We start from the raw sequence: 271037 nt of genomic DNA on the forward strand, positions 1-271037 counted from the left end.
ACTGAGCATTCTATGGAGATGAGACACTCCATGAATATTATTGGGATACGGCTGACTCCCAGACAAAAAAGCACAGTGAAGGCAACGATGAGAGGAAAGGATAGAGACACATTCATCCCAGAACTCAGTTTGGGAATAGGCTATGAGGCGATGGAGTGCTAGAGAGGAGTGGGAGTAGACTTAGAAGCCTCTACCTGGTGATTTATCTCACTCAGCTGGTGAGATCTGTACAAGTCGGCTTTAGACTAGAATGGATCGTGCCTTAGGAATGGTGGTTATCGTTTATTAGGATTTTTTTGTTTGTTTTTTTTAAATCACTAAGTCTTAAGTTTAGTGTAGACGACTCAGACACAGGTATCTGCACCTGTGCAGATGAACACCGTTCAACACCTTTGTTCTTCCACTCCTCTGGCTGTAACTTTACCAGGCTAGTGCCCTCTCTGCCTTTCAGGTTGACTTGCCTTCTGGAAAGATGTCTTCCTATGGACAGATGCTTAGCTCCCGCTGTTCTGGGCCATGTGAAGTGACGTGTCCGCAACCATATGTCGACTGTTGCAATGAACCATGTGTCAGTTCATGCAGAGATTCAACAGCAATCGTGTACGCGCCGCCCGTTGTCGTGACTTTCCCAGGACCCATTATCAGCTCATGCCCTCAAGACAGCATTGTAGGAACGGCCATACCTGAAATTGAGGGAGGGATGGGCTCCGGAGGTGGAGGAATGGGCTCCGGCGGTGGAGGAATGGGCTCCGGAGGTGGAGGGATGGGCTCTGGAGGTGGAGGAATGGGCTCCGGAGGTGGAGGGATGGGCTCTGGAGGTTCCTGTGGTGGAGGCAGCTCTTACGGGATGGGCTCCCGTGGTTCAGGCTCTTATGGTGGCATGGGAGGGGGCTCATACGGTGGGGAGAGCTCATGTGGTGGTGGAATGTTCCGTTTGGGAAGGTTTTACCGAAACTCATTTTCTTCAGGATTTGGTAGAAATTATTTCCCTTTTTCCAGCGGGTATTATAGGTATCGCTACGGAAACTATGGGCCATTTTAAATCTTTAAGAAAGAGTAACGACTGAAGAAAGAGCAAGATACAAACTAGTAGCTGACATATAGGCCTGGAAATCAGACATGCCAAGCAGCCTCTGCTCCAGCCGATGTCAGTAGGAGCTGGGGTTGCTTGGGATCTCGTCGCGCTTTATCAAAGGCTTACAATCCCAATGTTACCTCACTTTGTCATTTTCTCATGTTATGTTTTCTTCTTTCTGAACCTGAAGAGAGTAGAACAAGTAGTAGGGCTTGACTGTGAAAATATCCAGCTGAAAGAAGAACGTCTTTGTGAGCCCTGTGCTCCTCTGAATGACTGACTGATTGTAGTCCTTGGCAAAATGGAAATTACATTCTTTGTCTCTGCGTTGCCTCATTCTGCAAGAATTTATTCCTCTTTTTGTTTGTATTAAAGCCCCTGTTGCATCATAGCACCGTCTTCTGGATTTCATTTCACTGCCGTTTCATAGTTACAAACCAGGCTGAAAGATGTTAACTTTGTTCACCTATTCTTACACATTACTCGAGAACTATCATCAGAGAAGAATTAATTCCTCTGCATGGGCAACATAATTTGTCAGAAATTCTTCACTAAAATATTTTTTCCCCTTTCTGACATACACATACTAATAAATAGAACAGAATCACAGACTATTTTAGGTCGGAAAAACCTCCAGAAATGATCTGGTACAGTTCCCACTCAAAACCAAAGCAACTTCGAAGCTAGTTCAGTCACTCAGGGTCACGACCAGTCACTCCTTGAATATCCCTGAGGAAATCGTTTTATCCTTCAGCAGGGGTTGAAATGACCGCACAGGCCCTGATTCCATCAGAAGGCAAAGCTGTGTGCTCTGATTTATCTAGTCTGGATGGTAAAATCGTTTATCTGATTACAGAGTGCAAATGGAAACGGGTTAGCCTAGATCTGAGTGTTGTGGAGCTAAAAGGAATGGGAAGAAGATATTTGCGTGCAACCGAGAATCAGCCTACAAGTCTTGCACTCTGCGACACGCCTCGAAGTAAACGCTGAAATTCACTCCAGCAGCTGTATCAATATTTTTCTTTAGGAGCTGTTTCCATTGTGCTGCTGTTAGTGACAAGAGAGGGCTCGTGCGTAGGCTGAGCAAGTGCTGCTGTGCCAAGCGTAACATTCATTTCCTTCCTTTCATTTTCTTAATCCTTGTGGTTTGTTAACTTAATTGAAGCATTTATGCAGTAAATGATCGGAGCTTGTTAAACATCACCATGGGATCCCTCAGGCAACAGCTACGTGGATGCCCTTGTGCTCTCTCAGAATTAAGAATCACAAAGTGCCTCATGCACAATAATTGCTAGAACTGTCTCAGAAACAGATTCTTCCACGACAACTTTTCATCTGGTTTTAATATTTTTTTTTTTTTTTTCCCCATTTATACCTTTTACATAGATCTCTAAGATATTATGTCTGCAAGCCATTTGATGAAATAGGAATCTCAACCAGAAAATCTCAGGAGAAATATTCAAGTAGCTCTACTCATATTGTAGGTTTACCCGTACAATGTGCTGCACTGTAACATTAATCGAATATTTCTTGTATTATATCACCCAGAGTTAATGGCATTACTTTATGAGAAACCTATCAAGCAAGGTAATGATATTCTGCTAGTTGGATCCACAGACTTAAGTAGTAATACAAATTTCGATTGTTAAAAAAAAACCAAAAAAAAGCAGGATTGCTTCTAATTGGGTATAAATCCTTTCTCTTAGTGCAGAATTGGTATTTTCAGCTCCTTAAAGACATACGCAGAGGTGTGTCTGTAGACACTGGGATTCCAAAATACCGAAGGAGTTACTTGGCTGTTGTGACTCCAGTTTTATAGTCTCAGCTCAGGCACAGCTGACTTTGCTCTAGTGCACCACAAATACGATTTTGGCAGCAATGCCCCAGCAATTTTCACGCTTTCATTACTCAATGTTTCATTCCTCAGCCTATTGAGTAAGAAATGTGTGGGGGTGTAACTCTCCTTTGTAAACTGTGACGCATCACCTTCACTGAAGTCACGTGTGTGGCAGTTGGCATAGATACTCCTGGCTCAGCTTCAGAACCTCCGACTCTGATCCTCTTAGTACTGTGTGAGTGCAAGCGCATGAAGCTGAATGCAGGTACAGTTATCACTCGTCCTCTGCAAGCCACATTATTGAAAATGTTCTCAAATTGGAATGACCACTCAGGAATGACTCCTTGCAGGGTCAGCCACTGAAATATATAGAAACACTTCCCCACGCAGGAAGAACAATGAGATTGGTGCTTTTATGCAGCCACCCAGCAGGGTATTGAATCCTACTTCCCTTTATATCCATGGAGCTCCACCTCCTATTTTGACTCCGACTGAGTTCAATTTCACTCAAACTAGTTTGTAAAGCAGAACGGAAGAAAAAGAAAACCAGAAAGCTGGTAATTTGATTCAACAAGACTTTTAATATGACAGAAGTGCTCTAGAATAGAATGGTGCCGGTCATTAACGGTCTATTCTGTAGCCCAAAGGCAGCCAGACCCATCTGTGTCGATGATAAAAGGCACTGATGATAAAAAATAACAAGGTAAAGGTGAAATCTTTGCAGCAAAGTCCCACTTGCAAATTCTGAAGCATTTCCAGTCCATCAGAAAGGATGCAGTACAAGACTAATAAGAATTTAAAGAGAGAAGCCATCATATGAAACTGCTATTGACTGAAGATGAGGCACAACATGGAAAAAAGAGGTGTGGGCCCAGTTTACAGGTGCCTCCCGCTGATGCAACGGGCTTTCGCCATCTCTGACAGCCAATCCCAGCCGCGGAGCTGGATCTTGCGTTTCCGTGCCCTAAGCTGTTGTGTTGGGTATCTGGGCTGCCTTAGAACGAGCCACAGTTTCCAAGGCGGGAGCAACGGCTGCTGCTGTAGGACCGCCTGCTGTAACAGCCCCCCATCCCTGAGGAGCCTCCAAACCCAAAGGAACCCCCAGATTCGAAGGAACCCCTGATCCCCGACATATCTCCACACCCAAAGGATCCCCCAGGTCCAAAGGAGCTCCCCATTCCTGACATGCCCCCAGAACCAAAGGAGCCTCCATACCCCAAGGAGCCCCCAGACCCAAAGGAGGTCCCTCTCCCTGACGTGCCCCCAGAACCAAAGGAGCCCCCCATCCTGTAGGATTCGTCAGAGCTGTATGGGGTCAAAGCACCATACAGCTCAGGAAAAGATGTTCCCACAATGCTCTCCTGAGAGCAGCTGCTGAGAGTTGGGCCCGGAAAGGTGAGGACGACCGGCGGGGCGTACACCACAGCTCTGGAGTCCCCACACGATGCAACACAGGGCTCAAGGCTTCTGCTGTAGGCACATGGCTGCATGCACGTCAGCTCACAGGCAGGCAAGTTAATGAGTTAATGTTGTTCAACATCGTTCTTGGGGAGTGGAGGTGAAGCTGGGGAAGACAACGTGCAATCAGGAAACCATCACCGTCTGGTGTCAACAGGTTCTCAGTATGAACCAGGTGCACCTTGTCCTTCTCTTGCAGCTGCCCATCAACTCCTAGTTCAACCCTCCCTCCCAGTCTCCACTTTTCCTTCCTGACTGACTCCTCATAAGGCTTCTCAGTTGTTCTTCCTTTGTGTGCTATCCACATCTCATTCTTCTGAATCTCTCAAAAATTATTGCTCTTTTCTCTGGGATTAAATGACCCGATCCTTATACGACTACTTGTTCAGAAAAGTCCCATTCGTTCTCTTTTCAAAGTGGACCCACAGGAAGATTTTTCCTGTAAATTCAGAAAATCTCCAGAGGAAAGTAACAGAATCTGCCTCGCTTTGTTTTTCCCTTTCCCTCAGCTTTTCTAAGAATTCTTGCTGAGTCTACTCTTCTCTTTACCTCAGGTCTCCCAAAACTGCTGATATTTTTCAAGATTAAAAAAAGAAATAAGTTCTAAGTATTCTATAGCTACAAAGAAGTGCAATGAAGTTAGACTTACGCTGTTGTCTTAGAGCAATGTCAGTGGAGCTGGAAGAATAGATTTCCTAGTTCTCTACACCTTTATACACTTTCTTAGACAATAGGAAGGTTATGAGGTCATTCATTATTCACTAAATTGTTGTCACCTGCCAAGAAAAAGATACTCTTCTAAGCCTTGTAATTGTTTTCATTTCAACTCATGATTAGTGAGTTTATTTTGAGTGACAGGCATCCAACACCCAGCAGCTTCCTTTTGTCTCAAACAATGGAAAAAAAACCTTCTTGTTCTAACTGAAAGGAATTGATCTCTCTGTTTTTCTTCTCTGTAATGGTTTGAAGGAAGGTGGTTTCCCGATATGTCAGTCCCACAGTTTATCTGTAAGCCTTAGATTTAGGTAAATACCTCCCAAATGGAATCATCCAACACTACCTTGGATGGGGAGTCGGTATTCACAACCCTGCCTGTCTCTGTTGACCGAACGGATGATACAGCACCATGACAGAATGAGGCCTCACAAGTTACTCTCGAACACTCGCCAGGGCAAAGCCCTGCAGAAAGTCTTTCAAAACACAAATAAATGGGATTGAAGTGACACATGACGTCTCCCTTAAGCTCTGAGCCAGCTGAGTAATTTTACCAAAGTATGTATCAAAAATCACGTTGGGATGTTGCGTTTAGAGCCTTGTGATGAGGATGCCAGCGGGGCCACTGCAAGGGCATACCCAAAAATCACCAGGGCTTTTTGCTCCAAGGTGGATCTCCAACTTAGAAGTGAGGCTGAACTTCAAAATTATCTCACGTTGCTCAGCATGAGGGTCAGGCCATTCTTGAAAGCAGACTTGCAGGGCTGATCTTTTTGGGCGGCCCTAAATCATTAGCAAAAATTAGTAAGCAGTGGTCAATCAGTTTCCATCGTAAATCCAGTGTAGTCAGCAGAATGATATTGCATAGGAATTTGGCTATAAAATTTCAACACAATAGAAAGCCCAAATTTATTATATGAGAGTCATATTGTGTAGGTCTGTGGATGATTTACTAATTAAAAACTATGAAAATAATTACAGGTATTAGAGGAGTTACCCATAAAATAAAATCCATACTTTGTAAATGCTAGAGATTTTATGAGATGCTTCACATCCCTCGAGTTGCCTGCAAAAAGGTATAAAAGCCGGAACGTCTCTGGAGTCTTCTAAAAACTTCTCCTGACTTACCTGTCTTGGTGCTCTAGGTGAGTTTGATTTAAACTAATAATTTTATATCCGTTGTGTCTCTGTAATGATAATTTTAAGCGAGGACTCTTTCCTGTGTCTGTATTTTGTGATTTTAGCAATAAGATGCCACAGTGAAATCTCACTTTTCACAGGAGATTCACTGCAGTAACTTGTAGACAATGGTAAGAAGCAATTTTACATTTAAAGACAGAGTTTTAAGAGTTACTTTATTTTTTCATTCAAAACTTGAGCTGCAAATATAAAGCTAAACCCTACTGAATAAACAAAGTCCTAGGCATCCTCCAGAGGGGCAAGAAGGGAGGAAGAAAGGAGATCACAAGACAGGAGGACTTGAGGGAGGAATAGGAAGCATGAAAAAGGATCTAACCTGCCTGCCAAACCCCAGAGGTGTCACGTGTGTGATGGGCACCCGTCAGCACCTGACTGTGAGCATTTCCTGACTACGCGTTGTCTTTCCTAGTTTCACCTCAAACTCTGAAGAACAATGTACTGCAACATCAGCTCCCGGTGTCTGCCCGCCCGTGAGATGACATTCACGCAACCATGTGCCTACAGTAGAAGCCTTGAGCCCTGTGTGGTGTCATGTGGGGACTCCAGAGCTGTGGTCTACGCCCCGCCGGTCGTCCTCAACTTCCCGGGCCCGATTCTCAACAGCTGTCCTCAGGAGAGCATTGTGGGAACATCATTTCCTCAGCCGTATGGTGCTTCGACCTCATACAGCTCTGGGAATTCCTCTGGGATGGGGGGCTCCTTTGGTTCCGGGGGAATGTCAGGGGGTTCTTTTCAATCTGGGGGTTCCTTTGGGTCTGGGGGCTCCTTTGGGTCTGGGGGCTCCTCTGGATCTGGGGGCTGTTACAGCAGGCGGTCCTACAGCTGCAGCCGTGGCTCCCGCCTTGGAAACTGCGGCTCGTTCTAAGGCGGCCCAGATACCTGCAGACCACGCAACGGCTTGGGAGACAGAAACGCAAGATCCAGCTCCGCAGCTGGGGTTGGCTTTCAGAGATGGCGAAAGCCCGTTGCATCAGTCGTGGGAGCCACCCTCTCTCAGTTTCTCTGCACGCTGGGCCCACACCTCTTTCTTGCATTTTTCGTTTGGTCTATTAATGACAGCTGCTGTTAATCACCTCGCAACGCGGGATCCCCGTTTTCACTGTGCCTATGTAAGAAAAGAAAATCGTTTGACAGGCTTTTCACAGAGATTGTCAATAAAACTGTGATAGGAATAGAACAACTGGTGGAAAATGGACTCTCCGTAGGCAGTGAATGCTGTGCCCTTCCCTGGAACTGAGGAAAAGTCTGCTTTGCGTTGTCTGTCATCTCATTCTGCAGTGTATCCCGTTTCCCATCTGTATTAAAATCCTCCTGCATCATCAAATTTTGCGCAGCTTTTCTTTCTCCGCAAGACTGTTTCGTTCCTATCTTTTTCACTTGCTCATTAGGCTTCCTAGAGCTGGTTACGCAGCCTGTGAGCAACAATTATGTGTTTTTATGGTAATATGATCGTAATTGCTTAAGTAATAAAGGTGTTGTGAAAAAGGTGGTTGAAGGAAGCATTCAGAATTTAAGGACACAAAACAGTTCAGCATTGCTTCTCCGTAGGGCACAGAGGTTTCCAGAGTTGATGAGTCAATACTTTGCTGGTGTACGAACAGATACCAAACAGAAGCCACTTGCCATAGACAACCCTCAGATAATTCATTTCTCATCAGTGCAAGCTGTTTCGTTTCATGTCAGGTGAGGGATGAGATTTAAAATGTCACGTGTACGAGACATTTTCAGAAGAGTTCAGGCTGCTGAGCATTATCTCTCCCTGGCTGCTGGGGAAAAGTGTAGGGGGGAAAAAAAAAAAAAAAAAAAAAAAAAGTGTAAGGGATGAGACATGGTCAGCTGAAGACTGGAAATTCATGAGGTTATTTTACACTCCGTGGTATAGCCCAACCTTTCTCCTCTGAAGGAGTCTCTCATCCATTCTGTCAGCATGTTGCATTTAGAATGAGTTTATAGGAATTATCATGGTTCTCTGGATATGTCTGAGGTTTAGGCAACATAAAAAAAGTTATCAAGAGTGCCTAAAGAATGCAAGCCAACATAAAAATGAATTTATCCGGGGACTGTGAATAGTAACCAAAGAAAATTCACCACATAAGCTTTAATTTCTGCGATTTGTCACCTTGAACTTGCAGTGTTAAATACCTGAAGACATTTAGGAACTTCTTTTGACTGTGGCCCCATCACCGGGCTGCATTTGTGTGATGGCATCATGTGCTTTCATATCACAGGGGTGTGCAAGAGAGGCTTTTGTAAGTGGTGAGTAACATGAGACCAGAAATAACACCTTGTGTTGTTGTTTTCTGTAGCTATTGCTGAACAGAATCGCTCAAGTTCAAAAGTCAGGAATGTTCCCAAAGTCAAGAAAGAACTGAAACCAGAAAGTATTAGCAGAGCTGGAACACAGAATGTCCCCATCATAGATTCCTGGTCCCACTTGAAAATCGAACTATTATCTCTTTGATAAAACTAAGGTGAAAATGACAATAACAGAAAACTTAATTTACAGCTTTTCTGGAGATATATAAAAGAAAGAAATAAATTAGAGGATACTCGCAGGGTTAAGCAATTACTTATGTTTCCCATGTCTGAAAGAAGTTAAGGAATTTTGATCTGTGATTTATTTAACGATTGCAGACAAGAAACTCATCGGCTCCAAGAAAAACTGAAGAAACAGGCTTAATTTGAAAACAATCAGATAATTTGTTTGCAACCGTTCTGTAGCTCCGCAGCTAGGAGGTGAGATAATCACACATTGTCAGGAACCAGAATTCCAGCTCAGTGACACGAAACCTGAAATGTGTCACAGGTCGCAACGTTTCCCACTGCTCCGAATTCCTGCGGTCAGCTAAAGGGGCCTGACCATCTCTAAAAGACTTAAGAAAGTTTTCAACTGTCAGCTGGCTTTACGGCAATGTGATTCATAACCAAAGTGGTTTGGAGGTGAAAAGGTGAAAAGGAAAACATTAGGCAAACATATTGATGCAGCATGGTTTTAATGACAGGGGAGCACGGGATACATTTGGTGAAGGCGGTCGGGCGGAGCACAAAGGACGTTTCCCAGGGCTTTGGGAAGCGATGCAGCTCCACACGTGCCAGCAAAGTCGATGGCTTGGACATCACTGGGTCGCAGCTTCCCCTGCGAGGGCGGCACAGCTCAGGGCTGCTGCAGCAGGAGACATTGTCCCTTCAGAAATAGCCGGAGCCACAGCTTCCTCCGCCAAACCTCCTGTAACTAGAGGAGCCTCCACCGCTGCGAGAGCTGCCCCCACCAAAGCACCGACCTCCTCCAAAGGAGCCCCCACCGTAGGAGCTGGAGCCAAAGGATCTTCTGCCTCCGTATGAGCCCCCAGAGCCAAATGAACTACCCCCCCCATAGGAGCCCCCCATCCCGAGGGAACTGCCGCCTCCGTATGAGCCCCCCATTCCCGAGGAACTGCCCCCGCCATATGAGCCCCCCATCCCCAATGAGCTGCTTCCTCCATACGAACCCCCAGCCCCAAACGAGCCCCCTGATTCCCCAGAGCCCATTCCCCCAGAAAACCCTCCCCCAATGGGTGTTGGGAACGAGGTGCCCACGATGCTCTCCTGAGGGCAGGAGCTGAGGATGGGGCCTGGGAAGGTGATGACCACGGGCGGTGCGTAGACCACAGCTCGGGAGTCCCCGCAGGAGGTGACACAGGGCTGGCTCCAGGCGTTTGCCCATGGCTCTGGGCAGGTCACCTCGCAGGGTGAGGAGCATCCACTGCTCATGAGCTGCCCTCCTAAAGACATCTTCTGTGATGGAGATAAACCTGCAGCAGGAGACAAAGCATAAGTACAGTGCCCCAATGCCGGAGGAAGAAAAGCTCTCTCTGATGTGTTTCATAAGCATGAAAATATGGTGGAAGAAGATTGTTCAGAAAAATTCAGGTTTCTCTCTCTTATACATATTTCTGAACATGCATTCAGTAACAGCTGGTACATCCCAAAGTCATTTCTGCTGCTGTAGAAATAGTGGTAATCATGGAGAGCAAAGCCAAACTCCACGTGTCTTTGGAAGCAGTTCTTCTTCAAGATTGTGTTGGATTATAACACACAGCTCCGGAGTTAACTGACAATATGGAATTGATTCAAATGCCTTGGAAAATCCAGTCTTATAATCAATCAACTGTGTCTACAGAGACATCCATTTAAACGACTGTAAAATTAATGTATGACAAAAGGCAAAGAGCCTTGCTTAGCGTCAGACTTTCTGCAGAAGACTAAGTCCTCAGTGAAATACTGAAAATATTTCCCTATTGGTTCTATATTAGAGAGCAAAGGAGATCCAACTCACCTGGTGTGGAGAAGTGTAGCCGAAGAGCTGTCGTTGATGAGAGCGAAGCGTTCAGGGCGCTCTTATATACCTCTTCAGACCCCCAGTGGGCTGTGAGCCATGCTTTGTGCAAGAGCTTCCCACGCGTTGCCAAACTATGTTTTGCTAGATGGGTTATTTCTTTAATTGTTCTAATTGTTCTCTTAAGTGATGTGTTCATGACTTTATTCCTAATCCCAAATCACGTTACAAGCGTTACACACCTCGTGTTTTATTTGATACTCCAACCCAACAAAGTCACCTAGCAGCTGATACCGGCCCTGGCCCTTACTGGAGTTGAAACTGGAATGAGTATAGATGCATGTGAGTGTTGTATCGAGCTGATAAACAGGTTTTGTACACAATATTTCACTTTTCTCCTTCAAAATTTGCGGCGTTGCAAATAGTCGGGTGGTTAATAGAAGCGTTACCACCTGTCAGCGGCGCTGAAATGTGCGAAACACCGGCAGTGCCCAGGGTTCTTCATGTAAATTGATATTTCTCAACACTCTGTAGAAAAGCAGGAAGATTCACATTAACTGGGGAGTCAACGAAGAGTTGCTGACTAGCAAAATTGTCAAATCAAGGGCTGCCCACTGATGCCTGACAGGACTCGTTCACCTTCTGATGCAAGTTCTTAACCGTATCAGCTCCCTGTGCTCTGTTTTCTAATTGGGCTTGAAAACACCAGAAATCTGGTGATATAAAAGATATAAACATTAAACTTAAACTTTATAACGATGTAAACATTAAGCATAGCGTGGCATGTGGAACAGGCTGAAAACCCAACCATTTAGATTCAGATGTGCTGGAGTTTCTTTCCTCTCACAGCTACGACAGGGTCAAAAATTTAGAATTTCTTTAGTTTTCTTTGATTTAGAAAGAAAACGTTTAATTTAGGGGTTTGATACCATTGGCACTAATCCGCATGGTGTTTGTTATAACCACCCAAAAATACTGGTCACGTCTAATGTTCTCACTATGTTTCCTGCTCAAGGAAATTTTGCTTAGAGATATCTCTTTCTATGTATGCGCTTGTATTTCTGTCTCCTAACAGATGAGGCATTTAAATACTAGCCCAGGAATATCCCTGTGGCTTTCTTGAAAATAGTCCTTGCCATTCTTAAAATGCTTTTAATTTGATATAGATCAAATAATCTTTATACGTCCTACATGCATCCATTCCATATCCCAAAAGACTTTTTTTTTTTTAAATTTTTTTTTCTCGAATTACACTTCCTGGACAACAGCAGAGTGTCTTGCTAGAATAGCGCAGCTGAAAGGTGACAAAAGGAAAAGGATGATAATAAATTTACCTCATGTACTCACATGGTGTTTCCTTGTACTTGGATGACAGTGGCTATTGATTAAGCACTTGTGTAGGCAGTTACTTGGGTGCATGTCAAAGGGGCAGGAAAAAAACAACCCCTCCTGCCAGGAGCTATAAAGCTTAAATCTGCAGTTTTCCCAACTCTGCGTAATTCTAAATTTAAATGGAATCTTCTGCAGAAGAAAAAATACTTCTGACGACGCCAAAGTGATATTTTTTTATCTTGCTTAAGGGAAAGACCGATACCTAACTGAGCAAATGGAGCTCAGTTCACTACCACTGCAATCCAAATGAGGTCAGGAGATGGCACTAGTCATAAAATGGATATAAAAACTGTTTAAGGATTAAAGACAAAGGGCGTGTTGCGCATATTGGATGATGTGGAACTGATTTACTAATCATTATCAGTTATCAAAACAATTATTACAATTAGAAGTAGCTTATACAGCAAAATGTTTTGCTGGCTAACTATTATGCCGCGCGTAGAAAAATGTGTTGCATATCCTGGCGGCAGTCTGAAGGGGAATATAAAAGCGCCGCGTTTCCTCCACATTCACCGACAACTTCTCTTCGGTCTGGTTTTCTCCGTGAGCTGGGTAAGTACTCTTTCTTTAAGTGCCTTTATATTAACTGCGGTGTTGCTCTCAGTGTTTAATTTGGCAATGAATTCTACGTCAGGGCTCTGCAACCATCAGTAATATCAGTTTTGTTTTATTTCTTAAGCAGATAAAGTTGTTTGGGGTGGGTTTTTTTTTGGGTTTTGTGTGGGTTTTTTGGTAGCCATTCAGCAGTAACCATTGGTAGCTGCAGGATTTAAAATGTGAGGCTGTGTTCTTCCAAACCACAAAGGGAAAGTGTCAATTAAATCCTGTTCGCTTGATAAGGAGGTTACAGCTTAAGAATTTACAGCTTGATGTTTATTAAAATACATGTGCGTACACACACACATGCAAGAACAACTGTTGATTTCGGTTTATAACTACAGCGTCTGCCAAACCTGTTTTCAAAAGAAACCAGTAGCCGAGATTAATAAATTAGTGATTTGTCATTAACAGAAGTAGAAGATAGTGGTGGAAGACAGTAAGATACAATCTCAGAATGAGAACAGGCTAAAAATGCTTCGGAAAGGTATATTCCTTCCTGGCAGCTACGCTGGATTGCAAGAGAAGTTGTATTTGTGTCTGTATTATTTAGCTTTAACCAAGCTGAAGAGCAATATTTCACTCTGGAGTAAAGTTAGATGTCTCCACAAGAGTCATTCTCATAAGAAAATAATTCCTCTATCAGAAAACACACAGCTTGTACCATCACAGCGATTGTGTAAAGGCACGTAGCTGCGTAGACGTTTTACATTTTACTCCTTACCCTGTGTTACAGGTTTATCTCCATCACAGAAGATGTCTTCAGGAGGGCAGCTCGTGAGCAGTGGATGCTCCTCACCCTGCGAGGTGACCTGCCCGCAGCCCATCGCCAACGCCTGGAGCCAGCCCTGTGTCACCTCCTGCGGGGACTCCCGAGCTGTGGTCTACCCACCGCCCGTGGTCATCACCTTCCCAGGCCCCATCCTCAGCTCCTGCCCTCAGGAGAGCATCGTGGGCACCTCGTTCCCAACACCCATTGGGGGAGGGTTTTCTGGGGGAATGGGCTCTGGGGAATCAGGGGGCTCGTTTGGGGCTGGGGGTTCGTATGGAGGAAGCAGCTCATTGGGGATGGGGGGCTCATATGGCGGGGGCAGTTCCTCGGGAATGGGGGGCTCATACGGAGGCGGCAGTTCCCTCGGGATGGGGGGCTCCTATGGGGGGGGTAGTTCATTTGGCTCTGGGGGCTCATACGGAGGCAGAAGATCCTTTGGCTCCAGCTCCTACGGTGGGGGCTTTGGGGGCTCCTGCGGAGGGGGCAGCTCCTACGGTGGGGGCTCCTTTGGAGGAGGTCGGTGCTTTGGTGGGGGCAGCTCTCGCAGCGGTGGAGGCTCCTCTAGTTACAGGAGGTTTGGCGGAGGAAGCTGTGGCTCCGGCTATTTCTGAAGGGACAATGTCTCCTGCTGCAGCAGCCCTGAGCTGTGCCGCCCTCGCAGGGGAAGCTGCGACCCAGTGATGTCCAAGCCATCGACTTTGCTGGCACGTGTGGAGCTGCATCGCTTCCCAAAGCCCTGGGAAACGTCCTTTGTGTTCCGCCCGACCGCCTTCACCAAATGTATCCCGTGCTCCCCTGTCATTAAATCTATGTTGCATTCAAACTCAGCCCTCTGGTTTTTTTTATTTATTTTTTTTTTCACCTTTTAACTTGTGTTTTCAAGTAATCTTTTGGGTAATTCAGCATTAGCCCTGAGAAAGCTGAGAGTCTCCTGGAGAAAAATCAGACCCCTTTATTACACTATAGCATTGTGGTTGCTGGGCGGGAGGGAAACATAAAATTTTGCACCACATCCTTTAGTATTTGCTAGTAGTGTTACCTGGCACAGAATCAAACAGGTAAATCAGCTGATGCCTTCCTAGAAATATTACCTAGTGGCAGACACGCTTCTCTTAAAAACAGGAACATACAATATCAGTTTTAATTAATTGAACATAATAATTCTTTCACGTGAAGGGCTCTGGGTTTTAGATTTTTCTTGAAGAAACATTGAATATTTAGATTTGTGTGCACACATGCCCTTCAGGTCTCTCTTGACTCCCCGCTCCTCTTAATTGTTATGAAGATACTTTCCCTGTAACAACATGACTCATCCTTACAAATCTGGTTGGACTACTCTGCTGACTAACGTGAAGCGCACGGATGTGTCTGTGAAAGACCTAAATTTAAATAAATACGAAAACAGAGATAGAAGAAAAAAAAAAAAAAAATTGCTGCTGTCTCTTCCCTGCCTCTGAATGTCTGGAAAGGTGATGGAGGGTAAAGCGAGGCAAAAGCAATGAGTCCTCACAGGCTTCACCTGCTTAGCGAAAGCAACAGTGCCAGGAAGGTGAATCACAGATCTCTGAGCAGATTTTAAGATCATGGGAAGAAACTCTTTTGATGCCAAAAGCAGCGACAGAAGCTAACTTGAAACCGGGTCTATTGTGTTTATATGAACCGTAGACGCAATTTTAATGTCAAGACAGACATAATCGTAGAGTTTATTACAAAATTGTATAGCCTTCAACATTAAAAAAAAAAATAAATAATCAGAAATCCTGAAATACCTTTTTTTCACCCGGTACATGTGCACATAGGTTTTGTTTCTCTGCTATTTGTGCTGTTCTACAAATTCGAATGAAAACATGGAATTGGCAGGTTTTGAGACGGAGTGCCGGTGCCACATGGGTACTTTAAGTCACATCGGACACTTTGCATACATGTGCCTACAGATTTTTTAGCCAAGAGAGATATTCTGGATAATACAAACCAGAAAATATTACCCGGTACTTTCTCTCTATTCCCTAATTTCTATTTCAAAAGGCATTCTCATACACCTTTTAGCTGAACACCCACTTTTGACTTAAAGTCCATAAGGAATCACTCACCCCTGCCGAATTATTCCAATGGTCAATTATATTTATAATTAAATGCTTGCACATACTTCCTTCTCTAATTACACTGTTTCCTAATTAGAGAATTCTTCTTCCCCCCTTGCAGTTACTTGCATTTTTAAAAAGTCTCTTCCTGGTCTTATTTCACAGAAACTACCCAACACATTTGATTTATAAGAAGGAATATAAAATCATAAAGCATTCCTTCAAGGGGAAAGGCGATAAAATCCCATTTATTCAGTGGAAAGACAGGACATGAAGTCATCATCTTACATTGCAACAAAGACAACTGAGATTAGTTTTAGGGGAAAAAAAAAAAAAAAAAAAAAGAAAAAAGAAACACTTTCCAATTGCAGGAGCTGCCTGGTGCTGACAGATTTGCAAGTGAGACGTTGGAATCCCCATACTCGAGCACTTTTAAGAACAGCTTAGACCAATGTTTTCCAAGAATAATTCAGGAGGGTGTAAAGTTGGGCAACCTCACCAGTTCTCTTCCACAATGATTCCCTATAATTCTGGTTTTTTTCCCCAATAATATATTTTTTAAAGCCTTTAGCATTGCTCAGCAGCATTGTCGAAGGATGTTCACCTTCTCAAGTAATTCATATTAATTTAATTTACCTGTCCACATCAGCATTTGTTACTTCACCAGTTATGAAGTCTGAAATCCTTTACCAACAGCGACTGTACAATTACTTCCTTAACACTAATTTTCTACATGTAAATAAGGAAATACATGTAAGAAAATAAACGCATATATGTATGTGAAAGTGGGGTTCACTCAAAAGCTCCCTCTGGAGCCCCTCTGGGTAAGCGAGCTCATGGCCAGGAGGCTGAGAGCGGCTCTTCCTGCAGCCCTGCTCCCGCCACGGCGCTTCATGGGAAACGCTTCTGAGTCAGAAACAGCAAAGGATGAACTTCTGAGGCTGGAAATGCCTCTTAGGCAGCCAAATACAGGGCAAAAGCTACAGGAGGATGCTGACATGTGAGCTGAGCGTTAGGAAGAGTGCAGGAGTCATGGCAAAAATTTGCCTGGCAGGGTCGGCGGTGCTGAAAGGAGCTGGAGATGAACGCCAAGTCACTCCACATTTTTCCAAAGCTGCCAGAGGTTGACGTGTTGGGCTGCACCCGTAAGAACACCACCTGACAGATAGTATTCAAATCCTGTCTCAGTGACACGTCTCATCTCCCCATCGTAGCTCCAGAACAGTGGGTACAAGGTGGGTGTGTAGCTCTGGCTGGGCAGCAGTTCGGGTGGTCACTATGATCTTGGGACCTGTCAGGCCAAAAAAATCTACATGCACACGCTAAGCAGTTCCTGGGTTCATTTATCTTCCCTCATTTCCATACATATACAACATTTTGCTTATTATCGTTGCGACTTCTATGCTATCAATTACCTCTTGGAAGCAGTGATTTTGGAGGATCCTCTAGGCAAGAACTCCTACTGGAAATGTTGAGGAAATGCTTTCAGATAGTTTTGCAGACACCCACTAATGTTTTATATATGCAAAGTGTTGTGGTGTTATGATGTTAATAACAGGCTGCCAGTATTAAACTCCACAGTATTGAATCATAGCGTCACTTTAAAATATATGTGTCAGGGCCACCCACGTGATTCTCTGAATCAGGTAATGATAAACACCTTGGGAATTTGAATCCCTTTGGTTGGGGTTTTTTTTTGTTGTTGTTGTGTTTGTTTTTTTGTTTTTTTGATTTTTTTCTTTTTGATTAAAAGCCAGCTCTGCATTCGTTATCCTAATCATACTATTTAAAACAAGTTCACCAAATATTCACCTTTCCGAATCAGGGCGTATTTGCTGATTTAAATAGTATTATATCACCTGAGGGGCTGGGTCTGTGCTTCAAACACGGCATGAGTTGCTGCTTCATCACAGCAGGTCAACTTGGGCACAAGTCAGCGCTGTAACTCTTAGTCCTCTGCTAAAGCTGAAGCCCTCCCAAGGGATTTTAAATATATCAGTTGCTCCTATTTTCCCTGGCCCACCCCTATGTTAGATGGGAATGACCAGCTTTGCCGGAGCATTGCTCACTTGGGGTTTCCCGCAGCACTCTTCTCCACACTTACAAGCATTTTTTTTTGATGCGGCTGTGACCATAACCACCGTGAAAGCGACCGGGGATAGAATTATTTATTCCAAACCAGACTGAGCAATTCCTAGACCTCTCTCACCATCCCACTTTAACCAAAATGAGCTTTCTCCGCTCACGTTTCTTCCTGGGCTTGACCAGGAGGCGTATTGCAGAGGAGGAGACCTCTCATGCTAAGCTGGGACTAAGGCTGTCATGTCAAGCGAGACCTCTCATGCTAAGCTGGGACTAAGGCTGTCATGTCAAGCGAGACCTCTCATGCTAAGCTGGGACTAAGGCTGTCATGTCAAGCCCCTGCACTGTCTTTCTTCCCTTGGAAGAGACTTGAACATCAAATGAGGAGCCACCATGGGCAGTGCTGTGCTAGGAGTGTCTCTCCAAGGCAGTCTGGACACTACAGTCATGCAGTGACTACAGTTTCTGTAAACACGTCCTAACAAGCTTTAAACCAGCAAGCACACTTACTACTAATACTAGGTTAGGCTCTTATGCGTTCTTGGAGGTCATGATGTTAAGGAAGGAAAACAAACTCCTGTTTTCTAAGGAACTGCAAGGCTGAGTCCTGCAGAGCCTCTGCCCAGGTGCAGCCCTGCCAGGGCTCCTTTGCAAGTCCCAGCTCAGTCCTGCAGGCTGCCTTCACACTGCCAGGGCTGCAAGAACATCTTCGATGCTTAAAACCATGAAACGAAAGGAATCCGGGGATGGGACCGTGCAAGTCACGTGCTGGTGAGAATAGGGTAATCAGCACCAACAGTAAGCAAAACAATTACTGTAATTACATGTCAAATTTTGTTTGGGGAGTAATGGAACCTAATGCACAAATATGACGTTATTTTCTTGCATCAGCCTGGTGGTCCAGGAGGTATATAAAACCATTCATGATTCAGAAACCGTCCAGCAGGTTGTCTTGACTTCTCCTCGGTGAACTGAGTAAGTTGGATTCTGATATAACTTCTCTTCCTAAGGAAAAAAAAAAAAAAAAAAAAGAAAGAAAGAAAAAGAAAGAAAAGTATCGTTTTTTGAAATCTTTGCGTTTACTTCAAGGATGAATTTTGGATTAATATTCTGCGATTCTGTACAATATTCAGGAGTTTGTTTTCATGAAAAAGTCATTTGCTAATTGTTCATTCAGAGGCACTGGTGGATTGAGGTTTAAAAATACATTTGAAATCTAGATAATACTAAAGACGTCTGCTGCCATTATTTTGCGGAAATTTAATTCATATTATTTATTTATTTATTTAAAATATCTTAGCCGGGACTATGCATCTGGCAGTGCTGTTCTGAGTTTGTGGCTTCCAATTTTTATCTAATTTTGGACAGAGATATCGTGTATAAATACCGAGATGGTGAGATAGCCACAGTCAACTTTCAGACCGGAGACAGCTCTCAGGACACAGCGTCTCTCTGGATGTGGCCTGATGGGGTTCCTGATCTGACTTTGGAAAAGCCCCACCTGGGACCCTCTCAGGCACTCACTGTCAGTCTGAATTTGCTAAATTGTCTCTTAGTAGAGCTACGCAGAAGAAATGGGAACCCAGAAAATGTCTATTTAAGGCGTATATTCCTTGGGAAGTTGCTTTGGGTGTTTTCTGTTTATTCAAAGCAGTGGTCTTATGCAAAACATTCAACAGGCAGTGTGAGAATGGATTATCCACTATAAATGTTTTGTACTATATGTTGTGTGTTTGGGTCTGGTTTTCAGCTATCCGTTTTCTCTGGCTTGCTTTCTGCTGAGGTCAAGTCAAGAACGTAGATTTAATAGATGTAGTAGAATGGAAGGGTGGGAACCTGAAGGTAGTGCCTGGATTAGGGTTTAAGGTCAGGAGAAGTTTAGGTGAATAATGGGCATTTTGGCACTGTGTCTAAAACAACAAATGTTAAAAAAAAAAAAAAAAATCTGAGAAAAATTGCTTGAGTCAAACTGAGCCCCACCCAGGCTTTTCTAATATTCAGCTCAGACAAAAAATAAGTAATCGCCTTGGCTGAAACCAAAATATTCTGAAACTCCTTCATTTGGCGCTTCGTTTTGGAGTTTGGACAAATTCAAAATGACATCCTGAAATGTAGTTTTATGATATTTTCCCGAATTACTTCCCCACACTCGATTTATTACAAAAGAAGGAAAGAAGGTGTAGAATTCGGTCCAGATTTGTGAACAGTTTTTATGATACTCCCTCTGAAATTTAAATTCAGGAGACCAGCTATCAGTTTTTTTGCTGTTTCATCATTTTTTTTTTTTTTTTTTCCGTGTGATCTTGCAAAAGGCTCTTATTTGTTTAATTTTCTAAGTGAGCTTGATACTAAATACACTGTATTAAAGCTGCCTGTTACAACCTAACTTCATTTAAAACATAGTACGTGGCATCCTTATGGGTCTGTCTCCCTCATGTAGAGCATCAGGATTATATGCCTCGTTCAGCTTTTTGTTTGCTTAGCCCAGAAAATATGCAAATTTGGTATGGTAAAACCTCTTGTGTTTTCCATTTCTGCAGTGTCTGGTGCTGTGTTACCTTAATTTTACTGAACTCCACCTCTGGAGTTCAAATTACATTAAAAAAAAAAATAAAAAAATAAAGTAGATGTTATTTAAGCAGCAGCCCAAAAGAAATTGTTTGGTGTCTGTGGGAAGGAATCGGGCTCTGAAAGGCCACAGACAAGAAGAGCAAAGCAAAGCAGAACAGGATGGGTATCAACCTATCTACCAGCTTATGCCTCGCTAGGGTTTACCTTACCTTAGCTCAAGTGTTGATCCTGTCCTACCAGCTCCTTTGCTTTTTACATTTGCTTTTTCCCATACCTTGCAGGTCAACAACACAACCAAAAGATGTCCTGCGAGAAAACTCTTTGCACCGAGCCATGCGCTGTCCCGTGCGACGCGAAATGCCCCGAGCCCCGTGCCGCCGCCTGCAATGAGCCCTGTGTCATCGCTTGCCCAGACTCCCGCGTGATTATATTTCCACCTCCTGTGGTCGTGACCTTACCAGGACCCATCCTCACCACCTACCCGCAGGAAACTATTGTGGGCTCCACGGAGTCAGCCGAGCTGGCTGCCTCCTTAGAGTCAGGAGTGGCGATTGCTTCAGGGCAGAAGGGAGCGGAATGTTTGGAGCCCTGCCTCGAGCGCTGCGCCCCGCAGATCGTGACCAAGTGCGAGCCCCAGTGCGTTCCTCAGTGTGCTCCTCAGTGTGTTACCAAGTGTGTTCCCCAGTGCGCTCCCCAGTGCGCTCCCCAGTGCGCTCCCCAGTGTGTTCCCCAGTGTGCTTCCCAGTGCACTCCCCAGTGCGCTCCTCAGTGCGCTCCCCAGTGCGCTCCCCAGTGCGTGCCGGAGTGCTCCTATACCTATTCCACCCGCTGGAAGCATCCTTGTCAGAGGGGCTTCTGTAAGAAGATCTAATCAACCTAAGAGAAAGAATAGTCACGGGAAAAGAACGAGCAAAGAAGTGAAAGAATATGGCATGTGATTTAACAGGAATGGCTACTGGAGAGGAAAGCAACCCTGGAAACTAGGACCCTGCATTTAATTCCTATATAGTGCTTTAGCTTAGATTAATACTGCCTTTATTCTTGTGGCTTTGCATCTTATGTCTGTGCTTTTAACTTTCTCTACCCAGTTTGACCGTGGTTTTAAAACAAAGCACAAAAAGGGATTTTGAATGTCAGGCTCAGCAGGAGTGAGGGAAGTGAACATACCGATGAAATGCGTCACACTGGAATGGGTAAATCGGTTTTAGATTTTCTTGTCTCTAGAAATATGCTCTTTCTAGTCTACATTATTCTTTCTGCAAATGTTTACTCCACTTTGCATTTACATTAAAATGCTGCTGCATCAAACCATTGGCCTTCTGAATCTCCTTTTTCCTCTGCTACTTATTTGCAATGCTCGCTTGGTGACACTCAGCCTTGGCTAGAGGAACAGAAGATAGCCTGGAGACTTGTTCTAGACCACTCAAAACTTAATGCCCAGTTAAAATTAAGGATTTGGTTTTGCTCTGCGGGCCTCTGTGTGAAAATCCTATGTCAGTTGTATAATCCAGGTTCCAGTCTGGAAATCAGGAGTAAAAGTCCTACTCAGAGAAACGTCCTTCTGCATTTTCTAGGTGTGCACCTCTAGATTATAGCGAAATGTATATTTTTAGAGTGTCCTGTTCTAACTCGTAACCAGCCCTATTTGGAGGCCTCCTTTTCTAAAAACAAACTGAACTGAGCCAGAGTCAAGATACTCTTCATACTTCTGCATGTTTCTTTCCTGCTCCTTGATGTCCTCATCAAAGCCCCGGGTACCTACGTCTGCCAGGCTGGTGCCAGCAATGGATCCCTCTAGGCAGACGCCGTTTAGGACACCAGGTGTGTCCTGCTCATGCCAAGCAATTTCAGATGCTGTTTTTATACTAAAGATTATGTTAATTTCATCCTTCCATAATGAATGACGTACGTGTGTTTGTTTATTCAAGTCACAGTCTTTTGGTGCCGAGCAAATACCATGTCATTCTTGCAATTATACCCACCCAGAAATATGCCAAGGCTTCCGCAGAACAAAGGGAGTCAGGGTGCTTCACAAACATGCACTGATGTATTACACATGTAAAGTGGTATGTTAATATAATGTTAATAGTATTACTTGGGTTACATTCCCCAAGACTCTGTAATAACTGATTTTGGGGAAAGAAAAAAAAAAAAAAAAAAAAAAAGGGCATGTTTTCACAGACGTTTCTTTCCATATCTTAGGATATTTTTTCCTAGTAAACTGATGATTTTCACAATAAAGTTGCTTTTCTTTTGTTTGTGATACCTTTCATGCCAATGATTAAGACATAGGGCTGTTTCCAATCAGCCCAGGCTTAAGAGAGGGGCTCAAGAAACACATTTGGACCCCGCAGCTCGGTAGTTCCAGAAGCGCAAGTTCACCGTCCTGGTGACCACATTTTAAAACAAGCTGTGTTTTTTAATATTAAAAAAAAAAAAAAGAAGGCAGTTTTTAATCCCTCTATTGAGTAGAGCTCGGTAGTTCAAAGGGCTAAAACCCCAGCAGCCTGAGTGTTTTTATTAGGGAAACCTGTCAAGTCTCAGACTATCAAGCTAGAAAAACTTACTACTAACATTGTTCCCCCAGCTCCCCACCATAAACCCAACTAATTTGAGAGGTTAAACAAATTGAATATTTGAGGAAAGAGGTAAACACAGTAAACCAGGAAAATCTGAGCAATAAACCAGCTCTAGATAAACCACCAAAACTACCATTGCAAAGATGCTTGGCAACAGCGAGAAACCCATCTTCCCATGGCTGGGAATTTCTGATGGGGCAATTAATAAATGTCTCCATCAGAGGATTTGGAGGTTTCTCTTTATTCCCAGCTCCTTTCCCAGCCTGGGGGGATGTGCTGTGGGGCAGACTGGTCTCGCCTGGAGGGATTGGGTGAGGTTGGTGAGGCTGTGGGACCCATTTGGGATGCAGGTCTGGTCACGCAGGTCTGTGCTGGGGCTGCTGCCCTCCTGTGGAATCAGCTTGGACTGACTCGAACCCTGATGCAAAGGCACCTCAGCAGGGACTGCAAAACCTACCTGCGGGTCTACGTGTGTGCTCCAGGTAAGTCTAGGTATGTGTCTCTGGCCAGGATCATCATGAACCAGCCATGAAAACGATCCGGGTTGATATCCAGAGCCCTTGTTGCCAACTGCGTGCTCAGGAGAGCTGCCGGGATGCCACGACCTCTGCAAAGTCTTCGTCAATGCCTGTTCATGAAGATCAGCCCAGTGATAAGCCTCCATCAGTCACTTCCCTTAATCTCTTCTTCTGTTTACATCGTGAGACAGCTCCAAGTCTGCTGTCCATCACTTTCCCAGATGTTTTGCTTTTCGTCACTTTTCCCCGTCGATAATATTTTATGGAAAGTAGGTAGTTATTATGTCACTTTTTATAGAAAAGGTAATTGCTGCCCTAAAGCTGAATGACTTGCTTCCATGGGGAAGCTTGGATTAGGCTCTCCCGTTGCTATCTTTTGAAACGTCTAACATAAATTTTAGTATTTCCTATACACCACAGCTAAGTTCTAACGTTTGGCTGCCCTGATATAAGTGAAATAACAGACAGTTTTGGCCTGGCAGCAAGAAAAAATCTAGACAAGGGAACAAAAAAAAATATCGGGAGAATCGATTCTTAATTACAGTTGAGGTATGGACACTGAGTAAGCGGCAAACTTTCAAACCAGCTTATTAAATATGAAATCTTTGTCGATTCTGGGCCCTGTGGATCCATGTGGGGCCCCAAAAAAGCCCCGTGGGGTGAGTGCAAAAGCCTTCACCTTCCTATCACTCCTAGTCAGGGTGACCTGGCCCAAAGCAATGCACTTGGTTACCTGTGCCTACGGTTATTCTTTCAAACAGCCACGATAAAATGAAAACAAAGGCCAGTACCGTGAATATATTAAAAAGATTGACGAGTATCAACAATTACTCCGTTCTGAGCAAGCAACATTTTCAAAGCAGTTCGGAACGTTTCACCACACATTTGGGCAAGCACAGGGCTCACAGTGCTGTATCCCTTATCAAGATTTAATCTCTAGACATGAATCAGCCCTGCAAATCTTCAAGGCAAATACTCTTTAGTTTCCAAAACCTGAGTCAGTAAGACATGCTAATAAACCGAAAGATATCATTTTGCAAAGATAATACATAAGAGGTAGATCCTCCCATGATGCAAGTTACTCTTCCCTCCCTCTAATAATTTTAGGCCAAGCTACAATAGTAAATTACCAGGCTCTAAAGCAACATAAGCAATATATGCATGCCAAATAAGAAAGCGAGGGAGACTTGAAAATATTATTTTGAACGTGCACATCTGGGGCTGAACACCACCCAAAATCGTATCTAACCACAACACCTCCCATACATACAGGTCAAAGCTTATTTGCGGAGAGAGAAAAAGGCACGGTGTAATGAATGCGGAGAAGCCAAGATGGTGACAAAGCTTGTGGTAATGGTGGCTGCAGTTCATCGGAAAAGGTCGGGATGGAGCTCTGTGCCCCTGGAATTACTCATCACTCCTTGCCATAAAGAATATTTGTGTTTCTGTACTTAATCTGCTTCTGTTTTTCTCTTTGTGGACCAGTATGCTGCCAGTGTGTCAAGATGATCCCTAGATTATGGTGAGTCACTAAGGAGATCCCTGGAGCAAGAGCCTGGGAACGTCTTGGGCTTGCTCAGAACAGGCATTTCAGGAGACGTTAACAATGGGGGTTCTCTGACTGCAGTGATGTGTGGGGTTATTACCGGCCTGGTAATTGCTGGAGTAAGACGCCTCAGTGTTGACTAATCATTCCTCCCTAAAACATAACACTGACGACGTTTCCCCAAGGAGGTTATGACTGAAAGCCTTAGAACTGATGGTCACATTGTTAGTTGAACCAAGCTTTTTTGACTTTGTTTTGGGGGCTTTTTTTTTTCAACTCCACGGGCCAAGCCATCACCTAGGGACTGAGAGTGTGGCTCTGGCCAGGGGCCAGCACCGGTGTGGAAGAAGCTGCACTGCATGTAGCTGCTGCCTGGAGGATGCCGCGATGTTGAACTTCGCTTTTGTTTAGCCTTTGTGGGAGGGTTGTGCCGGGGTGTTTGCTGCTCTGACACTGCGGTGGTGCTGAAGCTGGGTTAGGAAGCCCATTTAGCTTCTTGGGAATGGGATGAGGAATCAGAAAAGAGCTGTGAGACAGACAGAGGCTGAAGGCTCCCCGTAATGACAACCTGGGATCTGTCCCAGCGGTGACTCTCAGTTCTAACCGATGGGTGTTTGGAGAACAAAAAAATTCTGGCTCTTAGGATTTCTTTAGCAGCTTTTGATGCTGCACACAATTGCAGTGGCTGACTTGAGCTACGAGTGTGTGCCAGGACACTCCTGGGGTCCTGATCCGGGGGCCGTGCCCCAGTGTGCCCATCCCATCCTTTCCAAGGTACACAGGGAGTCAGGGAGAAGTAGCTGGCTTGGTTTGATCTGCAACCACAACGCTCACGTTCTCCATTATAAAACCAACTTCAGTTTCCCATAGCGTCAGCAAACCATCACCAGAGCTACTAGAAACGCATCCCGAAAATTGTACTTTCATGCAATAAATTATTCATTTGTTATTGCTGCTCACTCATAAACGCGAGAGACAAACCGGTGGCCAGAGGAAGCGGGACTGCTGAAGGCGCTGCTGATGCTGTTCAAGTCATCTTTAAAAGGATTAGCATAAGCATTGCTTCTTAACAGCCACTGCTGACCTTGCATCTGTTAATTGCTAAATACAACTATCACTGCTAGTTCTATAAATCAGTCTCCTCCAGTTTTGCATGTTATTATTTTACGCTTACATGGTAAACCCTTCAGGGGAGGTAACGTCTAATGGCTGTGCAGTATCTGTCCCTTTAGGGTGTCCAGTATAACTGGAGCATCTAACAATTACTGGAATGTACAGGCTACGTAATTAGATAACGAGTCTGTAAATGCTAATCTGGAATTTTCTGCTGATTCCCAGGAAGGGTGTCCACCGTGTCAAAGAATGGTCATCACTCACTCCTGTCCGTTATTTTTACTAATTTATCATTATAACTCTTTTTTGGATGTTCCAGGTTTACAGAGGCTCAACTCTCTCTCCCCCGAAGAAGTCTTTCTCTGTAAAGTGAGACAAAATGTAGCAGGGATTTGCTTTAGGCACTTAATTTAGGGCTAAAACCAGACAGTTTAGGCTCCACCTATAATCCACAGAAAAGGATCTTTTGGAACCGCTGATGTCTGGCTGCTCTTCTGCGTTTTTGGAGGAATATCCCACTTTCTCCACTGGCTGCAATGGCCGGTTTTTAACCTGCTTGAAAGATCTCTGCCTGCTGTGGTGGATGATTTGGTTACTTCTCTTTCAATTTCTGAGGTGATCATAGGAATGAGCCCAGGGCAGTAACTGGTCAATTTAGGTGCTTGTAATTGGTGATGTTAACACACTCCTGGCACAGCACGTGGTACCTCACCATCCTCATTTACCCTGGGGCTGGCTGAAGGCAGCACCCCCATGAGATACAGGGTGATAACAAACCCACAGCTGTCTCGATTTTCAAAAATGACAGATGCTCAGAGAGGCTTTGTTGTGATAACCGTTGTTAGGAAGGGCTTGGCAGAGACCTTCCATTTTCCAGACACAAACTCCCCGGTCTTTTCCTCCCAATCTTTGTATAAGGTTTATTGCTGCGGTGGCTGCGAGCTGCACTGCTGACCCCGATGGGTGGGATAACGCAGCTTTCTGAGTTCGAGTTTTGCCGTTTGGTTCGGCAGGATGAAAAAAAGGTGCCTCGTGTAAACTGGGCAACAGAAACAGGCCTTGCTGCAAGTCATTCCTCTCTCAAGCTTGTTTACACCCTTAACAATTTAAGCCCTGTGCTTTATGGCATAGATGATGTTTAAATTGCGTGGGATGGTTATGAGGAAGCTCTAGGCAACACTTATCTGGGTTGTTCTAATTTTATTTTTTTTTTCCACAGAATAAAGGACTTCAAAGCACCTCTGTGTCATTAACATGTTGTAGATACAGAGTTCTGCTGTAACAAAATTAATGACATGTTGCAGCTTTTGGCCTTGACAATGAGTAATATTTTCACTTCAAAACATGATCTTATCCTACTCTTAAGCAGACCCTTCATAGCTCCGCAGGTCAAGGTTATTTTCTTTGCCACAGAAGACAATTTTTTTCTCATCTATATTAAAATCAAAGTCTTAAATTTACGAACCTTCTGGTCTTTACATGAGGCAAATTTGCTCTAGCAATAGAAAAGATACACAAGAGGATTACCCTGCATTAAATCTGGGCTTATGGTGTTTAAAAAGTTTGAAAACCAGGCTTGCAGTGTGCTAAATTAAGCTCTCCTAATTAAACATATATAGTACAAATTACATAAGGCTTCCTTCTCCAGTGATAACCTTTCTTATTATTTCATTGCATAAAGAAGTTACAGTTCTCCGTAGAAGTGGAGAGTTCACTGATTTATTTTGTCTCCAGCTCTGTTTCCAGCTGGAGGATTCGGAGTTCTTCAACACATTGACCAAGGAATTCAAGCCAAAGTTTTCAAATTTTAATGAGGACTTCTGCACACTTTCTTTGTGAATAAATAAATAAATAAATAAATTGTGTTGTCAGCGATAACTAGTGATCGTGAAGAAGCCCAAGTCAGTTGTCAGATGGCTACCACACCTTACGGGGCTCAGAACTAACTAACCCTAAGAAAAAGATAATTACAGCAGCTGAAGGAGTGATCCAAGCAACAACATCTGATTTGCAAGTAAATGAGATAATCACCAACAAATAGGTCTTCGAGCCTCCAGGCGGTTGGGGAGGTTGTATAAAAGCGCTCGCAGCTCAAGGCTGTACATTGTTTTGCGGCCTTCCACAGCACTACAGAACAAGAGTAATGGAAACCTCATTTCCCCCAGCATGTCTGCTTTAAAACGAATATATTGTAAAGGGGTAAACCCAAGGCATATAAATTATATAGCTGTCATAAGGAAAGAAGAAATTCCCATACCAAATGCATGAAAACGGGATGAAATTTGTCATATAAAGGGTCCTGAAGTGTCTGTCTTTATTCCCTGTGTTATGGCAACTGTCAGCTCTGCTTCTCGTGCCCATAAAAACCCATATTGCACAGCACTGACCCGGTGCTCATCCCACCTCAGTTTTCCACTCACCTCTGGAAGATTTTTTGATCTTTAATGAAGAGATTTCTCTTTTTAGTGAAGAATTTTCTTTCAGTTTTAATCAAGAGACTTCCCTTCCTTCTGAGCTGCCTTCTTTCTCTACCAGATGATACGGTAAGTTTCCAGTAGTCATCAAAAGGCAGTTTTCTTCCAGTCACTAGTTACTTTGGAAATCAGAAGTTTGGTCCTTCAGTTTTAACAAAAAGAGAATTCTCTGGATAACCAGAGAAAAAACACGCTACATTCATACCCACAGCGCTGCTTCTGTGCTGTTTGGATCCAGTTTCATGCAGAAGCCGAAGCCAGGGCTTTCCCAGGAAAGAAATAAAAATCTGTTCCTAGTACTGATAATATTTATAATTAGCAAAAGACTTAAAGCAGCAAATACACTTGTAAAATGTAGTGAAGATACTGAGGGCAACTCCTTTCTCTTTGTAAACTAGAGAAAGGATGAAGATAACCTCTGCTCCAACAGTGCAGCATGGTTTAATCCCCACCCTTCCACCACAAATCCCTACACAAGATTTTAGGGATGTTCACATCTCGTGGATGTGTGGACAACACGTAACAACAAGGACACCCTGTCCTTTGCTGTTGATTAACACCCAGAGGAGCCTGGGTCTCAAATGAGGCATCGTTTTAGCATCATTGTCCAATAGTTTTAAGCTGAGGAGAAAAGGAAACCAGAAGGCCAATGTTGTGATGCGATATAAACTTTAATGGAAACAGGACAAGGACTTCATAGCAACAGAACGTAACACTCCAGAGGGTACAGAATACGTTTGTGGGGTTTGCTGGGGATGGACGTAGTTGGGGATGGACGTAGTTGTCTTCTTTGAGGGCTGCATTTTGCAAAATGATCTTCTGTCTTTGCTGCATTTGAAGTATTAGAGAGCCAAGTTTAATTTTCACCTCTTTATTGGGTTCTTTTTGGGGTTTCTTTCTTTCTTTTTTTCTTTTTTTTTTTTTTTTTTTTAATTCCATACTATGTGAAACAAGGTAGCTCCCAGAATCAAACTGTAGCTTTGAGGATTTTTTCCACTATACTTCAAAAGCCATGAAATATCAGTCCGTATGAGAGGCCAGAATATACAGGATATAATTTGTACTGACGTTTAGTCTTCTATAAACCGCCTGAATTCAAACTAAGACCTTTTCTTTCTCAAGTAAACAGCCCCTCAAACACAGAGTTGGGATCTTGTTCGCAGATATCTAATCCGACAGAAAGGGAAATAGAGTGTCTCAGCCTGTTTCTCAGTGTGACTGAGTGTGCCCAGCTCAGAGGACACCCTGCTGCAGCCCAGCACTCTGCCCCTCTGAAAACCATGTCTGCTCCCTCACGGACTGGGATTTTGCTCTGGTCCTTGCTGGTCCAGCTTCTCAGGGAATGCCTGCTGGGCTTAGCAGGGCCCACAGCTCCCACGACTGTAAGTCGTGTACCTGCGGGAGTAGCAGGGGTAGGAGAACCTGCCACCCAGGTAGGCGCCAGACCCAAAGGAGCTCTGGGCATCCATGGAGCTCCCGTAGCCAAAGGAGCTGCCTATCTCCAGCGGGGCCGAAGTGCCCACGATGCTCTCCTGAGGGCAGGAGCTGAGGATGGGGCCTGGGAAGACGATGGCCACAGGTGGTGGGTAGACCACGGCACGGGAGTCCCCGCAGGAAGTGACGCAGGGCTGGTTCCAGGCGTTTGCGTATGGTGCAGGGCAGCTCACGTCGCAGGGTGAGTAGCTGCCGTAGTTGCAGGCCTGTCTGTAGGAAGACATCTTTGTGGCTGGAAGTAAGGCTGAAACACAGAGGGTGGGGAGAACGTGGGTCAGGGGTGACAGCGCAGGTGCGTTTGCAGAGAGGAGCCCTCATTTAGTCAAGCCATACAATAATCAGAGTTACCCCTACAGCTAAGCATCAAGGCTGATTGCAATTCATATGCAGAAATAATGAAGATTAGATAACCTGTTAGAAGTCAGCAAAGCCTCGTTAAGGACAGATGAGGATTAACCTGGCAATATTTCATTAAAACCGTTCCTAAAACAATTGTCTCCTTTTGCAAAGCACTCCCAGGCATAAATAAAATCATTAAGCATTCTTCTCCTGAAGCATGCAAGCATCTTTTGAAGCCCCATGCTCTTCAGATAAATCCTCTACCCTCCAAAGCCTGCAAAGATGAGATGATAGAATCTTTTTTTTTTTTTTTAAATGAAAATAACATTCTTCCAACAATAAGCAAAGACATATTAAGTGCTCTGATATACGTACATTAAAACCCTTTTTTAAAGTGGCTTTTAAACTCAAAGAACAGATTTAACTGAAGTCAGACTTACTCAGCTCACCCCCAAGCAGAAGCCAAGAAGAGTGGTTTGCAGAGCTCTGTGCTCCAAAGCACTTTTATACGGTTCCTCAGAGCAGCTTCAGGGTCTGAGCCACGCTTTGGGCATGCAGCCCTTCCTAGTTACAAAACAAAAACTTTCCTGCATTTGTCACGTCAATGGGTGGAGGAATCTTTGCACGTTGTTTGCTGTTAGGCAATTATTAGTCGAATGGTACCACATCCATGTTGCAGCCTCCGGTAATCTTTCATCTCAAAATAGGGGCAGTATTCACGCTTAGTTTCTTTCTACTCATTGCAAAAATTAACTTCCTTCTTCCACTTGTCCAAGCTTCAAAACACATAACTCAGATCAGTAGAACGGATGATTGCTGATTTGACAAAATAAACTTTTTTTTTTTTAAATGATGTATTGATTTTTGTCATGCTTGCCGTAAAGATTTTCAAACCTTTTAGCTGCAAAGGAAGATAAAGCTTAGAGACCTTTATACCACCTTGGCAAGATTCCTTCTTGCGCCCTTTTTATTCCCACTTTCTTTTTCCTCAATAAAAAAAAATCCCAAATCTATAGATCACAGTGCTTGGGTGCTTCAGTTAGGGTGAGCATCCTGTCCACAGGTAAACAGCTCTGTGATGTAAGAGCCTTTCTGATGCTGATAGTGAGTGTCTGCAGCCTATTTAGAAGTGGAGAGAGGGCAAATGGGACTTCAGTGCTACAGAAGCCTTCTTATCTCACTTCATTCCCGGTGCATATTATTATATATTGCCCTAGTTAAAAACGAGGCAAAAAAGGACAAAAAAACCACCTTGCTTAGAAACGTTAGGAAGGAATGAGCCTCATGCACCAGTTACTCCAAAACGTACTGCTTTTAACAGCTCCTTTATGCCAAAACATCACGCTGGACCCTTTCAGACTCCTGGTCTTGCTGCGTACAGGAGTTTGCAATAAATAAATAAATTTACAACTGGAAAATTTTATCCAGCTCCTCACCCAGTGTAACAGACCACAGAAGAAAGCGAGTGGTCTGATGCTGGTGTCCTCCTGCACCTGCGGATACATTTGGTGACCTTAAAGGATTTGTACGTCAGAAATGTTGCTTACAGCATTTAGTAGTTGGAGAGCTGAATTAGATCACACATGACGATTCCCTCCTGACAACAAAACTCATTTAATGCACCATATCCCTGCCCTCCTGTGAGCCGTACTCTGCACTCCTGCAGGTTCATCGGGCAGAATGGAAATGCTCTGTTTTCTTTGCTATTTATCGTAAACAGAGACATTACCCTGATTTTGCTCCTGAGTCTACTATGGAATCTACAACACGGAAATCAGAAAATAATATCAAGTCTAGGCCCAGAGCAAAGTAAAGGTGTCCTGGTTAGGGCACTGTGGTCTGGAGCTGATTGCCAGTGTAACCTTTGCCAAGAATTCGGGGAGAGGTTTTTAGATGTCCTCATTGTCCTGCGTGCATTGGGGCGAGGACGACCCGCCCTCTGCACTCACTGCAGGAGGCTCTCTCCAGCGGGGATGGATGGTAATCCGTCCTTTCACCATATCTAAAACTAGTTGGTTTCGTTTATTGGTGACTGTCTGAGCTCTCCATTTTCATGGTATCTGGGCGCCAACCTCATTTACATAAGCTAAGAGATAATAGAATTATAATTATAAATAATCACATTAACAAGTACAAGACATGCCCGAGATCTCCTCCCAGAGGCTCACTTAATTGCCGAGAGATGTTTGGTAAATGATTTGGCCTCTGTCTTAATCACCTCTTCTAGAAATCATCAGTAGTAATTTCCCATTCCATGTGGGTGTCATACAGGCTTGCACAGATCAGTATTTTATCTGCTGAGAAAAGTGCTTAATATAGCACAAAACTGCAGAAAGGAAAGGTTAACTTGGAGGCCGAAGGAATCAGATGAAAATTTAGCTGTTGTGTGCACCCCAAAGGATGCAGTGATCCATGAGCTCACTTTAAATGAAATGAGTTTCATGGGCACAACCCCAAACCCCCAGGATCCGTCAGACCTGGAAGGCAGTTGCGGGCAGTCCTCACACTGGACTCTCCAAGTCTTGCAACACGTTCTCCTTGGTCCCGTGAAATACCTCTGGAATTAAATCCTTAAAAAGCCAGATGGATGATAGTCAAGGTTGCCGATGCCACACTAATGGTCATCGGAGTTAGGGCGTACGCTCAAAGGGAGGGTGGAAGCATGAGGGATGGGGAAGGACATCTATAATCTGAACATTTACACTTATTTTCTTTTTGTGTTTACAAGGTTGATGGTACTTTATGGAAATGACTGTGAAAAGTGATCCCCTGCAAGTCTTTAAGATGCACACTCTAGAAAACAGACCCATGCAGCAATGACACTTGAAGCTCTGGGGAGCATTCAGGGCCAAGTCACAGCTCCTGCTGCCAGAGCGAGCACAGCAGAGTGGCAGAGCAGTGCGGTGGGAAATAATAAACCTGTTTCTTCTGGTTTCTGGCACTTGCCTTGTGGGCTCAGCATCTTTAGGAGGTCAGGGTCCAGAGGTCCTTGAGCTAGGAGTGATCAATTACCCTTCTAAAAGGAAAGCAATGACCAGATGGTGCCTGACTTGTGATAATCACTTTTTCTCCAAACCAGGTACTTCTGAATCATTCTCTTCTTTTCTTCATCCTCACCCAATAGTTTTCTTCCACCTCAGACTTTGGAAATACTCTCGGTCTATGGAGCCCTTTTTAACTCCCTTCCGAGAAATCACATTTGCTTTGTGTTTTACAACACCCAAATGAATGGGGTAATTTTTATTGTTGATTTCTTGATGGGATTATTAAAAGACTGAGGCTAAACGATGCACTCAGCCCCACTTGTTGATTCAGTGGAAGAGCTGGGAGGAGCGCTCAGCACACCAAGTCCTCATTCTTTTATCTCCTGCATTGTGACACTGAGTCAAGGACCATTGTTTGGAGAACTGTAAGAAATAAAACAGGAGATTGTCCAGCTCCAGGGTACTGACAACCTAAATACACATCTCCAAGACATAATGGGAAGGAAAATTCCTGCCTACACAACACAGAAGAAAAGCTCATTTACAGGAAATTAAGGCTGGACAATCAGTACCCTCAAACATAACTGACACAGACTTTCTGGCATGTCTCAGTCCAGAAAAATAATAAGACAGAGACATGGTGGCTGACATGGATTGCTGAGATTTAATCATATTATTTCTGCACTTCTGTTTCCAAATACAGCAAGCAAAGCATGTTGATGTATGAAATCTTTAGGATTTGTAAACAGTATTGCCTAAATCAAGGCTGATCATCATGGCAATGCTTCTGCCTTGGTTCTAAGCCCAGTTGCATTAGATCAAAGCTGGATATTTATTTCTCTGTTCCATACGTAAAAGTTAAGACCCGTCATTAGGCAGGGCACAATCTAGTACCATGTTTTGCAGTGCTCAGTTCTGGGTATTGCAAAAGTATTTCCCGTGATGGAAAATTTGTACCTAACCATCCAACGCTGAAGATGAACTTTGAGTTTTAACACGAGGATTTACAATTGCTGCTTCCAAAACTCAAATTTTCTTTCTCTGTAAATGAATTGCTAGAAAAAGCCAAAAAAAAAAAAAAAGTTAAACTGAAGTAATAATAGAAGGATCAAAGAGACAGTTGTGGCTTTGGATAAAAGTCTGAGACTTTGGTCTCCAGCTCTGACTTGGTATTTATAAACACTGTGAAAAACAAGCAAATACCAATATATGGCCAACGCATATAGAGATATTAAGTTATAAACCAGCAACATAATCTGCAAATTATTTTTTCAGCTTCACAGCAAAGAAATTCTTGATCTTCCTTTGTCCCCAGAAAAGTCAACAGAATTATTAAAAAAAGATATTTTTTTTATTAAAAGATTTTAAAAATAATTTTAGTCCCCTGTTCGATATGCAAGAAGTCTCTGGGCTATGATGTAAAACCATCCGAGGTGGAGTTGCTTACTTAGAAAAAACAATATGCACAACAATAACCTTGATTGAGTGACATGTGCAAAAAAGTGTATCTGAGGGACAATGAGTACAGATGAGGACAAGAATGGTTCACCTCCCCTGGGGCAAACTGGGAAACTGTATAAAAGCACCTGTAGCCCAGAGTCTTCAAACCATTTCTCTTCGAGTCCCAGTTCCGTTCTGCTGTTGGACCAAGTAAGTCAGGCTCTTTGCGGGGTAGGGGAGGGTTTGAGCTAACGTGTCAGTTCAATTTACTTCTAAGAAATTCAGACAAAGAGTGTTGTAAGAATTATTTCAAGATGTGACACAGAGTAATAGGGAATAGAGTCAATAGAGTAAAATGCATTTTGTCTTTCTCACCTTTAATTCTAAACGGATTTCCCTGTGGCACTTCCCTCCGAATCTGTTCCTTCACTGTAACTGATTTGACTAAATGAGGGCTCCTCTTCGCAAATGCACCTGCGCTGTCACCCCTGACCCACGCTCTCCCCACCCTCTGTGTTTCAGCCTTACTTCCAGCCACAAAGATGTCTTTCAACGGACAAGCTTGCAATTACAGCAGCTACTCACCCTGCGACGTGAGCTGCCCTGCACCATACGCAGACGCCTGGAACCAGCCCTGCGTCACCTCCTGCGGGGACTCCCGTGCCGTGGTCTACCCACCACCTGTGGCCATCGTCTTCCCAGGCCCCATCCTCAGCTCCTGCCCTCAGGATAGCATCGTGGGCACTTCGGCCCCGCTGGAGATAGGCAGCTCCTTTGGCTACGGGAGCTCCATGGATGCCCAGAGCTCCTTTGGGTCTGGCGCCTACCTGGGTGGCAGGTTCTCCTACCCCTGCTACTCCCGCAGCTGCGGGATATACCGCCCCACTAAGCCCTGCAAGGTTTCCCTCTATCACAAGACCCAGCAGAAACAAGACCAAATTCGTAACCTGTGAGGGGAAGTGCATGGCTTTCAGCGGGGCGGTGAGAGTCCTCGGGAGCTGGGCACACTCATCCATCCCGAGAAACAAGCCCACACTCTTTCCTATTTATATTAGATCTTTGCTCAAAGTATCCTGGCTCTGTGCTTCAATCCCTTTTGACTTTGCTTTCATGTAAATTTAACTTAATTCCTCTGTATTTGTTCCCTGCAGTATGGCTGTGGTTTGATAAATCCCATTTGTCCGTTCCAATAAAACCCTTTCAGCATCACGAAATCATGTTTTCTGTTTTATTTGTATGATTTCTAAGTCTACAGCCCACTGATATTATAATAATTGTCAATGACTAGTCTCCTGTATTAAGGTGTTGAAAGGAAATCCCAGACCTTGATATACAGCCTAAATGTTTCACAGCCACGGTTGTTATACAAATACTATGTTTTCACTGTGTTTGATAACCTTGGGATTCAAAAGAAAATCTGATGCAGGCAGGCATGGTGAACATTACCTTGTTTTCTGCATTCTGCTGGTGTAAATGAAAGGTAAATGGTGAGCCCCAAATTCACAAGTGAGGTAACTGTGGAGCCCTTCCTTAGCCATCCCGGCAACAATTACATCCAGGCCACCATTTCGTTTCTCCCAGCACATCCCAGAAGGACATGGGAAAGGAAAGGAAGCGAGGGTCAGGCAGAGCTACTAAAAATTTAAGGGCAAGGAGAATCTGGAAGGCACGGGCATACTTCAGGATTTAGTGTGCAGCAAAAGACTCTATTCACTTCTTGACACGGCAAGTTCACAGAGGTGTTTTCCCCTGAACAGAGAAATCAAAGTATCCTGAGACAGTAAACCCGACGTTTTCCTCCTCCAAAGTGACTGTCAGAATATCTGATGGTTTGACTCGTGCAGTCTTGAAAATGCTGAACCCCCTGGCATAGCTGGGCTTAACTAACCACATTATTGCCATGCTTACCAGCTAACACAAAACTGAGAAGGGTCAGCACACAGTATGGCCTTGGAGACCCAATGCCGGGCACAGCGCACTGCACAGATCACGGATACAGTGGTAAAACGCCAGCATCTTCCCAAGCCAGGTTTTGTCAGACGTATTGTTCCCCTCACATCCTATCCCATGGGTGATGTTTGTCCATCTCCGAAGAGTCCTGGAGCACACAGGTCCAAACACACCCAGGACACTATCCTGGGTGCCACTGTGATGGGGAGCAAAACATAGTCAAGTGGGATGGACCTCTGTCTGTCCTTTGGACACCAGCCATGCAACAAATCCCACTGGGAAGTGCTCTGAGCCCAGGCACGTTGGGACCTCGCCCTGCACAAAGCCAGCCGCCGGGCGGGTGCAGGTGTGGCTTCACCTGGCCGGAGACTACGTGGTTAGGAATGCAGCTCTCCCTTTAAAAGACAACATTTTCACAACACCCCTGCGGTCTAGGTGGTTGTTATGGGAAAGGCAATTGAGACATCAGGGCAAAGTGTTTTTCTTCACATCAGTTTCTGATTCAGAGGAAGACCTGGGAAGGTGTGCCTATTCCTGCCATCGTTACAGTTAGAATTTGGGTGGGTTTTACTTTCAGTAGCAGGTCCTGCCCTCAGACGCCAGAGGAAAGGCAGAAATCTTGTCTCCGTCTGGAATAAGTAAAATAAACGTGAAAGGAAATACAGCAGGTCGTACAGTTTTACAGAAGGGTCACAAGGGACGAGGAGAAGCTACTGACGCAGCTAAGCATTGCATGCACCAGGCCTCACTCATGGGAGATGATCTGTCACCACTAAATCCGCAAGGATCACTTGAGAGCAAGAAATTATTTCAGGATAAAGTCAAAAGTAAGAAAAGAACAAAGCCGACCATTCAAAATCTCAGCAGTCTGAGCCTCCATCCCCTTCCTGCCTTGTGCTAATTCGATATTCATTTTGTTCTTCACCGATTATTTTTCTATCAGCATTTCCTTCAAATATTTTGATGAAATCAGTGCAAGGAAAACACGCTGGGATTAAGAAAAATAAACAGTGAACATGGGGTATTTGTGCAGGATTATATATTTTTTTTTTTTTTTTTTCTCCCGCCAGTTCACAAAACTACAGCTCAAGAGAGGGCAGGGACAGGACTGTGGCTACTGGCTCCCTGCTTAGATTTACTCAGTGCAGCTGAGCCACTCTCCACTTTGAAGATGTAAATAATATTTCCTGCTGTGTCATCCTTAGCCATGAAACCTCTGGAGAAATTGTGCTTAGGTGCCCATTTTGATAGATTTTTCCTTGTTCATCTCTCAGCATCAGCTAAAGGTCTGCAAGTGGAGCTGTTACCGGTCTATGGCCCAGGTCAGGCATCTCATCTCTGATGTCTCTGACATTTTCTTTTTTCCCCCAGGAAGCCCCTAAATATTTACAAACTCTTTATGCCCACCTAACACACCTGAATTGACTCTGATTCTTCTGACCAGAATACGGATTTTAAACAAAACGTTAAACAAAAAGTCTGGTGATGTTAAGACAACCCTTCCTCCTCTGCACATGTAGAAAATTCAGTTTTCAGTTAATTGGTAAAGTCTGCTGAGGATACTCACAGCCATATACCAAAGCTGAAAGTAAAAAACTAAGGTCACCTACAGCAAAATGCTTTCAGATTTAGGAATTATGAAACTCTTTAAAGATTATGTACAAAGATTAACCCACATGAAAATAAGAGCAATGGGGTACCCCAAGCATTCTTCTACTGTCATAGAGATGCTTGTCTAGTAATATATAAACAAGTTTTCACAGACCGATTCAAGTTGAAAAGGCAGAAAAGGCTTCTCTGGACACAGTCTCATGTCATACTTTTACACTAATCATGGTATTAGCAGAATATACAATTCACAATTAAATCTGCTCTTCTACCCGCGTTTCAATGTTTAGGAAACTATTGAATAAATTTAATCTTAGCCGAGTTAACAGGGATCATACAGCGAGAGGAGCGCCTGGAAAAGATTTGACAGTCGAGCACTATTTTCCACATTTTTTTTTTTTTTTTAAACTCCTTGTGTATACAAAGCAACCTTGCTCATGAAGATCTGCTTCTTTACCAGATATTTGTTGCATATTCAGCTCATCTGGATGATGCAAAAAATTTTCTGACTTATCCTAATTACTACGGTGTTCCCTGCTTCATCATATTGTTACACAATGCTGCATCTCAGGGTTCATCTCCTTCCAAAACTTCAATGACCAGGTCCTTCCTGGTATCAATCCACTCCCTTTGTTGGTTTTGGGTGGGAATGAATGAAACTTCTTTGTTTAGAATTTTTTTTTTTTGCCTTTTACATCCTAAGTAGTATTAGGCACCTGGCTTCGTGGTCCACGATGCCACAAGAATGGAATTTATTGCTGTAATTCGTTATTTGCTGAGAGTCTGCAAGTCAAATCCTTTGTGTCCCCCTCGATAACTGACCGCTGTCAATCTGACTGATGGCTGTGTTGATGGCCATCGGGTCGCTGCTGCTCAAAGTCTTGCCCTGGAGAATCCTGTTAGAGGGCAGTGATAATAAACACAAAAAGATGGAGTTTCCCCTCTACGTACTGTGTGGAGTACAGGGAAAATGGAGGGCTAAAGCATTTATCAGTTCCTCAGGACCATGATGCTTCTTAAAGACACCCTCGAGAATGAGCGTCGATTTTTATGACTCAGTTGAGACATCTTGTACAAATTCTGATTCCCTCCTGAAAAGCACGCTCTGCCACAGGCTCTGAAAGCAAGGCTGCTCGGGGCCAATACAACTCTGAAAATACAAATATTGAGTCTTGGAGTGAAGACATACACTGAGAGACAGCGAGATGCAAAGTTACCGGGAAACATTGCTGAAATCATTACAGAGAGCATGACATCAACTGAGATGAGTTGGGAGGGGTCATACTCAGTTCGAGCAGATGAGGGTCTTACACCTAAATTTGGAAATAGGTTTGTTCCAGAGTACACACAGAGTTTACTGTAAATCAAAGATGAGGAAAAGAAAAAAAAATAAAAATGAGGGGAATAAACAGCAGCTCTTAGTCTGAGACCTTTCAGACCATAAATTCCCCTTTGCTCTGTCTGTTGGGGTGACAAGGTCTGTACAAGAAATGCGTACAGGCCTGGAGTGCAATTTAAAGTCAGCAGCATTTCTACTACGCATTAACTAAAAGCTCATTTTCTGCTTTACAGTGAATTGCACAGATTTGCCGACTTGTCAGTGCCAGCACATCAGAGCCTGCCTGAGCAGCTGAAGCAGAGATATGAAGCAGGCAAAATAAGTAGACTCGCACCCTGGAGCTTCAAAGTTAATATTTACAGTCTCTCCCCCATATACAAGTGGTTTGTAAAGTATAAAAGATAGAAAATCTAACACAGTTGTCAACCAGATAGTTTTAACTTCACTGAACTACCTCTCATTCCTGCAGAAGGGTAAAGCCTGAGGATTGTTTCAGAGAAGCTGAAATCTGATGCATCTGGACATGATCAAAAAGTTTTAGAGCGGGATGACGTAGCGAGGTGTAAAGGAAACCTGGGAATTGCCTAATAACTGCAAACAGTGAGCCAAATGATTATACGCTGTGAGGCATTGCGTGTAATCGCTTCTGGTTTGAATCTAATCAAACTTCATGTGCAAAGGGTGGCTCAGCTCCTCCGGGCTATCTGAGCAGCAGTATAAAAGCATACCCGGCTCACATCGCTCCCAACAGCCTCTCCTGACTTCTCCTCTGGGACCTGAGTAAGTTTTTAATTCTTTGTGCCTTGTCGATATGTTATTTTCGTGATAACTCTGACTCCTACATCGATGTCTACCACGGTAGACTTGGCCAGTCCCTGTTAAAACAGCTCACCGATCCTGCAAAGAGCTTGGGGCTGGCATTATCCAGCTTCTCGAGGGACTCCTGCAGTCCTTGCTAAGTGCTTCAAGGGTTCGTGATTTTTCATTCTGAAAGCCAGTATAGGAATAACCCTGAACTGCAGCTGCGGAGCTCCTACTGAAGCAAGCGCTGCTTACGATGGAGCCCTCTGGGATATGTTCTGGCACATTATGTGTAGACACGTCAAAAATGTAGGTTGGTTGATGTCCATAGGAAGGTTAGGAAACGTTGAGAGTTTGGCAAGCACAGAAGATAAAGGTAACTCAAATAGCGTGACTAAAAGGTAGAAGAGAGAGACAGGAGCTATGAAGTCACGCCACCTCTGTTCAGAGAGCTACTCAAGTTTCCTCATGAATTATGCTGGACTGCCTGAACATAAATCTCCCATAAATCTAACCAACCATTAAATTGCTTTATAGAGTCTCCGTCTTTCTGTGTTTCAGCTCCACTTCCACTGCAGAACAATGTCCTACAGACAGCTGTGCACCTACCAGTGCTCCACCCCGTGTGAGGTGACCTGCCCCCAGCCCATCGCCGACGCCTGGAATGAGCCCTGTGTCACGTCATGTGGTGACTCCAGGGCAGTGGTCTACCCACCCCCTGTTGTCATCACGTTTCCTGGGCCAATTCTCAGCTCCTGCCCTCAGGAAAGTGTAGTGGGATCCTCGGCACCAGCTGCTATTGGGAGCTCACTTGGCTATGGGGGATCTTATGGCTACAGAGGCTCTTTTGCTTATGGGAGATCACAGGAAAGCAAGTTCTCGTACCCTTATTATTCTCAGAGGTTCAGCGGTTATCGCTCTAGGAGGTGTGAGCCCTGCCCTTCCCAGCAGGAGTATAGTTGCACCAAGAGCAGTCAGGATACCGAGTGCAAGATCCAAACTCAGGAGTAAGATGGGTTTTGAGATGCTGACATAAAAAGGCTGATCCTTGCTAACACTTTACACTGAATTTGTGCTTGTACCTGCGTATGTACTTCTCCTTTCCTAGATACGCATTCTTCTAGTCTTCTTACGGTCCAAATTTTCAAATGCATTAATACTCCTTCTACATTCAACCTAATAAGATTATACAAGAAGCATAATGGAAAAGTCTGTATGCTGTGATTTCTCCCATTTAACGTCGCCTGACGTCAGTCAAGAGTTACGCTAATGAATGAAAACTGGACTGCGCCATCAAACTTACAGCTACAAAAGAAAAAAAGAACATCCTACTTGAAATGAAGCTTCCTGAAACAAGAAACTTCATTTGTAAAAACCTCAAATTCCTCATTTATCCATGTGATCGTGTTTTGCTTTTGTAAAGTTTCTTCTTCTGTCACCCATTAAAAAAAAAAAAATAAATCACGCAGCATCATAATTTTAGCATTCTGGTTTTGTTTTCCGTCTGTTAACACAATTGAGAGATTCTCCTCTGCAGAGTGTTGGTTCTTCCATCCTAGTTAAGCCCTGTAGTGGGAGGGGAGCGAAGACCTTAACTGGTCAAACCCACTACATTAGTCTTTGGCTCAGCAGTGAGTTTTCCAATATTTTACACCCGCTTTAGACCTCGGACTGCACCAGTCTGCACTGCCAGAAAATTACTGGAGACAGAAAAGAATAGAGGGGATGGAAGGGACCCTTACCATTATTTTCATGCCCAGACACACGCGTACAAGAAGTATAACAAGAGAGTGTAGGATACTTAACTGGAAAGTCACAGCTTGCCAAGCACACCTGCCGTAGCATACGGCACAGGTAGCATCCAGCTTCCACAGGAAAACATCACTGGCTGTGTCATCATTGCACATTCAGTCTTCCCCCTTTCCTTATTCTTAAAACGTTCTTCAATAGTCCAGATCTGAAATTCCAGGGAGGTGCTGACAAGAAAAACTAGGTGCTAGGCAGTACGCTGCTAAACAGAGTTAATGGAACCGTGAGCAGCAGCTGAGGCACTACACGGCTAATTGCTCTATTTACCTTGAAGCAATTTTTTATTGCTTCCAGCTGTACTCTGAGCACTGCCGGATCACCGCTCCCTATTTATTGAGAGCTCTCTAGATCTGTTTTCCTTTACTGCAGTCTTTTTCTAAGCATCTAGGTTTCTTTATAAAATAGGACTCTGCTGAAGTTCTAAAGGCTCAAATTTCTGCTTCCCTGTTTTTTTGGGTTTCTGCCAGGAGGCTCCTTTACTTTGTGCGGTAATAAGAAGTTAAGCTAGTAAAAGATGGCCACTCGTGGGCATTTATGGTCCTAGCTGAGGCAGTTTTATGATCCTAGAAAGTTAGATATGAAAGTACAGAGTAGAAAAGCAGATTCAAGTGCCTGTATCTCAGACTGGGGTTTCATCACGAGCTGATTTTCTGTCTCTGAACGTCTCTGGGATGTTCCCTCTGCTGCTGTGCGCTCCCCAATATTCTCTCTTTACTTCTCTATGTTATATAGAATTCTAGCACAATCTAATACTCCCTTTATTTTATGGTGCATGGAACCACAAAAGTTTTGGTAAAAACTCACAGAAAGGTAGGGGAAGTAGGGATGAACTATTAAAACACATTTGGAGTGGCTGTTTAGTACTTCATTCCAGCCTCGAAAATTTTGTCTGAGGGTTGGGCAGTTCTCACACCTGGTTCCTTGTAAAGATTAAATCAAACACGCAGGCAAGCTCTGCATGTTGTAAGCAGAGTTTCCTGATAAATGAATCCATGGGCATTATATAAACACTGTCTGTAAGAGGATAACACTCATCTACAGATCTCGAAGATAAGGGGATGGTTTAGGTCAGCTGGTTTGCGGAGGCTGAATTACCCCAAGAGAAAGACGAAAGCGAACAGACGGATGTTATTTGGATGCAATCATACGTGTTTATTGGGACAAGAGGTGTACGTGTTAAGAAAGGAAAGAAAAAATACAAGGTGGACATCAGTGTTTTTTAAAAAAGGGCCAACATAATAATCTGCATGAAACTGGTTTCTTTTCAGCACGTTGTTCTTCTGTCTTGGATCAAGTTTCAAACGGACTGGACAAATCACAGTGTGAGGTGACATTTATAGATCTTTCCTACTAGACATATAAGTTTCAAAGTAAAACAATAGCAAAGAAAAAAAACCATGGCCCCAAATTGCTGAAAACATACAGAGACCACTTTGCAGTGATGGTAGCGCTTTTGTGTTCTAACAGTGAGAAACAGATATTGCACAGCTGCTAATTTTCTAAAAGTGGAAAAGACACAGTTTGATAAAACTGACATTAAAATCAAATAGAGTATAAGAAGGGCAAGCGGAAGAGTGGTTTCCATGGGTGCTGAGCAGCACCCATAGGTCCCAGTGGATTAGCTGGGAATCGTGGGTGCCTGAGGCTTTGGAGAGCTCCAGTTGCATGTCCAGGTCTTGCCGTCAGTTCCCCCGCTGTTTCTCCTGCCATCCACAACTTCTGCCATGCTTAGCAGGGCCCACAGCCCCCATAGCGCTGCCTCCAGTGTCGGCTGAAAGAGGAGGAGGAGGAGGAGGAGGAGGAGGACAAGGAGCCCCCGTAGATAAGGGAGCCCTGCAGGCCCCGGGGACGGGCCAGCCCCAGTGGGGACGAGGAGCCCACGATGCTCTCCTGAGGGCAGGAGCTGAGGATGGGGCCTGGGAAGGTGATGACCACGGGCGGTGGGTAGACCACAGCCCGGGAGTCCCCGCAGGACGTGACGCAGGGCTGGCTCCAGGCGTCGGCGATGGGCTGCGGGCAGGTCACCTCGCAGGGTGAGGAGCAGCGGGAGCTGAGCTGCTGGCTGCAGGACATCCTTGGGGCAGGGAGCTGGACCTGCAACACACCGGGGAGCCTGACTCAGCCCACTGCTCGCGAGGTGCCACACAGACCACCCTGCTCTGCCTCGCCAGCAGCAGGGAGGGCTCAGGACGTGCCATACAGAGTTGCTCTGCTAAGGTTTGCGTGGTTTTTTCTTTCTCTTTTTCCTCCCCCTCCCCTGCCCTCCCTCCTCCCTCCCAGGCTCTCCACACGCTGAGGGCTGCCCAAGCTGGCCATCCCCAAAGGGACCTGTGGCAAACAAGCCGGAGTTTTCCCATCACCAAGTTTTGCAGCAAAACCCACTCCATACAGCCAAGCCTGAGAAAGGAGAAAGTTTTCAAGGAAAAAGAGGCGTGAGCAAGACAAGCAGAATATTTCTGAAAAATTCAGTTCAACCTACTCAAGCACGATGCTTTAAGTCAGAAAGATTAAGTGGGGTCAAACTTACTCAAGACACCAAAGAGAAGAAGTGAGGAGGAGTCTTCTGAGGCTATCAGTGCTCTGAGCCCTTTTTATACTGTTTCTTGGGCTGCCCACTGGTCTATGATACCTCGTGAACAAGATCTTAATTAGCTCCCAAACACGCAGATCACACGGCACTCCTCAACTCCTCATTCATGCAAATAGTTTCCTCACTGTTAGCAAGTATTACTCAGCCCAGGTTTTCCTCAGTGTCTCCCAGGTTCTTCCTTTTCAGAAATCACTCAGGCGACTCCCCCAGCTTTGCTATTTATGCCTATTATGTCTAAATATGCCTTTTTTTTTTTTTTTTTTCTTACAGATACTGAAGCTTCTGTTTACAAAGTTCTTTCCATACTCTATGTTCTTTATAATGTTTTAACTCTGGATATATTATTACTTTCTTGGGGACCATTATTAAATTTTCTCTGCGAATATCAAGGAATATGCAAGATTTTTAATCCCTTTCCTGTCCTGCTGCAGGTCAGTGTTGAGACACTGAATGACTGAGGACATTACAAACACCCAAGCAAGATGCTCATTGCAACCATGTCCCATAGGACTTAAGAGTTTCATGTTCAGGTCCTTCTGCTTTCAGCCACTGTCCCCGGGGTCTGCTTTTCTGTAGGGACCTTGGTAACAAAAGGAAGCACGCAGGGCCAGACCCCAACCTCAGGTCTCCAATAACACAGGGTAAGGCATCTCACTCCCTGTGTGGCCTTAAAGGATTGTCTTGCTCTATTATTTTCAATCCAAGTAAAAAAAAAAAAAAAAAAAAACCAACTTAAAAAAAACCACAAACAAACAAAAACCAAACCACCTCACTATTTTAATAGTTATTGAAGGATTTTGATCACATGAGACACAGGGTCATAATACCGCTGTAGTAAGAAGGATGTGCTAGCCCCCATAAATCAGGGCTGTGGTGCAAAGGCTTCAGATGGACATGGGAGGGAACGTGTAGTTGTGGTTTATTGTTCAGAGGCAGAAGAAAATACAGAAGATCTGCAAGAGTTCCCAAACAAATCACCTCTATGCCATAGTCTACTGCATCTGGGATGAGGAACGAGGCACATGATAGAGTAAATCTCCCATCTTTATTCCAAGTTTAAGCCCTACAGTGATTCAGCTCAACATCAGCAGAGACTTAGAGAAGAAAATCAGCCCACAGTGCATTGCCCTACTTGTGATCCTGAGGAGTGCTTGAAAACTACTGGCTATGTGGAGCAATTGTGTAAATAAGGTCGTTTTCCAACGCTCTTGTCACATTGGTAAAATCAGCAAAACGCTGCAGGAAGTGAAACTGCTTCAAAAAGTTTAAGGAAGAAACAAGAGGGTGTTGGAAGAAACTGATAATTATCCAGAGGTGAATAAAACAATCACAGAAACCTGGGGAGTGATGCGCATTGTTGTGATTTGTAACAAAATAAACCTGAAACACAAAGGATGTCTCAACCCCCCCAGGCAATCCAGGAGATAGTATATAAGGGCTCCTGGTTTAAAAGTCCTCAGATCACCCGTCCTCGCTTCTCCTCTTCATTGATCCGAGTAAGTCTGATCCCTTTATTATATCTTTTACCTTTAGGCGCAGTGGGTTCGTGTTGTTTTTAACCGACTCCTGCACGCGCAGTCTGAACTGCAGTGGTGTCAGTACGTAGCTTTGCATGAAGAGATTTTTCCTTGATATTCTCACGGGCAAACAGGGCAACTGCAGATCTGTGCAAGCTACACAGCAGCTGCTACCATGGTTCAGAGGGGCTCAGCCAAGAGGGGGCTCAGCCAAGATGGGGCTCAGTCCACGTGCTTTTACCCTTGAGCTCAGGGTGAGCTGACTGGTGCACCAGGGCAAAGCTTCTCAGCTGGTTTGGGCAGCGCTCAGCGTGCGGAGAGCCTGGGAGGGAGGAGGGAGGGCAGGGGAGGGGGAGGAAAAAGAGAAAGAAAAAAACACGCAAACCTTAGCAGAGCAACTCTGTATGGCACGTCCTGAGCCCTCCCTGCTGCTGGCGAGGCAGAGCAGGGTGGTCTGTGTGGCACCTCGCGAGCAGTGGGTTGAGTCAGGCTCCCCGGTGTGTTGCAGGTCCAGCTCCCTGCCCCAAGGATGTCCTGCAGCCAGCAGCTCAGCTCCCGCTGCTCCTCACCCTGCGAGGTGACCTGCCCGCAGCCCATCGCCGACGCCTGGAGCCAGCCCTGCGTCACGTCCTGCGGGGACTCCCGGGCTGTGGTCTACCCACCGCCCGTGGTCATCACCTTCCCAGGCCCCATCCTCAGCTCCTGCCCTCAGGAGAGCATCGTGGGCTCCTCGTCCCCACTGGGGCTGGCCCGTCCCCGGGGCCTGCAGGGCTCCCTTATCTACGGGGGCTCCTTGTCCTCCTCCTCCTCCTCCTCCTCCTCTTTCAGCCGACACTGGAGGCAGCGCTATGGGGGCTGTGGGCCCTGCTAAGCATGGCAGAAGTTGTGGATGGCAGGAGAAACAGCGGGGGAACTGACGGCAAGACCTGGACATGCAACTGGAGCTCTCCAAAGCCTCAGGCACCCATGATTCCCAGCTAATCCACTGGGACCTATGGGTGCTGCTCAGCACCCATGGAAACCACTCTTCCGCTTGTCTTTATGATCTCTTCGCTTGTGATGTTGCTGCTGTAAACCTGCACTGTTTTCTCAAAATGTGTGTTTTCTATTCTGACAGTATGGATGAGAAATTGGGTCATTTTTGTGATTTAGCCTCTCTGTGTACTGGCTTTCTTTCCTTTTTTTTTCTTTTTTTTTTTTTTTTTTAATGTTCAACATAGAAGATGTAACAAAATTTGTGTCTGGGAATTTGCTTTGCATGTGTTAGGCTTTTGTGCTCAAGAAAACCTTCCTGCATGCTGCAAAGCAGAACTTGGTTGGCAAAATTAGATTTGCTGGGGGGAAGAAAGAGTGCCCTGTGTGAAACATTCATTCTGTGTTAACAAATTGCTTGTAATCACGTCTGAGAAACTGGAAATATTCCTTCAATTCCTTTTGGTTTGTTGTCAGTGTAAATGCCATTTCTTGCTCCTAATAAAAATCATGCTGCATCTTAATATTAGCATTCTCTTTTTTTTTTTTTTTTAATTTGAGCCTTTCTTCCCATCTCTCTCCCTTCCATTCTTTTATTAGTTGATGATTATAAATACACCTATATGCATAGGGCCAGGATATGTCCTGTGCAATGCATAATTCCTCCTTCCCAGCAGCTGGAACCAGAATCAGCGTCTTACGTTGTTAATTCCATCCAAAAAATGTCTTTGCACTGGGAAGTATGTGTGCTGCGGGACTCAGAGAGTCCGTATGAGGAGTGTTGTTGCTAGGGTTAGAATAGATCTATTTTTACAGTCAAACAAATATATCCACTTTACTTGTGTCCTCACTTTATATCCGTGTTGTCACTTGTGTGCAAGGAGCTGGCTGAACCTTGCACACTGTGTTTTGAACCAAATATCAAAATCATGTGTTTGGGACACAGAGGAACATAGCCTAGAAGTACTTTAAGAGTAGACGGCGTTAAGATGGCATCCTGTGCCTAATTAGGCCGTTAGGGTTGTGTTCTACTTATACCTGAGAAAAGAGTCTGTTGTTACAGACATATAATCAGAATTATACAAGCAGCTCTGATATTTAATTAAGATTTTTTAAAAAGTCAAAGCCTTCAAGAAGGGAACTACTGGAAACTTGACTACCCCTCTGCTCCCAAGGAAGCTGGCGACAGTTTGGTGTCATCTCAGAAAAAAAACAACCACACCCCCCCTCCTCAAATGACGCTTTCATCTTGATAGCAATGCCATCCCAAGCTATGCATCAGTAATTCTGATCTGGAAATGGCACCACAGTTGTCAAAACAAGCTGAGCGTATGCCAACACTTCAGCTCAGAGACGTGAATTCCCCTCGTCTGGAGGTGTCGAGATAACCCGATGTACTCAACCTGAGTCACCCTCTCAGCTAAGCCACAAGAGAGCAGTGCTGAGTCTTGTTATCCCTATGAATATTTATTTTATGGTGCCAGCTTGGTTTTGTGGCTATTCCAGCAAGAGCTTCATGTATCCACACCAACAGCAGTCATGTTTTTGGCTTGAAGTACAGTCATACCAAGGCATAAATATTTTTTAAGAATTTAGAAATACAGTTCTTCAAACAGAAAGTGCTGCTCAACTCTTCCTTGTTGGCAGTTACTCCTTTTTCATTGCGTTCTCCTTCTCTTAGATGGCTCATCCATTCGTGTGCTGTTGTTTGCCTCCTCCTGAGGTGTAGTAGACATGTCTGTAAAATGTGGGTGTGCTATGCTACCAGGTGAGACAAATGCCACCCACTCTGTTTGAGGTGCACTCTTGGATGGATGACTCTAAAGCTGTCCACCATGGGCTCGGAAGAATTGCACAGAAATACCTCGGTATCCTGAGCAGAGTTTGGGTTTCAATTATAAACTGAAACGAAGGGTGTCCCTTTGCTGCTCTTGACTGTGTTGTTCATCCAAGCCAGCCAGAAAGAATTTTTAGTCACACTTGTAAAGAAATAATCCAAAATCAACTAACGCAAGCTTTTGCGGATAAATTTGAATGACTTTTTTTTTTTTTTTTTTTTTTGATGGTGTTACAATAAAATTGTGTGCTGATACAGATAAAAAATATTTTATGCTAGTTTAGCAAATAGATTTGATGTTTGTTCTGGTACAATGGATCCATAGCCACAGCAGTACTGTGACTCGTCATAGGAGGAATCGTCAAACGTGGTCCATATGTCATGCTAACTTTGTTTTTCATAGATCTACTTGTCTCTGAATATTTCACTGTACCATATTTCAACTGACAGAAAAGGCTGTGAACGGTTTAAGTCGGTAAAGCACATGAAACTGGGAAAAAAAAAAAAAACAAAACACACATTAAGATGGCATTCGAATGCTGCTTTGCGGGTTCATAAAATTACAAAAGCAAAGCACGGGCCTGTAACCCTGAACACTATGAGTCAAGAGGAGCAGTCTGGGGTGTCAGCAGTATTGATACTAGTACGTAACTGCCTTTGCCCTTTCAGGAGGGCAGGATGGTTAGAAGAAGGATGCATCTCCAAGAATTAAGTGATTCATTGGTAGGTGTCTGTATGTATATGCCATCATTGTCATCACCTGCTTCCAGACAAAGTGAAACCAGGTGTGGTTCGGGCAGGAGGAGCAGACTGTGTGGGTTGTTTCCCTACAACATCTTTTTCCCTTTGTTTCTATTCCTGTTTCATGTTGATGTGAAGCCTCCACCATAAATTGTGTTGGACTGGATGATCTTCAAGATCTTTTCCAACCAAGATGATTCTGTAAATTATCAGCGGCTTTAAAGGGTGTCTCCACAGGCGATGCTTGGAAACAACACTGAGGGAAATCCCAAGATGGCCCCAAAAAGAGGCTTCCTCAGCCTTCTTGCATGGGTCATCTGTACAGCATTACACTGCAGTATTGCCAACAGTTACCAAATGTCAATGGACAAGCTGGAATAAAATTAACATTTTAGAACAGATGTCTCAAGGTTACTCAAAAACAGGCATTCAACCTTAAATTCTCAAGAAGAGAATGGATTTTAGAGGGAAAGAACTCATCTTGAGGTTAAAAAGCATTCATAATTTATGTCAGCTTGGGGACGTAAAATGGATAGACGCTCTTGAAAATAGATTTATCAGTAAATAACTGAAGACAGGGCTGCTGGATCTGAGGAAGAAATCTGCTGAAGCAAGCAGACAATCTTCTGCATCAGCTGAAACCGCACTTTAAGATTACAGCCCAAAGTTTTCCTAGGGTGATGCATGGCTTCACTCCCTGACCCGTTTCATCCCAAACCATGAATCGTTCATCACTCAGGAGCCCCGAGGTCTCCAGCAATGAGCCCATGGAGTCCCTGACAACGAAAGTTGGACATGAAGTTCTCATTGTCTGAGGCTCCTGTCCCCCACCGCCAGGGCTGGATAACAGCAGCACCCTCTTTAGGTTATTCCACCTGTACTTTTGAGGCTTGAAGTGGAACATGTGCTTTGTGTTTGTTTCTTGGCCAGAAGGACAGGAACAAACACTTCCCTTTTTTAAACCTAGACCTCAGCAGGAAGGTGTCTGTGGAGTCTACTGTGCCTCATACCAGAGTCATAGGGATTAATGTGTGTGGGTATGATGGGTTAAATTGCACAACGCCCCCTTACTGGAGCATGACTTGGAAAAGTGGGGTAGTATCTCAGGTACGTCAGCATATTGTGTTTAGGGATAAACTTCTGAGCAATCTTTGCTCCATGAGGCAATCAGAGAAATAGGGAAAAGCAAGAAAAGGAAAAAGAAAATTTTTTTTATTACTCTGCCGGAGTAATGACAAGAACGCGATAGTAATCACCATCGCTGAGCAAAATAATTGCATTATCTGGGGCAGTTACAGGTGGCGTGAATTTTTGTTTGATAATGCGTAAGGACATCATACAGGAAGAATGTTTCACATCCTCCCGATTGCCTCAGAAAAGGCATAAAAGCACTCACCGTTCTGCTCCGCTCTAACCATTTCTCCCGACTTGCTCTTCGCTGCGAAGGGGTAAGTCTGACACTATTGCTATGACAGTGTTGCTGTAACTGTGCAGGATTTTAACTGAAACAAAACTGCAATTTTTAGAAACGTGCGAAACATTTTGAAGCTTTCTTTCAGAAAGAGCTGATTCCTCCTTATTCGGTGCCAGGCTGTAAATAAGGCAGGAGTTTTCAGAGCAGTTGCAAGTTTAGGATATCCCAATGTATTTATAGTGAGATCTAATGATTTTCTATTTCTCTGAGCCTGACCATCCTGCCTTTATTCTGTCTTACTTTGCTCCCATTGACTTGTAATGGTGACTGCCAAGAAAACTTAACTCTGAGTCTCAAACTGAACTAGGAAGCCACCATGAGCAATAAGGTTTTGTCCTGTTCTTTGTAATTATTTCTGGATTAATTTGAAGCCTGTCATGCATTACATTATGTTCTTGTTACGGTCAGGACTTTATTAGTTTTCTTTACTCCCAGCCTTTCGTTTTACGGGTTTTAGTAAGGCAGGAGAGAGATTAAGAGGAGCTGCAAATCGATTTTACGGGTGATCAGGTGATCTTATGATTAAAGGACTCCACAAAATTATGCGCAGCTCCTAGTTCTGTCACCTGTCACCTCGGTCATCTTTAGCAGGACAGCTGGGACCACGTTCACAGGAATCCTGGTTATACTGGAAACCTCACTGGTACTGCGTTCCCACTCCAGCGGGAGGGAATCCGGGATGTGTCTGTTGTTCATTTTATCTGTGTAAAGAACATGCTGGGGAGCCCTGGTGCCAGCTGTAGCATCTGAAAAACTGGGGAGTAACACTCTCATTAACAACAGTCTCGCCTGAATTTTAACTCTGCCTCTCTGTTACCTCACCAAATGGCTCTGGGCAACGAATTCATTTCTCAGCCTCGGTTGCTTCTTCCCCGAGGCTGGAATAACAACGACTTTTGTAATGATTGTAATGATTGCGGGCGGTGCAGAACCCGTGCAGGGTGTTACTGTGTAAGTGCTAGCCCGTGTTTCTGTTCTTTCCTGCAGTTATTTATAAAAGAATGGGCCAAGCGTCTCAGTAAGGCAGATTCAGAAGGGAATGGTGGAAAGGAGAAATGGTAAAAGCTAGGAGAATAGCTCGAGTTCACATAGATAATTTCTTGGATTGTTAATGTTTTTACGTATCAAATTGGGTTTATAATTAAGAGTAAAAAGAAACGGAGATTTTTCCAGGGGAGAGGAGGAGGGCATGAGACGATGAGAAAAGGGACACGGCTGCTGATAGAAAACTGAAATCTTCAGCCTCCTTCTGGTCTTCTTGCTCTCTTTTATTCTTTCTCTTCCAAGCGCAATCTCCACTATATTGCTATCTGAGCTTTCAGCCTCGTGTCGCCTTGGTGTTGTGCGTTTCAGGTTTATCTCCATTCCTAGAAGATGTCTTACTGCAGACAGATGATCAGCTCCCGCTGCCTTGCACCCTGCGAAGTGACCTGCCCGCAGCCAATCGTCAATGCCTGGAACCAGCCCTGTGTTACATCCTGTGGCGATTCCAGAGCTGTGATCTACCCACCACCTGTGGTCATGACCTTCCCAGGACCCATTCTCAGCTCCTGCCCTCAGGAGAGCATCGTGGGCAGCTCAGCACCATCCAGCATTGGGAGCAGTTTTGGGTCCGTGAGTTCCCTGGGTCCAAGTGGCTCCTATGGCTCTAGGATCTTGTATAATTATGGGAGGTCATGTTCTTCCTATGTATCCAGTGGTTATGGTTCTGGGAGCTGCAGACCATGTTAAATGTGCCATGAACAAGAAGCAAGGAGCAATCACCCAGCACGGAGGAAGACGTGTCTCCACAAACCCTGTTACTGGCATTCCTTTCCTGGAGCGTGAACTGTGCATCTCTGAAAAATCACACCTGTAATTCTGAAGCTTACTATTTAATTTCATTTTCTGACTCTTCTTTCCAGTGGCTCCTGATAATAATGGCCTCGAATGAGTTATATCAATGATTTTTGGCTGGTTGAAAGTGGAATGAAATTGTGTAAATCTTCCCATGCCATGAAAAAAAAAGAAAGAGTAATGTATGTGGAATGCATAACCCTGTAGCAATTCTTTGCTTACAGACTTAATGAGATCCTGGCAATATTTTCCCTGTGTTTTTCATTCTCAAGAAGATCTCTTACTTCTGACTTTCTCATTAAACTATTGTGCATTCAAATTCAGAGCTTTCTTGTCTTTTTATTTTATTTTTTTGTCCAAAATTTTTTGTTTATATACCATTCTGCGTGAGCATCAATCTCCGTAGTGAAACATGACAGTTTGCTTTCTTTCAATGCCTCCAGTTGGAAGGTGACCAGGCCCTTTAAGCAGGAGTGAGCATAATGACTGCCTTCTGCACAGAATTAATTTCATGCTGGATAAACGTGTTTTGTAACCCTTACAACTAAGTTTGAAATTTCCTCCAGGACAGGTGTGGTTACAGCGTGTATTTGCTACATGCCAGCAAAGAAAGTTAAACACACGAGTAACTTTGAAGATCTTCCCTGTGTCTCACTACTTGCCCGAGGCTCCAGTTTAATTACATCCCCATTATATCGGGTTTATGAGATATTTTTTTTTATTGTTTAAAAATAGCATGTAACTATCTGTGGGTAGAACTTTCCTTTGAATAACAAACAGGAATTTTTAACTGAATGGTAAATCTTTGCTGAAATTCTGTGAGTTCTTTGAACTTTCCCATTAATACCTCTACATTCTTGGCAACCCTAGTTAAAATAAACAAAAGAATAATTCATAAGTCTTCCCTGCAGAGCAACACATCATTCAGGACAAATAATATTTTCCATCTTGGGAACTTTACACCTAAATTTCAGGCTACTCACAGATAACTGTGGATACCGGGCTTACTCAACAGCAGCACAGTCCAGGCTTTTCTAATGATGCAATATTCTAAAGATGCAATTTGCATACAATTAGTACGGCTACTAAGAGGTGTCCACACTGCCCTATGCTTGCAACGCAACCAGGATTCTGATGGACCAGACTTTAGACTCAGCTCAGCATTTCTGCTCTTCCTCGTGTGAAGGTGCTGTTCCTAGGAACACCAGCAATGCGCTGACAGACGGCACAATCCTTGAGCAGGCTAATTCCAGGCAAAAAAAAAAAAAAAAAAAAATTCGCAGTCTCACGCTGCAGAAATTGGTTTGGACAGGCTCAAGCATGTGGTAATAACTTCAAAGGGTTTGGAGGTATGACTTCACTTGTAGAACTGGCTGAAATGAGATGAGGCTACAATGAGGTAGCCAGGCAACACCTCTTTCTTGTTAGGATGCGTCTGAAGGCTTTGTCTTGTTTTCATACCGTGTCTCCATATTATTATGGAGTCGCTAGGATTCTGTCAAAAAAAAATAAATCATGGAGACGCTCATACTTGTGTCTCCATGATTATTCTTGGAGTCACCAGGATTCTGTCAAAAAAACCCCCAGTATTTATTTTTTGCGGGTATGCAGAGCCCTAAACGCAGATCAGGTATTTTCAAATCACATCACTACAGTGTTGATCACTACAGAAGCCCTCTTCTCAAGATTTCTGTTTTCATCTCCCACAGGACAGTAGAATCGTGTCAATCCTCTTCCCAGCCTGTCGTGCTGCACCTCTGCCATAACAGCCAGTCTCTTGCGCTGCGGCGAAAGGGTGCGGTCAGACATCCTTCAGTGTGGACGTTGTCAGCATGTCTGGATGAAGCTGCTCCGCCTTGTTATGTGGCAGAAAAGGCACATGTGGGAGCTGGAGTGTGAACTATAAATAGATGACTGTACTGTGTGTTAACTGATTAATGGACTCTCCTGACTTTGATTGATGCTTGAAGACACAGCACTCCACAGCACCGTTGTCTGGCAGAGTGGCCTGCCCAGACTGTCACTTGGAGAGGAGGAACTGCAAAATTTGCGTTGCTGAGTGTCATCTGCCGGCCTGAACTTGCATGGTTATGAGCATAGACCAGAGCAAGCACCAAAAGACAGTTCTTGAACTGCCTTCCATTGTTCTGTTCCGCTCCTGGCCATCAGCAATCTGCCACAGCCCAAACACACAGCAGAGTGAACTTGCATTTCACTTTCATGTAAGTGCAATCGCTCGATGAACGTAGTAGAAGATAAGAGAACTAATTTCACTGGCAGAGCCAACGCGTCTCAGCTCACACCTCGTGCAGATGTGGGATTGGGAGGAAGAACAGATGCTGTATCTCATGATAATCTGAGATCTTGACAGTTTGCTGGTCACAGCAACCTGGCGCCCACATCTGACTGCGAGGTCTCCCGCGGTTCTTGGTCAGCCATGACAAGTCCAGGCTGTTAACAGAACCAGCAGCTCAGACTCCTGTTCCTCCTGTCAGTGAAACAAGTAATTACCAAGAAGAAGAAGCAACAGTAAATGAAATCACACTGTCTCATCTTGAACTACAGAGGTCACTACACTCTCCTCTCTCTTGCCTGAGCATGTGTTTATATCCTAGTACAAGGCGACACTATTGGTAAAGGAGATGCAATCAGAAGTTGTTTCGTAAAGATGTTGTAAACACAGCCTGAAGTATACGTCCTCCCCACGCACGAAATTACAGTTCAGGACAGGTACCTGTGGGAGTTAAGCCTTTTATGTTTGATTTAAATAGGTGGATTTGCTAAATATTTAGTCACTACTAGAGCCTAACGTCTTTTTTTTTTTTTTTTTTTTTAATGTGGTTCAGTCTCACACCACTGGTAAATAGCCTGCAGGCACAATGGTTCAACATAACAGAACCAGAAATATGCCCTGCTGAATGCCAGCTCCCTTCCAGGGTTTGATTCTGGAACAATTAGCAAACTACTTGCAGTCTACCTTGTATCAGTTTTGCAATCACAGAAGCTGAACTTGAATGTTTCAGATGTTTTAAATAAAATGCTCGATGAGAGAAACCTGAAGAAAGGAATTATTTATTTTTATTTATTTATTTTTTTTAGCTTATTATCTTCTTTTAGTTAAAATACAAATTATAGTAAGCCATGTCCCGAATCCTTAGATCACTGGTTTTTGGAAGTGTTCAAGGTCTGGTTGGATGGGGCTTCGGGCAACATGATCTAGTGAAAGATGTCTCTGCCTGTGAAAGTTCTTTCCAACTCAAAGCATTTCTCGATTCCATGATTCTGTAATCTGTTAAATTTCCTATGTCCTGGACACCACTGGTTGTGTCATGAACAGTCTTTCAGATAAAATAAGCAGAAGTCCATGAAAACTTATCGGTTTGACTGATTATGTCATTTTCAGAGTTCTGTCCGAAAAATAGAAGGATATTTTAGATGTTAAACACCATCACTATTGACTTACACATAGCAGTCAGAGTAGTGACCCAGCTTACGAGTAAATCTGAATATTAACATGGAAGTTCTCCCTGTTCCAATATATGCCAGTGACACCAGAGCGAAGAGACAGACAAGAATATTCCATGGCGTGCTCCTTATCTGCTGCTATTTTCCTCTTTTCCTGAAAGAAACAGGGAAAAGCAAACCTGAAGGTAACCGGTGAAATGGAAAACTTGCACCACAGACCGTATGTCAATTGTTAGGTGGGGATATTGGAGAGAGGAATTGAGTCCTGGGCTTTGCCAAGTGATTCCTTTGTCACCTGGGGGAAATATTTGCTAATGTTTTTATCAGTATGGAAAACCTGGCCTTTTATCTCTGTATAAAAGATGTTTATCTGCAAAACGGGAAAAGAGCAATGATGTTCATGCTTGGTTTGTCTTGTCTATTTTCTCTGAAAGCACTTGAGGTCAGGGATTGGCTTTATTCTTTGTTTGCGCAGCACCGAACGTGCCTCATTTGCAGTTTCATTGCAACTTGAATTGTCTATATTACCAGAAACACTGAGTCTCTGTGGCTCCTGGTGCTGTACTACAGTTATTTCTTAGAGGGAACAGGGATTGTTCCTCCTTCTTACTGGGAAGGCTGATGACTGCAAGAAGGAGTAAGTATCATCTGCTGATGCTGTCTGGAGTTTAAGTACCACTGAACAATGCAAAAGCTGCAGATTGAGCGTTTTATCTGTCAATCTGTAGTTTCAAATTTACATTTGAATAGTACTCTGTTGGACACTACTTTGGTGGCGTTTGTGGTCATCCTGAGCCTAACATGGAAACCCACAATTTTCTGTTAGGATGCTGATGGAAAGGTCCCCCTGAAATCATGTTTAAATAACAGGAGTTGAGGTACTATGTTATTTTAAACTTTTCGTATCATCAAAGGATGGAAAGCTGCTACTCGGGAGTGTCATTACGGAAGCATTTGCGGCACCGTGTAAATTAAATCTGTGTTCAAATGGTTTACAGTGCTACTGCTCAGTTAGCAGCTTGGTTCTGTCCGTGGGAAGGTATCACCCAGGGCAGGCTGTGGATGGAGGGCGGGAAACCAGAAGGCTGCTGTGTGATGCAATAAAATTTTAATGAGCAAGAAATGCTTATGTTTGCAAAGCGAGATATCACAGAATACGAAAAAATCTGCTTCCAGACAATTTCAGAGAATGTACAACAAAAGTCCCGCTCAAAGGTATTGCTGTCCTCAGCTGCTTTTCTTCTGTCAGCTGTGCGACTGCTGCTGAAGTTACGTGTTACTATGAGTGATGTCCATATGGAATACGCTGCCCCACGATGGTTAAAAAAAAAAAAGGGAAAGCCGGAACAGGCAACAATAGCAAACAACAAACTTAGAAACTGAAGGGTAAACAACAAGTAGATAAAAGATCAGAAATGCAAGTGGCAGTAGCTCCATTGCAGGGCTGCAGGAATGCGGAACCCACGTCCTCGTTGCTCTGCATATGGGCCTTCACGTGTGGCTCTGCTGAGACCTCCGCTGCCTTTAGCAGGGCCCACAGCTGCTCCGGAGGAACCGGCTGTAGCGGCGGGAGGAGTACGGGGTGCAGTACCCGCTGCCAAGTGTGGACAGGGCTGAGCCCCCATATCCATACTGGGCCCCATATCCCAGAGAGCCCCCATAACCATAGAGGCTCCCGGAGCCGTAGAGGCCCCCCAGCCCCAAGTTGCCCCCAAAGGCGGGGGCTCCAGACGAGCCCACCACGGCTTGCTGGGGGAAGGAGCTGAGGATGGGGCCGGGGAAGGTGACGACGACGGGGGGCGGCTGGATCAGGGCCGTCGAGTCGGGGCACTGCCGGACACAGGGCTCATTGCAGCTGTTAGCGAGGGGCTGGGGGCAGGCGATGCCGTTGGTAGTGGGGCACAGGTCGTAGCAAGACATTTCTTTGCAGGGATGAAGGTGATCCTGAAACACAGAGCACAGAGCTGTGTGAAAACAGAGCACAAGGTCTGCCGGAACAACAGGTCAAGGTTTGGTGCTGGGTTGTTGGGGAACGGGCAAAATGATCATCAGATGCATAAACAAAATCGGTGATGCTGTTCGCAAACTTTCCTGTCAATCAGCATTGCTCTGATCTTCCAAGCCTTCTGAAATTGCTGCCTTTTTTTTTTTTTTTTTAAAAAAAAAAAATAAAAAAAATCACGTTCCCTCCCAGAGGAACAGAGTGTCAGCAGCACTTTTTTTTTTTTTTTTTACTAAACACCAAAGCTCCTCCCTGGTGAATGTGGGTTGAATTGCAGGAGCTGCAGGAGCTACGCCAGAGTTGACCTCCTCATTACACTTGAATGGACAGAAGGAGGTTTTGTCTTGGGAGAGATGAGGTGGCGTCAAGAACCCAGCACTGCTTTAACCACACATTTCCTCCTTTCCTGGTCCTTGTTTCTGTTCAAGCTCTTTGGGGTAATCTACTTCCAGTTGTTCCCTTTTACTCCTATGTTCTCTTAATCTCTTTAATCCCTCTGGTAAAATCCCCAAATCACTCGAGCCTGAGGACAGATTCATATACTTGATGTAATAAGTAAATAGACCCTATAAAATATTTCTCTCCAAATATTCCTTGACATAGTGTAACATCATACACAGTGGGGAGCAAGTTTGTGAAATGCAAGGGGACGATTTCCTTAATCAGATAAAAACACAGTTTGCAAACTACTATTTCAGTTAAATGTCTTGTCACAAAAACTTGTGGTCGAGCACTTTTTCCCATAAAGAGAGGAAATATTTTGTTCACAAAGTAGTCCTGAAATGCAGAGAATCAAATCACTGAACTCGGCGTATCCGAACAGCTAATCTGGATCTGGATTTACAAATGGACATATGATACACACAGTGGATCAGATCACCAGTCTACTTCCATTATTATCGTCTTTGGTGAAAATAACAGGGTTTAAAATAGGCAGGTTTTAGTTTTTTTCCTATTCACAAAGACTAAATACAAGCGAGGATTATTTTGCAATAAAATCCCCATGTAGATAATGCTCTTTCTTCAGCTCTCTGATTCAGTCATTAACAAATTGTACAGGAGAATCCTGCATTTTAAAAATTATGCCAATTTACAATTTCAATCTGCTAACAGGACGAGAATGCCAAATATGAATTACAGTGATATAAATGCTTCCAACCCTGGTCTTGACTTGTGAAGCCTACAGAACTTGAAAACATACTAAAAAAAAAATTATATATATATATATATATATAAAAAAATAAAAAATTAAAAAGAGAGAAAAAGAAAGAGAATCAAAAAATAGTCCTAAAAACTCTAATGTAAAAGTATTGAACAGTATTCTAAGCTCTAGTGCAAAGGCATTCTGGCATTTGGGAAGAAAAGAAATGAAACGGCATCAGACTTACCTGATGTAGAGGAGAGTACGCTGGAGAGGAAGATGGAATAAATCTGCGTCCCTGCTCCTTTTATACGGTGCTTCGAATTGCCTGGGGGGAGTCTGAGACACGCGGTACACATGAAATCATAATCACCAACCGGCCCAAATTTGAAGCACGTATAACTTCCCAAAGTGATGAAACTCTTTTCGCTTGTTGTTTGCAAAATCATCCTAAATCTCTGAACAGCACGATATGCACATTCCAGCTCCCGGTTCTCTTTCATCTTGAAGCCTAATTGTCCAGCTTCGTTGCTGGTATCATTCCGCCCTGCTCGCTGGCATTGCAGGAGGAATTAAACTGGTTCTATTTATTTAGCACTTCCTTCATTAACTTCCCTTAATGATTTTAATCAGAGCTATAACCTGCTGTCGTATACATCTTCGTATTTAAGTGCTTTAAATCGAGGCTGTAATCTAATCTGCTCACGCGTTTTGCAATGATATGTTCAGTGAGGTGAAAGGCGCCTTCTGATCCTTTTCCCACCCACAGCCACAAAACATGAGAGAGGTCCTGTACCTGTGGTAATTATAGACTCTTTGATTTAGAAATTCTGATTTTTTTATTGCTGCCTGGCAAGACCAGCAAAACCCACAGTATTTTAGCACCTGAAATGGTGTTTAAACCGAAGTCTAAAGTTTTCTCTGAAGGGACTATCTGTATTTTTTTTTTTTTTTTCCTTATTTTTCACCTGGAATCTGCGAAGGCACACACAGAGATTATCTCACAGGTCCAGCAATGTAGGATGGCTGCGAATGCAAACAGATTAATAGCTGCTCTGTATTGACATCGCACAGCTCCAAAGGAGGACACAACACAAGAAAGTGGTGAAGCGGGTGCAAATTTCTCAGTTTCCTTGTGGAATGATACGTTTCTGTCCACCACATCATCCATTCGGTCTATACCTTCTCTTTCTTTTCGTTCATATGATCGAGTGTAGTTTGCCCTTAGATCTACCCCTTCTCTTTAGACAGGAATTGAAGAAAGTTTTTGCTGGACAATCTTACAGAGACAATTTTTGAGTGCTCCCCTCTCAGATTTGCTGGCTAAGTGGCAGGAAAATCAATGGAATTATCTGCGGAATAGTTATCGCAACCACGGACTTTTTTTTTTTTCCCCTTCTTCTTTCTTTCGTGACTATCAGGACACACTCTGCATATTGTTGCAGAGCCCAGTTTTGATGCCAAGATTTCAAGTGACTTGTCACTTGAAATTACTCAGGTTTCCCCAATACTTAGTGGGGAGGGACAAAGAATTTCTGCAAGACAATTCATCCCATCTCAAACGCTTACCTTACCAGAATTGGTATCACCCTCAAAACATAACAATTTTGCTTTCGTTGACTATGGAGATGGACAACAAGCCCAGCTGAAACACCCAGCTTTTAAACAGGGAAGGTTTAATGAGATGTGTCCCACCCATATTCTAAAATTCTGTGTAATAAACACTGCCTGGTCCAGCCCCAGCAATCCTCATTTGCCTATGGATCTGTTGTTCATCAAATAATAAATGCTGCAATATTTCTACCAGAAATTAAATTATGAGGTTCTTTTTTCCAGATTTTGAGATGGCCCTAGGGGATCACAAGAGCAATAATACCCACTAAGGTTGTACAAATATTTTTGTGTCTGCGTTTTTAAGCACTTCCCAAACCCTCCTTAGTAGTTTAGGCATTAAGTGGTGTGTCATTATTTTAATATAAGTATGTGGTTGGATTCAAGCCGCCCAACATTTTGAAATATATTTATTAAATTGTACTGGTCAAGAGAGCTGTTCCTGTTTCTTTTACCAGCCTTAGGACTGCGGTTGATTTTATTTTATAATCTAGGTTTTCATTTATTTAAGACTCTGTATAAGCTCCTTCAGTGTTGATGTTGCATTAATTCACATCCCCTTCGGTGTCTGTAGCAGGAAGATCTGCAACATCTGCCTCTGTCCTCAGGTTTTGAAAGCTTTTCCTAGGACTTACCTAGTTTACCTTTCTTCTGTGAGTGAGTAGTTTACCTTTCTTCTGTGTTTTAAACCCATGCTTAGCTTCCTAAAAGAAATATATTTACCAAGCTGCCTGTCACCTGGTTAAGAAACTCTTTACCTTCATTGTGATCAATCAATTTACCTCTAAAACCTGAAGCAACCATGCAAATTGATTTTTCCCGTGAAAAGCGCAGGACGCTCCTGTCCCAATCTTAAATTCCAACTTCATATATGGGTTGCTGATTGCACAAGAAAGCCACCATGTTTTATATCAATTGTACTTTATCTAGCAAGGCTAAGGAAGAATGGAAAGAAAACCTGCATATGAAAGCAGATGGCAATTATGATTAACATTTGAGCCACCATCATTATGTCACCCAATAAAAGAAGAGGTAAATAAATGAAGCCAACGTAATTCCTCCTGTCATTCTAATGTATTTAATGGAATGTTACCAGGAATGAATCTTGCCAATTAAGTGCTAAGATGAAAGAAATATTTGTTCTGTAATTTGCATTTCATACCGTGTTAGAATTTGAATCAACTAATAAACATAAATATTGAGCAAAACTGTTTCATCATTTTGAGGTGAACCGTGTGTGATAAATGTGGGCTGGTGTTAATGAGAGTCTCAGGTTCTTCAGGCCGTTTGAGGAAATGTATCAAGAGTCCCACCTCAAAACTGCCTTGTATTTACTTCTCTTGCCTACTTCTTCCCAGAGCCAGCGATTTTCTCCATATCAGACTATTCTTTTTTTTTTTTTTTTTTGTAAATTTAAATTAGTCCTCTTCCGTCACTTATGAGGAGGCAATGTTATATGCAGGTTTTAAGATTGTTTTCCACAATGTATTTTATAGGAGCTATCAGCTCTCCACTAGTTCAAATCTTAATTATAATCTGCTAAACAGATACCAAACCCCCAGATTAGTCCTACAAACTGCTCTGCACTCCTGCACCACAAAGGTGGAGGAGTCACGGATGGTCGCAGCCATGTTTAACAAAGGATATGTTCTCTTAATAGTTAATTACTTGGTATTCCAGCTGCTGTTTCAAATTACTTTGTACGGAAGCAAGCCAAAGCTTGAAAGGGATCTAAGCAAAGATTCCTTGCTCACAGCAAAAAGGGCCTCCAGGGTGTAAGGAATCGGGTGATCCTTTGGACAGTTCATCCATTAATGCACAGTATCAGGATTTTTACACTAAACTTCAGACCACATGGAACTGACTTTTATCAGAGACAACATAAGATCAACCGTTTGTCTGAGGAAGAGTGTGACTTTCTATATTCCCGTGTTTCCACTAAGCAATGATCAACCATCACTTTAAAAAAAAAAAAAAAAAAAAAAATCATTTTTCTTACAGGGCTTATACAACTTTGAGGAATTACAGCCAGAGCAGCGGGTTGGTCTTAGTGAGGTAACTCCAATTAGGTGGGATGGATCTGGAACTAAATTAGTGTCACAGAAGATCCAGACCGCTGTTTCTTTCCCATTTCCGTGACATCTAAGGTTTTCTTCCTGTTCCAGGGGGAATTCGTGCTGTGTTTTGCTTATGCTTCGTCATGTTTTCAGTTGGCCAATTAGCGTCCAGCGCTGGCACCAATAGCTGCGAGGAGCTGACTGCCTTGACCTGAGGGCAGTGGTTCAGCCACCATCCACTGTCACAACCTTGCCAGTCCAGACGCTTAGTTCCTTCCTTCAGGACCGTGTAGCGGGATCTCTGTTACCACCCACACTTAAGGGCTCTTTTTTTTTTTTTTTTTTAATGGGAGCTTGTGTTATGGTAGTTTTTACCACAGCAGATTTTCCTACAGATTTTCAGGTCCTGGCAGTGAGTAGAACATCCCTTCTGGCTGTTGTTTTTATAGTAGATACCACTGTGGAGATGTGGGTCTTGCTGGAAGAGCTACTCAATTTACCAGAGACAATTAAATAAAATTAAAAAAAAAAAAAAAAAAAGAAGGCAGATTTATAGATTTATAGATGACTTTTTTAGGTAATGAGTGCTGAAAAGTCCGCACTGTCCAGTTACAGAGAGTGGAGCTGAGCATGTGCAGCATGTCTTTCTTCATATTCTTGTCTTTCTTCATATTCTGCCTTCAGTTTCTGGTCAGATGTTCTCTGAACGCTGTTACATTACGCGTAGCCATACTTCTTACTGCAGTAAAATATGTAGCCTAAGGTCTTTTGGCAGCTGAACCACATAAAGAAAACTAATCTTGTGAGATAAGCATCTGCTTGAATCAGGAGATGGCTACGTGATTTACTGATAAGCTCAAAGAATGTATCATGTATCGTGCAGTACTTCAGTTTTCGGCTACCTATAGAATATTTACACAAATTCTATTTATATTTAATATATACAGAACCGAAACACAGCCAAAGAAGACCCAAATCCCGGAACTCGATGTAGTGTGAAATTAGGCACATGGTCCTTATTGTGGTTTTGAAGTGTCATCTGCACACAGGCAGAATTTTGGAGAGTGACACGGATCCATGCTGGTCTGTGCTAGAGACAAACACAGAATCTGAAATTCATTTAATATCAGTCACCAATCTTCCATTAAGATCTGTGGAGGTCTAATTACTTGTATGACATTGGATTAGAGGTCTGCGGTGGAATAAGCAAGAGCTTAACTTCCAGAGTGTGAACAGCCCCTTGTTGTTCAAAGAATTATCTCGGTAACATATGAGTAGGGAGTTTAATAAGGTAAAGTGTAGAGAAGGCCAGCATGTTGTGACCATGTTGTTGCAACTGAGTGGTGAAACAGGCCTAGCAAGGGCTCCTCGTGGAGGCTTTCACTATGTGCGCAGGGTTTGCACAATATTATTGCAGCCAGGTGTATAAAACAGGCAACTTTATCCAGAAAAGTTGGCAAATTCAGAACGGATGAGAGCACAAAACCGCAACACTCTTATTTTAAATGATGCGACAGAATTTTAATTAGAAGGAAAACGGCAAAAATATATCGCAGTATCAACAATATATATATCCAAATTGTCAGAGGGGAATGAATTTTGAAAGTCGCTGTTAAATGTCTCACTGCATTCAGTCACAAGTATGATAACGTAGAAGATAACAAGGAGTTGAAGCCATTAAGATGTCAGGAAAGAATTCAAAGGAAAAAAAAAAAAAAAAAAAAAGGAGAGGTGTGGGGCACGCAGAAGGCACTGCACTGAACAGGATCTGTGAGTGCTTTCACAAAGCTGTCACTCATCCACTCTCTGGTGAATCTGCATTTTGTTTTTCACCTGTACATTATTCAGTGGCTTTTCCTGTTGTGTTTAGCAGGGCCCGCAGTTGCCACGGCTGTACCGGTTGTACCAGTAGGAGTGAGGGCTGCAGTAGCCATAGCCATAGGGTCTGCCGTAGCCATACAGGCCCCTGTAACCCAGGGAGGAGCCCCCACAGCCATACAGGCCCCCATAGCCCAGGGACCCATAGCCCCCACAGCCATACAGACCCCCATAGCCCAGGGACCCATAGCCCCCATAGCCATACAGACCCCCATAGCCCAGGGACCCAGAGCCCCCATAGCCATACAGACCCCCATAGCCCAGGGACCCAGAGCCCCCATAGCCAAAGGAGCCCCCATAACCCCTAACAACGGGAGCTCCAGAGGATCCCACGACTGAATCCTGGGGGAAGGAGCTGAGGATGGGCCCGGGGAAGGTGACGACGACTGGGGGTGGCTGGATCACGGTCGTGGAGTCGGGGCACTGACGGACACACGGCTCGTTGCAGCTGTCAGCCAGGGGCTGGGGGCGGTAAACGCCGGAGGCAGAGGTGGAGCACAGGTCGTAGCAGGACATCTTGCAGGGATGGAGGTAAGCTGCAATGCACACTGAGGAGTAAAGACCAAATAAAATGGGAAAAGGAATTTGAAAACTGGACACGTGAACTAGAATAGTGGCTTTATCTTTCAGATCTTGATTGTCCTTCCACCCCTTCAGTATTTTTCATGAAACATCTCTCACTCTTGTAAATCAGCACTGAAAAACAACTCTGGCATATTGACTTTTAACACGAATCCAGAAGCAATAGCTTAAATCATGCTGCCAGTATGCTGAACCTGCTATAAACACGGATTAAATAAGGCATTCCCTGTCCTGAAGTGCTTGCAAAGTAGCTTGAAAGTCACAGGGTGAGTAAAAAGATTATTTGTCTGACTTTCCAGATGGGAAACTTGTACACTCAGGTAATTAGGGCTAGGTTTCTACTGCAGATAAATACGTTGGGATCTGAGCCATTCAGAAAGTTTTTCACCATGGGATCTGATCCAATCTAAAAGAAAGCCCATGCAAGGACTAGGAATACTACCTGTGAACAATATTTTTTCCCCACTAGAACCAATAAAATACGAGATTAGGAGAGACTTCTGGGGGTTATCTAGCTCAACTCTCTACTCAAAGCAAGGACAGTGTAAAAGATAGGTTAGGATTTGTTTGTTCCATCTGTTTTCCAATACTTTAGACAATAATTCTATATTTTTTCTGGTCAAGTTTGTCCCCTCAACAAATACATACATATACATAGACATATAGAAAAACTTACGTAGAAAATCCTTTAAAAATTCCTAGTGACTGAACAAGCCTTCTGCTAATGTTCTGGAAGCTGCTTTGATAGCTCGAATTTGTACTAACGAGAAACAATACATTTTGGAAAACGTAGTTTTCCCATTTTAAACCTAAATACATGGATGTCCCACACTAAAAAAAAAAATAAATCATTGTGAAATAATTCAATGTTATTAAGAAACTTAGAATATTTACGGATTACTCTAACATGAATTAGAACTGACAGAAAAGAGATACCTGAATTTTAGGAAAGAGATCACCTAGAATGGGACTTACCCTTTTCACAGAGATGAATAAAGCGAGGAAGGTCGAATGAAGAGCTCTGAGTTGGGAGAGCTTTTATACAGTTCCCTAGATCACGGGGATCACCTAAGATGCAATTTGTGCATGTGCATAATTGGGGCAAACCCAAAACTAATATGACACGTAGGTCCTTAAAGTTTTGCTGACTATTTGTTCGTTGGTTCAGAGTCTCGTGAAATATCGGAGGCGCATTTCATCACAAAGCCTCTTTCATCTCAAATGGGCTACAGGTCATATTCATGCCTCTTATCATTCCATTCACATCCTTGGCTTACAACAAGAATTATACTAACGCTCTTCCTCAGCATCTCCATTAGTAATGGCAAAACCCGGCTGCACACGACACGGTCACCTGATCTGCCCAGATTTTTTCCATTCAGTGTAGGCTGGATGATATCTGGAGGTAAAATGGTCTTTACGAGAGCAACTTCTGGGGTCGTCATTTTTGGCTTTGGCATTTCCACTCTCAGCTACTTAACGTGAGACCAATACTGCACCCAAAGGCAGCCCCAGAAAACATCCTGTGGTCCTTAAATCGTTTCCTATTGTTTGGCTTTTGCTCCCAAACGCAATGCTGGCCTCATCGAGTGAACAAGGGACTTGGGGAACTACCTCTTGCTTTCTTTGTTGTGCTGTTACTCTCCCTGTCCTTTTCTCAAACACTGGCAAGTCCTTTGGACCATTCTAAGCGGAAGACAGAGGTAGAACACCCTTAAACTACTCCAGTTTTTCTAACAGGTCTCTCTCACTGTATTTCAACCCAGGTTGAAGTCTAGAGGTGAACTAATACTTATCTTTTCGGTTTGCAAAACTGCCGGGCACTTTCTATGCGAAACTTTTGTCACCCACATTTACCAGTTTTCCATCTCCTGATACAAAGCCTTCGGAAATCGATTTTCAGTTCATCTTCAGATCAGGCAATATTGAAGACTACCGAGAAATGAAATGAGATAAAACATGACTGGTGTCCACTTGCTAAAGCTCTAGAGATACAGCACAGTAGAGACAGAGAAATTGATAACACGTATAAAGGCTGATCTTTGATAGAATTGCAGCAGCAATTAAATCCTCTGTTTCTGTGACGTGCAATTGAAAAGTCTATAGACACAAACTAATTATACAGCTTATGAAATGCTGCATTTTATTTAAAAATTGATATTTCATTCTATTCTTCTACATCGAAAAAACCCGAAGATGCACAAATCCAGAGTATTCAGCCATGATCTGATTACACCAAGGACACAAATACCTTGACTTACATATTTTAATGTGATGTCATTCCATAATTGTTAGGCACCCAAATCCAGGTACATGCCTTTCATCTAATTGTAAGAATGCGTTCTCAAACCATTAGTGGATGGTTTGAGGCATTTGAAAAGACTTGTTCCCTGGAAGCTTGAAAATATGAGTCCAAAAATCTTGTAACCACCTCAAAGGCTGAGAAACCCGATTTAAAGTTTAGAGCTCGTCTACGGCACAGAGTCTGCGGTATTAAAATAACACATCTGTAAACAAGGGAAGAACCGGCCTTTGTTTTGCGTGTTGTGTTCCAAGTTCGTAATTGTTCCCTGTTCTCAGAAACTGCCAGCTCAGCCCTGTTCTGGACTTATGGCTTGCAGCAACAACAGTGTGTTACAGGAGGTCATGAATTCCTGAGAATCAAAGTCAGCAATTCAAAGCACTTCTGTCACATTTCAATTTTTTTTTTTTTTTTTTTTTTTTTTTTTCCACCAGAAGATCCATTTGTACTGAAAAAGCTCAGGTTTCCTCAGGCTTATTAAATCTTCTCGAGTACCATTTTTGTACTGACAACATCCAACCAACAATACCTGGAAAAAGTCTCTTTGGGATGTCCAATCCTCTTGGAGCTTTTGTTAACTTTGTAAACTCATTTCTTGTTCATCTCTTAAAAAAAATATAAAAATAAAAACAAGCCTCAGGAAGATAAAGGCTTCATCTCCATCTCCTATGTGAAATTCTGGAGACTTAGCCCTACACATTTTTGTAAGAGAATACAACTCGTGGAATGATTGATGGATGGAGAAACTGATTCAGCTCATTTCTGCATGAAAAGAATTCCCAGCACTCCATAATGAAAAATTTCACCATTTTTTCCTGCTCAAGGTTAAATTTCAATTTCCACACAAGCCCTGTTTAGAGACCAAAGCACACATTTGCAGGTCACTGGAGTTGCTGCAGCTCTTCTGAGCAGAATTGTCCCCAGTAGAGCCAGTGTCAAACACTACTGGGAAACATCATTGACTCCCAAGGGTGCTGTGTCCCCCAGCTGTAGGTGGGGAAGATAAACATGCAGAAACCACCTCCAACCTTCCTGCAATTCACATTTACGGTCTTTAACTTCTGTCCTGACGGGTTCTAATGTGAATTATACGTACTTAAACAAAAATCCTGTCCGTGACAGCGGTTTGTAATTCTGATAAACCCATGAGACATTCTTCAGGTATTCAATTAATACAAGAGAAGCTGTCTTAATAATTTCTGTTGTCATTTCAAGGAAGTGACTGGAATAATGCCAGGTATTAATCTTTTCCAAGTTGTCACAAAATGAAACAATTCTCTATCATCTCAAGTAATGTTTAGGTCCTTATTACAAACCAATTTGACAGGACTCATAAACTCCCATAACGAACGCAGCAATTTCATCATCTTGACAAGTTACGCATGTTTGAAATTGGGGCACGCAACCGATGTTCATCTTGTACGTCCACCTGCTCCGGTATAAAAGCTCTTCTCCGTCACAGCTCTTCCAAACACTTCTCTTGACTTCTTGGCGACTTGGGTAAGTCCGATTCTTCTCTACTGCTATCAACGTATCTTTTTATTCCTGGTTTCAGCTTCAGTTGATGTCCAACAGCCATATTGTTGAGTGGATCTGCGTTGCCTTGGGACAGAGATTCTAATGCTGGCTCTGGGGTAGCAGATACATCTGTTTGGTGTGTGGGACCCTGTGGAGTCCTCAGTGTCCAGGAACACTGGACCCTGAAGTGACTGGACGACTCTCCTTGTCATCTCATTTCGTGTTAGGTAGTCCTGCAAGGAGCAGGGAGTCGGACTCCACGATCCTTATGAGTCCTTCCAACTTAAGATGTTCTCTGATTCTTACTTTAATGCATTTATCCTATTCCAAAGTTTGCGTATGAGGTTCGATGTTTGATAAGGGCATTACCGCTGCAGCCAATCACGCACCCTGAGATGAACCAATGATGCGTATGAGAACGTCACGTGTGTTTTCCTCTTATAGCAAATCTTCTGGCTGTCCTTTACTTCCTTACTTTCATAATCTCCCACAGAACCTTGCTAAAGACTTGCAGAACATAGTGAGTGGAGAAGAGTAAAATCACCCTTAGAGAAAATAACTAAGTTTTGAGGGCAAAAGAGAGGTTGAATTGTTGGGTTTACCCAAGTCCTGGTTTACCCTGCGAATAGCAATTTTAAATGAGTTTTTTGAAAGACATTAGGGACTAAAAGACTATATATATTGAAATTATCCAGCCTGTACCCATATAGTAGCTGCATAGGTAGGAATTAGGATAATAATGCTGCCATCTCTCCTTTATTTTCTTGTCAAATGCCTTTCTGAGCAATCTGGGGAGTAACAATCCTATAATCGGTTGTTCCTACAACCCTCAGCAAAATTGGGACGAGTGGGAAGAAGAAGCTACTGTAATTAAGTTATATATAAACTACATCTCATGTAAACCTGCTGAACACAAATCCAAGATTTCCTACTGACTCATCAAATGACCTTAGACAAAGTCACTTTGTTCTCTCTGCTTTTGCTTCTCAGTTTTCAGTTTAATGTGTAGAAATATATCTAAGTTCTCTGAAGGCTGCTCGTGAGGGACAACACCTTCAGAGCTAGACGTAACATTTCCCATACGTTTTTGTATTGTGTAGGTGCCTTTTAGAAAAATTTCGAGAATCTGCTTTTTGAAAAAAGAGGGTTATGATTGCAAAATGGGAAATCAGTGTTTTTACTCAAAATCCTGTACTTGACTCAGTATTTTATTGTAAGCAGTTGAATTTTAAAGTCGCTGCCTTCTCCTTACTTTACTCCTCAGTGTGCATTGCAGCTTACCTCCATCCCTGCAAGATGTCCTGCTACGACCTGTGCTCCACCTCTGCCTCCGGCGTTTACCGCCCCCAGCCCCTGGCTGACAGTGGGAATGAGCCGTGTGTCCGTCAGTGCCCCGACTCCACGACCGTGATCCAGCCACCCCCAGTCGTCGTCACCTTCCCCGGGCCCATCCTCAGCTCCTTCCCCCAGGATTCAGTCGTGGGATCCTCTGGAGCTCCCGTTGTTGGGGGCTATGGGGGCTCTGGGTCCCTGGGCTATGGGGGTCTGTATGGCTATGGGGGCTATGGGTCCCTGGGCTATGGAGGTCTGTATGGCTATGGGGGCTATGGGTCCCTGGGCTATGGGGGTCTGTATGGCTATGGGGGCTATGGGTCCCTGGGCTATGGGGGCCTGTATGGCTGTGGGGGCTCCTCCCTGGGTTACAGGGGCCTGTATGGCTACGGCAGACCCTATGGCTATGGCTACTGCAGCCCTCACTCCTACTGGTACAACCGGTACAGCCGTGGCAGCTGCGGGCCCTGCTAAATCCCACAGAAATATCCCCTCGACTAAGGAATAACCGGGCACTGAGAGATACAACCTTGATCCACAGCAGTGGTCCCAAAGGACATGTTGTGAAATCCTGATCACCGCCACCCGACTGCAGTGGAGCTGGGAGCACACAGCACATCCTTAATTTCTTCACCCTCTACTCATGGTCTTTTGGGTTTTTTTCCATCTGTGTGTATAACGGGCAGGCTAAAACAATCAACTTATGTTCTTATGTCACTTCATTGTTCAACCAAAGAAAATTATGGAAGGAATTGCCTGCACTCTGATGCATATTCTTGCTATTCTACAGTGCTTTTCTGTGAATGTTTATTGCTCATTAAAGTCATTCTACTCTGCATCATACAAATCAACTTCTAGTTTTAATTTCTTCTGCTATGGACATACAGCTATCCTCTCTGTAAATGGGGAAAACTCACATCCTTACGTAGGACGAGGCTCAGACTTCAAAAACACAGCTGAAAAATCCCAGCTATCAGTGAAGTCAGCCACCCTTTGTTGTACGCAGTGCACACATTCAGGAACAGGAATCCTCCCTCCCCATCTGGCCCGGGTTACAATAATAACAATATGTTTAGAAATAAACCACGCTAAAGCTCCGTTTGTTAATGAGACACTTGAACGTCTTTGCTGATCACAGCAGGAGCAGAACCAGTGGCTCAGCTGAGGCTGGATTCAAAGCAGATTATGGGGAAAAGGGTGGCAGATGAAGCCCTCAGGTGGGATGGATGCTCCTGAGTCAGAAAGGATTTAGGGATGTGGGGAGAGAGTGGTGAAGGGTGTTGGTATGGAACTGCTGAGAGGGAGAGGATTGGAGGAGCTGCAACAAGGAAAAGAGCTCTTCAGCGGTGGGCGGGTTATCTAATGGACATTTTAGATGAGGAATATCATGGGAGAGGCTGAAAGTTAGAGCTGCTGAAAATTGCGGGTTCTGTTGTGAGGACTTCCCATGCAGAAGGAATTGGGAAACACAACAGTGTTGAGGATAGGTATGCAGGGTTATGACTTTTTCTACCTTTGAAGCTTTCTGGGCACCATAACTCTGTTCTCTCTGTTCCGGCAGTTCTTGCTGGTATAGATGAGTTAGTCCTTTGGGTAGCTGTAGGGAGCAGCTGGTGTTCAGTCAAAAAACACGCAACACCTTAGATTTCATGATTATACCGAAAGACCTTTAGCCACACTTCAGATTTAAAAGTCTCACTGTATGGCCTAAGAAACTTCCTTTAAGGATTTGACAGAAAATTAATTCAACTTTCTGCAGACACTGAGTTCAGGGTTTAAGTCTTTGAGTGAGAACCTGAAGTTCAGAGAGTTGAATCAGAGACTTAACTGGAAGGAATTCTTGCTGAAGTCTAATGTTTTTAAGAAAGAGTTTAAAATTAGTAAGCTACTGTTTCGTTTCTCTACAACTACTAATTTGTAACCAGCGGATGTACATCCGAGAAGCTAAATTCCTCAAAAATGTGGAGAGCAGGACGGTAGTTCATTCTGTGCTGATGGCTTCACACTGCTTTTGTACGCTTGAATTCCCTGATTTTTTTGGACAGACTATTTATCTACATAGTTTAGACTGTTACTGACAACTGAACAGTTCAGACTTCTACTAAGACAAATAACCAGGGTAAAACCATGAGAAAAAGAACACCAGAACAAGCCAAATTTGATGCAATAAACTTTTAATGATAGTGAGTAAAGGAATACATTCTCCAAGTCTTCAAGAAGTATAAAACTGTTGTCCAGTCAGAGATACATTCACATATGATTTCTTTTCTTCCCGAGTCTTGGCTGTTGATTTGAATAAACAGGAAACATTCCGAGCAATTCTGTTACAGGTTTACCTCAGGCAAGATGGAGATCTGACAGGAGAAGGGTTAAGACAGAAGCTGAAAGTAGAAGTGAAGTTCAAAAGGGGCTGAAGGGGTGCAGCTCCCTGGACATGGAACACAGCAGTGGAGGATCAGAACTTTTAGCTGTGAAACCATCACATCTCGCTGGTCGATTACACCTCGCTTGGGATATTTCTGTAGGATTTAGCAGGGCCCGCAGATGCCGCGGTTGTACCTGCCGTATCGGTAGGAGTAAGGGCTGCAGTAGCCATAGCCATAGGGTCTGCCGTAGCCATACAGGCCCCTGTAACCCAGGGAGGAGCCCCCACAGCCATACAGGCCCCCATAGCCCAGGGACCCATAGCCCCCATAGCCATACAGACCCCCATAGCCCAGGGACCCATAGCCCCCATAGCCATACAGACCCCCATAGCCCAGGGACCCATAGCCCCCATAGCCAAAGGAGCCCCCATAGCCCCCAACAACGGGAGCTCCAGAGGATCCCACGACTGAATCCTGGGGGAAGGAGCTGAGGATGGGCCCGGGGAAGGTGACGACGACTGGGGGTGGCTGGATCACGGTCGTGGAGTCGGGGCACTGACGGACACACGGCTCATTCCCACTGTCAGCCAGGGGCTGGGGGCGGTTGATGCCACCAACAGCAGTGGAGCACAGGTCGTAGCAAGACATCTCGCAGGGATGGAGGTCAGTCTGTAATACACAGTCATTTATGTTCATGTTAAAGAAATGCGAAGTACTACATTAGGATCAAGTCCAACAGAGAATCAGCAATAAATCTGAAAAGTAAACATTTTCTATTACTGTGCTTCCTAACTCTGTAACCTCGAGGCTAGTTTTGACTTTAGTATGACAAAGTCATGTAACTTCATATTGTATCTTTGGTACTTCCACATAAACTAATCTTGATAGTATTACATTACTATTAGTTGAAGTTTTCTACTTAATAAATTTGCTCTTTCCCCTTGTAAACGCAGAACTCTACTAAATGCCGCTATATATAGCAATGTATATGAACTACATCTCTTAAAATAGCCAAGAAATTCTTCGAAGCGATAAAATATTACAAATACGGGATTCAAAACTGCTTGATATAACCCTCTTCTGGAGCCTGTCTTTACAGGGCCTGATAATGAATGAGAAACTAAATGTTGTTTCCAGCAGCAAATAATCTACAGACCACTGGCAGCCTGGCAGTAACTGAAGAGGAATTGGTCCTAAGTTAAAATCAAGAGTTCTTGACAGCAAGTTAAGTTTAGCAAAGTCTGAGAGAAATCTGACTTACCCCGTTGATGAAGGCGAGTAAGGTGAGAGAAGTGGATAGAAAGACTTAAAGCAGAGAGCTTTTATACAGCTCCGTGATTGCCTGGAGGCCATTAGGCATCCTATGTGTGAGTTCATAATTAGGTACCAACCCCAAATTGTAGGACACGTCGTTCCTCAAAGTGCTGAAATTGTTTTTGCTTATTGCTTGTGCGTTGCAGGCACTTCAAACCCACACATAGCGTGACATGCATACTCCACCACAGACCTCTCTATTATCCCCAGGCTTTACGTGTGGAATTATTTTTTATTATTCCATTACTCTCTTCAACATTAAAGGAGGAAGTAATCTGACTAGATTTATTTCAGAGTCTTGCATAATTAGGATGACAGGAAGACAGTCGTTTCTTTTGTCCAGTTACAGGTCTTTAGTGTAATCAAGAGGATACCCAGAGATAAAATGGAATTTCTTTTTGGATCTCAAATGAAGACTGGAGACAAATAACAAGGGTAAAAGCCTTTCTGCAGGCTTAGCACTTCTACCTCCAGCTGCTCAACACAAGGCAAACACAATGATTAGGAAGATCTTTTAATGGCTTTTGGGTGGTTGTCTACTAGTTGTCTTTCAGTCCTGGGAACATAGAATTATTTCAGCTGACGGTCACAACTCTATGGAAACTGATTTTTTCTGAGTTTTTTCATGAATCTTTCCTTTCCGTTACATTTTATTGTACTTTCTTCTCCTACTGTTACATGTTAGAGAGACCTAGGAACATAGGACGAAGAGATGTAAGTAAATCAGCCCGTAAGACACGACTACTGAAAGGGATTCTAGCCCTGACACAATGAAGACAGATCCCGCTGTACCCTGGGTTGGGTTTTTTTGTCTAACCGTTCACTTGACACGAGCAAATTTCTGTTTCTGGACCAATGTGCCCTTAAATAAAAAAAAAGAAGGTAAATTTTATTTTTAAAGTCAATGAAAATAAGGTCCAAAAAGCATTATAAACCATGAACTGATTACAGGAAAGACCCAAGTGACCTTGACTTACCTATTTTAATGTGATAATCCCTCATAATAGTGGGGTGTATGCATTCAGGCATATTTTTTATCTAATTATGACACAGTACGTACAAGTTAGTAATGGGTGTTCATGAGGTATATGAAAATCCCTCGGAATGTTCTTATAAAACTTGGAGATTTTTTTTTTTTTCCCCAGCATTATAGCTCAGGAAATCTCCGTATGTATCTCCAGATTTGGAAAAGCTCGTAATTTAGAAATAATATGTGGTTTGAAGATAGTCACGTTGATGATTATGATAACCATGATAATGATAGAGTATTACAATAATTGCCTAAACAAAGAAAGAAACCTCAGCAAAAGCCAGCATCTGCCTTTCCCAGTGGATTCCCACCTCATAATTGCTCTCTACCAAAAGCTGCCATCAATGATGGGGTTAGCTGCAAGCTCAGTCAAGGTCAAGGACTCCTGAGGAGCAAGTTAGAAATTAAACTTCGGGAAAACGTACTCGCTCAAACTCGTGGATCAAACTGAGCTGAAAGTTCTCACTGATCGTGATTTCAGATGTTCACTGGGAATCGGTCCACTTTTTGATGTCGCTTTGATGACACTTTAGATATTTTTATGTCTAAATGGTTGCTTTTATCTATTGGATATGCAAGAACTGCAGAAATCCTTTAACACCTGTGGATGGTCTTTGATTTAAACAGGAGATCTCAGCAGTTTTGGACAGTCAGGAGACTGTTCAATGTACTTGCAGAAGTGATGAGTAAATAAGACACCAGTAAGAATTGCATATGCTGGTGTGAATCCATTGAGTTAATAAAGTTATTAGTCTGTGGCTTAGTCTGTTACTCTGAAATCTCACTTCGTAGCCGTCTCAGTAAATCACAAATTTAGATACTAATTCAGTGTACACTTTAATTATTTTTAGCTTTCCATCCTGAGTAATAAAAATATAAATGTCTTCTTTCAGAACTAAATTCAGCTTTAAATTGTAGTTTGAGGGTCAGATAAAACCTAAGGCTGTTTTGGACATCCACCACCGTGTTTGGGAATGCTCACAATATAATTTGATTCAGAGTATTGAGGATCTTGCGTGGATTCCAATATGAAATGTATCACATCTCAGATATAAACCTAAGCGCACAGAAAATATTGCCTGCCTTCCTAAGGATTTAATGGTAGATTGTATTTTATCTTTAAGAAAAGAGAGAAAACTGACGTGTCTTCGAAAGAAACACCCCACAACAGGTGATTTATTTCTCATAAATGTCTGAGCATCGTTGTCATATACAGCAGCAAAAGAAGAACATCTATGTATAAGCAGCTTACTGCATGGTGCAACTCCAAAGAGAATAGAAAACTGATATTAATTTAATGAATCATGTTTTAGGATGAAAGATGCGTTAATTTGACCCATCACTCTTTTGGATGAAAGATCCTCGTGTGATGTAACGTGTGTGTTATGTTACGTGATAATTGAAATCAAGTAGTAAACAAACCCAAAGCAAACCGATTTCATCACGTTGCAGAGCTATCAATAAAAAAAAAAAAAAAAAAAAAAAAAAGTGCCGTGTCAACTAATTAGATTCGTATTCACAAAAGCAGCCTCTCATCCCTCAGGCAGTCTGAACTGTATAAAAGCTCTCTCCACTCAGGGTTCTTCCAACCTCTCCTCTTCCCTTCTCAAGTGAATTGGGTAAGTCTGAATTTTCTCTCTACGACTTTTGGAATAGCTCTTTGCTGTAGAATTTAATCTAGGATGGTCTCTTGCAATTAGAACTAATGGGTAAAGCTCTAGGTGAAAAGATTAAAGCCGACTAAAATTATTCCAAGTGTTACGGACAGCTGATTTCTGTGTTCAGGATTGGCATTTAATTTCAGAGCGAAGTTTCTTGATATGGCAAAAAAAAAAAAAAAAAGTCCATTATTCTGTCACATCCAACAGATAAAGGAATGATGTGGCTAGTTCAATATGCATGCCTCTTCTGTTTGTTTATGCAGGTAACTGGAAGTTATTTGTAAAAGTTTAAATCTTCATGGTTCGTAGGGAAAGGCTGAGCTTAGAAGCAAACCTTCCATTATCTCCAGTTCATTCTGTTACAGATCGCTCAAAGCGCTCTTACATGAATTCAAGATAAAAGGGCATAAATACCACCAGGGATCAGGCACTGGCTTAGAGGAGGACACAGAAGAATTGAGAGATGTTGAAAATGCTCAATCAGAAATTTGGTTGAGGGGTGATGGAGGGAATTTAAGGAGTTGACAGGTGAAGCATTGGGTTTTTCACGTTAATGGGGACAAGTTGTTTGGGCTGAGACTTTTTCAAAAGAGTTCAGAGCCTGGAATCAAAACGCTGCGTTGAGGTAGTTGTAAATATCTCAGTGCCCTGATTCAACGTTTGGAAATTGAGGACAGTAATCTTTGCAATTCCCTTGTAATGGTCTCATCAAACAAGTTACTGAGCAAATCTGGACAATGATTTATAATCCCTGTTCTGACAAGGCTCAGCACAAAGGAGATCAGTGGGAATGAAGAGTTAGAGTCATGAAATCACGCATAACAACACGCTCCATTCTTGGAGTCCCAGTCCTCGCTGATCCACTGACTCACCAAAGCGTCTGAGCAAATAACTTTGCTGTTCTGCTTCCGTTTTCATTTCCAATAGACATAAGCAAATTGGTGCACTTCAGAACACTTGTCTGAGGGAAGACAGTGAACTCTACAGCACTTTTATGTATGTGAATAATGTTTTGCACTTGGTAAAATCAGTTCTTGTAGATTGACCTCCATCCCTGCGAGATGTCTTGCTACGACCTGTGCTCCACTGCTGTTGGTGGCATCAACCGCCCCCAGCCCCTGGCTGACAGTGGGAATGAGCCCTGTGTCCGTCAGTGCCCCGACTCCACGACCGTGATCCAGCCACCCCCAGTTGTCGTCACCTTCCCCGGGCCCATCCTCAGCTCCTTCCCCCAGGATTCAGTCGTGGGATCCTCTGGAGCTCCCGTTGTTGGGGGCTATGGGGGCTCCTTTGGCTATGGGGGCTATGGGTCCCTGGGCTATGGGGGTCTGTATGGCTATGGGGGCTATGGGTCCCTGGGCTATGGGGGTCTGTATGGCTATGGGGGCTATGGGTCCCTGGGCTATGGGGGTCTGTATGGCTGTGGGGGCTCCTCCCTGGGTTACAGGGGCCTGTATGGCTACGGCAGACCCTATGGCTATGGCTACTGCAGCCCTTACTCCTACCGATACGGCAGGTACAACCGTGGCATCTGCGGGCCCTGCTAAATCCTACAGAAATATCCCTTGACTAAAGAACGACTGGCAAATGCATGATACAACCTTGATCCTCAACTGAGCTCCTGAGTAAGGGGCAGAACATCAAAGACTTCCTCTTAGACAGAGAACTCAGAATAGCTCCAAAAATTACACTTCTCATTTCCTTCATTTGTTTCATCTCCTCTTCCTTGCCCCTGCCAGTGGACAAATGTGTGACTCCACCAACATCCCAGAGAACATTTGCTTCTCCCTGCAACTGCCACCGCCTGAAGGAGCAGCTCTCTTGAAGCCCACAGGGACAACCTGCCTGCCTCTGCCTGTTGTGTCTTTCTCCAGTTGTTCTTTCCAGCCCTTTCAATAAAACAACCCTGCATCTAAAGCCTGCCTCTCCGTTTTTCCTTTCAAGGAGCTGGGTGGGCTGCAGGACTCCCTTGCCCTGCACGTGGCCCCTGTGAACCACGTCAGGGCAGTGTCTTGGCACCAGCAGAGTCAGGCTGAGCTGCCTTTGGGGAGACCCCACAGCCCTGGCACCTCTGGCCACACACAGTCCTGCTGCTAAGAAACGTATCTGCCCAATCTTTCACTGCTACTGAGCTGAAATTATCATCTCTATACTAATTATTCCAGTTGTCAGACTTCCAGTAGTTCGTCCAATTTTTGTTGACTCCTTAATTTAGCGCTGAATTCATTTTACATCTTCCCAGATGATGGACCAGAAATCATCAAACTGTTTTCAAAAACAAAGTAAAAAAAAAACCATGGCCTGAAGTTCTGTCAAAGCGTATTCTGAAAAGGAACAAAAGGAGGAAGGTAAACAAAGGGAAACAATTTTTAAGATAGGTATCTGATGAGTAAACATCAAGCACTACCTCTTCTTTTTTTCTTAATCACGGCTGTGATAACAGTTGCCTCAGGGAAATTTTGGCTGAGTCTGTAAGTCAGCTCGGTGAAGTAAAAAGAACATGAACTAACGCATTACGGAGGATTTACCTGTTACTTCACTGAGACTCTTTCAAAGAAAAGCTCTGGGAATGGATGTTGGATTTTTTTGATCTCAACCCTTTGTCAGTGTAATGGATTAGCAAGTCCTATTTTAACAGGTAATTTCAATATTCCCTGCCCAAATCTAACTGGATATGTCAGAGGGTTGTGTGCTGTAAGTAGCAACAAGTTGAAATGAAAATTAGTCTGTGGAACTCACAAATCTTGCTTTTATTTTAAGAAAATGCTATTTTATTTTTAATGATTAACAAATACTTATTGAGAATATTTTGACCAATAAAGCCCTTCGCTGGAAGGTTCTCCTCTCTCTCTCTCTGCTGCACCCTTCCTGTCCCAACACTGCCTGCCCTCATGACCATGAGTTTTTTGGGAAAGATTTAGGGGGATCTGGGAAGGAACTGGATCTTGCAGGGCCCAGCTGAGAGCCCAATCCTTTTCCCACAAGCACCTGGGTTATGTGAAGAGCCTGAGCAGCTGAGGTGGAGAAGAAAGATTCCTGTCTTCTGGACACAAGGGAACAGCTCTCTCTCCCTACTTCCACTTTCCATCCTCACACGGTTTGACGCAAGGATGCTGCTGCCATGAATTCCCAGGAGCCCAGCAATCAACCTCCTGGCTTGTGCCGCATCAGCCCTGCATCTCCTTGGCTCGGGTGCCTCTCTTGTGCCGAGAAAATCCCTCTTTTCTCCCAGCTACTTCAGCCAGGGCAGTTCCTGGGACACCTTTACAGGACAGGGATGTCTGGTTTCCTCTCCATTTCTCTTCTGCTCAGCAACACGATACTTGTTCTCATGCACAGGCTCCAAGAGGTACTTCAGTGTAAATCCTACATGACCACAGCTGAACACCTGAGCTCTGATTGCCAACTTTTCTACAGATTCTCTCAACAAGGCAGCGTCAGGCAGGTACCAGCCAGCGCCCAACTAGACGTGTATTGTGTCAGACAGCAAGTGCCTAGCCCAAGATAACAAGATTGGTGAGAGTTGTTAGCACCCAGCTAACACGATTACACAGCTTCTGTTTGGGCTGGATGCCTGTTCGGGGTGAGCTCATGTCTGATTACAAAATAGTACATAGAGATACGCTTTCTGTCAGTGTCTAATGTTATAGGGGAGTTATAGGAATAAAGGGAGTTTACTACACTCATTACTTAAGGATCAGCCTCAGAAAACCTCTAATTATTTGTTTGCATCAATGGCATTGGGACATAATTCGGGAGCACTGTTTTACGTGCCACACAGAAAGCTGAGTAGCATTAAACAGAGAGGGAATCAGATTTTAAGACTGGAAAAACGAGATGGCTTAACTGATGGGAGTAACATTAACGGCACAATCTCCAGTAAAACAGTGCAAAGCCATGCACCTGCCGACTGCGGAGAAAAGATATGGTGTAACACAGGTTATAATGAGAAAGAAGTGGAGAAAAAATTTTCTGAGTAGCCGCAAATAGGTGATGGTAAGGTATAGGGAGATAGCATGCTCTTGAGTGAATCCATAGTAAATACAGAATACCAGAGTAGTGAGAAGAACCTGTAAAAACAAAGGGAAAAATACACGCACGTTCCCTTTTACTGGCAGCCTGTCAGTATTTCTCCAAAAGACAAGGTGAATCCAAAAAATTTAAATGGCACCAATCTTAAATTCAATAATCCCATAAGTACCTTAATAAGGGGTAAAATAATGTTGTGGGATGGGTCATCTTGAGTAAAATTAAAAAAAAAAAACCAAAACAAAACAATAAAATATCTCTGTTTGCTTTTGAACCTAAGGGAGTTAAAATTTCCCTGAATGTGATAGAGTAGCAGTTTTCCAGAAGTACGAAGTTTTGGTGAATGAGAGAAGAGAGCATCATGCTTTTTGGAAGAACATCAGCAGGAACTAAGACACCACCCGGTAATACGTAACTATGAATAGCCCCAAAATATATCTGTATGCCTATTTATATATAAGTACACGTAGATTTTGTGAAGAGGCATCTATAGTCTAACCACCTGCTCCCAATTCTTTGCTAGACTTCGGGAACTGAATCACTCCTCTCCCAAATTAAGGAAAAGAAGATCTCCCCTGAGCTTAGAACCACTCATTTGGAGCTGCAGAAGAAGTGAGGAACCAACTATTTGCTCCTAGGAATGGCGCATGATAATCACTGGTAAAATGGCTACCGGAGAGACCAGCATCTGTCTGTCACAGCTGCAGGGCAAGGAATCTCAGACAGGGAGAGAAGATGCAAAAAAACTTTATTGTGCCCAGAGGGGCAGGAAAGAGAGACCCAGAGAATCTCTTTGGGACATGTTAGGGGAGGCAGAGGGATCTTCTCCAGAGCATTGTTTCTCAATCCAGAGGCATTATGGATCCTGAGGATTTGGCACTGCAGCCTCACACAGCTCTTCAGGTCCAAGTCTTGCACCATCCAACATCTGGGAGGAGAAGAGAGGGGAGGGGAGCAGAGGGCAGGAGAGGGGGGCAGGAAATGGCCGAGGGTGTGTGGCACTGCCAGCTGCCCAGGTGTTGGCTGTGGCTGCTCAGCACTGCTCAGAGCCTCGTGCCCACCAGCTCAGCCCTGCATGGGGGTGGTGATGGCGATTGGGCTGGGGCCAGTGCCTGGGTCTGGGCTGGGTCTAGCAGGGCCCACAGGTGTCCCAGAGCTTCCTGCTGTAGCGGGGCAGGGCACAAGGGCTGCAGGCAGGAGAAGCGTAGGGTCTGCCAAAGGTGCAGAGGCCCCCTGAGCCCAGCGTGGCCCCGGCGCCATAGAGGCCCCCCAGCCCCAGGTTGCCCCCAAAGGCGGGGGCTCCGGACGAGCCCACCACGGCTTGCTGGGGGAAGGAGCTGAGGATGGGGCCGGGGAAGGTGACGACGACGGGCGGCGGCTGGATGAAGGCCGACGAGTCGGGGCACTGCCGGGCGCACAGCTCGTTGCAGCTCTCAGCGATGGGCTGGGGGACGGCGACGCCGCTTTTCGGTGGGCACAGGTCGTAGCAAGACATCTTTGTGTGAGAGAGCTGAGCCTGAAACACACGGCCACAAGAACAGATGTCGTGAATGCGGAGGAGATACCACAGCTGTGCAGTGCCCTCTTCCCAGGGCTGCCCCAAACCAGGAAAGGCCACAGCAACCACCATGACCTCAGTGCCCAACGCTTGCCCTTAGCCCAAACTGCCCCCTCGGTGCCCTCCTCTCTGCACTCCGAGGGCACACAAAGACTCCCCGAGAGCCTGTGCAGGGCCTGGCTCTGTGAGTCCCGGCCACGGGGCTCCCTCCTCCTCCCGCTGTGGCTCAGCCCACCCTGGCTGTCCAAGGCAGCTGCCACACGCCTGCTGCCCTCAGAGCTCTCCTGGCCAGGGAGGCACAAAGCCGGTCCCTGCCACAGGAGGCAGAGACCCAGAGGCACCCACCTTCCCTTTCCTGAGCAGAGCGAGGCAGGAGCGATGGATGCCAGTGCTCGCTGAGGGCAGAGCTTTTATGCTGTGTGGCGAGTGAGGGGAGGAGCTGGCCACGCTGGGGGCACATGGACTGTGACACACAAGCCCCTGGCTCCTCCCTGGCGTGGCACGGGGCTGTTGTGCTGACGCCGCTTCCTCAGCAGCCCCAACCCGCTCTATCAGCCCCTGCAATTACCCTGCTTGGGCGCTTGCCAGCTGCCACCTCATGGGCCAAATGAGCCCCAGGGTCCTGGCACTGGCCAAGAAGGCCCCTCGCAAAGGTATTCGAAATACCAGTGACCGCATGACTATCGACAGAGGCATAAGGTTACGAAATGGCACAGCACAGGCACTCCTCTGCGGCACTGCCTGCTCAGCACGATGCATCACTCGCCAGTGCAAGTGATCTGCCTTCAGGTGTTGGTCATCGACCTCTGCCAGTCTGGGGCAGAAAGACCTCTCTTGCTCTTCTCTCCTCAGCTACTTGGTGCAAGGATCACAGATCCCCTCCTGATCCCACAGAGCACAAGCTTGTACGAACCGTGTCACAGCCCCGCCGGCTCCTCACAGATGTCCTTGGAGAAACATTGCTGGGGCCTGGTGCTGGGCAGGGCCTTCCCTTGGAGTGCTGGGGAGCTGGGAGCCCAGTCTGAAGTCTCAGCTGCAACAGCCCATGGTGGGAATGGCCCCACTGGGCTTGGGGGTGGCTCTGCTCCCATTAGAGCCCAGCTGCAGGCACTGGGCAGAGATGTCTTCCCAGGGCAGAGCACAGGGCAGGCAGGAGCTGAAGAAGCGCGGCTGTGGTGAGGGGATGCTGACTCAGGGTGGGGCAGGAGCTGGACAGCACCATTGTCATCGTTGTCATCGTTGTCATCAGCAGGAGGGAGTGCCCCTCTGCACATTGGCCCACGGGGTGCTGAGCAATGGTGGGGATGGTATAAAAGCTCTGCCTCTGCCAGGCTCTCCCATCCTCTGCTCTGGCCGCCTTCTCCTTGGGGAACAGGGTAAGTCTGGGAGCGCTTCTCCTCCTTGCCCTCTGAGACAGCTTCTCCACCTCTGATGCTCTTCCCCTACTATTCTACCTATCTCCATCTCTGCTCTCTTTCAGAGCACCGTCCAATCCCACACAAAGATGTCTTGCTACGACCTGTGCCCACCGAAAAGCGGCGTCGCCGTCCCCCAGCCCATCGCTGAGAGCTGCAACGAGCTGTGCGCCCGGCAGTGCCCCGACTCGTCGGCCTTCATCCAGCCGCCCCCCGTCGTCGTCACCTTCCCCGGCCCCATCCTCAGCTCCTTCCCCCAGCAAGCCGTGGTGGGCTCGTCCGGAGCCCCCGCCTTTGGGGGCAACCTGGGGCTGGGGGGCCTCTATGGCGCCGGGGCCACGCTGGGCTCAGGGGGCCTCTGCACCTTTGGCAGACCCTACGCTTCTCCTGCCTGCAGCCCTTGTGCCCTGCCCCGCTACAGCAGGAAGCTCTGGGACACCTGTGGGCCCTGCTAGACCCAGCCCAGCCCCAGGCACTGGCCCCAGCCCAATTGCCATCACCACCCCTATGCAGGGCTGAGCTGGCGGGCACGAGGCTCTGAGCAGTGCTGAGCAGCCACAGCCGAGCCAACGTCTGGGCAGCTGGCAGTGCCACACACCCTTAACTTTTCCTTGCCCCCTTCTCCTGCCCCCTGCTCCATTCCCTGCCCTTCTTCTCCCTGCTCTTGGATGGTGCAGGACGTGGACCCAAAGGGCTCTGTGAGGCTGCAGTGCCAAATCCTCAGGATCTGCCACATCAAGGGACCATCTGTATTGAGAAACGATGCTCTGGAGAAGATCCCTCTGCCTCCCCCACACATGGCAATCAGCATAATAAAGGTTTTTTGCATCCAAGTCCTTTCTCTCTCCATCCTTGCCACATGTTAGGAAGAGCGTATGGGTCGGTGCTTGGCAGCTGTGGGAGGATAAATTCAGGTTTTGAGATGCCCAGTAGAGTTGAGTTTGGGAAGTCCTAGGAGAAAGAGGATGCAGGCAGCAGGCGCGGTAAGGAGAATCTTTTGCAGGAACTGGGGAAAGGGCAGAGGGCAGAGAGCAAGGCATACGTGGGCAGTGCTCCTTTGCTTCATTTTCACAGTCTGGAGTGCCCCCAGCTCTGCCAGGTCTGGCTGCTCTGTAGTAACATGGCAACATCTCCAGGCACCTGCACAGAGGAGGCTGGATGAGAGCCTGTGTTTGCCTCCAAGCCTGGGAAATGGCCATCGATTACTGGAGAGCAGCTCTTCAGCAAGTGCTCTTGGGGGTCCTGGGGGACACCAAGGTGAACACGAGCTGGCAATGTGCCGCAAGGCAAGGGCGGCCAGCAGTGTCCTGGGCTGACATGGAGGAGTGTGGCTGGCAGGTAGAGGGAGGGGATCCTTGGGGATCCTTGCCCTCCACACAGCAGTGGTGAAGCCACCCCTTGTGTGCTGGGCTCCCCAGCACAGGGGACATATGGGGCTACTGCAGAGAGGCCAGCAAAGGGCCATGCAGACAGTGAAGGAACAGGGAGCACTTCTCTTCTGTGGAAAGCCCCAGAGAGCCTGGACTGTTCCTCCTGGCATCAAGAAGGCTCATGGGAGTCTCATCAATGTGCACAGATACCTGAAGGGAAGGCATCAAGAAGATGGATCCAGGTTCTTGTCAGAGGTGTCCAGTGCCAGGACAAGAGGCAATGGGCACCAGATGAAACCCAGGAGGATCCGCCTTAAAATCCCAAATCAGTATTTTCACTGTGTAGTTGATTGAGGACGGACCCAGGTTGTCCACGAGGTTGTGAAGACTCTGTTCTTGGAGATATGTAAAAGCCGTGTGGACACGGTGCTCGGCAGCTGGCTCTGGGTGACCCCGATGAGGTGGCAGCATGACAAGATGCCCTGCAAAGGCTCCTGCCTTAATACTCAGGCTTTGATTTCTGTGATTTTCTCTCTGTGGCAGAGAACAGAGGAGACCAAGTGTGTTGATTTGTGCTTGGGGTGCCATGGAAAGGGGAATGGATGAAGTAGAAGAGAGAGGGAACAAAGTCAAAGGTATAAGGAATGAGTAGGCAAAGGGAAGGGGGATGAAAAAGGACGTGGAAGGTGAAAGGAAAAGAGGAAGGGGAAAAAATAGATGAAGGAGAAGATGGAAAGAGAGAGGGAAGGGGAAAAGGATGGGGAAGGAGATAGACAAGGGGAAAAGAAAGGGGTTGGGAAGGGAGAGAATGAAAAGGGGAAGGAGAAGATGTTGAGGTAGGGGAAGGGGGTGAAGAAGGAGAGGGCAAGGAGAAGAGGGAGGGGATGAATTAGGGGAACGTGGAGAGGAAGGGTGAGAAGAATCGGAAATGGAAGGGGAAGGAGAAGAAGAAGAGGGAGAAGAAGCAGATAAAGGGAAAGAAGAAGAGGAAAGGTAAAAGGATAGGGAAGAGGAAGTGTAGGTCTCCCATTTGCTGCTTTTCTCAAAGTCTCAAACAGACACATGGTATGACAAAGGGGCTGGGACCCCACCAGGCAATGCCCCTGGGTGGCTCCCAGCCCCTGGGGCAGCCACACTCATGCTCAGGGAGACTCCAGGTCTGCAAATGCCCCAGGGCTTCAGGTGCTGTAGGGAGCAGATGTGTCTGGATTTGGGCAGGGCCCTTGAGTTCAGCTGTGGGACCAAGTGTGGCCTGAGCTGTCAGGGCTGTGGGGGCTCCCCAAAGGGAGCTCAGACCGGCTCTGCTGGACAGGGACTGCCCTAGGCCAGATGGCTGGTGTCAGGTGCAGGGTGAGGAAGCCCTGAAGTGCACATAACTCCTTGAAAAGAAAACCTGAGAGGCAGATTTGGATGCAGGATTCTTTTATTGAAAGGGCATGAATAAAACACTGGATAAAAACACATAAGGCAGAGGCAGGCAGGTTTTCCCTGTGGGCTTCAAGAGAGATGCTCCTTTGGGCTATTGCCATGAAGTGGCTGTTGGAAGGACAAGCAAGTGCTCTGCGGGAGGATGGTGGAGTCAAACCCATGGAGAAGGGCAGAAATAAGGAGGAGAGGAAGCAGGGAGAGAGTAGAAAGGAGACAGAAGGAAAGGAGGAGTGAGATGTCTCAGGGTCTCAGGGTTTTCTGGGCTGGGTCTAGCAGGGCCCACAGGTGTCCCAGAGCTTCCTGCTGTAGCGGGGCAGGGCACAAGGGCTGCAGGCAGGAGAAGCGTAGGGTCTGCCAAAGGTGCAGAGGCCCCCTGAGCCCAGCGTGGCCCCGGCGCCATAGAGGCCCCCCAGCCCCAGGTTGCCCCCAAAGGCGGGGGCTCCGGACGAGCCCACCACGGCTTGCTGGGGGAAGGAGCTGAGGATGGGGCCGGGGAAGGTGACGACGACGGGCGGCGGCTGGATGAAGGCCGACGAGTCGGGGCACTGCCGGGCGCACAGCTCGTTGCAGCTCTCAGCGATGGGCTGGGGGACGGCGACGCCGCTTTTCGGTGGGCACAGGTCGTAGCAAGACATCTTTGTGTGAGAGAGCTGAGCCTGAAACACACGGCCACAAGAACAGATGTCGTGAATGCGGAGGAGATACCCCAGCTGTGCAGTGCCCTCTTCCCAGGGCTGCCCCAAACCAGGAAAGGCCACAGCAACCACCATGACCTCGGTGCCCAACGCTTGCCCTTAGCCCAAACTGCCCCCTCAGTGCCCTCCTCTCTGCACTCCGAGGGCACACAAAGACTCCCCGAGAGCCTGTGCAGGGCCTGGCCCTGTGAGTCCCGGCCACGGGGCTCCCTCCTCCTCCCGCTGTGGCTCAGCCCACCCTGGCTGTCCAAGGCAGCTGCCACACGCCTGCTGCCCTCAGAGCTCTCCTGGCCAGGCAGGCACAAAGCCGGTCCCTGCCACAGGAGGCAGAGACCCAGAGGCACCCACCTTCCCTTTCCTGAGCAGAGCGAGGCAGGAGCGATGGATGCCAGTGCTCGCTGAGGGCAGAGATTTTATGCTGTGTGGCGAGTGAGGGGAGGAGCTGGCCACGCTGGGGGCACATGGACTGTGACACACAAGCCCCTGGCTCCTCCCTGCGTGGCACGGGGCTGTTGTGCTGACGCCGCTTCCTCAGCAGCCCCAACCCGCTCTATCAGCCCCTGCAATTACCCTGCTCGGGCGCTTGCCAGCTGCCACCTCATGGGCCAAATGAGCCCCAGGGTCTTTTCATTATCTCGGTGTGTAAGAGGGCACGCAGCGTGACAAATGCTGACTGAGAGCACTCTGCGTGCCAGAATTCCTGCCCTAGGGCTTGGTCTTAAGGTGCCACATTCTGTTTTTGCAGAGTCACTGGGAAGACCAGGGTTCTGTCACTGGGCAAGAAGGCCCCTCGCAAAGGCCTCCCGAATACCAACGACCGCATGACGTACACCGTGTGGCTGTAATCTAGAGAGGCGCGAGTTTACGAAATGGCACAGCACAGGCACTCCTCTGCGGCACTGCCTGCTCAGCACGATGCATCACTCACCAGCCCTACGGAGCCGGCCTCCATCTGCCTGCAGGCGTTGGTCATCGACCTGTGCCAGTCTGGGGCAGAAAGACCCCTCGTGCTCTTCCCTCCTGAGCTGTGTGGTGCAAGGATCACAGATCCCCTCCTGATCATACAGAACACAAGCTCATGCCAGCCCTGCCACTGTCCCACCGGCCCCCACAGGTGTCCTGTGTTCTCCAATGATGGGGCCTGGTGCTGGGCAGGGCCTTCCCACTGGGTGCTGTGGAACTGGGAGTCCCATCTGAAGACTCAGCTGCAGCAGCCCCCAGTAGGAATTGCTCTGCTGGGATTCGGTGTGACTCTCCTCCCAGCAGAGCCCAGCTGTGGGCACAGAGATGTCTTCCCAGGGCAGAGCACAGGGCTGGCAGGAGATGCAGAAGCACGGCCCTCTCCTGCCGGGCGCAGCTCCCAGAAGGGAGATGCTGCTGCCACAGCAGAAAAGGCAGGAAAGGCTCTGAGATGGTGTGTGCTGCTGTGGTGAGGGGATGCTGACTGAGGGTGGGGCAGGAGCTGGACAGCACCATTGTCATCTTTGTCATCGTTGTCATCGTTGTCATCAGCAGGAGGGAGTGCCCCTCTGCACATTGGCCCTCGGGGAGCTGAGCAATGGTGGGGATGGTATAAAAGCTCTGCCTCTGCCAGGCTCTCCCATCCTCTGCTCTGGCCGCCTTCTCCTTGGGGAACAGGGTAAATCTGGGAGCACTTCTCCTCCTGGATCCATGAGCCAGTCCCTCGACCTCAGGTGATCCCCTCTACTGCAACCTTGCTATTTCTGTTCTCTTGCAGAGCACCGTCCCATCCCACACAAAGATGTCTTGCTACGACCTGTGCCCACCGAAAAGCGGCGTCGCCGTCCCCCAGCCCATCGCTGAGAGCTGCAACGAGCTGTGTGCCCGGCAGTGCCCCGACTCGTCGGCCTTCATCCAGCCGCCGCCCGTCGTCGTCACCTTCCCCGGCCCCATCCTCAGCTCCTTCCCCCAGCAAGCCGTGGTGGGCTCGTCCGGAGCCCCCGCCTTTGGGGGCAACCTGGGGCTGGGGGGCCTCTATGGCGCCGGGGCCACGCTGGGCTCAGGGGGCCTCTGCACCTTTGGCAGACCCTACGCTTCTCCTGCCTGCAGCCCTTGTGCCCTGCCCCGCTACAGCAGGAAGCTCTGGGACACCTGTGGGCCCTGCTAGACCCACACCCAGAAAACCCTGAGACCCTGGGCCACCTCAGCCTCACTCCTTTTCTCTTTAATCCATCCCTTCTTCCCTCTTCATGCTGCATCTCCTCCTCCTTACCCCTCCCCTTACCCAAAGGTGCGATTCCACCGTCCCCCCACAGGGCACTTCTTGTCTCTCCAGCAGCCACCGCCTGGCAGAAGCCTGAAGGAGCAGCTCTCTTGAAACCCACAGGCACAACTTGCCTGACGCTACTTGTATCTTTCTCCAGTAGTTAATTTCTACCCTTTCAATAAAAGAATCTTGCATCCAAATCTGCCTCTCTGTTGTTGTTTCAGGGAGTTGTGTGCAGTGCAGTGGTCCCTCACCCTGCACGTGAACCCCCTCACCTGGGCCAGGGCAGTCTCTCTGTCCCAGCAGAGCTGGGCTGAGCTGCTTTTGGGGAGACCCCACAGCCCCGGCAGCTCTGGCCACACACAGCTTCCTATCCCATTCCCTTTCCCTTCTCTTGCTTCTGTTTCTTCTTTCCCTTCACTCCTTCTCCTGCTTCTTATTGTCCTTCATGTTCCACTTTGCTTTTTTCCATTGTCTCACCCTTTCCCTCCCTTTTCTCTAATTCTCTCTCACCTACCCTTTTCTCCTTCACTTTCCCTTTCTCCTTCCACTGCTCCCCACCAGCTAAACCACCACACACTACTCCTCAGTTCCCTGTCACACAGAGAAAAACTCAGAAAGCAAACCCTGATTCTTGGGGCAGGAGCCTTTGCAGGGCATCTTGTCATGCTGCCATCTCAGCAGGGTCACCCAGAGCCGCCTGCTCAGCACCGGGTACACACGCCTTTGTCTCCAGTGACAGAGACTTCACAACGTCCTGGGAAAACCTGTGTCCATGCTCGCTCACCCTCACAGTGGCAGGAGTTGTGGGCTGTTGAGGCAGAGGCTCCTGTGTTTCAGCTGGTGCCCATTGCGTCTTGTCCTGGCACTGGACACCTCTGACCAGAGGCTGGACCCATCTTCTCGAACCCTTCCCTTCTTGTGTCTGTGCACATTGATGAGAACCCATCCGGTCGATACAGGGAGCAACAGTCACGGTGCTCTGAGGCACTCGCCAGGAGAGAAATTCTCCCTGTCCCTTCAGCACTTTTGTGGTTTAAGCCCAGCTGACATCTAAACAGCCCAGAGCACCTCGCTCAGTCCGCCACTGCTGAGATATGTGAGAGAATCGGAGGGCTAAAAGTGAGAAAACTGGTGTGTTGGGATAAAAAGAGTTTAAGAGGTAAAGGAAAAGCCTTGCATGCAGCCAAGCAAATAAGGAATTCATTTTCTACTTGCGATTAGCAGCAGGTGTTCAGCAGAACAGGGCGGCCACACTGGCAATGGTTACTTGGGAAGACAAATGCCATCACTCCAAAGATCTTCCTTCTTTCTTCTTCCCCCAGCTTCCTATTGCTGAGCATGATGTCCTATGCCATGGAATATTGACAATCATTTTCAAGGCACGGGTTTAAGTACTGTCTCTGGTTCAGCCTGCTCCGTACAGACGGACAGAGAGGTTTCCAAGTTTCCATGAAGCAGCTGGACCTGGTGCCACTATCGGTCTCAGAAGATGAAGCAAAGGAGCACTGCCAGCACCTGCCCTGCTGTCTGCCCCCTGACCATTCCCCACCTCCTGCAAGCTCCACCAAGAGGCTCTCTTTCCCCTGCCTGCTGCCTGCATCCTCCCTCTCCCAGCACTTCCCATGATCACCTTCCCTGGGCATCTCAAACCCAGCATTCACCCTCCCACAGCAGCAGAGCACTTGCCACAAGACTTTCCCAAGTTTGGGACAATGAGGGAGTGAGACATGACTTGGATGCAGGAAAACTTTATTGTGCCCAGAGGGCCAGGAGAGACTGTCAGACAGATGGCAGGCAAAGCCGGAGGATGGTTGATATGCAGTAGGGAAAGCAGAGAGATCCTTTCCAGAGGATGTTTTCTCACTCCGGATGGCCGCATGGAGAGGTATTGAGGATCCCGAGGAGTTGGACCTCGAGCCTTGCAGAGCCCTTCGGTTACACGTCCGGCCCGATCAAAGAGCTGGGAGGAGAAGGAAGTGGAGGGGAGCAGAGGGCAGGAGAAGGGGGCACAAAAGGGCGAAGCTTGTGTAGCACTGCCAGCTACTCAGGTGTTGGCTGGGGCTGGGGCTGCTCAGCACTGCTCAGAGCCTCGTGCCCGCCAGCTCAGCCCTGCATGGGGGTGGTGATGGCATTTGGGCTGGGGCCAGTGCCTGGGGCTGGGCTGGGTCTAGCAGGGCCCACAGGTGTCCCAGAGCTTCCTGCTGTAGCGGGGCAGGGCACAAGGGCTGCAGGCAGGAGAAGCGTAGGGTCTGCCAAAGGTGCAGAGGCCCCCTGAGCCCAGCGTGGCCCCGGCGCCATAGAGGCCCCCCAGCCCCAGGTTGCCCCCAAAGGCGGGGGCTCCGGACGAGCCCACCACGGCTTGCTGGGGGAAGGAGCTGAGGATGGGGCCGGGGAAGGTGACGACGACGGGGGGCGGCTGGATGAAGGCCGACGAGTCGGGGCACTGCCGGGCGCACAGCTCGTTGCAGCTCTCAGCGATGGGCTGGGGGACGGCGACGCCGCTTTTTGGTGGGCACAGGTCGTAGCAAGACATCTTTGTGTGGGATGGGACGGTGCTCTGAAAGAGAACAGAAATAGCAAGGTTGCAGTAGAGGGGAGCGCCTGAGGTCGAGGGACTGGCTCACAGATCCAGGAGGAGAAGCGCTCCCAGACTTACCCTGTTCCCCAAGGAGAAGGCGGCCAGAGCAGAGGATGGGAGAGCCTGGCAGAGGCAGAGCTTTTATACCATCCCCACCATTGCTCAGCTCCCCGAGGGCCAATGTGCAGAGGGGCACTCCCTCCTGCTGATGACAACGATGACAAAGATGACAATGGTGCTGTCCAGCTCCTGCCCCACCCTGAGTCAGCATCCCCTCACCACAGCAGCACACACCGTCTCGGAGCCTTTCCTGCCCTTTCTGCTGTGGCAGCAGCATCTCCCTGATGGTTGTTGCGCAGGGCAGGAGAGGGCCATGATTCTGCAGCTCCTGCCTGCCCTGTGCTCTGCCCTGTGCCCACAGCTGTGCCCCCAACCCCAGTAGGGACATTCCCACCAGGGGCTGCTGCAGCTGAGCATTCAGAGAGAACTCCCAGCTCACCAGCACCCAGAGGGAAGTCCCTGCCCAGCACTGTTCTCCCGCAACGAGTCTCCCAGGAAACATGGAGGGATCGCCAGGGCTGTGGCAGGGCTGGCACGGGCTTGTGTCATGTGCCATCAGGAGGGGATCTGTGAACCTTGCACTAAGCAGCTCAGGAGGGAAGAGCACGAGGGGTCTTTCTGCCCCAGACTGGCAGAGGTCGATGACCAACGCCTGCAGGCAGATGGAGGCCGGCTCCGTAGGGCTGGCGAGTGATGCATCGTGCTGAGCAGGCAGTGCCGCAGAGGAGTGCCTGTGCTGTGCCATTTCGTAACCTCGCGCCTCTCTAGATTACAGACACACGGGGTATGTCATGCGGTCGTTGGTATGTGGGAGGCCTTTGCGAGGGGCCTTCTTGGCCAGTGCCAGCACCTTCAACTACCCAGTGGCTATGCAAAGAAGGAATATGTCCAACCTAAGACCAAGCCCTTGGGTAAGAGCTCTGGCATGCAGGGCACTTGCAATCAGCCTTATTCACGCTGCGTGCCCTCTTACACACCGAGATAATGAAAAGACCCTGGGGCTCATTTGGCCCATGAGGTGGCAGCTGGCAAGCGCCCGAGCAGGGTAATTGCAGGGGCTGATAGAGCGGGTTGGGGCTGCTGAGGAAGCGGCGTCAGCACAACAGCCCCGTGCCACGCAGGGAGGAACCAGGGGCTTGTGTGTCACAGTCCATGTGCCCCCAGCGTGGCCAGCTCCTCCCCTCACTCGCCACACAGCATAAAAGCTCTGCCCTCAGCGAGCACTGGCATCCATCGCTCCTGCCTCGCTCTGCTCAGGAAAGGGAAGGTGGGTGCCTCTGGGTCTCTGCCTCCTGTGGCAGGGACCGGCTTTGGGCCTCCCTGGCCAGGAGAGCTCTGAGGGCAGCAGGCGTGTGGCAGCTGCCTTGGACAGCCAGGGTGGGCTGAGCCACAGCGGGAGGAGGAGGGAGCCCCGTGGCCGGGACTCACAGAGCCAGGCCCTGCACAGGCTCTCGGGGAGTCTTTGTGTGCCCTCGGAGTGCAGAGAGGAGGGCACTGAGGGGGCAGTTTGGGCTAAGGGCAAGCGTTGGGCACCGAGGTCATGGTGGTTGCTGTGGCCTTTCCTGGTTTGGGGCAGCCCTGGGAAGAGGGCACTGCACAGCTGGGGTATCTCCTCCGCGTTCACGACATCTGTTCTTGTGGCCGTGTGTTTCAGGCTCAGCTCTCTCACACAAAGATGTCTTGCTACGACCTGTGCCCACCGAAAAGCGGCGTCGCCGTCCCCCAGCCCATCGCTGAGAGCTGCAACGAGCTGTGCGCCCGGCAGTGCCCCGACTCGTCGGCCTTCATCCAGCCGCCCCCCGTCGTCGTCACCTTCCCCGGCCCCATCCTCAGCTCCTTCCCCCAGCAAGCCGTGGTGGGCTCGTCCGGAGCCCCCGCCTTTGGGGGCAACCTGGGGCTGGGGGGCCTCTATGGCGCCGGGGCCACGCTGGGCTCAGGGGGCCTCTGCACCTCTGGCAGACCCTACGCTTCTCCTGCCTGCAGCCCTTGTGCCCTGCCCCGCTACAGCAGGAAGCTCTGGGACACCTGTGGGCCCTGCTAGACCCAGCCCAGACCCAGGCACTGGCCCCAGACCAATCGCCATCACCACCCCCACGCAAGGCTGAGCTGGTGGGCACGAGGCTCTGAGCAGTGCTGAGCAGCCACAGCCAACGCCTGGGCAGCTGGCAGTGCCACACACCCTTGGCCCTTTCCTGACCCCTTCTCCTGTCCTCTCTTCCCCTCCCCTCCGTTATCCTCTCAGCTGTTTGATTGGGTACGACATGGACCTGAAGGGCTCTCTGCAGCTGCAGCATCATGTCCTTGGGATCTGTTCCATCAAGGGAGCATCTGGATTGAGAAACGTTGCTGTGTAGACTATCCCTCTCCTTCCTCAAACACACGTCAATCACCATATCTGGATTTTGCTTACTGACCTGCCTGACAGTCTCTTCTGCCCATCTGGGCGCAATAAAATTTTCCTGCATCCAAGTCCTGTCTCCATCCCTCCTTATCTGAAGTTTGGAAGACACTGGGGGCAGCATCCTGGCAGCTGTTGCAGTATAAATGCTGCTCCTGAGATGCCCAGGGGAGCTGAGTGTGAGCACTGCTGGGAGAGGGACGATGGAGGCAGCAGGGAGAGTAAATAGAGCCTTGTGTGGGGGCTTACAGGAGGTGGGGAATGGTCAGGGCGCAGAGAGCAGGGCAGGCGCTGGCAATGCTCACTTGCTTCACCTGAGCCTGGGACTGACACCAGATACATCAGATCTGCCGTCTTCACAGGAACATGACAGATCCCCAGGTATAAGCACAGAGGAGGCTGGATGGGAGCAAGTGTTTAACCTCACCCCTGGGAAATGGCCGTCAGTATTCCATGGCATAGGACATCATGCTCAGCAATGGAAAGCTGGGGGAAGAAGAAGGAAGGAGGATCTGTGGAGAGATATCATTGGTCTTCCCATGTAACCATTGCCAGTGGGGCCACGCTGCTGTCCTGGAGATGGCTGAACACCTGAGCTAATGGCAAGTAGAAAATGAATTCCGTGTTTGCTTGGCTGCATGCAAGGCCTTTCCTTCTTAAACTCTATCCCAACACAGCAGTTTTCTCAATTTTAGCCCTCCGATTCACTCACCCATCCCAGCAGAAGATGAGTGAGCGAGATGCTCTGGGCTGTTTAGATGTCAGCTGGGGTTAAACCTTAAAAATGCTGAAGGGACAGGGAGCAGCTGTCTCCTGGGGAGAGCCTCAGAGAGCTGAAACTGTTTCTCCTGGAATCGAGGGGCTTGGGGGGGTTTCTTCTCAATGTGCACGGATGTCTGAAGGGAAGGCTCAAGAAGATGAGTCCAGGCTCTTGTCAGAAGTGTCCAGTGCCAGGACAAGAGGCAATGGGCAGCAGCTGAAACACAAGAGGCTCTGCCTCAACAGGCCAAAACTCTTTTGCCACTATGAGGGTGACAAAGCACAGGCACAGGTTATCCCAGGTGGTTTTGGAGTCTCCATACTTGGAGATGTACAAAAGCCGAGGGTACGCGGTGCTGAGCAGGCGGCTCTGGGTGACCCTGCTGAGGGAGCAGCATGACAAGATGCCCTGCAAAGGCTTCTGCCCAAGAATTGGGCGGTTATTTCTGTCGTTTTCTGTCTGTGGCAGAGAACTGGGGAGCAGCGAGTTGGTCTGTGTTGAGGGTCAGAAGGGGAAGGAGAAAAGGATGGGGAAAGAGAAGAATGTACAGGAAAAGGATGGGGAAGGGCGAGAGGTGGTGAAAGGGAAGTGGACTCTGAAAGAGAATAAGACGAGGGAGAAGAAAGATGGAAAGGGAAAGAAGAAGCAGAAAGAGAAGGGAAAGGGAATGTGATAGGGAAGAGGAAATGGAAGCATCCCTATTGCTTTCTCCCCCAGGGGCTCAGAGAGAGCCATGGGGGCACGTAGGGACTGGAGTCACAACACCCATTGTCCCTGGGTGGCTCCCAGCCCCTGGGGCAGCCACACTCATGCCCAGGGAAGCTCCAGGTCTGCAAACGCCCAAGGGCTGCAGGTCCTGCAGGCAGCAGATGTGTCGGTGTTCAGGCAGGGCCCTTGGAACTCAGCTGTAGGGCTGTGTGTGGCCAGAGCTGCCAGGGCTGTGGGGTCTCAGTGAAAGGAAAAACGAAGAGAGAGGTGTGAGATGCGGGACTCTTTTATTGTAAGTGCAGGAAACAACAACTGGAGAAAGACACAACAGGCAGAGGCAGGCAGGTTGTCCCTGTGGGCTTCAAGAGAGCTGCTCCTTCAGGCTGCTGCCAGGCGGTGGCTGCTGGAGAGACAAGAAGTGCCCTGTGGGAGGCCGGTGGCTTCGTGCCTCTGGGGATGGGCAGGAGCATGGAGGAGGAGAGGCAGCGTGGAGAGAGGAGAAGGAGAGGAGATGTGAAGCTGAGATGCCCAGGGTCTCAGGGTTTTCTGGGCTGGGTCTAGCAGGGCCCACAGGTGTCCCAGAGCTTCCTGCTGTAGCGGGGCAGGGCACAAGGGCTGCAGGCAGGAGAAGCGTAGGGTCTGCCAAAGGTGCAGAGGCCCCCTGAGCCCAGCGTGGCCCCGGCGCCATAGAGGCCCCCCAGCCCCAGGTTGCCCCCAAAGGCGGGGGCTCCGGACGAGCCCACCACGGCTTGCTGGGGGAAGGAGCTGAGGATGGGGCCGGGGAAGGTGACGACGACGGGGGGCGGCTGGATGAAGGCCGACGAGTCGGGGCACTGCCGGGCGCACAGCTCGTTGCAGCTCTCAGCGATGGGCTGGGGGACGGCGACGCCGCTTTTCGGTGGGCACAGGTCGTAGCAAGACATCTTTGTGTGAGAGAGCTGAGCCTGAAACACACGGCCACAAGAACAGATGTCGTGAACGCGGAGGAGATACCCCAGCTGTGCAGTGCCCTCTTCCCAGGGCTGCCCCAAACCAGGAAAGGCCACAGCAACCACCATGACCTCAGTGCCCAACGCTTGCCCTTAGCCCAAACTGCCCCCTCAGTGCCCTCCTCTCTGCACTCCGAGGGCACACAAAGACTCCCCGAGAGCCTGTGCAGGGCCTGGCTCTGTGAGTCCCGGCCACGGGGCTCCCTCCTCCTCCCGCTGTGGCTCAGCCCACCCTGGCTGTCCAAGGCAGCTGCCACACGCCTGCTGCCCTCAGAGCTCTCCTGGCCAGGGAGGCCCAAAGCCGGTCCCTGCCACAGGAGGCAGAGACCCAGAGGCACCCACCTTCCCTTTCCTGAGCAGAGCGAGGCAGGAGCGATGGATGCCAGTGCTCGCTGAGGGCAGAGCTTTTATGCTGTGTGGCGAGTGAGGGGAGGAGCTGGCCACGCTGGGGGCACATGGACTGTGACACACAAGCCCCTGGTTCCTCCCTGCGTGGCACGGGGCTGTTGTGCTGACGCCGCTTCCTCAGCAGCCCCAACCCGCTCTATCAGCCCCTGCAATTACCCTGCTCGGGCACTTGCCAGCTGCCACCTCATGGGCCAAATGAGCCCCAGGGTCTTTTCATTATCTCGGTGTGTAAGAGGGCACGCAGCGTGAATAAGGCTGATTGCAAGTGCCCTGCATGCCAGAGCTCTTACCCAAGGGCTTGGTCTTAGGTTGGACATATTCCTTCTTTGCATAGCCACTGGGTAGTTGAAGGTGCTGGCACTGGCCAAGAAGGCCCCTCGCAAAGGCCTCCCACATACCAACGACCGCATGACATACGCCGTGTGGCTGTAATCTAGAGAGGCGCGAGGTTACGAAATGGCACAGCACAGGCACTCCTCTGCGGCACTGCCTGCTCAGCACGATGCATCACTCGCCAGCCCTACGGAGCCGGCCTCCATCTGCCTGCAGGCGTTGGTCATCGACCTGTGCCAGTCTGGGGCAGAAAGACCCCTCGTGCTCTTCCCTCCTGAGCTGCTTAGTGCAAGGTTCACAGATCCCCTCCTGATGGCACATGACACAAGCCCGTGCCAGCCCTGCCACAGCCCTGGCGATCCCTCCATGTTTCCTGGGAGACTCGTTGCGGGAGAACAGTGCTGGGCAGGGACTTCCCTCTGGGTGCTGGTGAGCTGGGAGTTCTCTCTGAATGCTCAGCTGCAGCAGCCCCTGGTGGGAATGTCCCTACTGGGGTTGGGGGCACAGCTGTGGGCACAGGGCAGAGCACAGGGCAGGCAGGAGCTGCAGAATCATGGCCCTCTCCTGCCCTGCGCAACAACCATCAGGGAGATGCTGCTGCCACAGCAGAAAGGGCAGGAAAGGCTCCGAGACGGTGTGTGCTGCTGTGGTGAGGGGATGCTGACTCAGGGTGGGGCAGGAGCTGGACAGCACCATTGTCATCTTTGTCATCGTTGTCATCAGCAGGAGGGAGTGCCCCTCTGCACATTGGCCCTCGGGGAGCTGAGCAATGGTGGGGATGGTATAAAAGCTCTGCCTCTGCCAGGCTCTCCCATCCTCTGCTCTGGCCGCCTTCTCCTTGGGGAACAGGGTAAGTCTGGGAGCGCTTCTCCTCCTGGATCTGTGAGCCAGTCCCTCGACCTCAGGCGCTCCCCTCTACTGCAACCTTGCTATTTCTGTTCTCTTGCAGAGCACCGTCCGATCCCACACAAAGATGTCTTGCTACGACCTGTGCCCACCAAAAAGCGGCGTCGCCGTCCCCCAGCCCATCGCTGAGAGCTGCAACGAGCTGTGCGCCCGGCAGTGCCCCGACTCGTCGGCCTTCATCCAGCCGCCCCCCGTCGTCGTCACCTTCCCCGGCCCCATCCTCAGCTCCTTCCCCCAGCAAGCCGTGGTGGGCTCGTCCGGAGCCCCCGCCTTTGGGGGCAACCTGGGGCTGGGGGGCCTCTATGGCGCCGGGGCCACGCTGGGCTCAGGGGGCCTCTGCACCTTTGGCAGACCCTACGCTTCTCCTGCCTGCAGCCCTTGTGCCCTGCCCCGCTACAGCAGGAAGCTCTGGGACACCTGTGGGCCCTGCTAGACCCAGCCCAGCCCCAGGCACTGGCCCCAGCCCAAATGCCATCACCACCCCCATGCAGGGCTGAGCTGGCGGGCACGAGGCTCTGAGCAGTGCTGAGCAGCCCCAGCCCCAGCCAACACCTGAGTAGCTGGCAGTGCTACACAAGCTTCGCCCTTTTGTGCCCCCTTCTCCTGCCCTCTGCTCCCCTCCACTTCCTTCTCCTCCCAGCTCTTTGATCGGGCCGGACGTGTAACCGAAGGGCTCTGCAAGGCTCGAGGTCCAACTCCTCGGGATCCTCAATACCTCTCCATGCGGCCATCCGGAGTGAGAAAACATCCTCTGGAAAGGATCTCTCTGCTTTCCCTACTGCATATCAACCATCCTCCGGCTTTGCCTGCCATCTGTCTGACAGTCTCTCCTGGCCCTCTGGGCACAATAAAGTTTTCCTGCATCCAAGTCATGTCTCACTCCCTCATTGTCCCAAACTTGGGAAAGTCTTGTGGCAAGTGCTCTGCTGCTGTGGGAGGGTGAATGCTGGGTTTGAGATGCCCAGGGAAGGTGATCATGGGAAGTGCTGGGAGAGGGAGGATGCGGGCAGCAGGCAGGGGAAAGAGAGCCTCTTGGTGGAGCTTGCAGGAGGTGGGGAATGGTCAGGGGGCAGACAGCAGGGCAGGCGCTGGCAGTGCTCCTTTGCTTCATCTTCTGAGACCGATAGTGGCACCAGGTCCAGCTGCTTCATGGAAACTTGGAAACCTCTCTGTCCGTCTGTACGGAGCAGGCTGAACCAGAGACAGTACTTAAACCCGTGCCTTGAAAATGATTGTCAATATTCCATGGCATAGGACATCATGCTCAGCAATAGGAAGCTGGGGGAAGAAGAAAGAAGGAAGATCTTTGGAGTGATGGCATTTGTCTTCCCAAGTAACCGTTGCCAGTGTGGCCGCCCTGTTCTGCTGAACACCTGCTGCTAATCGCAAGTAGAAAATGAATTCCTTATTTGCTTGGTTGCATGCAAGGCTTTTCCTTTACCTCTTAAACTCTTTTTATCCCAACACACCAGTTTTCTCACTTTTAGCCCTCCGATTCTCTCACATATCTCAGCAGTGGCGGACTGAGCGAGGTGCTCTGGGCTGTTTAGATGTCAGCTGGGCTTAAACCACAAAAGTGCTGAAGGGACAGGGAGAATTTCTCTCCTGGCGAGTGCCTCAGAGCACCGTGACTGTTGCTCCCTGTATCGACCGGATGGGTTCTCATCAATGTGCACAGACACAAGAAGGGAAGGGTTCGAGAAGATGGGTCCAGCCTCTGGTCAGAGGTGTCCAGTGCCAGGACAAGACGCAATGGGCACCAGCTGAAACACAGGAGCCTCTGCCTCAACAGCCCACAACTCCTGCCACTGTGAGGGTGAGCGAGCATGGACACAGGTTTTCCCAGGACGTTGTGAAGTCTCTGTCACTGGAGACAAAGGCGTGTGTACCCGGTGCTGAGCAGGCGGCTCTGGGTGACCCTGCTGAGATGGCAGCATGACAAGATGCCCTGCAAAGGCTCCTGCCCCAAGAATCAGGGTTTGCTTTCTGAGTTTTTCTCTGTGTGACAGGGAACTGAGGAGTAGTGTGTGGTGGTTTAGCTGGTGGGGAGCAGTGGAAGGAGAAAGGGAAAGTGAAGGAGAAGAGGAGAGGTGAGAGAGAATTAGAGAAAAGGGAGGGAAAGGGTGAGACAATGGAAAAAAGCAAAGTGGAACATGAAGGACAATAAGAAGCAGGAGAAGGAGTGAAGGGAAAGAAGAAACAGAAGCAAGAGAAGGGAAAGGGAATGGGATAGGAAGCTGTGTTGGCCAGAGCTGCCGGGGCTGTGGGGTCTCCCCAAAAGCAGCTCAGCCCAGCTCTGCTGGGACAGAGAGACTGCCCTGGCCCAGGTGAGGGGGTTCACGTGCAGGGTGAGAGACCACTGCACTGCACACAACTCCTTGAAAAAACAACAGAGAGGCAGATTTGGATGCAAGATTCTTTTATTGAAAGGGTAGAAATAAACTACTGGAGAAAGATACAAGTAGCGTCAGGCAAGTTGTGCCTGTGGGTTTCAAGAGAGCTGCTCCTTCAGGCTTCTGCCAGGCGGTGGCTGCTGGAGAGACAAGAAGTGCCCTGTGGGAGGACGGTGGAATCGCACCTTTGGGTAAGGGGAGGGGTAAGGAGGAGGAGATGCAGCATGAAGAGGGAAGAAGGGATGGATTAAAGAGAAAAGGAGTGAGGCTGAGGTGGCCCAGGGTCTCAGGGTTTTCTGGGTGTGGGTCTAGCAGGGCCCACAGGTGTCCCAGAGCTTCCTGCTGTAGCGGGGCAGGGCACAAGGGCTGCAGGCAGGAGAAGCGTAGGGTCTGCCAAAGGTGCAGAGGCCCCCTGAGCCCAGCGTGGCCCCGGCGCCATAGAGGCCCCCCAGCCCCAGGTTGCCCCCAAAGGCGGGGGCTCCGGACGAGCCCACCACGGCTTGCTGGGGGAAGGAGCTGAGGATGGGGCCGGGGAAGGTGACGACGACGGGGGGCGGCTGGATGAAGGCCGACGAGTCGGGGCACTGCCGGGCACACAGCTCGTTGCAGCTCTCAGCGATGGGCTGGGGGACGGCGACGCCGCTTTTCGGTGGGCACAGGTCGTAGCAAGACATCTTTGTGTGGGATTGGACGGTGCTCTGCAAGAGAACAGCGACAATAAGATTGCAGTAGAGGGGATCGCCTGAGTTCGAGTGGTTGGCTCACGGATACAGGAGGAGAAGCGCTCCCAGACTTACCCTGTTCCCCAAGGAGAAGGCGGCCAGAGCAGAGGATGGGAGAGCCTGGCAGAGGCAGAGCTTTTATACCATCCCCACCATTGCTCAGCTCCCCGAGGGCCAATGTGCAGAGGGGCACTCCCTCCTGCTGATGACAACGATGACAACAATGACAACGATGACAAAGATGACAATGGTGCTGTCCAGCTCCTGCCCCACCCTCAGTCAGCATCCCCTCACCACAGCAGCACACACCATCTCAGAGCCTTTCCTGCCTTTTCTGCTGTGGCAGCAGCATCTCCCTTCTGGGAGCTGCGCCCGGCAGGAGAGGGCCGTGCTTCTGCATCTCCTGCCAGCCCTGTGCTCTGCCCTGGGAAGACATCTCTGTGCCCACAGCTGGGCTCTGCTGGGAGGAGAGTCACACCGAATCCCAGCAGAGCAATTCCTACTGGGGGCTGCTGCAGCTGAGTCTTCAGATGGGACTCCCAGTTCCACAGCACCCAGCGGGAAGGCCCTGCCCAGCACCAGGCCCCAGCATTGGAGAACACAGGACACCTGTGGGGGCCGGTGGGACAGTGGCAGGGCTGGCACGAGCTTGTGCTCTGTATGATCAGGAGGGGATCTGTGATCCTTGCACCACACAGCTCAGGAGGGAAGAGCACGAGGGGTCTTTCTGCCCCAGACTGGCAGAGGTCGATGACCAACGCCTGCAGGCAGATGGAGGCCGGCTCCGTAGGGCTGGCGAGTGATGCTTCGTGCTGAGCAGGCAGTGCCGCAGAGGAGTGCCTGTGCTGTGCCATTTCGTAAACTCGCGCCTCTCTAGATTACAGCCACACGGCGTATGTCATGCGGTCGTTGGTATTCGGGAGGCCTTTGCGAGGGGCCTTCTTGCCCAGTGACAGAACCCTGGTCTTCCCAGTGACTCTGCAAAAAGAGAATGTGGCACTTTAAGACCAAGCCCTAGGGCAGGAACTCTGGTACGCAGGGTGCTCTCAGTCAGCCTTTGCCACGCTGCGTGCCCTCTTATACACCGAGATAATGAAAAGACACTGGGGCTCATTTGGCCCATGAGGTGGCAGCTGGCAAGCGCCCGAGCAGGGTAATTGCAGGGGCTGATAGAGCGGGTTGGGGCTGCTGAGGAAGCGGAGTCAGCACAACAGCCCCGTGCCACGCAGGGAGGAGCCAGGGGCTTGTGTGTCACAGTCCATGTGCCCCCAGCGTGGCCAGCTCCTCCCCTCACTCGCCACACAGCATAAAAGCTCTGCCCTCTGCGAGCACTGGCATCCATCGCTCCTGCCTCGCTCTGCTCAGGAAAGGGAAGGTGGGTGCCTCTGGGTCTCTGCCTCCTGTGGCAGGGACCGGCTTTGTGCCTGCCTGGCCAGGAGAGCTCTGAGGGCAGCAGGCGTGTGGCAGCTGCCTTGGACAGCCAGGGTGGGCTGAGCCACAGCGGGAGGAGGAGGGAGCCCCGTGGCCGGGACTCACAGAGCCAGGCCCTGCACAGGCTCTCGGGGAGTCTTTGTGTGCCCTCGGAGTGCAGAGAGGAGGGCACTGAGGGGGCAGTTTGGGCTAAGGGCAAGCGTTGGGCACTGAGGTCATGGTGGTTGCTGTGGCCTTTCCTGGTTTGGGGCAGCCCTGGGAAGAGGGCACTGCACAGCTGGGGTATCTCCTCCGCGTTCACGACATCTGTTCTTGTGGCCGTGTGTTTCAGGCTCAGCTCTCTCACACAAAGATGTCTTGCTACGACCTGTGCCCACCGAAAAGCGGCGTCGCCGTCCCCCAGCCCATCGCTGAGAGCTGCAACGAGCTGTGCACCCGGCAGTGCCCCGACTCGTCGGCCTTCATCCAGCCGCCCCCCGTCGTCGTCACCTTCCCCGGCCCCATCCTCAGCTCCTTCCCCCAGCAAGCCGTGGTGGGCTCGTCCGGAGCCCCCGCCTTTGGGGGCAACCTGGGGCTGGGGGGCCTCTATGGCGCCGGGGCCACGCTGGGCTCAGGGGGCCTCTGCACCTTTGGCAGACCCTACGCTTCTCCTGCCTGCAGCCCTTGTGCCCTGCCCCGCTACAGCAGGAAGCTCTGGGACACCTGTGGGCCCTGCTAGACCCAGCCCAATCGCCAACACGAACCCCACGCAGAGCTGAGCTGGTGGGCACGAGGCTCTGAGCAGTGCTGAGCAGCCACAGCCAACACCTGGGCAGCTGGCAGTGCCACACACCCTTGGCCCTTTCCTGACCCCTTCTCCTGCCCTCTGCTCCCCTCCCCTCTCCTCCCAGATGTTGGACAGGGCAGCATGTGGACTTGAAGGGCTCTTCGACGCTGTAGGGCCAATTCCTCAGCATCTGGAATGCTGTTCCATGGGGGCATCTGGAGCTGAAAGCCTTGCTCTGGAGTTAATCCCTCTGCCTCCCACTTTTTTTGGTAACCAGCCTCTCTGGTCTTGCCCTCGCTCTGCCTCACTGCCTGTCTGGACACTCTGGGCACAATAAAGTTTTCCTGCATCCAAGTCATGTCTCACTCCCTCATTGTCCCAAGCTTGGGAAACCCTGGTGGCAGGTGCCCAGCAGCTGTGGGAGGGTAAATGCTGGGTTTGAGATTCCCAAGGGAGGTGAGGGTGGGAAGTGCTGGGAGAGGGAGGCTGCAGGCAGCAGGCAGGGGAAAGAGAGCCTTGTGCTGGGACTTGCAGGAGCTGGGGAAAGGGCAGAGGACAGGGAGCAGGGTAGGTACAAGCAGTGCTCCAGATTCTGAGCCCACGAGCAGAAACAACTCTACACGGTTCCACTGCTCTGCAGAAGCATGGCAGAATCTTCAGGCATCTGCACAGAGGAGGCTGGATGGGAGCAAGTGTGTAAGCTCATACCTGGGAAATGGCCGTCAGTATTCCATGCCATAGGACATCATGCTCAGCAATAGAAAGCTGGGGGAAGAAGGAGGAAGGAGGATCTGTGGCGTGATGGCATTTGTCTTCTCAAGTAACCATTGCCAGTGTGTCCGCCCTGCCGTCCTGGAGATGGCTGAACACCTGAGCTAATGGCAAGTAGAAAATTAATTTCTTATTTGCTTGGCTGCATGCATTCCTTAAACTCCCTTTATCCCAACACACCAGTTTTCTCACTTCTAGCACTCTGATTCACTCACCCATGCCAGCAGTGGAGGAGTGAGCGAGGTGCTCTGGGCAGTTTAGTTGCCAGCTGGGATTAAACAACAAAAATGCTGAAGAGACAAGGAGCAGCTGCCTCCTGGGGAGAGCCTCAGAGCACCGTGTCTGTTCCTCCTGGCTCCAAGCAGGACTGGGTGGGTTCTTATCAATGTGCACAGATACCTGAAGGGAAGGAATCGAGAAGACGAGTCCAGGCTCTTGTCAGAGGTGTCCAGTGCCAGGACAAGAGGCAATGGGCACCAGCTGAAACCCAGGAGGCTCTGCCCCAACAGCCCAAAACTCTTTTGCCCCTGTGAGGATGACCGAGCTCTGGCACAGGTTATTCCAGGAGGTTGTAAAGTCGATGTTCTTGGAGATTTGCAAAAGCCGTGTGGACACAGTGCTGAACAGGGGGTCTGGGTGATCCTGCTGAGGCAGCACCATAACAAGATGCCCTGCAAAGGCTCCTGCCTCAGGAATCAGGCAGCTACTTCTGTCATTTTCTGTCTCTTGTTCTGTGTTGAGTGTCAGAAGGGGAAGGAGAAAAGGATGGGAAAGGGATGGTGAAGGAGAAGAATACACAGGAAAAGGATGGGGAAGGGTGAGAAGAGGTGAAAGGGAAGAGGACTCTGAGAAAAAAAAAAAAAAAGAAGAGGGAGAAGAAAGATGGAAAGAGAAGGAAGAAGAGGAAAGAGAAGGGAAAGGGAATGTGATAGGGAAGAGGAAATGGAAGCATCCCTATTGCTTTCTTCCCCCAGGGTCTCAGAGAGAGCCATGGGGGCACAAAGGGGCTGGAGTCACAACACCCATTGTCCCTGGGTGGCTCCCAGCCCCTGGGGCAGCCACACTCATGCCCAGGGAAGCTCCAGGTCTGCAAACGCCCAAGGGCTGCAGGTCCTGCAGGCAGCAGATGTGTCGGTGTTCAGGCAGGGCCCTTGGAACTCAGCTGTAGGGCTGTGTGTGGCCAGAGCTGCCAGGCTGTGGGGTCTCCCCAAAGGCAGCTCAGCCCAGATCTGCTGGGACAGAGAGACGACACTGGCCCAGATGAGGGGGGTCACGTGCAGGGTGAGAGAGCCCTGAAAACCACATGGCTCAGTGAAAGGAAAAACAAAGACAGAGGAATTAGATGCAGGATTCTTTTATTGTAAGTGCAGGAAACAACAACTGGAGAAAGACACAACAGGCAGAGGCAGGCAGGTTGTCCCTGTGGGCTTCAAGAGAGCTGCTCCTTCAGGCTGCTGCCAGGCGGTGGCTGCTGGAGAGACAAGAAGTGCCCTGTGGGAGGCCGGTGGCTTCGTGCCTCTGGGGATGGACAGGAGCATGGAGGAGGAGAGGCAGCGTGGAGAGAGGAGAAGGAGAGGAGATGTGAAGCTGAGATGTCTCAGGGTCTCAGGGTTTTCTGGGCTGGGTCTAGCAGGGCCCACAGGTGTCCCAGAGCTTCCTGCTGTAGCGGGGCAGGGCACAAGGGCTGCAGGCAGGAGAAGCGTAGGGTCTGCCAAAGGTGCAGAGGCCCCCTGAGCCCAGCGTGGCCCCGGCGCCATAGCGGCCCCCCAGCCCCAGGTTGCCCCCAAAGGCGGGGGCTCCGGACGAGCCCACCACGGCTTGCTGGGGGAAGGAGCTGAGGATGGGGCCGGGGAAGGTGACGACGACGGGGGGCGGCTGGATGAAGGCCGACGAGTCGGGGCACTGCCGGGCGCACAGCTCGTTGCAGCTCTCAGCGATGGGCTGGGGGACGGCGACGCCGCTTTTCGGTGGGCACAGGTCGTAGCAAGACATCTTTGTGTGAGAGAGCTGAGCCTGAAACACACGGCCACAAGAACAGATGTCGTGAATGCAGAGGAGATACCACAGCTGTGCAGTGCCCTCTTCCCAGGGCTGCCCCAAACCAGGAAAGGCCACAGCAACCACCATGACCTCGGTGCCCAACGCTTGCCCTTAGCCCAAACTGCCCCCTCAGTGCCCTCCTCTCTGCACTCCGAGGGCACACAAAGACTCCCCGAGAGCCTGTGCAGGGCCTGGCTCTGTGAGTCCCGGCCACGGGGCTCCCTCCTCCTCCCGCTGTGGCTCAGCCCACCCTGGCTGTCCAAGGCAGCTGCCACACGCCTGCTGCCCTCAGAGCTCTCCTGGCCAGGGAGGCACAAAGCTGGTCCCTGCCACAGGAGGCAGAGACCCAGAGGCACCCACCTTCCCTTTCCTGAGCAGAGCGAGGCAGGAGCGATGGATGCCAGTGCTCGCTGAGGGCAGAGCTTTTATGGCGTGTGGCGAGTGAGGGGAGGAGCTGGCCACGCTGGGGGCACACGGACTGTGACACACAAGCCCCTGGTTCCTCCCTGCGTGGCACGGGGCTGTTGTGCTGACGCTGCTTCCTCAGCAGCCCCAACCCGCTCTATCAGCCCCTGCAACTACCCTGCTCGGGCGCTTGCCAGCTGCCACCTCATGGGCCAAATGAGCCCCAGTGTCTTTTCATTATCTCGGTGTGTAAGAGGGCACGCAGCGTGGCAAAGGCTGATTGCAAGTGCCCTGCATGCCAGAGCTCTTACCCAAGGGCTTGGTCTTACGTTGCCACATGCTTTTTTTGCAGAGCCACCAGTAAGAGCAGGGTCTTGGCACTGGCCAAGAAGGCCCCTCGCAAAGGCCTTCTGCATACCAGTGGCCACATGACATATGTCGTACAGCTGTAATCTAGAGATGAGTGAGGTTACGAAATGTCACAGCACAGGCACTCCTCTGCGGCACTGCCTGCTCAGCACGATGCATCACTCGCCAGCCCTACGGAGCCGGCCTCCATCTGCCTGCAGGCGTTGGTCATCGACCTCTGCCAGTCTGGGGCAGAAAGACCCCTCATGCTCTTCCCTCCTGAGCTGTTTTTTGCAAGATTCACAAATCCCCTCCTTATCTCACACAGCACAAGCTCGTGCCACTCCTACCCCAGCCCCACCAGCCCTTCACAGGTGTGGTGGGATCCCCAATAATGCTGGCCACTACTGGGCAGGGGTTGCCCTCAGCATGCTGTGGAGCTGGGAGTCCTGTCTGAAGGTTCAGCTGCAGCAGCCCCCAGTGGGAATGGCCCTGTTGGGCTCAGGTGCAACGCTCCTCCCAGCAGAACCCAGCTGAGGGCACAGGGCTGAGATTTCTTCCCAGGACAGCATGGGGAAGGCAGGAGCTGCAGAAGCGCGGCCCTCTCCTGCCGGGTGCAGCCCCCATGAGGGAGATGCTGTTGCCATGTAGCCCCTGAAGCAGAAACACCTGGAAAGGCTCGGACGTTGTGTGTGATTCTGTGGTGATCGATGCTGACTCAGGGTGGGGCAGGAGCTGGACAGCACCATTGTCATCGTTGTCATCGTTGTCATAGGCAGGAGGGAGTGCCCCTCTGCACATTGGCCCTCGGGGAGCTGAGCAATGGTGGGGATGGTATAAAAGCTCTGCCTCTGCCAGGCTCTCCCATCCTCTGCTCTGGCCGCCTTCTCCTTGGGGAACACGGTAAGTCTGGGAGCGCTTCTCCTCCTGGATCCATGAGCCAACCGCTCGAACTCAGGCGATCCCCTCTACTGCAATCTTATTGTCGCTGTTCTCTTGCAGAGCACCGTCTGATCCCACACAAAGATGTCTTGCTACGACCTGTGCCCACCGAAAAGCGGCGTCGCCGTCCCCCAGCCCATCGCTGAGAGCTGCAACGAGCTGTGCGCCCAGCAGTGCCCCGACTCGTCGGCCTTCATCCAGCCGCCCCCCGTCGTCGTCACCTTCCCCGGCCCCATCCTCAGCTCCTTCCCCCAGCAAGCCGTGGTGGGCTCGTCCGGAGCCCCCGCCTTTGGGGGCAACCTGGGGCTGGGGGGCCTCTATGGCGCCGGGGCCACGCTGGGCTCAGGGGGCCTCTGCACCTTTGGCAGACCCTACGCTTCTCCTGCCTGCAGCCCTTGTGCCCTGCCCCGCTACAGCAGGAAGCTCTGGGACACCTGTGGGCCCTGCTAGACCCAGCCCAGACCCAGGCACTGGCCCCAGCCCAATCACCAACACCACCCCCATGCAGGGCTGAGCTGGCGGGCACGAGGCTCTGAGCAGTGCTGAGCAGCCACAGCCAACACCTGGGCAGCTGGCAGTGCCACACACCCTCGGCCCTTTCATCACCCCTTCTCCTGCCCTCTGCTCCCCTCTCCTCCCAGATGTTGGACAGGGCAGCATGTGGACTCGAAGGGCTCTTCGAGGCTGCAGTGCCAATACCTCAGCATCTGGAATGCTGCTCCATGGGGGCATCTGGAGCTGAAAGCCTTGCTCTGGAGAAAATCCACCTGCCTCCCACTTTTTGTGTTAACCTGCTGCTCTGCTCTTGCCCTCGCTCTGCCTCACTGCCTGTCCTGCCTCTCTGGGCACAATAAAGTTTTCCTGCATCCAAGTCATGTCTCACTCCCTCATTGTCCCAAGCTTGGGAAACCCGGGTGGCAGGTGCCCAGCAGCTGTGGGAGGGTAAATGCTGGGTTTGCGATGCCCAAGGGAGGTGAGGGTGGGAAGTGCTGGGAGAGGGAGGATGCAGGCAGCAGGCAGGGGAAAGAGAGCCTTGTGCTGGGACTTGCAGGAGCTGGGGAAAGGGCAGAGGACAGGGAGCAGGGTAGGTACAAGCAGTGCTCCAGATTCTGAGCCCACGAGCAGAAACAACTCTACACGGTTCCACTGCTCTGCAGAAGCATGTTAGAATCTTCAGGCATCTGCACAGAGGAGGCTGGATGGGAGCAATTGTGTAAGCTCATACCTGGGAAATGGCCGTCAGTATTCCATGGCATAGGACATCATGCTCAGCAATAGAAAGCTGGGGGAAGAAGAAGGAAGGAGGATCTGTGGAGTGATGGCATTTGTCTTCCCAAGTAACCATTGCCAGTGTGGCCGCCCTGCCATCCTGGAGATGGCTGAACACCTGAGCTAATGGCAAGTAGAAAATGAATTCCGTATTTGCTTGGCTTGCATGCATCTCTTAAACTCTTTATCCCAACACACCAGTTTTCTCACTTTTAGTCCTCTGATTCTCTCACCCATTCCTGCAGAAGATGACTGAGCGAGGAGCTCTGGGCTGTTTAGATGCCAACTGGGATTAAACCACAAAAATGCTGAAGGGACAGGGAGAATTTCTCTCCTAGTGAGAGCCTCAGAGCACCGTGACAGTTACTTCGTGTATGGACTGGATGGGTTCTCATCAATGTGCACAGACGCACGAAGGGAAGGGTTCGAGAAGATGAGTCCAGGCTCTTGTCAGAGGCGTCCAGTGCCAGGACAAGAGGCAATGGGCACCAGCTGAAACACAGGAGCCTCTGCCTCAAACGTGCAAACCTCTTTTGCCACTGTGAGGGTAACCGAGCACCTGCACAGGTTTCCTCAGGAGTTTGTAGCTTTTCTATTCTTGGTCACAAAGTCACATGGACACGGTAGTGGGCAGCCGGCTCTGGGTGACCCTGCAGAGGGAGCAGCATAAGATACCCGGCAAAGGCTCCTGCCCAAGAATCAGGCAGTTATTTCTGTCATTTTCTGTCTGTGTCAGAGAATTGAGGAGCAGCAGATTGGTCTCTGCTGGGGGACAGAAGGGGATGGAGAAAAGGATGGGGAAAGAGAAGGTGAAGGTGTGTGGAGAAGAAAGACAGGCAAGAAGATGGGGAAGATGGAAGAGGACTCTGAAAGAGAATGAAAAAATAAGAAAGAACGGGAAAGATAAGAGGAAAGAGAAGGGAATGGGAAAATGATGGGGAAGAGGAAAAGGAAGCGTCCATATTCTTTCTGCCCAGGGGCTCAGACAGAGCCATGGGGGCACAAAGGGGCTGGAGTCACAACACCCATTGTCCCTGGGTGGCTCCCAGCCCCTGGGGCAGCCACACTCATGCCCAGGGAAGCTCCAGGTCTGCAAACGCCCAAGGGCTGCAGGTCCTGCAGGCAGCAGATGTGTCGGTGTTCAGGCAGGGCCCTTGGAACTCAGCTGTAGGGCTGTGTGTGGCCAGAGCTGCCAGCCTGTGGGGTCTCCCCAAAGGCAGCTCAGCCCAGATCTGCTGGGACAGAGAGACGGCACTGGCCCAGATGAGGGGGGTCACGTGCAGGGTGAGAGAGCCCTGAAAACCACATGGCTCAGTGAAAGGAAAAACAAAGACAGAGGAATTAGATGCAGGATTCTTTTATTGTAAGTGCAGGAAACAACAACTGGAGAAAGACACAACAGGCAGAGGCAGGCAGGTTGTCCCTGTGGGCTTCAAGAGAGCTGCTCCTTCAGGCTGCTGCCAGGCGGTGGCTGCTGGAGAGACAAGAAGTGCCCTGTGGGAGGCCGGTGGCTTCGTGCCTCTGGGGATGGGCAGGAGCATGGAGGAGGAGAGGCAGCATGGAGAGAGGAGGAGAGGAGATGTGAAGCTGAGATGCCCAGGGTCTCAGGGTTTTCTGGGCTGGGTCTAGCAGGGCCCACAGGTGTCCCAGAGCTTCCTGCTGTAGCGGGGCAGGGCACAAGGGCTGCAGGCAGGAGAAGCGTAGGGTCTGCCAAAGGTGCAGAGGCCCCCTGAGCCCAGCGTGGCCCCGGCGCCATAGAGGCCCCCCAGCCCCAGGTTGCCCCCAAAGGCGGGGGCTCCGGACGAGCCCACCACGGCTTGCTGGGGGAAGGAGCTGAGGATGGGGCCGGGGAAGGTGACGACGACGGGGGGCGGCTGGATGAAGGCCGACGAGTCGGGGCACTGCCGGGCGCACAGCTCGTTGCAGCTCTCAGCGATGGGCTGGGGGACGGCGACGCCGCTTTTTGGTGGGCACAGGTCGTAGCAAGACATCTTTGTGTGGGATCGGACGGTGCTCTGCAAGAGAACAGAAATAGCAAGGTTGCAGTAGAGGGGAGTGCCTGAGGTCGAGGGACTGGCTCACGGATCCAGGAGTAGAAGCGCTCCCAGACTTACCCTGTTCCCCAAGGAGAAGGCGGCCAGAGCAGAGGATGGGAGAGCCTGGCAGAGGCAGAGCTTTTATACCATCCCCACCATTGCTCAGCTCCCCGAGGGCCAATGTGCAGAGGCGGCACTCCCTCCTGCTGATGACAACGATGACAAAGATGACAATGGTGCTGTCCAGCTCCTGCCCCACCCTGAGTCAGCATCCCCTCACCACAGCAGCACTCACCATCTCAGAGCCTTTCCAGACGTTTCTGCTTCAGGGGCTACATGGCAACAGCATCTCCCTGCTGGGGGCTGCGCCCAGCAGGAGAGGGCCGTGCTTCTGCAGCTCCTGCCTGCCCCGTGCTCTGTCCCGGGAAGACATCTCAGCCCTTTGCCCACAGCTGGGCTCTGCTGGGAATAGAGCCACCCTTGAACACAGCAGAGCCGTTCTCAGCGGGTGCTTTTGCAGCTGAGCCTTCAGACAGGACTCCCAGCTCCACAGAACCCTGAGAGAAGACCCTGCCCAGTACCGTCCCCTAGAAATGAGTCTCCCAGGACACCTGTGAGGGGTCAGAGGGGCTGTGGAAGGGATGGCACAAGCTTGTGTCATGTGCCATCAGGAGGGGATTTATGAATCTTGTAACAAGCAGCTCAGGAGGGAAGAGCACGAGGGGTCTTTCTGCCCCAGACTGGCACAGGTCGATGACCAACGCCTGCAGGCAGATGGAGGCCGGCTCCGTAGGGCTGGCGAGTGATGCATCGTGCTGAGCAGGCAGTGCCGCAGAGGAGTGCCTGTGCTGTGACATTTCATAACCTCGCGCCTCACTAGATTACAGCCATGCGGCGTATGTCATGCGGTCACTGGAATGGGAGGCAGTTGCAAGGGGCCTTCTTGTGCAGTGCCAAGACCCTGGTCTTCCCGGTGGCTTTGCAAAAAAGGCACATGGCACCCTAAGAACAAGCCCTTGGGTAAGAGCTCTGGCATGCAGGGCACTTGCAATCAGCCTTTGCCACGCTGCGTGCCCTCTTACACACCGAGATAATGAAAAGACACTGGGGCTCATTTGGCCCATGAGGTGGCAGCTGGCAAGCGCCCAAGCAGGGTAATTGCAGGGGCTGATAGAGCGGGTTGGGGCTGCTGAGGAAGCGGCGTCAGCACAACAGCCCCGTGCCACGCAGGGAGGAACCAGGGGCTTGTCCTCCGAGGGCCACTTGCTCCCAACTCAGCAGCTCCTCCCCTCACTCACCACATTGTATAAAAGCTCTGCCCTCAGCGAGCACTGGCATCCATCGCTCCTGCCTCGCTCTGCTCAGGAAAGGGAAGGTGGGTGCCTCTGGGTCTCTGCCTCCTGTGGCAGGGACCGGCTTTGGGCCTCCCTGGCCAGGAGAGCTCTGAGGGCAGCAGGCGTGTGGCAGCTGCCTTGGACAGCCAGGGTGGGCTGAGCCACAGCGGGAGGAGGAGGGAGCCCCGTGGCCGGGACTCACAGAGCCAGGCCCTGCACAGGCTCTCGGGGAGTCTTTGTGTGCCCTCGGAGTGCAGAGAGGAGGGCACTGAGGGGGCAGTTTGGGCTAAGGGCAAGCGTTGGGCACCGAGGTCATGGTGGTTGCTGTGGCCTTTCCTGGTTTGGGGCAGCCCTGGGAAGAGGGCACTGCACAGCTGGGGTATCTCCTCCGCGTTCACGACATCTGTTCTTGTGGCCGTGTGTTTCAGGCTCAGCTCTCTCACACAAAGATGTCTTGCTACGACCTGTGCCCACCGAAAAGCGGCGTCGCCGTCCCCCAGCCCATCGCTGAGAGCTGCAACGAGCTGTGCGCCCGGCAGTGCCCCGACTCGTCGGCCTTCATCCAGCCGCCCCCCATCGTCGTCACCTTCCCCGGCCCCATCCTCAGCTCCTTCCCCCAGCAAGCCGTGGTGGGCTCGTCCGGAGCCCCCGCCTTTGGGGGCAACCTGGGGCTGGGGGGCCTCTATGGCGCCGGGGCCACGCTGGGCTCAGGGGGCCTCTGCACCTTTGGCAGACCCTACGCTTCTCCTGCCTGCAGCCCTTGTGCCCTGCCCCGCTACAGCAGGAAGCTCTGGGACACCTGTGGGCCCTGCTAGACCCAGCCCAGAAAACCCTGAGACCCTGAGACATCTCAGCTTCACATCTCCTCTCCTTCTCCTCTCTCCACGCTGCCTCTCCTCCTCCATGCTCCTGTCCATCCCCAGAGGCACGAAGCCACCGGCCTCCCACAGGGCACTTCTTGTCTCTCCAGCAGCCACCGCCTGGCAGCAGCCTGAAGGAGCAGCTCTCTTGAAGCCCACAGGGACAACCTGCCTGCCTCTGCCTGTTGTGTCTTTCTCCAGTTGTTGTTTCCTGCACTTACAATAAAAGAGTCCCGCATCTCACACCTCTCTCTTTGTTTTTCCTTTCACTGAGACCCCACAGCCTGGCAGCTCTGGCCACACACAGCCCTACAGCTGAGTTCCAAGGGCCCTGCCTGAACACCGACACATCTGCTGCCTGCAGGACCTGCAGCCCTTGGGCGTTTGCAGACCTGGAGCTTCCCTGGGCATGAGTGTGGCTGCCCCAGGGGCTGGGAGCCACCCAGGGACAATGGGTGTTGTGACTCCAGCCCCTTCATGTGTCCATGCCTCTGTCTAAGCCCCTGGGCAGAAAGAATAGGGACGCTACCTTTTCCTCTTCCCCATCATTTTCCCTTTCCCTTCTCTTTCCTCTTATCTTTCCTGTTCTTTCTTCTCCTTTTTATTCTCTTTCAGAGTCCTCTTCCATCTTCCCCATCTTCTTGCCTTTCTTTCTGCTGCACTCTCTTTCACCTTCCCTTTCCCATCCTTTTCTCCATCCCCTTCTGTCCCCCAACAGAGACCAAATTGCTGCTCCCCATTCTCTGCCACAGACAGAAAACAATAGAAATAATTGTCTGATTATTGGGGCAGGAGCCTTTGCAGGGCGTCTTGTCATGCTGCTCCCTCAGCAGGGTCACCCACAGCCGGCTGCCCACTACCGTGTCCATGTGACTTTGTGACCAAGAATAGAAAAGCTACAAACTCCTGAGGAAACCTGTGCAGGTGCTCGGTTACCCTCACAGTGGCAAAAGAGGTTTGCACGTTTGAGGCAGAGGCTCCTGTGTTTCAGCTGGTGCCCATTGCCTCTTGTCCTGGCACTGGACGCCTCTGACAAGAGCCTGGACTCATCTTCTCGAACCCTTCCCTTCGTGCGTCTGTGCACATTGATGAGAACCCATCCAGTCCATACACGAAGTAACTGTCACGGTGCTCTGAGGCTCTCACTAGGAGAGAAATTCTCCCTGTCCCTTCAGCATTTTTGTGGTTTAATCCCAGTTGGCATCTAAACAGCCCAGAGCTCCTCGCTCAGTCATCTTCTGCAGGAATGGGTGAGAGAATCAGAGGACTAAAAGTGAGAAAACTGGTGTGTTGGGATAAAGAGTTTAAGAGATGCATGCAAGCCAAGCAAATACGGAATTCATTTTCTACTTGCCATTAGCTCAGGTGTTCAGCCATCTCCAGGACGGCAGGGCGGCCACACTGGCAATGGTTACTTGGGAAGACAAATGCCATCACTCCACAGATCCTCCTTCCTCCTTCTTCCCCCAGCTTCCTATTGCTGAGCATGATGTCCTATGCCATGGAATACTGACGGCCATTTCCCAGGTATGAGCTTACACACTTGCTCCCATCCAGCCTCCTCTGTGCAGATGCCTGAAGATTCTAACATGCTTCTGCAGAGCAGTGGAACCGTGTAGAGTTGTTTCTGCTCGTGGGCTCAGAATCTGAACTGATGGAGCACTGCTTGTACCTACCCTGCTCCCTGTCCTCTGCCCTTTCCCCAGCTCCTGCAAGTCCCTCCACAAGGCTCTCTTTCCCCTGCCTGCTGCCTGCATCCTCCCTCTCCCAGCACTTCCCACCCTCACCTCCCTTGGGCATCGCAAACCCAGCATTTACCCTCCCACAGCTGCTGGGCACCTGCCACCCGGGTTTCCCAAGCTTGGGACAATGAGGGAGTGAGACATGACTTGGATGCAGGAAAACTTTATTGTGCCCAGAGAGGCAGGACAGGCAGTGAGGCAGACCGTGGGCAAGACCAGAGCAGCGGGTTTCCACAAAAAGTGGGAGGCAGGTGGATTTTCTCCAGAGCAAGGCTTTCAGCTCCAGATGCCCCCATGGAGCAACATTCCAGGTGCTGAGGAATTGGCACTGCAGCCTCGAAGAGCCCTTCGAGTCCACATGCTGCCCTGTCCAACATCTGGGAGGAGAGGGGAGGGGAGGGGAGCAGAGGACAGGAGAAGGGGTGACGAAAGGGCCGAGGGTGTGTGGCACTGCCAGCTGCCCAGGTGTTAGCTGTGGCTGCTCAGCACTGCTCAGAGCCTTGTGCCTGCGAGCTCAGCCCTAGAAGGCAGTGGTGATGGCGATTGGGCTGGGGCCAGTGCCTGGGTCTGGGCTGGGTCTAGCAGGGCCCACAGGTGTCCCAGAGCTTCCTGCTGTAGCGGGGCAGGGCACAAGGGCTGCAGGCAGGAGAAGCGTAGGGTCTGCCAAAGGTGCAGAGGCCCCCTGAGCCCAGCGTGGCCCCGGCGCCATAGAGGCCCCCCAGCCCCAGGTTGCCCCCAAAGGCGGGGGCTCCGGACGAGCCCACCACGGCTTGCTGGGGGAAGGAGCTGAGGATGGGGCCGGGGAAGGTGACGACGACGGGCGGCGGCTGGATGAAGGCCGACGAGTCGGGGCACTGCTGGGCGCACAGCTCGTTGCAGCTCTCAGCGATGGGCTGGGGGACGGCGACGCCGCTTTTCGGTGGGCACAGGTCGTAGCAAGACATCTTTCTGTGGGATTGGACAGTGCTGTGCAAGAGAACAGAAATAGCAAGACTGCAGTAGAGTGGATCACCTGAGGTCAAGGACCTATCTCAGGGACCAGGAGGAGAAGCGCTCCCAGACTTACCCTGTTCCCCAAGGAGAAGGCGGCCAGAGCAGAGGATGGGAGAGCCTGGCAGAGGCAGAGCTTTTATACCATCCCCACCATTGCTCAGCTCCCCGAGGGCCAATGTGCAGAGGGGCACTCCCTCCTGCTGATGACAACGATGACAACGATGACAATGGTGCTGTCCAGCTCTTACCCCAACCTGAGTCAGCATCGATCACCACCGCATCACACACAACGTCCGAGCCTTTCCAGGTGTTTCTGCTTCAGGGGCTACATGGCAACAGCATCTCCCTCATGGGGGCTGCACCTGGCAGGAGAGGGCCGCGCTTCTGCAGCTCCTGCCTTCCCCATGCTGGCCTGGGAAGAAATCTCAGCCCTGTGTCCTCAGCTGGGTTCTGCTGGGAGGAGCGTTGCACCTGAGCCCAACAGGGCCATTCCCACTGGGGGCTGCTGCAGCTGAACCTTCAGACAGGACTCCCAGCTCCACAGCACGCTGAGGGCAACCCCTGCCCAGTAGTGGCCAGCATTATTGGGGATCCCACCACACCTGTGAAGGGCTGGTGGGGCTGGGGTAGGAGTGGCACGAGCTTGTGCTGTGTGAGATAAGGAGGGGATTTGTGAATCTTGCAAAAAACAGCTCAGGAGGGAGGAGCACGAGGGGTCTTTCTGCCCCAGACTGGCAGAGGTCGATGACCAACGCCTGCAGGCAGATGGAGGCCGGCTCCGTAGGGCTGGCGAGTGATGCATCGTGCTGAGCATGCAGTGCCGCAGAGGAGTGCCTGTGCTGTGACATTTCGTAACCTCACTCATCTCTAGATTACAGCTGCACGACATATGTCATGTGGCCACTGGTATGCAGAAGGCCTTTGCGAGGGGCCTTCTTGGCCAGTGCCAAGACCCTGCTCTTACTGGTGGCTCTGCAAAAAAAGCATGTGGCAACGTAAGACCAAGCCCTTGGGTAAGAGCTCTGGCATGCAGGGCACTTGCAATCAGCCTTTGCCACGCTGCGTGCCCTCTTACACACCGAGATAATGAAAAGACACTGGGGCTCATTTGGCCCATGAGGTGGCAGCTGGCAAGCGCCCGAGCAGGGTAATTGCAGGGGCTGATAGAGCGGGTTGGGGCTGCTGAGGAAGCGGCGTCAGCACAACAGCCCCGTGCCACGCAGGGAGGAACCAGGGGCTTGTGTGCTATGGGGCACATGCCCCCATCTGACTAGCTCCTCCCCTCACTCGCCACACAGCATAAAAGCTCTGCCCTCAGCGAGCACTGGCATCCATCGCTCCTGCCTCGCTCTGCTCAGGAAAGGGAAGGTGGGTGCCTCTGGGTCTCTGCCTCCTGTGGCAGGGACCGGCTTTGGGCCTCCCTGGCCAGGAGAGCTCTGAGGGCAGCAGGCGTGTGGCAGCTGCCTTGGACAGCCAGGGTGGGCTGAGCCACAGCGGGAGGAGGAGGGAGCCCGGTGGCCGGGACTCACAGAGCCAGGCCCTGCACAGGCTCTCAGGGAGTCTTTGTGTGCCCTCGGAGTGCAGAGAGGAGGGCACTGAGGGGGCAGTTTGGGCTAAGGGCAAGCGTTGGGCACCGAGGTCATGGTGGTTGCTGTGGCCTTTCCTGGTTTGGGGCAGCCCTGGGAAGAGGGCACTGCACAGCTGGGGTATCTCCTCCGCGTTCACGACTTCTGTTCTTGTGGCCGTGTGTTTCAGGCTCAGCTCTCTCACACAAAGATGTCTTGCTACGACCTGTGCCCACCGAAAAGCGGCGTCGCCGTCCCCCAGCCCATCGCTGAGAGCTGCAACGAGCTGTGCGCCCGGCAGTGCCCCGACTCGTCGGCCTTCATCCAGCCGCCCCCCATCGTCGTCACCTTCCCCGGCCCCATCCTCAGCTCCTTCCCCCAGCAAGCCGTGGTGGGCTCGTCCGGAGCCCCCGCCTTTGGGGGCAACCTGGGGCTGGGGGGCCTCTATGGCGCCGGGGCCACGCTGGGCTCAGGGGGCCTCTGCACCTTTGGCAGACCCTACGCTTCTCCTGCCTGCAGCCCTTGTGCCCTGCCCCGCTACAGCAGGAAGCTCTGGGACAACTGTGGGCCCTGCTAGACCCAGCCCAGAAAACCCTGAGACCCTGGGCATCTCAGCTTCACATCTCCTCTCCTTCTCCTCTCTCCACGCTGCCTCTCCTCCTCCATGCTCCTGTCCATCCCCAGAGGCACGTAGCCACCGGCCTCCCACAGGGCACTTCTTGTCTCTCCAGCAGTCACCGCCTGGCAGCAGCCTGAAGGAGCAGCTCTCTTGAAACCCACAGGGACAACCTGCCTGCCTCTGCCTGTTGTGTCTTTCTCCAGTTGTTGTTTCCTGCACTTACAATAAAAGAATCCTGCATCTAATTCCTCTGTCTTTGTTTTTCCTTTCACTGAGCCATGTGGTTTTCAGGGCTCTCTCACCCTGCACGTGACCCCCCTCATCTGGGCCAGTGTCGTCTCTCTGTCCCAGCAGATCTGGGCTGAGCTGCCTTTGGGGAGACCCCACAGCCCTGGCAGCTCTGGCCACACACAGCCCTACAGCTGAGTTCCAAGGGCCCTGCCTGAACACCGACACATCTGCTGCCTGCAGGACCTGCAGCCCTTGGGCGTTTGCAGACCTGGAGCTTCCCTGGGCATGAGTGTGGCTGCCCCAGGGGCTGGGAGCCACCCAGGGACAATGGGTGTTGTGACTCCAGCCCCTTTGTGCCCCCATGGCTCTCTCTGAGCCCCTGGGGGAGAAAGCAATAGGGATGCTTCCATTTCCTCTTCCCTATCACATTCCCTTTCCCTTCTCTTTCCTCTTCTTCCTTCTCTTTCCATCTTTCTTCTCCCTCTTCTTTTTTTTTTTTTTTTTTCTCAGAGTCCTCTTCCCTTTCACCTCTTCTCACCCTTCCCCATCCTTTTCCTGTGTATTCTTCTCCTTCACCATCCCTTTCCCATCCTTTTCTCCTTCCCCTTCTGACACTCAACACAGAACAAGAGACAGAAAATGACAGAAGTAGCTGCCTGATTCCTGAGGCAGGAGCCTTTGCAGGGCATCTTGTTATGGTGCTGCCTCAGCAGGATCACCCAGACCCCCTGTTCAGCACTGTGTCCACACGGCTTTTGCAAATCTCCAAGAACATCGACTTTACAACCTCCTGGAATAACCTGTGCCAGTGCTCGGTCATCCTCACAGGGGCAAAAGAGTTTTGGGCTGTTGGGGCAGAGCCTCCTGGGTTTCAGCTGGTGCCCATTGCCTCTTGTCCTGGCACTGGACACCTCTGACAAGAGCCTGGACTCGTCTTCTCGATTCCTTCCCTTCAGGTATCTGTGCACATTGATAAGAACCCACCCAGTCCTGCTTGGAGCCAGGAGGAACAGACACGGTGCTCTGAGGTTCTCCCCAGGAGGCAGCTGCTCCTTGTCTCTTCAGCATTTTTGTTGTTTAATCCCAGCTGGCAACTAAACTGCCCAGAGCACCTCGCTCACTCCTCCACTGCTGGCATGGGTGAGTGAATCAGAGTGCTAGAAGTGAGAAAACTGGTGTGTTGGGATAGAGTTTAAGAAATGCATGCAGCCAAGCAAATACGAAATTAATTTTCTACTTGCCATTAGCTCAGGTGTTCAGCCATCTCCAGGACGGCAGGGCGGACACACTGGCAATGGTTACTTGAGAAGACAAATGCCATCACGCCACAGATCCTCCTTCCTCCTTCTTCCCCCAGCTTCCTGTTGCAGAGCATGATGTCCTATGCCATGGAATACTGACGGCCATTTCCCAGGTATGAGCTTACACACTTGCTCCCATCCAGCCTCCTCTGTGCAGATGCCTGAAGATTCTAACATGCTTCTGCAGAGCAGTGGAACCGTGTAGAGTTGTTTCTGCTCGTGGGCTCAGAATCTGAACCGATGGAGCACTGCTTGTACCTACCCTGCTCCCTGTCCTCTGCCCTTTCCCCAGCTCCTGCAAGTCCCAGCACAAGGCTCTCTTTCCCCTGCCTGCTGCCTGCATCCTCCCTCTCCCAGCACTTCCCACCCTCACCTCCCTTGGGCATCGCAAACCCAGCATTTACCCTCCAACAGCTGCTGGGCACCTGCCACCCGGGTTTCCCAAGCTTGGGACAATGAGGGAGTGAGACATGACTTGGATGCAGGAAAACTTTATTGTGCCCAGAGTGTCCAGACAGGCAGTGAGGCAGAGCGAGGGCAAGAGCAGAGCAGCAGGTTAACACAAAAAGTGGGAGGCAGAGGGATTAACTCCAGAGCAAGGCTTTCAGCTCCAGATGCCCCCATGGAACAGCATTCCAGATGCTGAGGAATTGGCCCTGCAGCCTCGAAGAGCCCTTCGAGTCCACATGCTGCCCTGTCCAATATCTGGGAGGAGAGGGGAGCAGAGGACAGGAGAAGGGGTCAGGAAAGGGCAGAGGGTGTGTGGCACTGCCGGCTGCCCAGGTGTTGGCTGTGGCTGCTCAGCACTGCTCAGAGCCTCGTGCCCGCCAGCTCAGCTCTGCGTGGGGTTCGTGTTGGCGATTGGGCTGGGGCCAGTGCCTGGGGCTGGGCTGGGTCTAGCAGGGCCCACAGGTGTCCCAGAGCTTCCTGCTGTAGCGGGGCAGGGCACAAGGGCTGCAGGCAGGAGAAGCGTAGGGTCTGCCAGAGGTGCAGAGGCCCCCTGAGCCCAGCGTGGCCCCGGCGCCATAGAGGCCCCCCAGCCCCAGGTTGCCCCCAAAGGCGGGGGCTCCGGACGAGCCCACCACGGCTTGCTGGGGGAAGGAGCTGAGGATGGGGCCGGGGAAGGTGACGACGACGGGGGGCGGCTGGATGAAGGCCGACGAGTCGGGGCACTGCCGGGCGCACAGCTCGTTGCAGCTCTCAGCGATGGGCTGGGGGACGGCGACGCCGCTTTTCGGTGGGCACAGGTCGTAGCAAGACATCTTTGTGTGAGAGAGCTGAGCCTGAAACACACGGCCACAAGAACAGATGTCGTGAACGCGGAGGAGATACCCCAGCTGTGCAGTGCCCTCTTCCCAGGGCTGCCCCAAACCAGGAAAGGCCACAGCAACCACCATGACCTCGGTGCCCAACGCTTGCCCTTAGCCCAAACTGCCCCCTCAGTGCCCTCCTCTCTGCACTCCGAGGGCACACAAAGACTCCCTGAGAGCCTGTGCAGGGCCTGGCTCTGTGAGTCCCGGCCACGGGGCTCCCTCCTCCTCCCGCTGTGGCTCAGCCCACCCTGGCTGTCCAAGGCAGCTGCCACACGCCTGCTGCCCTCAGAGCTCTCCTGGCCAGGGAGGCCCAAAGCCGGTCCCTGCCACAGGAGTCAGAGACCCACAGGCACCCACCTTCCCTTTCCTGAGCAGAGCGAGGCAGGAGCGATGGATGCCAGTGCTCGCTGAGGGCAGAGCTTTTATGCTGTGTGGCGAGTGAGGGGAGGAGCTAGTGAGATGGGGGCATGTGCCCCATAGCACACAAGCCCCTGGTTCCTCCCTGCGTGGCACGGGGCTGTTGTGCTGACGCCGCTTCCTCAGCAGCCCCAACCCGCTCTATCAGCCCCTGCAACTACCCTGCTCGGGCGCTTGCCAGCTGCCACCTCATGGGCCAAATGAGCCCCAGTGTCTTTTCATTATCTCGGTGTGTCAGAGGGCACGCAGCGTGGCAAAGGCTGATTGCAAGTGCTGTGCATGCCAGAGCTCTTACCCAAGGGCTTGGTCTTACGTTGCCACATGCCTTTTTTGCAGAGCCACCAGGAAGTCCAGGGCGCTGGCTCTGTCCAAGAAAGCACCTCGCAAAGGCCTCCCGCAGACCAGTGGCCACATGACATATGTTGTGCAGCCGTAATCTAGAGAGGCGCGAGGTTACGAAATGTCACAGCACAGGCACTCCTCTGCGGCACTGCCTGCTCAGCACGAAGCATCACTCGCCAGCCCTACGGAGCCGGCCTCCATCTGCCTGCAGGCGTTGGTCAACGACCTCTGCCAGTCTGGGGCAGAAAGACCCCTCGTGCTCTTCCCTCCTGAGCTGCTTGGTGCAAGGTTCACAGATCCCCCCTGATGGCACATGACACAAGCTCGTGCCACTCCTACCCCAGCCCCACCAGCCCCTCACAGATGTGTTGGGACCCCCCTTGCCTGGGGCCAGTACTGGGCAGGGGCTTCCCGTAGGGTGCTGTGGAGCTGGGAGACCTGTCTGAATGCTCAGCTGCAGCAGCCCTCGGTAGAAATGGCCCCACTGGGCTCTGGGGGAGCTCTTCTCCCCGCGGAATCCAGCTGCGGGTACAGGGCTGAGATGTCTTCCCAGGACAGAGCACGGGGCAGGCAGGAGCTGCAGAAGCACGGCCCTCTCCTGCCGGGCGCAGCCCCCAGCAGGGAGATGCTGTTGCCATGTAGCCCCTGAAGCAGAAACATCTGGAAAGGCTCTGAGATGGTGAGTGCTGCTGTGGTGAGGGGATGCTGACTCAGGGTGGGGCAGGAGCTGGACAGCACCATTGTCATCTTTGTCATCGTTGTCATCAGCAGGAGGGAGTGCCCCTCTGCACATTGGCCCACGGGGAGCTGAGCAATGGTGGGGATGGTATAAAAGCTCTGCCTCTGCCAGGCTCTCCCATCCTCTGCTCTGGCCGCCTTCTCCTTGGGGAACAGGGTAAGTCTGGGAGTGCTTCTCCTCCTGGTCCCTGAGATAGGTCCTCCACCTCTGATGCTCTTCCGCTGCTATTCTACTTCTATCTCTGTTCTCTTGCAGAGCACCGTCCGATCCCACACAAAGATGTCTTGCTACGACCTGTGCCCACCAAAAAGCGGCGTCGCCGTCCCCCAGCCCATCGCTGAGAGCTGCAACGAGCTGTGCGCCCGGCAGTGCCCCGACTCGTCGGCCTTCATCCAGCCGCCCCCCGTCGTCGTCACCTTCCCCGGCCCCATCCTCAGCTCCTTCCCCCAGCAAGCCGTGGTGGGCTCGTCCGGAGCCCCCGCCTTTGGGGGCAACCTGGGGCTGGGGGGCCTCTATGGCGCCGGGGCCACGCTGGGCTCAGGGGGCCTCTGCACCTCTGGCAGACCCTACGCTTCTCCTGCCTGCAGCCCTTGTGCCCTGCCCCGCTACAGCAGGAAGCTCTGGGACACCTGTGGGCCCTGCTAGATTGTCTTCCTGCGCCTCCGTATCTGTCGTGATTGGAGAAATTTAGAAGTTTATCCTGAATATTGCAACCATTAGTATTTTCCAGAAAGCTTTTATTTTGCTGTTCTTACTATTTTACTTTCACTCTGGTTTCCCACATCTCTTCCCTTGTTTTATGTTATGTACATTTTTTATATCTTACATTTTTCTGGGTTCTTTCACTCTGTACTTTTCTTTATTGTTTATGTCATAAACCTCATGTAATTTTTGCTTTTATTTAGCCTTTGCTGAAGTTTAATCCTGACAACTGTAAGAGTTGAAATTTTGAGCTTGATGTTTTCATTTCTCGTTGTTCCTATGTCTTCCTATAATCTGTTTTGTATTCTGTGATTTTTTTCAACTTGTTTTTCCCAATAAATCTTTTATGCATCAAATTTTTAGCACTTTTTTTTTTTTTAATTATTGTTATTTATTCTGAACATTGTTGAGCGTTCCCCTGACTTTATACCATTCATAATACAGGTGATGTTCTGCTCCACTGCCGGAGTGCATATTCTCTGTTCCCTTCCAATGATGTGGTGTATTCCTCTTTTTGATGTATTTTCTGCTAGCGATTATTATGACTTTTCATTCTCGGCCAATTTAGTTTATATTCTGTGGAGAGAGTAACCTTGTTAAAGAATCAAAATAGCTCTTTCCATCCTGTATATGTTTTCGTTCTTTTAAGGCTTTTTTTTAACTTCAAAATTTATTCCTGAGAGGTTTTTTCCTTGTCTCTTCTGCTTAGATATTCATGTATAATATGATTATCTATATATTTTAGAATAAATACTGAATTTTCTCTGTTTGATTCTGTTACTATTATGATATAAAACCTTCACTTTAATTATATTCCATGAAAATACATTCTAAATTCTCTCCCCTGATGCATTTTTCACACTTCCTTAGTTTAAGAGTTACTTTGAGACACTAATAGGTCTCCAGACCAGTGAAACACTCCTGTCTCCCATTTAAGATGCAGAAATTATGACTGATTTTGAAAATATCACCTTTCAACTCTCTTAATCTCCTGTCTTTAACATCCAGCTTTTCAAGTTCACCCTTTCTGATTGCCTGAAGTTCTAAAGAGCACTGGAGAGAACAGGAAGTTTTTATCGCAGCGCGTCAGGCTCCTGCTGAAGAGAGCTGGAGATGTTCTGTGAAAGGAGCAGCCTACCCTGCGTGTCACAAAAGGGAAAGCAGGGCAGGGACACAGCTGGCCAGCCTGCGGCGGCTACAAACCACAATCTGATTAGGGGAGTGATATGACTGACGGTGTCTCCCTCTTTAGACTGATGCTATTACTCACCATTGGGACACAAGTCACATTACAACAACAAAACAGCGAGCGTAAATCGTCAGTCAGCGTTCTAAAGCGCTTTGACACCCTTTGTTCCTCAGTTGCTTGAGAAAATCTGCAATAAGCACTTTTTTTTTTTTTTTTCCTCCCCCCATGGGAACCCCCAACATTTATTTTGTAATTCAGAGAGCGCTTAAATAACAATGTTATAAAATAAAAAGTAATGCTACCAAGGGGAGAGAGGAAATAGAGGACTTTGATGTGGGAGAGGGTTTGTTGCCCTGAGACAGAGTGATGAGGCACAACTTGCTCTGACTCGCAGCATTTGTGGTAAAATGTAAATCTAGGCAAAAAAGCCACCCCCAAGCTGGGAGATGTGAACTGCAATAATTCACTTTATATACCCGAGGAGTGTTTTGTTTTGTTTTGTTTTCCCCTGCAACAAATGCGTGGTAGTTTTTGTTGAGGAAACAGTCACTTTAGCCAGCTGTTGTTTCCATTTACCTCCCCAGCTACAACTCCTCCTAAACTGCAACAATACATGTCAGGAAACAAGCAAACCAAAAAAACAAACACAATTCTTTTATCACCTGAAAAGGAAAAATATTGGGGGTGAAGCCGTGTCACAAGAAGAAATATTCAGCTTAAGGACTGCGGGAGTTCAGACCAGATATTTCAGCCCTGGGGGTCTTCTCGGGGATGACAAGGAGAAGGGTCTGTAAAATGCCTTGGACATGGGTAAAAACCTAAAAATTGGAATAAAAGATATTGACTGTCCTCGGAAAAAAAGATCAGAAAAAACTGTCAATATTCACAGAGGTATGCAGAATATTTTCTGGAAATGATATCTCGAAATAACGACATTTCCACCTGATACACAGCAAACGTGACATCTTATACTACAAGAGGATTTGATCAAGAATGTTGAAAGGATTTTTTTTTAATGAAAGAACTAGATTAATATTGACCTATGACTTGCAGCGGCACAAATCGTGTTCTAATTAAAATAATGAGGCGCACCACCTTGTTTCCTGTACATTAAAGCAAACGTGATTGTGTAACACTGAAGCATCTAAATCACTCACGCATTTTCATGCATTAACACGACAACAAACATTATCTGGGTTGCACACCAACTAATGAGTGTTTGTGAAATCCTTACAAAGTATTTTTTTTTTTTTTTTTCCCCTCAGGAAGCACCAGAACATAGTTGATAAGAGTTAACGCCCTAACATCTAACAAGAAAATACCCTTTATCCGTTTCTCTGATTTTTCCTCAAAATTGTACGTGTTTTGGTGAATCGTGGGCAGGGATGGGACTTCATACAGTTCTCGGTGGTCATTTCTTTGACTTCCTAGCTCAAATCACTGTCAGCAGAAACACGGGCTCCTTTAAAACTGAATTTCAATTCCTACTTTTAGTGAAAAAAAAAAAAAAATTGTTTTTGCATAGGATTGAGTTGCCACTCCAAAGGCTGTTCCATGGAAAGCTGTTGGGGAACTGTCGTGTGTTGTATGATTTCAGCTGATATTCACGACCACTTGAAATCCATCTTAGGTCAGTAAGGTCTGCTTAAGTTAGGGGTGGAAATGACAAATTTCTGGTTAGTCCTAGGATAAGATGCACTCTCTGTCCGTTTAGACAGATTTAAAGGGCTATTAAGGAAAAATGTACATGTCAGCCAAAGATGAGTCTTACAAAATCTCTGAGCAGACAAGCTTGTGACAACTTTGTAAAGGAAGAAGTAACACGTGGAGTCAGCTTAATGCACAGAGTAATTCCAGTGAGGTTACTCTAATGATACCAGGAATTACACTATCCAATTAAGACCCAAGATTAAAGAAATCATGATGGTGCAACATGGACAACACATGGTGTGAGAATCGGAATAAAATGACAACCGCAATAAACACAAAACTTTCAACGCTTGAAGCTGTTAAACAATTTCTGTCGCGCAGCCAGACGCAATTCCCCCAGCACCAAGCAAGTTTCAAACCCTGTAGGAATGCTGAGAAACTCTATATAAGCTCCAGTCCCTAAATTCATCAGACACTTCTTTCAGCTTATTTGCCTCGTTGACCTTAGTGAGTATAATTTTTTATTTTTTTTTTAGTTCTCTCTATTTACTTAATCGGAACCTATATCAGAGTAGCTGTAGAAGATTTCTATAGGTATGCTTAGATTGTAATCAGCATTACATTGTTTTTGTCTGTAACTACTTAGTGAAAACAGTGGTTAATGCAGGATTTGGGAGATTGGGTGTGAGTGGAAAAACTGGGAAATGGGTTCCAGTGTTCTAAACCAATTACAAGCTCAAAAGTCACAGAAGAAAAAGCTGCCATTCCAGATAATTATTTTAACATTTTATAGAACTTAAATGTATAAGATGACCACATTTTTAACTGTACTCAGTGGCATTCTGGGGGACATAAATCTTCCTATTTCAAGCAAAGCCACATCCAGCTTGGGTCTGTTTCCCCACTTTGGAGAACTTGGCGGTAGATGAGATGGAGGATCTTACATTGTTCTTCAGGGTGTTAGCTACACCCGTGTAAGGTCAGAGGATATATCTGTGAGGTCTGGTCATTCCTGGGGTGACCTTTATACGGTCGGAAAGTTTGGATCCAGGTGCTCAGCTGCTGTTATTCAAGTTGATCAGGGCTGCACATAAAACATACACCATGGGACAGGAAAACACAATAAAGTAACTTATTCCTACCACCATATTGAAATTTATCTCATAAACCTTCTGAAATTTTTTTAGTCTTTTCCATCTCTATCTATTGCAAACCGATCTCCACTCCTGCAAGATGTCTTGCTACGACCTGTGCCCACCGAAAAGCGGAGTCGCCGTCCCCCAGCCCATCGCTGAGAGCTGCAACGAGCTGTGCGCCCGGCAGTGCCCCGACTCGTCGGCCTTCATCCAGCCGCCCCCCGTCGTCGTCACCTTCCCCGGCCCCATCCTCAGCTCCTTCCCCCAGCAAGCCGTGGTGGGCTCGTCCGGAGCCCCCGCCTTTGGGGGCAACCTGGGGCTGGGGGGCCTCTATGGCGCCGGGGCCACGCTGGGCTCAGGGGGCCTCTGCACCTTTGGCAGACCCTACGCTTCTCCTGCCTGCAGCCCTTGTGCCCTGCCCCGCTACAGCAGGAAGCTCTGGGACACCTGTGGGCCCTGCTAGACCCAGCCCAGCCCCAGGCACTGGCCCCAGCCCAAATGCCATCACCACCCCCTTGTAGGGCTGAGCTGGCCGGCACGAGGCTCTGAGCAGTGCTGAGCAGCCACAGCCGAGCCAACGCCTTCTCCTGCCCTCCCTTCTCCTCCTGGCCATTGGACGGGGCAGGATCTGGACCTGAAGGGCTCTGTGAGGCTGCAGGGCCAAGTCCTCGGCATCTGGAATGCTGCACCAAGGGGGCATCCAGAGTAAGAAAGCATGCTCTGGAGAATATCCCTCTGCCTCCCTCAACACATGGCATCAGCCTCTCTCGTCTTGCGCAAGATCTCCCTGACAGCCTCTCCTGCCCCTCTGGGCATAATAAAGTTTTCCTGCATCCAAGTCATGTCTCACTCCTTCCTTGTCCCAAGCTAGCGAGAGCCTGGAGGCAGGTGCCCAGCACCTGTGGGAGTTAGGTAAATGCTGGTCCTGAGTTGACCAGTTGAGGTGAGGGTGGATGTTGCTGGGAGAGGGAGGATGTAGGGACAAGAGAGCCTTGTGGTGGGACTTGCAGGAGCCTGGGAAAGGACAAAGGGCAGGACAGGTCCTGGCAGTGATCCTTTGCCTCATCTTCTGAGCCTGGGAGTGGCACCAACTCCTGCTGCTCCACTGATTCTGGGTGATACCTTGGACTGGGGAGCTCCCTGAGTTACCTCTAGGACTCCGGGGCCCTTCTTGGCTATGGGATTTCAGCCTTTTCCATGCTCAGCAGCAGGTACTGCAGCCCATAATGTTCACACCAGTACAGCAGGTTCCTCCACAGCAGCTCTGGGCCATGATAAAGGTAGCAGGAACATCCCTGGTTAATCTCCTAAAAGTGTTAATGTCCTTTTTAATTGGATTAATGATCTACATTCTTCCTATCTTGGTTCTTATTTTATGATGGTTGAGGATATTTGACTAATTTCAGAAATTCGGGGATTTTGGACTCTGTCAATGAAGGAGAGGTTTGTATTGTTTTCCTCTAACTTTCATTCTTATTAAAGTTCTGCTGCGTAATACAATGAGATTTCTGCTTCCCCACCCCCCTTTTAAGTGTAGCTTGATTAATGGTTTTATAGGTCATGAGGTTCAGCTTTTGGTATCTCGTTTCCAACCCCATCACTGGCAGACAAAAGCAGTTCATAAACACCGCAGAAATCCCAGAAATCTTACCTTTCGCGGGGCTTTCCCAATGTTCCCTTGGCTATTGTTGTTTTATGATAACAAGAACATTTAAAGCTAAGAAAATACCCCACATTTTCTTCAACATTTAACTGAGATCTTCTGCCAAGGAGAGCAGTCTGTGAACTCAGCTGAGCTCAATGCTCAACCCACACCATACATCCCATCCTGGTATCTATGAATGATGGCTCAGAAAACCACGCCTTCAAAGAAAAATGTACAAAATACATCAGTGAGAACTAGTAGTGAATTTCAAATATCACAAAGGATTTCCTGCGCAGGAAAAAAAACAACTGTAAAAATTTTCATTTTCCCATAATAAGCTATTCTGATTTTTAAATCCAGTTATAGAATTAAACAGAAATCAAATCCCTACATGGAATGCCTTTCAATGTAATGGCACGAATATAGAAAACTATTTTCAGGACATTTATAGAACAGTTTGCACTGACAGAAAACTTCTGAAGAGTACCTATCAAATAAAGTACTGCAAACACCCCAAAATTAAACAGACATACTAAAGAACTGCACGAAGGGCTGAAAAAATGTTCATTTTTTGTCATGACACTTGGAATACTGAGGGAGTCCAGTCTCTCCTCACCTGGACAAGAGTGAATATTGCTCCAAGAGAAGGCTGAGGAACAAATGAAAACCAGAGAGTCTCTTGTGCAACACCGTGAGCTTTTAATGTGAAAGAGAAGGCGAGCAGCCAGTTACAGAAAATCAAGGCAATACAAGGACAAAGGTGTGATGCGGGTGTCATGCTCTGGTACCAGTGCCTCGCTCAGGACACAGGGCACAGCCAGGGTGATGGAGGGATGCAGGGGATGGCGAGGCTGAGCCGTGCAGCCAGGGCACCCAGGGGCACGGGGCAGGGGGCTGCTGGGCACACACAGCCACCTCCTGTCCCCGTGCCAGGGCAGCTGATGCATGCTGCTAGTCCCCGTGGCTCTTGCTCCATGTCCTTGTGCCTGGGCCTGGTTCCAGGGCTGTTGCTGGTTCTGGGCACCATGCTGGGGACTTTAGAAAGCCCCACAGCTCCCGCGGCGGGACCTGCCCCACCTCTGAGCTCCGGGGAGGTAATACCCCGGGCCACAGGAGGACAAGCCAGAGCTGTAGGACCTCCCACAGTTGCCAAAGCCACTGGACCCACGTTGGCCCCCATAGCCCAGGGAGCCCCCGTAGCCCATGGCATCTCCAGAACCTAGGGAATGGCCGCACCCAAAGGAGCCCCCGTAACCTCCCAAGCCAAAGGAACCCCCATAGCCCCGGGAGCCCCCATAACCACTCAAGCCCCCAAAGCCCAGGGAGCTGCCGTAGCCCCCCAGACCAAAGGAGCTCCCATAGCCTCGGGAGCCCCCCAGACCCAGAGAGCTCCCGTAACCCCTATAGCCCCCCAAACCAAAGGAGCCCCCATAGCCAGCTGAGCCCCCATAGCCAGTCAAACCCCCCAGACCCAGGGACCTCCCATAGCCCCCAAAGCCTCCCAAACCAAAGGAGCCCCCATAGCCCTGGGAGCTTCGGGAACTGAAGGAACGCCCCAGCCAGGCTGGGCCTGACGACCCCACAGCGCTCTCCTGAGGAAAAGAGCTCAGGATGGGGCCTGGGATTGTCACCACAGCCGGCGGGGGGAAGATCACAGCTCTGGAGTCGGGGCACTGCTGCACACATGGCTCATTGTAGCTCTCGGCAATCGGCTGAGGGCAGGTCACCCCGCAGGGGCTGCAGGACTCCCTGTAGCAGGACATCCGCCTTGTGATGGCTGTGAGTCTGCAATGCACAGCGCTAAGGGGTTTTAAGGTAAATGAAAAAATAGTAGAGCTGGGCTGGGAGGAGATGAACCAAGATTATTAAGCTGTAACTCTGTGTCTGCGATATCAGAAGTTAACAAGAAAATGGATATATTTATCCATACTAACAAATAAAACTCATTCTTTTATTAACTCAATTTTATCCTTTCTTTCTTCTCATCTTGATCACCTTTATAAATAATTTGATGTGAAACAGAAATTCAGTACTAGATAAATTAGATAGATCTGTCTACAGCAACTTAGAGTAGGAGAAAAGTTTCATTGACTCTATTTATTCAGACTTTATGAGGTGTAAGTCACCCCAAGTATTTCTATAGCTTGGAGATCTACTTCCTATCCTAATGCAGTCATTTCTGATGCTGTTTCTGGACAAAGACACATTTTCAGAAGGAAACAAAGGACATGTGTCTGTAAAAACACATTCAAGCATCGTCTCCGTGACCAAAACATTGTTAAAGTAAATGCTAATAGTAGTAGAAAGAATGAGTGAAATCACTCTTACCTTGTTCACTGTGGAGACCGAGACAAGAGAAATCGATATAAGGACTGCGGGTGATACGAGCTTTTATAGGCTTCTTTAAGCCAGCCTTTGTGCCTTCAGTCATAATCTGTTACAAAACAAACACGATAGTGGGAGCTTGAATTTTGCCACCTCAGCACCGTCCCTCCCAAACGTTAGTGTGGGCGTGATACAACTGCTGACGACAACCAGTTCTCTGTGATTGTCATTTTAGGGGATTTGGGGAACTTGCAGATGAAGGGTTACCCTGCAGTCATCGACTGAAAACCAGAACAAAGAGCTGTGCGTCGTGTTAGGCCCATTCAAATGTTCAATGTAGTAGTTGCATGATGTTGAGACCTTCTTGGTGCCACGGACACAAAACAGGTGAAGTTCGTCCAACATGAGCTAGGAGTTTGACTCCAAGAGGATGCAAGTTCTAATTGCAGTTGGTTAAGGATCTATAAACGTTGTTAGACAGCAGAGCAAAGAGCTGACATGACCCAGGCTCGTCCCCGATAATTGATAACAGCATGAAAACAATAAATCCTGCTCAAGTTTTTAGCTTGTGCTCTAAACTTTTTATTTTACCAATAATTAACCCAGGCAGGGATATCAGTGTCCGATTTACTGCACCCGTCAAATGATAGAGGGGAATGATACGGTCCCATCATCACTAGAAATATTAACTACGACCCAAGTGAAGTCAGCATCGGTCTGTTGAAACCTTTTCCAACCTCTTTCTCTCGGTTCTTCTGAGGCAATTTAGGTGACACCAGGTTAACAGAAGAATGACTGGGCTAAGCGACACCTCCAAAGAAACAGAAAAGACCTTACTGATACAACCAGAACTGTTGACTGGGTCTCTGCCTAAAGCTAATCCCAAACATTTCAAAATTTAATATGATTCCTCTGCTTCTAGAAGCTCTGCTAAAATACATTTCAAATCGATCCTAATTTTCTTCCCCTCCCCACCTTGAAGTACTGACCACTTAACAAACAGTGGGAAATTCATAAAATAGTACGTAAAAAGATCTATTTAAAGGGGATGTGTCTGTGGCATCATACAGTTATTTGCAAATCTGTTGTTTTCTAATTTTACAATATTACAAAAGATAAGCTATAAATTACCTTTACATTGTAAGATAGGTGTGCCTTTGAAGTGTCGTCAGGATTTGCTGATAATAATGAGAGGCTCCTGGAAGATAATGACTTTAAGCTGCTTCACAAATACTCATTAATACTCCGTGCTTGCAATTTCTGTTATTATCATATTAAATAAAGAAGGGCAGGATTTTAGAAGCTCCCTTGTTATGAAACAGCATCATTTAAAAATATGCCAACCAATGTCAAAATTCTTTGGAACCCTTAACCAGACTGCGGTTTCTAACTTCAAATGCCTGAAATAATTTGATTTTCATTCGTGTTATCAAGTTCTTTATTTTACCAAGTATTAATCTGTTTGGGGAGATCATGACATGTCCATGCTATGGACTATAAGTAGTAGCTTCACCTCCCTTTATGAGCCAGTATTTCGCTAATTTGTCTAAAACGTCTATTGCCTTAAATTCAGAGGTGGGGAAGAGCCCCATTACAAATCACCTGAATTTTCGGGCTTAACGGGCTTTCTGTCCACATTCTGAAAAACAAGGGGTCTCTGATGTCCTAAAATCTCTGCTCTTAGACTCTCCAGACCACTTGCTCTCACCTCTAAATGACTCCACCTCTTATGCACGAAGTTGTACCTAATCACACAAAGCGCTTCGTTCGCGCATCTCTAAATTGTGTGCCGATAGTTGCGTGTTTGTGTATAACAACGCTACGACACATCAAATATGAATTTTTAGTGGGTGTTTGTAAAGCCTCTTATCGTTCCATGGGGGATCTGCGATATCTTTGAAGTGGCGCTGCCTCAGTGACATTCCAAAGACAGCAGTAAAAATAAGAATGGAATCCACCTTCTAATTCATGAATCATTCGGGATGTTTGATCTGCAAAATACAGATGTCAAAAGCCCCACGTTTCTAAACCAGATGTAGATACGTGAAATTCTGCTTCTTTCTCTTACCTCTCTCCCTCTTTTTATCCAGCTTGCTTGTATTTTCAGACATATTCACTTAAATTACACTATTAAAAGACAGATAAATTTAATTAATCCTTGCTCATCTACTCTAAAAATAGCAGATGCTCCAGTGCTGATGCTGGCAATTAGAAGTCTGAAGGAACTCGTCAGTCACCAGATCAATGCCCACAGGTTGGTACCAACACTGGATCACACCTGATTTTGAAGGTGGGGAGTGGCAGTGTGAAGCAAGCAAAATTAAATCCCTCAATGTGAAGGTTGTTTTGTTACTATGTGGGACCTGAGGCACAAAGGGTGTTTCGTATCCGTAAGCAGTTCGAGAAACGTATAAAAGCTGTCTCCGCACCAAGCCTCTCTATCCATATCTCCTCGTTTATTCCCCTCGGTGAACAAGGTAAGTCCAATTTGCCTCAATCCTTCTCAAATTGTTTTTTTTTCTTTTTTTTTTTTTTTTTTTAATGCTAAATTCTACATGATATTACGGATTCGTGGGTTAGAGAACTGCTGGTGTCAGAACGTGTTACCCTTATAACAAAATGGGAAGTTTTTCTATGCTACTTTGAATAATCATTTCCCAGGCGTTTTAGTTCCAATTCAGAATCTACATGCATTATAAAATTTAAAAATAACAGAGTGATCACAGTATCTACCAAATTGTGGTAGCATTTGTCCCATACAGGCAAACAATCTATCTGGAAGTTGAGTTGCTACTGGGGAAGCAATATCAAACTGTAGAAATAGCTGGGCTATATCCGACACTTCTTTTTCTTACCTTGTTGTGAATACATTAACAAACTTCAGTCTGTTTCATCTGGTTTTCATAAATTAGATTCATCATGCTACAAGCAAGAGCACTGATCTCAAGATTCACAGTGCATGACACTAGATGTCTGCATCTGTGCATGACATCTAGGAGATCTTGACAGGAAACAACCCAGAATAGGATTTATGTGACCAGATGTAGGTACAATTTGCAAGATAATGAACCCTGGGCTGTCACAATTTCCACTGACTTTAAGCAAGCATAGGTGTCTAGAGTCAGGTGACAATTTCTGCATCTGAAACCTGCTTAACGCTGTGCATTGCAGACTCACAGCCATCACAAGGCGGATGTCCTGCTACAGGGAGTCCTGCAGCCCCTGCGGGGTGACCTGCCCTCAGCCGATTGCCGAGAGCTACAATGAGCCATGTGTGCAGCAGTGCCCCGACTCCAGAGCTGTGATCTTCCCCCCGCCGGCTGTGGTGACAATCCCAGGCCCCATCCTGAGCTCTTTTCCTCAGGAGAGCGCTGTGGGGTCGTCAGGCCCAGCCTGGCTGGGGCGTTCCTTCAGTTCCCGAAGCTCCCAGGGCTATGGGGGCTCCTTTGGTTTGGGAGGCTTTGGGGGCTATGGGAGGTCCCTGGGTCTGGGGGGTTTGACTGGCTATGGGGGCTCCTTTGGTTTGGGGGGCTATAGGGGTTACGGGAGCTCTCTGGGTCTGGGGGGCTACGGCAGCTCCCTGGGCTTTGGGGGCTTGAGTGGTTATGGGGGCTCCCGGGGCTATGGGGGTTCCTTTGGCTTGGGAGGTTACGGGGGCTCCTTTGGGTGCGGCCGTTCCCTAGGTTCTGGAGATGCCATGGGCTACGGGGGCTCCCTGGGTTATGGGGGCCAACGTGGGTCTAGTGGCTTTGGCAACTGTGGGAGGTCCTACAGCTCTGGCTTGTCCTCCTGTGGCCCGGGGTATTACCTCCCCGGAGCTCAGAGGTGGGGCAGGTCCCGCCGCGGGAGCTGTGGGGCTTTCTAAAGTCCCCAGCATGGTGCCCAGAACCAGCAACAGCCCTGGAACCAGGCCCAGGCACAAGGACATGGAGCAAGAGCCACGGGGACTAGCAGCATGCATCAGCTGCCCTGGCACGGGGACAGGAGGTGGATGTGTGTGCCCAGCAGCCCCCTGCCCCGTGCCCCTGGGTGCCCTGGCTGCACGGCTCAGCCTCGCCATCCCCTGCATCCCTCCATCACCCTGGCTGTGCCCTGGGTCCTGAGCGGGGCACTGGTACCAGAGCATGACACCCGCATCACACCTTTGTCCTTGTATTGCCTTGATTTTCTGTAACTGGCTGCTCACCTTCTCTTTCACATTAAAAGCTCACGGTGTTGCACAAGAGCCTCTCTGGTTTTCATTTGTCCTTTACCCTCCTCTTGGAGCAGAACTCCCTCTGCTGTGTTAACTTATCAAAGAATCTGCCCTGCTCAATCTCTCTTTAAAATGTGGAATGAAAGTTTAATTGGGATCCTTAAGGCATCAACAGCATTGTGTTAATAAATGTTTGTTTAGCAATTTAGCAGTCATTATCTTCTCCAAGGTTCAGGACAGGCAGGGTAATTGTTATTGCTCTGAGGATTTCTGGTGACACCCCAAAGGCCCCCCCAATCACCACATAATTTAGCAACCAATTAAGATATAATTGCAGCATTCCTAAACTAACAAGCCAACAAAGGAAGAATCATGCATGATTTTTTTTTTTCCTTAATTTGAATTTTAAATGTTCTTCCTGCTATTTACTACCATCTTTGTTAATGGCAAAATCTTCTTCATAATTTAAAAAGTGAGTATGAAATTAATACCAGAGATTGGTGGGATTTTATGAGCTCCAAGGAATTGGAATACCAAGCGATAAAATGATATATTGCTTGTAAGACAACGATAGTTTTCCCACCTCTTTCCCCCCCATGGATTTTTAGCCAGAAATGATTATTTCATATTGTACTTAAAGATGTCTGACTAAGGGAAAATACACCCTGTCAAAAAAAAAAAAAAAAAAGGGGGTATTACTCATTGTTTACATTTCTCTATGATTACCTCCTTACTAATTGGGATGGTATGATTTAAATTATGATCTGCCTGGTACTTAAAATTTACGCACCGGCAAATTTCCCCCAGAGAAGGCTCCAAAGAGGAAGAGAGAGGAAGAACATTGCGAGACACATATTATGATGCGCCACAAATTTAATGAAAAGTAGAATTTTAAAAAAACGTACAGCGTAAGAAAGCAGTAGGGTTGAACAAGGATAAAACTAATCATCCGTCTGAAGGCAATGCTTTACGGCTGGACACCCAGCTCCTACATGCAACAGTACAAGTTACATTTTTCACCTCATTGATAACAGAGAAAGGCATTAAATCAGAAATGCCAAGCTCCTGCAGTCCCATTAGCTTAGGGAAAAGCTGAGGGGGGTCAGCAAGCATATGGCCGTGGTCATGAACTCAGTCGTGCATCCGGATCATGCTTTGAAGCTTCTGGTTGTTCCTTTGTGGGTTTTTTTTTTTCCTCAAGGCTTTATCATGGCCCACACCGGTTGTAACGACGGTAGGACCTCCCATAGAGGCCACCTAGACCTGAGTATCCAAGGCTCCCGAGTCCCAAGGAGCTGCCAGAGGAGATAGGGACCCCCCCAGCACTGAGAGCATCCCCTACAGCTGCGGATGCTGAGGATCCCACTGTGGTATTTTGTGGGAAGGAGCTGAGGATGGGGCCAGGCAGGGTCACCACCACGGGAGAGGGCTGGATCACGTACGTCGAGTCCTGGCACTGCCTGACGCAGGGCTCGTTGCAGCTATTCGCCAGTGGCGTTGGGCCACAGCTGGTGGGAGGACACAGGTCGTAGCAGGACATGGCTGTGAGATGGAACTAAGTCTGAAACACAGAGGAGAAAGTAAGTACAAGGAAATAGTTGTAGTTATGTTATTAAGCTGCTAAGATGATGGAAAACGCAAGAAACTAACTAGAGACTATGTGGAGAATGGAATAATGTGTTAGTGTTAGGTTGAAAGGATACTTCAAAGAAACCCAAACTCCTCTGTGCTACAGAGGACAGCTCAAGGGGTAGCTCTACTCTCTCTGAGTAGCCTTTGATATCTCATTTCCCACAAGTCTTCCAGGATTTGTGCAGCCCTGCAATAGGTGGGAAACAAGGGACAAGGCTTAAGATCTCCGGCATGATACGCCTAGGAGAAACTTCACCCACAACAGAGGGAAGGAGAAAAAATTCCTCATCAGGTGGAAGCTGCTGAATGTAACTTGATAATGTGACACCTGTGAAAGGGAGATTTTATCCTTCCCACAGATGGGCTTGTCTCTCAAACAGCAAAAGAATAAATATTCTGCCTAATTCTTATTTAATCATCCCTCTTTCTTTGTGTGTATTTTCTCTTACATCAGTCTTACAGAGAAAGGAACTTTCTGTCTGTTTCTGAAGGCGGGGAGGGGGGGAATAGAAGTTGACAGTGTCCAAAATCATTTGATAAGCAAATAGAACAGGTGGAAGCTTTACTATTGGTATTTCAGTTACTGAGGTGCTGCAATGGAGATCTAGTGCCGAAGTCCTCAGAGCATGTTAGAAGGAGACGATTCAAATATTTCTGGTCTCAAAGTGCTTAAGACCAGAGAAGGGTTATTTTCATGGTACCCGGTGCAAGAAGAGATAGACTTTCAGTATTTTTCAGCACGCTTCTGTGAATTTGAGCCTGCTTACTTATCTATCTACAGAAAAAAACTCCAGGAAAGCCAAAATCTCTGTCCAGATTCTCCACATCCACTTCTGGTTGCTGAGCAATTCCCGTGCAGAGATTCAAACATCTTGGAACCGAACGATCCGGTGACACAAATGAACAATTAATCTGAAGTCCTGTGTCCAGCCATTGCCACCCCTCAAAGAACAGCCACCCTCTTCTAGAGAAAGAGCTACGTGCAGGTGTCCCTGATAAAGAACATAAAGCTTAGACTGCTATAGACAAGAGAGTGTAAAAATAAAATAGGATGAAGGCAACAATTCAGGCCATCGGAAGGTATAATAGTGAGCAGATTCAGACTTACCTTTTTCGCTGAGGAGAATAAAGCAGAAGCGGATGGCAGCAGCTCTCACCGTGCTGGCTTTTATATTGTGTCCTAGAGCGCCTGAGGACCCGAGACATACTTTGTGCATGTAGCTATTTACCAGCCAATTGCCAAAGACTTCTTGGATGCAAAATATTCCCAGCTGATGATTTACTTTTTCCTCACTGTTTGTATTTATTGGCTTGATTTAATTTCCTCACCATAACATATGCATTCCACTAGAGAGGTTTCTTTTATCTTAAAATCTTACGAGCCTAGCTAATTCCTGGTCAGATCAACTGGTTCATCTGAGTTACTAAAGAAATTATTTTGCATCCTAAGGGCAATAGATGCAATTTACATCATTTGGCTGGGATTTATATATATATATATATATATATATATATATATATAAAGAAAGACACATGTGAACTCCCCTGTGAAATCCCCCTTCCCTCTTCATGGAGAGCAGAAATTTTTGACACATCTCACTCCGAAAAGGCCAGAAGTTACTAGTTTAGACTCGAAATTGGACTGTACGTTTACCAAATTCTTCTCAAACAGCCAGACAGTTGCACAAACTCAAAAAATAAAATGGTTACAGAAAGCGCTTAGCAGAGCTGATTACACTTTACCAGTCTCAAAGGTACTTATTGGGAAATAGATTATTTGAAGGAACACGCTGTTTTACTTTCTTGACTCAGGAGACAGGATGAAAGAGTATCAGCAGTCTGATCAATTCCTTTAATATTAAACGACTACACTCCATGAAGGAATTTGAGACAACGCTCTTCAATTTGGCAACTGTCAAAGTCCTTCATCTAAGGAGTAAGGAGTCTGCAGTTTTAACTTTCTTCCTACATCAAACTCCAGGAAAATAATTCAGGTCAGATTGAGGATGCATGTGAATTTTAGGCTAGTCAGAGCCAGTGGCACTCAAAGTCTTGCTCAAGCTTACTTATGGGGTCATCAAAGACGCCAAACAACTTTACATTTGCCATTGAATTATTATTTTCCCCTACTGTCTCTTGCACTATTATACAAAATTAAGACTCCAAATTAATGGTAGCTGCTTAGAGCAGTTTATAATCTTCTTCTTTTTTCCTCTTTCGAAAGCAAATAATGTTGACTTCATTTTCATGGTCTCAAAGAACACTGCGATGCGCAACAATTCAATTTCTTTTTCAAAGACAATTTCTAGATTAAAAAGTAATTGCACACAATGTATAAGCAAACTTTAAGGGAAGGGATCAGTATTCCAATCTCTCCTCCTCTAATGTTTAAATCACTTCGCTAGAGACATACAAATTATCTCTGAACTGTGAGTATCTTCATGAAGATCTCCTGGGAAATAAATGCTGATTGTACACTTCTGAGGAACAAAAGTCTTCAAAGTTCACAACGTATTTCCATCAATGGCTCAGACACGCAAATGATGCATCATCAGGAGATGTGAAGGTACGCGACGCTATTTGAACATGATCGGTGTTTAAAGTTTGTGACCAGGATTACTAATGGATTTCACAAACCTTCGCATTATATGGTGTCACAAACTGGAGTCCTTCCTTTTTTCTTTTTTTTTTTTTTTTTACTTAAAATACAAATATTTGCGCAAAGTCACATGCTAAAAACCTCATTCCTTCCTTTTTTCTTTTTTTTTTTTTTTTACTTAAAATACAAATATTTGCACAAAGTCACATGTTAAAAACCTCATTCCAGTCATCAGTCACTGGATGTCCTTGAATATATGATGACCTCCATCGGTGACATTACGGACTGAAGTTCTCTATCCCTTGAGATTTACCAGTCTTTTCCCAACGCTCTTACCACAGACATACTACTGCAATATCAAAATATTAAAAACCATATGCCTTTATAGCAATAACTGTCAATTTACCATAAGAGAAGCGTGTCATTTTTGAAAACAAATTCATCAAAAGGTATAAAATGATAAAAAGAATCACAAGCCCTCTCCTGAAGGTGGTCATATGTCAAGTTAACCTGGCTGGCTCAAGCTCCTCATGCCAGGAGCTGAAAGCTTTGGGATATTGCTCTTTGGAATATTACAGAGAGCAGTGAACCGAAATCTCTCAGTCACTTATCAGGGATGAAATTGCACACTCAGGACTTAAATTAGAAGCTCTTGCTGTGACAGCAGGTGTACTCCCATGGGCCAGTGTGACCGAAATGCTAAAGAGCAGACAAATTTCCTAATCAAATTGAATTTTGACTCATCCACATTTTGGGAAGGTGGAGTCGGTATAATGGAGCCAGGCATGTTTAGTGGATGCAAATGAAAAAAGATGAAAGAGACACCATGGAGAGTCGTTTTCATCCAATGCCAGGATCAGCCCAGGCAATAAACATAAACAGTAAACAAAACAATTTTACTAGTGGGAACCCAGCCATATGCAAAAAAAAAAAACAAAAAAAACCAAAAAAAAAACAAACCAAAAACACCACAAAACCAAACCAAATTAATGCAGAAACTGGTTAGTAAATGTGCAAGAATGTCTAGAGTCCTCCAGGCAGCCCAAGAAAACTATAAAGGCTCTTCAGAGCCTTCCTGCCCCTTCCCTTATCCCTGTATGCACAGCAGATGATACAATTCCGATTTTGGCTTTACAAAACTTAATATTGAAATATATTTTCACTGGCAGCAGTCGAAAATAGTGTGTGTCCCCCCAAACCAGCTCACATTATTCTTTTTTTCCTATGGGATCAACTTATCCCAGCTATTCAGTGACAGATATTGACAGATGCAAGTTTATAAATTGAGAAAGAGAAGACACAGAGTTCTTTTGTTCAGAGCGTGTGTACTCTACCGTGTACTGGTTTGTATGCTGCTGTTTTATTGTCAAACACTATGTCACCTGTATACGTAGACCCCCAGTCCAACAGGGTATGATGTTTCCAAAACGAACACAATAACAACTTGAGAGGCAACACCTGAGCTTGTCTCTCCTAGAAAAATTTTCTCTGTAACATGATAATCCAGCTCAGATTCTGCAGCAGGGAACAAAACATTTTCTGACAAAATACAAAACCAAACAAAGTTTTTACTTTAAGACTGTGCTATGTTTTGTTGGTGCAAAAAGTTTTAACCCAAAGACAGTAGTTTGGGCCAAGAAATATGGGAGAAAATTATGCTTGAGGATTGTTTTTACTTTTTGTTTTGAAGAAGTGAGCTGGATACCTGAGGGGTCTGCTACCATATCCGAGTGCCTGAAGGATTTGGAAAGGGTGCACATGCGCAGAGGATGTGCGAACCTCTATGGAGAGGTTTGGTGCAGCGGATTAGAAGAAAGCTTAACAGAAAATCGTAGGAGGCGATTGCAAGTGTAGGCAAATATACTTTGTCATGAGAAATGTAATTATCTGTTCATCCACCTGAATATATTAAAGATACCTTCCCTGCAGTCCCTCAGCCATAACGCTTTCCGGCCATATTGATACTGTGAAATTGCCTTCTCTGCTGCGTTAGATACGCAGGTTGACCTCCGTGAGAGAAACCTATTTTGCAATAACTCCAAAGGAATGATGACTTCTTTGGAATGCGTTCTCTTTGATCAAGCAACAGCTTCAGCTGAGACGGCAAAAAAAAATATAGTACACATTTAATTCAGACCAGCCTTCTGCTCTATTATAATATCAAACTGCTAACTTTCCATTCTCTTCTGTTGTTTATTAAGAAAACCTGCTCCTTAAAATTATTAATTCTTTCATGGAACTGATGTATCTCCTTTAATTTAGCTCTGCTAATGACTGTAGTCAATATAACTTTGTCAACCTTTTTCTCTGGCTTTAATTACAGTTCAACGTCAGTCTGTACAGACACAGACTAAGACTCCAAGCAAGAAATTACACAGATATCAGGCTGTGAGTTGTATGGGCTGACAGGACATTGAATCATCCAGAACCTTCAGGGAGAGTTTTTCAAACCTCCTTCCTTCAGGGACCAAAGCTCCCAGCCTCTAAACACCGACTTTATTACAATACAGATGATCAAGCTAGAACAAAACAATGCCCGATGAACTTCAGATCTAGACACAACAGATAGGAATCGGTTTATAAAGACACACTAAGAAAGGCTTAAAACTTAAAATGCTTTCATCTTTTTTCTCCCAGACATGTTTCCCAAGCCAGCAAAAGTCAAAGGCTAATTCCCTTGCAAAAGCATCACCTAGCCCTCCCTTCCTCCTCTCTGAGAGTCACCAGGGCCTGATCTCAGCTGCCGAGAGGTGCTGCACCCGCCAGAAAACTCTGGGCTGTACTCAAAGGGGTGCCTCTAGCTTGCTGCCCTCTCTCCCACCACCTCTGCCCTGAGCAAGTTCAGCTGTCCCAGGAAAAGCATCATCTTTCCCTTCTTTTAAAGGGATCTTCCTACGTATGACAGATAGGATAAAGAAAGCCACAACCTTCTTCCAGGTAATAGCACATATATCCTATTTCTGCAGTAAACTGAGACGAGTGGAGGTAGCACTTCAGAAAAAAGGTTTATCCCTAGAATTTCTAGTGTTCCTCATGCCCCTGTAGATTTTCCTGCTGCATCCCTCTGTCCTCTTTTCCATGTCGATACTCTTGTCTATTACATCTATGGAAGGATAAGGAGAAACCTTATCCTGAGTACTCCCCTCGGTGAGCTTTTCCCTGAAATTAGGCTAAAACACTTCTCATCGCAGGGAAGCTAATCCACCTCCTCAGATCAGCCTATTGCCCCAGTCAAAGACTCCCTCTGAAGACACCCATCTCAAAACATTTTCTTATAAGAGAGCAATATTTAAATAGTTAAAAGGCCTTTTCCCATCTCCATGGCAAAGGGTCTTTAAAGGGTAAACAGAAGCAGCTCCCTGCTTATCCCTCAAGATTTCCTGCTTATGCAATGACAGGAGACCCACCCATTGCAGGTGAACATCATCTCTCTAGCCTTTGAGGAATTCTCTGAGGCTTGACTGACCATCTATAGACAAAGATAAACTTTTTCCACAACTGCAATTAGACTCATTCTCCTTTGGCAATAGACGTGAAGTTATTTGCACAGTGTTTTCTGGAACTAATGACTTGCAAAGGGACCAGTCTCACCACAGACTAGATGGAAAAGGGGCTGGGAGAGTCAAAAAATACAGGCAAACTCAGAGTATGATGCAGCACAAATTTAATGAGGCTGAGGAATGGAAGGAAGCAATGTAAAGTGTAAGGAACACATTTCCATGGTCCACTAAGGACAGTACCCACTCATCCCTCTCACAATGACACACTCAGCAGAATGAGATCTTCCTTCTTCATTAAGTGGACTGTACTGAATCTGTCATGCAGAACAATTTCTAATAATTACATATTTTACGTAGTCATTGTCAAATTAAAAAAAAAAAAAAAAAAAAGGCATAAGAGAACAAGACATTTAATCAGAAATATAAAGTAAAGCATAACAAAATTAAGACAAGCAAAGGCCTGATTTTAGGAGATGCCAGGCTCCCACAGCTCCAGTAATTTCAGGTTGTGGGTGTCTAACATCATTTCTGAAAACCATGGCCGTGAGCTCAGTCCTGCGTCGGGTCGTGCTTCATCATTCCTGGTCATTTCTTCCTGCTTGTTTCCTCACACTTTAGCACGGCCCATAGAAGCCACTGCGGTAGGTGTTGTAGCGACGGTAAGGCCGGCTGTACCCACTGCCCAGGCCCGGATAGCCAAAGCTCCCAAATCCCAAGGAGCTGCCGGAGGAGATGGGGACTCCTCCAGCGCTGAGAGCACTCCCGACGGCCGCGGATGCTGAGGATCCCACAGCGGTGTTCTGGGGGAAGGAGCTGAGGATGGGGCCGGGCAGGGTCACCACCACGGGAGAGGGCTGGATCACCACTGTTGAGTCCTGGCACTGCCTGACGCAGGGCTCGTTGCAGCTGTTGGCCAGCGGGGTTGGGCCGCAGGGGGTGGGAGGACACAGGTCGTAGCAAGACATGTCTGTGGGGTGAAGGTAAATCTGAAACACACGTACAATTACATTAAATTTAAATTCTTGCAATACAAGAATTTAAAGAAAACTCTATTTGTACATAAGGGGAGATTTTAACCAAATAACAAGAGATTCCATGAGAGCAGGACATTTTTCACCAGAGCCAGAGGAAGTACTTTGAAAACAGAGTTGAGCTTGCATTTTCTTTAAGGTGACTACTAGGGAAAGCAGCGCTGGTGCCTCTCAGTTGGTAACTTACCCCGAAGCCTCTGTGGTTAGTCGGGTCACCCAGGGAACCGGGTACATGCCGGTGCTGAAAGCCTCTTCACTCACATTGCAGAGGGTGTCCTAACCACACGATCATAACACTACCCTTGGGAAAAGGTATTTTCAACATTTTCCCTTGCAGTTGCGGCTGCACACAGGAAAATTCTTAGGGCTCTGCGTGTCCTAGAGAAATGGAGGTTGTCTCTGTAGCCTTCAGACAAAGGTGCTTTGCTGGGACAGGCAAGACTTGGTTTGTTATTCCTGATCCAAGGCTTGCTTCTTTGCTAAAGAGTCAAGTGATGACAAACAACCTACCTAACGTTAATGCAGTAAATAACCTTTCCCATTTCACTTCTGTCATGTCCTTCATGCATGTTCCCTCTTGGACGTCCCTTCTTCCAATTTTAGAAAGTGAAAAATAAAAGCTTAAGCCCTTAAAATCGGTTCAATAAGAAAAGGAAGGGCAGGCAGCTGAACTCAGGAACATTCTGATTTTTGTGTAGCGTTACCAGTATTGAAATCATCATCAGATCTGAGAAGCTACATTGCAAATCTGCCCACCGTTGTTTGGAGGGTGGAGAAGAACCTGGGTAAAGGTCACTCCTTGCCTGCAGAAGAACTATGTATTGAGTTTCAAATGCAGGTATGGACTGATGATTTCTTTTTACGTGGAGAGCTGGTGCCCCAAGACCGTTAGTGTTGGCCAGTATCCCTGTGTTCTTCTGATCTTCTGGCCTTAGCTGAATTTTCCACAGACAGCACACTACTCTGCACAGACCCAAGAATTCACTGCAGGTATTTTACTTTTGGCTGCAGGACCTGAAAACTTCCCATTCAATGATTTTTATAACTGACCACCAACAGAAATTTCTCTTTGTTCGTACGAAAGCCCCTTCCTCTCAGAGAAAAAAAAAAGCTGAAGGTACTACAACATTAGTGAGGAAAAGCTACAAAATCATCAAGGCAACAGTTCAACATATAAAGAAAGAATAAATGGGTTCAGACTTACCTTATTCACCAAGGCAGAGAAGGTAAGAGAAATGGATAGAAGAGCCTCGAGTTGCTCAGGTTTTTATAGTGAATCCCAAGTTGCCTGACAACTTGGGACATTCTTTGTGCATGAAGTTATTTACGAGCCACTACTGATTACGCTTTTTTTTTTTTTTTTCCCTCAGTATTTGTGTTTATTACTGCTTTACTTCCTTATCTTGTGGCATGTATATCTGACCACAAGTCTCTTTCATCTTAAAATATTCTGGGCCAAGTTAATTTCTGGGAACACTAGAATGATTAATTCAGATTTATTCTGCCTTCAAAACCCTTTTGGATCTGCCTGGTGCCATTAAAGGAGATTAAGCATAATTTACATAATGCAGTCCCTTGTACCCTTCTCTGCAAGGTAAATAGTGTTGGAAATCATCAGGAATTTCAGCTTTTGGAATTCAACCCACGAGCACTTGTAGCTTGGGGATTCGAGCTGCTTTCAGGAAAAAGAGAAAAGTGACTGATTTTTTAGAAAATGGCCAGGAATACATACACAATGTTCACCCAACTCCAGCCCTAAAATGAGAGAAGAAGCACAACTACTGGGAAAGACACCGAAGAAGCTTGTGAGAGTCATGAGGAACTGAAAAGTGTTCTGGCTGTGTACAAAGGCTGAGTTATGACTAGAAAAACACGTAAGATATCGCTTCTTTGACATGGAAGAAGAAACAAAAAAGAATATTAGAAGTCCAGTCTAATGACATAATAGCAAATGATAGCGCTCCTGTGGAAGAGGATGAAGGACAAATCTTATTAATACGGGATCTTTCCTGGCTGTCTCTAATTCTGGGCCTGATCTCTTCTGAGGCCTTTATCTAAAGAACCCACAAATCCACTTTTATTCTTATCTCATTCCTCAACAATTCAGGTTAACATCCACATGCATAAATACATGGCGTTGCTTGATGATGTCTGTTCTCAAAGAAGAGTTCTGCGAGAGATAACAGATTACAAAACCCAGCTGTGGAGGCAGAAGAAGTCTTGTACAATAATTTTCCTTTCCTATTGCAGCATTTATGAAGTGTCTGGTAGAGATGTGTTATACAGGCCAAGTTGGAGAAGTGTCCAAAGTATATAAAGTTTCGATAATTTCTTCACTTGCAGTCAGTTTTTCTGTCACTTTACGGCAGTTTTGGGATTGTACAATGAAGTTGAGCTGCTTCTACAGGGTGGGGGGGGCTTGCAGGATAAATAATAAAGGGGTTTAAGTACCTAAGCAATCCTAGACACAGAGATTAGTACTCAAGATTTTGCTCTCCCAGCACTTCAACTACTGAGACATGTAAATCAACTCTAAATTAGGATTGTCTTTGTGAAGATCCCCTGGGAATAGAAACTCGTTTGGCTTGGTCATATGTTCCCGAGAACTTCAAAGTTTATCAGAAGCTGTTATTAAAGTGCTAGGCACGCAAAGTATCATGTTATGTGCAAATTTAAGATACGTGACCCATATTTGAATTCTCATATCTCTTCTGCGATAATATATTATTAAGATTTAGGAGTGTGGGTCAGTCATTGGGTTCTAAAATCTGTGTCATTGTTCCTGGCTGCAGGAATTACAGCCGGTTTATTTTTAATTTTAAAAAAATAGCTCAAGGTTTGGTTTAAGACATTTGATATTTCAAGGAGATTCTCATATATATTTCCCTTGCTTTTTTTTTAGCTTCACCAACCCTGTCCATTCCTCAGTACTTCTCCATATTCTAAGGGATTAACAGGCTTTTTCAAAAATAATTTCCTCTATAGCAGCTGGTATCTAGCAGCTATTTGAGGAATTAATTTGCATAACAGTATTCATAGATTATTGTCATTTATTATTATTATTATTATTGTTATTATTATTCCTTCTTCAAAGCTGTTTGAAAAACACAAAATAATTTTTAAAAACGCACTATTAGTTTTAAAAAAAAAAATCTAACATTTTCAGAAATATCTATAGCCTTCCTTGAAAATAGTTACAATAATTATTGTTCTAACTCCAGCCACTTTATTGTATAGTCATAGTGACTTAATTGCCTGATCTTCCAGATGAATTAAAGTGAGTGAATCAGGAGTTCACAGCTTTTTTTTTTTTTTTTTTTTTTTTTTTTTTTGTGTGTGTGTGTATAATCAAGGACAGACCTACATATTCAGATTATAATTAAAACTTCTTGCATAATGTGAGAACACCCTCCTCAGACACCCGTAAGTGACTAAACATCTGAAAAAATATTCTTAATAAAAGTGGGACTAGAAGCTTACTCACAGTCATCCTCATATAATGACTCCAGACATAAAAGTGACCCCAGAGTCTGTGCACGGAAAAACAGACACACAGAAAATGGAAGTTTCCATGGCAAGAAAAGTGCCATCTGCAATAAACTTTGAATTGTAATTAATTAACTTATTATAAAGAAATGGATGCCTCAGAGGCTCTGAGCAGTTGAACAAATCTGTAAAAGGTCTCACAACTCGGAGCCCTCCCGTACCGCCCCCTCCTCTCGCCATTCACAACAGCTCTGATAGATCTTGGTTTTATCTCAGCCCTCATTCTTAGCTAATTATTTGCTGTAATTTATTGCTTGGCCCAGGAAGCTGCCTGGTGGTGTTAGGCAGAGCTTTCGACTTAAACTTCACAACTTCACCTTCTGCTGCTCAAATCGTTTCCCTGAAGGCAAAGGTGTTCAAATATAGGTAGATACGTAGTCCTCAAAGTTCATCCCTTAACACAGCTGTTTCCATTGCTAATGTTATTCAAATGCTGGTATGAAGAACTTTAAAATGACAAAAGTCTGAGGTTTGGTTTTGCATCTTAAGTTTAAACAATTTACGTTACAATTTCCCTTTTTGTTATAAAAATGAATGGAGCTCACTGCTGCATACAGATCTGCAGAGTATTTCTGCAAAGAGCCAGGTGTAGTGTGGTTGTTCTGCTGGAATTTGATGGGGAACAGTAGAAGAAAAAAAAAAATATATATATATATATTTACGCCAGAGGGAAGAAACTGTTTACTCACCAGTAACATCTACAAAACACCACACCCAAAATGGGTGGGCTTTAGTTATTATTCAAATGTGTTTGAATATTTATTCAAATGCAGATTTTAATTATATTTCGAACTGCAGGAGTGCAATTAGTATTTCTCTACCCATGGCCCTGTTGCGTCAGATCAACCTTCCTGGCAGAACAGTGTCTTGGTGCCAACAAGACTGATGGATGTGTAGTTGTAATCCATCACCTCCAAGCAACGGATTGCCTACAATCATTGGTATAAACCCTTTTCACAAGGCAATTTTTCTTTCTGACAGGGGTTACATGAGATATCACTCGCCTGCATTTTGATGCGTTTACATGCCAGATCCCTGATTCATATTTACTTCCATTAAGTCATTGAGGAAGGAAAAGATTACAGCTCACATGTCTGGAGCTGGAGACCCAGGTCTGACACACATTCATTTAAATCCTTTCCATCCCAGGTAAGCCGAGAAGGGTTTTCACACTCAGAATAAACTTTGAAATGACACGCTTCCACATGGGGTAAAAATTCAGCCTGTCATTTAACTCCACAAACACCTGCAAAGAGTGAGTGTACACAAGTACCTCTGCCAAACCCAACTACTTCAGCACGAGCCCCACAAAGATGCACACAGAGGCACCAGGAGCCTTGCTTACAACACGAGTTACACATCTGCGTTGAAGTCGCCTTAGGTTGGCGTTAATTACAAAAAGCATCCGATATGATTTTGAGGAGGAGCAGGTCTCCTCTTAGAGAATTCCCCTCAAACCCTTGGGGGTCCCACTTTGCTCAGGCCACAGCCATCAAAAATGTTTTCTGATGAACGAGAGGAGTTCGGTAATACGCAGTTTAAGTTCATGGTCTTCCCGCGGTGAAGAACCACAAGTGTTGGGGAAGGAAAAGTAAAAAATTTATAGTATTTGTAGACAAAGTGTCTACTATGTATAGTATCTGTTTTGCTACAGTGTATCAAAGTTATCTCACACAGGCCTCTGCTTTGTTACAAAGTGCATACCTTGTATACACAATGTTCCCAAAGCTTCCTGGCTGTAAAAAGATTTCTTGGTGTAGAGGTCACCAGCCAAATCCTTACTTCTAGTCAACATGAAAAAGTAGCTTTCGATTCGTTAAACAGAGGAGCAGTAAGAAATGTGACCCAAAAATACGAGCAGCTAAAAGATTTTCAATCAAGCACGAGGAGACTCGGATTGCGATGCAGCATAACTTTAATGAGAGCAAAAAGTAGAATAAAAAAGTACAAAGTGTGTGTCTAGGATTCAGTAAGACAAAAGCTAATATGTCTTTCCATCCTGGGTTTCTTTTCTCAGCGCTGCTGTGAACTGAGACAATGAAGTCCCATCTACAGCAACAGGAAAAAAAAAAAAAAAATATGTTTCATCAGAAGTATGAAGTATTCAAAGAATAAAACAAGCAAAGGCCTGATTTTAGGAGATGCCAGGCTCCCACAGCTCCATTAATTTCAGGTGGAGCTGTGGGTGTCTAACATCACTTCTGAAAACCACGGCCGTGAGCTCAGTCCTGTGTCGGGTCGTGCTTCATCATTCCTGGTCATTTCTTCCTGTTTGCTCCTCACGTTTTAGCACGGCTCGCTAAAGCCACTGCGGTAGGTGTTGTAGCGACGGTAAGGCCGGCTGTACCCACCGCCCAGGCCAAAGCTCCCAAATCCTGAGGAGCTGCCAGAGGAGATGGGCACTCCCTCGGAGCTGAGGGTGCTGCCCACGGCTGCAGAGGTGGAGGATCCCACGGCGGTGTTCTGGGGGAAGGAGCTGAGGATGGGGCCGGGCAGGGTCACCACCACGGGAGGGGGCTGGATCACGTACGTCGATTCCTGGCACTGCCTGACGCAGGGCTCGTTGCAGCTGTTGGCAAGAGGGGTTGGGCCACAGGAGGTGGGAGGACACAGGTCGTAGGAAGAAGACATGTCTGGAGGACAGAGGGAAGTCTGAAATACAGGGAAGACAGTAAATGCAATTTAATAGAACGTAATGCCATATAAAATGCAATATAAATGCAATATAAAAGTATTAAGTTCATAAAAGTCAGGTAAGAGGATAACATATGTGAAAGTGCCTAGAGATGATGGTCAGAGAGGTATTCGCTGTTAGATCAGAATCCACAGCAGACAGTCTGAGGCTTCTCTTAGTTTTATAGGGCTGCTGGAGGACGTCTCTGCTCTGCGGCTGGCCAGTCACGGTAGCATTTGCCCTAACCCTTACCAGCAAAGGCATTTCCCATCCTTTGGCAGCTTCCCTTTGCACTGTCTCTCTGGAGAAGGTGCAATCGTGACTGGACCAGCTGATGGAGAACAGCCGGAGCTCTCATCCTGCGTAGCAAGTGGCCCTGAGCTGAACATTGATGCCAAACTGGGTTTAGTGCCTTAATGCTAGAACTTAGCCACTAATACCCCAGCCAGCGGCGTTTGTAGAACTACAAAAAATTGTTTGAGAAGCATCCTTTGCTCCCAAATGTTGTACAACCAGAACAGGCAAAATAGGAGTGCAAAGAAGGATTATTTTCCATGTCAGAAGTTTCTGCCTTGATTTGAATTAAATGTATTTGAGTCTGCTGGGATTCCTGCTCTGCCTGTGGAAAACAGGACTTGGGGATAGATCCTGGAGCTCAGCATATAATTTTTATTTTTTTAATTTTTTTTTTTTTTTTTGGTAGTCCCAGCTGCTTCAGATGAGACTTAAAAAGACCTGGTATTTCTAACCAGGTTCATTGACTAGCTACACCCTCAGCATCGGTCTCTAAAACGGAGCATGCAGCTGCTTGTTTTGAGAGACAATCTTGCCAGTATCCTCTAAGTCTCGTCTCATTACATCCTGCTTCATACGTAAATAAAGCCTTTCTTTTCGATGGAAGCAAGCTTTTCTAATTTTCCTTCCCAAAAGAAAAAAAGCTAGCAATATTTATAAAGAATTAAGAATAACAAAAACAAACAAACAAACCAAAAAAAGCAGTCATCAAAGTAACATTTTAGCATTTAAAAAGACACCGGGTGGATTCAGACTTACCTGTTCACCTGGACGAATAAGGCAAGAGAAGTGGATGGAAGAGTCTTGTCTTGTATAAGCTTTTATACCATGTTCCAGACTGCCTGCAGACCAGAGACATATATTATGCATGAAATTATTAATGATCAGTACATTTGCATGCAAAATCCACCAAACTGATCAAACATTTTTATTTCCCCCCCCCCTTTTCAAAATCTCTTTTATTATGACTCTATTTTTTTTTTTCCCCTCCTCTTATTACATTCACATTCCAGTACAGACAAAGCTTTCATCTTCACCAATGTTCACCCATTTAATTGCTTGGAAGATTGTGGTGACTCGTTTGAATTACAGCACTAATTATGTTGCCTCCTAAGGCCAACGTGCATTTTATGTTTCATTTTAGTCATCGAAACACTGCTTAAGGGGATTGTATGTGATGCATAGTCCTTATTCAAGACTTCACTCCTTTAGGTGAATAATCATTTAGCTCTGAGGTGGGGGCCTGGTCTCAATTCACAAGCATTTCCATTTCAAGCACTCAGCTTTACCACAAGACGAGATGTATAATAAATATTCCCCGATTTTGCACTTCTGCACCCTTTCAACCCCCCCACAAACATACAGCTGAGAAGAGCACCGAATTTTCAAGAGTATTGGAAAGGTGAAAGAAAATTAAGACTGGTGAGAACTGCTGCCTAGAGACAATAAAACACATTCGAGAACTCCTTGGGCTAACCTGCAGTTTCCCAGCCTGTATGAATACAGCTAATAGATACACAGGTAAGATTGCATTTCCTTACCCAATCATAAATTTCAATTTCCATGCCAAACGATCACACTTTTAATGAAAGCATTTAATTACTTGATCTTATGACTTCGTGCCATTTATTAAATGCCTCTAGCTCTAGATATGATTTCCGTGCAGTCTCTCATCTGAGGAATCACCATTATTTCTACTTGAAACTCCAGTAAGTCACCAGGATGTCCAGCAATTTTCACATCAAATTAAGTCTGGATGTGTCTGTTTGCAAGTATTAGTCCTCAGAGGCAGAGTTCTGCCTAAGCCAAACTACAGTGTCGGTAGAAGTTTTACCCAGCAGTTCTCCATTACATTTCTCGTTACATTATTTGTTTCACCTCCGGAGCCTGCAGTGGCCTGTCCTGGCTCTACTCCAACCTGCTGGAAATACTTGCATAGATGGAAAGCGTGATAAAAGCAGAGATCAGGTCTCTCCTCTTGGCGCCACTGTCCCTCGGTGAGAGATATGAATTAACTCTAAATGAAAAGTGCCTTTATACATAGGTTGGTCTTGGTCTTCAAAAGAACAAAGGACTTCAAAGTTCAGAGCAGCTTCTCACTAATGGCTCAAATATGCAAAGTTTCATGCTACCTAATGTTCAAGGTACGTGACAAGATCTCAGCACTCACATCACCTGGCTAATAACCTAATTTCAAAGTGTGTTAAGTCAAGATCACTCAAAGGACTTCACAAACTAATTCAGAACAAACACCTTCAGAAACTTAAATTATTTTATTGAAGTTTTTCATCATTCATTTAAAAAAAAAAAAAAAATAAAGCAAGCCTTCATCTGTAAAATCCTGTAGGTCTACGTATTTTAATGATTCTCCACAAGCAAATTCTCCTCTCCCTTTCTACAAAAGGAAAGAGTCTTTCTCTCCCTTTGCTCAAAATTTGTACTACCCAACATACTACCTGTAGTCTTTTTATATATGTTAAAAAATTATTTCCTTATAGTAGGTGAAAGCTATCACTCACCTGGATGATCTATTTCCCTTTCATCTGTAAAATGAGATAGCCAAGGAATGCTAACTTTTCCTCATTCTTCCCTCTAGGGATATAAACAGTTTTTCTTGGAGGGTATATAATATTTTAGAAACATACTCATTAACAGCCTGGAAATATTTTCATTGATATTCTGCCAATTTGGCCTAATTAGCGCCTAGAGTTCATCCAAAAGGTTGAGAGCCTTTGGATCGTGCTTTCTGGTACTGTTAAGGCTGGTGAACCAAGACATAACAACTCTCGCTTATGGATCAGTAAATGGAGTTTCACATTCCACACACTCAATTAAAACCCTTTGTGTAACAACAAAGTGCTCCCATGACAGGCTGGTGAGCTACCAAATTGCCAAAGAGCTGACAAATTACTTACGTGAACTGAAATTTGTGTCATCTTTATGTTGACTTCAGAGGCTTGAGTGTAATAGTACAAGGCATTCAAATGATCCACAGGTCTTTGAGATGAAAGAAGCTTTGAGAAAGGCTTTTCATCTGATGCCAGAATGAGACTAGACTGGTACACAAATCCGAAGCAATTTAACTACTGGGAACAATTTCACTATTGGAGACAATTTAACCAGCTCCAACAGAGTTTATATAACTGGAATGTTTTCAATGCCTCAAACCTTCCCAACATCAGAATCTCTTCATTTTTTTTCCCCAAAATCTATAGTTCTAGTAGCTTCAATGGCTGTTGCAAATCTGTTTTAAATCTCAGCTCCTTACTTCCAGCAAAACCAATTTAAGTGTGACTCTTCCTAAAAGTTTTAATGCCTACAAGTGTCCTACATTTATTTTATGTTATCATTCTTCATTCCTTGACGTGAGTTTTTGTTGCAATTCTGTAAGGCTGCAGCCAGGACAGTAAAAACAGCCAGGCTTTTACAAGAAACCCTAAAATACACATTACTTATGCAGTAAATAGCAAGTAAATAGATCAAGCAGTTTTGCTGTCCGTCACAAAAAGTTGTCTGTACACCTCCTTTGAGATTTTTGCTGCTGTTCATGTTTTACTTCACAAATCCAAGCATTTAAGCAGTGATTTGATGGTAAAAAGAATGTAAATCTTTGCACCCTGCAGCTCCAGGTCGGAGTTATTGGGAGTGTGAGTCCCAACAGGGTTCCTTAAAACAAATATTATACACTAGACTGTCATTCTGTTAGATCATAAAATGCTTCCAGCCTTGGGAATAATTTCTTGGCAAAGATGCAGAAAGGCAAGTATTATGATGAGTCAGTGTGGAATCAATATGCGTTTCAGCTGCGAAATTAAATATTTTCTTGATCTTGAGCTCTAAACATGTTATTCTCCTCTTATTAGTGGCTCCGGTAGTATTCATATCATGTCTCTGCCTGATAGTGATGATTTACACAGTGATGAATTTCACCCAGAAAAAAATTTCAAAAGACGGTAGGAAGGGAAGGGAAAAATAAAAGAAGCTGGAGATACGATAAAAGCATAACTTTAATAATATCAAAGAGTGGATTAAAATACTGCAAAGCAACAGTGGGAAGAGTGGCACATCTCATGGTGCTGCATTCCACAGACAGAGCTTTTCTTTCAGTGTAGCGTTGCACCTTGAGAATCAATTCCCATCTATTGTCTAAATCATAAATTTTACAGCAGGCGGTATCAAATAACAGCAATGTGCAGCAGAACTACATACTTGATTAGAAATATAAAGTAGTATAACAAGAGTAAAGGCCCCATTTGAGGGAATGACTAACTCCCACAGCTCCATTAATTGCAGGTGGAGTTGTGGGTCTGTAACATCACTTCTGAAAACCATGAGCTCAGTCCTGCATCAAATTGTGCTTCAGCATTCCTGGTCATTTCTTCCTGCTTGCTCCTCACGCTTTAGCTTTAGAAGCCACTGCGGTAGGTGTTGTAGCGACGGTAAGGCCGGCTGTACCCACCGCCCAGGCCCGGATAGCCAAAGCTCCCAAATCCTGAGGAGCTGCCCGAGGAGATGGGCACTCCCTCGGCACAGAGAGCGCTGCCGATGGCTGCAGATGCTGAGGATCCCACAGTGGTGTTCTGGGGGAAGGAGCTGAGGATGGGGCCGGGCAGGGTCACCACCACGGGAGAGGGCTGGATCACCACTGTTGAGTCCTGGCACTGCCTGACGCAGGGCTCGCTGCAGCTATTTGCCAGCGGGGTTGGGCTGCAGGAAGTGGAAGGACACCGCTCGTAGCAGGACATCTCTGTGGGGTGAAGGTAAATCTGAAATACAGGACCAGAAGTGAATGCAAAAGGAGATTCATATTACACTTACATTTACTCTGCTCAGGTATCAGGACAACAGAAGCTTTCCAAGGATTCTTTTAGGAGTTGAGCGGGGAGGAAGCTGAGAAGGAAACCAAATTCTTAAACAAGAAGATGGAGGCTGAAAGAATCTTCTCTCGGCTGTTGGTGATCCAGTGGAATAGCTGGCAGCAGAACAGAAGTACCCATACCTATATCATCACTTTAATTTTAGTATTTTGATTGGCTGTATGTCTGAAAAGACGCTACTGAGATCCAGCTCCAGGTAGTCAGAGCATTGTAGAAGTAATAATTCTGAGTAAATACCTGGCCACAAACGTACTTATGGACAGAGTTCAACAGACAGCTGGAAAAGGAGATGAGGAATTATTTTCCAGGTTCCAATTTCACCCATGAATTTCAATACAGTTAAGCATACTTGAAGCTGAGATCTTTGGAAATCTTTCCCGGACAACTTGACGTGCTAAGAGGAGGCCAGGAGTTCCCTGCATACTCCGTGTGTCTGGTCCCAACACACCAATAAACACAGTTTGCTGTTTCCTTTACCCATCTCCATCTGTTGGGTCCTCTATTTTTTGTTGTTCATTCCCCTCGGTCCTCACAGCCCCTGAAACCACTTCTCTAAACTTGCAGGAGATACCGTTACACCCTACAAGACCATTTCAAAACTTGGCAACTCTAAGACACCCAGCAGAACTTTTTGATGATGTCCTGCAGCAGAAGGCGGCTGAGGATATGTGATCAGAGCCAATATCCTCGCTGAACTCATTATGACTGTTCCTTTTAATCTCCGTATGCAGCTTCATTTTGTCTTCATTTAAAAAGCGGTATCTAGAGCTCAAAAACTTGTAGTTCGACATAACTGATTTTTAAAACCCACAGACCCCTGTTTTGAAACTTCCTAGTTTCCTTGCTCTCCAGCTGTTTCTTTTAGTATCTGGTTCATTTTACCCTCTTGTTTCCCACTGGGCCCAGTAGCAGATTCATCATAACAAAAAACGGGAACACTGAAGCAGCCTCCTGTGGAATAAACAGCGGGGAAAAAAAAAAAAAAAAAAAAAGAGGATTTTTCTGGATGACATTTCAGAAGATAAATGCATCCACATCCTTTACAAACACTGTTGTTTTTTCAATATCAACCCAGTTGAAATTTCAGGCCTTACAAATGATGGGGAAGACCCTTAAAGCTATAGAATGCAAATTGCTACCGAAAGAGGACTGAGCACATAGATCTCTGTAATCACAGAATCATTGGATGGTTTGAGTTGGAAGGGACCTTTAAAGGTCACCTAGTTCCAACTCTCCTGCACAGGTATTGTGCCCTTTCAGTTCGTTAATCTTTATTATTATTATTATTGTCATCATCATCTAGTATTGTGCCCTTTCAGTTCATTAATCTTTATTATTATTATTATTATTATTATCATCATCATCATCTAGTATTGTGCCCTTTCAGTTTGTTAATCTCTATTATTATTATTATTATTATTATCATCATCATCATCTAGTATTGTGCCCTTTCAGTTTGTTTATTATTATTATTATTATTGTTATTATTATTATTATCATCATCTAAGTCACTTAACACGTCTGAAAGCCCAAATTTAAATACATTTATATCACCATTTCAAGGATCTATATCACCAAGTCAGGACTCCAGAAATACCTGTAATTCCAACAGCAAGAAACCCCAACGTTTTAAAGAGAAAAAAGTCTTCCCCCAACCAATTCAGCAACTAGAAGAATACTGTGGAAAAAAAAAAAAAACAAAAAACAAAAAACAAAATTGTTATGAAGGCGAGAATTCAGCAAATCGAAAAAGAGAGGTAGATTTGAACTAACCTTGTTCACAAAAGAGGAAAAGAGTAAGAGAAGTGGTAGGAAGGACCTGGAGTTGAGTTCGCTTTTATACTGGATCGCAGATGGCCTGAGGACCACAGACATCCTTTGTACATGAAATTATCTACTGACAAGTATGTCCTGAATGCAAAATCCTTCCAACTGATTAAATGTCTTTTCCTTGCTGTTTATTACTTTGGTTTCATTTCCTTATCTTCTGACACACATATTCTGTCAGACAAGTTTTGTCTCATCTCCTGGTATTATGGACCAAATTTATTCCAGTGCCACCTTTCCGCGACAACAAAATTGTGCGTTTCGCGTTAGTCATAAGGAAAAATATTAAGAAGGATTCATACAATGCGTGGTTCGTTATTCAAAGGTGTTCTTTTATTAAGGATATGAGTGTAAATCTTTAATAAATTCTGGTCTCCACCAGCTGTAATTCCAGCCAAGCATAAGAACAATTTAGACTGTACTTCTATGTTTTGTGAAGGCCCTGAAAAAAGGTACAAGCCTACACGCCCCTGAAATCCCACTGAAACCATGGAGAAAGAATCAGAACCCTGGGTGAAATTCAGAGAAAAACAGTATTATAGTGTATTAAATTCAGATATCACCCAGTTACACTTAGGTAACACAGTTTGAGGGACAGCTGCGATAGCACACAGGGACATTTAAACCTGATTTATCGGTTCTTTTATGAAGGGAACCTGTAACTCCCTTCAGCACATCTCAGACCAGAAAAGTGACTAGCACTTCACAAGTCATCTTGAGGACACATATGAGTTTTAAAATCACATATGAATTTTAAAATCACATATAAATTTTAAAATCACATATGAATTTTAAAATCACATATGAATTTTTAAAATCACATATGAATTTTAAAATCACATATGAATTTTTAAATCACATATGAATTTTAAAATCACATATGAATTTTTAAAATCACATATGAATTTTTAAAATCACATATGAATTTTAAAATCACATATGAATTTTTAAAATCACATATGAATTTTAAAATCACATATGAATTTTTAAATCACATATGAATTTTAAAATCACATATGAATTTTTAAAATCACATATGAATTTTAAAATCACATATGAATTTTTAAAATCACATATGAATTTTTAAAATCACATATAAATTTTTAAATCACATATGAATTTTAAAATCACATATGAATTTTAAACTATTTTGAGGTATTATCCTTGCACAAACTTAACTGTGGGGTCATTGGGGGGGGGGGAAAAAAAAAGATAAACCAACACAAAAGGGTCTGTTTGTCATATTTTTTCCCTTGCTACAAACTGTGTACAACAGTGATTGCATTGCAGACTGATGGAAGTCCGTTGCGTAAGTGGAATTTATGTATAAAATTTTAATATGTTTTTTAACTTTACTTTGCAGTCTCTCCTGTAAAAGTTGCAGGGTTTGAATCTCCCCTTGGAGAAGTTGTTAAATATTGCTCATGAGGATTCATAGACAGCTGTGAAATAAAAGTTCTTGGTCTTAGGTTCCTAAAGAAGAAGGCCTTCAAAGTCCTTCACAGAGTTTAGTTATCAAACTACTCATGATATATGATGAGGTTTTAAAACCCTCAGCATCCATCCAGTGAAATGTCTTTAAAACCTCTGAATCAAGATCATTTTTTGCCATCTCTAAGCCCACACATAGGTTTCTATTTCCACAGAGTGAAGCCGTTTGTATTTTAAGACTCTATGAAAACCAACACTGAACAATTCTTCAAAGAAAAAAAAAAAAAAAATCTTTTACAAATGTTAACTCCTTTTCATATTTCAATAACTTTACCTAAAATGTCCCAACTATGCTCTTAAACATTTCCCTTCCTTTCCAGACCTAAACAATGCTCCCGACCCATAAACCTGTAACCATGTACATTTTTGAAATACAAATTCTTCTGTAGAATCAGGTGTTTACTACCTGGAGTAAATTACCTGGAGAACTAATTTTCTTGTAAAATTTGTAACAATATCCACAGAAGTTTTCAACACTTTTTTTCTGCTTTCTTCTATTAATACAATAGTTTCTGTTTGGCGTACTCATAGTTTGAAAACAAACTCATCGGCGATGACTGCAGTATTTTCAAAAAGACTCCTGAAGCGTCTTCTGACTATGGCCCAACTCCAGATCAGGCTGATTGGCTCAAAGAACTCATCCAAGAGGTTTGAAGTCCTCCTTGGAGATTTTTTTTTTTTTAAAGATGGTGACCAAGTTAATTGGCGATTGTCCTTAAGTGGGTCAGACAGGGGATTGCACACAAAGAGGTTTAGGAAATGTCTTGAATGCGATCTTATTGTGCTCCCAAGACACCTGAAAGCTAACAAATTGCCGAGGAGCTGAAAAAAAAAAAAAAGTCTTTATTAAACTGCGCTTGGAGTAATTTCATATTGACATTGAGTCAGTATAAACGTACCAGAAATTAAAAGTACCCATAAATTGGGAAGATGAAAGAATTTTTAATGTGTAGAATACGCTTCTCATGCAATGCCAGGCTGAAGCTAGACTGGAAAACAAAAGCAGAACAATTTCATTATCAAGAAAATGTTCCACCTGCAAAAATATACGTGGGAACTAATTAATGCAAAAAAAAAAAAAGCCTCAGTAGTCTCATAAATTTGTAAACATCCATATGCATAGTTATTGTACCCATTTCTCCAGGTTTAACGTACAAAGGGGACGTGGATTTCAAACTGATGTTCGCATGCTTCAGGAACTGTCTCTCTAAGGATACATTTAATAAAGGCTTCAGCGTCCTGCACAAACAGCCCATGATGCCACGCTGTCTGAAGATGGCTGGTTACAGGACACTGCTTTCTTTTTTTCTTTTAAATCGGCAAGCGTAGACTTAGGGGGCTGGTGACAGAGAGTAGTTCTCCGAGCTTTTTTTATTCACGAGCACCACAAATGTACCTTTAAGGACACGCTATTGTTGGGCACAGACCACTTAACCAGACATTTCATTCTCCTGAAATTAATATCTGTACTCTTCACGCTACGTGTCCATTTGCATCTTAGAAAGACGCCTTCCCAACACCAAGAATGAAGCCGTTCTTTGATGTACATCAGAGTGCAATCAGTGATTCCTCACAGATCTGAGTGAATAACTAATTACTTCGGTCGTACCAGTTCTGTCAACAGGGCACCATATGTTTGTGTACGCTTTCCAGTCCCTTCCATTAATTCTTCGGAAAATACACACATGGAAACCAGTTTTCAAGCAGGGACTTCACTCAGTCTAGTACCTATTGATTTACCATCTTTCATCCTTTTCTTTTGTTGCCTCGAGTCACAGCCTAAAAGGGGACATATCCCATCTTATCTCTAAACTTTTTTTTTCTCCTAATTACTTTCCAAGTAATACTTAAGTAAAGAAAACAGAACGTAAGTGTAAAAACATTTTTTAAAAAATTAAAACTACCTCTTTTCCCCTACTGTGAGGACATTTGGACTGGTTCCAGCACTGAAATGAATACTGGGTATCTTCCCTCTGGTTCCTCCACTGTTTTTATCTCAGCACTCTGATACTTTCATTTTCAAAGAGATTTTAGTGGTCTCTACAAGAGAAAACCTTTCACGAGGTGTAGTCATCAGAAATTACACAACTCTCATTCTTATTGCTTCCCTGTGCTATGCCCTGCTGGACTCCATGTAGCTCCAGTGGGAGAGCAAAGAAGTCAATACAATTAAAAAACTTGGATAAATTTCACAAAGCTTCTGTACCTACAGCCAGGGTATTCTTTACTGTTCTTTGATGCCTTTTAGTTGCCCACAATGTGCTGAGTTTTAACGTCTTTGAGAAAATTCCCAGATGGCGAGTAGCAGAATTAAAACCAAACTGTTCTTGAGGGAAATACCTATGGCCATTTGTCTCGTTCTTCCCTCATTTTTCCTGTATATTATGAGAAATCTTGTGTGGATTAGCTAAGCAATAAGTTTCATTGGATTTTGTTTAAGGCTTGAAAGAGAGGACATCAAAGCCCATCATAAATATTTATTAATGATAAAATCATATAAACAGTCTTATCGCTCAGATGAGATTTGAACACTCCGCCTTTGAAGGCTTGAGTCAAGATCATTCCAAGTGTGTCGTGGTTAAAGCTTCAGAGTCTGGCAGTAGTCAATGCAACCAAAAAACCAGACCCAAATATTGCTTCTGAAAATCTTATATGCACTTGCCCAATTCTCAAACATGCCAAATAAGTGATGAGAAATCTCCCAACCTGAGATATCGCAATTATACTTTGTCACAGAGATGGGGAAAAAATTTCTGAAAAAAAAAAAAACCAAACCAACAAACAAGCAAGGGAAATATAGATTTGTAAACCTGCTTAATGCTTCACAAGAGGGTAAAAACCAAGGAAATAATTTTTATCAGGTAGATTGTTGGGACTATTCGATTCATATTTTGAACTGAGAAGGAACTTTGCATAGATTTTCCATATAATCACACAATCCTCCCCAAGGGGATGAAAAAAAGAGAAGAAAACCACAGGGAAACTCAAATTCACATGCAACATCAGTTTAATGATAAAAAGTCAAGTAGTTCTGCAAAACGAAAGCAATATATGTATTTATATAAAGGAAAGAAGACATTTAAAACATTTCAACTGATAGACAGTAAGCAAGACTCTACTTTTACTTAATTCCTGAATAAAACCCCTCCACTGATCATTTAAAAGTATAGCATTATACCAAGGCAAAGTGGAATTCAAAATCACAGATGCAAGGAGAGTCATCGAAAGCAGGAATTTCAAGAATAAGACATATGTTGGCCATGTAACCAGACAGGAGCTTGCTTCCGTCCCCCCTCTGCAGGAGGGCACGAGGGTGCTCAGCCCCTCTGGAAACTCTGGCCAGCAGCTCCATCCTCAGTCCGGCACCTGGCTTTGGGTTCCTGGTCGATGCACTCACGGGACGTCCAGCCCGGCTCTAGCAGGGCAGGCACCTTCTGCCACAGTAGCGGCCACCAATGCCAGAGAGGCCAAAGCCCCCAGAGTTGATGGGCACTCCCTCAGCACTCAGGATGTTGCCAACAGCGGCAGACGCTGAGGATCCCACGGCGGTGTTCTGGGGGAAGGAGCTGAGGATGGGTCCGGGCAGGGTCACCACCACGGGAGAGGGCTGGATCACCACGCGGGAGTCCTGGCACTGCCTGACGCAGGGCTCGTTGCAGCTGTTGGCCAGCGGGGTTGGGCCGCAGGGACGGCACAGATCGTAGCAGGACATGGCGGCGGGTCGGAGGTGCACCTGGGAGAGAGGGCAGGGAAAGCACAGGCAGCAGGTGAGGCACAGCCTGACAGCCGGCTCGCCAGGAGAAAAGGCACAGCCTGGGCAGCAGGGACAGCCTGCACAGGGAGCAAGGGAGAGTAAAGACACCTGGTCCCCAGGGGACCCCTGCCTAGAAAAAACCATGCTCCACTAAGGGGCTTTGCAAAGACACACAAGACCTTCTCCCATGTCCCCACAGTGGAGAACAAGAACAAGAGACACAATGAGAGAGGGATAAAAAACAAAGTTCTGAGCAACAATGAAGCCAAGACTCAGTCGAAGTAAAAAGAAAAAGAGGAAAACAAGATAAAGAGAAGAGGGAAAGGCGGTTGCAGCTCACCTTGTTCAGCAAGGAGGAGAAGGCGAGAGAAGTGGATGAGGGACTGTGCTGTGGCGCTGGCTTTTATACTCGCCCAGACCGCCCCAGGCCCAGAGGCGCCCTTTGCGCATGTAAGGTGTTTGCCAACAAGCTCATCTTCAATGCAAAGTGGCACAATTAAAGACATGGGGACACTGCTTATGTTCTATTCAACGCTGCCTTTCAATTTCTGTCTTCATACCATGCCCTTCCAGCCACGCAGACTCCTTTCAAGTGACAGTATTACAGGCCAAAATGTTTCCAAGGAAAATGACAGAGAAGTAAAAGAAGAATGATACCACGCACGGCAACTCAGAAAGGAGTCAGCAGGTGCAGCCAAGAGTCCAGCCCAAGGGGTTACATGCTCAAGGGGGCTCATAAGGACACCTAAAAAAGAACAGGAAGCATGTACTGCTGTCACCAAGCTGAAGGAAGGTCTAAGGGCTCAGGAGAGATCTGAAACAGAGTCCTGTGTCAAAGGGGAGAGGCAGAAGGGAGACACTCCAGCAGAGGCTCTAAAGGGCCATTGGGCCTGCTGTTCCTGCACTCAGGCCACTGATGGGCAAGCAGAGGGTATGTCCTGTGCACCCGGGACACAGGGCACCTCCTCTATCCATCACCACAATGCAGGGAAAGGATTTCTTCCTTCAGGAGAAGAAGCTTACATCCATTTCATAAGTGCAAAAATCCATCTTTTCTTCTAAGATTCCTTTCAACTGTATGCCTGGCACAGAAAATCCACAGGAAGGATCTCCCAGCAGACCTTGATATTTCCACAGTGAGTGCATACAACAAGGGTCGGCCCAAAGGCTCCAACACCCTGCTGTGCCCAGCTCCCTCCAATCATGTGCCACAGATGCTGCCTGCCCTCCCTGGTACCATGTTTTCACCCCACTATACTTCTGCTGTCAGCTCATCCTGGCTGAGGAGTGCTGACGGAGGGAGCATTTCCCCGGGGCCTTCCTGCACAGCAGGCACAGGGGGGTTGCTGACAGCAGCTCTTGCGGGGAAGACAAAGCTTTAGCTATGGGGAAAGGCAGTGTAGGGGTTCCCACGGTGTATGGGACAGCAGAAGAGGGGCCCCTCACTCTACGTGAAGCAGCGCTGGGGGGCATGGGGCACAACATCACGTATGCAGGACTAGCAGATGTCACAGTAACGGATAGGTGGCTGCTTCTCTCCTCCATCGCTGTGTCAGACGTCAGAAGCAACCACCGCATGCCAGTGCATCGCACCTCACCAATCACCTACCATCTCCATGCCTGGGTAAGGTCACTTCCCTCATCTTGCATTTCAGGGAGGAAAGACAGGTAGACACAATGACCAAATCTTGGATGCTTACGTTCTTTCCTTCCTCCAGTAATCAGAGGACAGAGAGGGACTTGCTAAATACCCTCAGCTCAGTGCCACAGGGCACAGACCATACAAACACACAGGAGTGACTGTGCTGCAAACATTGATGAGTACTTCAAGAGCCTTCTGGGGGCTACAGTGAGATGGTTTGGGGGCAGAGGTAGAACGCTACTGGCTCCTGGGCATCTATTACATGTCTTGGAGCAATGAAATACATTGCAAGGCTTTGCTGAGAGACAAGAATAGTTTGTTCAGGACACAGTGGTGTGGGTGGCTCTCAGAAAGTTATATCCCATGTGAAGTTCAGCCCCATCCAGGTGACCATTTCAGTGTGGTTCCCCTCATCCAAAGCCCCCAGGGAACATATGAGTCCACCACAAATCTTCAGCCCCACCTTTGCACTCTATAACATCTCATTTCCCCCTGGATGTCTTCACCAGGCAGCCCAGGAGGGAAGAAACACGAGGAGACATGAAGCTACAATGCAGCATAAACTTTAATGAGTCGAAAGAGAGAAACCAAGCAGCACACGCTGGGAGGGACCCCGGCCAGGCTGCTAGAAGGGCACCTGAGAGTCAGGCACCCCTTCACAGCCATGGGACACACATCTTCCTCTGACACACATGGTGAGAGGGGGATAGGAAGGGCCCCTCTCTGCTTGCCTCAGGATGAAGCCATGGCACAGGAGAGCAGGAGACAACAGGGACTCATGATGTGGAGGAGAAAGCAGGAGAAGCAGAAGACATCAGCTGGCCGTGTTTCCAGCCAGCACAGGCTGGCACCTTGCTTCCCTCCCTCGTCTGCAGGAGGGCACGAGGGTGCTCAGCCCCTCTGGAAACTCTGGCCAGCAGCTCCATCCTCAGTCCGGCACCTGGCTTTGGGTTCCTGGTCGATGCACTCACGGGACGTCCAGCCCGGCTCTAGCAGGGCAGGCACCTTCTGCTGTAGGAGCGGCCACCAATGCCAGAGAGGCCAAAGCCCCCGGAGTTGATGGGCACTCCCTCCTCACTCAGGATGCTGCCAACGGCAGCGGAGGTGGTGGATCCCACGGCGGTGTTCTGGGGGAAGGAGCTGAGGATGGGTCCGGGCAGGGTCACCACCACGGGAGAGGGCTGGATCACCACGCGGGAGTCCTGGCACTGCCTGACGCAGGGCTCGTTGCAGCTGTTGGCCAGCGGGGTTGGGCCACAGGGACGGCACAGATCGTAGCAGGACATGGCGGCGGGTCGGAGGTGCACCTGGGAGAGAGGGCAGGGAAAGCACAGGCAGCATGTGAGGCACAGCCTGACAGCCGGCTCGCCAGGAGAAAAGGCACAGCCTGGGCAGCAGGGACAGCCTGCACAGGGAGCAAGGGAGAGTAAAGAGATCTGGTCCCCAGGGAACACCTGCCTAGAGAGCCCAAGACCTTCACCCACGTCCCGTGGTTGTAGTGAGGAGCTGAAAGTCAGGAACACAACCAAAGAGTAAGGGTCTGGGTAAAAGCAATACGGAGCCCAGAAGACAAAGAGAAGAAGAGAAAGAAGAGTGGGTCAAGGCAGTTGCAGCTCACCTTGTTCACCAAGGAGGAGAAGGCGAGAGAAGTGGATGAGGGACTGTGCTGTGGCACTGGCTTTTATACTCGCCCAGACCGCCCCAGGCCCAGAGGCGCCCTTTGCACAGGGAATGTGTTTACCAACAAGCTCATCTCGCATGCAAAGCAGCACAATTACAGAAATGGGGACACTGCTTATGTCCCCTGCAACGCTGCCTTTTCATTTCCCTGTCCATCACAGGCCCCTTCAGGCACACGGGCTCCTTTCAAGTGACAGTATTAGAGGCCAAAGCCTTTCCAGGGGAAATGACACGTCAGCACAGGCAGGTGATGCCCCACTGATGAGGACTGCCCCACCTCGCCAGTTAATGCCAGTCTCCGGCCCTCCAGGGCCTCACATTAAAGTGTTGCCTGATGAATGGGGAGGTCTCACTTAACCCTGAGGCTTCAGCTTGGACATGCACAGCCAAGGGTCGGCACCATCAGTCGCTCGCTCTCGTGCTCTGCTCACTCACACTGCATTAGGCATCGCCTTTCCAGCCAGGGCACCTCTGCCTTGGCTTTTACTTTAGACTCTCTCTCTGTGCTTTGATCTCGGCAGAAGCTGGCCTGACTCCTTTGACATCTTCCTTCACTCCTCCATCCCCACCTGCCTTAAGCAGCAGACTACCAGTGGTTCAGAATGACGGCTATTCCCCTCCCAGCACCCTTTGCTGGAGACCTCAGGCACAGTCGGAGCCCCCCACTGACCAAGGCACACGCTGACCAACCCATACACATCCTCCCTCCTGCCCGTGTCTTCGACACAACTTGTGCTTTGTCCCCCCACCCGCCGCCACAGCAGGCATGACCAGGTAGTCGGCGGATTCCCACAGGACACCCAACTGGGCTCAGCAGCAAGCAGGGTCCTGGCGTCTTTGCAAGGAGAGGCGGAGGAGCGCGACCCAAGAGGAGCCTCCTACTGTCCCTGAAGCTGCACCAGCGCAGCAGGACCAAAGCATTGCCCGTGGAGGGCAAGGGCATGGGAAGGAGGGACTGAGAACAGAGCTGGCGGGGTACCACTGCCTCACTCTGCCCTGCCTGAGGCCTGATTGGAGGGACAAAAGGATCACTGCTGGGCACCTCCCCAGGCACAGCCTGCACAAAAGCCAAGAGGTGTGTGTGGAGGAATTGCTGCGTGTCTGCTCCAGACTCACTTCGCTTCAAGACACAGTGGCATACACAGAAGGACTCCGCAACACTTAATGCTTTTGATCACATGACTGCTCCAGAGAGGGCAAAGGTGCATTTCCTGCTCCCTTCCAGGCTCCTGCAGGGTTTCCAGGACTTGCCACCAACACCACACATCACATTCCCTCGAGGGAGGATGAAACTTTTGTTTCCATCCCCCTTCTCTCAATTTTGCACAGCCATGACCAACCCATCCTCATTGTACTAAAATATAGGAGAAGGCTTGTTTCGGCCTTTAAATACTTGCCCTGGCTGCCAGTTTCCCCTACATCTCATTCAGAACTCGCTCCCATTCCAGGGTTTGGAAGAATTGGGCAGTAACGTGCAGCCATAGCCAAGGTCAGGTCGTTATTAACCTGCACAGAAATGTCTCCCAGCAGGTCAAAGCCTTCCCTCATCAACTGGAAGTCAGTCTCCAATTTCACTTGCTGCTCACGTGTCCCTTGGGGGAGCTCCTGGACACCCTTTGCCTACACAGACAATACCACACAGCCCTCCACTGCCCCATCTCTCTTCATGTGACCACAGATCATGGGGGCACTCAGCTCATACGGGCACAAGAAGGTGCCAAATGGGCATTACCTGCTCACCCCTTTCCTTGCAGAGCATCCCATTTCCCGTGGACACCTTGGATGGGCATCCAAGGAGGGAAGAACATGAGGAGACATGAAGCTACAATGCAGCATAAATTTTAATGAGTCTAAAGAGAGAAAACAAGCAGCACATGCTGGGAGGGACCCCAGCCAGGCTGCTACAAAGGCATCAGAGAGTCAGGATCCCATTCACAGCCATGGTATATGTGTAATCCTCCCACTCACATGGGAAGAAGGGAATGACAAGGGCTCCTCTCTCCTTGTCTTGGTTATGAAGCCATGGCACAGGAGAGCAGGAGACAACAGGGACTCATGATGTGGAGAAGAAAGCAGGAGAAGCAGAAGACATCAGCTGGCCGTGTTCCCAGCCAGCACAGGCTGGCACCTTGCTTCCCTCCCTCGTCTGCAGGAGGGCACGAGGGTGCTCAGCCCCTCTGGAAACTCTGGCCAGCAGCTCCATCCTCAGTCCGGCACCTGGCTTTGGGTTCCTGGTCGATGCACTCACGGGACGTCCAGCCCGGCTCTAGCAGGGCAGGCACCTTCTGCCACAGTAGCGGCCACCAATGCCAGAGAGGCCAAAGCCCCCGGAGTTGATGGGCACTCCCTCCTCACTCAGGATGCTGCCAACGGCAGCGGAGGTGGTGGATCCCACGGCGGTGTTCTGGGGGAAGGAGCTGAGGATGGGTCCGGGCAGGGTCACCACCACGGGAGAGGGCTGGATCACCACGCGGGAGTCCTGGCACTGCCTGACGCAGGGCTCGTTGCAGCTGTTGGCCAGCGGGGTTGGGCCACAGGGACGGCACAGATCGTAGCAGGACATGGCGGCGGGTCGGAGGTGCACCTGGGAGAGAGGACAGGGAAAGCACAGGCAGCATGTGAGGCACAGCCTGACAGCCGGCTCGCCAGGAGAAAAGGCACAGCCTGGGCAGCAAGGACAGCCTGCACAGGGAGCAAGGGAGAGTAAAGGGACCTGGTCCCCAGGGAACACCTGCCTAGAAAGCCCAAGACCTTCACCCACAACCCGTGGTTGTAGTGAGGAGCTGAGAGTCAGGAACACAACCAAAGGGTGAGAGTCTGTGAAAAGCAATAGCGAGCCCAGAAGACAACGAGGAGAAGAAGAGAAAGAGAAGAGTGGGTCAAGGCAGTTGCAGCTCACCTTGTTCAGCAAGGAGGAGAAGGCGAGAGAAGTGGATGAGGGACTGTGCTGTGGCACTGGCTTTTATACTCGCCCAGACCGCCCCAGGCCCAGAGGCGCCCTTTGAGCATATAATGTGTTTACCAACAAGCTCATATTTTATGGAGAGCAGCACAATTAAAGAAATGAGGTGGTGGTTTTTTTTCCTGCAACGCTGCCTTTTCATTTCCCTGTCCATGACTGGCCCCTTCAGCCACACGGGCTCCTTTCAAGTGACAGTATTAGAAGCCAAAATGTTTCCGGGGAAATGACACAGCACTGAAGGAAGAAGATGAAGGCAAGGAGAAGGAGATGGCCAATCTGGTCAGGTGATGCCAGCCTCGCACCCTGCCAGGCCTTCTTCTGAGTTTTTCTCCTAACATCTGTGACCTCATTTCCTTGCAAACCCGTCACTGAAGTCAGACTTCCAACACGGTTCCTATGCGAGGACCAGCCACGTCCTCAGCTTTGCCTACAGAGCTGCTCAGGCTGTGTCAGGCACCAGCTCTCCAAGCGTGTCAGCTCTGCCCCTCTGTGAGATGGAGCACTGCTCTTCAGAGAAGAAAGCCTGGCTGTTTTCCCTCCCACCCCCATCAGCAGGGTCTAGAGGTCACCAGCACACGCGGGTTTCAGAAAGAAGGATGCTGCTCTGACACCACCCCCTGTTGCTTCACCGCTCCTGTTAAACTGAGATGGCGACGTTCCCCTCTTCAAACAAAGGCAGGTGCTGGGGACCAAACACATCTGCTTTCCTCCTGCCCGTGGTCCTTGCCTCAACTTCTGCTTTGGCTCCACATACTGATGGGAGAGCACACACATCTCCAAACACCCAGCGAGATTTCCAGGCAACAAATCACCCTCCACAGAAACACGCAAGGGCTGGCAGCGCCAGCAAGGACAGTCTGGAGAGCAGCAGCTGTCAGGATCTGCCCAGGGGTGCATGCCAGGGGGAAGACTCAATGCTCTGCACAGCATTTCCTGGGGCAGAGAGGAGCTGAATGTCCCCAAGAGGAATGACAGTCCTGCTTGGGGCACCAGCCACATTCCTCTGACACCACAGATGGGTCTTCCATGCTAATGGGGACAAATCTCCTTCCAAATTATAATGTGACTCCCCCAGATAAAGGCAAATCTCTAATGACAGAGGCCCAGGCCACATTCCTCATTTAAGATGATGAAGAGAGCCTAGAAGCCGCACTGTGTTAACCTGATGATGACAGTAAAAGTCCATCCAAACAGAAATGCTGCCAGGGCTCATTGTGAACCAGCTGCTCCCTGCTGGTTGGAGCCAGGAGATGAGCATGATTACCAGCCAGGAGGGCAGCAGCCTCACCAGCAATGGCCCTAGTGGCAATACCCAAGCAAAAACATGCAGAGACAGGAGTCCGGTGCTTCCCAGAATCCAGCTGATCTCTCAGGTTCATGGTGATGAAGCAGAACAGACATCTAGCAGGGCAGTCAGCCTACGGGACAGTAGTAGATCCACGGATGGGAACCCTGGTGAACAGAGCCCACTGATTGCTCACCAGGGCCATAATAATGTGACAGACCCAAGGAGAAGCTGGGAAATGGATGGGCAACTTTGGGCCTGGGTCAACAGGACCCAACAGGTCTGGCATAAGGAAAGCTGAAAGAAGAACAGAAGGCATACACTCCTGCCACCAAGCTGAAGGAAGGTCTAAGGGCTCAGCACAGAGCTCAGATAGAGCCCTGGGTCAAAGGGGAGAGGCAGGAGACACACACTCCAGCTGAGGCTCTAAAGGGCCATTGGGCCTGCTGTTCCTGCACTCAGGCCACTGATGGGCAAGCAGAGGGTATGTCCTGTGCACCCGGGACACAGGGCACCTCCTCTATCCATCACCACAATGCAGGGAAAGGATTTCTTCCTTCAGGAGAAGAAGCTTACATCCATTTCATAAGAAATCCATCTTTTCTTCTTATGGCTCCTTTCAATTACATCCCGGGCACAGAAAATCCACAGGAGGTGTCTCCCACCAGACCTTGATACCTCCACAGTCCGTGCATATGGCAAGGGTCTGCCTAGACATCTCCAAAGCCCTGCTGTGCCCAACTCTCTCTAATCATGTGCCACAGGTGCTGCCTGCCCTCCCTGGTACCATGTTTTCACCCCACTATACTTCTGCTGTCAGCTCATCCTGGCTGAGGAGTGCTGACGGAGGGAGCATTTCCCCGGGGCCTTCCTGCACAGCAGGCACAGGGGGGTTGCTGACAGCAGCTCTTGCGGGGAAGACAAAGCTTTAGCTATGGGGAAAGGCAGTGTAGGGGTTCCCACGGTGTATGGGACAGCAGAAGAGGGGCCCCTCACTCTACGTGAAGCAGCGCTGGGGGGCATTGGGCAAAACATGACCTGTGGAACACTAGAGCTTATGGGAGGAAGGGATAGGCAGCTTGGCCCCTGTGGAAGGAACAACCACCATGTCCCAGTGGGCTTTACCACACCAAGTACATCCCAGCTCCACGCACAGGCAATGTAACTTCCCTCCATGATGTGGGTGGCCTTGCCGTCCAGGACAGAAATGCAGGAAAACACAAGGGCTGCATCCTCAAAAATTTCTTTCTGTCCTTCCTCCAGTGATCAGAGGACAGAGAGGGACTTGCTAAATGCCCTCACCTCAGTGTCAAGGGCCACTGGCTAGCTGATTTCCCAAGCAGCAATTGTGGAGCTCAGCGAACATTGATGAGCACTTCCAAAAGAGTTCTGGGGTCAGAAGTGTTACAGTTACCTGGACATCTGTCAACACATAAGAGATGTCTCAGAGCCATGGAAAGCACCTCAGGAGTTGCTAAGAAACACAAAATCTGTTGTCCAAGACAAAAGGATGAGGGTGACTTTGGGAAGACTACATCCCATGTACAGAACACTGCAGTTCTGGTGACCATTTCACATAGACACAGTCTCCCAATACCCAAAGAATGATGTAAATGCAACACATCACTTCTGACAACCCTTTCCCTGCAAGGCAACCCATTTCCCCCCGGACACCATGGCAGGGCATCACAGAAGGAAAGGAACACAAGGAAACATGAAACTACAATGCAGCATAAACTTTAATGAGTCTAAAGAGAGAAACAAGCAGCACACGCTGGGAGGGACCCCGGCCAGGCTGCTACAAGGGCACCTGACAGTCAGGAACCCCTTCACAGCCATGGGACACACATCTTCCTCCACACACATGGGGAGATGGGGATAGGAAGGGCCCCTCTCTGCTTTCCTCAGGATGAAGCCATGGCACAGGAGAGCAGGAGACAACAGGGACTCATGATGTGGAGAAGAAAGCAGGAGAAGCAGAAGACATCAGCTGGCCGTGTTCCCAGCCAGCACAGGCTGGCACCTTGCTTCCCTCCCTCATCTGCAGGAGGGCACGAGGGTGCTCAGCCCCTCTGGAAACTCTGGCCAGCAGCTCCATCCTCAGTCCGGCACCTGGCTTTGGGTTCCTGGTCGATGCACTCACGGGACGTCCAGCCCGGCTCTAGCAGGGCAGGCACCTTCTGCCACCATAGCGGCCACCAATGCCAGAGAGGCCAAAGCCCCCGGAGTTGATGGGCACTCCCTCCTCACTCAGGATGCTGCCAACGGCAGCGGAGGTGGTGGATCCCACGGCGGTGTTCTGGGGGAAGGAGCTGAGGATGGGTCCGGGCAGGGTCACCACCACGGGAGAGGGCTGGATCACCACGCGGGAGTCCTGGCACTGCCTGACGCAGGGCTCGTTGCAGCTGTTGGCCAGCGGGGTTGGGCCACAGGGACGGCACAGATCGTAGCAGGACATGGCGGCGGGTCGGAGGTGCACCTGGGAGAGAGGGCAGGGAAAGCACAGGCAGCATGTGAGGCACAGCCTGACAGCCGGCTCGCCAGGAGAAAAGGCACAGCCTGGGCAGCAGGGACAGCCTGCACAGGGAGCAAGGGAGAGTAAAGAGACCTGGTCCCCAGGGGACCCCATGGTAGAGAGCCCAAGACCTTCACCCACATCCCATGGTTGTAGTGAGGAGCTGAGAGACAGGAACACAACCAAAGAGTAAGAGTCTGGGTAAAAGCAATACCGAGCCCAGAAGACAAAGAGAAGAAGAGAAAGAAGAATGGGTCAAGGCAGTTGCAGCTCACCTTGTTCAGCAAGGAGGAGAAGGCGAGAGAAGTGGATGAGGGACTGTGCTGTGGCACTGGCTTTTATACTCGCCCAGACCGCCCCAGGCCCAGAGGCGCCCTTTGAGCCTATAATGTGTTTACCAACAAGCTCATCTCGCATGCAAAGCAGCACAATTACAGAAATGGGGACACTGCTTATGTCCCCTGCAACGCTGCCTTTTCATTTCCCTGTCCATCACAGGCCCCTTCAGGCACACGATCTCCTTTCAAGTGACAGTGTTAGAGGCCAAAGCCTTTCCAGGGGAAATGACACGTCAGCACAGGCAGGTGACGCAGGCAGCAATGAAGACTCTACCACCCCACCAGCTCTTACCATGTCTTTGCCCTCCAGGGCCTCACATTAAAGTGTTGCCTGATGAATGGGGAAGTCTCACTTATCCCTGAGGCTTCAGCTTGGACATGCACAGCCAAGGGTCCGCACCAACAGTCGCTCGCTCTCGTGCTCTGCTCACTCACACTGCATTAGGCATCGCCTTTCCAGCCAGGGCACCTCTGCCTTGGCTTTTACTTTAGACTCTCTCTCTGTGCTTTGATCTCGGCAGAAGCTGGCCTGACTCCTTTGCCATCTTCCTTCCCTCCTCCATCCCCACCTGCCTTAAGCAGCAGACTACCAGTGGTTCAGAATGACGGCTATTCCCCTCCCAGCACCCTTTGCTGGAGACCTCAGGCACAGTCGGAGCCCCCCACTGACCAAGGCACACGCTGACCAACCCATACACATCCTCCCTCCTGCCCGTGTCTTCGACACAACTTGTGCTTTGTCCCCCCACCCGCCGCCACAGCAGGCATGACCAGGTAGTCGGCGGATTCCCACAGGACACCCAACTGGGCTCAGCAGCAAGCAGGGTCCTGGCGTCTTGGCAAGGAGAGGCGGAGGAGCGCGACCCAAGAGGAGCCTCCTACTGTCCCTGAAGCTGCACCAGCGCAGCAGGACCAAAGCATTGCCCGTGGAGGGCAAGGGCATGGGAAGGAGGGACTGAGAACAGAGCTGGCGGGGTACCACTGCCTCACTCTGCCCTGCCTGAGGCCTGATTGGAGGGACAAAAGGATCACTGCTGGGCACCTCCCCAGGCACAGCCTGCACAGCAACTGAGTGAGGTCTCTGGAGAGACCCTGTCCCTTCTCCTTCCTGACGCCCTCCTATTCTGGGGTTAGGAAGAAGTGCTGGGAGCAGGGAAAGTTAAGGACACATTGCATGTGGTAACATGCAACCAAACCATGAGTCAGGTGGGTGTTAACCTGCACAGAAATGTCTCCCTGCAGGTCAAAGTCTTGCCTCATCACCTGGAAGACCGTCTCCAATTTTGCTTCCTGCTCACATGTCCCTTGGGGGAGCTCCTGGACACCCTTTCCCTGCTCAGACAATACCACACAGCCCTCCACTGCCCCATCTCTCTTCATGTGACCACAGATTATGAGGGCACTCAGCTCCTACAAGCACAAGAAGGTGCCGCATGAGCACTTAGCCACCCACCCCTTTACTTCCAGGGCATCCCATTTCCCGTGGACACCTTGGCTGGGCATCCAAGGAGGGAAGGAACACGAGGAGACATGAAGCTACAATGCAGCATAAATTTTAATGAGTCGAAAGAGAGAAAACAAGCAGCACATGCTGGGAGGGACCCCATCCACGATACTACAAAGGCATCAGAGAGTCAGGATCCCATTCACAGCCATGGTATATGTGTAATCCTCCCACTCACATGGGAAGAAGGGAATGACAAGGGCTCCTCTCTCCTTGTCTTGGTTATGAAGCCATGGCACAGGAGAGCAGGAGACAACAGGGACTCATGATGTGGAGAAGAAAGCAGGAGAAGCAGAAGACATCAGCTGGCCGTGTTTCCAGCCAGCACAGGCTGGCACCTTGCTTCCCTCCCTCGTCTGCAGGAGGGCACGAGGGTGCTCAGCCCCTCTGGAAACTCTGGCCAGCAGCTCCATCCTCAGTCCGGCACCTGGCTTTGGGTTCCTGGTCGATGCACTCACGGGACGTCCAGCCCGGCTCTAGCAGGGCAGGCACCTTCTGCTGTAGGAGCGGCCACCAATGCCAGAGAGGCCAAAGCCCCCGGAGTTGATGGGCACTCCCTCCTCACTCAGGATGCTGCCAACGGCAGCGGAGGTGGTGGATCCCACGGCGGTGTTCTGGGGGAAGGAGCTGAGGATGGGTCCGGGCAGGGTCACCACCACGGGAGAGGGCTGGATCACCACGCGGGAGTCCTGGCACTGCCTGACGCAGGGCTCGTTGCAGCTGTTGGCCAGCGGGGTTGGGCCACAGGGACGGCACAGATCGTAGCAGGACATGGCGGCGGGTCGGAGGTGCACCTGGGAGAGAGGGCAGGGAAAGCACAGGCAGCAGGTGAGGCACAGCCTGACAGCCGGCTCGCCAGGAGAAAAGGCACAGCCTGGGCAGCAGGGACAGCCTGCACAGGGAGCAAGGGAGAGTAAAGACACCTGGTCCCCAGAAAATCCAAGACCTTCACCCACATCCAGTGGTGGTGGCGAGGACCTGAGAGACCGGAATAAAACCAAAGAACAATAGACTGGGAAAAGTAATAGCGAGTGCAGAAGTCAAAGTAGAGAAGAAGAGTGGGGCAAGGCGGTTGCATCTCACCTTGTTCAGCAAGGAGGAGAAGGCGAGAGAAGTGGATGAGGGACTGTGCTGTGGCACTGCCTTTTATACTCACCCAGACCGCCCCAGGCCCAGAGGCGCCCTTTGAGCCTATAATGTGTTTACCAACAAGCTCATATTTTATGGAGAGCAGCACAATTAAAGAAATGAGGTGGTGGTTTATTTTTCTGCAACGCTGCCTTTTCATTTCCCTGTCCATGACTGGCCCCTTCAGCCACACGGGCTCCTTTCAAGTGACAGTGTTAGAGGCCAAAATGTTTCCGGGGAAATGACACAGCACTGAAGGAAGAAGATGAAGGCAAGGAGAAGGAGATGGCCAATCTGGTCAGGTGATGCCAGCCTCGCACCCTGCCAGGCCTTCTTCTGAGTTTTTCTCCTAACATCTGTGACCTCATTTCCTTGCAAACCCGTCACTGAAGTCAGACTTCCAACACGGTTCCTATGTGAGGACCAGCCACGTCCTCAGCTTTGCCTACAGAGCTGCTCAGGCTGTGTCAGGCACCAGCTCTCCAAGCGTGTCAGCTCTGCCCCTCTGTGAGATGGAGCACTGCTCTTCAGAGAAGAAAGCCTGGCTGTTTTCCCTCCCACCCCCAACAGCAGGGTCTAGAGGTCACCAGCACACGCGGGTTTCAGAAAGAAGGATGCTGCTCTGACACCACCCCCTGTTGCTTCACCGCTCCTGTTAAACTGAGATGGCGACGTTCCCCTCTTCAAACAAAGGCAGGTGCTGGGGACCAAACACATCTGCTTTCCTCCTGCCCGTGGTCCTTGCCTCAACTTCTGCTTTGGCTCCACATACTGATGGGAGAGCACACACATCTCCAAACACCCAGCGAGATTTCCAGGCAACAAATCACCCTCCACAGAAACACGCAAGGGCTGGCAGCGCCAGCAAGGACAGTCTGGAGAGCAGCAGCTGTCAGGATCTGCCCAGGGGTGCATGCCAGGGGGAAGACTCAATGCTCTGCACAGCATTTCCTGGGGCAGAGAGGAGCTGAATGTCCCCAAGAGGAATGACAGTCCTGCTTGGGGCACCAGCCACATTCCTCTGACACCACAGATGGGTCTTCCATGCTAATGGGGACAAATCTCCTTCCAAATTGTAATGTGACTCCCCCAGAGACAGGCAAGTCTCTAATCACAGAGGCCACATTCCTCATTTAAGATGATGAAGAGAGCCTAGAAGCCGCACTGTGTTAACCTGATGATGACAGTAAAAGTCCATCCAAACAGAAATGCTGTCAGGGCTCATTGTGACTGCTCCAACACCCTGCTGCACCCAGATCCCTCTGGTCACGTGCTACAGATACTGCCTTCCCTCCCTGGTTCCATGTTTTCACCCATCCATGCTTCTGCTGCCATCTCATTGTGGCTCAGGAGTGCTGACGGAGGGAGCATTTCCCCGGGGCCTTCCTGCACAGCAGGCACAGGGGGGTTGCTGACAGCAGCTCTTGCGGGGAAGACAAAGCTTTAGCTATGGGGAAAGGCAGTGTAGGGGTTCCCACGGTGTATAGGACAGCAGAAGAGGGGCCCCTCACTCTGTGTGAAGCAGGATTGGGGGGCATGGGGAGAAAAACATCACCAGCGGAGGACTAGAGTATGTGGGAGGAAGGGACAGGGCTTCTCTCCTACATCCCCTGTGGGAGCAGCAACCACTGCATCCCAGAGCAGTAGACCTCACCAGCTACCTGCCAACTCCATGCCCATTCTCACTGTAACATCCCTTCTCGATATCAGTTGTCTTGCATTTCAGGAGAGCAGGGCAGGGAGAAACAATGGCCTGACACTGGAGATTTCCTTTCCTTCACTCCACTGGTGATGAGAGGACAGAGAGGGACTTGCTAAATACCCTCAGCTCAGTGCCACAGGGCACAGACCATACAAACACACAGGAGTGACTGTGCTGCCAACATTGATGAGTACTTCAAGAGCCTTCTGGGGGCTACAATGAGATGATTTGTGGGAAGATGTAGAATGCTATCGGCTCCTGGGCATCTGTTACATGTCTTAGAGCAATGAAATACATTGCACGGCTTTGCTGAGAGACGAAAATAGTCTCTTGTTCAGGACACAGTGGTGTGGGTGGCTCTCAGAAGGTCATATCCCATGTGAAGATCAGCCCCATCCAGGTGACCATTTCAGTGTGGTTCCCCTCATCCAAAGCCCCCAGGGAACAAATGAGTCCACCACAAACCTTCAGCCCCACCTTTGCACTCTATAACATCTCATTTCCCCCTGGACAACATGGCTGGGAATCCCAGGAGGGAAGGAACACAATGAAACATCAAGCTACAATGCAGCATAAACTTTAATGAGTCTATAGAGAGAAACCAAGCAGCACACGCTGGGAGGGACCCTGTCCAGGCTGCTACAAGGGCATCTGAGAGTCAGGAATACATTCGCTGCCATGGGACATGCAATTTCCCCTGACACACATGGTGAGAGGGGGATAGGAAGGGCCCCTCTCTGCTTGCCTCAGGATGAAGCCATGGCACAGGAGAGCAGGAGACAACAGGGACTCATGATGTGGAGAAGAAAGCAGGAGAAGCAGAAGACATCAGCTGGCCGTGTTCCCAGCCAGCACAGGCTGGCACCTTGCTTCCCTCCCTCGTCTGCAGGAGGGCACGAGGGTGCTCAGCCCCTCTGGAAACTCTGGCCAGCAGCTCCATCCTCAGTCCGGCACCTGGCTTTGGGTTCCTGGTCGATGCACTCACGGGACGTCCAGCCCGGCTCTAGCAGGGCAGGCACCTTCTGCCACCGTAGCGGCCACCAATGCCAGAGAGGCCAAAGCCCCCGGAGTTGATGGGCACTCCCTCCTCACTCAGGATGCTGCCAACGGCAGCGGAGGTGGTGGATCCCACGGCGGTGTTCTGGGGGAAGGAGCTGAGGATGGGTCCGGGCAGGGTCACCACCACGGGAGAGGGCTGGATCACCACGCGGGAGTCCTGGCACTGCCTGACGCAGGGCTCGTTGCAGCTGTTGGCCAGCGGGGTTGGGCCACAGGGACGGCACAGATCGTAGCAGGACATGGCGGCGGGTCGGAGGTGCACCTGGGAGAGAGGGCAGGGAAAGCACAGGCAGCAGGTGAGGCACAGCCTGACAGCCGGCTCGCCAGGAGAAAAGGCACAGCCTGGGCAGCAGGGACAGCCTGCACAGGGAGCAAGGGAGAGTAAAGACACCTGGTCCCCAGAAAATCCAAGACCTTCACCCACATCCAGTGGTGGTGGCGAGGACCTGAGAGACCGGAATAAAACCAAAGAACAATAGACTGGGAAAAGTAATAGCGAGTGCAGAAGTCAAAGTAGAGAAGAAGAGTGGGGCAAGGCGGTTGCATCTCACCTTGTTCAGCAAGGAGGAGAAGGTGAGAGAAGTGGATGAGGGACTGTGCTGTGGCACTGCCTTTTATACTCACCCAGACCGCCCCAGGCCCAGAGGCGCCCTTTGAGCCTATAATGTGTTTACCAACAAGCTCATCTCGCATGCAAAGCAGCACAATTACAGAAATGGGGACACTGCTTATGTCCCCTGCAACGCTGCCTTTTCATTTCCCTGTCCATCACAGGCCCCTTCAGGCACACGGGCTCCTTTCAAGTGACAGTGTTAGAGGCCAAAGCCTTTCCAGGGGAAATGACACGTCAGCACAGGCAGGTGATGCCCCACTGATGAGGACTGCCCCACCTCGCCAGTTAATGCCAGTCTCCGGCCCTCCAGGGCCTCACATTAAAGTGTTGCCCGATGAATGGGGAGGTCTCACTTATCCCTGAGGCTTCAGCTTGGACAAGCACAGCCAAGGGTCGGCACCATCAGTCGCTCGCTCTCGTGCTCTGCTCACTCACACTGCATTAGGCATCGCCTTTCCAGCCAGGGCACCTCTGCCTTGGCTTTTACTTTAGACTCTCTCTCTGTGCTTTGATCTCGGCAGAAGCTGGCCTGACTCCTTTGACATCTTCCTTCCCTCCTCCATCCCCACCTGCCTTAAGCAGCCGACTACCAGTGGTTCAGAATGACGGCTATTCCCCTCCCAGCACCCTTTGCTGGAGACCTCAGGCACAGTCGGAGCCCCCCACTGACCAAGGCACACGCTGACCAACCCATACACATCCTCCCTCCTGCCCGTGTCTTCGACACAACTTGTGCTTTGCCCCCCCACCCGCCGCCACAGCAGGCATGACCAGGTAGTCGGCGGATTCCCACAGGACACCCAACTGGGCTCAGCAGCAAGCAGGGTCCTGGCGTCTTGGCAAGGAGAGGCGGAGGAGCGCGACCCAAGAGGAGCCTCCTACTGTCCCTGAAGCTGCACCAGCGCAGCAGGACCAAAGCATTGCCCGTGGAGGGCAAGGGCATGGGAAGGAGGGACTGAGAACAGAGCTGGCGGGGTACCACTGCCTCACTCTGCCCTGCCTGAGGCCTGATTGGAGGGACAAAAGGATCACTGCTGGGCACCTCCCCAGGCACAGCCTGCACAAAAGCCAAGAGGTGTGTGTGGAGGAATTGCTGCGTGTCTGCTCCAGACTCACTTCGCTTCAAGACACAGTGGCATACACAGAAGGACTCCGCAACACTTAATGCTTTTGATCACATGACTGCTCCAGAGAGGGCAAAGGTGCATTTCCTGCTCCCTTCCAGGCTCCTGCAGGGTTTCCAGGACGTGTCACCAACACCACACATCACTTTCCCTTGAGGGAGGTTGAAACTTGTGTTTCTATCCCCCTTCCCTCAATTTTGCACAGCCATGACCAACCCATCCTCATTGTACTAAAATATAGGAGAAGGTTTGTTTCGGCCTTTAAATACTTGCCCTGGCTGCCAGTTTCGCCTTCATCTCATTCAGAACTCGCTCCCATTCCAGGGTTTGGAAGAATTGGGCAGTAACGTGTAGCCATAGCCAAGGTCAGGTCGTTATTAACCTGCACAGAAATGTCTCCCAGCAGGTCAAAGCCTTCCCTCACCAACTGGAAGTCAGTCTCCAACTTCACTTGCTGCTCACGTGTCCCTTGGGGGAGCTCCTGGACACCCTTTGCCTACACAGACAATACCACACAGCCCTCCACTGCCCCATCTCTCTTCATGTGACCACAGATCATGGGGGCACTCAGCTCCTACAGGCACAAGAAGGTGCCAAATGGGCATTACCCGCTCACCCCTTTCCTTGCAGAGCATCCCATTTCCCGTGGACACCTTGGATGGGCATCCAAGGAGGGAAGGAAGACGAGGAGACATGAAGCTACAATGCAGCATAAATTTTAATGAGTCTAAAGAGAGAAACCAAGCAGTGCATACTGGGAGGGACCCCGGCCAGGCTGCTAGAAGGGCACCTGAGAGTCAGGCACCCCTTCACAGCCATGGGACACACATCTTCCTCCACACACATGGGAAGATGGGTATGGGCAGCACACCACTCCACCTCCTTCATGATTAAGCCATGGCACAGGAGAGCAGGAGACAACAGGGACAAATGATGTGGAGAAGAAAGCAGGAGAAGCAGAAGACATCAGCTGGCCGTGTTCCCAGCCAGCACAGGCTGGCACCTTGCTTCCCTCCCTCGTCTGCAGGAGGGCACGAGGGTGCTCAGCCCCTCTGGAAACTCTGGCCAGCAGCTCCATCCTCAGTCCGGCACCTGGCTTTGGGTTCCTGGTCGATGCACTCACGGGACGTCCAGCCCGGCTCTAGCAGGGCAGGCACCTTCTGCTGTAGGAGCGGCCACCAATGCCAGAGAGGCCAAAGCCCCCGGAGTTGATGGGCACTCCCTCAGCACTCAGGATGCTGCCAACGGCAGCGGAGGTGGTGGATCCCACGGCGGTGTTCTGGGGGAAGGAGCTGAGGATGGGTCCGGGCAGGGTCACCACCACGGGAGAGGGCTGGATCACCACGCGGGAGTCCTGGCACTGCCTGACACAGGGCTCGTTGCAGCTGTTGGCCAGCGGGGTTGGGCCACAGGGACGGCACAGATCGTAGCAGGACATAGCGGTGGGTCGGAGGTGCACCTGGGAGAGAGGGCAGGGAAAGCACAGGCAGCAGGTGAGGCACAGCCTGACAGCCGGCTCGCCAGGAGAAAAGGCACAGCCTGGGCAGCAAGGACAGCCTGCACAGCGAGCAAGGGAGAGTAAAGACACCTGGTCCCCAGGGAACACCTGCCTAGAGAGCCCAACACCTTCACCCACATCCCATGGTGGTGGCGAGGAGCTGAGAGTCAGGAACACAACCAAAGAGCGAGGGTCTGTGAAAAGCAATAGCGAGCCCAGAAGACAACGAGGAGAAGAAGAGAAAGAGAAGAGTGGGTCAAGGCAGTTGCAGCTCACCTTGTTCAGCAAGGAGGAGAAGGCGAGAGAAGTGGATGAGGGACTGTGCTGTGGCACTGGCTTTTATACTCGCCCAGACCGCCCCAGGCCCAGAGGCACCCTTTGAGCATATAATGTGTTTAACAACAAGCTCATATTTTTTGGAGAGGAACACAATTAAAGAAACTGGGACACTGCTTATCTTCCGTGCAACGCTGCCTTTTCATTTCCCTGTCCATGACTGGCCCCTTCAGCCACACAGGCTCCTTTCAAGTGACAGTGTTAGAGGCCAAAATGTTTCCGGGGAAATGACACAGCACTGAAGGAAGAAGATGAAGTCAAAGAGAAGGAGATGGCCAATCTGGTCAGGTGATGCCAGCCTCGCACCCTCCCAGGCCTTCTTCTGAGGTTTTCCCCTAACATCTGTGACCTCATTTCCTTGCAAACCCGTCACTGAAGTCAGACTTCCAACACGGTTCCTATGTGAGGACCAGCCACGTCCTCAGCTTTGCCTACAGAGCTGCTCAGGCTGTGTCAGGCACCAGCTCTCCAAGCGTGTCAGCTCTGCCCCTCTGTGAGATGGAGCACTGCTCTTCAGAGAAGAAAGCCTGGCTGTTTTCCCTCCCACCCCCATCAGCAGGGTCTAGAGGTCACCAGCACACGCGGGTTTCAGAAAGAAGGATGCTGCTCTGACACAAACACCTACTTATTGCTTCACCGCTCCTGTTAAACTGAGATGGTGACGTTCCCCTCTTCAAACAAAGGCACGTGCTGGGGACCAAACACATCTGCTTTCCTCCTGCCCGTGGTCCTTGCCTCAACTTCTGCTTTGGCTCCACATACTGATGGGAGAGCACACACATCTCCAAACACCCAGCGAGATTTCCAGGCAACAAATCACCCTCCACAGAAACACGCAAGGGCTGGCAGCGCCAGCAAGGACAGTCTGGAGAGCAGCAGCTGTCAGGATCTGCCCAGGGGTGCATGCCAGGGGGAAGACTCAATGCTCTGCACAGCATTTCCTGGGGCAGAGAGGAGCTGAATGTCCCCAAGAGGAATGACAGTCCTGCTTGGGGCACCAGCCACATTCCTCTGACACCACAGATGGGTCTTCCATGCTAATGGGGACAAATCTCCTTCCAAATTGTAATGTGACTCCCCCAGAGACAGGCAAGTCTCTAATGACAGAGGCCCAGGCCACATTCCTCATTTAAGATGATGAAGAGAGCCTAGAAGCCGCACTGTGTTAACCTGATGATGACAGTAAAAGTCCATCCAAACAGAAATGCTGTCAGGGCTCATTGTGAACCAGCTGCTCACTGCTGGTTGGAGCCAGGAGATGAGCATGATTACCAGCCAGGAGGACAGCAGCCTCACCAGCAATGGCCCTAGTGGCAATACCCAAGCAAAAACATGCAGAGACAGGAGTCCGGTGCTTCCCAGAATCCAGCTGATATCTCAGGTTCATGGTGATGAAGCAGAACAGACATCTAGCAGGGCAGTCAGCCTACGGGACAGTAGTAGATCCACGGATGGGAACCCTGGTGAACAGAGCCCACTGATTGCTCACCAGGGCCATAATAATGTGACAGACCCAAGGAGAAGCTGGGAAATGGATGGGCAACTTTGGGCCTGGGTCAACAGGACCCAACAGGTCTGGCATAAGGAAAGCTGAAAGAAGAACAGAAGGCATACACTCCTGCCACCAAGCTGAAGGAAGGTCTAAGGGCTCAGCACAGAGCTCAGATAGAGCCCTGGGTCAAAGGGGAGAGGCAGGAGACACACACTCCAGCTGAGGCTCTAAAGGGCCATTGGGCCTGCTGTTCCTGCACTCAGGCCACTGATGGGCAAGCAGAGGGTATGTCCTGTGCACCCGGGACACAGGGCACCTCCTCTATCCATCACCACAATGCAGGGAAAGGATTTCTTCCTTCAGGAGAAGAAGCTTACATCCATTTCATAAGAAATCCATCTTTTCTTCTTATGGCTCCTTTCAATTACATCCCGGGCACAGAAAATCCACAGGAGGTGTCTCCCACCAGACCTTGATACCTCCACAGTCCGTGCATATGGCAAGGGTCTGCCTAGACATCTCCAAAGCCCTGCTGTGCCCAACTCTCTCTAATCATGTGCCACAGGTGCTGCCTGCCCTCCCTGGTACCATGTTTTCACCCCACTATACTTCTGCTGTCAGCTCATCCTGGCTGAGGAGTGCTGACGGAGGGAGCATTTCCCCGGGGCCTTCCTGCACAGCAGGCACAGGGGGGTTGCTGACAGCAGCTCTTGCGGGGAAGACAAAGCTTTAGCTATGGGGAAAGGCAGTGTAGGGGTTCCCACGGTGTATGGGACAGCAGAAGAGGGGCCCCTCACTCTACGTGAAGCAGCGCTGGGGGGCATTGGGCAAAACATGACCTGTGGAACACTAGAGCTTATGGGAGGAAGGGATAGGCAGCTTGGCCCCTGTGGAAGGAACAACCACCATGTCCCAGTGGGCTTTACCACACCAAGTACATCCCAGCTCCACGCACAGGCAATGTAACTTCCCTCCATGATGTGGGTGGCCTTGCCGTCCAGGACAGGAATGCAGGAAAACACAAGGGCTGCATCCTCAAAAATTTCTTTCTGTCCTTCCTCCAGTGATCAGAGGACAGAGAGGGACTTGCTAAATGCCCTCACCTCAGTGTCAAGGGCCACTGGCTAGCTGATTTCCCAAGCAGCAATTGTGGAGCTCAGCGAACATTGATGAGCACTTCCAAAAGAGTTCTGGGGTCAGAAGTGTTACAGTTACCTGGACATCTGTCAACACATAAGAGATGTCTCAGAGCCATGGAAAGCACCTCAGGAGTTGCTAAGAAACACAAAATCTGTTGTCCAAGACAAAAGGATGAGGGTGACTTTGGGAAGACTACATCCCATGTACAGAACACTGCAGTTCTGGTGACCATTTCACATAGACACAGTCTCCCAATACCCAAAGAATGATGTAAATGCAACACATCACTTCTGACAACCCTTTCCCTGCAAGGCAACCCATTTCCCCCCGGACACCATGGCAGGGCATCACAGAAGGAAAGGAACACAAGGAAACATGAAGCTACAATGCAGCATAAACTTTAATGAGTCTAAAGAGAGAAACAAGCAGCACATAACGGGAGGGACCCCGGCCAGGCTGCTACAAGGGCACCTGACAGTCAGGAACCCCTTCACAGCCATGGGACACACATCTTCCTCCACACACATGGGGAGATGGGGATAGGAAGGGCCCCTCTCTGCTTTCCTCAGGATGAAGCCATGGCACAGGAGAGCAGGAGACAACAGGGACTCATGATGTGGAGAAGAAAGCAGGAGAAGCAGAAGACATCAGCTGGCCGTGTTTCCAGCCAGCACAGGCTGGCACCTTGCTTCCCTCCCTCATCTGCAGGAGGGCACGAGGGTGCTCAGCCCCTCTGGAAACTCTGGCCAGCAGCTCCATCCTCAGTCCGGCACCTGGCTTTGGGTTCCTGGTCGATGCACTCACGGGACGTCCAGCCCGGCTCTAGCAGGGCAGGCACCTTCTGCCACCGTAGCGGCCACCAATGCCAGAGAGGCCAAAGCCCCCGGAGTTGATGGGCACTCCCTCCTCACTCAGGATGCTGCCAACGGCAGCGGAGGTGGTGGATCCCACGGCGGTGTTCTGGGGGAAGGAGCTGAGGATGGGTCCGGGCAGGGTCACCACCACGGGAGAGGGCTGGATCACCACGCGGGAGTCCTGGCACTGCCTGACGCAGGGCTCGTTGCAGCTGTTGGCCAGCGGGGTTGGGCCACAGGGACGGCACAGATCGTAGCAGGACATGGCGGCGGGTCGGAGGTGCACCTGGGAGAGAGGGCAGGGAAAGCACAGGCAGCATGTGAGGCACAGCCTGACAGCCGGCTCGCCAGGAGAAAAGGCACAGCCTGGGCAGCAGGGACAGCCTGCACAGGGAGCAAGGGAGAGTAAAGACACCTGGTCCCCAGGGGACCCCATGGTAGAGAGCCCAAGACCTTCACCCACATCCCATGGTTGTAGTGAGGAGCTAAGAGTCAGGAACACAACCAAAGAGTAAGAGTCTGGGTAAAAGCAATACCGAGCCCAGAAGACAAAGAGAAGAAGAGAAAGAAGAGTGGGTCAAGGCAGTTGCAGCTCACCTTGTTCAGCAAGGAGGAGAAGGCGAGAGAAGTGGATGAGGGACTGTGCTGTGGCACTGGCTTTTATACTCGCCCAGACCGCCCCAGGCCCAGAGGCGCCCTTTGCACAGGGAATGTGTTTACCAACAAGCTCATCTCGCATGCAAAGCAGCACAATTACAGAAATGGGGACACTGCTTATGTCCCCTGCAACGCTGCCTTTTCATTTCCCTGTCCATCACAGGCCCCTTCAGGCACACGGGCTCCTTTCAAGTGACAGTGTTAGAGGCCAAAGCCTTTCCAGGGGAAATGACACGTCAGCACAGGCAGGTGACGCAGGCAGCAATGAAGACTCTACCACCCCACCAGCTCTTACCATGTCTTTGCCCTCCAGGGCCTCACATTAAAGTGTTGCCCGATGAATGGGGAAGTCTCACTTAACCCTGAGGCTTCAGCTTGGACATGCACAGCCAAGGGTCGGCACCATCAGTCGCTCGCTCTCGTGCTCTGCTCACTCACACTGCATTAGGCATCGCCTTTCCAGCCAGGGCACCTCTGCCTTGGCTTTTACTTTAGACTCTCTCTCTGTGCTTTGATCTCGGCAGAAGCTGCCCCGACTCCTTTGCCATCTTCCTTCCCTCCTCCATCCCCACCTGCCTTAAGCAGCAGACTACCAGTGGTTCAGAATGACGGCTATTCCCCTCCCAGCACCCTTTGCTGGAGACCTCAGGCACAGTCGGAGCCCCCCACTGACCAAGGCACACGCTGACCAACCCATACACATCCTCCCTCCTGCCCGTGTCTTCGACACAACTTGTGCTTTGTCCCCCCACCCGCCGCCACAGCAGGCATGACCAGGTAGTCGGCGGATTCCCACAGGACACCCAACTGGGCTCAGCAGCAAGCAGGGTCCTGGCGTCTTGGCAAGGAGAGGCGGAGGAGCGCGACCCAAGAGGAGCCTCCTACTGTCCCTGAAGCTGCACCAGCGCAGCAGGACCAAAGCATTGCCCGTGGAGGGCAAGGGCATGGGAAGGAGGGACTGAGAACAGAGCTGGCGGGGTACCACTGCCTCACTCTGCCCTGCCTGAGGCCTGATTGGAGGGACAAAAGGATCACTGCTGGGCACCTCCCCAGGCACAGCCTGCACAGCAACTGAGTGAGGTCTCTGGAGAGACCCTGTCCCTTCTTCTCCTTCCTGACGCCCTCCTATTCTGGGGTTAGGAAGAAGTGCTGGGAGCAGGGAAAGTTAAGGACACATTGCATGTGGTAACATGCAACCAAACCATGAGTCAGGTGGGTGTTAACCTGCACAGAAATGTCTCCCTGCAGGTCAAAGTCTTGCCTCATCACCTGGAAGACCGTCTCCAATTTTGCTTCCTGCTCACATGTCCCTTGGGGGAGCTCCTGGACACCCTTTGCCTGCTCAGACAATACCACACAGCCCTCCACTGCCCCATCTCTCTTCATGTGACCACAGATTATGAGGGCACTCAGCTCCTACAAGCACAAGAAGGTGCCGCATGAGCACTTAGCCACCCACCCCTTTACTTCCAGGGCATCCCATTTCCCGTGGACACCTTGGCTGGGCATCCAAGGAGGGAAGGAACACGAGGAGACATGAAGCTACAATGCAGCATAAATTTTAATGAGTCGAAAGAGAGAAAACAAGCAGCACATGCTGGGAGGGACCCCATCCACGATACTACAAAGGCATCAGAGAGTCAGGATCCCCTTCACAGCCATGGTATATGTGTAATCCTCCCACTCACATGGGAAGAAGGGAATGACAAGGGCTCCTCTCTCCTTGTCTTGGTTATGAAGCCATGGCACAGGAGAGCAGGAGACAACAGGGACTCATGATGTGGAGAAGAAAGCAGGAGAAGCAGAAGACATCAGCTGGCCGTGTTCCCAGCCAGCACAGGCTGACACCTTGCTTCCCTTCCTCGTCTGCAGGAGGGCACGAGGGTGCTCAGCCCCTCTGGAAACTCTGGCCAGCAGCTCCATCCTCAGTCCGGCACCTGGCTTTGGGTTCCTGGTCGATGCACTCACGGGACGTCCAGCCCGGCTCTAGCAGGGCAGGCACCTTCTGCTGTAGGAGCGGCCACCAATGCCAGAGAGGCCAAAGCCCCCGGAGTTGATGGGCACTCCCTCCTCACTCAGGATGCTGCCAACGGCAGCGGAGGTGGTGGATCCCACGGCGGTGTTCTGGGGGAAGGAGCTGAGGATGGGTCCGGGCAGGGTCACCACCACGGGAGAGGGCTGGATCACTACGCGGGAGTCCTGGCACTGCCTGACACAGGGCTCGTTGCAGCTGTTGGCCAGCGGGGTTGGGCCACAGGGACGGCACAGATCGTAGCAGGACATGGCGGCGGGTGGGAGGTGCACCTGGGAGAGAGGGCAGGGAAAGCACAGGCAGCATGTGAGGCACAGCCTGACAGCCGGCTCGCCAGGAGAAAAGGCACAGCCTGGACAGCAGGGACAGCCTGCACAGGGAGCAAGGGAGAGTAAAGACACCTGGTCCCCAGAAAATCCAAGACCTTCACCCACATCCAGTGGTGGTGGCGAGGACCTGAGAGACCGGAATAAAACCAAAGAACAATAGACTGGGAAAAGTAATAGCGAGTGCAGAAGTCAAAGTAGAGAAGAAGAGTGGGGCAAGGCGGTTGCAGCTCACCTTGTTCAGCAAGGAGGAGAAGGTGAGAGAAGTGGATGAGGGACTGTGCTGTGGCACTGGCTTTTATACTCACCCAGACCGCCCCAGGCCCAGAGGCGCCCTTTGAGCCTATAATGTGTTTACCAACAAGCTCATATTTTATGGAGAGCAGCACAATTAAAGAAATGAGGTGGTGGTTTATTTTTCTGCAACGCTGCCTTTTCATTTCCCTGTCCATGACTGGCCCCTTCAGCCACACGGGCTCCTTTCAAGTGACAGTGTTAGAGGCCAAAATGTTTCCGGGGAAATGACACAGCACTGAAGGAAGAAGACGAAGGCAAGGAGAAGGAGATGGCCAATCTGGTCAGGTGATGCCAGCCTCGCACCCTGCCAGGCCTTCTTCTGAGTTTTTCTCCTAACATCTGTGACCTCATTTCCTTGCAAACCCGTCACTGAAGTCAGACTTCCAACACGGTTCCTATGTGAGGACCAGCCACGTCCTCAGCTTTGCCTACAGAGCTGCTCAGGCTGTGTCAGGCACCAGCTCTCCAAGCGTGTCAGCTCTGCCCCTCTGTGAGATGGAGCACTGCTCTTCAGAGAAGAAAGCCTGGCTGTTTTCCCTCCCACCCCCAACAGCAGGGTCTAGAGGTCACCAGCACACGCGGGTTTCAGAAAGAAGGATGCTGCTCTGACACGAACACCTATTTATTGCTTCACCACTCCTGTTAAACTGAGATGGCGACGTTCCCCTCTTCAAACAAAGGCAGGTGCTGGGGACCAAACACATCTGCTTTCCTCCTGCCCGTGGTCCTTGCCTCAACTTCTGCTTTGGCTCCACATACTGATGGGAGAGCACACACATCTCCAAACACCCAGCGAGATTTCCAGGCAACAAATCACCCTCCACAGAAACACGCAAGGGCTGGCAGCGCCAGCAAGGACAGTCTGGAGAGCAGCAGCTGTCAGGATCTGCCCAGGGGTGCATGCCAGGGGGAAGACTCAATGCTCTGCACAGCATTTCCTGGGGCAGAGAGGAGCTGAATGTCCCCAAGAGGAATGACAGTCCTGCTTGGGGCACCAGCCACATTCCTCTGACACCACAGATGGGTCTTCCATGCTAATGGGGACAAATCTCCTTCCAAATTGTAATGTGACTCCCCCAGAGACAGGCAAGTCTCTAATCACAGAGGCCCAGGCCACATTCCTCATTTAAGATGATGAAGAGCGCCTAGAAGCCGCACTGTGTTAACCTGATGATGACAGTAAAAGTCCATCCAAACAGAAATGCTGTCAGGGCTCATTGTGACTGCTCCAACACCCTGCTGCACCCAGATCCCTCTGGTCACGTGCCACAGACGCTGCCTTCCCTCCCTGGTTCCATGTTTTCACCCATCCATGCTTCTGCTGCCATCTCATTGTGGCTCAGGAGTGCTGACGGAGGGAGCATTTCCCCGGGGCCTTCCTGCACAGCAGGCACAGGGGGGTTGCTGACAGCAGCTCTTGCGGGGAAGACAAAGCTTTAGCTATGGGGAAAGGCAGTGTAGGGGTTCCCACGGTGTATAGGACAGCAGAAGAGGGGCCCCTCACTCTGTGTGAAGCAGGATTGGGGGGCATGGGGAGAAAAACATCACCAGTGGAGGACTAGAGTATGTGGGAGGAAGGGACAGGGCTCCTCTCCTACATCCCCTGTGGCAGCAGCAACCACTGCATCCCAGAGCAGTAGACCTCACCAGCTACCTGCCAACTCCATGCCCATTCTCACTGTAACATCCCTTCTCGATATCAGTTGTCTTGCATTTCAGGAGAGCAGGGCAGGGAGAAACAATGGCCTGACACTGGAGATTTCCTTTCCTTCACTCCACTGGTGATGAGAGGACAGAGAGGGACTTGCTAAATACCCTCAGCTCAGTGCCACGGGGCACAGACCATACAAACACACAGGAGTGACTGTGCTGCAAACATTGATGAGTACTTCAAGAGCCTTCTGGGGGCTACAATGAGATGATTTGTGGGAAGATGTAGAATGCTATCGGCTCCTGGGCATCTGTTACATGTCTTAGAGCAATGAAATACATTGCACGGCTTTGCTGAGAGACGAAAATAGTCTCTTGTTCAGGACACAGTGGTGTGGGTGGCTCTCAGAAGGTCATATCCCATGTGAAGGTCAGCCCCATCCAGGTGACCATTTCAGTGTGGTTCCCCTCATCCAAAGCCCCCAGGGAACAAATGAGTCCACCACAAACCTTCAGCCCCACCTTTGCACTCTATAACATCTCATTTCCCCCTGGACAACATGGCTGGGAATCCCAGGAGGGAAGGAACACAATGAAACATCAAGCTACAATGCAGCATAAACTTTAATGAGTCTATAGAGAGAAAACAAGCAGCACACGCTGGGAGGGACCCTGTCCAGGCTGCTACAAGGGCATCTGAGAGTCAGGAATACATTCGCTGCCATGGGACATGCAATTTCCCCTGACACACATGGTGAGAGGGGGATAGGAAGGGCCCCTCTCTGCTTGCCTCAGGATGAAGCCATGGCACAGGAGAGCAGGAGACAACAGGGACTCATGATGTGGAGGAGAAAGCAGGAGAAGCAGAAGACATCAGCTGGCCGTGTTCCCAGCCAGCACAGGCTGGCACCTTGCTTCCCTCCCTCGTCTGCAGGAGGGCACGAGGGTGCTCAGCCCCTCTGGAAACTCTGGCCAGCAGCTCCATCCTCAGTCCGGCACCTGGCTTTGGGTTCCTGGTCGATGCACTCACGGGACGTCCAGCCCGGCTCTAGCAGGGCAGGCACCTTCTGCTGTAGGAGCGGCCACCAATGCCAGAGAGGCCAAAGCCCCCGGAGTTGATGGGCACTCCCTCCTCACTCAGGATGCTGCCAACGGCAGCGGAGGTGGTGGATCCCACGGCGGTGTTCTGGGGGAAGGAGCTGAGGATGGGGCCGGGCAGGGTCACCACCACGGGAGAGGGCTGGATCACCACGCGGGAGTCCTGGCACTGCCTGACGCAGGGCTCGTTGCAGCTGTTGGCCAGCGGGGTTGGGCCGCAGGGACGGCACAGATCGTAGCAGGACATGGCGGCGGGTCGGAGGTGCACCTGGGAGAGAGGACAGGGAAAGCACAGGCAGCAGGTGAGGCACAGCCTGACAGCCGGCTCGCCAGGAGAAAAGGCACAGCCTGGGCAGCAGGGACAGCCTGCACAGCGAGCAAGGGAGAGTAAAGGGACCTGGTCCCCAGGAGAACCCAGGTAGAGAGCCCAAGACCTTCACCCACATCCCGTGGTTGTAGTGAGGAGCTGAGAGACAGGAACACAACCAAAGAGCGAGGGTCTGGGAAAATCAATACCGAGCCCAGAAGACAAACAGGAGAAGAAGAGAAGAGTGGGTCAAGGCAGTTGCAGCTCACCTTGTTCAGCAAGGAGGAGAAGGCGAGAGAAGTGGATGAGGGACTGTGCTGTGGCACTGGCTTTTATACTCGCCCAGACCGCCCCAGGCCCAGAGGCACCCTTTGCACAGGGAATGTGTTTACCAACAAGCTCATCTCGCATGCAAAGCAGCACAATTACAGAAATGGGGACACTGCTTATGTCCCCTGCAACGCTGCCTTTTCATTTCCCTGTCCATCACAGGCCCCTTCAGGCACACGGGCTCCTTTCAAGTGACAGTGTTAGAGGCCAAAGCCTTTCCAGGGGAAATGACACGTCAGCACAGGCAGGTGATGCCCCACTGATGAGGACTGCCCCACCTCGCCAGTTAATGCCAGTCTCCGGCCCTCCAGGGCCTCACATTAAAGTGTTGCCCGATGAATGGGGAGGTCTCACTTAACCCTGAGGCTTCAGCTTGGACATGCACAGCCAAGGGTCGGCACCATCAGTCGCTCGCTCTCGTGCTCTGCTCACTCACACTGCATTAGGCATCGCCTTTCCAGCCAGGGCACCTCTGCCTTGGCTTTTACTTTAGACTCTCTCTCTGTGCTTTGATCTCGGCAGAAGCTGGCCCGACTCCTTTGCCATCTTCCTTCCCTCCTCCATCCCCACCTGCCTTAAGCAGCCGACTACCAGTGGTTCAGAATGACGGCTATTCCCCTCCCAGCACCCTTTGCTGGAGACCTCAGGCACAGTCGGAGCCCCCCACTGACCAAGGCACACGCTGACCAACCCATACACATCCTCCCTCCTGCCCGTGTCTTCGACACAACTTGTGCTTTGCCCCTCCACCCGCCGCCACAGCAGGCATGACCAGGTAGTCGGCAGATTCCCACAGGACACCCAACTGGGCTCAGCAGCAAGCAGGGTCCTGGCGTCTTGGCAAGGAGAGGCGGAGGAGCGCGACCCAAGAGGAGCCTCCTACTGTCCCTGAAGCTGCACCAGCGCAGCAGGACCAAAGCATTGCCCGTGGAGGGCAAGGGCATGGGAAGGAGGGACTGAGAACAGAGCTGGCGGGGTACCACTGCCTCACTCTGCCCTGCCTGAGGCCTGATTGGAGGGATAAAAGGATCACTGCTGGGCACCTCCCCAGGCACAGCCTGCACAGCAACTGAGTGAGGTCTCTGGAGAGACCCTGTCCCTTCTACTCCTTCCTGACGCCCTCCTATTCTGGGGTTAGGAAGAAGTGCTGGGAGCAGGGAAAGTTAAGGACACATTGCATGTGGTAAAATGCAACTAAACCATGGGTCACGTGGGTGTTAACCTGCACAGAAATGTCTCCCTGCAGATCAAAGTCTTGCCTCATCACCTGGAAGACCGTCTCCAATTTTGCTTCCTGCTCACATGTCCCTTGGGGGAGCTCCTGGACACCCTTTGCCTGCTCAGACAATACCACACAGCCCTCCACTGCCCCATCTCTCTTCATGTGGCCACAGTTCTTGAGGGACCTCAGCTCCTACAGGTACAAGAAGGTGCCGCATGAGCACTTAGCCACCCACCCCTTTACTTCCAGGGCATCCCATTTTCCCATGGACACCTTGGCTGGGCATCCAAGGAGGGAAGGAACACGAGGAGACATGAAGCTACAATGCAGCATAAATTTTAATGAGTCTAAAGAGAGAAAACAAGCAGCACATGCTGGGAGGGACCCCATCCACGATACTACAAAGGCATCAGAGAGTCAGGATCCCCTTCACAGCCATGGTATATGTGTAATCCTCCCACTCACATGGGAAGAAGGGAATGACAAGGGCTTCTCTCTCCTTGTCTTGGTTATGAACCCATGGCACAGGAGAGCAGGAGACAACAGGGACTCATGATGTGGAGAAGAAAGCAGGAGAAGCAGAAGACATCAGCTGGCCGTGTTCCCAGCCAGCACAGGCTGACACCTTGCTTCCCTCCCTCGTCTGCAGGAGGGCACGAGGGTGCTCAGCCCCTCTGGAAACTCTGGCCAGCAGCTCCATCCTCAGTCCGGCACCTGGCTTTGGGTTCCTGGTCGATGCACTCACGGGACGTCCAGCCCGGCTCTAGCAGGGCAGGCACCTTCTGCTGTAGGAGCGGCCACCAATGCCAGAGAGGCCAAAGCCCCCGGAGTTGATGGGCACTCCCTCCTCACTCAGGATGCTGCCAACGGCAGCGGAGGTGGTGGATCCCACGGCGGTGTTCTGGGGGAAGGAGCTGAGGATGGGTCCGGGCAGGGTCACCACCACGGGAGAGGGCTGGATCACCACGCGGGAGTCCTGGCACTGCCTGACGCAGGGCTCGTTGCAGCTGTTGGCCAGCGGGGTTGGGCCGCAGGGACGGCACAGATCGTAGCAGGACATGGCGGCGGGTCGGAGGTGCACCTGGGAGAGAGGGCAGGGAAAGCACAGGCAGCAGGTGAGGCACAGCCTGACAGCCGGCTCGCCAGGAGAAAAGGCACAGCCTGGGCAGCAGGGACAGCCTGCACAGGGAGCAAGGGAGAGTAAAGGGACCTTGTCCTAGAAAATCCAAGACCTTTGCCCACATCCAGTGGTGGTGGGGAGGACCTGAGAGACCGGAATAAAACCAAAGAACAAGAGACTCGGAAAAGCAATAGCGAGCGCAGAAGTCAAAGTAGAGAAGAAGAGTGGGGCAAGGCGGTTGCAGCTCACCTTGTTCAGCAAGGAGGAGAAGGCGAGAGAAGTGGATGAGGGACTGTGCTGTGGCACTGGCTTTTATACTCACCCAGACCGCCCCAGGCCCAGAGGCGCCCTTTGAGCCTATAATGTGTTTACCAACAAGCTCATCTTTTATGGAAAGCAGCACAATTATAGAAAAGGGGTGGTCGTTTATTTTCCTGCAACGCTGCCTTTTCATTTCCCTGTCCATGACTGGCCCTTTCAGCCACACGGGCTCCTTTCAAGTGACAGTATTAGAGGCCAAAATGTTTCCGGGGAAATGACACAGCACTGAAGGAAGAAGATGAAGGCAAGGAGAAGGAGATGGCCAATCTGGTCAGGTGATGCCAGCCTCGCACCCTCCCAGGCCTTCTTCTGAGTTTTTCTCCTAACATCTGTGACCTCATTTCCTTGCAAACCCGTCACTGAAGTCAGACTTCCAACACGGTTCCTAAGGGAGGACCAGCCACATCCTCAGCTTTGCCTACAGAGCTGCTCAGGCTGTGTCAGGCACCAGCTCTCCAAGCGTGTCAGCTCTGCCCCTCTGTGAGATGGAGCACTGCTCTTCAGAGAAGAAAGCCTGGCTGTTTTCCCTCCCACCCCCAACAGCAGCGTCTAGAGGTCACCAGCACACGCGGGTTTCAGAAAGAAGGATGCTGCTCTGACACCACCCCCTGTTGCTTCACCGCTCCTGTTAAACTGAGATGGCGACGTTCCTCTCTTCAAACAAAGGCACGTGCTGGGGACCAAACACATCTGCTTTCCTCCTGCCCGTGGTCCTTGCCTCAACTTCTGCTTTGGCTCCACATACTGATGGGAGAGCACACACATCTCCAAACACCCAGCGAGATTTCCAGGCAACAAATCACCCTCCACAGAAACACGCAAGGGCTGGCAGCGCCAGCAAGGACAGTCTGGAGAGCAGCAGCTGTCAGGATCTGCCCAGGGGTGCATGCCAGGGGGAAGACTCAATGCTCTGCACAGCATTTCCTGGGGCAGAGAGGAGCTGAATGTCCCCAAGAGGAATGACAGTCCTGCTTGGGGCACCAGCCACATTCCTCTGACACTCCAGATGGGTCCTCCGTGCAAAGGTGGACAAATCTCCTTCCCCAATCAGGATGGGACTCCCCCAGAGACAGGCAAGTCTCTAATCACAGAGGCCCAGGCCACATTCCTCATTTAAGATGATGAAGAGCGCCTAGAAGCCGCACTGTGTTAACCTGATGATGACGATAAAAGTCCATCCAAACAGAAATGCTGTCAGGGCTCATTGTGACTGCTCCAACACCCTGCTGCACCCAGATCCCTCTGGTCACGTGCCACAGATGCTGCCTTCCCTCCCTGGTACCATCTTTTCACCCATCCATGCTTCTGCTGCCATCTCATTGTGGCTCAGGAGTGCTGACGGAGGGAGCATTTCCCCGGGGCCTTCCTGCACAGCAGGCACAGGGGGGTTGCTGACAGCAGCTCTTGCGGGGAAGACAAAGCTTTAGCTATGGGGAAAGGCAGTGTAGGGGTTCCCAAGGTGTATGGGACACTAGAAGAGGGGACCCTCACTCTATGTGAAGCAGGATTGGGGGGCATGGGGAGAAAAACATCACCAGTGGAGGACTAGAGTATGTGGGAGGAAGGGACAGGGCTCCTCTCCTACATCCCCTGTGGCAGCAGCAACCACTGCATCCCAGAGCAGTAGACCTCACCAGCTACCTGCCAACTCCATGCCCATTCTCACTGTAACTTCCCTTCTGAATATCGGTTATCTTGCATTTCAAGAGAGCTGGGCATGGAGAAAAAATGTCCTGACTCTGGAGATTTCCTTTCCTTCATTCCACTGGTGATGAGAGGACAGAGAGGGACTTGCTAAATACCCTCAGCTCAGTGCCGTGGGGCACAGACCATACAATCACACAGGAGTGACTGTGCTGCAAACATTGATGAGTACTTCAAGAGCCTTCTGGGGGCTACAGTGAGATGGTTTGTGGGAAGAGGTAGAACGCTACTGGCTCCTGGGCATCTGTTACATGTCTTAGAGCAATGAAATACATTGCAGGGCTTTGCTGGGAGACAAAAATAGTCTCTTGTTTGGGACACAGTGGTGTGGGTGGCTCTCAGAAGGTCATATCCCATGTGAAGGTCAGCCCCATCCAGGTGAACATTTCAGTGTGGTTCCCCTCATCCAAAGCCCCCAGGGAACATATGAGTCCACCACAAACCTTCAGCCCCACCTTTGCACTCTATAACATCTCATTTCCCCCTGGATGTCTTAACCAGGCAGCCCAGGAGGGAAGAAACACGAGGAGACATGAAGCTACAATGCAGCATAAACTTTAATGAGTCTATAGAGAGAAACCAAGCAGCACACGCTGGGAGGGACCTTGTCCAGGCTGCTACAAGGGCACCTGACAGTCAGGAACCCCTTCAAAGGCATGGGAAACACATCTTCCTCTGACACACATGGTGAGAGGGGGATAGGAAGGGCCCCTCTCTGCTTGCCTCAGGATGAAGCCATGGCAAAGGAGAGCAGGAGACAACAGGGACTCATGATGTGGAGAAGAAAGCAGGAGAAGCAGAAGACATCAGCTGGCCGTGTTCCCAGCCAGCACAGGCTGGCACCTTGCTTCCCTCCCTCGTCTGCAGGAGGGCACGAGGGTGCTCAGCCCCTCTGGAAACTCTGGCCAGCAGCTCCATCCTCAGTCCGGCACCTGGCTTTGGGTTCCTGGTCGATGCACTCACGGGACGTCCAGCCCGGCTCTAGCAGGGCAGGCACCTTCTGCTGTAGGAGCGGCCACCAATGCCAGAGAGGCCAAAGCCCCCGGAGTTGATGGGCACTCCCTCCTCACTCAGGATGCTGCCAACGGCAGCGGAGGTGGTGGATCCCACGGCGGTGTTCTGGGGGAAGGAGCTGAGGATGGGTCCGGGCAGGGTCACCACCACAGGAGAGGGCTGGATCACCACGCGGGAGTCCTGGCACTGCCTGACGCAGGGCTCGTTGCAGCTGTTGGCCAGCGGGGTTGGGCCGCAGGGACGGCACAGATCGTAGCAGGACATGGCGGCGGGTGGGAGGTGCACCTGGGAGAGAGGGCAGGGAAAGCACAGGCAGCAGGTGAGGCACAGCCTGACAGCCGGCTCGCCAGGAGAAAAGGCACAGCCTGGACAGCAGGGACAGCCTGCACAGGGAGCAAGGGAGAGTAAAGGGACCTGGTCCCCAGAAAATCCAAGACCTTCACCCACATTCCATGGTGGTGGCGAGGACCTGAGAGACCGGCATAAAACCAAAGAACAATAGACTGGGAAAAGTAATAGCGAGTGCAGAAGTCAAAGTAGAGAAGAAGAGTGGGGCAAGGCGGTTGCAGCTCACCTTGTTCAGCAAGGAGGAGAAGGCGAGAGAAGTGGATGAGGGACTGTGCTGTGGCACTGGCTTTTATACTCACCCAGACCGCCCCAGGCCCAGAGGCGCCCTTTGAGCCTATAATGTGTTTACCAACAAGCTCATATTTTATGGAGAGCAGCACAATTAAAGAAATGAGGTGGTGGTTTATTTTCCTGCAACGCTGCCTTTTCATTTCCCTGTCCATGACTGGCCCCTTCAGCCACACGGGCTCCTTTCAAGTGACAGTATTAGAGGCCAAAATGTTTCCAGGGAAATGACACAGCACTGAAGGAAGAAGATGAAGGCAAGGAGAAGGAGATGGCCAATCTGGTCAGGTGATGCCAGCCTCGCACCCTGCCAGGCCTTCTTCTGAGTTTTTCTCCTAACATCTGTGACCTCATTTCCTTGCAAACCCGTCACTGAAGTCAGACTTCCAACACGGTTCCTATGGGAGGACCAGCCACGTCCTCAGCTTTGCCTACAGAGCTGCTCAGGCTGTGTCAGGCACCAGCTCTCCAAGCGTGTCAGCTCTGCCCCTCTGTGAGATGGAGCACTGCTCTTCAGAGAAGAAAGCCTGGCTGTTTTCCCTCTCACCCCCATCAGCAGCGTCTAGAGGTCACCAGCACACGCGGGTTTCAGAAAGAAGGATGCTGCTCTGACACGAACACCTATTTATTGCTTCACCACTCCTGTTAAACTGAGATGGCGACGTTCCCCTCTTCAAACAAAGGCACGTGCTGGGGACCAAACACATCTGCTTTCCTCCTGCCCGTGGTCCTTGCCTCAACTTCTGCTTTGGCTCCACATACTGATGGGAGAGCACACACATCTCCAAACACCCAGCGAGATTTCCAGGCAACAAATCACCCTCCACAGAAACACGCAAGGGCTGGCAGCGCCAGCAAGGACAGTCTGGAGAGCAGCAGCTGTCAGGATCTGCCCAGGGGTGCATGCCAGGGGGAAGACTCAATGCTCTGCACAGCATTTCCTGGGGCAGAGAGGAGCTGAATGTCCCCAAGAGGAATGACAGTCCTGCTTGGGGCACCAGCCACATTCCTCTGACACCACAGATGGGTCCTCCGTGCAAACGTGGACAAATCTCCTTTCCCAATCAGGATGGGACTCCCCCAGAGACAGGCAAGTCTCTAATCACAGAGGCCACATTCCTCATTTAAGATGATGAAGAGAGCCTAGAAGCCGCACTGTGTTAACCTGATGATGACAGTAAAAGTCCATCCAAACAGAAATGCTGCCAGGGCTCATTGTGACTGCTCCAACACCCTGCTGCACCCAAATCCCTCTGGTCACGTGCTACAGATGCTGCCTTCCCTCCCTGGTTCCATGTTTTCACCCATCCATGCTTCTGCTGCCATCTCATTGTGGCTCAGGAGTGCTGACGGAGGGAGCATTTCCCCGGGGCCTTCCTGCACAGCAGGCACAGGGGGGTTGCTGACAAAGCTTTAGCTATGTGGAAAGGCAGTGTAGGGGTTCCCACGGTGTATGGGACAGCAGAAGAGGGGACCCTCACTCTGTGTGAAGCAGGTCTGGGATGCATGGGGAGAAAAACATCACCAGTGGAGGACTAGAGTATGTGGGAGGAAGGGACAGGGCTTCTCTCCTACATCCCCTGTGGCAGCAGCAACCACTGCATCCCAGAGCAGTAGACCTCACCAGCTACCTGCCAACTCCATGCCCATTCTCACTGTAACTTCCCTTCTCGATATCAGTTGTCTTGCATTTCAGGAGAGCAGGGCAGGGAGAAACAATGGCCTGACTCTGGAGATTTCCTTTCCTTCACTCCACTGGTGATGAGAGGACAGAGAGGGACTTGCTAAATACTCTCAGCTCAGTGCCACGGGGCACAGACCATACAAACACACAGGAGTGACTGTGCAGCAAACATTGATGAGTACTTCAAGAGGCCTTTGGGGGCTACAGTGAGATGATTTGTGGGAAGATGTAGAATGGTATCGGCTCCTGGGCATCTGTTACATGTCTTAGAGCAATGAAATACATTGCAAGGCTTTGCTGAGAGACGAAAATAGTCTCTTGTTCAGGACACAGTGGTGTGGGTGGCTCTCAGAAGGTCATATCCCATGTGAAGGTCAGCCCCATCCAGGTGACCATTTCAGTGTGATTCCCCTCATCCAAAGCCCCCAGGGAACATATGAGTCCACCACAAACCTTCAGCCCCACCTTTGCACTCTATAACATCTCATTTCCCCCTGGACAACATGGCTGAGAATCCCAGGAGGGAAGGAACACAATGAAACATCAAGCTACAATGCAGCATAAACTTTAATGAGTCTATAGAGAGAAACCAAGCAGCACACGCTGGGAGGGACCCTGTCCAGGCTGCCACAAGGGCATCTGAGAGTCAGGAATAAACTCGCTGCCATGGGACATGCAATTTCCCCTGACACACATGGTGAGAGGGGGATAGGAAGGGCCCCTCTCTGCTTGCCTCAGGATGAAGCCATGGCACAGGAGAGCAGGAGACAACAGGGACTCATGATGTGGAGGAGAAAGCAGGAGAAGCAGAAGACATCAGCTGGCCGTGTTCCCAGCCAGCACAGGCTGGCACCTTGCTTCCCTCCCTCGTCTGCAGGAGGGCACGAGGGTGCTCAGCCCCTCTGGAAACTCTGGCCAGCAGCTCCATCCTCAGTCCAGCACCTGGCTTTGGGTTCCTGGTCGATGCACTCACGGGACGTCCAGCCCGGCTCTAGCAGGGCAGGCACCTTCTGCTGTAGGAGCGGCCACCAATGCCAGAGAGGCCAAAGCCCCCGGAGTTGATGGGCACTCCCTCCTCACTCAGGATGCTGCCAACGGCAGCGGAGGTGGTGGATCCCACGGCGGTGTTCTGGGGGAAGGAGCTGAGGATGGGTCCGGGCAGGGTCACCACCACGGGAGAGGGCTGGATCACCACGCGGGAGTCCTGGCACTGCCTGACGCAGGGCTTGTTGCAGCTGTTGGCCAGCGGGGTTGGGCCGCAGGGACGGCACAGATCGTAGCAGGACATGGCGGCGGGTCGGAGGTGCACCTGGGAGAGAGGGCAGGGAAAGCACAGGCAGCAGGTGAGGCACAGCCTGACAGCCGGCTCGCCAGGAGAAAAGGCACAGCCTGGGCAGCAGGGACAGCCTGCACAGGGAGCAAGGGAGAGTAAAGGGACCTGGTCCCCAGGGAACACCTGCCTAGAGAGACCAAGACCTTCACCCACATCCCGTGGTTGTAGTGAGGAGCTGAGAGACAGGAACACAACCAAAGAGTAAGGGTCTGGGTAAAAGCAATACCGAGCCCAGAAGACAAAGAGAAGAAGAGAAAGAAGAATGGGTCAAGGCAGTTGCAGCTCACCTTGTTCAGCAAGGAGGAGAAGGCGAGAGAAGTGGATGAGGGACTGTGCTGTGGCACTGGCTTTTATACTCGCCCAGACCGCCCCAGGCCCAGAGGCGCCCTTTGCACAGGGAATGTGTTTACCAACAAGCTCATCTCGCATGCAAAGCAGCACAATTACAGAAATGGGGACACTGCTTATGTTCCCTGCAACGCTGCCTTTTCATTTCCCTGTCCATCACAGGCCCCTTCAGGCACACGGGCTCCTTTCAAGTGACAGTGTTAGAGGCCAAAGCCTTTCCAGGGGAAATGACACGTCAGCACAGGCAGGTGACGCAGGCAGCAATGAAGACTCTACCACCCCACCAGCTCTTACCATGTCTTTGCCCTCCAGGGCCTCACATTAAAGTGTTTCCTGATGAATGGGGAGGTCTCACTTAACCCTGAGGCTTCAGCTTGGACATGCACAGCCAAGGGTCGGCACCATCAGTCGCTCGCTCTCGTGCTCTGCTCACTCACACTGCATTAGGCATCGCCTTTCCAGCCAGGGCACCTCTGCCTTGGCTTTTACTTTAGACTCTCTCTCTGTGCTTTGATCTCGGCAGAAGCTGGCCCGACTCCTTTGCCATCTTCCTTCCCTCCTCCATCCCCACCTGCCTTAAGCAGCCGACTACCAGTGGTTCAGAATGACGGCTATTCCCCTCCCAGCACCCTTTGCTGGAGACCTCAGGCACAGTCGGAGCCCCCCACTGACCAAGGCACACGCTGACCAACCCATACACATCCTCCCTCCTGCCCGTGTCTTCGACACAACTTGTGCTTTGTCCCCCCACCCACCGCCACAGCAGGCATGACCAGGTAGTCGGCGGATTCCCACAGGACACCCAACTGGGCTCAGCAGCAAGCAGGGTCCTGGCATCTTTGCAAGGAGAGGCGGAGGAGCGCGACGCAAGAGGAGCCTCCTACTGTCCCTGAAGCTGCACCAGCGCAGCAGGACCAAAGCATTGCCCGTGGAGGGCAAGGGCATGGGAAGGAGGGACTGAGAACAGAGCTGGCGGGGTACCACTGCCTCACTCTGCCCTGCCTGAGGCCTGATTGGAGGGATAAAAGGATCACTGCTGGGCACCTCCCCAGGCACAGCCTGCACAGCAACTGAGTGAGGTCTCTGGAGAGACCCTGTCCCTTCTACTCCTTCCTGACGCCCTCCTATTCTGGGGTTAGGAAGAAGTGCTGGGAGCAGGGAAAGTTAAGGACACATTGCATGTGGTAAAATGCAACTAAACCATGGGTCACGTGGGTGTTAACCTGCACAGAAATGTCTCCCTGCAGATCAAAGTCTTGCCTCATCACCTGGAAGACCGTCTCCAATTTTGCTTCCTGCTCACATGTCCCTTGGGGGAGCTCCTGGACACCCTTTGCCTGCTCAGACAATACCACACAGCCCTCCACTGCCCCATCTCTCTTCATGTGGCCACAGTTCTTGAGGGACCTCAGCTCCTACAGGTACAAGAAGGTGCCGCATGAGCACTTAGCCACCCACCCCTTTACTTCCAGGGCATCCCATTTTCCCATGGACACCTTGGCTGGGCATCCAAGGAGGGAAGGAACACGAGGAGACATGAAGCTACAATGCAGCATAAATTTTAATGAGTCGAAAGAGAGAAAACAAGCAGCACATGCTGGGAGGGACCCCATCCACGATACTACAAAGGCATCAGAGAGTCAGGATCCCCTTCACAGCCATGGTATATGTGTAATCCTCCCACTCACATGGGAAGAAGGGAATGACAAGGGCTCCTCTCTCCTTGTCTTGGTTATGAACCCATGGCAAAGGAGAGCAGGAGACAACAGGGACTCATGATGTGGAGAAGAAAGCAGGAGAAGCAGAAGACATCAGCTGGCCGTGTTTCCAGCCAGCACAGGCTGGCACCTTGCTTCCCTCCCTCGTCTGCAGGAGGGCACGAGGGTGCTCAGCCCCTCTGGAAACTCTGGCCAGCAGCTCCATCCTCAGTCCGGCACCTGGCTTTGGGTTCCTGGTCGATGCACTCATGGGACGTCCAGCCCGGCTCTAGCAGGGCAGGCACCTTCTGCTGTAGGAGCGGCCACCAATGCCAGAGAGGCCAAAGCCCCCGGAGTTGATGGGCACTCCCTCCTCACTCAGGATGCTGCCAACGGCAGCGGAGGTGGTGGATCCCACGGCGGTGTTCTGGGGGAAGGAGCTGAGGATGGGTCCGGGCAGGGTCACCACCACGGGAGAGGGCTGGATCACCACGCGGGAGTCCTGGCACTGCCTGACGCAGGGCTCGTTGCAGCTGTTGGCCAGCGGGGTTGGGCCACAGGGACGGCACAGATCGTAGCAGGACATGGCGGCGGGTCGGAGGTGCACCTGGGAGAGAGGGCAGGGAAAGCACAGGCAGCAGGTGAGGCACAGCCTGACAGCCGGCTCGCCAGTAGAAAAGGCACAGCCTGGGCAGCAGGGACAGCCTGCACAGGGAGCAAGGGAGAGTAAAGACACCTGGTCCCCAGAAAATCCAAGACCTTCACCCACATTCCATGGTGGTGGCGAGGACCTGAGAGACCGGAATAAAACCAAAGAACAAGAGACTCGGAAAAGTAATAGCGAGTGCAGAAGTCAAAGTAGAGAAGAAGAGTGGGGCAAGGCGGTTGCAGCTCACCTTGTTCAGCAAGGAGGAGAAGGCGAGAGAAGTGGATGAGGGACTGTGCTGTGGCACTGGCTTTTATACTCACCCAGACCGCCCCAGGCCCAGAGGCGCCCTTTGAGCTTATAATGTGTTTACCAACAAGCTCATATTTTATGGAGAGCAGCACAATTAAAGAAATGAGGTGGTGGTTTATTTTTCTGCAACGCTGCCTTTTCATTTCCCTGTCCATGACTGGCCCCTTCAGCCACACGGGCTCCTTTCAAGTGACAGTATTAGAGGCCAAAATGTTTCCGGGGAAATGACACAGCACTGAAGGAAGAAGACGAAGGCAAGGAGAAAGAGATGGCCAATCTGGTCAGGTGATGCCAGCCTCGCACCCTGCCAGGCCTTATTCTGTGTTTTTCTCCTAACATCTGTGACCTCATTTCCTTGCAAACCCGTCACTGAAGTCAGACTTCCAAGACGGTTCCTATGCGAGGACCAGCCACGTCCTCAGCTTTGCCTACAGAGCTGCTCAGGCTGTGTCAGGCACCAGCTCTCCAAGCGTGTCAGCTCTGCCCCTCTGTGAGATGGAGCACTGCTCTTCAGAGAAGAAAGCCTGGCTGTTTTCCCTCCCACCCCCATCAGCAGGGTCTAGAGGTCACCAGCACACGCGGGTTTCAGAAAGAAGGATGCTGCTCTGACACGAACACCTATTTATTGCTTCACCACTCCTGTTAAACTGAGATGGCGACGTTCCCCTCTTCAAACAAAGGCACGTGCTGGGGACCAAACACATCTGCTTTCCTCCTGCCCGTGGTCCTTGCCTCAACTTCTGCTTTGGCTCCACATACTGATGGGAGAGCACACACATCTCCAAACACCCAGCGAGATTTCCAGGCAACAAATCACCCTCCACAGAAACACGCAAGGGCTGGCAGCGCCAGCAAGGACAGTCTGGAGAGCAGCAGCTGTCAGGATCTGCCCAGGGGTGCATGCCAGGGGGAAGACTCAATGCTCTGCACAGCATTTCCTGGGGCAGAGAGGAGCTGAATGTCCCCAAGAGGAATGACAGTCCTGCTTGGGGCACCAGCCACATTCCTCTGACACTCCAGATGGGTCCTCCGTGCAAAGGTGGACAAATCTCCTTCCCCAATCAGGATGGGACTCCCCCAGAGACAGGCAAGTCTCTAATCACAGAGGCCACATTCCTCATTTAAGATGATGAAGAGCGCCTAGAAGCCGCACTGTGTTAACCTGATGATGACGATAAAAGTCCATCCAAACAGAAATGCTGTCAGGGCTCATTGTGACTGCTCCAACACCCTGCTGCACCCAAATCCCTCTGGTCACGTGCCACAGATGCTGCCTTCCCTCCCTGGTACCATCTTTTCACCCATCCATGCTTCTGCTGCCATCTCATTGTGGCTCAGGAGTGCTGACGGAGGGAGCATTTCCCCGGGGCCTTCCTGCACAGCAGGCACAGGGGGGTTGCTGACAGCAGCTCTTGCGGGGAAGACAAAGCTTTAGCTATGGGGAAAGGCAGTGTAGGGGTTCCCAAGGTGTATGGGACACTAGAAGAGGGGACCCTCACTCTATGTGAAGCAGGATTGGGGGGCATGGGGAGAAAAACATCACCAGTGGAGGACTAGAGTATGTGGGAGGAAGGGACAGGGCTCCTCTCCTACATCCCCTGTGGCAGCAGCAACCACTGCATCCCAGAGCAGTAGACCTCACCAGCTACCTGCCAACTCCATGCCCATTCTCACTGTAACTTCCCTTCTGAATATCGGTTATCTTGCATTTCAAGAGAGCTGGGCATGGAGAAAAAATGTCCTGACTCTGGAGATTTCCTTTCCTTCATTCCACTGGTGATGAGAGGACAGAGAGGGACTTGCTAAATACCCTCAGCTCAGTGCCGTGGGGCACAGACCATACAATCACACAGGAGTGACTGTGCTGCAAACATTGATGAGTACTTCAAGAGCCTTCTGGGGGCTACAGTGAGATGGTTTGGGGGCAGAGGTAGAACGCTACTGGCTCCTGGGCATCTGTTACATGTCTTAGAGCAATGAAATACATTGCAAGGCTTTGCTGGGAGACAAAAATAGTCTCTTGTTTGGGACACAGTGGTGTGGGTGGCTCTCAGAAGGTCATATCCCATGTGAAGTTGAGCCCCATCCAGGTGAACATTTCAGTGTGGTTCCCCTCATCCAAAGCCCCCAGGGAACATATGAGTCCACCACAAACCTTCAGCCCCACCTTTGCACTCTATAACATCTCATTTCCCCCTGGATGTCTTCACCAGGCAGCCCAGGAGGGAAGAAACACGAGGAGACATGAAGCTACAATGCAGCATAAACTTTAATGAGTCTATAGAGAGAAACCAAGCAGCACACGCTGGGAGGGACCCTGTCCAGGCTGCTACAAGGGCACCTGACAGTCAGGAACCCCTTCACAGCCATGGGAAACACATCTTCCTCTGACACACATGGTGAGAGGGGGATAGGAAGGGCCCCTCTCTGCTTGCCTCAGGACGAAGCCATGGCAAAGGAGAGCAGGAGACAACAGGGACTCATGATGTGGAGAAGAAAGCAGGAGAAGCAGAAGACATCAGCTGGCCGTGTTCCCAGCCAGCACAGGCTGGCACCTTGCTTCCCTCCCTCGTCTGCAGGAGGGCACGAGGGTGCTCAGCCCCTCTGGAAACTCTGGCCAGCAGCTCCATCCTCAGTCCGGCACCTGGCTTTGGGTTCCTGGTCGATGCACTCACGGGACGTCCAGCCCGGCTCTAGCAGGGCAGGCACCTTCTGCTGTAGGAGCGGCCACCAATGCCAGAGAGGCCAAAGCCCCCGGAGTTGATGGGCACTCCCTCCTCACTCAGGATGCTGCCAACGGCAGCGGAGGTGGTGGATCCCACGGCGGTGTTCTGGGGGAAGGAGCTGAGGATGGGTCCGGGCAGGGTCACCACCACGGGAGAGGGCTGGATCACCACGCGGGAGTCCTGGCACTGCCTGACGCAGGGCTCGTTGCAGCTGTTGGCCAGCGGGGTTGGGCCGCAGGGACGGCACAGATCGTAGCAGGACATGGCGGCGGGTCGGAGGTGCACCTGGGAGAGAGGGCAGGGAAAGCACAGGCAGCATGTTAGGCACAGCCTGACAGCCGGCTCGCCAGGAGAAAAGGCACAGCCTGGGCAGCAGGGACAGCCTGCACAGGGAGCAAGGGAGAGTAAAGACACCTGGTCCCCAGAAAATCCAAGACCTTCACCCACATTCCATGGTGATGGCGAGGACCTGAGAGACCGGAATAAAACCAAAGAACAAGAGACTCGGAAAAGTAATAGCGAGTGCAGAAGTCAAAGTAGAGAAGAAGAGTGGGGCAAGGCGGTTGCAGCTCACCTTGTTCAGCAAGGAGGAGAAGGCGAGAGAAGTGGATGAGGGACTGTGCTGTGGCACTGGCTTTTATACTCTCCCAGATCGCCCCAGGCCAGAGGCGCCCTTTGAGCATATAATGTGTTTACCAACAAGCTCATATTTCATGGAGAGCAGCACAATTAAAGAAATGAGGTGGTGGTTTATTTTTCTGCAACGCTGCCTTTTCATTTCCCTGTCCATGACTGGCCCCTTCAGCCACACGGGCTCCTTTCAAGTGACAGTATTAGAGGCCAAAATGTTTCCGGGGAAATGACACAGCACTGAAGGAAGAAGAAGAAGGCAAGGAGAAAGAGATGGCCAATCTGGTCAGGTGATGCCAGCCTCGCACCCTGCCAGGCCTTATTCTGTGTTTTTCTCCTAACATCTGTGACCTCATTTCCTTGCAAACCCGTCACTGAAGTCAGACTTCCAACACGGTTCCTAAGGGAGGACCAGCCACGTCCTCAGCTTTGCCTACAGAGCTGCTCAGGCTGTGTCAGGCACCAGCTCTCCAAGCGTGTCAGCTCTGCCCCTCTGTGAGATGGAGCACTGCTCTTCAGAGAAGAAAGCCTGGCTGTTTTCCCTCTCACCCCCATCAGCAGCGTCTAGAGGTCACCAGCACACGCGGGTTTCAGAAAGAAGGATGCTGCTCTGACACGAACACCTATTTATTGCTTCACCGCTCCTGTTAAACTGAGATGGCGACGTTCCCCTCTTCAAACAAAGGCACGTGCTGGGGACCAAACACATCTGCTTTCCTCCTGCCCGTGGTCCTTGCCTCAACTTCTGCTTTGGCTCCACATACTGATGGGAGAGCACACACATCTCCAAACACCCAGCGAGATTTCCAGGCAACAAATCACCCTCCACAGAAACACGCAAGGGCTGGCAGCGCCAGCAAGGACAGTCTGGAGAGCAGCAGCTGTCAGGATCTGCCCAGGGGTGCATGCCAGGGGGAAGACTCAATGCTCTGCACAGCATTTCCTGGGGCAGAGAGGAGCTGAATGTCCCCAAGAGGAATGACAGTCCTGCTTGGGGCACCAGCCACATTCCTCTGACACTCCAGATGGGTCCTCCGTGCAAAGGTGGACAAATCTCCTTCCCCAATCAGGATGGGACTCCCCCAGAGACAGGCAAGTCTCTAATCACAGAGGCCACATTCCTCATTTAAGATGATGAAGAGAGCCTAGAAGCCGCACTGTGTTAACCTGATGATGACAGTAAAAGTCCATCCAAACAGAAATGCTGTCAGGGCTCATTGTGACTGCTCCAACACCCTGCTGCACCCAGATCCCTCTGGTCACGTGCCACAGATGCTGCCTTCCCTCCCTGGTACCATCTTTTCACCCATCCATGCTTCTGCTGCCATCTCATTGTGGCTCAGGAGTGCTGACGGAGGGAGCATTTCCCCGGGGCCTTCCTGCACAGCAGGCACAGGGGGGTTGCTGACAGCAGCTCTTGCGGGGAAGACAAAGCTTTAGCTATGGGGAAAGGCAGTGTAGGGGTTCCCACGGTGTATGGGACAGCAGAAGAGGGGCCCCTCACTCTATGTGAAGCAGGATTGGGGGGCATGGGGAGAAAAACATCACCAGTGGGGGACTAGAGTATGTGGGAGGAAGGGACAGGGCTCCTCTCCTACATCCCCTGTGGCAGCAGCAACCACTGCATCCCAGAGCAGTAGACCTCACCAGCTACCTGCCAACTCCATGCCCATTCTCACTGTAACTTCCCTTCTGAATATCGGTTATCTTGCATTTCAAGAGAGCTGGGCATGGAGAAAAAATGTCCTGACTCTGGAGATTTCCTTTCCTTCATTCCACTGGTGATGAGAGGACAGAGAGGGACTTGCTAAATACCCTCAGCTCAGTGCCGTGGGGCACAGACCATACAATCACACAGGAGTGACTGTGCTGCAAACATTGATGAGTACTTCAAGAGCCTTCTGGGGGCTACAGTGAGATGGTTTGTGGGAAGAGGTAGAATGCTACTGGCTCCTGGGCATCTGTTACATGTCTTAGAGCAATGAAATACATTGCAAGGCTTTGCTGGGAGACAAAAATAGTCTCTTGTTTGGGACACAGTGGTGTGGGTGGTTCTCAGAAGGTCATATCCCATGTGAAGGTCAGCCCCATCCAGGTGAACATTTCAGTGTGGTTCCCCTCATCCAAAGCCCCCAGGGAACATATGAGTCCACCACAAATCTTCTGCCCCACCTTTGCACTCTATAACATCTCATTTCCCCCTGGATGTCTTCACCAGGCAGCCCAGGAGGGAAGAAACACGAGGAGACATGAAGCTACAATGCAGCATAAACTTTAATGAGTCTATAGAGAGAAACCAAGCAGCACACACTGGGAGGGACCCCGGCCAGGCTGCTACAAGGGCACCTGACAGTCAGGAACCCCTTCACAGCCATGGGAAACACATCTCCCTCTGACACACATGGGGAGATGGGGATATGAAGGGCCCCTCTCTGCTTGCCTCAGGACGAAGCCATGGCAAAGGAGAGCAGGAGACAACAGGGACTCATGATGTGGAGAAGAAAGCAGGAGAAGCGGAAGACATCAGCTGGCCGTGTTCCCAGCCAGCACAGGCTGGCACCTTGCTTCCCTCCCTCGTCTGCAGGAGGGCACGAGGGTGCTCAGCCCCTCTGGAAACTCTGGCCAGCAGCTCCATCCTCAGTCCGGCACCTGGCTTTGGGTTCCTGGTCGATGCACTCACGGGACGTCCAGCCCGGCTCTAGCAGGGCAGGCACCTTCTGCTGTAGGAGCGGCCACCAATGCCAGAGAGGCCAAAGCCCCCGGAGTTGATGGGCACTCCCTCCTCACTCAGGATGCTGCCAACGGCAGCGGAGGTGGTGGATCCCACGGCGGTGTTCTGGGGGAAGGAGCTGAGGATGGGTCCGGGCAGGGTCACCACCACGGGAGAGGGCTGGATCACCACGCGGGAGTCCTGGCACTGCCTGACGCAGGGCTCGTTGCAGCTGTTGGCCAGCGGGGTTGGGCCACAGGGACGGCACAGATCGTAGCAGGACATGGCGGCGGTTCGGAGGTGCACCTGGGAGAGAGGGCAGGGAAAGCACAGGCAGCATGTGAGGCACAGCCTGACAGCCGGCTCGCCAGTAGAAAAGGCACAGCCTGGGCAGCAGGGACAGCCTGCACAGGGAGCAAGGGAGAGTGAAGAGACCTGGTCCCCAGGGAACACCTGCCTAGAGAGACCAAGACCTTCACCCACATCCCGTGGTTGTAGTGAGGAGCTGAGAGACAGGAACACAACCAAAGAGTAAGGGTCTGGGAAAATCAATACCGAGCCCAGAAGACAAAGAGGAGAAGAAGAGAAGAGTGGGTCAAGGCGGTTGCAGCTCACCTTGTTCAGCAAGGAGGAGAAGGCGAGAGAAGTGGATGAGGGACTGTGCTGTGGCACTGGCTTTTATACTCGCCCAGACCGCCCCAGGCCCAGAGGCGCCCTTTGCACAGGGAATGTGTTTACCAACAAGCTCATCTCGCATGCAAAGCAGCACAATTACAGAAATGGGGACACTGCTTATGTTCCCTGTAACGCTGCCTTTTCATTTCCCTGTCCATCACAGGCCCCTTCAGGCACACGGGCTCCTTTCAAGTGACAGTGTTAGAGGCCAAAGCCTTTCCAGGGGAAATGACACGTCAGCACAGGCAGGTGATGCCCCACTGATGAGGACTGCCCCACCTCGCCAGTTAATGCCAGTCTCCGGCCCTCCAGGGCCTCACATTAAAGTGTTTCCTGATGAATGGGGAGGTCTCACTTAACCCTGAGGCTTCAGCTTGGACAAGCACAGCCAAGGGTCGGCACCATCAGTCGCTCGCTCTCGTGCTCTGCTCACTCACACTGCATTAGGCATCGCCTTTCCAGCCAGGGCACCTCTGCCTTGGCTTTTACTTTAGACTCTCTCTCTGTGCTTTGATCTCGGCAGAAGCTGGCCCGACTCCTTTGCCATCTTCCTTCCCTCCTCCATCCCCACCTGCCTTAAGCAGCCGACTACCAGTGGTTCAGAATGACGGCTATTCCCCTCCCAGCACCCTTTGCTGGAGACCTCAGGCACAGTCGGAGCCCCCCACTGACCAAGGCACACGCTGACCAACCCATACACATCCTCCCTCCTGCCCGTGTCTTCGACACAACTTGTGCTTTGCCCCTCCACCCGCCGCCACAGCAGGCATGACCAGGTAGTCGGCGGATTCCCACAGGACACCCAACTGGGCTCAGCAGCAAGCAGGGTCCTGGCGTCTTGGCAAGGAGAGGCGGAGGAGCGCGACCCAAGAGGAGCCTCCTACTGTCCCTGAAGCTGCACCAGCGCAGCAGGACCAAAGCATTGCCCGTGGAGGGCAAGGGCATGGGAAGGAGGGACTGAGAACAGAGCTGGCGGGGTACCACTGCCTCACTCTGCCCTGCCTGAGGCCTGATTGGCGGGACAAAAGGATCACTGCTGGGCACCTCCCCAGGCACAGCCTGCACAAAAGCCAAGACATGTGTGTGGAGGAATTGCTGCGTGTCTGCTCCAGACTCACTTCCCTTCAAGACACAGTGGCATACACAGAAGGACTCCGCAACACTTAATGCTTTTGATCACATGACTGCTCCAGAGAGGGCAAAGGTGCATTTCCTGCTCCCTTCCAGGCTCCTGCAGGGTTTCCAGGACTTGCCACCAACACCACACATCAGTTTCACTAGGGGTAGGATGAGCCCGGTATTTCCATCCCCCTTCCCTCCATTTTACACACCCATGACCAACCCATTCCCATTATACTAAAACCTAGCGGAAGGCTCTCATCTCCCTTTACACACTTGCCCTGGCTGCCACCTGCCCCTTTATCTCCTTCTTGACTCCTTCCTATTCCAGGGTTTGAGAGTAGTGCTTGGCAGAGGGAAAGTCAAGGACACATTGCGTGTGGCCACATGCAACCAGAGTGTCAGTCAGGTGGGTGTTAACCTGCACAGAAATGTCTCCCAGCAGGTCAAAGCCTTCCCTCACCAACTGGAAGTCAGTCTCCAACTTTACTTGCTGCTCACGTGTCCCTTGGGGGAGCTCCTGGACACCCTTTGCCTACTCAGACAATACCACACAGCCCTCCACTGCCCCATCTCTCTTCATGTGACCACAGATCCTGAGGGCACTCAGCTCCTACAGGCACAAGAAGGTGACACATGGGCATTTACCCGCCCACCCCGTTCCCTGCAGAGCATCCCGTTTACCCGTGGACTCTTTGGCTGGGCATGCCAGGAAGGAAGAAACACAAGGAGACATGAATCTACAATGCAGCATAAATTTTAATGAGTCTAAAGAGAGAAAACAAGCAGCACATGCTGGGAGGGACCCCAGGGCACCGGACAGTCAGGAACCCCTTCACAGCCATGGGACACGCATCTACCTCCACACACATGGGGAGATGGGGACAGGAAGCACCCTCTTTTCTTGCCTCAGGATGAAGCCATGGCACAGGAGAGCAGGAGACAACAGGGACTCATGATGTGGAGGAGAAAGCAGGAGAAGCAGAAGACATCAGCTGGCCGTGTTCCCAGCCAGCACAGGCTGACACCTTGCTTCCCTCCCTCGTCTGCAGGAGGGCACGAGGGTGCTCAGCCCCTCTGGAAACTCTGGCCAGCAGCTCCATCCTCAGTCCGGCACCTGGCTTTGGGTTCCTGGTCGATGCACTCACGGGACGTCCAGCCCGACTCTAGCAGGGCAGGCACCTTCTGCCACAGTAGCGGCCACCAATGCCAGAGAGGCCAAAGCCCCCGGAGTTGATGGGCACTCCCTCCTCACTCAGGATGCTGCCAACGGCAGCGGAGGTGGTGGATCCCACGGCGGTGTTCTGGGGGAAGGAGCTGAGGATGGGGCCGGGCAGGGTCACCACCACGGGAGAGGGCTGGATCACCACGCGGGAGTCCTGGCACTGCCTGACGCAGGGCTCGTTGCAGCTGTTGGCCAGCGGGGTTGGGCCGCAGGGACGGCACAGATCGTAGCAGGACATGGCGGCGGGTCGGAGGTGCACCTGGGAGAGAGGGCAGGGAAAGCACAGGCAGCAGGTGAGGCACAGCCTGACAGCCGGCTCGCCAGGAGAAAAGGCACAGCCTGGGCAGCAGGGACAGCCTGCACAGGGAGCAAGGGAGAGTAAAGGGACCTGGTCTCCAGGGGACCCCTGGTAGAGAGCCCAAGACCTTCACCCACATCCCATGGTTGTAGTGAGGAGCTGAGAGACAGGAACACAACCAAAGAGCGAGGGTCTGGGAAAATCAATAGCGAGCCCAGAAGACAACGAGGAGAAGAAGAGAAAGAAGAGTGGGGCAAGGCAGTTGCAGCTCACCTTGTTCAGCAAGGAGGAGAAGGCGAGAGAAGTGGATGAGGGACTGTGCTGTGGCACTGGCTTTTATACTCGCCCAGACTGCCCCAGGCCCAGAGTCGCCCTTTGTGTCTGTAAGGTGTTATCTACAATCTCATATTTTATGGTAAACATCCCACTTCAGTGAATGGGTTTCATTGTTTACATTCCCTGCAACGCTGCCTTTTCATTTCCCTGTCCATGACTGGCCCCTTCAGCCACACGGGCTCCTTTCAAGTGACAGTATTAGAGGCCAAAATGTCTCTAGTAGAATTGACAATAAAAATCCGGCAGGCATTTCAGCCAACTGGGTGGAGTGGTGCCATATTTTCAGGTAATGTCAGCATCTTACGCTCCTGAGGCCTGCTTTTAGCCTTTGATGTAATGAATGCAGATTTTTTCATTATAAACCTAAGATTAAAGGCCAGGCTTTTTCATGCAGGACCGGCCAAATCCATTGCGCTCTGTGGTTCCAAGGCCTTTTATGCTTTGTTTGGTATCTTGTTTTTTTTTGGGGGGGTTTGTTTTTTTTTTTGTGATGGAGACTATACTGTTGGGCTTTTCAACTTTCTTCTGTATCTCTCACTGCCCTTAGAACAAATCAGACTGTTTTGCCTCTCACTTCTTTCATCATTTCCTAGATTTCCCCAGTCACCATTACAAGAATGTTTCAGAAAGGATGACATTGGTTTCCCACAAGGAAGTATAAGTTAACCACTGCTGTGATCTTGCAGAAACAACTCCCTTATAACAACCTCTCATGGATTCAAACCTCTTCCTTCTTCCATTCCCCATGTCCATACCTCAACTTCTTTGGCCTTACGTGCTCATGGGAGAGCACATATTGTTCCAAACACTCAGCGACATTTCCACGCACATATCACCCTTTGCAGAAGCGAGGGCTGGCAGCGCCAGCAAGGACAGTCTGGAGAGCAGCAGCTGTCAGGATCTGCCCAGGGGTGCATGCCAGGGGGAAGACTCAATGCTCTGCACAGCATTTCCTGTGGCAGAGGAGGAGCTGAATGTCCCCAAGAGGAATGACAGTCCTGTTTGGGGCACCAGCAGCATTCCTCTGACACTCCAGCTGGGTTCTCTGTGCAAAGGTGGACAAATCTCCTTCCCCAATTAGGATGGGACTCCCCCAGAGACAGGCAAATCTCTAATCACAGATGCCCAGGCCAGATTCTTCATTCAGGAAGGTTAAGGGCACCTTTAGTTTGACAGGAGATAATGATCCAAGCATATATACATGCAGAAGAATTTCCCAGCGTGGCTGCAACAAGAAGCCCTGAGTGTAATGGAAATATTTCCTTCAAACATAAAAGTGTTTTCATTACCCTCAAACCATACTGAGCACCAGTTTTATATCCTTGGCTCTTCATCTTAAAATCAGAACATTAAATGCAGAGAAGACATTTCCTACCATGTCTCCATTGTACCCGACTCAGCTTCCCCATACTGAGTGCCTACATGAAGGTTTAAGCATTCTGACACACCCTGCACCCTCCAGGTATGTACTGAGGATGTTTCCTTCCTTCCCTGGTTTGATCTTGACCTTGCTTCTGCTAATGGTTCAGCATGGCTTAACAATCATGGATGAGAGTGTAATTCTACAGGATCTCACAGCAGATCCTGGCAGAGCGGTATTTTGAAGGAAAGCTTTCTTTCAGGGAAGAAGGTAACCCTATGGTGCAAACATATACTTTTAACAGGATACTGCGTAAGAATAGTCTCTGATTATGTCAAAATACAACAGGGAAAAATGCAAAGCATCCCCCAAGGAGAAAAAGATCACAGAAGGAGGGCAAAGGCACGAAAGCTGAAAACTAAAATTATATTTCCTTTTACACAGTTACTGTAAATGCCACCTGGCCCTTCAACTCCTTTGGGAGACCATTCAGTTCCAGGGTGTGGAAGCTTAAGGGAGGGAAAGTCAAGGTCACCTTGCAGGTAATAATGTGCAACCAGAGCCTGGTTCAGGTGGGTGTTAACCAGCACAGAAAAGTCTCTCAGCAAGTCAAAGCCTTGGCTCATCAACTGGAAGCCCATCTCCAACTTTGCTTGCTGCTCACGTGTCCCTTTGGGGAGCTGCTGGACACCCTTTGCCTACTCAGACAATACCACACAGCCCTCCACTGCCCCATCTCTCTTCCAGTGACCACAGATCCTGAGGGCACTCAGCTCCTACAGGAACAAGAAGGTACCACAATGGACCTTTCCGCCCACCCCTTTCCCTGCAGAGCATCCCTTTTTCCATGGACAACTTGGCAGGGCATCCCATGAGGGAAGGAACACGAGGAGACATGAAGCTACAATGCAGCATAAATTTTAATGAGTCTAAAGAGAGAAACCAAGCAGCGCATGCTGGGAGGGACCCCATCCAGGCTGCTACAAGGGCGCCTGACAGTCAGGATCCCCTTCACAGCAACAGTAGAGGCATCTTTCTCCCACACTATGGGGAGATGGGGATGGAAGGGCCCCTCTCTGCTTTCCTCAGGATGAACCCATGGCACAGGAGAGCAGGAGACAACAGGGACAAATGATGTGGAGAAGAAAGCAGGAGAAGCAGAAGACATCAGCTGGCCGTGTTTCCAGCCAGCACAGGCTGGCACCTTGCTTCCCTCCCTCGTCTGCAGGAGGGCACGAGGGTGCTCAGCCCCTCTGGAAACTCTGGCCAGCAGCTCCATCCTCAGTCCGGCACCTGGCTTTGGGTTCCTGGTCGATGCACTCACGGGACGTCCAGCCCGGCTCTAGCAGGGCAGGCACCTTCTGCCACAGTAGCGGCCACCAATGCCAGAGAGGCCAAAGCCCCCGGAGTTGATGGGCACTCCCTCCTCACTCAGGATGCTGCCAACGGCAGCGGAGGTGGTGGATCCCACGGCGGTGTTCTGGGGGAAGGAGCTGAGGATGGGGCCGGGCAGGGTCACCACCACGGGAGATGGTTCGATAATCACGCGGGAGTCCTGGCACTGCCTGACGCAGGGCTCGTTGCAGCTGTTGGCCAGCGGGGTTGGGCCACAGGGACGGCACAGATCGTAGCAGGACATGGCGGCGGGTCGGAGGTGCACCTGGGAGAGAGGGCAGGGAAAGCACAGGCAGCAGGTGAGGCACAGCCTGACAGCCGGCTCGCCAGGAGAAAAGGCACAGCCTGGGCAGCAGGGACAGCCTGCACAGGCACAAGAGAGGATTAGGAGATCCAGCCTTACACTTCCCCTGTAAAGAGAGACTAACACTTGATCTCGCTTCCCAACAGAGTGGCAAACTAACGGAGATATTGTGAGCAGGATCGAAGTCCACAGCTCTCAGCAAAAGCTACACCAAAGCAAAGGCTCTGTTGGGGATAGAAGAGACAAAGCAGAAGTACAAAGAAAAGGCAAAGGCGGTTGCAGCTCACCTTGTTCAGCAAGGAGGAGAAGGTGAGAGAAGTGGATGAGGGACTGTGCTGTGGCACTGGCTTTTATACTCGCCCAGACTGCCCCAGGCCCAGAGGCACCCTTTGAGCATATAATGTGTTTACCAACAAGCTCATCTCGCATGCAAAGCAGCACAATTACAGAAATGGGGACACTGCTTATGTCCCCTGCAACGCTGCCTTTTCATTTCCCTGTCCATCACAGGCCCCTTCAGGCACACGGGCTCCTTTCAAGTGACAGTGTTAGAGGCCAAAGCCTTTCCAGGGGAAATGACACATCAGCACAGGCAGGTGACGCAGCCAGCAATGAAGACTCTACCACCCCACCAGCTCTTACCATCTCTTTGCCCTCCAGGGCCTCACTTTAAGGCTTCTCGTAATGAACAGGGCATGTCTTCTGGCAACTATGAAATGCAAGGCCAGACTTAAAAAACCTTTTCTGTGACAGGAGTCACCATATCCATTGCGTAACCTAATATCTAACTCCATCAAATTTAGTTATGAATTCCCCAGTCACCTTGGATACCCTGGAAAGTTTAGGCTTAGCAATTTAACATCAAGAGAAACCCTTATGATCTTTGCCCTTCCTTAGCTTATCTGGAGATCCTCCAGCAACCCTCGAGTCAACAGGAGAAGGATGTTAGAGAAGCAGAGACATTCCTCTCTGACACACACTAACCCTACTCCACCCCCCACACCCAGCACCAAAGGCCAGGTTTGGGCCTTCCCAAATGTTCCTTCTTCTGCTTCAAGGCTACCAAACATTGTACACTAATTCAATAACAGGTACTGCAAAAAGCTTGTAAAGCTTTCCGTCAGACATCAAGACTCATCACAAGCGCTCATGGTCTGGTGATGTCAGCAGGAACACACTGGAGGCAAGTAGACAGCAGGATGTGCATATCCCACTGCTTCGTGCTAGTCCCTCCATCAGCAGCTACAGTGAGGGTCTGCCAAAAGGCTCCAACGTGATGTAGCACCCAGATCCCTCTGGTCACGTGCCACAGACGCTGCCTTCCCTCCCTGGTACCATCTTTTCACCCATCCATGCTTCTGCTGCCATCTCATTGTGGCTCAGGAGTGCTGACGGAGGGAGCATTTCCCCGGGGCCTTCCTGCACAGCAGGCACAGGGGGGTTGCTGACAGCAGCTCTTGCGGGGAAGACAAAGCTTTAGCTATGGGGAAAGGCAGTGTAGGGGTTCCCACGGTGTATGGGACAGCAGAAGAGGGTCCCCTCACTCTACGTGAAGCAGCGCTGGGGGGCGTGGGGAACAACATCACGTGGAGGACCAGGGTATGTGGCAGGAAGGGACAGGTGGCTGCTTCTCTCCTACATCACCACCTACATCACAACTCCAAGCACGAGCAATGTAACTTCCCTCCCTGATGTGAGTGGACTTGCAGTCCAGGGCAGAAGGACAGGAAGAAAAAAGTGTCCAGATCCTGAAGAATTACTTTTTTTCCTCCTCTGGTGAGCCAAGGAAGAGAGAAGGACTTGCTCAATGCCCTCGCCTCAGTGTCATGGGCCACATGCCACGCAAACTCACCATCAGTGACTGTGCAGCTCCTCCAATGTTGATTAGTACCTCCAAAATGGAGCTGGGAGGCACAAAGAGACGGTCTCAGGTCAGAAGTGAAGGCTAACAACTCCTTGGGCATCTGTCACACATCACATACCTCTTGGAGCAATGGAAGGTGTCGCAGGGGTTTGCTGAGAGACGCAACAAGTCTCCTGTTCAGGACAAAGGCTTGTGGGTGACTTTGGATGGTTTTGTCACATGCAAAGGACGTTCCCCTCCAGGTGACCATTTCAGTGGGACACCCACTCAATGCAAGAGCACCACATCCTTTCAGCCACCCCTTTACCCTGTTTGGGATCACATTTGGTAATGCAGCCCACTGTTGTAACCTGGGAGTTTTTAGACAAAATGTTCTCAGCAGGTTGAGGGAGTTCATCCTTCCCTTTCACTCAGCAGTCATGAGGCCACGCCGGGACTACTGTGTCCAGTTCTGGGCTCTTCAATGCAAGAGAGACATGGACATACGGGAGGGAGTCAAATGGAAGGTCACACAGATGATTAAGGGAATGGAGTGTCACCCATGTGAGGAAAGACTGAGAGCTGGGAAGAGCAGGACTGGGGGCAGGGGGGCTTATTAATGTATTTAAATACCCAAAGGGAAGGTGCAATGAGGAAGGACCTGGGCACATTTCAGTGCTGCCCATAAAGGGACATGAGGCAATGAGCACAAAAAGAACCACAGAAAGATCTATTTCAACATCAGGAAAAACTTTTCTACTGTGAGGGTCACCAAGCACTGGAACATGTTGCCCAGGGAGATTATGGAGTTTCCATCTAACAGATACCCAAAAGCCATTTGGACCTAGAGAAACTAGATCTAGATAGACCTCCTTCAGCAGGGGGTTGGACCAGATGACCTCCAGAATGCCCTTCCAGCATCACTTGTGCTATAATTCTGTGATTTCCCAGTGAGTAATTTGGCTGGGCATGGCAGGAGGGAAGGAACACGAGGAGACATGAAGCTACAATGCAGCATAAACTTTAATGAGTCTAAAGAGAGAAACCAAGTAGCACATGCTTGGAGGGACCCCGGCCAGGCTGCTACAAGGGCACCTGACAGTCAGGAACCCCTTCACAGCCATGGGACATGTATCATCCTCCACACACATGGGGAGATGAGATGGGCAGGGCACCACTCCACCTCCTTCAGGACGAAGCCATGGCGCAGGAGAGCAGGAGACAACAGGGACTCATGATGTGGAGAAGAAAGCAGGAGAAGCAGAAGACATCAGCTGGCCGTGTTTCCAGCCAGCACAGGCTGGCACCTTGCTTCCCTCCCTCGTCTGCAGGAGGGCACGAGGGTGCTCAGCCCCTCTGGAAACTCTGGCCAGCAGCTCCATCCTCAGTCCGGCACCTGGCTTTGGGTTCCTGGTCGATGCACTCACGGGACGTCCAGCCCGGCTCTAGCAGGGCAGGCACCTTCTGCCGTAGGAGCGGCCACCAATGCCAGAGAGGCCAAAGCCCCCGGAGTTGATGGGCACTCCCTCCTCACTCAGGATGCTGCCAACGGCAGCGGAGGTGGTGGATCCCACGGCGGTGTTCTGGGGGAAGGAGCTGAGGATGGGGCCGGGCAGGGTCACCACCACGGGAGATGGTTCGATAATCACGCGGGAGTCCTGGCACTGCCTGACGCAGGGCTCGTTGCAGCTGTTGGCCAGCGGGGTTGGGCCGCAGGGACGGCACAGATCGTAGCAGGACATGGCGGCGGGTCGGAGGTGCACCTGGGAGAGAGGGCAGGGAAAGCACAGGCAGCAGGTGAGGCACAGCCTGACAGCCGGCTCGCCAGGAGAAAAGGCACAGCCTGGGCAGCAGGGACAGCCTGCACAGGCACAGGAGAGGATTAGGAGATCCAGCCTTACACTTCCCCTGTAAAGAGAGACTAACACTTGATCTCGCTTCCCAACAGAGTGGCAAACTAACGGAGATATTGTGAGCAGGATCGAAGTCCACAGCTCTCAGCAAAAGCTACACCAAAGCAAAGACTCTGTTGAGGATAGAAGAGACAAAGCAGAAGTACAAAGAAAAGGCAAAGGCGGTTGCAGCTCACCTTGTTCAGCAAGGAGGAGAAGGCGAGAGAAGTGGATGAGGGACTGTGCTGTGGCACTGGCTTTTATACTCGCCCAGACCGCCCCAGGCCCAGAGGCGCCCTTTGCCCAGGGAATGTGTTTACCAACAAGCTCATCTCGCATGCAAAGCAGCACAATTACAGAAATGGGGACACTGCTTATGTCCCCTGCAACGCTGCCTTTTCATTTCCCTGTCCATCACAGGCCCCTTCAGGCACACGGGCTCCTTTCAAGTGACAGTGTTAGAGGCCAAAGCCTTTCCAGGGGAAATGACACGTCAGCACAGGCAGGTGATGCCCCACTGATGAGGACTGCCCCACCTCGCCAGTTAATGCCAGTCTCCGGCCCTCCAGGGCCTCACATTAAAGTGTTGCCCGATGAATGGGGAGGTCTCACTTAACCCTGAGGCTTCAGCTTGGACATGCACAGCCAAGGGTCGGCACCATCAGTCGCTCGCTCTCGTGCTCTGCTCACTCACACTGCATTAGGCATCGCCTTTCCAGCCAGGGCACCTCTGCCTTGGCTTTTACTTTAGACTCTCTCTCTGTGCTTTGATCTCAGCAGAAGCTGGCCCGACTCCTTTGCCATCTTCCTTCCCTCCTCCATCCCCACCTGCCTTAAGCAGCCGACTACCGGTGGTTCAGAATGACGGCTATTCCCCTCCCAGCACCCTTTGCTGGAGACCTCAAGCACAGTCGGAGCCCCCCACTGACCAAGGCACACGCTGACCAACCCATACACATCCTCCCTCCTGCCCGTGTCTTCGACACAACTTGTGCTTTGCCCCCCCACCCGCCGCCACAGCAGGCATGACCAGGTAGTCGGCGGATTCCCACAGGACACCCAACTGGGCTCAGCAGCAAGCAGGGTCCTGGCGTCTTGGCAAGGAGAGGCGGAGGAGCGCGACCCAAGAGGAGCCTCCTACTGTCCCTGAAGCTGCACCAGCGCAGCAGGACCAAAGCATTGCCCGTGGAGGGCAAGGGCATGGGAAGGAGGGACTGAGAACAGAGCTGGCGGGGTACCACTGCCTCACTCTGCCCTGCCTGAGGCCTGATTGGCGGGACAAAAGGATCACTGCTGGGCACCTCCCCAGGCACAGCCTGCACAAAAGCCAAGAGGTGTGTGTGGAGGAATTGCTGCGTGTCTGCTCCAGACTCACTTCCCTTCAAGACACAGTGGCATACACAGAAGGACTCCGCAACACTTAATGCTTTTGATCACATGACTGCTCCAGAGAGGGCAAAGGTGCATTTCCTGCTCCCTTCCAGGCTCCTGCAGGGTTTCCAGGACTTGCCACCAACACCACACATCACTTTCCCTTGAGGGAGAATGAACATGGTGTTTCCATCCCCCTTCCCTCCATTTTGCACTCCTATGACCAACCCATCCTCATTGTGCTAAAATCTAGGAGAGGGCTTGCATCTCCCTTTACACACTTGCCCTGGCTGCCACCTGCCCCTTTATCTCCTTCAGGACTCCCTCCCATTCCAGGATTTGAAAGAAGTGCTTGGCGGAGGGAAATTCAAGGACACATTGCGTGTGGTCACATGCAACCAGAGCCTGGGTCAGGTGGGTGTTAACCTGCACAGAAATGTCTCCCAGCAGGTCAAAGCCTTCCCTCACCAACTGGAAGTCAGTCTCCAACTTTACTTGCTGCTCACGTGTCCCTTGGGGGAGCTCCTGGACACCCTTTGCCTACTCAGACAATACCACACAGCCCTCCACTGCCCCATCTCTCTTCATGTGACCACAGATCCTGAGGGCACTCAGCTCCTACAGGAACAAGAAGGTGCCACATGGGCATTTACCCGCCCACCCCGTTCCCTGCAGAGCATCCCGTTTTCCCGTGGACACCTTGGATGGGCATCCAAGGAGGGAAGGAACACGAGGAGACATGAAGCTACAATGCAGCATAAACTTTAATGAGTCTAAAGAGAGAAACCAAGCAGTGCATACTGGGAGGGACCCCGGCCAGGCTGCTAGACGGGCACCTGACAGTCAGGCACCCCTTCACAGCCATGGGACACACATCTTCCTCCACACACATGGGAAGATGGGTATGGGCAGCACACCACTCCACCTCCTTCATGATTAAGCCATGGCACAGGAGAGCAGGAGACAACAGGGACTCATGATGTGGAGAAGAAAGCAGGAGAAGCAGAAGACATCAGCTGGCCGTGTTTCCAGCCAGCACAGGCTGGCACCTTGCTTCCCTCCCTCGTCTGCAGGAGGGCACGAGGGTGCTCAGCCCCTCTGGAAACTCTGGCCAGCAGCTCCATCCTCAGTCCGGCACCTGGCTTTGGGTTCCTGGTCGATGCACTCACGGGACGTCCAGCCCGGCTCTAGCAGGGCAGGCACCTTCTGCTGTAGGAGCGGCCACCAATGCCAGAGAGGCCAAAGCCCCCGGAGTTGATGGGCACTCCCTCAGCACTCAGGATGTTGCCAACGGCAGCGGAGGTGGTGGATCCCACGGCGGTGTTCTGGGGGAAGGAGCTGAGGATGGGTCCGGGCAGGGTCACCACCACGGGAGATGGTTCGATAATCACCCGGGAGTCCTGGCACTGCCTGACGCAGGGCTCGTTGCAGCTGTTGGCCAGCGGGGTTGGGCCGCAGGGACGGCACAGATCGTAGCAGGACATGGCGGCGGGTCGGAGGTGCACCTGGGAGAGAGGGCAGGGAAAGCACAGGCAGCAGGTGAGGCACAGCCTGACAGACAGATGGCTCGCCAAGAGAAATTTCTTTGGAGCAGGGACAGGCTTCATAGGGAAGAACGAGATTAAATAGCCCCGGTCCCTTATGGTCCCCTATAAAGGGAGCCCAAGAGCTTCTCCCAGCTCCTACAGTATTGGCAATGAGCTGAGATTCTGGAACATATTGAAGGATCAAGGATTTCAACAAAAAATCCACCAAGAGCAGAAGAAAAATAAAAAATGAATGAAGAAGAGAAACAGACAAAGTGGTTGCAGCTCACCTTGTTCAGCAAGGAGGAGAAGGCGAGAGAAGTGGATGAGGGACTGTGCTGTGGCACTGGCTTTTATACTCACCCAGACCGCCCCAGGCCCAGAGGCGCCCTTTGAGCCTATAATGTGTTTACCAACAAGCTCATCTTGTATGGAAAGTGCCCCTACGACTGAAACAGGCTTTGGTTTGATCCTTGCGATGCTACCTCTCCATTTCCATGTTAATGCGAGGTCCATTCCGCCCTGGAACATTTTTCTATGTGACATAATAAGCGATCAAATGAATTTCATGGACAGCCCTGCTGATTCAGTAATTCTGACGTTTATGGTGATCTGCTTAGAGAGCAGTGCATTTTTCCTCCTCTATCATTTTAGTCACTGGCTTGTCTTACACAAAGCCATTTACAAATTAGAGCGATGCGAGTGTCATCTTTGATAGCTACAGGTATTTTACTCTTTCTTATGATTGCGCCACATAGTTTGAATCATTGAGAGCGAAATATTTTTTTTTTTCATTAAATCCTAATTAGGTCACATACCTTGCATAGTAGCAAATATTTGTCACTTGACATCAGCTATTTTGTTTCAGAAACCACACCACGTTCTATAACTTTTCGTGTTGCTACCTTCGCATTTTGCAGAACGTCCAGCTGCTTTTAATTCCCAACACACACGGTACCATCAGAATGTTTAAAAAAGTGTGTTCTTCCAAGTCAGCTTAACACTTCAAGACATTTTTCAAAGCAAATTTCCCCTTAACCCACAGAGCAATTTCTGTAAAGACTCAGAACGGTGGTTGGTTTGGGTTTTTTTCCGTTCTGCCTGTAGGAAGCTGAGGTCTGTTTGGAGTGTCTCTTATGTTTTAACATGGAGTCAGAAAATGAAGCAACAACTTGTATGGAGAATCCTTTCCTGACATCAGTCATACTGAGAATTACCTCACCAAGCTGAGACTGAAGATTTTCAGACTTTATGGACTCATGAGTGAGACAGGTCATCTGTTTCTACCGGGCCAGATACTGAATTGTACATTAAACTCCATTGTGCAATCTCAGACAGTCCAGACACCTACAAAATACAGAAAAAAACCTCTTCTCACAACAAGATTTTGCATCATTCATGTACTAATAGCAGCGAAGACTGTGACAGTATGAGGCTACAAAAACATCCCATTAAATGTTTGAGAAGAAACTCAATGAAAAAGGTGCTGCTGGTGTTGAGAGACGCTGACTCTAGGAATTTAGCACAACAAATTGTTTTTTTTAAAGCAAACCAGAATCGTTCTGCAAAGTATTTCTCGGTGGAAACGCACTGTTCAGCATCTGGTGTTGGATATTGTTTATTGGGCAATTAGTTTCCCTGGTCTAATTAGGGGTGTAATATGTTAATGTTTTATGTACTGGCATAACAATTTGGTATCCAGAACATCTACTTTTAATGTTCACACAACTCTGCTGTAGGAAAGAAATTAAAGCAATTGAGAACGCATGGGAAGACGGCATCCATGCAATTTCTTGGACACGTATTTTCAGCTGATTTATTGCCATGCCCAAACGCAGAAAAGCAAACGCTTCGTTGAGGTGGTAGCAAACAATCATCTCTACTACATTCAAATAATTTGAGTTGGTTAATCCAATTAAGAAAAAAGAAGAAAGTCTGAAGCTTGTGTGTTTACACCATTGCACGAAACATTTCTGAAGGGAGAAATGTTTCATTTCACTCATGAAAACAGAGCTTAATACATCATGAGTACAGCAAAACAGCAATTAAACCGACTGTGAAAGGATAAAATTATCCACCCAGCAGAGTTCCTACAAAATATCACACCCAGATTTGTGATTTTTTTTTTTTACTGTTTTAAGAGTTCGTCTCAGAGAAAAAAACCATTCATCAGGAATTCATCCTGGAGCAATCATTGAGGTGGAGTAAGTGATCAGTTCCAGGATTAATAGAAATGGTTTTATGGAATATTCTATCATTTAAAAAAAAAAAAAAAAAAATTCACTTCAGGTTTTCTACCTAGCAATATCAGAATCTTGATCTTTCATTTACATCCATTACGTATTTAAAAGCCACTGAGGCGTGTCTGTCTGCAGATCCCCAGGGCCGTATAACAATATTGACGTTTCTCTTTAGGCTTCTTTAAAGGAAAGAACTTCAAAGTTAGTCCCATATATTCATTAATGGTTGAGACATACAAAGTGTATACACTATGTAAATATTGTGAGTATATGACAAAATTTAAATAGTTATGTCCCTTGGATAATAACATCATTTTAAATTTGAGAGTCACGGTGACTCCTTAAGCAGGCAATATTTAATGGCTTCAGAAACCAGAGTTATTAATTTTTTCATTAAAAAGTAGTTTTATCTGTGTCATAATAATCACCTTTCATAAAATTTCTGGAGCAGACCCACTGCTACTCTGAATTCTATATAGTGCAGCACCACCGGGTGTCGTGGGCAAGAAAATAAGGTTGGAATATGAGGTTTTTGGAAATCACTGACGCAAACCATTCACTTCCTCAAGCATCAGTCTGTGGCCGCAAGCTCTGTGCATGTCCCTGTTGTTCCCACAAAAAGGTGTTTTATACAAATCTTAAGGTTTTCACAGCATGTCCTTCTCAGTGAAAAATAAATTCCTCGGCTCTACTAGGAGAAGACTAAGTTGCCTACCTGCAGAGTTAGAGCCACACGTCTGCTCCAGATTCACGGTGAAAGTTCATGTCCAGGGACCCCACTGCAAGTGGGCTCCTTCGGGTTAGACCAGGAAGGGTCTACGACTTGCCGTGACTTTGTTGCACTGAAAAACTTGGTATAGTGCAATCGCTTCTATCTCCATGTGCTGTTTAGTCAGAAATCGGTATTTTGTTTCTTATTCTTTAGAAAAGGACATTTCTGGGCATCTTAACCCTTCCTGACACACAAAGTACCATTCTGCACTCAAGCTTTGGTTGGTCCTTAGGGTATTTATTTGGGCATCAACCCTGATTAAAGAGTTTGCCAGTAAGAATCAGGGTGAAAAGCTGCAGTCAATGAGGATTACAAAGATTTTTTTTTTTTTTTTTATCCCCATGTAGCTCGTCTTTGAGCTGTTGTGTCAAAAGCCATTGCTATCAGCCCACAGGATGAGCTGGTCAGGGAAAGTGTTTCACATACTCCGAGATCTGCCCTTCCCTACAGACAGATTTCCTGTCAAGTTGTTTACCTGCTACTTGTTTGCTTCTCTAATAGAGCAGTAAAATTTTTTTCTCTGTAAATCCCTCCTAAATTATGACGTGTGTTGGAGGGATCCCTAGGGCAATAACTCTTATCAGGAAGCTCTGCATCTTCCTTGGATCAAATGTCATATCGCAAGTACTCATTAATGATTTATACATGCAGAGTGCTGTGTTATTATACTTAAAATATGGTATTGGCTTCAGACACCCATGAATTGAGTAATAATATCCCTTTAAGATAAACAGATCAAAGTCACGTATGTCATTCCACTAATCAGCTCATAATCGGGTCATGATTCCTGACCTCATAATGCTTTTTTTTTTTTTCCCCCTTACATTGCATTCATGTTAGATCTTACTCACCCCTTAGAGTCTTGGGTGACCCTGGATCCCAGCAGATGTAAATAAACTCCTTTCCACAGGTTTGTATATCATAGCAATGATTTCTACCATGAAGGGTAAAGCCTTATAATTTTTAATCCATTTTTTTTTCCTCAGGACACAAGTCATCTCGGTGCCAAATTATTTTCCCTTTTTGTGATTGTATTTCAAGAGCCAGCCCTTCTTCGATAACACAACTGCTAGTGGGTTTAGCGGGCTGCCTACTGTCAGTCTGATGTTCTTCTTCCTTAGTCACCTTTCCCCTCAAATCATTTTTAGTTGGGGTACCCGTAAGGACAGAAGACAGATGGGCTGGGAGCTGGAGTGCACCTCTTAGAAAGCATAAACTTTCCGAAGTACTAAATATTTCCAGTTTTAAAATTTGGAGCAGCTCTGGGATGCCTCATTTTCAAAGCAAATGACTTCTAAAAATCGACATCCTTTGAGGCTTCGTGGCCGCCGAAGTCTCATCATTTTTCAACGGGACCGAACCTTAGCGTTCACTGCAAAGCAGGAGCGGTTTGGGTGATTTCTTTTTAATTTTGCCTCCTTGGATGGCTGTCACAGCTCACCCAGCACCGAATCCAGACTCATGGGGATCTCAGAGGAAGGATTACAGGGAATCACTAAGCTCTGTATGAGGCAATATCAAAGATCATGGCTATTACTTTAGTGACCTCTGTCATCGGCCATACCTGAGGAACCTGCATGCTTAGGCAGAGTGAGTTCAGCTTACCTGATATATAGGGAGAAGGAATTTCTTTTATTTTCCGGCTTAATTTTAGTACTCCTACACTGCAAAGCAGCTGGATCCTAACCTCAGACAGGTGGTAAAATTTTGCAGTAGACACTCTCAGCAGTCGGCTCTATGGACAAGGTTGTTCTGCTCAGGAGAACAGAAAAGAGAAAAGAGAAAAGAGAAAAGAGAAAAGAGAAAAGAGAAAAGAGAAAAGAGAAAAGAGAAAAGAGAAAAGAGGACTCACTCTCCCCTAATTCTGGGATTACACCTGTAGCTGGGTGTAAAAATCTCCCTTTGCAGGTTTAATGTATGATTTTTTGTAACAACACAAGTAAATCTCTTTGGGCAAGGTGTTACCACTGCTGGGGTACCACCTTATCTTGTGGAAGATCGGTAGATTTTAATATAACAAGCGTTCATCCTCCACCATCTTTCTCTCAAAATAATTTAATTTTCTTAGTTACTACTACTTTTTTTATTTTTTAAATTTTTTTTTAATAATAATTCATTCAACCTGTGGTCCTCATCTTCTAAATTATTCCCGTAAAAACAGATGTCTTTGTAAAAGATCCCAAAGCAATGCCAGCCGTTGGGAACAGCCTGCGGAAGTTTCAGATTAAAGGATTTCGAAGCACTTTGCAAACTCTCATTAACGATTTATACATGCAAAACCCTTATTATCATATTTTTAAGTATCCGGCACGATTGCAGTGTTTTAAAACAGAGTTACAAAGTCACCCCTGAAATCCATGTCGAGGTTATTCATCTACATTTTTCTAGCTGTGTACTAAGGCGCTTGCATCATACGACATCGTTGTTTGGTTTGCGTTTGAGAAGTAGCTTTGCACTGCTGCCAGATTTTTCAGAACAGGCAACTGATGAAACTGGTGAAACCTGAACCTTCTAGACAATACCGATTTCTCAGAAATTACCCAAACGTGCACCAGCTCGCTTGCTATGTATGTGAAAAGAGAAAACAGTTGTGTAAGCACGCATGACCTTCTCATCTTGTTGAATTTTAGGGGAAGGGTCTCAGAGAGAGCTGTGATTGCTCACATTAATGAAGGAAAAACAAATTCAAGACCCTTTATTAGGAACCTTAATAAGGACTTGGAGACCTTTTCAGAGGAGTCGGGAGAATGATTAGGCTCTTGTACTTCTTTAATGAAAAAATGTGAGCAGAATGTGAGGGTCGGAAAGTGTGCGAATCACTGACACATGTAGAACGTATGCAGAACTTATTCTTGGAAAATAAAATAAAATGAAATAAAATAAAATTAAATTAAAGTAAATAAAAGGAAATAAAAGTAAATTAAATTAAATAAAATGAAATAAAATGTAATGAAATAAAATTAAATTAAATTAAAGTAAATAAAAGGAAATAAAAGTAAATTAAATTAAATAAAATGAAATAAAATGTAATGAAATAAAATAAAATAGAATAAAAATAAAATAAAGTAAAATAAAGTAAAATAAAATTAAATTAAATTACAATTAAGTAAAATAAAATAAAATAATATAAAACAAAAAAATGAAATAAAATGAAATAAAATAAAATAAAATAAAATAAAATAAAGTAAAATAAAGTGAAATAAAATGAAATAAAATGAAATAAAATTAAATTAAATTAAATTAAATTACAATTAAGTAAAATAAAATAAAATAATATAAAACAAAAAAATGAAATAAAATAAAATAAAATAAAATAAAATAAAATAAAGTAAAATAAAGTGAAATAAAATGAAATAAAATGAAATAAAATAAAATTAAATTAAATTAAATTACAATTAAGTAAAATAAAATAAAATAATATAAAACAAAAAAATGAAATAAAATAAAATAAAATAAAATAAAGTAAAATAAAATAAAATAAAATAAAATAAAATAAAATAAAATAAAATAAAATAAAATAAAGTAAAATAAAATGAAATAAAATAAAATAAAATAAAATAAAGTAAAATAAAATAAAATAAAATAATCTGGGTAACTAATTAGGACCTCACACACAAAAAGCTTCTTTAATCTTTCAATTAATTTAAGAAAGTTCCCACAACATAGGCCTCCTATTTCTCTCACTCTTTATTTCTTTATATTTTTTTCCTATTTAACTGTTCTCTTCAGAAAAACCAGATAAATCCACATTGACACAATTGTTCCTTGGTAAGCAACCATTACCTAAGGGATGATTTTTGATGTAGGATTTTCATTTAAAGGGTGTTTTGGTTTGTTTTGTTGTGTTTTGTTTTTTTTTTAACAAAGATCATTGCTCCATAGTAATTTGCAGGCACTGGTAATTGCCGATTTCTTAAGTGGCAGCTTAAGTTTCAAAATACAAGAAACCAAGCCATGGATTTTAACTGGGGATGGCGTCTTAAATATTTTAAGCACCTTTGAAAAACTTGGCACTTTTTTCTCTGTTTTGTGAAGAGAGAAAAAAAAAAAAAAATTTTTTTTTTTTTAGGAATATCCACGTTCACTAATCATTCTAAGAAAACAAACCAACCAATAAACCGCAGGCTGAGACTTTCCCGGTCCTGGTTTTGTTCAGACCAAGCGGATCTCCGGTATGTCAGGATTTCTAATCCCTTTGGACATTTATCTCTTCAATTTTAGGTCTCGTATCATCCCTGTGAGGACGGTTGTCCCAGAGAGAAGGATGTTCGGTGTCCAAACCACTGGCCTAGTTGTGGTTGTACTCACTTCAGTCATCCTACGGACTGAGCTGCTACAGCAAATCTTCAGCTTATTGTGGAAACAGCACTGGGAGAATGTGAATATAATGGATCCTCTGAAAATTAAATAATTAAATTAAATAATTTTAAAAAATAATTTAATCGTTAAACCTCAGCACCGTGTTTACTTCCTGACTGCCTACAGATTTCCTATGTAAAACCGGAAAAATCACTTCCAGGATGTATCAAAAAGTGCTCACAGTGCTTTTCTGTGCTGATAGCCCCTCCCTTAATCCCCGTGCGTTAATGCCGATAGTAATTCCTTCTCTTTTGTTTCTCAGGTCTAATCAGTTCAAACACTCCTCGTTCGGTGTGGGGACTTGCCCTTTGTTTGCCTGACGCAATGCAATCTCAGTTAAGACTTCAAAGAGTTGCTGGAATTCAAATTATAAATATGATAAACGCCAACGAGGAAAGCCCGTTTTACTCCAGGCTGTTCCATTTGCTCGCCGAATGACCTCTGACAATTCATTTAGCCTCTGTGCTTCGCTATTAAACCTAGATAATAACTAGAATTAAAATTTGCCAAAGGCAATGAAAAATTAAGCTCCAAGGGAAGTGTGTGGTAGCATTTTATATAGCGCCCAAAACTCTAAAGAAAAGTGTCGAGGAGTCCGACAATGTACTATGGCGGAAGGGGTTGTAAAAAGAGGCTGCAATGAACACGAAACACTGAGCGGTCTGTGGGACAGTATTTAGAAAAGAGAAGGCCCACGAGAGGAGCACGGTTTATGTTAAGCCTGACTCAATGGCACAAAATGCTTCCACTACGGAAGATGAGCATGGTTGGCAGCTAAGGTTTTTCTTGCCGGGCATTTCCAGCTATCTTCCAGTAATGTTTATTAAAGAGGACATCTGATTTGTCCCAAGCACTTGTGGAAAAGCCACGAGAGGGCTTTGCCCTGGGTCAGGTGACATCCAGACGCTGGGGAGGAGTTGCCGCCACCGCTCTCAGGCTTCTTCACACCAACCCTGTGGGGGTCTCCAGCTGCAGGGCTCCGTGTCTGGACCACCACGGCGCGTCTTGCTTTGTCTCTAAAACTGAGCTGCCGGTGGCAAATCCAGATCTGCTGACTGCGACATCTTTCCTCCATAAGAACAGTGCCTGTGGTAGTTTAAAGTCAGTTAAAAACTGAATTTTAATTTTTTTTTACCTACAAGTTTTTATCTTGGCTTATGAGCAGCGTGTTGTGTGAATTTTATGTCGATACAACCAATCATTTTCTTTATCCATGGTTAAATTGCAAGAATCAAATCTTACGAAATGAATTCGGAGTTAAAATAATCATATATAAATAACTATATATGAAGCGATATATTTCTATATGACTTTTCAGCCGAATAAATCCTGTTGCGCAGTTTTAATGTTACATAGCTCCAGTGGCAGACCAGTGCTTCGGTAGATTAATTAGAGGTAAATCTTAAAACATTCCCACCTGCCTTTATTCCCCTTTTGCCTGGAGTCCTCAAAAAGCCTGCTTGAATCAGAAAACTGTATTCATTTTTCCCATTATTATGGCCCTAAAAACCAACCTGGCTAAGATGTAGTAATGTTTTGCTCAAAAAAAAAAAATAAAAAAAATTAAAGCCCAAATAGTGCTAAGAGTGAAACACAAATCCACCTTTTTACTCCAGACTTCTCCTTTTTTTGGCCCTATTCTGTCAAAAAGTGAAGCACCTGCTTCACTCGGTGTTCCTCCATAGATTCACACGCTCAAAACCAGTATGAGACACAAGAGACGGAGCTCTTAATTTGTGAAAAAAAAAATTAAAAATCCAAACCCAAAAATAAATAAAACACCTTTGCCTCCTTGAAGAACAGCCGCCTTCAGCGAATAGAAAATCCATTATCTTGTGTATGTTATGCAGAAGGAATTTTTTTTTTTTTTTTCCCCCCACAGCTCCAAGCAGCCAGATTTGATTGAAAACTATTTTAGATAAATCAGTGTAAATGCTCAAGTAATCCCCACAAGGGCGGACGGCATGTCGATGCCCAGGCGTGAGCGCAACATCTCTAGCAGGGAGTCAGTCCAAGCGTAAATTTTCATAACTAGGATAGAGCAACAAGAGGTGAAGAAGAACAAAAGCATGGGAAAATCAGCTGCAAATAAATATATTGCGTTTGCAAACTTGCACCATCCTTGACTCCAGTCGTTCTTCAGGGTGGTGAAGTGTTAATAAAATAACGTATTTCAGCCTTTAATCTTTACCTTCTCCAGAGCGGCTGGTGTTTCTCTGTTCCTTAAAGGAGGAGCCTTTAGGGATCCCCATGTACCTGGATAAAGTGACAACACCACCTTTCATCCTGACCAGGGAATTCCTCACTGGAGTCCTCTCAGCGGGGTCACTTGTCTTAATTACACCAATCCCAGAATCTTTTTTAATCCCACACTAAACTCCGCTGTCTTAAAGCAACCCTCAGGCTGGAACCTCATGTCAAAAAGTATCAAAACTATTATTTCTCTTCCACAAGGTTTATATTCAAAGTGAAGGGCAGCTGCTGTGTGGTGCCGGGAAGATGACATGCCTCTTCTACTCGTCTTGCAAACTGGGAGGAAGGATTCCTTTGCTCCTAATTATTATTTACTCGAAATTTTCCTTGATATAATAAATGATCTGTAGCTTGGGAGGACGTTAGCAGGGGTCCTAAGGCAAAAGCATTTCTGGGAACTCGTGAACAAAACAAAAGATTTCAGACTGATTCCCAGCCGTTTATGCAGACAAAACATTGTGCATCAGGTATGCTAATGCAGCACGGCAAGTTGTATTGTACTTGTTAGGTGCGTCCCCAAATATGTAAGCGATTCCTATCCCTGGTATTACAATAAGATTTTAATTAAGAATATTCTTTATGTATTAAAAAAACCCTCTGTTTCTGATTTATGAGCTGACGTGTCAGGTGACTGTTATGCCAAAAAACTCCTAGCTGCATTAACTGGTGTTTTTTTCAGAAATCCGTTTCCATGCGAATCCTGATTTTCCTCTCCTTCTTTAACATATTTCTGTCATATTGATTTTCTCTTTAAAGTGCTTATAAAAACATTTTTAAATCCAGGTGTCTGGTTCATTCATAAAAATCTTGACAAGCCGACAGCCCCCACTTCTCCAATTCTTTCATAGTCTTACAATAAACTTATGTCTGTCATTCGTGATAAATTAAGTTTTCATCAGGATAGAGCTATTTCTTGTGTATCCCCCGCCCACCCCAGTCTTCACCTTAGTACAGCCACAGAAACACAGCCTGGATGGAAACACCAGTTTCAGAGTACAGTCTGTTGCAACCTTCCCTTTTCTATAATATTGTCCTTTTTAACCCAGTCAAAATGCTGGGGAAACAAACAAACAAAAAAACAAACAAAAAAAGCCAACCAAAAAAATAACCCAGCTCTGTGATGATGCTCTGTGACTTCACTTTGAGTCAGTGGCAAAAAAAAAAAAAAAAAAAAAAAAAAGGTGGATGGCATCTACCTGCCTTTAGTTGCAACATGATCAAACCCTGCGAAGAGACCGGAAACAAAACCACATACTCCACTTAAATCCTATGCAAGGATTATTTGTAAAGACTAAAGTGGATGTGAGATAACTCAGAGCGCTCTCCCTAGGAATCAATCCTATCCAGAGATGATCTGTCTCACTGAGAAAACGGCTACGGATTTATTGAGTTGTTCTCCTCATCCATGAATATTCACTGAGGGCTAACAGCTGTACGCTGTTAAATTTAATGCCCTGGAAGGCATTTCAGAGGAAAACTCTTTCACAATGGACAACATACCAGATTTAGGAAAAGAAAATAAAATCCTGTTCCCTGAGAGCAAGCTCTGATGCTCCCTTGAATCACTTTCACAGACTGAATTTGAGGGGGGGGAGGAAAAAAAAAAAAAAAAAAGTCATGATCAACTCTCGCTATAACTGAAATGTGGTTAATGAAGTATATCAAGTTCTTTTTGACCCGTGAACTGTTAAAGTGAATCCTGCCTGCAGGGTGTTGCATGTATTTAGCACGCTATGTGAAGATCCAATAGCTAACAAACACAAACAGCGAGCAAAACAGTTTCATTACTTGCAGAAGTTATGCATGCAGCAAAGTTTGTTTTGCAACTAATTAAGACTTCATGCAAAAAGGGTGTCACATCCTCCAGGCAATTTGACTAAGTGTATAAAAGCGTTTGCTACGTAGAACTCTTCTAATCACTTTTCTTAAACTCTTCTCCTTGGTGATCCGGGTAAGTCAATTTTGAATCAATTACTTATTGCTATCTAAATATTATCAAATTATAGGTTAAACTTAGGAAATGGCAAGGGGGTGTTCTTCCAGAAATACACTTTCTGTTGTCCTTTAGGTTTAAGTCAATTTAAGTTTTACACTTCAGAGGTGAAAGCTGGCATTTGCAAGCCACGTTAGTGTTCAGGACAGTTCATTTAAACCAGGGATGGCATGTAAAGCTCCCTCAGAACTCTAAAGAGTCTCAATAATTTCATACCGGCAAACGTTCTTTTCATATTATAAAGACTAGGATTCATTAAAGAAATTATCATTTGAAAAATTAATTTTTTTTATGATGTTTTCACCCTCAGCTGTCTTCAAGGAAGCTACGGTGTCTGTTGAGAGTTGGAGAACTTGTCCTAAATATTTTCGAAAGTCTACAGAGACTGAAACTCAGATTTTACTTACTTAAAAAGCCACTTGACCGCTGGTTTTGTTTAAAATATATTTAGAGTGTTGAATTCCAAATCTAGAAGGAATGTACAAGTGCTCCTTCTTCAACTCTTTTGGCAAGTGCTAGCATGAGCTTTGACAAATTATTTGCCTGCGTTGGACGACTTGAGGATCCTTACCCTTAGACTCATCTATGGTAGCAATTCTTTTCTCAAAGGCAAAACCGGCTGTTTCAGATCCAGCTTTTTAGCTGGAAAAATATTCTGCTGCTGCTTTTTTCTTACCTTCAAGTCAAAGGCACAGGGTCAATTGGAAAAAAAAAAAAAAAAAAAGCTGAAGATGCAGCTCTGAGAATTGGAGAAGGCAACAACGGCATGTGGCTAAACCAAAATGTTTAGATGGAGACACAAGAAATCTCCCCTGAATGTTGTCTCTCCCATAGGCTCCTGGGGTAAATGTGGGGGCTCATTTGGGAAATCAGTTCAGGCCCATCCTTTATGGGCCCTTAATCTCTTCACGCTGATAAAGTGAAGAAAATTATCACTTCTCCGGCACTCTGTTTGTCTTGCTTAATTAGTGTGGGCACAATTCAGGGCAACGACAGCCTGTTACTCTATAATTATATAATGCCCAGGAAAATCTGCCCTTGATATCAGATACAGTTTTAAAGAGCTGTGTGATTTCAAATATAAGATACCGTGATCCAGATGATATATAATGAGACTAATAAAAGATGGGTGGATCTTTATCCTAGATCGTACTGTTCCTCTTCTAACAAGGTGAGATGAGGTAACTAGTTTCACCTCCATGATTTGGTTTTGACAGTGAAGTGAGAAATAAAACTGAAGTTTAAAACATGGAGTTGAGTTGGAGTTACGGCTTTCAGCGGGGTTTGAATTGGCAATAGGAGGAGTGAGGCAGAGGAGTGCAACACGTTGAAAAACCTGGGGAGAAGAGATGCAATAGGACAAGAGCATTTTAGGCTGAAAACAGTGGTGATCTAGAAAATAGATATTGAAACAATGAAGTTCAAAAGAGTTGCTGTGTGGAAGAAGGAAACTGGACAAATATTTAACCACCACCTGAACTATTTGCACTTTGTAATACTAATTTGCGAACAATTGTGATATCCGGTATGCAACCCTGTCTTCCCAAAATCTTGATATTTAATATGTAAATTTCTTGCCGGACTAATTACTGCCTTTTCTCCTCTTCTTTCCCCTTGTGTTTCAGGTCTGTATCTGTCCCATGTCTCCCTACAACGAGTGCTGCCTGCCTCCAGGGGTGATATGCCCTGAGCCGTTTGCCCTCACCTCCAATGAGACCTGTATCATAAAATACCCCGATACAATAGTGGACATAGTGGACCCTGACTTGCCACCATATTCTGTGATATATCCCGGCCCAACTCTCACCACTTTCCCTCAGCAAACCATAGTGGGATCTACCGCGTTGTTCGATATCAGAAACCTACTCGGTTCCAGGGGATGTCATGGGTTTAGGGGTATGTGTGGTTCTGGGACAGCCTGTAATTCAGGATTATCATTGTACGATACAGGAAACTTTAATCCTTTTTCTCCTCACTTGTCCAAACCGTTTTGTTATAGAACCTGCAGGCCAACCTAAATCCAACATGGATATCCGTGGATTATGAGAAAAGGAGAACTGAACAGTAAGACAGATCACGACTAAGTTTATGGATAATGGATTCTAGAAGTGCTGAGCTGCCACGGTTCCCAGTGGAGTCAATAAAAGCATGGCTTCCTGGCACTAGACCTGCCCGAGGACTAGAATTTCCAAACTAAAATAAATTGAAATTTCACTATTGATCTTATTCAGAATTAGGATGAAATTTAAAAAAAAAAAAAAAAAAAAAAAGTTATTTTCCAAGAAACAAGATTTTAAAAAATATGTCTTGGGGTTTGATAAAATTGTATCTCTCAATAAATTCAAGTTTTTACGCCAAAATTGACTTTTTATTATCAATTTCTCTCAAAATAAAAAGCATGAAGTGTTTCAAAATTATAGGACTGAAAATCTTGGGTTCCAAAATGTAATTTTATCAACATTCATATTAATTCATGTATTTGGCTGAATCAGCATTTACCATTAAAACAACAACAACCAAAAAAAAAAAAAAAATCAGCTCTACTTGGCATTTCTTAAAATTAGTCATTTGTAAGTTTTTCTTGTGCTTTCTTTCTGCTTAGACCCATGATGTAATGGTTTCCCAGCTTATTTTTCTGCTTATATCTCATTTGATGCAAGCCAGGGGAAATAAAAAAAAAAAAACAAAAAAACAAAAACTAAACTTCAAGCAGTTGTAACAGCAGATTTCTTTGTAAAATACTTCTGATCAAAGAAGAACAATCTACGCAAAATCATAGAACTGGAGATTCATTGTAGACCCTCATGAAGTCCTGGAACTCTTCTAATTATATCCTATCCATCTAATTTTATGCATGTATATTCAGCTTCTCATTCCCATTAAATATTGTCATGCAGCATGCACCTTTGGGTTTTCCTTTTTTTTTTTTTTTTTTTTTTTTTTTTTTTAATTTTCTCTACACTTTCTTTTTGGACCTTTGCGAGTCCCACTGTAAGTGGCCTTGTCACCTTCCTGAGGCTCAACACCCACGCCAGCATTAACTAAATCACCACTCGATATTTACATGCTTTTGCGTTTTTCAAGAGTTCACCAGAACTGCGTTTCTGCACGGGAGAAAGATGCTGCTGTCTCTGGAGGGTGCTGTACCCTGCGCAGTGCAGTGCTGGTTCACCTCTAAAACTGTTCCAAGCTGTCTGGAGCACCAAGAAACCTCCACACTCTTTCTCAGGCTCTCAGGAGTGCAGGTGCGCACAGAGCAGATTATTTTTTTTTTTTTTAATTAATTGAAGTACTAAAATGAATTTCCCAGCCTACTCACAAGGCCGTTCCACCAAAATAGGACAAAAATCATTGACCGAGCACGTACAGGCAGCAGCAGGACGCTATAACCCTCCCTCTGGGTCACTGCATTGGGACAACTTATGCAAGAAGATTCTGCAACGTGGATACGTGCAACTTAATAGTGCAAAGCAAATATATGCATATATTGGCCAACATACGGTAATAACTAGGACTAATGACTTATTAGGCTGAGCATTAACGTGCTTGTGTTTCCCCCAAGAGGCTCTATGGACCCAGCAGAGGAGCAATTCTGCTTTTAATTATCTGTGTTCTGTGATTCAGAAGGATCAATCACTTTTCCCCTTCCCTCATTATTCTATGCTTTCAAAATATTTTAAAAAAAATAATAAAAAAAAATTATAAGGACAAATATAAGTGGATAATTTTTGGCTGGGCCTGTAGCAGCGAATCCGTCCCATCAAAGTTCACACCCTTAAGTCAGAGACAACAGATGCTACCTCCCAAGATTTTAAAATGGAGACATTTTCCCCGCTGTAATTTCTGAGGGAATGTGTTTCCAGCAGCCTTCCCCATCCCCCAGGAGATTTTCTCTGTCCTAATCTACACGAGTTCTTGAAGGCTGCAAATTAAATCTGCCACAGCTTTTTGCATAAATCAAAGCCGACTTCAGATGGCTCCTGTATGATCCTTTCAGTAATAACAAATACTGCTTTCAGAACGCTTCGTAAACATTAATTATATTTGTACGCACGCGCAGCGTTGCAAAACCAAGCCTCTGCCTTTGGATTTAGACGTCCAAATGTTGAGCAACACCTATACTTTAGAAATAGATCTGTGAGAATTTTGCAGGTGAAATCGTTATTTTGCCTTTTTTTTTTTTTTTTACATAAAGACTCTGGTTTAGTTTAAAAAAAAAAAAAAATCTCCCCGCACACACCCCAAGACTTTTTATAGTGCGTGGGACAAATCCTAAGACAACGGAAACCAGACATCTCTCTTCCCTTCAGCTATCCAGCGTGCGTTATGCATAATATTAATTCTTTTTGAGTATCGCTACCCAGTAGCATTGTGGCTCCCTGAAGCAGTCCAGCTACCATCCACCACCAAAGTCACACCACGCCCATCCTACAGATTCAGCCATGATGCTTGTCCTAGTGTCTGTGACGGAGGATCCTTGCTCATTTGGACCAAAACCTGCGGGTTCGTATGCCGGGTCGTGAACTTTCTGCGTACATTGACAATGTAAAAGTATCATCATCATTCGGGTTAAAAGATTAATGACATCTAAATTAGTGACGCATTCGGGTTAGAAGATTAACGGCGTCTAGATTAACGACGTGTTCGGGTTAGAAGATTAACGGAGTCTAGATTAACAATGGCTAAAAGCGAAAGAGTTTGTGCTTGTTAAGGAAGATACAGATAAGAAGGGATTCTTTAAAATAATAAAGCAGAAACTTATCTACCGGCTGCGCGCGGTTGGTAGTATTTGTCGAAAGTGCTGAGAGGAACTGCTTTTTGAAATGAGCGTGCGCAAGAGCAACACGCGGATTTGCTGATATTTTTAGAACGTACAAGAGTATATAAGGACTTGTTTTTCGAATAAACTTCGGAGCTTGACTGTTATATTGGTGTGTGTCTTGACTCCCAACCTCCTCCTGCAAAAAAAAAAAAAAGGGTTTCCGGCAACAAAAACCCACCATGAGGGGATGGTGTCTCTCCTTTCTTTCTCCTTCCCTACGAATCTGTACAAAACCTGTGTTGGTCAACGTAACCGTGAATGACCTGGTATATATGTGCCACATATAATTTTGCTGTGGATGCACTCCGCTGCTACGTGGCCCAGAGCTTTGGGCAATAGCCGTGCCAGAAAGCAGGGCAGGCACGTGCAGCGCTGGTGTCGGTGCTGGGAAGCTCCACACAGCTACTGTTTACAGGAAGAGGAAGGATCGCTTGGGCCCAGACTGTGTACTAAAAGTTTGGTTTTATTCCCTTGCACAGTTTCCCATACAGCCTGGGTTTTGATTTAATCAGACTCACTTTCCCAACTACCTCTAGCATGGGAAGTGTCTCTCTGAGGGTCAGCCGGGGCAAAAATCATTCACTGGGAAATCTCCAAGTGTCCTCAAGGAAAGAGTTTTTAAATACTTCCGAAGTGCTTTGTATGGATTTACATAGGCAAAGCGCCTATTATAAAAGTGTAGTATCATACAACTCAATTTAGGCGTCTTGGAATCAGATCTTTACAATCAAGTAACTATTCGTCTAGATCAGGTGCATCAGATTATAACTCCTGAATGTGCAAAGGGATTGTTCATCACTTCAAAAACTTTCCCATGCAGCAGACTCTCTGATCCCGGTTCTCCCAAACATCCTTCTCTTTCCCTCTCCAGTTTCAGCGAGCTTCTCTTACGTGCTGGACCAGGATAGACTGCTTTTACTATCTACATGCTTGTTCATTTCCTCAATTTGCGACTTCTTTTACATTGTTGACGCCAAGTTTTTAGTCTGCCCTCTCAAGGAATTTTTGAGCAATCACACCTACCTACAGTTATTTAGAAGAAACGAGTTCAAAACCCTCATCTCAAGCAGGTTTTTTCTTTCCCTGCACAAAACACTGGAACAAACGGATGGGATGAATCAACCTATATCGAATCAGACTCCTTACATTCAACTATAAAATAATAACATCCCTTTAAATTACGTATAAAAGCTTCACTCATGATACTTTTTTAATAGAGACAACATTAGTTCCAACCCTTGAGGTCTGAGTACTTCAATTCCCATTAAAAGTCAGCCTCCCCCGGGCAGGTATGTGGGAGCAGAGGTCCATGTGCTGGACAACATTTCTCACCCTGTAACCATCCCAAGTTTGAGGTCTGCCAGGATGACTCACATCAGATTTACCTGCTACACCCACAGACTGCTAAAAATACTTTATTCATTCTCCTGCGTAATTTGTTTACATTCCTGTGGTTTGTTCCCGATTAAATAACTTCAGGTTTCCGTACCATAAACTATCCTCAAAATTTGAGAGGGATGTGTGGGATTCCCCTGGGCGGGGGGGAAAAATTCACTTGTTAAATATATCCTGTTGCAGGTTGAGCACAAATACTTTCTAAGAACTTTGTGAAGGCTGCCCAACACCTTCTACAGGCACTACGCTACAGGTTTACAAATCTTCAGCGCTTCGGGCAGTTCTGATGCCACACAACTGAAAACTATCCATTGGGTTTATACGCGCCAAGATTGATTCTGTCTGTTCGCTACCCAGTAAGAAACAGCTGCGCTTTAAAGCAACGTTTCAGATCTGCGCGCTGCATTTTAGATAACATGACTGACAAATGAGACAGAGGTGCTAAATGTTGATCGAGTCAAACTGCACCAGCTGAGGATCAAATTCTACATTTCTAACATTTTCTTAGCTCTCTCATCCAACCTCTTGCTCACATCAGGATCAACTCTGATTTCAGATTGTGATGCTGAGGGTTCCCCTTATGGACAATTCTTTTTTTTTTTTTTTTTTTTTTCCCCTCTTCTTTATGTCTGAACCTCCCTTGTTTCCTTTATACCCATCACATTTCATTCCCCTGCCATGCATATCCACAAAGGGTCCAGCTCCACCTTCTCCTGAATTTGTGTTCACCCTGAATGACAGTTCAGACTTTTACTTTAGTGCATCCCTTCCTGATCTATATATGGTGACAACAGCTCCTTCTCCACCCTTTGAGAGGTCAGACTGATGATCCTAGACATTATCCCCTTCAGGGACCGTCCCTTATGTTATTGTTTCATAGCCTACACAACGTAGCCTTCATTTTGACTGTGATATTACAGGTACCATAAAATTGATTTACAGAATTATAACTGATCTGCTCCTTATCTACCTCTAGGAAACCAACCAGCATCTTCAGCGTCCGTCTTTACATGCATATTGAAGCAAGACAACAATTCTCTTAAGGCAAGGGCTTACACGCGACAGAAGGAAAATAGTTGGTGTGATGCTGCCTGATGCTGTGCAGTGAAGAGTTGGGGTGGGTGCTTGGGAAGAGGGTGAGAAAAAGGAAAACTCAAGAGTGAGGCAGGTTGTGTAATGTCATGTGGGGCAACCAGAGGGAGCTGTGGAGACCAAATACGAGAGGTAACCAAGCACCCTGTAAACCTATCTACGCGACTTTGGTTTCCACCTAGACACCATGAAACGGGATTAAGAAAAAAACTCTAAAACTTGCTGGGATCAGGGAGAGCATGCAACCTATACTCCAAATAGATTATACATCATTTAAATAATTTCATTTGCTTTCCTGCTTTGAACAATTTTTCCTGTATTACAACATATTTCAGTACAGTTCTGGTCAGCATGTGGTGATGGAGATGTCTTTCTTCTGTCCTACTCCCTTCATTCCCTTCCTTCTGTGCTCCTTCAACATTTATTTCCTCAAAGTTTATCGTGCCAACTGATAATTTGTCGACAGTTCTTGGTGATTTTTCAATATTCAAAATGTAATTTAACCCCAGCTAGAAGTGAAGGAAAACTCAAGTCCTGTGTTCTCCTACTTGCGTTTAAGGGGGTTTTCACTGGTCTGCTAAGCCCTAGAAATGTGTTAGTAAAGACGAAGAAAAGCCGGTGAACCCCAGGGGGGACCTGACAAGGCTGGAGAGCAAGAAGCCAGCCAACAATTACACACATCACGAGGCCATCATAGAAGAAAATTTCCCCTTTTTACCCAACAAATGTCATCAAAAGACCTTCAGAAAAGGGTCAGTTCTCTTGAGCTGGCAAAAACACTTGGAGAAGACCATCCTTCACCCTGTCCTATATACCGCCCATGATTTTTTATTTATTTTTTTTTTTCCCCAGTAGCTGTAGTTTTGTTAAATTGTGCTCCTTCTGCCATAAATTAGGATTTATAAGGTGTTTCTGGAAACACCCGGCATAATTAAACACCATGGGAACGTTCTGAGGACAGAAAGTGTTTCACAAACACTCATTAACATTTTGCCTATGCAAAATAGTTGTATTATGATAATAACCGTAAGTGACGCCGAGTGTTGGGCAATAGTATCGCCTTAAAGGAGACATATCAAGGCCATTTTCTGGCGTTGTCCTAATTAGACTGCGATTCACTACGTCAATTTTTGGATTATTCAACTTTCACTTGTAGTTTGTGTAAAACCAGAAATTCAGAGTTCCTAATAGTGTAAAAAAAAAAAAGAAACCAAACAGTGGATCTATACACTAAGACTTTAATAAACTTTTGCTCCCTATCTGGACCCATATTTCTAGTTCACATTTGCCTAATGGGCAGAATTCTTGCTGATATGTGTTCAGATGATGTAAGCAAGCAGAGGTTCTTTGAAGAGGATGAGTGCTGCAGACCAACATCAGCAGAGCAGCCATCCCCAAGCATTTTCCTTTGATTATTTCTTCATTAGCAAGCGCTCTTGACTCAGCTTTTCAAACAAACTTCTGTGCTCTGAAGTTGAACAGGTTTGACCACATAAACCGTATCTTAGCGAAGCAAGAGCCTTTATTACTGCTGTCCCTGCCTTAACACAAGGATATAATTTTCTAAAACAATTTAAAATTAATAGGTGCTGACAATATTAACATTCTATATTGTGGTGTATGCGGTTGCGTTACTCTTTGCCCTTTATTACCTTTCGTTAGTCACTCTAGAGCACAACACAAACGGTGGGGGGGGGGGGAAGAAAATTCTGTATAGTACAGCGATATTATGGGAGAATTTTGAAAAGAGTTAATTATGTTGTAGTTAAGGGACTGCATCTTAATATGACAGTGGAGATTCTGTTCCTAGTTGCGTCAGGGATCTCCCAAATGCCACAGAGATCAGAAGGGGAACCCGCAGTCTTTGGCCAGAATGTTTTTGTAGGGGTGAATTTCATACTTAATGCTTTAACACCCATGTTTTAAAACTGGCAGTTTTGGGGTGCATCCTCGGAGGATTTCCAGATAGAAATTACCAAAAGGAGTTAGAACTAAGAGACACTGAAAATTTAAAGAGGAGAAGATAATCTAGATGGTATTTTCAGCTGGGCTGCGAGCTCCTCTGACATACACGACACTCATCCTACCTTGTTAGGACCAAATCATGAAAACCGGAGGCTCCCTCTGCCTTAGCGCGTACCAACAGGCTCAACACTACCCCAGGCAGTACTGGTGGACTTAACTGGGCCCCTGCGCACGATGGGCGGCTCCCCCCCACACAGAGGCTCCCTCCAGCGGCACAGGCCACCGGGAGGACCTTGTCCAAGCGCGAGTGCAGCCCATCCACTTTCCCAGAAATCGGTTCACCACACTCGCTCTTCCCTTCGGAGAGAAGCTTTGTGCATTAAAAACGTCAAGCATATTTAAATGAATTAAAACCATCGCCATCGTGGTATTTATGACGTAATGCATTTATGACATTAATTATTCTTATTTTATGAGGCACCCCTAAAGATTCCCCTGGGCTGTGGAGCTTATCAGGAATATTCTGGAGACATCAGGAAACGAGATTTCAAAGTTGTTCACAAACATCTGTTAGCGTGTTACACATGGAAATTATTTTATGTTAACAGGAATAATATCCTAGTGGATTTAGACTGCTCTGACCTCACGCAGAATGAAAGATGTAAAACATTTGTTTAATCAGCTCCTCATTTTAAGCTTCATAATTGGACATGGCTTCATTTTTATTTCAAAGATAACTCTGTGGATGGCTTTGCTCTTTAAAGTTTTTTGCGCCAGATACTTTCTCTGTCTTAAGAATATATCTGTAAGCCTCATTAACATGATATCAGATGAAAAACAAGCCCTTGTCTTTCTAGTGATTTACGTAGGCATGGAGACAAATACTAGATGTTAACTCGTATTTCCAACAAGGAAAATAAACCTTGTGTGTGCTGACACACTGTGCCACTGACATCTCTTGAGCCTCCCTGCGCAATCATCTTTTTAGCAAAGATAATTCACCAGAAGTCTATTAATTCTTTGGGTATTTTTAATTCTTAATTAAATCAGTAGAGTAAAACCAGGAAATTAGAAGATGAAAGAACTTGCAAGTTACAATCTGCATTTTGTATTATTACCCAACTCAGCTTTAGATAATCATAAACAGTGAGCAAAACAATTACTGCAACTACAGGAGTAATACATGCAACAAAGTTTGCTTCATAAGTAATTAAGGCCTTTACACAAAGGGTGTCTCAGCTCCTCCGGGCAATCTGAGAAAGGGTATAAAACTCTCTCCGTGCAAGACTTTTCCAGCTACTTCTCTTGACTTGTTCTCTCCGGTACACTGAGTAAGTCCGATTTGACAACTATAAAAACCTTGAGTTTAATTTTGCTTTAGCGTGAATTTTTGTTAAAATCGGGTCTAAATCCTGCATAAATATTGCGACTCTCAGAGACGTTGGTAAGCATCTTTCTACAGATGTTTTCTATGCTGGATAAAGGGTGCAAAAAATAAAAGCAAGGGCTTTTCAAGACTGCTTTACACTGTTAATTTTATGGGAGAATTAGGAAGTTAAATACCTTCTGAAAAATTATCAGAAGAGCTCCAAAAATAGATTTTAGCGTTCTTTTTGCATCCATGACATGATTAGGGGATTCGACAGTTGTTACATGGTGGGGGGGGGGGCAGGTTTTCACAGGTTGTGAAAGTAAAAACCTTGCTCAAATTCAGTTCGGTGTAGCTATAGACATGCAGTTATTACTGTTGTTCGTTATCTACCAATCCTTAGCTGATTTAATTGGGGTCACAGGCTACACCAAGTCATGATTAGATACTATTACTAACTCCGGATATAAGCTTTCATCTCTAATTATTAAAACTTCGCTAGTAATTTAATGTGTTTTTACAGAGATTAAATTAAGACTCTTTTTAGGTCAAAGCTATGTTCTAACTTAAGGGTATTTGGGGGGAAAACGCGATGCATGTTTTGCCTTTCGGGTTGGTTTTTTTTTCAGCATGATACATTTAAGGATACTTTTGCTTTCCTCTGAATAGAGCCGAGAAAAGTAAATACATCAAAGAGCTCATTGTCTTGCACCAGCGTGCTGCTGGCACCTGGTGCTAAATAGCACTGAGCTGCTGAAGTGGAGGAAAAAGGAGCTTTCGGGATATTTTTACTTTAAGCTCGGCAATAATAGTTTATTTATTAGAGTGTGTCACTGGCTACATATTTTAGGATCCTGTATACTACTTCTCCATAGGTAAGATTTACTGATTTGAGAGATTGGCTCCGAATTACCCACCACCCACTTTAGAAACATTCTGCATTTTCTGTTTACTAATTGTAAGGAGTACTGCAAAGCTGCCGTGTCCCCTAGTCTTTGTCTTCCAAACAGTCTCAAGGACAGCAGTTCTAGTATTCTGCAGCGCACTGGATTTAACGGAGAATAAAATTATCCTTTTGCCTTATTCATCGCTATAAGGTATCTCTGATTTACAAGTTTAAAACAAAAAAAATAAAATAGTGTAATGCCATACCACGGCAAACCAGCGTTTATGTGAAGATTAAACTGAAGAAAGAAATAAACACTATTAAACGTGTGTACCTTAGCTGAAGATGCAGTTCTCTTATCTGGGTTGACAATACCACCACAGTATAAATATTTTAAGTTATGCATCTTACTTATTAAACCAGTATTTTTAAACACACACACCCCCCCCCCTATATTCCTAGCCTTTCATTTTCCTGTGTTTTAGTGGAACATTTTGGTATCTGGAAAATAACAGGAACCTGCAAGAAAAAGAATAAAGAAAATTAAGCAGGCTGCTAAACAGATTACTCAACACTCAAATCTATTGAGAATGCAGATTTTCACCACCACCACCACCCCCCCCCCGCTCCCTTGTGCCCCACCTGCAAAATGCAAACTGTAGGCACCGCCCTGAGAAGCTGTGTGTGGGAGGAAAAGGGATGCTGTGGGAACAAGTTCAAGCTTGTCTCCAGGAATTATTACAAAGGACTGGGAGGTTTTAGAGCAGATGTTTGTTTTGGAGGTGGCATGCAAAGAAGGGGGAGGATTTTTGCTCCCAGAGGAAGAGAAGTGAGTAAGCTTAAAGCAGCAATTTAGAACGGGCAAATAGATGCAGGCTAAATAAAAGGGGGCAGATAAAAAGAAAGGAGCCCAACTGCTGTCTTTATCCAAGTTGTCTCTGTCTAAAGATCTCTCAGAGCTAATCTTAGAAGCATCTCTAACCAAGAGCATGATTGTTGGTTTGTTTGTTGTTTTTTTTTTTTTCTAATTCTGCAAATAAATTGCAGGCACTCCCCCACCACAGCCAGGCGATGGCTTCCGACCAGCTGGCATGCACCAACCCCTGTGAAGCAAAATGCCCCCAGCCCCTGGCCACCAGCAGCAATGAACCCTGCGTTGTGGCCTGCGGTGACTCCCGGGTGATTATATACCCACCACCGGTTGTTGTCACCTTCCCAGGGCCCATCCTCACCACCTATCCACAGCAAACCGTCGTGGGAGCCTCAGAGCCCACCGAGGTGGCGCTGGCAGAGCCCTCCACCGCAGCACCTCTGCCAGCAGAAGTGACAGGGAGGCTGGAGGCAGCAGTTGAGAAACTTGCCCCCCAGGTCATTGCCCGCCCTGAGCCACGGTGTGCCCCTAAATATTCCTACACCTATTCCTCCCAATGGACACATCCATGCAATTCATACCGCTCCGGGAAACGGTGGACGTACTAAACCCAGCCAGAGCGTGCAAGGAGCAGTTTAAAGAAGCAGCAGAAGAAACTTGAGATGCAAATTGGGGGTGAAGCTGATAGACACCAGCCAGAGTGCTGCGTGTTGTCCGGCTCCAGCTGAAAAAAAAAAAAAAAAAAATGAGAGCTGCAAATACTCAGCACCTGTAAAAGGCAGGCTCATGTGTGCATTTTCTCATTTTGGCTTTAGTTTAGAGCTGTTAACCTCTGGCTTTCCAGTTTAGTCGTCTGCTTACTGTGCTTTGTCTTATTTCAGTTATCTTATTGACACTGAACTGAAGGTGACTTAGGATGCTAGAAATTGCACACAGCCTCTGCGCCAAAGGACAAAAAGAATTTTTTATAGACTGCATCACTTTGAGTCTGGTGATTAGCCAGAGCCTCACTGAAACCCTGGAAAGATTGTCTTTGTATTCTGCACAATTTTGTTCCAGATTTGTAGAAAAGCTGTCTCTTTTCAAATAAATTTTCTGTATCAAAGTATGTCTTCTGGCTTTCATTACCACATCAACATTTCCTTCTTCTTTTAATTATCAATTTAATTTATAGTATATTTATCCTTGGTCATCGGTACTCCATGTTTCTTCTTTGAGTGCAAATGTCACAAAATCCCGGGAATACTTTTCTACGCAATTTCATTAAACGTGTTGAACAGTTGACCCTCCCCAGGAAGAACCTGCGTCCCTGCTGCTTGGAACAACAGTCCCTGCAAGGGCTTGGGTAATGCTCAGCTCCTAATTTGTCACATCCATCTCAGGACAGAACAACTTTCCAGCCCTTCACCCCAAGCCCGAAGCAACACATGAATATCTGGGTGCAGCTGACAGGGTAGAGAAATGCATGGCCCCCACACGGCCCTCTGACACGCTGTGCAGAGCGTTCCTGAGGGCACAGGGGAAGGATGCCCTTGGGCTGCCCACAGGTGAGGACAACTGGGAATGCACTAGCCACATAGCAGGGTGTACGCTCAACGCATCACCCCGAGCACTGACTGACGGTTGGGGACAGGTTGCGGCGAATAAATGGGAAAGAAATATGCCACTAGAGTAGTTTTCGTTCTAGTTGTCATTCCTCTATACACCTCACAAAACAGAAAGCGGTATCTCACCTTTGAAATCTGTTTTTTGTAATGAAGCTAATCATTTGCTAGGAACTTCAGTACCTTGCATTTCTAAAGTCTTTTCTGAGAGAAAGTCAGATATTCCACGATATTTTTTTTTAGCAAAAAACCCCAAACATCTAGAGTTTCACACCATCGCTTAATTACAGACATAATTCCAATCACAGCGAAGAACAAATTCAGACTAAGAAAACTTGCTCATGTAATGCGGATTCTTTAATGCGGATGGAAAACGCAATAGGCAGTGTCAGAAACAAAACAACATAGAAATGGTATGGAAATGTAAAAATGTTAATATGCAGCAAGGCACAACCCAGGGCTCCACTCCAAAGATTCCCCCCTCCTATGGCAGTCTCAGAGCCAGGCAGAGCTGGGGAGATTCTCCTCCGAGGATGAGCACAGCTTTGTTCTCTCATGGGTAGAGGGGAGCTTTTGGAGGCGGTGCTGGAAGCTCCAGAGCAGCCACCTGAAGATCTGCAAGGCTGCTCTGCAAATAAGCAAGGACTGTAAGGTTCAAGCAGCTGCTCTGCCATAGCTTAGACAGGGGCTGAAAAATCTGTTGGGTGTCTGGTGGCAGAAGACAAGAGGAGCTACTGGTGAGACGAACAGCAGAGGCAGCACTGAACTCCGTGGACATTTGGGGTTTAGCAGATCCCACAGTTGACACTGAGTTACCTGTGGCCTCAGTACCTGACACCATATCTATACCCCCCATAGCCTCTGTAACTGCCATAGCCACCATAGCCTCTAAAAAATCTATAGCCTCCATAGCCCCCATAAAACCCACAGTCTCCATAACCCCAATAGTCTCCCCAGCCCCCAGAGCCACCACGGCCTCCAAAACTGCCGCCGAAGCCCGATCCAACGGCGGGCACTCCCGCTGAGCCAACAGCGCTGTGCTGCGGGAAGGAGCTGAGGATGGGCCCGGGGAAGGTGACCACCGAGGCCGGGGGCTGGATCACCACCGTGGAGTCGGGGCACTGCCGCACGCAGGGCTCATTGCAAGTGTCGGCCAGCGGGGCCGGGGCGGCCACCCCACAGGTCGTGTTGCACAGGCTGGAGCAGGACATCTTTCAGGCAGGGAAGCGCTCCTGGAAAACACAGCGGGGATCAGACAAGGCTGCCGGGAAGGGGCTGTATGGAGGGAGGCCGTGATAGATGCCCAAGAGGCTTCCAAGAGCTGGACTTACCCAGGTGATGAGGAGAGTCCAGCAGAGGAAGATGGATAGAGGCTGCAGAGCCCTCAGCTCTTTTATACACATCCCAGACTGCCCGGGGCAGCAGCCAAGGACTGGTAGCAGAAGACCTAGATAATCATGGAATCAAGCAGACACACCTCATGAAAAAAATTGTGATATGGGGCAGTTAGATTGTTGCAACCACAAACAGAAAGGGATGTGAGGTTGGAAGTCCCAGATGTAGACTAGGTAAACCTTATGTTCCGGTTAATGCCTAAACCATAATGATGCTGTTTAATTTAGGATTGAGTGCACCGCACTGCTCTTCTAAGGAAGACCATTGAACGTTATCTCTATTGCGTAAACCTGACACCTCGTATGAACAATCCGTGCCTTGCTAACAGCTGTACCCTTGAAGAGGAAATAAAAGACTTATAAATGGAGAACATCCTGCCCCAGAAGGTGCCAAAGGCTGGATAATTGCCTGACAAGTGTGAAGTCAGCAAAACTCAACAGTAACTGGGGGAAAGGAGAAGAAAGAGGTGATGGGAGGGTCAGTCCATGCCTTGAAGTCTTAAGTTCATCTTTTAAAATATTCAGGGCCTCTGTGTGTTGTAAAGTCCAATCCCACTCTCTACTTTTTTGAAGCAGAGGACAAGCAATCACCAAAATCCCCAGTAAACGTTTCTCCAATAACCCCGTGTACCTCCCAGCAGCTGTAATCCTGCCTTATCACCTGGAATTTGCCTTCTCAATAGCTGATAGGGTATCATCGGGTACCACAACTGCCCCAGCCACCCACTAAGCTCCTAAAAATTTAATTTCTTGCCCAGGACCTTGATATTTAGAGAGTGGAATATCTAGCCCATTCTTAGTTAACAGGTCCCAGATGATTTCAGCCACTTGCCTCACCTGTTCTTTAGTCTAAGGTGACTGGGGTCCACCAGTGTGGCAATCACTGTCCTGTGTCACCTCCTCTGATACGTCACCTGAATACAAGCAGCCTTTTGCATCCTTCCACCAGTTCTGATAATCCCTTTCCCTTGATACTAACAGGAACCCACCTCTCCTTGTGGTCAACACCCCCAGCCCAATAAGCCACTCGAGATGTTATCGACTAGTTACCCTCCAGTCAGTCATTTAAGAACACTCTGGGCCCCAGACCAGCCCACCTCGTCATCACTCAGCAGGATTCAATCATCTACCCTGTTAAAGAAACCCTCCACAGATACTCAGTTTCAGGTTCGTCCAGCTTGGGCAAAAAACTTTATCTGGAGTTTGCTAAACTTGAGTTCTGTCCAGGGGGTCATGTAGATGGTGGTTCAGGGATACCCACCTTGCAGACCTGTGTGACTTCCAGTTTTGATGGGAGGACACACATTTCTTTCCTCCAATTCCTTTATTTCCTCCAAACTACTTTGGACTCTCCCCAGATTTCTCCAGCACACTCCTCAAGATCTATACTCATAATTAACTATCAAAGGTAGAAAATAAGATGAGGTTTTTTTGATCATGACAACATAATTTCAACTTTTTGTTCCAAAACCTGCATTCACTCTCTTTCTCCTCTTTCCGAAACAATCAGGCTTTATTATTTCTTTAAATTATCTTTCCCCACTATTTCAAAGTAATCTTACACCTGCAGGCAACTAAGGTGGCCCACGTGGTCCCTTGCCATTCCGAAAATTTCTGTAGCTCTGTTCCAAATTTCTCACAACTGCCACCGGATTGAACCACTCCACCTTGAACATCTCTTCAGGACTCATTGCTCCATGGTTAGACAAACCCGCACTGGGTGCCTTCTCCTGCACCATGGCTGATGCTCATTGTACTCTGCCCTCTACCGAGAAACAAGGAAAGGCCCTGGCCAGGACCCTGCTCTTCTCCCAGCTATCTCCTCCTCCCAAATTGCAATAAAAACTGTGTTGTACCACAATGTCTACCCACAACTTTTCTTCATCCTTGGTGATTCTTTCCCACTTCCCCAAGGCTGAGGAAATGTTGGTCTAGGCTGCTTGAATATCCAACAGCAATAGGAATCTTCACATCCTCCCTTCCCCTCAAGGCTGTTTCGACCTCTGCCCATCCCCATGTGTGGCCAGGTCCCCCTGCGCGGACTCTCAGCCATCCATCATGTCCTGACTCATGCGGTTTCCCCTGTGCGTTTGCTGTGGGCACAGTGGTGGAAGGCGGTTCAGGGAACCCTGCCATGGCCGCTGTAACTGGGTGCTTTCTGGGGCTGTGGCAGTGTGGGCTACTGTGTGGGCTAGTGAGCAAGGAAGGCTAGCAAAGGACCAGCAAATTCTGGTCCAGACCAGCGGGCTGTAGGAAGCTCTTCTGTCATTCCTGGGCAGATCTGTGTCCCCAGGTCGTGGGGTGGGTAACTCAGGGAGTGTCAGGAAGAGCTTCTGCTCAAGCAGCAGGAGCAATATGGAGCCAGAAGCGCTCCAAGGAGCACTGGAAGATGGAGGAAACCAGGATGGGGAGGTGGTACAGGGTGCAGGAAGGTGGAGTGGATGTTGGCATGGCAGTTGGGAGGTGCTATGGGTTGCTCACCCTCTTTCTCACCTATCAACTGTGGCGTCTCACGTGGCTCTGACCTGGGCCTTTGCCATGTGAGTGGCTCTGCTGGCACCTCAATCCCCACAGCCCTGGGGGTACAGACAACTCGTGGGGAATGTCCCGAGTGGGCAGCAAACTCCCTGTGGGGCCCAACAGGTCTTGTGCTGCAGAGGGCAGGAGCCCAAAGTGAGGAGAAGACAGAGAGAGCAAAGAGGGAGAAGCTCTTGCTGAAGGAGTTGAGCACGTCCCCTACTGCAACCAAAGGCTGGTGGAGGGATTTGTCTGCAAGGGCAGGCAGGAGGAAGAGAGGCCGCTCCCACAGGTGCCCCTGAAAAGGTTCTGACTAGAAGCTGACTGGGATGGCCCATGCAGCCAAAGCTGCCACTCAGAGTACGGGGTAGGGAAGGAGGATGAAAAATAACCATGAGACAACACTGTGATGCAACAGAGCTTTTATTACAGTTTGAGGGGAGGAGGGAGTTGGGAGAAGAGCAGGGCCCTGGACAAGGGCAGCCCACATCTCCTTGCTGCAGGCAGAGCATCAGCCGTGCTGCAGGAGCAGGCACCCAGCATGAGGCGCTGTCATTGGGGGCAACAAGTCCAGAAGTGAAGCTCAAACGGGGCAGGAGGAAGGCGGAGTTTGGCCCCAAGCAGACATGAGGCAACCAAGCTCTGGAGCCCAGCACTGCCAGAAGGATGTCCTTCACTTGGGTGTCATTTTGGGAGTTTTTCTGGGGCTCTCCTTTATCTGCAGCCAGAGCCAGTGTGGGGCTTAGCAGGAACCGCAGCTGCCACCAAAGTACCCATGGCCTCGGCCCCAGCCGCCATATCCACAGCCCCCATAGCCCCCATAGCCACCCCAGCCCCCAGAGCCTCCCCAGCCTCCAGAGCCACCACGGCCTCCAAAACTGCCACCGAAGCCGGATCCAACGGCGGGCACTCCCGCTGAGCCAACAGCGCTGTGCTGCGGGAAGGAGCTGAGGATGGGCCCGGGGAAGGTGACCACCGAGGCCGGGGGCTGGATCACCACCGTGGAGTCGGGGCACTGCCGCACGCAGGGCTCATTGCAAGTGTCGGCCAGCGGGGCCGGGGCGGCCACCCCACAGGTCGTGTTGCACAGGCTGGAGCAGGACATCTTTCAGGCAGGGAAGCGCTCCTGGAAAACACAGCGGGGATCAGACAAGGCTGCCGGGAAGGGGCTGTATGGACGGAGGCCGCGATAGATGCCCAAGAGGCTTCCAAGAGCTGGACTTACCCAGGTGATGAGGAGAATCCAGCAGAGGAAGATGGATAGAGGCTGCAGAGCCCTCAGCTCTTTTATACACATCCCAGACTGCCCGGGGCAGCAGCCAAGGGGGCAGTGGTAAAAACCCCACATGACATCAAGCGGACAAGCTTCATGACACAGATTGTAATGCGAGAAAATTACTTGACTTGTATTTCTGGAGACAGGCGTGCAAACATGGCCTGGAGAGGATAGGGTTCACGCGAGGTACAAACCGTGACATGACACTGCGTGAAAGACATGGTGCTGCTGATGCAGCTGACCAGGTAACACCAATAAAACCCGATCTTTCCTTAATCCCCCCACTTTTCTTACGTGCCAATGTGCTGAGCATCTTGCAGAAGCGCTTTGCATCCTGTGCACAGCCATCACCTCTGTCATTACGTCCTTTTTACAAGCTGGTAAAGAGAGTCACTGGGATGTTGGGCAAAGAGAGAAGCCACTCCACATGCTCGGAGTGACTCCCAAATCCACACCCTCTCCCAGTTCCCTTGATGGCTGGAGGCCTTTTGGGGCGCCACATCAGGAGTATCCCTAAGCTTTCGCCATCTCCATGCCCGTTCTTCACAGGGTGCACTTGGAGCACCCCAATTAACTGCGATGCAAAGAGAGGGGACGCTCTTAGCACGGTATTGCGTGAAGACCCATAGGAGCAAGGGATCAACACATACATCAGTGAGATGAGATGGCAAGGTCATGTGTGAGGGGGGACGTGCACGGAGCAGCTGGAGAGCAGGAGGAGTAGAAGGACACTTTCACCTTCCTTGGCCGCGTGTCTGTGAGTGTGGTCCTACTTGAGACCACTCTGGAGGGAGTCAGTTACTCAGCACTGAGGGCTGTGCCAGGAGATGCTGGCCGAGCACCCCCAGAGAGCCAGTCTGCACGTGGCCACGCTGCCCACAGGCACCGGCACGCTCGGCACTGCTGACTCCGGACGCGTGAATAGGCTGTTGCTGAGTGTGGTGTGGTTGGGAATAGAAATCTTCTACAAGATGCTTAGGACATCGTCATGTAAGCGAAGCAGGGTAATAAAGGACAGATTAAGGTTTATTGGTGCCATCAGGTCAGCTACAACAGCGCCTGCTCTTTCATGTCATGGCATGTGTTGTTTTGTAGCTCTCACCACCACTTTCTTCTCCAGCGTGCATTTGTACCCAGTGAGGAGGCATGAAACGTTCTCGCGTCACTATCTGTCTCATGAAGCTGGTCTGCCTCAGTTCATAATTTCCTGGAGTTTTTTGCAACCACCCCCTTGGCTGCTGCCCCGGGCAGTCTGGGATGTGTATAAAAGAGCTGAGGGCTCTGCAGCCTCTATCCATCTTCCTCTGCTGGACTCTCCTCATCACCTGGGTAAGTCCAGCCCTTGGAAGCCTCTTGGGCATCTATCACGGCCTCCCTCCATACAGCCCCTTCCCGGCAGCCTTGTCTGATCCCCGCTGTGTTTTCCAGGAGCGCTTCCCTGCCTGAAAGATGTCCTGCTCCAGCCTGTGCAACACGACCTGTGGGGTGGCCGCCCCGGCCCCGCTGGCCGACACTTGCAATGAGCCCTGCGTGCGGCAGTGCCCCGACTCCACGGTGGTGATCCAGCCCCCGGCCTCGGTGGTCACCTTCCCCGGGCCCATCCTCAGCTCCTTCCCGCAGCACAGCGCTGTTGGCTCAGCGGGAGTGCCCGCCGTTGGATCGGGCTTCGGTGGCAGTTTTGGAGGCCGTGGTGGCTCTGGACGCTGGGGAGGCCACAGAGGCTATGGAGGCTACGGAGGCTTTGGAGGCTATGGTGGCTGGGGAGGCTATGGGGGCTGTGGGGGCTGTGGAAATGGTGGCTGGGGTGGAAACCACAGGTACCTCAATGGCAACTGCTCACCCTGCTAAGCCCCACACTTGCTCCGGCCACAGACGACTGCAGTCTTGCCCAACAGGACGCCCCAAGGAAGGACATCCCTTTGGCACTGCTGGGCTCCAGAGCTTGTGCCTGCTCGGGCCCACACTCTGCCTTCCTCCTGCCCCGCTTGAGCTTCCCTTCAGGACTCATTGCTGCCCCTGATGACGCAGCCCCCTGCTGGGTGCCTGCTCCCGCAGCACGGCTGATGCTCGCTGTTGCTCTGCCTGCTGCCAGATGTGGCCTGCCCTCTGCCAGAGATCTGCTCTTCTCCCCAATCCCTCCTCCCTTCAAACTGCAATAAAAGCTGTGTTGCATCACAATGTCAACCCATGGTTTAATTTCATCCTTCCTCCATACCCTGTACCCCGAGTGACAGCCTTTGCTCCCTGGGCCATCACAGCCATCTCCCAGCTGGGGCCGACTGAGAGGCACCTGCAAGAGCTGCCTTTCTTCCTCCTGCCCGCCCTCGGAGACAAATTCCTCCACCAGGTGGTTGCATGCAGCGGGGGCTGTGCTCATCTCCTTCAACAAGAGCTTCTCCTTATCTGCCCTCCCTGTCTTCTCCCCACTTTGAGCTCTTGCCCTCTGCAGCCCAAGAAGACCTGTTGGGTCTTCCCAAAAGGATTTTGCTGCCCATTTCCAACAAGCTGCCTGTAGCCCCAGGGCTGCGGGGATTGGGACGCCCGTGGAGCCACTCAGATGGCAAAGCGCAGGTCATAGCCACGTGGGAGGCCAGAGTTGATAGGTGAGAGAAAGGGTGAGCAACCCATAGCACATCCCAAATGCCAGGCCTCCATCCACTCCACATTCCTTCACCCCTGCACCAACTCCTTGTCCTAGTTTTCCTCCATCTTCCAGTGTTCCCTGGAGCACTTTTGGCACCATCAGAAGCAGAAGTTCTTCCTGGCAATCCCTGAGGACACAGCTTTGCCCCGGAATGACAGGAGAGCTTCCCACAGCCCACCAGTCTGGACCAGACTTTGCTGGTCCTTTGCTGGCCTTCCTCGCTCACCAGCCCACACAGTAGCCCACACTGCCACAGCCCCAGAAAGCACCCAGTTACAGCGGCCATGTCAGGGTTCCCAGAACCACTTTCCACCACTGTGCCCACAGCAAAACACAGGGGAAACCACATGAGCCAGGACTTGATGGATGGCTGAGAGTCCATGCAGGGGGACCTGGCCACACACGGGGATGGGCAGAGACTGAAAGAGCTTTGAGGGGAAGGGAAGATGTGCAAGAGTCAGTTCAGGTGGTGGAAAAACCTAAATGTCTGCTCTTGACATTTTGCTGCCTTTTTTCCAATCCTCTGCATCAACAGTTGCAGAAGAAACATCTTTTCTTGAGCTCCCCAGCAGGGACCAGCCGCCTGTCACACCGCCCTTCCTGATGGCTCTGGCCAGAGCTGTCTGTGTCCAAGACAACGTTGCCCTGCCGGGCTCACAAGATCCAAAGAGACTTGGGGAAGGGAAGGGAGGGGTCTCAGGAGGGTCTGTTGTCCAATCTCCTGCTCAGAGAGCTTTGTGCTTCATGTCACTGGCTATCCATGGCCTCTTCATGGCTCTGAGAGGAATCTGGGGAAGACCTGGAAGTGTCTGTCTGTCTGTCTCACCCCTTCCCAGTTCACCCCATATCCCGTAACCCTGGGCACAGGGACATGGCCAGCAGCCCTGTACACACAGGTCATCTCTCCATTTCCCTGCACCTCCACATGTGTTTGTTAAAAATCCAATAAAAGGAGATAATACCTGGCATTGTTTTTTGCAGAGGATTTGGAAGAGCTTCTGTAAGACACCTATGGCACTTTCACATATTTGGTGTGGGATTTGGGAAAGCGTTTTGTTAATCGCTGGTGGGAGACCAGAGGAAGCTCGGTGGCGTGTGCTCTGTAAGACCCAGCTGGGGCCGCCACCATCCGTTGTGACAAACTGAGCAAACTGCCGATATGCTCCAAGGGCACAACCGTGGGAGATTTAAGCTGCCCAGACTGACACACCCTCAGCTTTGAAAGAAGTGGAAAAGAGCAGGAAGGATGAAGAAAAACAATGAGTCGACATTGCGATGCAACACAGCTTTTATTGCAGTTGGAGGGGTGGGGGAAGTTGGGAGAAGAGCAGGGGCCTGGGCAGAGATTTCACCTTCCCTGGCAGTGGGCAGAGTACGAGAATCAGCCGTGACTCAGGAGAAGGCACCCAGTGCAGGTCTCTGTCATCAGGAAGCAGTGAATCTTGACGGGATGCTGAAGCAGGGCAGGAGGAAGGCGGAGTTCGGCTCCAGGCAGGCACGAAGTATCCAAGCTCTGGAGTCCAGCAGTACCAAAGGAACGTCCTTCACAGAGTATTGTGTCGGGATTTGCCAGGGCATTTTCCAGAGCCTGCCTTTGTATGTGCCCAGAACAAGTGTCGGGCTTAGCAGGGCGAACAGTTGCCATTGAGGTACCTGTGGTTTCTGTTCCACCCGCCATATCCACAGCCCCCATAACCTCCATAACCCCCCCAGCCGCCAAAGCCTCCATAACCACCATAGCCACCCCAGCCCCCATAGCCTCCACAGCCCCCATAGCCTCCCCAGCCTCCATAGCCTCTGTGGCCTCCCCAGCCACCATAGCCTCCATAGCCTCCCCAGCCTCCATAGCCCCCATAGCCTCCCCAGCCTCCATAGCCACCACGGCCTCCAAAACTGCCGCCGAAGCCCGATCCAACGGCGGGCACTCCCGCTGAGCCAACAGCGCTGTGCTGCGGGAAGGAGCTGAGGATGGGCCCGGGGAAGGTGACCACCGAGGCCGGGGGCTGGATCACCACCGTGGAGTCGGGGCACTGCCGCACGCAGGGCTCATTGCAAGTGTCGGCCAGCGGGGCCGGGGCGGCCACCCCACAGGTCGTGTTGCACAGGCTGGTGCAGGACATCCTTCTCTTTGGTAGGTAACACTGAAAAACAAGGCAAAGCTACGGCTCAGTGCAAGGCCGGATCCCAAATCCCTCCTGGCTCTCTCACACTTCACACCTGTGTCCCAGGACAAGCTCTGGATCGTCTCACTCACTCAAAGCAAAAACACATTCCAGAGCTGACATGATGGATTGGACCCCTTGCCTCCCCTCAAGCTCCCTGCTTCCTACTCGCCCACGGGAGTGAGGAAAAACTCCCTCAGCCAGAGCAGATGGAAAATTGCCAAGCTCCCAAAGGACTTCAGTCCATTGGTACACTCAGGGCATCGTAGCTACGAGTTTAGATTTCCATCCTTTCCACAGCTCTCAAAGAGCACCATCACACCCTACCACTGCACTATGAAAGCCCGGTTAGAAAGACACAGAAAGAGGTAACATGAGAAACCACTGCTGAAGAAGAAATAATGGACATAAAAGTTGGACTTACCACAACGATCAGTAGATTCAAGTGGAGGAAGATGGATAGAGGCTGCAGAGCCCTCAGCTCTTTTATACACATCCCAGACTGCCCGGGGCAGCAGCCAAGAGGGCGGTTGCAAAAAAAATCACATAATTATGAAGTGAAGCAAACAAATTTCAAGAAACAGATAGTGATGTGGGACAATTACATGCCTCCTCACTGGGGACACTGACGTACAAACGCTTCTACAGAAGAAAGAGAAGATGGGAGGGACATATCATTACATGAGGACAAGGCGCTGCTGTTGCTGAAGCTGCAGCACCAATAAAACTTTATCTGTCCTTAATCCCTCACTTTGCTTACGTGGAAGAATCTGGGGCATCTTGCAGAAGATTTCTGTGCCCAACCACGCCATACTCAGCAGCAGTCCAGCCACGTGCCCAGAGCCAGCAGTGCCGAGCGTGCCTGTGGGCAGCGTGGCCACGTGCAGCCTGGCTCTCTGGGGTGCTCGGCCAGCATCTCCTGGCACAGCCCTCAGTGCCCAGCTGGGGAATCACGTCACCCTCGAGAGCGCTCAGGGAGGACCGTGCTCACAGATGTGAGGCTGAAGGAGCGGACAGTCACCTGGTTCTCTTGCTGCCCTTCTGCTCCTCCGTAGATGTTTCCCCTCTCAGAGGTCTCCTCTGCTCTATCCCCCTGCCGTGCCCATCACGGCTCTACCAGCCCCCCATGCGTTTGTGATTCTCCATGCACGGGACCTGTCTCCTCTACTCCTTGCATGGCCGCCAAGTGAAACCGGGACCTAAAAATCCCAATGAGCTCCTGAGCCTTAGGGGTGGGCAATTAATAGAGATGTCTGTGGACTCCAGGCCCATGGGGGGTGCAGCTGTTGTGGGCATTTGGAGGTGCTGAGCATTGGTAAGTCACCGCGAGAGTGTCGAGTGGCTTCTCCCTTTGTGCAACCTCCCAATGCCTCTGTTTACCAGCCTGTAAAAGAGAGGGAAGGACAGGCGTGATGCCTGCGCCCAGGATTGCAAAGCACTTCTGTAAGATGCTCCGGATTCTTCTATGTAGGCAAAGTGATGGATTAAGGAGTGATAAGGGTTTATTGGTGCCGCGACTTCAGCTACAACACCACCTTGTCATTCATGTAATGGTGTGTCATGGACCATCCCTCCCACCACACTTTTTTTCTCCAGTGTGAATTTTCATGCCTGTGTACCCACTGAAGAGGGATATAATTGTCCTGTATCACAATCTGTGTCATAAAGCTTGTCCAATGGCTTTCATGATTACCTGGGATTTCCACCACCGCGCCCTTGGCTGCTGCCCCGGGCAGTGTGGGATGTGTATAAAAGAGCTGAGGGCTCTGCAGCCTCTATCCATCTTCCTCTGCTGGACTCTCCTCATCGCCTGGGTAAGTCCAGCTCTTGGAAGCCTCTTGGGCCTCTATCACGGCCTCCCTCCATACAGCCCCTTCCCGGCAGCCTTGTCTGATCCCCGCTGTGTTTTCCAGGAGCGCTTCCCTGCCTGAAAGATGTCCTGCTCCAGCCTGTGCAACACGACCTGTGGGGTGGCCGCCCCGGCCCCGCTGGCCGACACTTGCAATGAGCCCTGCGTGCGGCAGTGCCCCGACTCCACGGTGGTGATCCAGCCCCCGGCCTCGGTGGTCACCTTCCCCGGGCCCATCCTCAGCTCCTTCCCGCAGCACAGCGCTGTTGGCTCAGCGGGAGTGCCCGCCGTTGGATCGGGCTTCGGCGGCAGTTTTGGAGGCCGTGGTGGCTATGGAGGCTATGGGGGCTGGGGTGGCTATGGAGGCTACGGAGGCTATGGAGGTTGGGGTGGATATGGTGGTTATGGAGGCTATGGGGGTTATGGGGGCTGTGGAGGCTATGGGGGCTGGGGTGGCTATGGTGGTTATGGAGGCTTTGGCGGCTGGGGTGGCTATGGAGGCTATGGGGGATGTGGATATGGCGGGTGGAACAGAGGCCACAGGTACCTCAATGGCAACTGTTCGCCCTGCTAAGACCCACACTGGATATCATCCCAAACAGAGGAGAGCTTCAGAATAACCCCCAACACAGCCCAAGACACCACCACAGGAAGGACATCTCTGTGACACTGCTGGGCTCTAGAACTTTGTCTGCTTCGAGCCACACTGCCTTTCTCTCACCCTGCTACTCCTCCCATCAAAGCTCCCTGTCCCCTGATGACAGCGACCCACACTTGGTGCCTGCCCCTGCAGCACGGCTGTTGCTCACTGTTGCTCTGCCTGCTGCCAGATGTGGGCTGCCCTTGAACAGGGCCCTGCTCTTCTCCCCACACCCTCTTCCCCTCAAGCTTCAATAAAATCTCTGTTGCATCGCAATGTTGACCCATGCTGTTTCTTCATCCTTCATAGAATCATAGAATCAGAGAATGGTTTGGTTTCGAAGGGACTTTAAAGACTTTCTATTTCCCAACCCCCCCTATCACTGACAGGGCCACCTTCCAGTACCCCAGGTTGCCCAAAGCCCCGTCCAACCTGGCCTTGAACCCTTCCAGGGAAGAGGCAGCCACAGGTTTACTGGGCAACCTGTGCCTGGGCCTCACCACCCTCACAGGGAAGAATTTCTTCCTTAGATCTCATCTAAATCTACCCTTTTTCAGTTTAAAACCATCACCCCTCATCCTAACCCTACATCCCTGATCTTTCCTGTTGCCCCTTTAAGAACTTTAAGGGCGTGATAAGGTTTTACTGAAGCCTTCTCTTCTCCAGCTGAACACCCCCAACTCTCTCAGCCTCTCCTCACAGGGGAGGTGCTCCAGCCCCTCATCTTTGTTGCCTTTTCTAGACCCACTCAAGGATGTCCGTGTCCTTCTTATGCTGGGGTCACACAGCTGGATACTGCACTGCAAGAGGGTCCTCGCTAGAGCGGAGCAGAGGAGGAGAATTACCTCCCTCGCCCTGCTGGCCACACTTCTCTGGATGCAGCCCAGGACACTGGTGGCTTTCTGGGCTGCAAGCACACATTCCTGGTTCACACTTAGTTTTCCAATCATTATTACCCACAAGTTCTTCTCCTTGGGGCTGCTCTCAATCCACTCCTCACCCAGCCTGCATTTGTGTTTGGGATTGCCCCAAACGGTGACTAGGACCTTACACTTGGCCTCTTTGAATTTTATGAGGTTCCCACAGACCCAAATCTCCAACCTGTCCAGGTCCCCCTGGGTGGCACATCCCTTCTCTCCAGTGTATCAACTGCATCACATCCCTGCGTCCTCACAAACATACTAATGGTGCAATCGAGTTGAGGGGAACCTGGCCACACATGGGGATGGGCAGAGACTGAAAGAGCCTTGAGGGGAAGGGAAGATGTGCAAGAGTCAGTTCAGGTGGTGGAAAAACCTAAACGTCTGCTCTTGACATTTTGCTGCCTTTTTTTCCAATCCTCTGCATCAACAGTTGCAGAAGAAACATCTTTTCTTGAGCTCCCCAGCAGGGACCAGCCGCCTGTCACACCGCCCTTCCTGATGGCTCTGGCCGGAGCTGTCTGTGTCCAAGACAACGTTGCCCTGCCGGGCTCACAAGATCCAAAGAGACTTGGGGAAGGGAAGGAAGGGGTCTCAGGAGGGTCTGTTGTCCAATCTCCTGCTCAGAGAGCTTTGTGCTTCATGTCACTGGCTATCCATGGCCTCTTCATGGCTCTGAGAGGAATCTGGGGAAGACCTGGAAGCGTCTGTCTCACCCCTTCCCAGTGCACCCCGCATCCAGCTGGGCACAGGGGTATGACCAGCAGCCCTGTACACGCAGTGGTCATCTCTCCATCTCTCTGCAACGCCACGTGTGACCATTAACAAGCCTGGCATGCGGGTTTTGCAGATGAGCTTGAAGAGCTTCTGTGACACAACAAGGACGATACACATACTCGGTGAGGAATTTGTGAATGTGTTGTGTTTATTGCTGGTGGGAGACCAGAGGAAACTCAGTGGCGTGTGCTCTGTAAGACTCAGCTGGGGCCGCCATCATCAGTTGTCACACACTGAAGAAACAGCCCAGATGCTGCAAGGGCACAACTGTGGGAGATTCCAGCGGCCCAGACCGACATGCTCCGAGCTTTGGAGGAAGTAGGAAAGAAGCAGGAAGGATGAAGGAAAACCATGGGTCAACATTGTGATGCAACACAGCTTTTATTGCAGTTTGAGGGGAGGAGATGGGAGAAGAGCAGAGCCTTGGCGGAGCCTTTGCCTGTTTCCTGGCAGAGGGCAGACTACAATGAGAATCAGCTGTGACTAAGGAGAAGGCACCCGGTGTGGGCCCTGATCATCAGGGAGCAACGAGCCTTGCAGGGATGTTCAAGCGGGGCAAGAAGATGGCAGTTGGGCCCCAGGCAGGCACGAGACATCAAGGTTCTGGAGCCCAGCAGTGCCAAAGGGATGTCCTTCATTTGGGTGACATGGTGGTCAATATTGCATTTATCTGTGGCTGGAGCAAGTGTATGGGTTAACAGGGCGAGCAGTTGCCATTGAGGTACCTATGGCATCCACCCCAGCCGCCATTTCCATAGCCCCCATAGCCCCCCCAGCCCCCATAGCCTCTGTGGCCTCCCCAGCCTCCAGAGCCACCACGGCCTCCAAAACTGCCGCCGAAGCCCGATCCAACGGCGGGCACTCCCGCTGAGCCAACAGCGCTGTGCTGCGGGAAGGAGCTGAGGATGGGCCCGGGGAAGGTGACCACCGAGGCCGGGGGCTGGATCACCACCGTGGAGTCGGGGCACTGCCGCACGCAGGGCTCATTGCAAGTGTCGGCCAGCGGGGCCGGGGCGGCCACCCCACAGGTCGTGTTGCACAGGCTGGAGCAGGACATCTTTCAGGCAGGGAAGCGCTCCTGGAAAACACAGCGGGGATCAGACAAGGCTGCCGGGAAGGGGCTGTGTGGAGGGAGGCCGTGATAGATGCCCAAGAGGCTTCCAAGGGCTGGACTTACCCAGGTGATGAGGAGAGTCCAGCAGAGGAAGATGGATAGAGGCTGCAGAGCCCTCAGCTCTTTTATACACATCCCAGACTGCCCGGGGCAGCAGCCACGGGGGCAGCCGCAGAATCCCCACCTCATCGTGCAATCCATTGGTCAAGCTGCATGACACAGAGAGTGATGAGAGACAATTATATCCCCTCTTCGCTGGGCACATCGGTGTGCAAATGTGTCCTGGAGAAGGAGGAGGTGATGGGAGGGACAGTCCATGACACGCCATCAGATGAAAGAGCAGGCACTGCTGGAGCTGACCACACGTGCCTCATAAACCCTGATCTGTCCCTAATCCCCCACTTTAGCTCTGTAGAAGAATCCGGAGCATCTTACAGAAGTGCTTTGCAATCCTGGGCGCAGGCATCACGCCTGTCCTTCCCTCTCTTTTACAGGCTGGTAAACAGAGGCATTGGGAGGTTGCGCAAAGGGAGAAGCCACTCGACACTCTCGCGGTGACTTCCCAATGCTCAGCACCTCCAAAGGCCCACAACAGCTGCACCCCCCATGGGCCTGGGGTCCACAGACATCTCTATTAATTGCCCACCCCTAAGGCTCAGGAGCTCATTGGGATTTCTAGGTCCCGGTTTCACTTGGCGGCCATGCAAGGAGTAGAGGAGACAGGTCCCGTGCATGGAGAATCACAAACGCACGGGGGGCTGGTAGAGCCGTGATGGGCACGGCAGGGGGATAGAGCAGAGGAGACCTCTGAGAGGGGAAACATCTACGGAGGAGCAGAAGGGCAGCAAGAGAACCAGGTGACTGTCCGCTCCTTCAGCCTCACGGTCCTCCCTGAGCCCTCTCGAGGGTGACGTGATTCCCCAGCTGGGCACTGAGGGCTGTGCCAGGAGATGCTGGCCGAGCACCCCAGAGAGCCAGGCTGCACGTGGCCACGCTGCCCACAGGCACGCTCGGCACTGCTGGCTCTGGGCACGTGGCTGGACTGCTGCTGAGTATGGCGTGGTTGGGCACAGAAATCTTCTGCAAGATGCCCCGGATTCTTCCTCGTAAGCAAAATCAAGGTTTATTGGTGCTGTGGGTTCAGCTTCAGCAGCGCTTTGACTTTCAGGAAATAACATTCCCCTCTCGTCACCTCTTTCTTCTCAAGGGTGTGTTTGCACACCAGTGTCCCCTGAGAGGAGGGATATAATTGTGCCACATCACTATCTGTCTCATGAAGCTGGTCTGCCTCAGTTCATAATTTCCTGGAGTTTTTTGCAACCGCCCCCTTGGCTGCTGCCCCGGGCAGTGTGGGATGTGTATAAAAGAGCTGAGGGCTCTGCAGCCTCTATCCATCTTCCTCTGCTGGACTCTCCTCATCACCTGGGTAAGTCCAGCTCTTGGAAGGCTCTTGGGCATCTATCACGGCCTCCCTCCATACAGCCCCTTCCCGGCAGCCTTGTCTGATCCCCGCTGTGTTTTCCAGGAGCGCTTCCCTGCCTGAAAGATGTCCTGCTCCAGCCTGTGCAACACGACCTGTGGGGTGGCCGCCCCGGCCCCGCTGGCCGACACTTGCAATGAGCCCTGCGTGCGGCAGTGCCCCGACTCCACGGTGGTGATCCAGCCCCCGGCCTCGGTGGTCACCTTCCCCGGGCCCATCCTCAGCTCCTTCCCGCAGCACAGCGCTGTTGGCTCAGCGGGAGTGCCCGCCGTTGGATCGGGCTTCGGCGGCAGTTTTGGAGGCCGTGGTGGCTCTGGGGGCTGGGGAGGCCACAGAGGCTATGGAGGCTACGGAGGCTTTGGAGGCTATGGTGGCTGGGGAGGCTATGGGGGCTGTGGGGGCTGTGGAAATGGTGGCTGGGGTGGAAACCACAGGTACCTCAATGGCAACTGCTCACCCTGCTAAGCCCCACACTTGCTCCGGCCACAGACGACTGCAGTCTTGCCCAACAGGACGCCCCAAGGAAGGACATCCCTTTGGCACTGCTGGGCTCCAGAGCTTGTGCCTGCTCGGGCCCACACTCTGCCTTCCCCCTGCCCCGCTTGAGCTTCCCTTCAGGACTCATTGCTGCCCCTGATGACGCAGCCCCGTGCTGGGTGCCTGCTCCCGCAGCACGGCTGATGCTCGCTGTTGCTCTCACTGCTGCCAGGACTTGGCTGCCCTTGCCCAGGGCCCTGCTCTTCTCCCAACTCTCCCCTCCCCTCAAACTGCAATAAAAGCTCTATTGCACTGCAATGTTGACCCATTCTTTTTCTTCATCCTTCACAGAATCATAGACTCATAGAGTCAGAGAATGGTTTGGTTTAGAAGGGATTTTAAAACTATATATTTCCAACCCCCCCTGCCACAGACAGGGCCACCTTTCACTATCCCACGATGCCAAAGCCCCGTCCAACCCGGCCTTGAGCCCTTCCAGGGAGGGGGAAGGCACAGCTGTGCCTGGGCCTCACCCCCCTCATGGGGTGATGAATATTTTCTTGCTTGTATCTAATCTTATCTTCCCTTTTAAGTTTAAACACACTACCATTCATCCTATCCCTACCCCCCCGATCAAGAGTCCCTCCCCCTTTCCTGCAGCCCCTTTCAGCCCTGGGGGGGCGGCTCCAAAATCTCCCCAGAACCTTTTCTTCTCCAGCTGAACCCCTCAACTCTCTCAGTCTGTCCTCACAGGGGGGTGCTCCATCTCCCCGAGCATCTCCATGACCTCTTCTGGACCCACACAAGCAGGTCCGTGTCTTTCTGATACTGGGGTCCCCAGAGCTCGACACACCACTGCAGCTGGCGTCTCACAAGAGCTGGCTAGAAGGGCACAGTGCCTTCCCTCGAGCTGCTGACCACTCTTCTCTTGATGCATCCTAGGACACGGTTGTCTTTTAGTGTCGAAAATGCGCATTTCTGGCTCACAGTCAGTTTTTCACCCACTAATACACTCCAGTCCTTCTGTGCAGGGCTTCTCTCAATCCACTCCTCACCCAGACTGGATTTGTGCTTGGGAAAGCCCCGACCCATGGGCAGGACCTTGTACTTGGCCTTGTTGGACTTCACGAAGTTCCCACAGACCCAAGTCTCCAGCCTGCCCCGCTCCCTCTGGATGGCACATCCCTTCTCTCCAGTGTGTTGGAGGCACCACACAGCTCGATGTCGTCAGTGGACTTGCTGAAGGTGGCATTAAGTCCCCTCCTTCCATACCTCGAGTGGCAGCCATGGCTGCATGGGCCATCCCAGCCATAACAGACCCAAGGTGTCCTGTGGGGTGTCTATGAGAGCTGCTCATCTTCCTCCTGCCTGCCCTTGGAGACAAATCCCTCCACCAGCCTTTTGCCGGCAGGGGAGGCTGTGTTCAACTCCTTCAACATGAGCCTCTTCCTCTTTGTCCTCTCTCTCTTCTTCCCACTTTGGTCTCCTGACCTCTGCAGCCCAAGAAGACCTTTTGGGCCCCACATGGAGTTTGCCGCCCACTGTGACCATTCCCCACGTACTGCCTTTCCCCCCAGGGCTGTGGGGATTGGAGAGCCCATGGAGCCACTCACATGGCAAATGCCCAGATCAGAACCACGTGGGACGCCACAGTTGATAGGTGAGAGAGAGGATGAGCAACGCCCAGCGCCTCCCCAAATTCCATGCTTCCATACACTCCATCTTCCTGCACCCTGTAATACCTCTTTGTCCAGGTTTCTTCAATGTTAAAATGTTCCTTGGAGCAAATATGGCCCCCTCTTCCCCCTACTGCAGAACCTCTTCCTGACATTTCCTGTGTCAACAAACCCACCGGCAGGGGACACAGATCTGCCCAGGAAGGTGAGGAGAGGGTCCCACTGGTCTGGACCAGACTTTGCTGGCCATGTGCTGCCCTTCCTCACTCTCCAGACCACTCACACGCTGCCACAGCCCTTGAAAATCCCTCATCTACAGCAGTCACTGTGGGGTCAATAAAACACCCTTCCACCACCGTGCCCACAGCAGACACACAGCGGACACCACATGAGCCAGGACCTGGTGGACGGCCCAGAGTCCGTGCAGAGGGACCTGGCCACACATGGGGATGGGCAGAGAATGAAACCGCCTTGAGGGGAAGGGAAATTGTGAAGATTGCTGCTACTACTGTTGGAGATTCAAGCAGACCAGAACAACATGCCCTGAGCTTTTGGGGAAGTGGGAAAGAAGCAAGAAGGATGAAGAAAAAACGTGAGTCAACATTGCAATGCAACACAGTTTTATTGCAGTTTCAGGGGAGGAGAGAGTTGGGAGAAGAGCAGGGCCCTGGCCAGGGCCTTTGCCTGTTTCCTGGCAGAGGGCAGAATGCGATGAGCATCAGCCATGCTGCAGGGGAAGGCACCTGGTGTGGGCCCTGATCGTCAGGAAGCAATGACTCCTGAAGGGATGTTTAAGCAGAACAGGATATGGGGCAGAGTTGGGCCCCAGACAGGCTTGAGACATCCAAGCTCTGGAGCCCAGCAATCCAAATAGATGTCCTTTCACAGAGCATTCTGTTGGGATGTGCCGGACCCTTTTCTGGAGCTGTCTTCCATAGGTAACTGGACCTGGGTAGGGGCTTAGCAGGAACCGCAGTTGCCACGGAGGTACCCGCGACCTCGGCCCCAGCCACCATATCCACAACCCCCATAGCCCCCATAACCGCCCCAACCTCCGTAGCCTCCCCAGCCACCATAGCCTCCAGAGCCTCCCCAGCCTCCAGAGCCACCGCGGCCTCCAAAACTGCCGCCGAAGCCCGATCCAACGGCGGGCACTCCCGCTGAGCCAACAGCGCTGTGCTGCGGGAAGGAGCTGAGGATGGGCCCGGGGAAGGTGACCACCACAGCCGGGGGCTGGATCACCACCGTGGAGTCGGGGCACTGCCGCACGCAGGGCTCATTGCAAGTGTCGGCCAGCGGGGCCGGGGCGGCCACCCCACAGGTCGTGTTGCACAGGCTGGTGCAGGACATCCTTCTCTTTGGTAGGTAACACTGAAAAACAAGGCAAAGCTACGGCTCAGTGCAAGGCCGGATCCCAAATCCCTCCTGGCTCTCTCACACTTCACACCTGTGTCCCAGGAAAAGCTTTGGATCGTCTCACTCACTCAAAGCAAAAACACATTCCAGAGCTGACATGATGGATTGGACCCCTTGCCTCCCCTCAAGCTCCCTGCTTCCTACTCGCCCACGGGAGTGAGGAAAAACTCCCTCAGCCAAAGCAGATGGAAAATTGCCAAGCTTCCAAAGGACTTCAGTCCAATGGTACACTCAGG

General features: G+C 49.0%; 56 protein-coding genes and 2 pseudogenes across 63 annotated transcripts; 18 read left to right on the forward strand and 40 right to left on the reverse strand.

Annotated features, from left to right (window-relative positions):
• Nucleotides 1-29679: 29679 nt before the first annotated feature.
• LOC141971446 (feather keratin 4-like) lies at nt 29680-30042 on the reverse strand. Its single transcript, XM_074928785.1, has one exon. It carries the CDS (start codon nt 30040-30042, stop codon nt 29680-29682), a length of 363 nt encoding a protein of 120 aa, XP_074784886.1.
• A 13774-nt stretch (nt 30043-43816) lies between these two features.
• LOC141971447 (feather keratin-like) lies at nt 43817-44161 on the reverse strand. Its single transcript, XM_074928786.1, has one exon. The coding sequence runs from the start codon at nt 44159-44161 to the stop codon at nt 43817-43819; it is 345 nt and encodes a 114-aa protein (XP_074784887.1).
• A 2563-nt stretch (nt 44162-46724) lies between these two features.
• LOC141971448 (feather keratin B-4-like) lies at nt 46725-47066 on the forward strand. Its single transcript, XM_074928787.1, has one exon. The coding sequence runs from the start codon at nt 46725-46727 to the stop codon at nt 47064-47066; it is 342 nt and encodes a 113-aa protein (XP_074784888.1).
• A 5527-nt stretch (nt 47067-52593) lies between these two features.
• LOC141971770 (feather keratin 4-like) lies at nt 52594-52950 on the forward strand. The gene has a single exon (XM_074929343.1). The coding sequence runs from the start codon at nt 52594-52596 to the stop codon at nt 52948-52950; it is 357 nt and encodes a 118-aa protein (XP_074785444.1).
• Nucleotides 52951-57282: 4332 nt separating this feature from the next.
• On the reverse strand, nt 57283-60212 carry LOC141971600 (scale keratin-like). Its single transcript, XM_074929051.1, has 2 exons — nt 59911-60212; nt 57283-58464 (listed from the first exon to the last, which is right to left on the reverse strand). Exon 2 carries the CDS (start codon nt 58438-58440, stop codon nt 58045-58047), a length of 396 nt encoding a protein of 131 aa, XP_074785152.1. The 5' UTR covers nt 58441-58464; nt 59911-60212; the 3' UTR covers nt 57283-58044.
• A 4985-nt stretch (nt 60213-65197) lies between these two features.
• LOC141971586 (scale keratin-like) lies at nt 65198-65725 on the reverse strand. Its single transcript, XM_074929027.1, has one exon. It carries the CDS (start codon nt 65723-65725, stop codon nt 65198-65200), a length of 528 nt encoding a protein of 175 aa, XP_074785128.1.
• A 5182-nt stretch (nt 65726-70907) lies between these two features.
• LOC141971580 (scale keratin-like) lies at nt 70908-71417 on the forward strand. 2 transcript variants are annotated; one of them, XM_074929013.1, is made up of 2 exons: nt 70908-71221; nt 71339-71417. In XM_074929013.1, the coding sequence occupies exons 1-2, from the start codon at nt 70908-70910 to the stop codon at nt 71415-71417; spliced, it is 393 nt and encodes a 130-aa protein (XP_074785114.1). The 2 variants fall into 2 exon arrangements, with proteins under 2 accessions (XP_074785114.1, XP_074785113.1); XM_074929012.1 differs by having other exon boundaries at nt 70908-71417.
• Nucleotides 71418-73471: 2054 nt separating this feature from the next.
• LOC141971517 (scale keratin-like) lies at nt 73472-73957 on the reverse strand. Its single transcript, XM_074928916.1, has one exon. It carries the CDS (start codon nt 73955-73957, stop codon nt 73472-73474), a length of 486 nt encoding a protein of 161 aa, XP_074785017.1.
• A 4418-nt stretch (nt 73958-78375) lies between these two features.
• Nucleotides 78376-78861, forward strand: LOC141971515 (scale keratin-like). Its single transcript, XM_074928915.1, has one exon. It carries the CDS (start codon nt 78376-78378, stop codon nt 78859-78861), a length of 486 nt encoding a protein of 161 aa, XP_074785016.1.
• Nucleotides 78862-82472: 3611 nt separating this feature from the next.
• Nucleotides 82473-83312, reverse strand: LOC141971519 (feather keratin 3-like). The gene is made up of 2 exons (XM_074928918.1): nt 83247-83312; nt 82473-82859 (listed from the first exon to the last, which is right to left on the reverse strand). Exon 2 carries the CDS (start codon nt 82836-82838, stop codon nt 82473-82475), a length of 366 nt encoding a protein of 121 aa, XP_074785019.1. The 5' UTR covers nt 82839-82859; nt 83247-83312.
• A 1093-nt stretch (nt 83313-84405) lies between these two features.
• Nucleotides 84406-84771, forward strand: LOC141971518 (feather keratin 3-like). Its single transcript, XM_074928917.1, has one exon. The coding sequence runs from the start codon at nt 84406-84408 to the stop codon at nt 84769-84771; it is 366 nt and encodes a 121-aa protein (XP_074785018.1).
• Nucleotides 84772-87383: 2612 nt separating this feature from the next.
• Nucleotides 87384-88223, reverse strand: LOC141971520 (feather keratin 3-like). The gene is made up of 2 exons (XM_074928920.1): nt 88158-88223; nt 87384-87770 (listed from the first exon to the last, which is right to left on the reverse strand). Exon 2 carries the CDS (start codon nt 87747-87749, stop codon nt 87384-87386), a length of 366 nt encoding a protein of 121 aa, XP_074785021.1. The 5' UTR covers nt 87750-87770; nt 88158-88223.
• A 1348-nt stretch (nt 88224-89571) lies between these two features.
• LOC141971646 (feather keratin 3-like) lies at nt 89572-89937 on the forward strand. Its single transcript, XM_074929133.1, has one exon. It carries the CDS (start codon nt 89572-89574, stop codon nt 89935-89937), a length of 366 nt encoding a protein of 121 aa, XP_074785234.1.
• A 2269-nt stretch (nt 89938-92206) lies between these two features.
• Nucleotides 92207-92572, reverse strand: LOC141971655 (feather keratin 3-like). Its single transcript, XM_074929143.1, has one exon. The coding sequence runs from the start codon at nt 92570-92572 to the stop codon at nt 92207-92209; it is 366 nt and encodes a 121-aa protein (XP_074785244.1).
• A 1306-nt stretch (nt 92573-93878) lies between these two features.
• On the forward strand, nt 93879-94718 carry LOC141971670 (scale keratin-like). Its single transcript, XM_074929174.1, has 2 exons — nt 93879-93944; nt 94332-94718. The coding sequence occupies exon 2, from the start codon at nt 94353-94355 to the stop codon at nt 94716-94718; it is 366 nt and encodes a 121-aa protein (XP_074785275.1). The 5' UTR covers nt 93879-93944; nt 94332-94352.
• Nucleotides 94719-97100: 2382 nt separating this feature from the next.
• Nucleotides 97101-97940, reverse strand: LOC141971666 (feather keratin 3-like). Its single transcript, XM_074929162.1, has 2 exons — nt 97875-97940; nt 97101-97487 (listed from the first exon to the last, which is right to left on the reverse strand). The coding sequence occupies exon 2, from the start codon at nt 97464-97466 to the stop codon at nt 97101-97103; it is 366 nt and encodes a 121-aa protein (XP_074785263.1). The 5' UTR covers nt 97467-97487; nt 97875-97940.
• A 1306-nt stretch (nt 97941-99246) lies between these two features.
• Nucleotides 99247-99612, forward strand: LOC141971524 (feather keratin 3-like). Its single transcript, XM_074928926.1, has one exon. It carries the CDS (start codon nt 99247-99249, stop codon nt 99610-99612), a length of 366 nt encoding a protein of 121 aa, XP_074785027.1.
• A 2268-nt stretch (nt 99613-101880) lies between these two features.
• Nucleotides 101881-102246, reverse strand: LOC141971525 (feather keratin 3-like). The gene has a single exon (XM_074928927.1). The coding sequence runs from the start codon at nt 102244-102246 to the stop codon at nt 101881-101883; it is 366 nt and encodes a 121-aa protein (XP_074785028.1).
• A 1357-nt stretch (nt 102247-103603) lies between these two features.
• Nucleotides 103604-104443, forward strand: LOC141971526 (feather keratin 3-like). The gene is made up of 2 exons (XM_074928929.1): nt 103604-103669; nt 104057-104443. Exon 2 carries the CDS (start codon nt 104078-104080, stop codon nt 104441-104443), a length of 366 nt encoding a protein of 121 aa, XP_074785030.1. The 5' UTR covers nt 103604-103669; nt 104057-104077.
• Nucleotides 104444-106888: 2445 nt separating this feature from the next.
• Nucleotides 106889-107728, reverse strand: LOC141971527 (scale keratin-like). Its single transcript, XM_074928930.1, has 2 exons — nt 107663-107728; nt 106889-107275 (listed from the first exon to the last, which is right to left on the reverse strand). The coding sequence occupies exon 2, from the start codon at nt 107252-107254 to the stop codon at nt 106889-106891; it is 366 nt and encodes a 121-aa protein (XP_074785031.1). The 5' UTR covers nt 107255-107275; nt 107663-107728.
• A 1338-nt stretch (nt 107729-109066) lies between these two features.
• LOC141971679 (feather keratin 3-like) lies at nt 109067-109447 on the forward strand. Its single transcript, XM_074929185.1, has one exon. It carries the CDS (start codon nt 109082-109084, stop codon nt 109445-109447), a length of 366 nt encoding a protein of 121 aa, XP_074785286.1. The 5' UTR covers nt 109067-109081.
• Nucleotides 109448-111891: 2444 nt separating this feature from the next.
• Nucleotides 111892-112257, reverse strand: LOC141971674 (feather keratin 3-like). Its single transcript, XM_074929178.1, has one exon. The coding sequence runs from the start codon at nt 112255-112257 to the stop codon at nt 111892-111894; it is 366 nt and encodes a 121-aa protein (XP_074785279.1).
• A 1357-nt stretch (nt 112258-113614) lies between these two features.
• On the forward strand, nt 113615-114451 carry LOC141971672 (feather keratin 3-like). Its single transcript, XM_074929176.1, has 2 exons — nt 113615-113677; nt 114065-114451. The coding sequence occupies exon 2, from the start codon at nt 114086-114088 to the stop codon at nt 114449-114451; it is 366 nt and encodes a 121-aa protein (XP_074785277.1). The 5' UTR covers nt 113615-113677; nt 114065-114085.
• A 2365-nt stretch (nt 114452-116816) lies between these two features.
• LOC141971681 (feather keratin 3-like) lies at nt 116817-117182 on the reverse strand. Its single transcript, XM_074929187.1, has one exon. The coding sequence runs from the start codon at nt 117180-117182 to the stop codon at nt 116817-116819; it is 366 nt and encodes a 121-aa protein (XP_074785288.1).
• A 1351-nt stretch (nt 117183-118533) lies between these two features.
• On the forward strand, nt 118534-119373 carry LOC141971662 (feather keratin 3-like). Its single transcript, XM_074929153.1, has 2 exons — nt 118534-118599; nt 118987-119373. Exon 2 carries the CDS (start codon nt 119008-119010, stop codon nt 119371-119373), a length of 366 nt encoding a protein of 121 aa, XP_074785254.1. The 5' UTR covers nt 118534-118599; nt 118987-119007.
• A 2470-nt stretch (nt 119374-121843) lies between these two features.
• On the reverse strand, nt 121844-122683 carry LOC141971677 (scale keratin-like). Its single transcript, XM_074929183.1, has 2 exons — nt 122618-122683; nt 121844-122230 (listed from the first exon to the last, which is right to left on the reverse strand). The coding sequence occupies exon 2, from the start codon at nt 122207-122209 to the stop codon at nt 121844-121846; it is 366 nt and encodes a 121-aa protein (XP_074785284.1). The 5' UTR covers nt 122210-122230; nt 122618-122683.
• Nucleotides 122684-124037: 1354 nt separating this feature from the next.
• On the forward strand, nt 124038-124403 carry LOC141971678 (scale keratin-like). Its single transcript, XM_074929184.1, has one exon. It carries the CDS (start codon nt 124038-124040, stop codon nt 124401-124403), a length of 366 nt encoding a protein of 121 aa, XP_074785285.1.
• Nucleotides 124404-128532: 4129 nt separating this feature from the next.
• Nucleotides 128533-128898, forward strand: LOC141971673 (feather keratin 3-like). The gene has a single exon (XM_074929177.1). It carries the CDS (start codon nt 128533-128535, stop codon nt 128896-128898), a length of 366 nt encoding a protein of 121 aa, XP_074785278.1.
• Nucleotides 128899-131117: 2219 nt separating this feature from the next.
• LOC141971498 (uncharacterized) lies at nt 131118-131843 on the reverse strand. The gene is made up of 2 exons (XM_074928892.1): nt 131560-131843; nt 131118-131469 (listed from the first exon to the last, which is right to left on the reverse strand). The coding sequence occupies exons 1-2, from the start codon at nt 131841-131843 to the stop codon at nt 131118-131120; spliced, it is 636 nt and encodes a 211-aa protein (XP_074784993.1).
• Nucleotides 131844-135598: 3755 nt separating this feature from the next.
• Nucleotides 135599-136270, forward strand: LOC141971497 (uncharacterized). The gene has a single exon (XM_074928891.1). The coding sequence runs from the start codon at nt 135599-135601 to the stop codon at nt 136268-136270; it is 672 nt and encodes a 223-aa protein (XP_074784992.1).
• An 8675-nt stretch (nt 136271-144945) lies between these two features.
• LOC141971554 (feather keratin 1-like) lies at nt 144946-145296 on the reverse strand. The gene has a single exon (XM_074928971.1). The coding sequence runs from the start codon at nt 145294-145296 to the stop codon at nt 144946-144948; it is 351 nt and encodes a 116-aa protein (XP_074785072.1).
• Nucleotides 145297-156282: 10986 nt separating this feature from the next.
• LOC141971787 (feather beta keratin-like) lies at nt 156283-156621 on the reverse strand. The gene has a single exon (XM_074929375.1). It carries the CDS (start codon nt 156619-156621, stop codon nt 156283-156285), a length of 339 nt encoding a protein of 112 aa, XP_074785476.1.
• Nucleotides 156622-163486: 6865 nt separating this feature from the next.
• LOC141971786 (feather beta keratin-like) lies at nt 163487-164275 on the reverse strand (annotated as a pseudogene).
• A 2181-nt stretch (nt 164276-166456) lies between these two features.
• Nucleotides 166457-166753, reverse strand: LOC141971494 (feather beta keratin). Its single transcript, XM_074928889.1, has one exon. It carries the CDS (start codon nt 166751-166753, stop codon nt 166457-166459), a length of 297 nt encoding a protein of 98 aa, XP_074784990.1.
• Nucleotides 166754-169413: 2660 nt separating this feature from the next.
• Nucleotides 169414-169710, reverse strand: LOC141971467 (feather beta keratin-like). Its single transcript, XM_074928806.1, has one exon. The coding sequence runs from the start codon at nt 169708-169710 to the stop codon at nt 169414-169416; it is 297 nt and encodes a 98-aa protein (XP_074784907.1).
• A 3845-nt stretch (nt 169711-173555) lies between these two features.
• Nucleotides 173556-173852, reverse strand: LOC141971788 (feather beta keratin-like). The gene has a single exon (XM_074929377.1). The coding sequence runs from the start codon at nt 173850-173852 to the stop codon at nt 173556-173558; it is 297 nt and encodes a 98-aa protein (XP_074785478.1).
• A 2375-nt stretch (nt 173853-176227) lies between these two features.
• LOC141971789 (feather beta keratin) lies at nt 176228-176524 on the reverse strand. Its single transcript, XM_074929378.1, has one exon. It carries the CDS (start codon nt 176522-176524, stop codon nt 176228-176230), a length of 297 nt encoding a protein of 98 aa, XP_074785479.1.
• A 3060-nt stretch (nt 176525-179584) lies between these two features.
• LOC141971488 (feather beta keratin-like) lies at nt 179585-179881 on the reverse strand. Its single transcript, XM_074928872.1, has one exon. It carries the CDS (start codon nt 179879-179881, stop codon nt 179585-179587), a length of 297 nt encoding a protein of 98 aa, XP_074784973.1.
• Nucleotides 179882-182518: 2637 nt separating this feature from the next.
• On the reverse strand, nt 182519-182815 carry LOC141971493 (feather beta keratin-like). The gene has a single exon (XM_074928888.1). The coding sequence runs from the start codon at nt 182813-182815 to the stop codon at nt 182519-182521; it is 297 nt and encodes a 98-aa protein (XP_074784989.1).
• Nucleotides 182816-186665: 3850 nt separating this feature from the next.
• On the reverse strand, nt 186666-186962 carry LOC141971790 (feather beta keratin-like). The gene has a single exon (XM_074929379.1). The coding sequence runs from the start codon at nt 186960-186962 to the stop codon at nt 186666-186668; it is 297 nt and encodes a 98-aa protein (XP_074785480.1).
• A 2378-nt stretch (nt 186963-189340) lies between these two features.
• LOC141971791 (feather beta keratin) lies at nt 189341-189637 on the reverse strand. The gene has a single exon (XM_074929380.1). The coding sequence runs from the start codon at nt 189635-189637 to the stop codon at nt 189341-189343; it is 297 nt and encodes a 98-aa protein (XP_074785481.1).
• A 3070-nt stretch (nt 189638-192707) lies between these two features.
• On the reverse strand, nt 192708-193004 carry LOC141971510 (feather beta keratin). The gene has a single exon (XM_074928908.1). The coding sequence runs from the start codon at nt 193002-193004 to the stop codon at nt 192708-192710; it is 297 nt and encodes a 98-aa protein (XP_074785009.1).
• A 2375-nt stretch (nt 193005-195379) lies between these two features.
• Nucleotides 195380-195676, reverse strand: LOC141971533 (feather beta keratin). Its single transcript, XM_074928938.1, has one exon. The coding sequence runs from the start codon at nt 195674-195676 to the stop codon at nt 195380-195382; it is 297 nt and encodes a 98-aa protein (XP_074785039.1).
• A 3066-nt stretch (nt 195677-198742) lies between these two features.
• On the reverse strand, nt 198743-199039 carry LOC141971489 (feather beta keratin). Its single transcript, XM_074928873.1, has one exon. The coding sequence runs from the start codon at nt 199037-199039 to the stop codon at nt 198743-198745; it is 297 nt and encodes a 98-aa protein (XP_074784974.1).
• Nucleotides 199040-202083: 3044 nt separating this feature from the next.
• Nucleotides 202084-202380, reverse strand: LOC141971512 (feather beta keratin-like). Its single transcript, XM_074928911.1, has one exon. It carries the CDS (start codon nt 202378-202380, stop codon nt 202084-202086), a length of 297 nt encoding a protein of 98 aa, XP_074785012.1.
• Nucleotides 202381-204759: 2379 nt separating this feature from the next.
• On the reverse strand, nt 204760-205056 carry LOC141971495 (feather beta keratin). Its single transcript, XM_074928890.1, has one exon. The coding sequence runs from the start codon at nt 205054-205056 to the stop codon at nt 204760-204762; it is 297 nt and encodes a 98-aa protein (XP_074784991.1).
• A 3065-nt stretch (nt 205057-208121) lies between these two features.
• Nucleotides 208122-208418, reverse strand: LOC141971644 (feather beta keratin). Its single transcript, XM_074929131.1, has one exon. The coding sequence runs from the start codon at nt 208416-208418 to the stop codon at nt 208122-208124; it is 297 nt and encodes a 98-aa protein (XP_074785232.1).
• Nucleotides 208419-211482: 3064 nt separating this feature from the next.
• Nucleotides 211483-211779, reverse strand: LOC141971414 (feather beta keratin). The gene has a single exon (XM_074928756.1). It carries the CDS (start codon nt 211777-211779, stop codon nt 211483-211485), a length of 297 nt encoding a protein of 98 aa, XP_074784857.1.
• Nucleotides 211780-214454: 2675 nt separating this feature from the next.
• Nucleotides 214455-215234, reverse strand: LOC141971413 (feather beta keratin-like; annotated as a pseudogene).
• A 2615-nt stretch (nt 215235-217849) lies between these two features.
• Nucleotides 217850-218530, reverse strand: LOC141971463 (feather beta keratin). 2 transcript variants are annotated; one of them, XM_074928802.1, is made up of 2 exons: nt 218502-218530; nt 217850-218174 (listed from the first exon to the last, which is right to left on the reverse strand). In XM_074928802.1, exon 2 carries the CDS (start codon nt 218144-218146, stop codon nt 217850-217852), a length of 297 nt encoding a protein of 98 aa, XP_074784903.1. In that variant the 5' UTR covers nt 218147-218174; nt 218502-218530. The 2 variants fall into 2 exon arrangements, with proteins under 2 accessions (XP_074784903.1, XP_074784904.1); XM_074928803.1 differs by having other exon boundaries at nt 217850-218170; nt 218498-218530.
• Nucleotides 218531-221494: 2964 nt separating this feature from the next.
• On the reverse strand, nt 221495-221791 carry LOC141971501 (feather beta keratin-like). The gene has a single exon (XM_074928895.1). The coding sequence runs from the start codon at nt 221789-221791 to the stop codon at nt 221495-221497; it is 297 nt and encodes a 98-aa protein (XP_074784996.1).
• A 2708-nt stretch (nt 221792-224499) lies between these two features.
• On the reverse strand, nt 224500-224796 carry LOC141971511 (feather beta keratin-like). Its single transcript, XM_074928909.1, has one exon. The coding sequence runs from the start codon at nt 224794-224796 to the stop codon at nt 224500-224502; it is 297 nt and encodes a 98-aa protein (XP_074785010.1).
• A 30195-nt stretch (nt 224797-254991) lies between these two features.
• On the reverse strand, nt 254992-255475 carry LOC141971631 (claw keratin-like). The gene has a single exon (XM_074929111.1). It carries the CDS (start codon nt 255473-255475, stop codon nt 255113-255115), a length of 363 nt encoding a protein of 120 aa, XP_074785212.1. The 3' UTR covers nt 254992-255112.
• Nucleotides 255476-257095: 1620 nt separating this feature from the next.
• On the forward strand, nt 257096-257494 carry LOC141971636 (claw keratin-like). Its single transcript, XM_074929116.1, has one exon. The coding sequence runs from the start codon at nt 257096-257098 to the stop codon at nt 257492-257494; it is 399 nt and encodes a 132-aa protein (XP_074785217.1).
• A 2418-nt stretch (nt 257495-259912) lies between these two features.
• Nucleotides 259913-260410, reverse strand: LOC141971614 (claw keratin-like). Of its 4 annotated transcripts, none has more exons than XM_074929084.1 (2): nt 260170-260410; nt 259913-260076 (listed from the first exon to the last, which is right to left on the reverse strand). In XM_074929084.1, the coding sequence occupies exons 1-2, from the start codon at nt 260408-260410 to the stop codon at nt 259913-259915; spliced, it is 405 nt and encodes a 134-aa protein (XP_074785185.1). The 4 variants fall into 4 exon arrangements, with proteins under 4 accessions (XP_074785185.1, XP_074785184.1, XP_074785183.1 ...); XM_074929083.1 differs by having other exon boundaries at nt 259913-260049; nt 260131-260410; XM_074929082.1 differs by having other exon boundaries at nt 259913-260013; nt 260095-260410.
• Nucleotides 260411-262386: 1976 nt separating this feature from the next.
• Nucleotides 262387-262875, forward strand: LOC141971619 (claw keratin-like). 3 transcript variants are annotated; one of them, XM_074929096.1, is made up of 2 exons: nt 262387-262720; nt 262802-262875. In XM_074929096.1, the coding sequence occupies exons 1-2, from the start codon at nt 262387-262389 to the stop codon at nt 262873-262875; spliced, it is 408 nt and encodes a 135-aa protein (XP_074785197.1). The 3 variants fall into 3 exon arrangements, with proteins under 3 accessions (XP_074785197.1, XP_074785196.1, XP_074785195.1); XM_074929095.1 differs by having other exon boundaries at nt 262387-262702; nt 262775-262875; XM_074929094.1 differs by having other exon boundaries at nt 262387-262875.
• A 4423-nt stretch (nt 262876-267298) lies between these two features.
• Nucleotides 267299-267697, forward strand: LOC141971634 (claw keratin-like). Its single transcript, XM_074929114.1, has one exon. The coding sequence runs from the start codon at nt 267299-267301 to the stop codon at nt 267695-267697; it is 399 nt and encodes a 132-aa protein (XP_074785215.1).
• Nucleotides 267698-270345: 2648 nt separating this feature from the next.
• On the reverse strand, nt 270346-270735 carry LOC141971607 (claw keratin-like). The gene has a single exon (XM_074929068.1). The coding sequence runs from the start codon at nt 270733-270735 to the stop codon at nt 270346-270348; it is 390 nt and encodes a 129-aa protein (XP_074785169.1).
• Nucleotides 270736-271037: the final 302 nt, after the last annotated feature.

This window comes from Athene noctua, chromosome 29, assembly GCF_965140245.1.
Source record: "Athene noctua chromosome 29, bAthNoc1.hap1.1, whole genome shotgun sequence".
NCBI classification, from domain to species: Eukaryota; Metazoa; Chordata; class Aves; order Strigiformes; family Strigidae; genus Athene; species Athene noctua.

What these genes read in the sequence shown, in the direction of transcription:
- LOC141971446 (XM_074928785.1), bottom strand. Translation starts at nt 30,042, where the DNA reads ATGTCTTCCTACAGACAGGCCTGCAACTACGGCAGCTACTCACCCTGC.
- LOC141971447 (XM_074928786.1), bottom strand. Translation starts at nt 44,161, where the DNA reads ATGTCCTGCAGCCAGCAGCTCAGCTCCCGCTGCTCCTCACCCTGCGAG.
- LOC141971448 (XM_074928787.1), top strand. Translation starts at nt 46,725, where the DNA reads ATGTCCTGCAGCCAGCAGCTCAGCTCCCGCTGCTCCTCACCCTGCGAG.
- LOC141971770 (XM_074929343.1), top strand. Translation starts at nt 52,594, where the DNA reads ATGTCTTACTGCAGACAGATGATCAGCTCCCGCTGCCTTGCACCCTGC.
- LOC141971600 (XM_074929051.1), bottom strand. Translation starts at nt 58,440, where the DNA reads ATGTCTTGCTACGACCTGTGCCCCACTACCAACGGCATCGCCTGCCCC.
- LOC141971586 (XM_074929027.1), bottom strand. Translation starts at nt 65,725, where the DNA reads ATGTCCTGCTACGACCTGTGCTCCACCTCTGCCTCCGGCGTTTACCGC.
- LOC141971580 (XM_074929012.1), top strand. Translation starts at nt 70,908, where the DNA reads ATGTCCTGCTACGACCTGTGCTCCACCTCTGCCTCCGGCGTTTACCGC.
- LOC141971517 (XM_074928916.1), bottom strand. Translation starts at nt 73,957, where the DNA reads ATGTCTTGCTACGACCTGTGCTCCACTGCTGTTGGTGGCATCAACCGC.
- LOC141971515 (XM_074928915.1), top strand. Translation starts at nt 78,376, where the DNA reads ATGTCTTGCTACGACCTGTGCTCCACTGCTGTTGGTGGCATCAACCGC.
- LOC141971519 (XM_074928918.1), bottom strand. Translation starts at nt 82,838, where the DNA reads ATGTCTTGCTACGACCTGTGCCCACCGAAAAGCGGCGTCGCCGTCCCC.
- LOC141971518 (XM_074928917.1), top strand. Translation starts at nt 84,406, where the DNA reads ATGTCTTGCTACGACCTGTGCCCACCGAAAAGCGGCGTCGCCGTCCCC.
- LOC141971520 (XM_074928920.1), bottom strand. Translation starts at nt 87,749, where the DNA reads ATGTCTTGCTACGACCTGTGCCCACCGAAAAGCGGCGTCGCCGTCCCC.
- LOC141971646 (XM_074929133.1), top strand. Translation starts at nt 89,572, where the DNA reads ATGTCTTGCTACGACCTGTGCCCACCGAAAAGCGGCGTCGCCGTCCCC.
- LOC141971655 (XM_074929143.1), bottom strand. Translation starts at nt 92,572, where the DNA reads ATGTCTTGCTACGACCTGTGCCCACCAAAAAGCGGCGTCGCCGTCCCC.
- LOC141971670 (XM_074929174.1), top strand. Translation starts at nt 94,353, where the DNA reads ATGTCTTGCTACGACCTGTGCCCACCGAAAAGCGGCGTCGCCGTCCCC.
- LOC141971666 (XM_074929162.1), bottom strand. Translation starts at nt 97,466, where the DNA reads ATGTCTTGCTACGACCTGTGCCCACCGAAAAGCGGCGTCGCCGTCCCC.
- LOC141971524 (XM_074928926.1), top strand. Translation starts at nt 99,247, where the DNA reads ATGTCTTGCTACGACCTGTGCCCACCAAAAAGCGGCGTCGCCGTCCCC.
- LOC141971525 (XM_074928927.1), bottom strand. Translation starts at nt 102,246, where the DNA reads ATGTCTTGCTACGACCTGTGCCCACCGAAAAGCGGCGTCGCCGTCCCC.
- LOC141971526 (XM_074928929.1), top strand. Translation starts at nt 104,078, where the DNA reads ATGTCTTGCTACGACCTGTGCCCACCGAAAAGCGGCGTCGCCGTCCCC.
- LOC141971527 (XM_074928930.1), bottom strand. Translation starts at nt 107,254, where the DNA reads ATGTCTTGCTACGACCTGTGCCCACCGAAAAGCGGCGTCGCCGTCCCC.
- LOC141971679 (XM_074929185.1), top strand. Translation starts at nt 109,082, where the DNA reads ATGTCTTGCTACGACCTGTGCCCACCGAAAAGCGGCGTCGCCGTCCCC.
- LOC141971674 (XM_074929178.1), bottom strand. Translation starts at nt 112,257, where the DNA reads ATGTCTTGCTACGACCTGTGCCCACCAAAAAGCGGCGTCGCCGTCCCC.
- LOC141971672 (XM_074929176.1), top strand. Translation starts at nt 114,086, where the DNA reads ATGTCTTGCTACGACCTGTGCCCACCGAAAAGCGGCGTCGCCGTCCCC.
- LOC141971681 (XM_074929187.1), bottom strand. Translation starts at nt 117,182, where the DNA reads ATGTCTTGCTACGACCTGTGCCCACCGAAAAGCGGCGTCGCCGTCCCC.
- LOC141971662 (XM_074929153.1), top strand. Translation starts at nt 119,008, where the DNA reads ATGTCTTGCTACGACCTGTGCCCACCGAAAAGCGGCGTCGCCGTCCCC.
- LOC141971677 (XM_074929183.1), bottom strand. Translation starts at nt 122,209, where the DNA reads ATGTCTTGCTACGACCTGTGCCCACCGAAAAGCGGCGTCGCCGTCCCC.
- LOC141971678 (XM_074929184.1), top strand. Translation starts at nt 124,038, where the DNA reads ATGTCTTGCTACGACCTGTGCCCACCAAAAAGCGGCGTCGCCGTCCCC.
- LOC141971673 (XM_074929177.1), top strand. Translation starts at nt 128,533, where the DNA reads ATGTCTTGCTACGACCTGTGCCCACCGAAAAGCGGAGTCGCCGTCCCC.
- LOC141971498 (XM_074928892.1), bottom strand. Translation starts at nt 131,843, where the DNA reads ATGTCCTGCTACAGGGAGTCCTGCAGCCCCTGCGGGGTGACCTGCCCT. An exon ending in GGCTTTGGGGGCTATGGGAG is followed by an intron (nt 131,470 to 131,559) that starts GTCCCTGGGTCT and finishes GGGTTACGGGAG; the next exon opens with CTCTCTGGGTCTGGGGGGCT.
- LOC141971497 (XM_074928891.1), top strand. Translation starts at nt 135,599, where the DNA reads ATGTCCTGCTACAGGGAGTCCTGCAGCCCCTGCGGGGTGACCTGCCCT.
- LOC141971554 (XM_074928971.1), bottom strand. Translation starts at nt 145,296, where the DNA reads ATGTCTTGCTACGACCTGTGTCCTCCCACCCCCTGCGGCCCAACCCCG.
- LOC141971787 (XM_074929375.1), bottom strand. Translation starts at nt 156,621, where the DNA reads ATGTCCTGCTACGAGCGGTGTCCTTCCACTTCCTGCAGCCCAACCCCG.
- LOC141971494 (XM_074928889.1), bottom strand. Translation starts at nt 166,753, where the DNA reads ATGTCCTGCTACGATCTGTGCCGTCCCTGTGGCCCAACCCCGCTGGCC.
- LOC141971467 (XM_074928806.1), bottom strand. Translation starts at nt 169,710, where the DNA reads ATGTCCTGCTACGATCTGTGCCGTCCCTGTGGCCCAACCCCGCTGGCC.
- LOC141971788 (XM_074929377.1), bottom strand. Translation starts at nt 173,852, where the DNA reads ATGTCCTGCTACGATCTGTGCCGTCCCTGTGGCCCAACCCCGCTGGCC.
- LOC141971789 (XM_074929378.1), bottom strand. Translation starts at nt 176,524, where the DNA reads ATGTCCTGCTACGATCTGTGCCGTCCCTGTGGCCCAACCCCGCTGGCC.
- LOC141971488 (XM_074928872.1), bottom strand. Translation starts at nt 179,881, where the DNA reads ATGTCCTGCTACGATCTGTGCCGTCCCTGTGGCCCAACCCCGCTGGCC.
- LOC141971493 (XM_074928888.1), bottom strand. Translation starts at nt 182,815, where the DNA reads ATGTCCTGCTACGATCTGTGCCGTCCCTGTGGCCCAACCCCGCTGGCC.
- LOC141971790 (XM_074929379.1), bottom strand. Translation starts at nt 186,962, where the DNA reads ATGTCCTGCTACGATCTGTGCCGTCCCTGTGGCCCAACCCCGCTGGCC.
- LOC141971791 (XM_074929380.1), bottom strand. Translation starts at nt 189,637, where the DNA reads ATGTCCTGCTACGATCTGTGCCGTCCCTGTGGCCCAACCCCGCTGGCC.
- LOC141971510 (XM_074928908.1), bottom strand. Translation starts at nt 193,004, where the DNA reads ATGTCCTGCTACGATCTGTGCCGTCCCTGCGGCCCAACCCCGCTGGCC.
- LOC141971533 (XM_074928938.1), bottom strand. Translation starts at nt 195,676, where the DNA reads ATGTCCTGCTACGATCTGTGCCGTCCCTGCGGCCCAACCCCGCTGGCC.
- LOC141971489 (XM_074928873.1), bottom strand. Translation starts at nt 199,039, where the DNA reads ATGTCCTGCTACGATCTGTGCCGTCCCTGCGGCCCAACCCCGCTGGCC.
- LOC141971512 (XM_074928911.1), bottom strand. Translation starts at nt 202,380, where the DNA reads ATGTCCTGCTACGATCTGTGCCGTCCCTGCGGCCCAACCCCGCTGGCC.
- LOC141971495 (XM_074928890.1), bottom strand. Translation starts at nt 205,056, where the DNA reads ATGTCCTGCTACGATCTGTGCCGTCCCTGTGGCCCAACCCCGCTGGCC.
- LOC141971644 (XM_074929131.1), bottom strand. Translation starts at nt 208,418, where the DNA reads ATGTCCTGCTACGATCTGTGCCGTCCCTGCGGCCCAACCCCGCTGGCC.
- LOC141971414 (XM_074928756.1), bottom strand. Translation starts at nt 211,779, where the DNA reads ATGTCCTGCTACGATCTGTGCCGTCCCTGTGGCCCAACCCCGCTGGCC.
- LOC141971463 (XM_074928802.1), bottom strand. Translation starts at nt 218,146, where the DNA reads ATGTCCTGCTACGATCTGTGCCGTCCCTGTGGCCCAACCCCGCTGGCC.
- LOC141971501 (XM_074928895.1), bottom strand. Translation starts at nt 221,791, where the DNA reads ATGTCCTGCTACGATCTGTGCCGTCCCTGCGGCCCAACCCCGCTGGCC.
- LOC141971511 (XM_074928909.1), bottom strand. Translation starts at nt 224,796, where the DNA reads ATGTCCTGCTACGATCTGTGCCGTCCCTGCGGCCCAACCCCGCTGGCC.
- LOC141971631 (XM_074929111.1), bottom strand. Translation starts at nt 255,475, where the DNA reads ATGTCCTGCTCCAGCCTGTGCAACACGACCTGTGGGGTGGCCGCCCCG.
- LOC141971636 (XM_074929116.1), top strand. Translation starts at nt 257,096, where the DNA reads ATGTCCTGCTCCAGCCTGTGCAACACGACCTGTGGGGTGGCCGCCCCG.
- LOC141971614 (XM_074929081.1), bottom strand. Translation starts at nt 260,410, where the DNA reads ATGTCCTGCACCAGCCTGTGCAACACGACCTGTGGGGTGGCCGCCCCG.
- LOC141971619 (XM_074929094.1), top strand. Translation starts at nt 262,387, where the DNA reads ATGTCCTGCTCCAGCCTGTGCAACACGACCTGTGGGGTGGCCGCCCCG.
- LOC141971634 (XM_074929114.1), top strand. Translation starts at nt 267,299, where the DNA reads ATGTCCTGCTCCAGCCTGTGCAACACGACCTGTGGGGTGGCCGCCCCG.
- LOC141971607 (XM_074929068.1), bottom strand. Translation starts at nt 270,735, where the DNA reads ATGTCCTGCACCAGCCTGTGCAACACGACCTGTGGGGTGGCCGCCCCG.